General features: G+C 43.9%; 2 protein-coding genes across 12 annotated transcripts; both read right to left on the bottom strand.

The window, feature by feature from the left end:
• Positions 1-37,670: 37,670 nt before the first annotated feature.
• Positions 37,671-53,169, bottom strand: IL1R2 (interleukin 1 receptor type 2). Of its 2 annotated transcripts, none has more exons than XM_013304553.3 (9): positions 52,994-53,169; positions 51,233-51,327; positions 50,878-51,136; positions 48,401-48,575; positions 46,782-46,956; positions 45,567-45,632; positions 44,162-44,297; positions 41,632-41,777; positions 37,671-40,342 (listed from the first exon to the last, which is right to left on the bottom strand). In XM_013304553.3, the coding sequence occupies exons 1-9, from the start codon at positions 53,017-53,019 to the stop codon at positions 40,101-40,103; spliced, it is 1,320 nt and encodes a 439-aa protein (XP_013160007.2). In that variant the 5' UTR covers positions 53,020-53,169; the 3' UTR covers positions 37,671-40,100. The 2 variants fall into 2 exon arrangements, with proteins under 2 accessions (XP_013160007.2, XP_055658714.1); XM_055802739.1 differs by having other exon boundaries at positions 51,052-51,136.
• A 24,449-nt stretch (positions 53,170-77,618) lies between these two features.
• Positions 77,619-248,345, bottom strand: MAP4K4 (mitogen-activated protein kinase kinase kinase kinase 4). 10 transcript variants are annotated; one of them, XM_055801333.1, is made up of 32 exons: positions 247,567-248,345; positions 247,088-247,153; positions 167,062-167,118; positions 139,586-139,711; positions 138,675-138,785; positions 135,739-135,829; positions 134,092-134,222; positions 129,905-129,959; positions 127,508-127,586; positions 125,337-125,512; positions 124,593-124,665; positions 123,913-124,123; positions 116,558-116,719; positions 114,375-114,461; positions 113,480-113,710; positions 109,955-110,116; positions 107,705-107,935; positions 106,675-106,781; positions 105,595-105,746; positions 104,786-104,883; positions 103,313-103,488; positions 102,766-102,886; positions 101,405-101,596; positions 98,874-98,991; positions 98,435-98,605; positions 94,294-94,437; positions 88,891-89,025; positions 85,871-85,971; positions 84,969-85,118; positions 83,998-84,157; positions 81,623-81,762; positions 77,619-80,868 (listed from the first exon to the last, which is right to left on the bottom strand). In XM_055801333.1, exons 1-32 carry the CDS (start codon positions 247,621-247,623, stop codon positions 80,785-80,787), a joined length of 4,155 nt encoding a protein of 1,384 aa, XP_055657308.1. In that variant the 5' UTR covers positions 247,624-248,345; the 3' UTR covers positions 77,619-80,784. The 10 variants fall into 10 exon arrangements, with proteins under 10 accessions (XP_055657308.1, XP_055657309.1, XP_055657311.1 ...); XM_055801334.1 differs by having other exon boundaries at positions 98,435-98,602; XM_055801336.1 differs by having other exon boundaries at positions 107,705-107,929.
• Between the last annotated feature and the right edge of the window lie 40,013 nt (positions 248,346-288,358).

Below are 288,358 nucleotides of genomic sequence, written 5' to 3'. Positions count from 1 at the left end.
GGGGTATCTGTGCTACCTTACCCCCAAAACCTGTCCCAGACTAGCATGGTCCACACACATGAAGAGCAGTTCTACAATTTTCAACAGCTCATGTGCGCAGTTTAAACACATTGCCTGATGGCAGTAAATTATGTGTAATGGATGTCTTCCAATAATGCTTTTAGGAGGAAAATTAATGAGATAAATCATTTTTGGCTAAGAAAGCAAATGCTGAAGATTATTTAGTTGAGCAAAGTAGTAAGGAAAGCAGGAACCATTTGGGGCTTTCTTAGGCTGTGGTTTCCTAAGAAACTCTTGCTTTGATTTTGCTGTTTTCTATTTTAAAAAAGCACAGCCCCTCAAAACATCTTGAGTCTGAAGGACTCTGTTGTTAACACCAGGCCTTTTTTTTTTTTTTTTTTTTTTTTTCAATGAGCTAGACAGAGGCTTCTTATCTCTTTACGGTAAATCAGACTGAATACAAAATCTGTTGGTTTATTCCTATGCCCTGGCATTCAAGGTAGTAAAACAATTAACCAGCTTAATATTTAATGTTGGTGAATTTAGAGGGTTAAGGTTAAACTTAAGAACCTATCTTATAAAAAACTATTTTCTTCTTCTCTTCATGGCATAGCAAATCAGTTCATGCCCCAAGTAAACTACCAGGTTCCTATATTGTACAAGTTTTAGAAACAAAAGAGAACATACATCCATATGCATCTTGAGTTCAAATAATTCATAGTGGTAACAGGTGAAAATCCTTCAAATAATTTGGTTTGTCTCCACTGCATCTGAAGCTTTTTTTTCCATAAGTTGTCAGGCTCAACAGAGGGTGACGGTGTAAGAAGGCTGTTGCCAGCCTTCCTGCCTCCCAGCATCTTAGGAGGAAACAGCTTCCTCTGAAACACCCAGACTTTTCTGCTGGAAATTGTAGAGCTTAAGTCAACACTGTAGTAAGTAACAGAGATTGAAGTGCTGGAGTGTCCTTAGTTATGCAGCACTCAGATTCCAGCGCCCCTTGCCTTATTAACAGAGCTTTACCATTACATGTATTATTTATGATCATCATTTGTATAATATTGCATCCCAGTCATGCCTTGTCCCATTACGCAAAGCAAAGGGCAAACAGCTGTGATGTACACCTTTGCCCAATAGAGCATGGAGTACATGTAAAACCATTTTTTATATGGGAGGACAAAGATGGCAATAACAATAAATGAGGACTCTCTCCATGGTCTTCTACAAGGGAGACAACGTGCTTGGTTCAGAGCTCCTGTTCTGAGATAAATCTGTTTATGTTTTGATAGTTGTATTTCTCTAGAAAGTATTACATCTCAACCTTTGTTTTAGATCCTCAAAGCTCATCAGATTAGCCAGATTTGTATAAAAGAGAAAATTTCAGCAGGACCTGCATGGACAGTCAGAGACAGCCTTTTGAAAAAGATGGTATGATGGTGCTGAGTGAATGCTGAGAGGAAAGTTTGGCTCAGCAGGGAGACAGGAGTGGAAGAAAGGAGGATGGGACAAGTTTCTGTAGAGAAAAGCTTCCTCATGTTCCCCTCCAAAGGAGTAGCCAAGAATTTTAAGAAGTTTGCTATGAATGTTTGAATTAGAATCCTAATTCAAATCCTGTCGCAGCACTATCCAAACTAGCCAGCTGCAACAAAGCTTTTACCATCCCATACCAGGTTAACTTCAATAAGCAGTTCTCACACCTTGCCCCAAGCACAGCCACCGATCCTCCACAAGGAAAAGTTCATCTACTGTCCGTGCTGTTTCTCCATCTTCTTCAGGTCAATCCACCTGCTTCTTGCCTCTACTGCAGGTCTTTCTTCATCCAGAGCTCCTCTTCATACAGTCCTTCTCCTCCATACCCCTTAGAGGTATTTAACTACTTAACAGAACCAGCCACAGCTGCACCTTATCCACATCAGCCAACCCACCGCCCCTGAAGCCAGCCCACAGCTGTATGTTATCAATGTTAATTAACCTGCCTTCATTTCTCTACAATTCCTCTACAAAAATCCATCATTCAAATGTTGTAGGGGTGCTGTAACAGCAGGGTGGAACAGTACGAACAGCAGCCGCAGCTTTGACTCAGGTTAACCACTGTATTTCCAGCAACTGTAGCTGAGAAGTGAGAAATGTGTCACTGAGCTTTGTTACCCTTTCCATCTCTTGTTCACTTTGACTGAGCTGTCTGGATTTGGGGGTCAGCAAGTTATTATTTGCCTATGTGAAGTATCAAAAAGCTATTAAATAATCAGGAGGACCAAGTGGGAGCAAATATTGTTTGAGGAGACCTGACCTTATTTATAGGATCCAAAGTAACCTAAAGGAGATTGTCGCTGATGTGGATTTGTTTGGAGGTTTTTTGTCATTCCTTTCACAAAGAAAACTTGTGACAGGATGTAACCTCATAATCTCCAGTCATCTAGCTGCTTTCTTTCATTCAACAATAATTACTACCTTTTACTGCTATTATGAAAGCAACTTCTGCTGATTTAAGTTTTTTTGAAAGATTCAGGAATGAATTCAGAGCCACCTTGGTGTTTCTCCAGCTCAAAGCACCCACACTGAGATGAGATGAGCAAGGTCCAGGCCTGTAAGACTGAGCAATATAACCAGTTTAAGAAAAAAGAAGAGAATGCACAAGCCACTTCAAGGCTTTTTGCTTTGTGGCATCCCCCAAAACAGGTGCTAAATCAGTCTGAGAGCGTGTTAGCTTAAAGAAAGGCAATGACCTGAATGTCCTGATACAAGAGGAAGGAAAAGATCTGGATTAAGGACTACCATTTAACTGGTATCACACTATTAAAGCTATTAAACTGGTAATACCAACCTCTTATGAGTGCTAAGCATGGAGTTTCAAAGTGAATTTAAAAGGATAAAGCAGCTGTGCTTTTTCTAGTGCTTTTTTGGGGTGCATGAAAAAGGTCAATTCACTGTAATGACTGATTCCCCCACACATTCCATCTGGCCCCTCTGGGTCTCTGGCCACTGTTTGGAGAGCTGGCAAGGTGAAACCATGGGAGGCAGCATCTCTTCCGTCCCCGGAGCAAATGGGAGAAGCAGTTCTGAGCTCTGAAAACTACCAGCCTCCCTTATGCTGCCAGGTGATGAGCGAGCTTCAAGTCCTCCTGATTTCAGTTTCTTGCTTTTCAACAGAAGCTTGAAAGAGGGAAGAGGAGTCAGACCACAGCACTATGGTTGGTTTGTTTGGTTTTCTTAAATAGGATATGCTGATGGTGGAAATCCACATTACATGCAGGAAAACTGGAAACAATTTTTGTTCATGTGATTCAACAGTAAGCACTCTATATCCCTGCCCTTTGTGCAGTGTTTGTGCTGTGTTGCTCAGCAGTGTTGCAAGGAACAGTTTGAGAATGACAGCATACTTAGGAGAAGAACAAATAATGCAAAGGATATAAAAGACTGCAATGGAAAGGACAGAGCTAAAGGAAAGAAGCCAAATCTCTACTTAAAAGTAAGCTGTCTCCAACATAGATCTCATTGTAGAACAGACCCTGCCTCCATTTTTAGAAAGTTAAGTGCACAGGTCCAACAAGTTACAAAACTGTGATTTTCCCTTACCTGAAGCTTCTCAATACTTGTTTGGCTTTCTTTGAGAGCAGCTTTTCAAGGATGTTTCAATTTACTGAAGACATTTCAAATCCGACCCGTGCTTTTATGCCAACTGAGTGAGGTTACCTATTGATGCTCAAATGCAGCTGGTGGGGTTGGGGGAGGAGCATGGTTAGCAGGCTGCACCCCACTGAGAGGAAGTCTCCTGCCCCTCCAAGGGATTCTATGTCCACTCCTCTGGACCACTCCATGACCTTTGCTGTGCATCCCAGCTGTTAACCTCAGAGATCCACTCATTAGGGAAGCCACAGTAGAGAAGGGGAGAGAAAAAGCATAAGTGGAGTCGAGCTGTCTAGTGGCATTGATAGACTGCTCTGAAGGAGCTACAGTTTAGGGCAGCTTTCAGAGGCACCCTAATGTGTGGGAGAAACTAGCCTGTGGCCCCAGGTGGCCTTGGACAGTGCAGTCGCAGGCTGCCTCCTCACCTCCCTTGCACTGCTATCTACAGCAGTTAGGACCCAGATTTTTCTAGTTTTTCTGGAAAGGAATGGCATCAATGACTTATGAAGAGGATATTGCAATAATATAACACTCCCTCTCCCCTGGTACCAAAACCAAGCTCCTGGAGCATAGACAGAAATCAGATAAAACATCCTAAAACAAAAGTACTCAAAGGCCCTGACTGGTAACTTTTAGCAAATATGAGCATGTGTGAGGTGAAATACACAATGATTTTTACATTTGCCAAATCCACGTAGCACTTCACAGAAACACAAGATACACATCCCTGACTGTGTTCCTGTTCCTGGCTTTAAAGCACGTAGACACAGTGTTTTTCTTCTTTAACCTCATTTTAGACATTTCTGAATGGATTTGGGTCACTTTCCTTTTTTAAAAACAAACTTATATGACCATGAAGCATAGAAAAATCTCTGTCCAAAGGGATAAATTTAATAATATTTAAAAGTGGTGACTCAGAAACTTATGAAGTTTCTATCAACCCCATCTATGAAACTACCTATCAATTATTGTTGCTGTTGTAACTCTCCTTCTGAAGTCTAATGCTAGTCAGTTATAACACATTAAAATAAAACTGGCCAAAACACACACTGTTTACCAATCAGTTGCATATGAGAGTGTGATGGGGTTTTCTGTATGTTTTCATTGCAATGGCTACTTGAAAAACTGTCTTTGAGAAACATTCTTGGGGAAAGCCTGTGCTGAAGTAGGCTAGACAGCAATTCTGTTGCTTAAAAAACAGTTGTTTCATCCTGATAAGGCAAGTAGTTGAAGGAACCTCCTGCAGTGCTTTTGGGAACCTATACTTATTGCAATGTTGAAGTGGTCACTAGTTTTGTTCAGTAATAATGATTTTCAGAGGAGATTGATTAGACTAAACCCATGGTTTTATTGGTTACAAATATTTTTTGAAAACCTAGAAAAAAGTAGACTACGGGGAAAACAGCTCCTCACTGTAAGAGTAATTATGCATGGAGGTCACTAGAACATTTTGAATTTCTTGTTCAAGAGGTTTTCAGCCACAAGTGGAGTTACACAAAGACCATAATGTCTACTACATCAAATACAGGGCATAGTAGCAACCAGGGTAGCACTACAGCAGCTTAGACTGCAAGTGAAACATTACTCAAAAGGTAGCAGCACACTGTGCTTATACTTCTGTGGTTTGCCAGGCTTCCTGCCTCTCCCTGTAACACTCAGTAAAGGAAGAACTGTAATAGTCACAAAGAGTAAAAGTAGCATCAGCACTTGCAGATTTTGCAAGTTTGTTTTCTATTGAAGAATTGATTTGATTTTGTTTAAATTTTTTTCCACATTTTCAGATGTTTGACAGTATTTGGCAGGCTGGGTCAAAAAGGATGCTAATTACCTGGGTGTCTACAACAGGTGCATGTTAGGTCACATCTATGCTCAATTCTGGGTGCACATATGCAATATGAATGTGACCCATGTGAGGACTAGCAGCTGGGACCCATGGACAGATGCTCCGTTTCATTCCTAAAGTCGTATTTCTCAAGCATCCGCCGTTCTGAAGAGATGGAAACCGCTTGTAGTCCCTGAGTTTCATGCTTGTCACTTTGACTTGGCCTATCCTAGTTCTTATTATTTAGTTGATAATAAGTATCTTGATGCCAAGATACCTGATATATGGTACGTTTTACTGACAGATTTATGGTGTGCTCTTCTTTTCTTTGTTAATGTTGTCAGCAGCTATAAAGAGCAAAAATTGCATTCAGTACAAGGTCTTGTCCTGACTGAATTTATAGCATGAATTTGCTATGTTAAAAGAACTTGACTGCAAAGTCAGTGCTGAAAAAAACCCAAAACAAACAAACAAAAAAAAGAGGTGAGCACCAAAAAGAAATCCATAGAAACTAATATTTTCTGTACTGGGCTTGAATAGAAGACAAGAAATAAGGCATGGGGATGCTCACTGAATTACCAGGGAGAAAAAAATGTCCTGACTACATGACCATTAAAAGAGAGCACCTCCTTTCTTGCCAATAGAGCCAAAGACTTCCTAGAGGTACAACAGTATGTGACTGATAAATTGTAACGCAAGGATAAGGAAAAAAATCTTAGGACTTCACAAGCAAATTTAAGCAAGAAATAATTTTGAATCATTAATTTTACAATTTTGATAATAAACTAAGAATGAAAACAATGCTCAACTGGACCATACTAAAATGTCCCATCTGGTCCAGCACTCTGTCTCCAGCAGTGGTCATTGGAGATGCAATTAAGGGACATCATGCAAATCTGACCACTAGTTACAATCCGTTCCTGTCATATAACCTTGCACCCAGGTGATATATGAGTTCCTCTCATATAACATTCTGTCTCTGGTAGGAGAGGCCTCGTCAACACATTTGAGGGGATCCTGACCATGACCCGCAAGAGAGTCCAATAGGCAGAACCAGCCATGGGGGTAACAGGCAGGCAAGGGGGCAATGTCACAGTGGAGTTAGAGGACATGTCGAGGTGTTTCCCCAAACGGTATCTAGACCATTAGCCTAATCCCTTTTTGAAGCTGCTGGTACCGTCTACCTCCACAATCACCTGTAATAACCATTTCCAGAAGTTCGGTAATGCCTGTGCAAAGTACTGTTGTTGTTTTTTAAGCCAAGTGCCAGTTACATGACAATCCTCTAATCCTAGTACCGTAAGATTTGGTGAATAAAAATTCCACATTCATTTTACTCATTGCCTTCAAAATTTTGTAAGCCAACAGTATCTTTCTTCTCTCTGTAAACCAGAAAGTTTCATCCTTTTGTTTCCCTTCATGGGACAGCTGCATCATCCCCTTAATCATAATTTTGTGTAGTGCACCTGTATCTTGAAGTAAGGGTACCAGATGATAACCGTTCAAACAATACTCTGCACAGTGGCCCCAAGATTTTATGTATTGGCAAAATTATGATTTTTGGTTTATTCTCAATCCACTTAGCTAGTCTTTTCATTTCTACTGCACATTCAAAGAACTGTCAATGATTAGTCCATAATTCTCAAGCTGTAAGGGCCAGTTCTGTGTTCAGAATCGTGTAGGCATGGGCTTCATTATTTTTAACTATATGCATTGCCATACATCTAGCTACATTAAGATTTATCTGCCACCTTTCTGCCTTCTTTCTCAGTCTTGTCAGTTGCACCTGGAGTTTCTTGTCACAGTCTCTGTTTTCTTTGACCTCTAACCCCTGTTGTAGTCTCATTCCCTCCTCATCCTCCAAAACAGACACTTCCAGTCTCCCTGTCATTTCCCTGTTTCTGGAGGCTCCCACGGTACAGCTGTCCATGAGCTCCTCCCCAGTGGCTGTCATTCCCAGCCTCTCCACTGACAACCTCCTTCAATCAATATCTTCACCACACCCTCCCTGTATTCTCACCAGTTCCCAGTTTCCTCTTTTCTAGTTCTTACATCCATTTATTTGTCTCCTACTCCCTGTTTACCCATCTCCTGCCAAACTCTCCCCATACTGTTTCTTTCTTCCTACAAAAGTAACTAACACCAGTCTCCCTGTCCAGACAATCTTCACCTCTTTCAAAGACAACTTCTGTTGATCAGGTTCTCTTTCCTACCCCCTTTACCTATTTTCTGTTATTCCTTCAAACTACTCATCAGAGTATGAATCATTTGCTCCCAATCTAACTTTAACAGGGGTTAGTCCACTTCTCAGTCTGATGCTGCATGTCCAACCTGTCCCAGTTCTCTCGCTTCCCAGGCACATCCCTTAATCTCTGCTCTGAGATGCATCTCGTACTTCTTTTCTCCACTCCCTTCCCTGTAGCGCATGTGTAGCCTCCTGTGCACTTCTGCAGATTGATTCCTGCTGCCCACTTACCAGCTGCAGGATGGGCACAGACAGCCAAGGAGAGACGGGTTTCCCTCTAGTGTCTAGTTTCATTGTAGGATAGTAGAGTAAATACAAGGAACATCCAATTTTCTTCCTAGACTGGAGGGTCCCGTTAGACTGCAGACTTGTTTTCTGCTCAGCACTAACAGCCACAAGGCAATGGAGCATATCCAGTAAGGCTGAAATCTTCAGAGCTGTAGGCTGCTAAACCTCAGAAGACTCTCCTGAACACTGTATTGTGGAATTTTCCATTTTCTATAAAAGCAGGAATTTGGCATTTAACATCTGAAATCATCTCACCCTATTTCTTAAATACATTTCACAAATGAGCTATCAGCACTATTTTATGATATTATAGTTTCAAAATTCCTGATTTCTCATAATGAAAACAAGTAGGACTGCATTAAACAAATTAGAGGAGAATGGGAAGCCAAACCTGATGTAAAAAAGAAGGGAAAAGGAGTATTTGTACTAGTAAAGAATCAGATACAAGGATACAAGTGGAGAAATGCAGTGTGTTCACAGCTTTATCAGAGAAGCAAAATGAAACAGAAGAGAAATAAGAATAGACAGAAACAAAAAATTGTCTAAGGAAGATAAAGGAAAAGATATCATTGCAAAAAAACCTTCCAAACCCAAACATTTGAAATTTCCTATAAAGTAGCAGCTGAACATATAAAACATGAAAAAAGGTAATTTTACTTTTAGATAATAAAAAGAAAAGGCGAATTAATGAGGTAAAGAGGAGAAAAACAGAACAGAAGGAAGGTGGTAGCTACAAAAGGAGCAGTAAGGATTCTTACTATTCTTAGTTTCAAACTATTGGTGTAAAGTATATAAGCTGTAACTTCCTGAGAGGCTGACAAAGGACATGCTTGAAGAGGAAGTGAAGCATGTGCCTTTGTGGTTAGCTGACCCAATTAGTGATGGAAATTGACCTGATTTAGTAAGCAAGAGGTATGCTTTTATAAATCACTTTCTTAAATACAACTGGAATTTTACTCATTTTAATGACATAGCTGTGACTTTTTGATGCTTGATTGTGCTTTCCATTGAAGATGGTTTGTTGGGCCATTTTTTCTATACATAGTGCTAAGCAAGCCAGTATTTTTGCAAAAGTGCTAACTTCACAAAATGTTTACTAAAAATAATAGACTGTTTTCATTAAGTGAAATCTTTTACAGATGAGATTCATTGTTCATTTTGAGTAGGTCAATCTTGAATAAACAGCTGACTCAGCTTCAAATACAAATGGCTTCTTCCCTTAATTTTACAAGAAATAGCTGTGAAGGATGGCATCATTTAGTCTGAACCCAGGAGGAGCGAAAAGGTCTACTCAAAAAGATTCAAAAGCTCTTCGTTTGTCTACCAGTGAGTATAAGATCAGAGTTCCATAATTAATATATAAACTATGACTGTTGATTTTAATCTAGAATTTTCTTCCAGAATTGCAGCAAACCACATTAGACAATACTTCTAGGTAATTAAATGAGATCATTTTTGTACAATATAAAATCCAGCTGTTCAGCAGGGAGGGATTTTGTCCAGGCTATAATAGGCACTACTTAAATCATGCAGTGACATTGCCAGTACTCAAGTAGCTTTGGATAAACCTTGAAATGTGTGCCTGAAGTGTCTGTCAACATCCCATCCCTTTCCTTTTCCTTCCCCACCTTATCCTTTTCCTCTCTCATTCCTGCTTTAGAGTTTATTAAACCATGCATAACTTAAAAATACTTTTAAGTCCTTAGGAATTGGAAACTGTAATTTTCACTGTATGGGTGTATCAAATTATGAGTAACTAAGATTGTTTTGAAGTTTCTTGAAGTGGTGTTGGCTCTAGCTCTTTGTGCTTATTTCCCTCATTTCCAGGCAACTGGAAAAATATATAATAACAAAGGATTGTGCTGGAGATTCCCGTTTTATATCCTCTCTTGTGTGGCAGGGGAAAAAAAGAAGATGCTGCCAAACCATCTTCCTCTGTTTTCAAGTTCTGCATATTTTTAGGTTTGAACAATAGCATTCAACTTGACAGGAATTCCCTAGCTGCCTAAAACATTACCAGTGTGCCTAACTGTTTCCCAAATTCTCACATTTACATTCATTACAGGTATTTCTTTAGTCCTCTTACAACTACAGAATTGTGAAAGTGGCTCATGTTCTGCATCTCCACCTCGACGAGGGGGCCTGGAGGTGTCCCTGAGTTGCCAGCTGAGTGGCACTCCCAGGCACATCTTCACTCCTTAGTGCAGCTGCCTCCATCAGGGCATGCATCACCTCACACTTCCCATAACCTGCTTCAGCCTTGTGATAGAAACAGAAGCCACCTATGAAATATTGCATCTAATTGGTAGAGAATATCTGCACCTCCTAGCAGGTATGTGTATACACACCCTAAGAAGCTGAGCAAAAATCTCTGCTGTGCCTTGATAGCCCAATACTGGCAAAGGTGACCACATCTAGACTGGCTAATAAGGTCGTCATATCCTTTAGGGAGGCTGCAAAGAATGAACTTACTGTACATGAGAGAGATGCAGGTTGCACATTATGTTGCTCCAGGTGGATGCTGGTGTAATTAATGGTGTAGAGTTTGAGGGTGGGTCTATGTTAACAGTGTAGCACACAGCACAAGCACTTTTTAGATGGAAAGACCTTTCTGCATCTCTGCTTGGGAGTTAGAGCTTTTTCCAGCTGAAGGAAGCCTGTGTTACAGGCTTCAAAGCTGCATTTCTTATCTTTTGCCATGCTCTTGCCCTGTCCCTTTATCTTTTCTGCCCTAAGAAAATACAGCTTTCACAACATTGTAAACTACTCCATAGACGTGCATCCCTGTGACTGTGCACTCAACTCCTGGTCAGATTTTGGCTAACACATATCTCAGGCTAAGGCCTGATGTACACTGGGAACAGTACCACTAGGTTGAAGTGAGGGTGACACGTAGACAGGACACAATGTAATGACTAAAGGCTATTGTGCAGCCACTGCCAGCTACATCTCAGTCTCCTGCAGTCATCATCCTTGCATATCAATTGTCTCACAGTTTCTTCATAATCCAACAACTCATGCAAATTGTGTAAACCAGACTTCCAGGCTGGAAGGTATAAATATGTCAGTGTACCCCCAAAAAGCTTTTGAAGCAGATCCAACAGCAGCTGGACTGCTGAGGTTTCTGGGCTTCCCGGTGTGATACAGGGGTTTTCCACCCCATCATGGAGGAGGAAGGATGAGCTTTCTCACCATCAACTAGGTGACTGTTTTGCTCATAGGTGCATGAGTTACAAGTTTTAAGTTATGAATTAGAGAACTTGTGAGTTAGAAACCTCATGAATTAAGTGACGAATTAGTGAATTCACATGGTAGACTAGTCTGCACAAAGGGGAATGAGGCTTTTTTGTTGTGTTTATTTGTTTTTTCTTCCCTAATGCTCCCAAAAGAAAGTTTAATTTACAGACTGTGTTGTCTTGTAAATTTGAGAGATCCAGATGGACCATGACAATCCCCAGTTATCTTAGCACAAATAAATTAATGGGCCAGACAACAGGCTGTCTGAGGTCTCTCTCCATGTGGCTGGACTAAACTCCAAAGGGTGTCCTCAAAAGGGTGTTCTTAGCCTGAGCTAGTCCCTGTACCACAGCAGGTGTGTCCTAGCGGAGTGCTAGCTGGCACAAGCCTGAGGTGTGCCAGGGAGCATGCACATAGAAGAGACAATCGTGGGACAGCGCTTGTACCTCTGCTGTGAACCACTTCAATCATGAGCACATATGTAGGCTCCCTATATCAAAAGGGGTTTCTGAACACCATCAGATGACCTTTCAGACAAAGGCTTTTACCTGAAATTCCTCTATACACAACAGAATGAGAAATAAAGAGCAATAAACACTTACTGAATTTTTAAGGTAATTCTATTTTTCTTTTTGAAGTTTCTTGATGTATGTCAAAAGGATTTTTAGAGGCTCGTAAGCCGTAGCAGCTGAAGTTGCAGCCATGCTCTTATTCCTGCGAGCAGCAATTACACTCCATGTTGTGCCAGCAGAGAAAGTAACAAACAGAAAAGTACAGTAAGAAACACAGATCAAAACAATAACCTCCATGTGTTTCTTGCAGACTGGTAATGAACCAAGAGTCAGGTTGTGTTTAAAAATGGAGCAGGAAGGGAGTAATTTAGTTTAATATGAAAAATGTCAGGAAGTGATAAAACTCCTCATGTCCTGCTCATCCCCTGCCAAGAGCTTTCTGCATCTTAAACAAGCACACACAGAGCGTGAAAAAGACTTGCTTGTTTGTACTCCTTCAACAGGAGGAATTTAAAAAAAAATAATTATCAATTAAATTCCAAGCAATGCACTAGAACTTTTGCCCTGCATGTGACATAATGTAATTCCCAAGTAAGCTGAATTCTTCCTCATTAAAAAAACACCAACAAAAACCAAAAAAGCCCACCCAAATAAAACAGACAAAGCAAAACCAATGAATCATTTTCCCAAAGAGTTGGAAGAAATCTCATCATCCCTGATCTGCTTCCACAGCCAGAGAGTACACTAGTCTGATATTTTAATAGATTTAAATGTGATGCCTGCATAAAGTTGTTTTAATTTGACATGCACATACAGCAGAAATAAGTCCAAATCTGTAACAGAGACACCCAAGATACTAGATCTTGACTGACCTTGATTTCCCAGGTTAGATGCTGAAACAGCTATTTGAAATGAGTCACTGGGCAGACTTGAGTTACTGCTTGAGATCAGCAAGATAAATGAAAGTTGGAGAACTTTGAATCATCTTAACGGAGGAGGAAAAGAAAGTCAGAAATTATAAATACATTATAGTCATCTTTTTTTACTTTACTGTTTAAGACACAGAGGTAATCATGAAATCCCATACATTAACCAATGAGCCATGGGGCTATATTGTATAAATGATAGCATCATCTCATCTGAAATAACATCTGCTTCTAGTTGAAACCCTGTGCATAGCTATGAATTTTAAGTTTTCTTCTTTTTAAATTTATTTCTACATTTTGCAAATAATCTTCTATAAACACAGAGCTAATAAAAATCACAATATAAATTAATGAATTACAAGTTATGATATGATTTTTTGCATTTACAGGACAAGTTCAAGAAGCTTTTTTTTTCTTGTTGACTTAAAATTTGAAGACATTTAGTACAATAAGGTTTTTTTAAAGAAATCTTTGAATTATCAGTATCTTGCTGGTCAGAATTGGACCCTAATCCTGGTAAAATGGCTTATTCACTAACCTCATAGTTTTTTTCTACATTTTTACATTGTTTTCACTTCTCATCTTTTAATTGGCATTTATGTGATACACGATACTACAAATTTTACTTCATTTCCAGTTCATTGCCTGCAGTGCACCACTGTGAAGGTTTGTTGAGTATTCATCTAAAATTTCTTTATCTTAATTTTAGAAAGGAAGATAATATGAGTGTCATGAAAAAAAGTTTAAAGTTAAATTGTTGGTATTCCCAAGAGGAAGTATCAGGTGTGACCAGTGGTCAAGCCTCCCAGAATGCAGAATGTACAGTTTCTATCTGCTTTTGTTTTAAAATCAGACAAAAAGGATGGCTTGGGACCTTCATTGGCTAGACAAGTCCTTTTGGAAAGGGTTCAGTCATCTCCAGGTACCGTCCACAAAAACGTGCAGTGTTTCTACACAGCCTGAGCTCAGGCTGAGTTCAAAATGCCTATAAGATGCAAGAATGAAGTTGGCATCTCCTGAGCCTGGTGCATTCCCAAAAGCCCCCAGCCAGGCACAGAGCAAACTCAGTTACCTACTGCCACAGCCAAACTCCCCTGCATTAAGCACAGTAGTTCTGTGTAAGCTTTTACAGGCTGAGACAGAAATGTCATTTTCCCCAAGTACAAAAGTACAGCAGCTCTTTCAAAGACTCTGAGTTCCAGTCCATCAGTTGATTTGAACATTGCAAAATAAACTGTCTCTGTCTACTTAGATGTGTTTTAAACAATAGCTTATAAAGTTTATAATATCTAAACAGAAACTATAGCAACAATACAAGTTTTAATACATAGTTTATGTATGGAACTGTACATTTAAATACAACCTAAGGAACATTTACAGGGGGAAAACAGCAGATCATTTTGAGTACTTTTTTTAAAAAAATCTGCCCAATTTATTCCATTTCCTGTGACACTATGTTTCAAACTTATTTAGCAGTTTCCTTGCTAAAGGTTAAAAATAACTCAAGCTGATGACTAGACTCCCTTTAATTGCACAAGGGAGAGACAGGCCCTGAAAGAGCACAGGCAGACAGGCAGCCTTCTGGCGTTCAGAAGAAAACAGTAATCTCAAGAAGTGGAAGTACAGACTGTACAGTCACTTGAGGAATTGCAGGGCTTGCCTCTCCCCACCCACACCAGTCAATCCAGGTGAGATGAAGAACTCACAAAACTCCAGATCAAAGCCCCATTGAAAATTAGCAGAGAATTCCATGGGGTGCTTCACTTTCTGTTTTGCAACTCTCCATCTCATTTCTTTCATATGTTAAGTACATTTAGTACTTCATCTGATCTCTTTTGACTTTACCCAAAGATTCTGGGCTTTCCTTCTGAAAACACTGAGGCATCATTCAGCAAAAAGAAGCCCTTGCTGCTCTGCCATACCCACGGATTCCCTAGAGCCTGCATGTGTGGGTTTTGCTCACAGAAGCCCCCACTGAAGAATAGGGTGAAGGAGAACTGGGTTTATGTTCAACTTCTTTCCCTTTTCAAGTTGACCTTTGAACACATTTTTCTATCCTCCTAACTAAAACCTCATGGTTTTAGTCTCTTTCCCCAAGACTTTGTTGAGGATGCAGATTTGAAGTTTTCTGCTGGACAGCATGTGCTTGAAGTTCTCTGATTATTCATCCTTGGAGCTCTTCCATCCTCTTTCACAATCCTGGTTCTGCAGTGTATGAACAGGAAAATGCATTCACAACCACATGGTGGGAGTCCTCGGTGCTTAGGAGTCCATAAGAGCTCTCTTTTGTTCTGCCTTCAGTTCCATGTTCTGTTATCACCTCATGTTCTGTTAACACCTCATGCCCTCACATCCTGTCTGCTGAATGTTCCTGAGAGGACAACATCTCTGACCCCTGCCACTGTCCACCCCAGGCCTGGAATCCCTACTGAATGGTGGAGTCTGGGACTCAACCTTGTCCCTTTTTGTAGCTCTTGCATTTTACCTATTTTTGGCAGAGCCTGAGCACAGGAAGACTGCTTTCTGCTGTCCCACAGTTCTGTGTCCTACATTATGTCTCTTCTTCAGAAGAAAGAACTGGGACAGAGATCTGGGACTCTTAGAAGAGATCTGCAGGACAATGTGGCAAACACTATAATCATGCCTTCAACTGTATGGTCATATGCCACACAGCATGAAGAAACTGTTGCACAAGCATCAGGGCAAGACATATGTGGGAATAGCTCACAGAGCTCAGATTGCTGAGAAGCAATCACAAAAGCTACGCAGGTAACAAGTGGAGACAATGTCTGTCTGGGAAGGTCAGCCTTAGGAATGTTTGATGTCTACAGGCCACTGTACAGATTTTCTCAGACAAACAGTCAATGTCCCTTCTCCAACACATCTCCCTGCCAGGTGTCAGCTCTACAAAAACAGAAGACAGCAAGTCAGGTCAACACTGCTCTCTGGAGCCATCAGTTCCTGCAATAGATACCCTCTCCACCACTTGCAGGAAATGCCTATAGCTCTCTTAGGATGCCAAATCCTGCTGGTTTAAGCAGACTTTGTTCTGCCTTTAATTCATTCCATAGACACTTCCTGGTGACTCTGGCAACAGTTTCGGTGCTGGAGGAATTCTAGTCATTCTAGTTTTCTACTTTTGTTCAACAAAACCTTGTTAGATGACCACCTGTGCTTTTGTTCCCACTGTTCCACAACCCAGAATTGTATGGCTGTCTCATTTCACAGATTTGCAAAAGATGCTTTCCTGTTTTGATACAATTTTCTGTGAGCCTGCTGGGTCAAAACAGTGATCAGTAGTAGTGACCAGTCTAAAGCTCTGCTTTTCTGCAAACTGTTCAAAAACAACCATGAAACTTCAGCTAATTGTTAAGAAGCTATGTAGCAGATGTGGGGCACATAATTTAGTCTGAAATGCACAACCACAATTAATCTATAGTTCAAGAATAAATCTAATAAACTATCTAATAAACTCACCGAAGAAGGAAAAAACAGTTTCCTACGCAAAGCACTCTGCGGTCAGGAAATAACAAATGGGACTGCATCAAAGATATCTGAGTCCATCTCAGATACCTCTCCTCCAGATAGAGACAACCCACAGGATGCTGAATTTTGGTAACCAAGTAGGTCAAAAAGCAACGCAAGTGAGAGATTGTACAGGATATTTTTGGAGTTTCAAGAGATAAAGTGGTCTTAAAAGTGGACTTTTATTCAAAAGATAAAGCGGACTCCCCCAAACTGGAGCAGTACTGGAAACATCATGAGGCAGCTCAGACATTACCATTATTCTGGGCTGTGTATTCCTGTGGGGATGGCAACATTTCTTTCTTCACATAGCTTTTGTAACATATAATTTTATAAAGAAAAGGTATTATAGTAATGGGAGCACATATGCCACAGGAAAAAAAAAAAAGTTTGTAGAAACAGAAGCTCTGCGCAATGTGGCAACTGAGGGCACGTTATAGCCCTAAGCATTTAAAGTTTCCTGAGCAATGTGGGCTGCTTCTTGTGGCAAAGACCACAATTTATGAAAATTATTTTAAACCTAGCTTCCAACCACATTTGTCTCCGCCCAGCCTCCCATTATCATTTTCACTGGTTTTGTGAAGACGCCTTTAGCTTAACTTGGCTCTAGTCCTGAGATCTCGGTACCCGAGAGCTGTGGGCCCCCCTGGCCCAGTTACAGGCCTCAGCCGTGCCTTGAACCCATGTCAGGGAGACACCTCAGTATATGGTAGGGACCCCCCACCCCTTGTTTCTATGGAAAATAAATGTCACCTTCAGGTCTAACATGGTACTCTTCCCTTATTCAGTTTCACAAAATGAATGCCTACAAATCCAGAACTAAAGGGACTGACAAAGCATGTGCCTACTTTGAGTCTAGAGAGAGGCTGAAAAGGTTAGTTAGTTGAGTTCAGGTAGTTGCCCAAATTGTGGTTATTATACTGCGTGACATAGTTCACACTTTCACCCTTACAGTGAATAACTTGATGGAGACTGAGAACCAGAATAATAGTTTTAATTGCTTGCGAGGTTAAACTGATATCAGCAGTATCATGGGATGTTCTGTGCATTTTAGTAACACAGCTGCAAGGCTATGCTGTAATGGCAGTTTATACATAGCAATGTGTTTATAGTTGAAAACAGAGAGTAAATCTGAGCTGACAGAGGATGAGGTATGTAAACTCGTGCAGACCTGCAGCTCTGGGCTATCTGGTGCATGACCTGGGGTTTAAAATGGTGCAGTTAACATTAAATCTTTCCCATAACATAGTTTCTGTAACACTCGTGGGTCAGCCTGTCCAACATCTATGAAAGACCTTGGGTGTCTTGCATCTTTTGCTCACTATGGTGGTGCTTCTGATTTTAGACAGAAGAGTTGACTCAGGTTGTTTGGTTTTTACTGAGAACATGTACAAAACCCCATTAACAGCTTCCATGTGTTTGCTCAGAGTGATGATCTTAGGAAAGGACCTGGTCAGTAGCTGTCATTACTCAGAGGTGACAGTTTTACCCCAGCAGATATCAGGGGTATATCTAGCGTCACTCTTGCTGTTCACGTATTTATCAGGCATTCATACCTCAGTATGGCAGACTATCTTTAGTCTGCCTTTCCCCATTCACAAGTCACACAAGTCATTTAAGCCAATTAGCTGTATATTCCTTTTATATTGCCTTCAGTGATGAGAAATCGGTGGAGAATATAAATTCAATTGTATATCCATATTTATGGCTCACAGATCTCATCCCAGTTTATGATGCAGAGAACTCTACTGTCTTCCACCAGCTCTGGTTTAGCTCCTAATCAGGAGTCAGAGGACATCATAAAAGCTTGTCAGCTGAGAAACACTCACCAAAATATCAAATGTTTGGCTAACATGACCTAACGCAAAGGTCATTTTACCACAAGCAGAACAGGATCTATATCTTCATTGTCTTTCTTGTATGACAGGTCTAACTTCTAGCAAGGAATGCAGATCTGCGGCTGGTCCTTTAAAATAAGTTAATGACTGAATTAATGACAAAAGCCTTTCCTGTGGTAAAGATTAAAACGCTGCTTGCACAAACTTGTGCAGTCCAGGTACTGAAGCACACAGGCAACGTGCTGTCTCATTTTTGTGACTCCTAAGAATTACTGCACTGTTTGGGGGAGAGCCAAAGCAGAAGAGAAAGCACTGCTTGGATGATAATTCCTTCATTATGCTGCATCATTTACTGCTTTGTATCCTTTAGGAAGTCCAAACAGGAAACTAAGCCAGCCATGTCTCTAGCGAGTCCCAGGAGACAGCAGAACATAAGACTTTGTTATGTTATGATAACCAGGAAGCAGGACATTACATTGTTTTAACCTCATTCTCTTACTTGCCCACTGAGTAACTGAGCAAGAGTCTGGTTTAGGCACAGACTTGTGGCATTAATGTTTAATGTAGACTTGAAACCTTTTCGTATCTTCTCTTCACTGCACTGCCTTCCCACTTTCTTTTACATCAATATGCACAGATAGGGAGTTACCTGATTCTCATGCTGATTCTGTATCTGTTTCTAGTGAAGCTAATTCTTATTTTTTATAGCAGTCACTGATTAAAGTGAAATCATTGACTTGCATCATTTGTTCTGCATAGTAGCTTAAGCTAGAAGCACTTAAAAATTGATACTTGCTAGAGCCAATGTGGCAGAAGAGCAGACATGCAAGACCAAATCTGAGGGCCATACAGCCCCTGATTCAATCTCTTGTCTCTGAATATGGTCAGCTTCAGGCATATTAGCTGAACAAAGCTAATAAGAGTTTGTCTGTATTTGTTTTACTCTCCTGTTTTCCAGTAATAACATTTCAGGCATCCCATCAGCAAAAGGTCATGCCCATATTCAGTAGTCAGTAATTAACTTTCCTTCCATAGCTCTGTTGAGTCCCTTTTTAAACTTATTATCTTTCTTGCCTCCATGACATCCCATGGAAATGACTTGCACATTAATCATTAAACACTACCCACACACTGATTAAAAAGGAACACACTGCTGCTTTTTCCTTAATCTGCCACTAGGCAATTTAGCTAGGCACCCTTCGCTCTGATTATGTGAGAAAGAATCAACACATCTTTTCCTGCTCACTTTCTCCATTACTGTTCATGAATCAGAGGATCCTCTCAGAGCTTCCAAGCTGAAAAGCCTTCTAGCAAAGCCACCACACACGATCTGTGACATCCTGCTCTGTGCTGTATTTCATTGGTGATGGGATGACGGGAACTATATGCTCTTTCCAAGGCACTGCTGTGCTTGCTTTGATGCAACCACCTAACATTATTCAATATACCTAAATCCTACCTTGAAGCTGTACCTGTTTAGTGCCGTTCTCCATTCCTTTCCTAACAATACCAGATACCCGTTTGACAGACTGCTGCTTGTCACTGAGCTGATGCTTTCAGAGAACTAGTCACAGTAATATCAATATGCCTTTCCTGAGCACAGCTAATGAAGAGCCAGCTGTCGGTACAGCTAATACATTTTTTCCACAGGCACAAAAAGGCTTTGTATTTTTCTACACTGTTTAAATCTCTCATTTTATCATTTAAATATCTCGTTTTATCTTCTGTGAGAACATTTAGTAGGACTCTTCCATAGCTCTTACAGCATGTTTTAATGTGTTTGGCTAGGCTAAATGGTTCTGTAGCACACACAAAGCCTGTCACCTTGCCTTTTTGAGAGCAGCAAGTGAAAAGTCACAGATCCCAGCACAGATGCTGGTAGGATCCCCCTGAGAGCTCTCCTGGAAGGTTAGCAGCACCAGTGACCTGAACCAGCATAAATCAGACTGTGATATGCCATCACTTCTTACTTAACAGCGCTCAAACAAAATTGCAGACTACAGCAGTCCTATCAAGAGTGGGAGGAAAAGAGGATGCCGGTCTCTTCTCTGACTTGTAGGAGCCTGGTTCTATTTATTCAAGAAGAAAAGTAGTTCCAGCCTAGAAATGAGAGGACTTTGCAGCTTGTCTCAGATTCAGACAGAGATCAACTCCCTGTTACTTTACAAATGATGGAGAAAATTTTGCTAGATAGAAGAAAGGAAGGGGCTATATGCCATGTTGGAAGCATCATGGAAATCACATTCCCATGTGGCATTTCTGGATCTCAGTGACCAACATGATAATTAAGCCATGCTGGTGTGAATTGCATTCATCCTGCGGCTGACTCATATAGAAGTGCCAGGTTTGATGTTGCAAGAAGCACCAGTGTTTCACGCTGACATGCTGAAGCTGTTCCTGGTCCATGCCAGCGATGTTCCAGATATTACAGTCTATGAATAAATTCACAGACTGAAGAGGCCAAGTTAGTTGTGAAAACGTTGCTCTTATTGCCTTATAAGTACAGACTGAGAGGAAATCCAAAAAGATACGTGGCAAGCCACGTGTCCTGATAATTCCTTGAACTTGGAAATGAACTGGAAAAGCAGCTATCAAAGAACTATCTGAATTAGTTCAAAAAGCCTGGGGACTCTCACTTCAAAATCTCAAGCATTTATGAGGAAACAAACCCCGTCCTTTCAGTGAATGTACCAAGAGCTGGATATTTCTTTTCTTAGCACAGTGGGTTGAAGATTAAATCTTTCCGAGTTTCTCATCAGAAAGCCTGAAGAACATCCTAGCTCCTGAAGAAAAGCCAGAATTGCAGGAGTGAAAGAGATTCAATCTTGTGCCTCACTTGCTTTGGAACAAGGAAGTCAGCCCAGTTCTCCCACATCCCAGGCAAAGGTTCTTCCTGGAAATTTATTTGGCTAAAACCAATTCACTTTTTAAAGAAGTTTAGGTTTTAATAAATTGGATTTCCCAGTGACTTAAGTTTTAATCAAGAAAGCTCTGTTCTTCTCCAGTGACACTGGCCTCTCCCATAGTGAAAGAAATCTTCCCATCTTATTTTATGAAGTTGCCTAATCAAGTAATTTCCTGTCTCTTTTTTTATTATTAAAACGCTCAGTCAGACCAGCTTTAATTTGAGCCCAACTGTACCAATATTTACTCATTGCACTACAGATGTGGCCAAAATTGATCCTAACTGCTGAAGCACTGATGCCAGCTTCTTCTGTCTTTGTGGAGCCTGCTAAAACCAAAAAGTCTTCTCTGTGTTTTTACCATCTCATTTGACAGTGACATAGAAAAGAGAAAAAAAACATCCGCTCCTTCCAATATGAATTATCAGGACCTTAAAGGAGCCACAACAAAACTAAAGCTGTGGTTTGCAGTACACAAGCCAATGTTATGGCAGGTAAAGCATACCTGGAGCAGCAATCACCTGTCCTCAAGGAAGAAAGCTTTCATTCTTTTGCTTAGCTACAGTCTTCATGCAGTAGGAACTTAACAGTTAAGTATTTCAAGGGCTGGTAAGGAAAAGCGAGAAGCTGCCAAACCCACACATATGGGAGGATAAGTCATGCAAAGGCTTGCTTTTATGCAATTCCATTCATACTCATAATCTGCCAACAGGGCAATTCTCACTGTGCGTATGCATGCAGGATCAGAGCCCGAAGTTAGTGTGTGCTTTGTCCTTATTTTGAGTGGGAATAGGATTGTACCCCATTGTATGCCTCGTATCATTCATCCCTAAACACTGTATGCTCCATTCAGGTTCAACGTGGCATCTGCTCACATGTCATACCAGTGGCTGAGAGCACTGTGCATGATCGAGACAAACCTTTAGACCCCTCCTACACAAGAACTGCTTCAGCAAGCTCTGTTCTCCACCGTGAGTGCTATTTGTTCTGAGCCTTTTGTGCAAGAGTTTTGGGCAAATGGTTTTACCGGAAAAGGCATTTGCAAGGCTTCCTTATAATTCCCAGAAGCAATCATTTAAAGCAACAGCTGTCACAACCAAATGCTCTTTAGGAAAATTTCCCAAAAACAACGTTATTTGCTTTTTTCTTCACTTTTGAAAGCCAGGCTCATTGCACAGCTCCTCTTGACACACAAAAGTGCTATGTATCGCAATGAAGTGTGCATGTCCTTCACCTGACTTCTTTCACTTACAGACCTGATTTGCTTCTGACTGAAGTTATTGGAAAAGCCTTTATCACTTGCAGGGCGATGTTGTTGGAAAACTGGAGGAGAATGACTGAAGCTTTAAGTAGGTTTGAAGAGATCCAGAAATACGCATGTCTGTATAAAGACAGAGCAGTTTCTCTTTTCCTTCATATTCTGTGCAGTGCAGAAGGCAGCCCTGTTCCTGCCTGGGATACTAACGCAGTAGAAATAATGAGTAACTGTGGACTGCTCAAGTGCTAATATTAGTGTGGACAGATTTTGTGCAAACTGCAGCCCACAATAACAATCCACAATTCCTCTTGGGAATCTCAGGCTCAGCTGGAAACACGCACAATGTCTGCTGAAGATGTTTCCACTGGTTTTCAGGAAACCATAATTCTCCGCCTTTATTCACTGCATGTCTTTCCTGACCTGACTCTTATAAACCTCTTTCACTTCTAGGTTCAAGTTATCTGCTGAGCTCATACACCCACCAAGTCCTTAATCTGACGTGGAGGGGCATTGAAGCTAGGACAGTACTAAGGAAAAAAAAAACCTAGGGGGTTAACTGAACGTCTACAGTTATCCATACTCTGATCATGCTGCTGCCAACCTGTCTTCCTTTCCTCTAGGCATTGCCTCCATCAGAATCACAGCTTTAGGCATAAGTTTCAGATTTCTAGAATCATAGAATATTTCAAGTTGGAAGGAACCCATAGGATCATTGAGTCCAACTCCCTGCTCCTCACAGGACTACTCAAAACTAAATCATATGACTAAAAGCATATGACACTAAAACATTTTGCTTTTGGACAGGGCTGGTTTTGTTCTGCCTGGCCACATCTAGCACAGTTTGAACAGTACCATCTCACAAGTATTTAATCAGGTACTACTGCCAAAGCTGTCAGAGTGGCATGCCCCTGTCTCAGCACCTTCAGAAGTAATGCAGCTTCTTAAAAGAAACAGCCCAAGAGGCTTCTGAGCTGTGCCAGGACAGGGTAGAGCAGTGCTTAAATGGCAGGTACATTTTGGTCAACAGCAACCAGCAGACTCGGGGTGACCTGAAAGGGCAGCCATGCACACAGAGGAATACAGGCAAGCTGTTAGAAAGGAAGAGAGAGCTTCTCAGCTCAATGTGTTTCAGATTTGGGCCAATTAGTCTTAGGCCAAATTCTCACTGAAGAGTTAGTCTTCAGCCAAATTGCTACTGAGCAATCTCTCTGTATGATACCTTATGATTATCTTTTAAGAGAAAACTTGATGAAACCTCTGGGATCTTCTACAGCACACCCCACTGCCATCTGTACTGTTGAATCAAAAGCTGCTCTGTGCTCTCACACTTTGTTCCTTCCGCTGCTGGTGGTGGGGGACAGCATCACACCACACTCGGGTGCTAATTACTGCAAATTTCACCCAGCCTTTGACTAACCCTTAGAGGCACTTCAGCTCTGTGTAACCCAACCTGGCTGGATGCCAAGCCATGTAGCTGGTGCATTTATGGTACATTCAGCAAGGATGTGCTGGGAAAGTGTACATGGATGGGAGGGGGTTTTACTCTCCCTGGAGGCTCCATCTCCTGTTTTCCCATGATAGGGCTTTCCCAAAACACCTTTTTTCAGCCCCTCAGTTCAGTGTGCCGGTTGTGGACACAGCATTTCTCTCCACCTGGAGACGGGAGCTCATGGTTTGTACCATCTGCAACTTTATAACCACAGGCCAACCTCTACCACTTGACCTCTGTGGAAGCATGGGGACAAGGGGAGAAAAAGATCATCTTTATCACATTGTAATTCTGTTTGTCCCTAGAATATAACTTCCACAACATCCTTGTCTCCTCGAGAGATATGGATTTGTAGACATGGCACTTAAGAACACAGTTTAGAGGTGGACTTGGCAAGTCCTCTGTTAACAGCTGGACTTGATGATCTTGAAGGTCTTTTCCAGCCTAAATGACTATGATTCTATAATTACATTTTTTCCAGCTGATTTTCATCTTTGGCATCTAAAAGCCCTATAAATCAACTAAATATGATAAATAAAAAAGAGAGGAAATTAATTTTATTAAAGGAAAAGTTCCTGCAATGATCTGATTAGCAAAGATATTCCTTATGGCAATACAACAATTAGAAAGCTGTACACTGGCTGTGACCTTGTAGTCCTGAACTACGATCAGATCCTGAACTATTCAGATCTATTTTTTTAACCATTTTTAATTGTTTTTTCTTTTTAATTTCTTAATTAAAAATCAGGGGATTTACAGTACCTGTAACTGAAAATGCAGATGTGCTTATTTGAGACTGATTAAAAAGTTACCAGAGGACAATCAGAACTCAAATTAAATAGAAAAAGCCTTGAGCAACTTTTATAGGCTGTATGATCGATGCAAGCGTCAATGTCAATAGTTTAACCTGTTTGTTAGCTAGCTGCTGACGTCCAAATTCCTGCAGCCATTGTGTAAATCACCCAAAAAATAAACAATGAAGGAAAGATACTACAGTGTTTCCCTGGTTAAAACAAATAACATACAGTGGAAACTTATACAGAAAGGAAAGAGGGGGAAAAAAAAAGCAAAAGGGAACGATAAAGGTTCTTACGTTCGTTCAGAAATGCAAAATCATAAAGTTAATTATATAGATACATTGTTAATGACCTGTGAACCTGAACTAAACACCAATTTGTATGTTTACGTAACAAGTATTCATGTCCACAGATTTAGAAAGGTAGCATGCGGAAGAAGTGCTGAGATGAATTTTCATACTTGGTAAACATTGCTGAAGGCTTCCAAAGGAAAGCTCTCAGATTTCAGGCCATACAGAGTTCCTACACACAACAATGAAACACAACCTCAGAGTACCAAAAGTACACCTGGTATTTCTGTAAAGAAATTAAACTACACACCTGTCCCTAGCCAGAAGTAAACTGAAAAACTGAGCTGCTGGAAAGGACTCTGCACACCTGTCCCTAGCCAGAAGTAAACTGAAAAACTGAGCTGCTGGAAAGGACTCTGCCCTCCTTTGGTTTTTTGCTCTCTTAAGTTTTCTTCCTAAGGAATGTTTTCCAGCACACTCCAGGACAAGCTCCCATGGATTAATATGGTAACAAAGAATCAACATTTTCTCTTCTTCACTGCACGCACACACACAAAAAAAGGTTAATTCTGAAGTAGTCCACAAAAACTCCAATAAAGCTCTTGGAACTACAGGCAGAAGCTTGTTAAAGGACCTGACATGTTAGACTGATGTTAGACCATGTTAAACACAGGTACATTGCTGCCTGTGGGGAGAGGGAATGACTCCACAAATCCTTGTGCAGGACCTTGGAGGAAAAATATAGGATACAGTTTGAAAGGAATTATCAAAGTCATCTAATCTGTGCCTTTGTCCTGAAGTATGGCTGGATAATCTGCAACACCCTGATGGATATTTAACATAATCAAAGATTTCATAGCTCCCCCAATTATAGTCTATTTCTGTACTTAAACTAGAAAAACTTGCTTCACCTGTAGTTTTCCTGATGTAGAACTAGGTTTCCCTAACACAGTACATAAATATCTATTTTTCCATGCAAAACTGAGGAGGTTACTGCTTGTCCTAATCCAGTGAACATGGAAAACAGCTGTTTGCTATCTTCTTGCTATTTTTGAAGTCTGCTATGACATTATCAAAATTCCCTGAGTCTTCTTTTGTGTAACCAAACTCAGTTTAAATTTGTTCCCAATAAATCATATTTTCCAAAACTCTTATTCCTGGATCTCTGTTCTGGATTCTCTCCAATTTATGTGCATCTTTCTCAAAATGTGATTCCAAAACTCAATAATCAAGTTTGAATGCCGGATAAGGTCTTTCCAATAAGGCAGACCTACTCTTATGTTATATGAAAAAGAACACTGTTAGTATACATCAATACAAATTGTCTTTGTTGCAACTGCTTTGCATTATTGACTAGCTCAATTTCTGGTTGACTTTGTTTTCCATATGACTTGCAAGCTGCTGTTGCTTAATCACCTCCCCACATACCACAAAACGTTTTTCCTAGTATTTTCTTTCTTGGATTTATCCTCATGTACCATCACCCCAACATACCAGACTCACTTTGACCTTCGCTGTTTGTCTTTAAAGTGTTTCCTCTCTTTCTTACTGTAATTTGAAGTATAAAGTCATGAAAGTCTGCCCTAGTCCATCCAGACTAAGTAGAGTCAAACCACTTCCAGGAATTAAACTTGCAACATTGCCTTGAAATATCCCACGTCTCACAGAAATCCACTTTTTCCAACTAGCTGAACATCAACCTTACATTCCCATCACTCCACCACATTTCCTAGCTTACTTATGGCCCTCTCAAAACCATTACTAATACTGAGATATACCATAACTACTGCTCCTCCTTTAATGCTAAGCCAGTTATCCTGGAAAAGAGGAAACAGAACTGTTAAGGCATGTTTTGTTGTTGGCAAACCCATCCTGTTTTTAATCAGCTTTTTGTCTCTTACATGAGTTCTTGTTCCTTAGATACTCCTTGGAATTTCTTCCAAATAAATCCACCTAGCTGCCTGCCTTAACATTGATTCGGGGCTTCCTTCCTTTATTTGGAACACTATTGTTTTATAGTCTTCTATAATTCACTTTACCATCTGACCCCTAGCTGAATTGAATTTTAAACAGATTTAATTACTGTCCTTTATCTATTGGCTTCCTCTGCCACCACATTAAAAAGTTGCCACTAACACGTTTCCAGAACTTGCTAGATCATCTGTGTCCTGCTCTGCTTCTTTTCCAACAGGTATTTAAATAGTTCAGATCTTCACTCCTGGCAAAAGTCTTGAGTGCGAGACTGATCTCTTAATTTCTTTTTTTTTTATTTTTACCTAAAAACATTGAACATCTGCCTTCCATCTCTTTCTTCAGAAGAATCTGGAGGACTTTAGAAGAATCGTATGCAATCTGATTGTGCAGCCAAAAACCTCTCATGTGCCTTTTTTATGTTCTCTCATACCTTTATAAGCCAGCATCCTAGTGTAATCTAGCTGTGATATTAACTGGCCAGACTGCAATAAAATATCTCACAGTATGTTGTGAAAAAGAAGAGTAATTACATGAAACTGCAGAATAAAGTGAAAAAGAATATGGGATCAATCATATCTTGTATAATTATATGTATCTGTAGTGTTCCTATAGCATATATATTTACATAAAATAGAATAAATTCAGACAGAAACTTTTATTTGAAGTAATAGAACATGAAACCTTTGTTTAAAATCAGATACTAATTACAAAACATTTTTAATGTTTATTTTTAAAGACTTTTCTCATGTGGGACATATTTATCTCTCTGACACAATCTGTGAGCAGGAAATTGACTGACACAACATATATTTCCTGCATTTCTTCCATTTTCCCTAATTGTGTCATTATGTATCAGGAATGACATAAGTAAATCAGTACCCACAAGTTGCAAGAGACTTGGAAAATCTTTGATCAAAAAAAATGCAATCAGTCTAGTACCTGTTTAGAAGGAAAACAGAGGGTTTCCTATGGAATAAAAAGGAGTATGGAAGAGCTGCCAGAACTGACAAAAATATCAGACAATCTCAGTGCAAGGGAAGGTTTTAAGGTAAGCAAGGACCAATAAGGTTGCATAAGGTGCTCTCTAATGAGTTTCAAATGCAAAAGGGATTGTACAAGAAGTGACAACTAGCGTCAACAGCCACAGCTATAAAGAAATAGTCTGAATTCATAAAACACAAAAAGCTAACAGACAGAAGTAGGCACAAGTAGTTTATTCCTTCACGTGAAAGACAGGGAAAGGAGACCTAAGAGCTGCCCCTTCTCTATCCTTCCCAAATCCTGCACCTTCCAAGGAGGCAGAGCCATGCTGCACTCCAGGGAAGGGGTAAAAGCAAGCCAGGAACAACCTCCCTAGGAAGCTGCAGGGCTGGGGAGCTCCACTGCCCACTCCCTGAGATAAGCATGCCTCTTACACAAGCCACTTGTCAGAAGAAAACCGTGACAGTCACTGGACCAGACACTCATCCCCCTGCCCTTTCCTGGGACTGTGTCAGGCACTTGAAGCCTGGCACACTGTGGCACCCTTCTGGGGTGGAGGTTCGGTTTCCTCACTAAAAAAAGAACTTAGGTCTGGTCTTCTCCCTTCCCAGGGGAAGTCATCCACCCTAAGTACTATGCAAAGGCAGCAGCCACCAACATCTAGGGCTGTGTCAAAGTCCAACTTTTCAGGCTGCCCCTTGGTGCAAATGTCTCTCTGCAGAAGTCTGAATATCGGCACAGCTCTAACAACGTATCACTCTACAACATGCACTTCTATGAACCTGTCAGCACTCAGCTGTAGGCCCTTAGGAAATTTTCAGGCCTCATAGAATTAGACCTGGAGGGTTAGAAAATGCTAGAAATTGGGAGAGAGGATATACAGACCAAGGTGCAGGATGTACAGAACTTAGATGCGCTGCAAGTTCAGGGAGTCAAAGTTCACACGTAAAGAAAAAGATGGCGTTTCAGTCTATAGGTCTGGTTGGCCTAGTGCAAGTCTGAATGAAGAATGACAAATGACCTGTCTTGAGATGTGGATGAGAGAGTGCATTTCAAAGCCAAACAAAATCTCTCCACTTTGTGTGTGCAGAGACACATTGTATATGCCGCATGGAAGGCTGCAAGATGCAAAGTGCTTAGTAGTTTCTGAAAAAAGCGGCTCAAGAACCCAATGGACTTCAGCATTAGCTTACGCCTTTCCTAGAAGAGTAGGTTTTTTCCCCAGATAAGGAAGGAGAAGTACCTCTTTATGGGAAGCAAGGAGCTGTTTTCCAGTTTAGGCAGTCATCAGCTGGCAGATGTTCATGGAAAAGCTTTCTTCTCAACTGAAGCCAGGAAAGCAGTACAGAGATACTGAGTGAGAACATATGGCATGATTTCATATTTTATCTCCTCGTAGCCAAATTGCAAGAGACAGTTAGCCCAAAAACAGGAAGGAGAGATGTGAAAAATGTCAGGGTGGAGACTGAGACTGGATGCAGTCACAAGTGGACCGAGGCAGGGAGTCATAAACAGTAGCAGAGGGGTCAGGATCAGTGGAAGAAGTGGTCACGCAAGAGGCAGACAGAAATAACCCTATAATCCCTGATTTTGAATGACAGTGTTTTTCTGTGTCCACCCACAATAAATGTGTTATACGCTGCATTCCTATTTCTCTAATTGACATCCTGCATCACTTTGACTCCAACCGGGCCTGGCTTGACCAACATTCAACTTACCACTGTGATTTTTAATAAAAAGCTATTTAGGAAAACATGCACACACAAAAAAAGTGTTTGAAGAACATAAATAAGACTGCAAAATCAAGTCTCCTGAAATTAGGCAACATAAGAATTGTGATTCAGTTACATTAAGATACAGTCTTTAAAAAGGTGATGCTTTATTTTTTTTCCCACCTTGCAGAGCCCAGGATGGACCAAGCCATGGAACTGAATCAGGCCTGCACTGTGCAGGAGGTTGTTCAAGGTAGGATTCCTTTCTTACTCACTGCAAAAGCTGGAAGATAGTAAGGAATGAAGCAAGTGTTGGAGAAAAAGAAAGAGAAGACTGGTTTATATTTTTTAAAAATATGAATGTTGCCTTTGAGAGTTAGATTTTATCCCTAGCTCTGCCACAGAGCTCCTGTGGAATGGCAAACAAGTCATTTAAACCAAATACACATGGGTGATTACTAATGCTGCGTCCATCCTTTGACAACCAGTTGAACCATTAAATTATTATATCATTAAATGATGCAGCAAAGAAACTTTGAATTTACTGACCAAAAGTTAGCTGTGTGTATTACTGAATGGACATCTGGTTGTTAATGCCCCGATAAACACAAGGACATTGCAGATAAGCAATAGTTTTGAGTACTTTAAGAAAGCTTTCCTGAGGTTTTTTTCCTTATTATTCTGTGGCAGTATATAATCAGAGATACTCCGTTGTTAAAAAAAAAAAAAACACCACAAAAACAAACACAAACAACACCCAAACCACACAGAAAAGCTTTCATCGATCCCGTCTAGGTGAAAATTAAGAGAAGCATTGGACACCTCCTTTCTTCCCTTGCATCCTGCACTTGTGTGTATTTTTTATGAGGTATAGGAAGTGGTTTCCCAAGCCCATAGAACAAACATTGCTTTGAAAAACAGCATTTGAGACCCTGCCTCTAAACTCTGGAGAGCCACAAGGTCCAAGCAGTGGGTTCAGCAGACTCAAGCATTTGCGATGTTCTGAAATGTTCTTTGGGGCCTCTGAGAGCACATCAAATAAGTTCATTAGGTTTTGGGTTGGGTTTTTTTTTGGGGGGGAGGGGTTTGGGTTTTTTTGAAAGAATGTATTAACCTATTGAATTAGTAAGTTGAAAAAGTCTAAAATACTTCAGAAGAAAGCATATGTCCCTCCAGCTAATAGCATGCCAAACTAAAATATCCAAGCTCTAGTGCTGGTTTTAGACTAATTCTGCTGTCTGAATACAAATGTAAACAAAGTCAATGACTTTTGAATATAAGGAAGTCAAAAGGTGAGCAAACAAAGATGTGGCCAAAAATAATTACACTAACTTTAAAATTGCCCCTTTCTTTAACTAAAATATGCACACATCAACTAGTTGTCCTAAAAGGACAAGTTCAGACAAGTCAAAAAGGCTGCAACTGTGTTAGTCACTTCTTAACAATCTACTGTGTTTCATTAGGAGTCTGGCATTTACCTCACGACCTAAACTTAACTCACTTAAATGAACGTGGGGTCATCACTCTTACAGCATTTAAATGACATGAGAAATGCAGAAGTTTGGAAATACAACACTATCAACATCTGCAATAAAAAAAAATCCATTAAAAATGCCTCAACTCACATTATTTCAACGCACAAATACTTTGTGGTATCTGATCCCATGCATTAAAACTTGGTCAGCTCATTTGGAAAGGCTGAATGACAGCATATGACCACAAGCATCCATGAGTTAGTGACATACTTTGGTTGGTGTCAAGAAAATTGATTACATGCCCAATTTCATGTTAAATATATAGCAAGGAGTCAAAGGTTCCCATCTCATGAGCCAATCTGCACTGCCTCAGCCCCTGAGGAAAACATCTTTATATTATGAACAAAACTGTTCAAAAACGGTCAAAAGAAACTGTATCCAAACACCCACAGAGGGAGAGGAACAGCCAGGCCTGGGACACTCTGTGGGCTTGACATCACCTGAGACGTTGGCTGAGTAGAGAAAATAGCCTGAAACGAGGAGTGGGCCGTGCCCCTGGTGTAACAAGGCTTTCCCCTTTCTCACAGGGGGTAGCACAAGAGATGGAGTCTGGAGGGCAGGCAGGGTGCCCTGGCCACCCTGAGGAGTGTAAGAGAATGGGAGGTGCAGGAGTTATACTTCTTCCAAAATAAAAGCCTATTTATTTCAAGCTACAGTGATAGAGTCCAATATGTCTATCTCAGCAGGCTACTTGTTTTAAAATCCTTTTTATCCCTCTCTGATGTTTCTTTCCATGAATGAGCAAAATTCTTCAGCTTTTTGGAGCCCCTGGGCTTGTGGGCACTCAATTTTCCCCTTCAAAGTGAAGTGAGGGCCTGCAAGGCTGCCCGGTCTTGGGCTAGGAGGTTCTGTCTGTACCACACCAAAACACCAAGACCCAACATCTCCGGTCAGGTTTCCATCTGTTCACCATGCAGGTTGCTTTGTTCCCCCCCCATGCAGGAGGTTGGGTCCCACCACGTGCCCCCTCCCATTCTCCTCTGCCCTGACAGAGCAGAGGAAAGGAAGAGGTGTGAGAAGATGTGGTGGAGTTTTCTTTCTCCCCTTCCTGAGCAAGGTGTCTTGGGAGAAGAGTAAGCAGAAGGACTGCTGCTTGCAGGTGACCTGTGCTGGAACTGGTCTCTTTGCTCTCCCTCCCCATCTCCATACTGAAACGGTCCCCAAGCAGGAGGGGAGGGAATAGTCATGTCTGCTTCTGCTGGGTTTCTGAATGGGTGCTCTTCAGTGGAAGCTGGGTAAATGGGGATACCATCGATTCGGAGAGTGAGGCTTCATGACTCCATGGATTTGCAACACTGAGAAAGGCACACAGTTGAAGAAAATGAACCTGCCCCACCACCCTGAGAAAGCTCATTGTAAAATTGGTTCCCTTGCATCCACTTTGCTGAAATACATGCTACAAGCACAGTAAGTGAAAGGAAGATGGAAAAAAAAACAAGAGCTGAAACTAGACCAGCTACCTGGAGAGACCTAGGACCAAGGATAACCTCTGTAAATTGTTTTGCCTGTGCAAACAGACTGTGGCATGCTCAGACCTCCTCAAAGCACTGCATCACAACTATTTGTTTTTAAGAATAACAAGACTGAAGTCCCATGATCCACTTCTAAAAATTATTGTAAAAATAGGTTTAAATTGGTTTTCATTAAAAGTAGAATGAATGCAAATGCTAAATATTACAAGCACTAAATCTAAACTACAAAGCTGATGACTGACACATATGCAGTCTTAGGCTGCCTCTGTATAACAGTGCATCCATACCGAGTAGGCAATGGATGAAAAACTTGAGTTATTGGTTTAAACGGGTGTGAGGGCATTGCATTTGGGCAATTTTATAATTAAAGTTAAAAATTCAACATCCAGGCACAGACAATAATCCTGAAATGTGATCCCATAAACTATAAAATAATTCTGTCAAGCCTCTAGCATTCGTGTTTCAGCAGCTGGTTTCTATGTCCTAAAGCACTCTTCCAGGGCTGAGAGTTAAATGCCACTGCTAAGAATGATTACTGTGCTCTTTGCTCCTTGTCTCCAGTGACCTGATACTCCCAACAGAGACCTCGGTACCGTCAGTTGCCTGTGGTCTGAGCGATCCTGCTGGCCTGAGCTGTGAAGCTCCTGGGACCCTTGCTGGAGTGATGTTGCTCCATCATGGTTCCCAGTGTACAGCCAAGAGTGAATGCCACAGAAGCAGCCAGTAAACAGTAAAATAAACAGAAAGCAACATTCATGAGACTGAGTGAAAACAAACAGAGTGGTGTTTAAGTGGCTCCTTCTTCTCCTCTTCTTCCCATAACACAGGCACTTGGGTCACATGAGTAGCTAACTCATCTCTTACAACACAGTTTTGTTTAAAGACTGGGTCACTTCCTCTGCTAGGAAAGCCAAGCCTCATTAAGGGCTATTTTCCGGGGGTAACTGGCATCTCCTGGCACCGTTTAAAGCAGATTAGGACTTTGGACATGTCTACAAAGACATATCGAGCAATTGTGTTCAGTGTTTAATTCTTTTAATCTTCCAGCCCTTATAAGCGTGAAAGGGCTGTAAATATGGGTACTGGAGATTAACAGAAGAAATAATGATAACACTATAATTAAACTCTTAGATGGCATTTTTTATTTTCAGCTGCCCAGTTCTTTTTCAACGGAAATAAAGAGTACAAAGCCAGAAGACATGATGCAGCTTTGCATCAAGGGAAGACCCCCTGCTGTCACCCACTGTGTGTACCCACGCAGTGTGTGTGCCCACCTCCAAGTTAAAAGTAATTTCTTTTCCTACCCATTACTCCTGCTGAGAAGCTCTTTCAGGACCTCACTGCTGCAGTGATTAGTGGCCAACTTAACTTTGGTTATGCATTTTTCATCCCAGTCTGTTTCATTAGAGGAAATAATTACATGCCCTTGCATTTTTTTTTTTCTCCCCCAATGGATTTGCTTACAGCTAGTTACCACAGCCCACCTTTGCCTTCCCAAGCAGAAGATAAGCTCATACTGCCTATTCTCACAAGCTCTCCATTAAGTGACCTTGCAGCACTTCACAGCTTCCCCCCATGGGAAGCCACTCTCTTCCATTCATCCTTACCTTCTCCCAGGCAATCCACGCTTCCTAAATAGCGCCACATCAGCATGACAATTAAAAAGAGAGTTTGTACATTCTTTCCTAGCAAGGAGCAATCAGTCATATAGCTTAGCCACTCTTTGGTGGAGACGCAGATTTCTGATATTCTTCTGCTGTGCTTCCTCCTTCATTTTATGGGCTTAGATTGAGCAGGTAAACTACCACCAGCTGTGATCAAATGAGGGCATCTGTTTCTCCCCTGAGCTGATAGGTCTCCTCTGCCCAAAAGAAGGAGGCCCTAATGTCCAGCATCTAAAAGCTAGTTGGGTTATAATGATGAGAACTGAGAAACCACTGCAGCTTGCCAACTGTCTCCTGCGGAAAATTTTCAAATCGGCTGAAGACCATCCATGGTAAGCCCTTGTCAAAGGGAAAAGAACAGCAGCAACATATTGATGGTATATGTAATGATGGTTTTTAATTATTTAGTTCAGCTGTGTCCCCAGCTTGAAAGCCACAAGTTACTTGACAGTCCTTCTTTTTGCAAGTAAACAAACATAGTATCAACTATTTCCAGTCACAGCCTGGCCTCCCTAGCGCTTATGACGAAGCACATTTGGGAGCCAAAGTAAACAAACAGGGTGATTCATTTATCCCACAGCTTAGCAGATGGATGAATCCGCTATAACCAAGGCAAAACAGGACCTCTAAGGCTTTAAATTAATAGTACCATGCAAGTGTTGCAAGACAGAAACACTGGTAATGCCTCATTGTTTGCAAAGAAATCGAGACCTGCATTTCTATGACATTTAAGTACATGTAAGTGAAGTTCCTATGGCACTACTCAACAAATGACAAACCACTAAAAACAGTGAGAAAGAGAGGACCTTCACTTCTTGTCAGGACTGAGAGATTTACTTCTTCAACATGTTACAAAGGAGTTTGCTGTTTACATCTGAAGCTGTCATCACATTCTGAGACAATTTAGACTGGTGCAAAACACTAACATCAGTAGGAGGGACACACAACTGTAAGAGCCAAACTACACTTTGCCATTAAATATTCAGTAATGGATGAATTTCTCAAGTTCTAACAAGCGAGCATGGATCATTGTGAGTTTTTAAAAGTTTCCCCATTATTAGTAGGTACCTGGCTCTCCCTTGAGGAGCTCCAGGAAGATAATGATACATCCTTCTTGAAAACTGATTGATGCTATATTTCATCTGCTTCATTAAGCTCTTTATATCATGTCTACTAGCTAATGTATAGACTGATGTAGACTATAACTTCCAGTGCAATGAACACACTAAAGCAGATGAATGAGCTAAATATATTTTTAGTGATTTTCTTATTGACAGCCTGTGTTTGTCCATTGGCAGCAGGCTAGTTTTATGAGATTTCATTTGTACATAACAGTATTTTTTTCCAGCCTGCTGCTGTTGCCCAGTAGTGCCTGCGGGGAGCCGGCGGGCACTGGCTGCAGTGGGAGCTACGCTGGCTGAGCACTGTGGAAGGGCTGGCAGCCCCCACTGCCCCATGCATGCCTCAGAGCCCCCAGCCCACCTGCAGTGGCACAGCAGGCTTCCTCCTGGCCCAGTGAGGCTCGGTGTACTTCAGCCGCATGCACACAGCACCTCTTTCTCTTCTTCCTGCCATAGCTGTGGCACTTCATGACCATGTATGAGCCACAAACGTTTTTCCAACGCATCGACAGATGTTTGCAGCTTGCCTGTTGTGTTGAGTTCCACAATACATACCTTTGTGCCTGCATCCCAGCCTCTCACAGCATTTTCATTTAGCACGAGCCTGTGTCCTTGCTCTGCACCGGTAGCTACTAGAACTGAAGTCATTTCCCAAGAAAGCCCAGCAGCCTTGACTGCATGAGAGGGTGTCTCTGGGCTGAAGTCCATTTCTTTTTATAACCTATCTGATAACCTGAATTCCAGTGGGCCACAACCAATCCACACCCATGACCCAGGGTGGATTCATCTCACTTTGTCTTAAACTGGTAGAAAAAGACAGACATCTTTAGAGGGCAATTCATCCCATTTATTTTAGGCACCAGAGGTAACTCTTTCTCCACTGAGCAGAGAAGAAATTTCAATGGCTAGCTTGGACCATCTGTATTCCTTTTGGCTACATGAAGGCTGGATCAGAGGTACCCCACTCCAGGCTATCTTTAACAGCTCCAAGGTTATGAGTGGACAGAGAGTTTGCAGCTCCAAAATGTCAGACCTATTCCATACTTTGTTTTGCTCTCCTGGGTCTCTTTCTTTGCAGACTTGAGTCAGAATATCAGTCTTTCATAGTACGTTTCATATAGACTTTCAGTATCAAAGACTTTCATAGGCTATTCTTATACTTAAGGCATTATTGCTGGTAATGGTATTCACATGTTTCTTGTCTTCCTGTATGCACACCTTCCCTCCCCAGCTACTAGAATAAAAAAAAAAAAAGTAACCTTATCTTGATCTGCCAAGATCCGCTCTGTGCCCAGATCCAATTCTTATTTCCATTTGCTCCCATATTTATGTAAAGGTTTTGTTTGGGAACCAGCAGATCTAATTATTTGATGCTCTCTGAATTACATGTTTACTTTTTTTAGGTGCTACTCTGATCAAATATTAGTTATACTGCCTGTTTAGGTGGACAGCTGACATCAAGATCACGTATGCCGAGTAAAACAAGAAAATAATTGTTAACTGAACTCATGTTTCCTGAAAAGAACTACATCTGCAGGAGCAGCCTTTATCCCAGATGATAACTCATGGCAGACCATGGGACACCAGACTCTCCCCCTCTGTAAGTGTGCCTCTGAAGTTGTTGCAGATAGGTGAGCTCTCTGGCAAATGTCATAAACCCACACAGTCCCAGGAACGATGTGGCCTTGTCCTCACATCACTAATTTTTTGATAAGTAATATTGTGGTGCAGAGCCCTGAGTCATTGATATGAAGTAGTTTTCCCTGATACTGTGTTTCTTTTCAGGTCCAATTATAAGCCAGTACAAGCAAGTTCTCAGTCTCAATTGGCCTTGAGATTCAGGACATTTTATCCTCAAAGTACATTGAGGCTAGTAACTCTGAACTTCCCGGGATGGACCTATCTAAAGTACGGTGACAAGTTCTCTAATTTTGACTGAAAAAATGGAGGAGACAAAAATGTTGCCTTTGGGAAGCTGAATAAGACAGCTGTCCCTGCGTGGGGAGCACATGATAAATTCACATCTCCACAGTGGCAATCCCTGTTAACCTACAGTTCCAAAAGTCTCCCCACAGAAGTCAGTGGGGGAACACAATACTTCAACAGCTGGTAGGCAGAGAAAGGTAACCCCATACCACCTGCCCAGCGCGAGTCCAAACCCTCAGGGGACTGCAAGAGCAAGGACAGCCATGAATGTGGTGGCAGTCGGGAAGGGAGCCTGACCCATCAAGATTTGGTTCCCCTTCAGTGTGATAAGGCAGAGACACGGTCTGAGTGCAGAAGCAGTTGAAGGATGGAGCTCATCCCACAGCCCCTCAGAGCAGGGGTCACTGTGCCCCCAGGGGACGAGCCCCTCTGCAGCAGAGCACTGGAAAAAAAACACCCCTCCTGGAAAGAGCTGGCACCCCCAAAGAGCCATCTCACATCCTCCTTCCCACCCAAATCACACACCAGCACTTTGTTTTGGTTTGGGTTTTGGTTTTTTTTTCATTTTTTGCATAACATTTTCAAAAACAATATAAACTGCCTTACCCTTGTTTATAACCATACAAATCATTTACATTCAACAGACACATGTTCAAATCTACCTGTAAAACATTTACACTATGTAGTTCACTTGAACAAGTCTATCTATGATGAAGCCTTCAGAATATTACTTTATCAGTAGTCAGAGAAGCAAATGTCACTTCATAAAAGATAAAAGATATTTCTTTACCTTTCCCTCATATTCAAGATGCCACTGAGTTTGTAGCATCAGTTCTCTGTATACCTGATTTTTATCGCACATTCGCATCTTTTTCTCCTTCTCTGGTTTGGAGGAGGAGCTGAGGTATTTAACTTTCTTATGGCACAGATACTGCATATATGAAAAGTTCTACTTATTTTTCACTGCTTAGTGAAATCCAACCCTATGCCTACAGCCAGATTTGTTATCACACTACTTTTGGAGGATACAGATGGGTAGGAAGAACAAATCACGTTTTGAAAGGTTACACTTACTGGCAAACCTCATTTGTTCTCTAGCAACAGACTAGCAACTCCTTCATAAAAATAAGCATTCCTGATGTACCTTAAACATTTTTCATGTTCCTTCTAGCAATGGTCAGTTCATCTATACTTTTCTTCCTTCAAAAGACAAATATCCAAGTGGATTGACTGTTTTTGACACTGGCAGCCACCTTTTTCCCATCTGCCCATAATATATATGTATTGTTTATCATGATCTTTAACATCCTGCTCTTGGAAACAGTAAGTGTTCTTCTTTGTGGTCGTCTTTGGTTGCCATTGACTCAGACTGTCTCAGAAATCTAATCTCTGTGCCTGTATCTTCACAGCAAAGATTTAGAATATTTAAAGGGAGACTTTGGCTTAAATCTCATAAAATGTGAAGATTCTTGCTGACAGATTGAAAGGTTTCTTAATTCAAGCCACATTCTAGTCTTTTAAAATCCTTCCAGATATCTATTGGGCCAAACTCTGGACCAGCTGTAAGTGGTGGTGGAAAGGAATTAGATTACGGCCTCTTCCAGATGGATGCGAGTTGTTCATTTCCCTAGCTTGTGGGACTGCCTGCAGTTCTACTGTTCTTACATTAGCATCTATCTCTTTGAAGCCAGCTTTTTTCCTGATTGTTTTTTTTCCCTACAGTTCAAAAAAACCTCTGGGCTGATTCACCTGAACAAAAAACTTTATCTTTGGTGTATGTGAGAGGTGTCAGTTAAGGGTCTGTAGTAATCTAGACCTTAAGGCTGGATCCCTTCCTGCCCCATATGGATGAAGATAATACACATTTTATAGGATGGAAATATTTCTCCGCTATCGTAAGTGTTATTTCTTGGAAGAGGAAGTAACTAAGTCATTCTGCTTATTCTGGTCCTCAAAGTAAAACAGTCACTGGTTAATTATTACTCCCTTCTGATTTATTTCAAGACTGGAATCCAGTTAGATTAACCTAATGGGCCGCATTTTGCATCATGAGTAATTGATTTGCATACTTCAACTTAAAGGACCCAAGGTTCCTGAAGCTGCACCAGCTTTAGACCAGTGCAGACTCATGGTTCATGGTAATCTATTGCAAACTTTTATACTCACATCGGAGAGGAGAACCAGGCCAGTCGTGAAAGAGGCACAGAAGGGGAAGACTGTATATTATTACCAGCAATCTATCCAATCACTTCCAGGAATAACTTTCTGTTAGTCAAATGACTCTTGAAACACTAAAACATCCCTCCCAATTATTTTCTTGGCAAAGATAACAACATGTTACAGATGCCTATAAACCTCTGCTATGGGATATCGGTAGCTAAAACAGAACCGAATTCTCCAGTGTACAATTATCTGTTATGCTGATGTATTCCCCCTCTACTGGGGAGGGATATTCTGAGGCAGTTCATTTAAGCAAAGAGACATCCAAGTGGTGAAAAAAATTAGATTTTTTCTGTGGAAAAGTTCATAGGTATACAGTTGCTATGACAATTGTATTTGGTTCTGGAAAAGGGTAAAAACTAGCGCTTTTTAGACTGAAGTAAAATAAAATTAGTGTGGATGCATAAGGAAACTGCATTTTTGCACTGTTGTGGAATAGTCCTTCTGCAGCAAGCTTTCTTAGCTTCTGTTTTTAGATTTTAAGGTTTTCCTTTTTTTTTTTTTTTTTAATCTGCAGCACTATTGGAATTACAAAGGGTGAGAGCACCTCCCTTTCCCTACCTTTCCCTTATTTAGGACACATGCCTAGTATTCTGTGTTCCAAAATTCTATGGATTGCACCCTAGCTGCAAAATACTAGAAGCAGGTTTCCTGCATCTAGGCAGCATCAAAATGCAAACTTGTATTTGTAACCTCATTAGATCATAAAAGACTTGGGGAAGAGGAAAAAATAGCTGACATCTATCCATCTGCTGGGAAAGCAGCATATCTGGTCTGCAATGTCTCTCTGTGTCTCGCATGAAAGATAGCCAGGATGGTTTTTTGTTCCGTTGGTGGCTGGAGAATAAGGCAGGTCTTAAACTTTGCTATTGTGTATCCTTTATCGGCTTTCCACTTCCAGCACTTGTGTATGCATATCCCTGCCGCAATCACGCAGGCCAATGCAACGGGGATCACCGTGATGTACCAGGACAAGCCAGCAGCTGGAAAAGTAAAGAAATGAAATATTTTTCAGGAAAAATTCTCAGGAACATAGTTGTCTAAGTTTGAGGAGGAAGAGGAGAAATCATAATAAAAAGGGTGTCTGCAAATTAACCTTCCAGCAGGGCTGATCCCCTGTGAAAGGAAGAGGCCTATTGATTGAGTGCTCTGGGAAACAGGTTTGTGAAGATGGGAGGAAGAACTGGAAAACAATAGAGGGTGAGAATTTAAAGTTTAATCTGCGTACACATGACTCTTCCCAACCCCTACTCAGAGTGGCTATGGGCTTTCTATCTTAATGTGGTGAATACAGAAACACTCCAAGCAGGAAATAAAAGCACCACATGGAGAGGGAATACATAACAGCTAGTCCACCCTTCAGCTGTGTGAATAATTTCCTCATACAGCGCAGCTTATAAATTACTAATGATCAAGCCAAGACTCTGAGTTTTTTTCCAAAATGCAGCCAATTTCCAAGACCAGCGTCTGTCCAGACCACTTTGGATTATTCTAGCCTATATACTACTAGCCTCTGTATAATTCCTGTGTAGCTCATGGAAGACAAGGGCAGCACATCATCTAACAAAGTGAGTACAAATCCTTCATCATAGGATGCTGTAGTGAGTCATGAGTTACAACTCACAATGAAGACTGTAAATGTCTGCGTGCCTTTCTAAGACAGTGTGAGCAAGCTTTGGTGATTCATCGTCATGCAAAGAAACAATTAGCATTGCTCCAAATTGTTTTCACAGCTGGTTCTTGGCCAGCAGTCTATCACACTGCAACCTTAATTGCACTGAGCTTAGGGCTTCTTTTCCCAACACTAGGAGCCAAAATAACAAGACCCATCACAATTTACACTTACTGTTATTTTGGTGGCAGTCTGTGCATGAGGCAAAGGAACACTCTGGTCTTTATTCTACTATTGCCTTTTTTTTTCCCCATACTTGGAGGAACTGGAGGAGATCTGGCCCTGCTGCACCCAATGGGAGTTTGCCAGTAGTCTCACTGGAGCCATCATTTTGCAAAGTGTATCTAAACTGGAGCCCTATCCAGCAAACAAGTATACCAGCACAGATCCTTATCCCTGCAGAAAATGACAGTGAATGGCCCACAGAAAGTATATTTTATGAACAGGCTATTTCAAATTCTACAGTGAAAGAGGCAACCAGGTTTTCCCCAGGCAATAATTCATCCTGATACTAGCTCTGACAGTATAAAAGGCTTGAATGACAATTTAGCATTAGGATGATGATAAGAACTACCCCAAATAAACAGTCACACTAGTTACCTTCCTGCTTGACCCTTGTTGGTAGTACTTGGTACCCGTATGTGTTCTGGGCCAGACATGTAAAGTCTGTGTAAAAATCCTCTTCTTTGACAGGATCAAAAATCAGTGGCACTTCAATGAAATTTTCACCATTTTCTACAATTTCTCTGGAAGAAAAAGAACACTTTAATGTTAAATCCTTTTATAAGCTGGCTTTTCTCTACTTGATGTGTTTGTTCCAACAGCACATTGCAAGAAAATGCCTTGGATATTTGCTCATTTCTGAACCAGCCCCTGAGCATTAGGGGACGCCTGTGTCTTCCAGCCCAGCTATTTGAGTCTCAGCAGTCAGTACCCATCCTGCATGTCTTGAATCTTCCAGGAAAGAGAGATCTGGATTTGTCTTGCAAAAATAAGGAAGAGGGAGGGGAGAAGGGCGAGCAGCATTCTATCTATCTTTCAGCTCTCTATACAGCATTGTGGAAGCACCTAAGTCCTTCTCTCTGATCACCTGTTCATTTCTGACATTAATTCTTACTGTCATCTAGAAAAGGACATATGAAGAACATAACCCTGCGAACGCTCACTCAGCAAACCAAACCACCCTCCCTGTCTATCATGCACCCACAGCCACGAGCTCAGTACAACAAACGGTCTAGGCAGTTTCCAGCTTATTTCAACCTGATTGTTTCATCAGTCCAACTGCTTGAAAGTGGTTGTCTAGCTGCAGTCAGACATCCTCTTGATACCTTTCAGGCATTTGCTGGAGCCATTGTCGAGCTGCTCTTTCATGATGTGATCATGAGCCTGCTCTGTGCTGCGGCAGTGGAGCTCCCTGTGCACTTCTCCCAGGACTGTACCACATGAAGGCAGTAAGACGGCAGTGGCTGCTTTGCCAGAGACTACTGTGGAGAATTTGTTTACCCAGTGGCATTTGACCTGTTTTGCCTTGCTGCCATTCTGAGAGCTGCTGGCAGAACTGGGGTGTCTCACACACCATGGGCTTTACCTGAGCTCTAGCTGGCACAGTTGCTGTCCTTGTGCAATTATATAAAAATATATAACAGTAAAAATTATAATGATAGTAATAATAAAAATAATTTTTAAAGTCCAAGTAAGAAAGTACATGCGCTGCTCTATTCTAAAGCCTGCAGAGACTATAGCCACAGTACGTTTTAAGGCTCCTGAGCACAGGTTTAACACACTGTCACTCATCCATGTAAACAACATTATAAATTAATAGTCTCAGTCGTTGTGTGGGTAATGCAAAAACAGATAAGGGCTTGGGCATACAGCTGAGTTACCTGGTTACCTCTGGCTGCAGCTGTGCAATAAACTAAACACGACCAGCTTGTTATCTGGCACTGATGGCCACAAATGGTCAAAAACTAGCTCACATCCGTAACTGGTAAACACTCTCTTCCCTCAAAATAGGGATACTATATCCCCAAACTCTGTTGGAATGGTCCCTGACCCATGCTAAATCCTAATTGATTGCCAGGAGCTCTTTGGGAAGGTGCTAGCTGGTGAGTGACCCATTTAACCAGTAATAGCAGAGGCAACGGCATCCCAGAGCCCAGGAATCTTCCTCTGTCCACCAGTACAGGCAGAGCCACCGTGATCCAGGTGACGGCGATGATCTTTGTGGACACACTCAGCTTCATCGAATGAGAGATAAAACATGCCAACTTGGACCTCAATGAAGAGCTTTCAGTTGGTAGGTCTATCTCACATTTGCAAAGCACAAAATGAAAGCATGCCTGAACTTAGCGAGTTAGTGCTGCTCATGTGACACGTCACAGGTACAGAAGCAGATCTTTTCCCTCCTTTCCTAGCTGGAAAAGCCTTGAGGCAAATATCTATGAGGCAGCTGGACAAATTTTGACACATGCAACTATGAGGCAGCTGAGTGAATGCTCCTCAAGATTGGAGAGACAATGGATCAGGGCAAGAGGATGTGGGACATTCTGCTTCTCCCTCCCACCAGCATCCCCCCAGTGCTTCCCTGGCACCAGCTCTAGTACTCACTGGGCATTTCTGCGAGTCAGTTTAACTCGCTAATGTGGAAAAGAACAAGCCTAAGGGGAAAAGCAATGATATTGGGGAGGGAAGCAAACCAAACCCTGGCTATTTTCCATTGTCTTAGTGTGTTCAGAGAACGTCGTAAATGTCAGGGAGAGGATGTTGCAGTTTTGCTGGCACAAGGCAAGAAAAAAGAGAAGCACTGGGAAGGATCAAGTCCCATTGCTTTGCACTGCAGTCAGCCCTTACATCATCTCAGCTGCCCATGAAAATTTGCTTCAAGTTTAAGCCTCGAAGTTGGCCCATTTGCAGTATACCATGAATAAAACCCAGAGATAAAGAATTGATTTCACCCTGTCTGGGTTGGATTTGGGTTTTTTTGCTTGCCTGCCTGTTTTTTTCTCAGCTTTCACCTTCGCTTCAGATCTGTCCATATCCCATTTCACTATGTGGCATTCAGCTGCACTGAGAGCCCCTGTAACACTGCAGGTTAAAACAAGCACAAGCAAATACGTTCAGCCAGACTTACTGTCGTTCTCCCTCTGTAACTCTGCTTCGCTTGTAAACCACATCAACAGTGGTGTCATTTGCTAGCCATTCCACATCGGTATTGACGTGGCTGCTCAGCCCAACAAACACTTTGCATGGAAGAGTCATCTTGGAGCCTGTTTGTAAAAGAATAATTAAAAACCCTTTTGGATACATCTGAAGAACTACTCTTTCTCTGGTGAAAACCCACATCTCCAGTGGGAGATCAAGTTCACACACACGTCAAGCACCACTACATTCAAAACTTAATTAAATTAAATTAAACCCCAAATTGCTTTTTGTCCCCTACTTCTTGGCAGCAAGACCCTTCAGTCTGGCAGTCCTTCCCCTGCCGCTAACTAAATTATTGTCCCATTGCAACAGTTAGCAACTCTGGCACTAGACACATTCCTCAGGAGGTGAAGATGTGCTCCTGTGGCCTTGCTCCTCCTGACGTACTGCAGCCTAAAGATTGCAAAGCCTAAAAACTGCATTAACCAGCAGTGTAGCTTCACTCAGAGATGCTGTGGGCAGGGGCATTCAGCTCAAGGTGGGACCTCCAGAGATAAAGTGATAACGTAAAAATTCAGAAATTTTGTTGTAATTATTGTGACTCAGAGCTAAGGATGAAGAGCCTTCAGACAGGTGTGTATTTATATCATATGGAAAACATAGGGCTCAATAACGCACACAATTTTATTACTATTCTATCTCTGCAGATGGTGAATAAAAGCAATATAAAACACTCCATGGAGCTAGAGAGGCAAAAAAAAAACCAACTGAAAAACTTACTTGGTAGTCCTGTGCTGTTGTAAAGAAAAGTGGCAGGGAAAACTAAGACAACATAGGACACAGCTGTGTGTATCGTACCCAAGTTAAAAAAGCTTAGTGTAAAATATACCTGGTGTTTTCCAGGAAAAGGAAATGGAACAGAAATTTGTTGTCATAAAATAATCTTCGAAGAAAAATTGAGATCCTATCAAGGCACTTGCTAACTAACAACTGTCTAGTTCAAACAGTTTAAAAACAATGAAAAAATGCCTCCTCCCATAAGAGCTAGATGGCTCCTTCAAAGGCACCAGATAACCTAGACCAGTCTGAGGAAATACTGAAAAAGGAAAGTTCTTGGTGAAGGGGGAAGCCTGGACAGCTGATCTAACGTTGCAAACATGCTTTTATTGCTTTCTCAGTAGCTAAAACCTACAGCAGTTTTGCAGCTTCTCCTACATGGAAGATAGCATCTATTTGCAGACAATAAGAGGCAAAACCTACTCCGGTATCGACCCTCAGGATCGGTATCAACATCAAAAGAGCTACTACAATTTATGATGACAAAACGCACCTTAAGAGGACCTGCTCTACTTTTTCTCTGCTTAGATGTTTCCAAAAATAATGTTGGGCCTTACCGAGAGCAGCTGATGTTGTCTTTTGTGTTGGATACACAATTATTGGGGTAATTATTTTTTCTTGTTCTAGAGAGAGAAAGACAACATAGAGTCAGGGCTAGCACAAGAGAAAATGTGGGTATTGCCCCAGAACTATAGAAACGTGCTGCTTTGCTCAACATCTTTCACCTCCCAGGAAAGCATTTATAATTAAGCCCGCTGGCAAAAAGAGACATTCCAATTTCAAGCCCAGAGAGCTGTGTTTGGGGGGGTATAGACAGGCTCGAGCTCACATCTTGGTCCTGAAAGCTGCACCGTGAGGCATTTGCGGCAGGTGACTGACTGTCTTTCGGAAGCAGCAGTTAATGTCAGGCACTCAGCAGGGTCCTATTCACCAGCAGCGAGCGCCGAGACCCTCGCACGCCCACCGCGTACTGGCAAACCGAGGAGCGGCGGGGGCTGCGCGGGGCGCGGTGTGTGCGGCCGGGAACGGCGCGCTCGGCGCTCCGGCACCGCCAGGCGCTTCCACCGGCGGGCACCGGGACCGGGCGCCTCAGCCCTGCCGCCTCCGAGGGCCGGCCCGCCGAACCCGCCGTGCGGTGCGGTGCGGAGCAGGGCGGTGCGGAGCGGGATGGTGCGGAGCTGAGCGGGGCCGGGCGGGGCGGAGAGGGATGGTGCGGAGCGGGATGGTGCGGAGCTGAGCGGGGCCGGGCGGGGCGGAGAGGGATGGTGCGGAGCGGGATGGTGCGGAGCGGTGCGGAGCGGGATGGTGCGGAGCGGCGCGGCGGGTGAGCCCGCGGGCGGGGCGGGGCCAGGAGCGGGGCGGCGGAGGCGGCCGGTCACGGCCGCCCCCTGCTGGCGGCTCGGCGTCACCCGTTTGCAACCCAGCCGCTTTCCCCTCCGGGGCGGGCCTGCAGGGGGCCGTTTCCTAAGCCCTCTGAGGGCATTCGCGGCGACACCCCCCACCGCCACCCGAGACCTAAATTACGGGGTTTAGCCACCGCAGGCCCCTGCAGCACCGAGCCGTGCTCCCGCAAACCTGCCGCCGGCCGGCCGAGGGGGGCTCCCCCCAGCCCTGCCAGGGAGCTCTGGGCAGCCCACCAGTGCCAAAGCCAGCACCCGGGGCGTCCCCCTCCCCCTGGCAGCGCCGAGAGGCCGAGCGTGAGCTCCTCTCCCGAGTTTCACTGACAAGAGATTTTCTGAAGTGCTGCGATGTTTTAAGGGGCCGGTATTTACCAACAGTCTCCAGGTGAATCGTTCTGGTGACTTCATACGTTGCACCTTCAAACGGGAACGACATCTTGCAGGTGTAATACCCAGAGTCCGCTGGCAGCACAGAAGTCATGATCAGAGAACTCGAACCTTTCAGAATTACGTACTTGTCATCACTGCCCTCCAAAGGCAGTGCGTCCTGGGGAAAGGACAGCAGCTGGGGTTATGGCTCGGACAGATGCGGTTACAGCCTGTGCAGCTTCCAGACAAAATCACTTATCCTTGTCTCTCCTTTATTAAAAGTTCACTTATGGCTGGAAAATCTGAGCAGTTCTGCTTCCCCACCAAAAAGCAAGAAGTTCTCCAAATGTGTGTCCATCTCTAAAATGCTCTGCGGCACTATGTAAAGTGTGGAAAATAGGTATTTTAATCTTTCTACAACATCTGTGTATAGCTTTTCAATGAAGTGCGCATTTCAAGATGGAAAAGATACAATAGGCTTTCCAGAGTCCTCCTAAGACTAATTATCTAAGACATTCTTCTATGACAAAACTATTTTAGTAACCATGAAGTTTTCCACAATGCTATTACTTTCCATACGTGACTCTATAACACTACTATTCTAAGGCATTCGTCAAAGACAAATACTAGTAATCATGCAGGTTTTCACAAAACTCTTACTTACCCTACATGATCTCATAAACTGTGATAAATTCCTGCTCTGTATCCCTCAGGCTCTGTTCCCACACAGGCTGGAGCCTTGCTAGGCACAATGATGTTCCTCCCCCGTGAAGGCAGGCTAGCTCTCTCTTACAGTTGTAACAAGAACCATATTAAGGAGGATGGCCTTAGATAAGGGGGTTATATCCTGCTTCCAAAGGGAATCCTGAGCAGAGACACTTCACTGGTACGGTACCAACCACAACACAGGCACTGCTGTATGAAGCCAACCTAAGTATTGCATCCTGTGGTCAGAACGATAGCTGCACATGGCAGAGCATGTGATCGTAGCAGGAGTGTAAATAAAAGCTAAGCCGAGGTATTATGAGAATGTTTTAGTAGAACACCCTGCTGTCCAGTGTGAGATTGTACAGCTGAGGATGACCGAGTGAAGGGCGTTTGACCTTACAGGCAAAGCCAGGCTTGCCTGCTTGAAATGCCATGGACTGGCAAGTTAGGCGAGAGAACACCATAAGCATTGTGTGATGAACCCAGGGTTGCAAAATGATGTAATCCAGTTAATTAATGAAAGCTACCCCACCTGAACAGCTCACATGGGGGGAGCATCACTGGGAAATCCTACTTTATGGGGGTCACTAGAGGGGCAATAGAAAGAAGCACAGCACCAAAGACAAGGGCCTAATCTGAAGTGGCAGTCCCTGGAGCCAAGGTAGGTAACCTAGCCTTAAATATAGTTACGCTGCCTGTGAGAGCATAGAACATGTGGAGCACCTCACCCTGTGCTGAGTCCACCCCAGAGAACCTTTCTTAAAAGATATACATGTCCCAAAATTCCCAGTACATTATGCTGTGCTCGTGTCTTTAACAACGTGATGTTCAGGAGAGACAGAAAGTGGAGATGTATGTGCCTTTACAAACAGATTGGGATTAGGTTTTGCACAAAGTGGAGATGAAAGTTCTACCTTGTACCACTTGAGCTCCAGGCTTGTCCTATTTGGTGTAAAATCCCACAGGTCTGGGCAAACGATCTTTCCAGAGGTGAAAGTGAAGAGGACCTGGAGATAGGCAATCTCCCGAGCAGCTGTTTTCTCCAAGACCGTGAGGTGGATGGAGACCTCGGTGCAGTAGGAGGAGTTCCTGCAGACAGAGTGGGGAGAGGTGAGCACCCACCAGCAACGAGGGGAACTCCAGTGATACCTTCGGTTTCCTCTTGGCTCCTTTTCCCTCCTTAGCAGTTTCTAAGAGGCCAAGACTGAGATCATACCAGGAGGGATACTGGAAAATCACTGGTACTGAGGTTTTGGCACAATCTAAACACGTTGCTGACATGTCTGCCTTGGATCTTCGGCCTTGTCTTTTTTGTACACCAAGTTTGTCATGCACCCTTGGGCTACAGCATGATTTTTGTTTTGCAGGGAGAGGGAACATGTTCACCTGAACAGGTGTGTCATGAACTCTCCTCCATTTCCTTGAAAGAGGTCTTGACTCGGAAAACCCTAATGATTGGGACCTAAGGACGAAATAAAAAGCTTAAAGCATGTATTGCAATACATCTACAGTTACTATTGCACAACCGGTAGGCATTTCTGCAAGTGCATATAATTTTGCACAGAAAAGAAGGCATTCCTGCTTGGAAAGTTTTGCAATATTTAACTTTTTCTAACCCCAGGTGACAATCTCTTCCAGTCCCAAGGATGACTGGAGTGGGGGAGACAGGTTCTTAAACTATGCCCTTCACAACCTCCAAAAGCCTGCCTCAGCGGTGCCTCCACCCAGGGCAGTGCCTGACCCCTGGGGAGGCCAGGGAAGCCAGGGGGTCTGGGCTGCCACCTCCTGAAGCAGAGTCCTGCTGCTGCCAAGGTCACCTGCAGGTCAGATGCCTAAATCCAAAATATTTGCTCAGCAGAAATGGCGATCTGTGATAATTTGCTTCCACCCTCGTTTTACAGAGTGTTGAAAAAAATCTGGTGGCTTCTCTGTGAGATGATTTGCAAAGCAAATACAATTTTTTTCTACTTTATTAATCCTGCGATAATATTTATTAGCGATGAAACTATGTACTTGGCTTTTGCATATCTTTTTCAAACAGATTTCACAGCATTTTGCTATAGCTGTCAGTAGCTTTGCTATTGTTATAGGCTGATTAATCGAGGCAGAACAGTCCAAACATCCCTGGAATTGTTTAAGAAAATGCAGAGATGCGGTGCTTAGGGACATGGTTTAGCGGTGGGCTTGGCAGTCCTGGGTTAACGTTTTGACTTGATGATATTAAAGGACTTTTCCAACCTCAATGGTTCTATGATTCTATAAAAAGGGGATTAAAAAACACCCTTGAAGGTCTCAGACAACTACTGGGTGATCTAGGACAATATTTGCAACCTTTTGTTATTCTGGCCTCACTATCAAAGTCTTCTCTTCTGCTTCACTACTGCAATCACTGCTGAGACACGAAGAAAGGCCAACCCAAGATGCCGAACATGATTTATTAACCTGAGTCCTGCCTGTCCATTCCACTGCTGACACATGTCACTCATGAGGTGTGCCTTGCCAGCAAGGAAGCTGCACACTACACAGGCAGCTCCAGGGATGTAGAGATATGTTTTCCACTTGCCAGGAGTGTGTGAGGAGGATGACTGGATGAAGGAGCTGGCAGGGGACAAGGACCTGGGAGACCCTCTGGAGTTCTGGCTCTAATGGTGACAGGGGGTTTTGTCTTCATCTGTCCCCCACCAATCCAGGCCCTGGTACCTCTTTTGAAAGTATACAAGCGGCTGTCAGATTGTAAATCCTCAGGAAAAAAAAAGACCAGTAGGGCTGAAAAAAGCCATGGCTCAAGCCTCAGCCCACTGCAGTATCACAAGCCTGGTACCAGTCCAGTAAAGACACTTTGGGTCTCATGAAAGATCTTCCAGCAATAACAAGGCAATCAAATTCTGGTTTAAAATGTGAAACAGAAGAGGAGTGAAGACCAGGAAGAAGGAAGAGGGAAGAAGGAATCCACTGCAGAGACATGGTGCCTTGGTACATGCTTTGTAAGGCAAGCTGAAGTGCAAACAAGGCTCTTTGCTTCTCTGGAGCTGTAGCACAAGGGTTGTGTTCTGCAGAATTCCCTGCCTGCCACTTGTCCCCACTTGCCATAGCCCTGACTGGCTCAAAAATAAGCCAGAACAAATGCTCTGTACAATATGTCCTTGTGAGATCGTAGCCAGAGCGGCAACACTGTGTCACGATTTATCCAGATTTCAGCATATATATCTCCACAGGAGACACACAATGCGCTTAAGAGTTCTGACTTTCCACATTTTTTTCTATAATAAAGTCAACAAGGAAATGATTTATCCAGACATGCTCTGAACATAACTGCAGTTTAGAATTAAGCTAATGTGTTTTAGGCGTAGCCACCTTGTTAGTGCACTGGGTTTTCTTTTTAAATACCCACCTTCTGGTGCAGATATATACTCCTGAGTCTTCTAGCATTGCTGGTAAAAACCAAAGTGTATCTCCTTCTGCCCAGATTCTTGGATCTTCATCTCTTCCTGATATCATGGTTTTTGAAACATTTTTATACCATGTGATATTAGGGGTCAAGGCAGAAAAATCCGAATGTTTGTACCTGGGGGAAGGGCATTTCAGAACCACAGGTTCTCCATGCAGTTCATAGTAGTGTTTGAAAAACACGGTGTGATCTGGGCAGTTTTCTATATAAATCAGAGATATTTTTACATTACTGTCAGCCAGGCACATTAAAAAGAAGGGAGAGGGAGACAGAAAGGATTAAAAAAGCATGCCCTTACCTGTGCTTTTGACTTGCTGGAGTCTGAAAGCAGAGGCACCCACTGTGCACGTCACCAGGACAAAGAAGAGCCCACACATTTTTTCCCAGAGGAAACTGGAAGGAGAAGATCAAGGGAAAGCATTTTGAAATCTGCAGGGAAGTTTATTATAAGGCAGAAGATACAATGAAAATACTCAACGTTAATAGTTAACTGCTCTTTTCCTCACTTGGGACCTAGTGAGCTTTGGTTCACCCTTAGTGATGAGAAAGGCTTATTCATCCCGAGTTTATGGGGGCTGACTTGTGAAACAAGAGCATCTGGCTTGGCACAAACACATCACTTCTGTCTTTCACTGCAGGAGATGCAAACAACATACCACAAGATGCTGCTGTCCCCACAGCTATGGGTGGAAAAATCTAGCTCTGCTTATTTTGCACTAAGATGTGAATGAGGGTCAGCTGCTTGGGGTTATTGCAGTGTAGTAGCTCGGGTGAACACAGGAGCAAAGATGCAGCAGAACAGATTTCAGCTCTCCTAAGCAGTCACTTCAGGTTATAGGGCACTCATTAAATCCTATGTCACTTTATCTTCCCCACTGTGGCTACCAAAGCAGGCCAGATAGTGTAGGCTGCAGGCAAAATTCCTGCTATAACCAGAGCCAAGGTTTCAAAGTCTCCAACAAACGTTCCTCTTGGGGGAAAAAAAGCTTTGACTCCCATGGCATGCGCACCCATCTTGCTGTTGGTGTGCAAGTGAGTTTTCAGTGTGGACACTATTACCATTACTATTACTGCGCTAAAAAAAGATGAGGAAAACCTTGAACAACTGGTCCTAAAAACCAGATACCATGACACTAAGGGAAACCAAAACTATCCGTTGCCAGTCACTCGTTAATTGACACCTGTACTGGCCTGGCACGGGCAAGGCAGCTTCTGTGTACATCACTGAACGCTTCCTGGTCTGCCATGAGGTTTCAGCTGCTGCTACTCAGTTGACTGATTATGTGTTATCTCAGTGTACCACAGGCAAAAATATATAAAATGTGCTATATATAGGCACGGGTTTATGCTCTGTGTAAGGTATTTATGTGCAATACAGTACACATACACACATGATACAAGCCATTTCCATTTTATATGCAGAAACGTAAACTGCATGCATTTAACGTTAGCCTAACATTCTGATTGTCCCATAGGATGAATATTAAATGACCAAACAACTACTTCAAATTGTATCCAAAAGCAAAAACATATGCCTACCAATATAACATTCATATTCACGGGCACTCACCTTCAGGCATCTTTGTATCCTGTCATGCTCATATTTATAATATGGTTTTAATCCCAATTTCCCCCTGTTCTAGTAGCTATGTTTATCTGACATCTGATAGTTTGACTATAATAAACTATTACTGTCATCTCTACACCACCACAAAGCCAGCCTCTTGTCCAATAATACTGCTTCGCAACCACAGGTCGTCTCCCCTACCACTAGATCTGCAAGGGTTCTCAGGGCATTGGCATGGAGCTGCAGCCCCTCTGGGCTGCACCTGGACTAAATGCTAGTGGCTTCGTCTGTGGCATTTATGAGCCCCACAGTTCACTTGTAATACCCTGTAACAGGGGAGTTTCTCTCTCTTTGGATCCTTTCCCTGATGAAAATACTTGCTCAGAGCTTTCCAGTCCTTTTGGTTTAGTATCTAGCAATCTCCACAAGCCCTACACAATCTGAGGGTTTAAGGGAGGTTTTCATTCCCAGATTTCCATCAGCTTTGCTTACCTGTGCTTCTGTGGTCTTTCAGCCATTAGCTTCTCATGGAAAGATACAAGACTGAAAATTGCTCGTGATGACCTTATATAGGGTTTGGCTCAACACAAAGCGGAAATTTGTCTCTCATTGCCCAATAAGATTTGTGTCAGAACCAAATGACATTTTAGAGCCACCTTTCTTTCCTTCCGTAGAGTGAGGATGAGAGAAACAGACACAGAAAGAGAGAGAATATGTATTTGGATTTCCCAAAAAAGGGGAAATGACTGCTAAAATTTCCCTTTTTCTGACGAATGGTAGTTTGCTTACACTCATGTCTTCACATGACTATTTCATGCTCTACCTCAAATAAAAAGTTCTCATGAGTAACAAAAGGTATTCTGCAGCATAGTCAGCAGCTAAAAAATTGCAATCTTCACATAATGTGGTTTAGCAAGTTCTTCATGGACAACATAAATCTTTCGTGATTTCCCAGACAGCTTGTGAATCACAAATGGGTTGATTCCCCTTCCCTTCCATAACATTCATCTTAGCATCACCTTACATTAAGGTTCTTTTTGCAATTGAATACAAAGAATTAACAGATATAAGCAGATTAGGGCACCCAGGCTCATGAGCAGAAGGGGTAAGAAATGGGTTATGAATTGTGGCAATGTGGGTATCCACCTGGTTAGAAAAGTGCAGTCTGGTGGGGGACTTCAGTCTAGCACTGGACCACAAGCCAGTTTTTCCTGTGCCTTGTCCTGACATGTGATGCCTCCTGCAGGCAACCCTGCATTTCTCACAGCCTCTTGACCCCTCAGGGAGCAGCTGTCATGCACTGCCTCATCGCCAGCCCGCGAAGGCGAAGTGTGGTGGTGTCGGGCTGAGCGGCTGGCCCTGGGGTCCACACACAGGGCGCTGCTGGCGGATCCCAGGAAGATGCTTTCCCCTCCCTGGGGGTCGTAAACCTCAGATGAGCAGCCCTGGTCTGGAGCACTGGGGTCGTAGCCTCAGTTTTGTGGTGCTTTCACTAACCAAATAGTGACTGGGTAGTAAAATCAGCATAGTTAATTATCACAGTAAGCGTGTAAGAACCGTTTTTTATTTAACCCAAACATAATTTGTTAACTCTCTCTTTAACTAACATCAGCCTCAGTTATACTGGAGACCTCAGAATACTGTTTAAGAGATGAAAAATTATCAGGTTTCAAAACCATGCTGCCATCTACTATGGAGAGAAGAAACATATAGATGATGACATATATTAATATACTGCAACCCTGGGGGAAGTGTCATATGCTTGGGTTCCACATATTCTTTTTGCAGGCACTATCCACCATATTACAGCAACTTCAGTAAATAACAACAACAAAAAAAGTCACAAAGGCCCAAATTTCAATCTGTAATGGTCCTTACAGTTTCTATACCCTGATCAATGCAGTCATTGCAAGGATCTCTACAGCTGCCAGCCCTATGCATAGCTGCCCAGTTTTCCTTAAGCAGTCCTGTTAGCCATAAAACTTAAAGGCTGATAATGCAACTAACATTAGTTACCGCCCTGTAGTGCTCCATCAACTCAGTGAAAAGAAAGAATTAATTTCCATTGATGATAAACCCCCGCATTTGGACTATGAAACCACTGGTCTTCCTTTCTGGAATCCCTGCACTTCATTTTGGGAATCTGACTTTATGAATTATAAATTTATTTCAGCTTTTCCTTTTCCCCTTCACTGTATGGCAACCAGACAGAAAGGCTTTTGGATTGGGTGACCTATGTTATATTAAGTCTAAGTTCAGGCTATTACTATATGAGTAACTACAAAATAGAGGTGGGTAACTCTGGTCACAAGAGCCAGGCAGGTTCCCAGCAAATAACCCAGACATTTATCAGACTCAAAAAGAGCAAAACTGCAGGAAATGAAGTTTGATGTCTTTGGAAAGATTGTATCTTCCAACTGCTGCAAACACATTCATTGCATCCACTGAGTAAAGCCATCTAACAGCAAGCTGTTCAACAAACAGCAGAACTAGCATCACTTGCTTTTTTGGAGATTTGTGCCCCATGCCCTGACACATACACACATGCACACACACTCCCCCCTCCACTGCAGCCACTTCAGCTCTCCCCTTGTGACCTATTCCCACCACGCTCCAGCCCTTTCCTTCCCCTCACTTCACGTCTCCTGCTCCCACCTCAGCCATGACTAGCTTGTCTGGGCCAGGTGCAGCACGTCTTTGGGCTCACTCACAACTGCATCGATGCTAACGGGTCAGCTTGTCATTGCCCATCACTACGTGTAAGCACTGGGCTCGGCCTGACCTCCCCTCTGTGAGGCAATGCCATCTGTACACACCAGCAGTGACCAATTTTCCTCACGCTACCACATCTCCAGACTCTTCTTTGAAAACACAACCACTTGGAAAATACAGCTGAAGCCAGCTGAAGGGTTCCAAATGAGTTTATAGTACAATAGCATATGCTGACCTGTCTCAGAAAAGTAAACCCAAATATCTACAGAGTAACAGTGCATTTTCCAGATAGCTTAATGTCCTCAGGATTAACAATTCTAACCAACTTCCTTCAAAAGAGCTCTGTCCTGCCTGTCTTTTTACCCAGAAAATGTCCAGATCACAGGACTTTAAGTTAAAACAGTATATCTGGAGCTGCAGAAGTCTGGTTTAAAATGACTTGGGGATAAAAATGCAATTGAACAAGTATTCTTTTAGGAGCTGTCTGCTGAGGAGGCCATGTCACTTTGTGGTCAGTTATTACTGAGTATTTATAAACAGAAATATGCAAGTCTAGCAGCTATATATATAGAAAGACTCTTTTAGGGAAGCTGGTGTCATTCTGTGGTTTCACTGTGCTGATGATTCATTTATACAGCTCAAGATGCTGGAGCATAGCTGTGAAATTCCTAACCTGAAGACCAGGCTATTCCCCATATGTCTCACTCGTTGCTCATCTCACTAGATGGCTATTTCCCACACCAGGGCTACATGCAGCTGCCTTGCCACATTTGGGTGGATTTTGCTGTCCTAGGACATCCAATAAAATAAACAAAATCTCAAGTAATATTTAAAATTCTGGCAGTTCCTTGCAACAGAGGCTTTCAAAAGGTCTCCACAAGCAAGGTGTGTCTGTTCATTATCCCTGTTCCAAGGGGAAATGGAAATTCAGGCATCATAGAGCAAGGATAAAACCATTTCTGTAAGGGACAGTTAAGATGTCAGATTTTTCTAGCAACTACCCGGTTCTACTGTCAGTTCTAGAGAAACTCATCCAAGTGCCTCTGTGATGTTTGGCATCCAGGAGCTGCACTCACATGGACTTTGCTGTTTATTCTGTAATTCAGTTTAGCTGAGCCAGCTTCACGCTATTGAAAATATTGAAATATTGAAAATATTGAAAATTTCTCTGGTTCACATAAGAGTGAAGTGGCGAGGCATTAAGAAATATTGAATGTTGAAAGCTGACTGGCAAGCGGATGCAGAGTAAACCACAACTATTGCACCAACGCATGTTTTCGGGCTTATTGATATAGGCAAACCTGGTTTTAGTAATTTATAATGTCCTTGTACACAATTCCCAGGTGGGCTCTTAGGGAGCACAGAAATGGAGAGGGAAGAAAAGAACTATCCAGCTCTGATAATCACCAAACAGATGGGACAGAAAGAGAACACTAAAGAAAGGAACTAGCTCAGTGTACAACAGATGCCAAGAATACAGGGATTTACATGTGTATCCAGAGAAATAAGCGCTGTCATACACCAGCTGTATACAACTGACGGGAGAAACAGGAGAAGGAGGTGGGCCAAGAGACATACACGTTGTCATGAGGGAGTGCTTGTTTGGCCAGATCAGCAGCAGCTTGGCTACAGACTGCCTCCTCGCTCTGGGCTCCTGGGACTTTCACAGACCCTTTCACTGCAAAAGAAACCAGGCAGGCTGCGAAGAATAATTGCCCTGCCAGGAGCTGGAAGGGGCAGGGAGGAGGAGACTTTCATTGTGTAAATCAACAGGCTGCAAGGGACAAAGTAATGGCTAGAAAGGCCCAGAGACAGCAGTAATGAGGCCAGAAGTGACTTCAAGCAACAAACCCTCACTACAAATGGAGCTTGGGGTGATCAAGGAGGACTCTCCCTGCGTCAGTCACCCGTGATGTAAACATCACACCCACATTTGCAATACGTGTCTGGGACCCTGGAAGGTGTTTGCCGTGCCCGCTAGCGCTGCGTGCAGACTGCCAGCAGCAGGCTAGATTGTCTGTGCACAGACACACAGCCATAGACCCATGAAATAAAGAAACAATTTCTAAAAAAGTGGGATTTTCTGGCTTTTTAAGGTAGAAAACCATCCCTGGGCACAGTCTACATGACATATGATGCAATGTGGACAAGCAGTGAAAGAGGATTGCTGCAAAGCTGAGTTTGTTGGAAGTTGTAAAGTGCTGACTCTGTCCCTATACACTGAACTGGAGAGGGTAACCCGAATGCTAGTGACAGTCTCACCATCACCACATCCCAATGCCTCTAAAATTACGATAAAAGTGAAAAAATTTTCTCTTACTGCCCTTCCCTCTACCATGGATAAAATTATGTACAAATGTGCTGAATTTTGTTCATGGCATGTCAAACAGCGGCATCACCAGTGCAAAGCCTCAGAAGCTGATAACTACACGCTGCAAGTGCAAGCAGTAGGACCACTGCTGAAGTGCAAGCCCAGGGGTGTACGTACTTCTTTGCGAATCTGCAGACGATGACTGACAGGGCAGGTGGATCACAACTTGCAGCTCAGCCTGAGCATTTCCCCAAGCTACCAGCCACCCCCACTGCTCAGATGGAGTAAGCCTACAGCAGACCTCATCTCCCACGCCTCAGTGTAGGGCTTTAGGTAAAGCTGCGGCACTGATGGTCACTCACGGTGTCAGGGCTGACACATGGGGCTGGCTGAGGACTAACAATGCCAAGGGAAATAGCCAGCAGACGTTCCCCACAGCTATGCCGTCTTCTCAGACTGCAGGCAGTGAGTCCATAGGGGCACTAGGGTTAGAGAAAAAAGCAAATCTGAGACTGCAGAGTAGCTTTTTTTTCCCCCTCCGCTTCCAAAATCACAGTGTTCGTTTACAATCATGATCAGTCTTTTTATATATGAAGCAACATAAAGTGCTCTGTATTCTTGCACGTGAAAAGCGTAGAGTGAATTAAAAACAGCAGTGGTTAGAAAAAGCCCACGGTAACAGGAGACAGGGGAGGAACTGTGTCCAGTTGCGGAGCCTGAAGTCATATGGAGTTACCTGAGCCACAACAGTGACAACGTGAGATTTCTGAATCAGTTACGGTGCTTGGTTTAAGCAGCCAACCCAGCAAACAGGGAGTTCCAGAAGCAAAGAGAAAAACAGATGACAAGATTTTTGTTCATAGTTACCTTCTTGTTAGCTGAACTTAAATTTAATTGATAAAAAGTAAATTCATAACTATGAAAAAGAGCGAAAAATATGTGTCCTATGACTAGGGAAAAATTTGAGCTGGTATGGATCATACATTACTGCAGGTGTACTGGGAGGTAATATTAACCATTCATCTTTTATTACATGTTCCTGACTGAAATCTTTGTCTCACCCGGGAGATTAAGTCATTTGTTTAATGCAGGCAGTAAATCTTCTAATTTATCTGAGTTTTAATATTCTTCTGACACATTTCACACACTTGTTTTAAGAAGCAGGAGTTTGAGATACGCTTAGTGGATATAGTTACCCAAGGCATTTCTTTCCTACTCCACTACCTCAATATGTAATTCATTATCACCACAGGGTTTGTGGGGGGCTGGTGTGGAGGGCACTGTGCAAAACATACGGAAGGGCATATGGTATAGAAATAAAGACACCAACGTTTCATTTGTACTTGGCATCCTTCCCTGGTACTTGCCCTGTGTTTAATGTCACGATGGTCAGCAATTCTGACTGGTATTAAGAGTTACTTGAGAAAAAATAAAATAGCCTTGTTCTGGATCAGTGATATAATGGAAGAGGGGATTACAAATAAACAAATAACAAATAAATAGATGCAACAGATACTGCTTCTCAGTGGTGTGTAGGTGTGTGTGTAAATCTGAAAACAGGAATTAGGAGAAATCAATTCAGTTTAGAAGCAAAATAGTCCCAACATCACCATTGTCTTCCTAAAGAAGAAATGCAAGAGCAACCTAAGTGCTGCTGCAAGACCACATTTGCTTGCAGTAAAGATGAGATAGGCTTAGTCTTTCTTTTCATCTTCTATTTATCTGTCCAGTTCGTGCACATAGACTGTGAAGCACTGAAGAAAATAAGATTTTACACCATTTATTCAGGTTAATGAACACATTTGTTTTCATAAAAACAGCTACCATCGGCTGAGCTTGGAGGGTTCTGTTATATTCATAATGGCTGACGATGTGAAACAGGAGTACAAATACACATGGGGCAGCAAACTAATCTTAGGAGGATTTCAGCCTTCAAATGCATTGAGCTAAGCCCTTCTCCAGCACATGATGTTCTGTGCCAGCTGAAAAGGGAACTCATCATTTCAGCAACTGGTTTTCAAAGACTTTACAAGAATTTTACACAGGATGAGAAGTCAAGACAATATTTATTTTTTAAAAAGAAAAGGCAGTGAGTTTAACAATAATATTGCTTTACTATGCAAATTGTCCTTAATCACAAGCTGGAAGGGCACTCATTCAGACTTAGTTAATTGGAAGTAAGCAGGACCCAGCGTAGGGGTTTACCATTTACAGGAAAATGTGGGTAATTTTAATGAAAAATTGCAAGAAAGTGGTGGAGTTTTCCTTCAGAACATCCCTGGATTGAGGGCTTCCTTGCCAACAAAACAACAAAACAAGATCCTTTTTGGGCTTTTTGGTTGTAGCTTCCAGACCTGTTATCTCAGGGGCATTTGTTTCACCGGGGACTCAGCAAAGCCCTGCATTTAGTTTAAGGAAAGTTCGTCAGACCTGATCTTCTCACAAGTGCTGAGCCATTCCCCTTGTCTTTACAAAAGCTGAAAGATCTCAGGACATTTACAAGTTACTATTTTGATTAATGTACAAATTTTTGTGAATAGGCTTCCCAGGGACTGTGGTTTTGGCAGGATGTATGAATAATTGATACAGCTCTTGCCTTGATACCATAGTTACGGGAACGAAAGAAAAAATGGGGAACTGAATTTAACCATTTAATACCATAATGATATGGCAGCGTTGTTTGGAACCTTTAAACATTGTTGGCCCCCTTGAAGTTGCAGCTGGTCAGCTCTGCACAGCAAGGACATGGCACTCAGCAATAGGATGTCCTGCCACTGCTTAGTGGTTCAGAGCCACTGCCTGTTTCACAACATGTTTATAAAACTGGCCTGAGATGGGAGGGTTGCAATTACATGTCTCATAGAAGAGTCATTTTAAAGTTTAGAAGGATTTTAAAATATCCAAAACAAATGCTGGAGACACGAGATAATTAAGAAGGTGCATACTCCTTGGCACTCCAGTCGTAATTTTTAGACTTACTAGAAACTCTCTTGTGATATGTAGACTGAGACAAAAAGAAAGAAAAAAAGAGACATATATGTATCCATACAAGGAGAAATGTAGAGGCTGCCACCTGCTGAGAGGAAAGGGTCGTATCCCAATTGCAGAAGTCCCCAGATGAAGGGTGGAAGTGGAAGCCCTGCAGTTTCTGTTCCTGCTCTGCTCCCTTTTCTTCACTGCCCTGTGCAGAGCGGAGCAGCACAGCTGGCTGCATGCGCCAGGGGACTCCGCAGTAATCCGGCCAAAACTGCTCCATCTAAACTGGCAAATGTTTGTGGAAATTCAAAATTATTTTACAGCAAAATACCAGCCAGAAATAACCATTAACAACACCCCTAACAGCATTTTAGTGAAGTGTATATGTATAGTGAGAACCCGAGGACTACGTTAAAAAGTGTCTACTCTACTCTATGGCACTAAAAAATCTAGTGGCAGCAGTGCTGTGTCATTTTAGCCCAAAATCCATTAATCAGTTTGCTGATGATCCCATAAGCATCAGAGGCTGACAGCCTCCCGCAGGGCCCCTGCAGCCAGGCGCTCACAGGGCCATCAGTACTAGGATGCCACCCTCCCGAGTTTGCTCAGACGACTTGTCTTCTTTGTCTTGGGGTGAATTTACTTCTTCACTTCCCAGAATCAGTGCTATGAGAGAAGAGAATTATTTTTCTAGTATATCCTCAAATCATCAAATTACTCTTATTTCTGAAGGCTTGGTGGGACAGAGGAAAAGCCTGAAATGTTCTGGCACTGCAGTTTGCCAAAGGGAGATGATATACAGTGTTTTCTTAACAATGTAAGCAGCCACAGGTTTTAACACCCTACTTAAATGAGCGTTTCAAAACCTTGTAATGTTGTAATGAAGAAAAGTGCCTGGCAGAGCTGTTCCTTGAAGCTGCACTTTCTGAGAAGATGAAGAAACAGCACCTTGAGGAAAGGTTTCTGTCAATGTGCCAACTTTAATGTTTTTGTAAGAGGGGTTTTCATCAGAAGTTGATGCACAGGAAGAATAATGGACTAGAGAGGCTGTGCTTTCAACGGGACTTATGCCTGACTCAGGATCAGTCACAGATACATTCAGGTTGCTTTGGGTTCAGCTGTTTAGTATTCAATAAACAAAATGCTGGGTTTGTGAACCCTGCAGTATTTTATGCACATTATCGAGCCCCTTTCAGAAATGGATCCTTCTAAACAGGGGACAAGTCTACTTGCAGCAAAGTAGATGAAAATTCATCTGCACCCTGAGCCAAGTTCTGCTGTGCCTCTAAAGTGTTCTTGTCCACTCTCCTCCATACTCTTCACCTCTTTGCAGATCTCTGTCCTCCCAGCACCTGTATCAGTCATGCCCAGGGTGCAATAACCAGATCACATATTTAGATGGGGGACTTTATTATCTTTTGCTACTAAAAGAAGCTCTATTTTGTACAGAGACAAGTTACCTACTGATACAGCCATGGGAAAATGTAGGTCACAAGCAGAAGCAGGACCAGGATACAGATGGACAGTGCACAGAGTGGTACAAACGCAGGAGAGGCTCTTGCTACCTGTAAGGAATTCAGCTGTGTAATTCTCCACCTTTGCACCACTGCAGAGAGGCCTCTCAGTCACGTACCTGGTTTGTTCATGAAGGCTGCCCACAGCACAACCAGTAGCTCTCATGAGATTAAGATGTTTCCCAGGAATGTTTGGCCTTGGTCACAAGAGCCTCTCTTTACTTCTCTGCCCTGCAAATGCATGCTTCATTGTGTGCATATATACATCTATGTATATATGCACACTGCAGCCTACTCAGGAAACAGTTAACTCTTTCGCTAGTAAGAGGCTTTGTAAGCCAACAACAAAAAGTGTTCTGGACCTCTGGGACATCAGGACAAAAAGTGACACATATATGTATGGGAAAAAGCTTCTCTAAGAAACAAAGTAGTAGAAAACACCTCTGGATCTTCTAAAGACCCTATGACCCTTCATAGGTCATCGAGGCATGCAGCATTATGGAGGAATATCCATGACAGCTGGGGAAACCCTAAGAATGTCAGCAGTCACAGCAGGTCAGACTGAAAGCTCATGTATCTGGTCTTGACAGTAACCTGCAGTCGATGTTTGAGGAGACATAAGAACATAGCACATGCAGTGTGAATTTTCCCCCCTCTGTTTTCTGGCCATCAGCAATTAAGGTCTTTCAGAGCCTCCAGAAAGGCTAACAGCTCTAGATCCTAACAGCACCCGGCTTCCAGGAACCAGGAATACCCCCAGCCTTTAGCCCTGATCATATTGTCCAACTGCCAATTCTTCTTGTGCTATCAAGTACCTAACCATGCTGTGGGGGCTGCAGCTCCAGGTCCTCTGCCATTCTTGCTGCCCATGTGCATACATTTTGTAATCTTACACCCTGATCGAGGTAGGACAGCCAAAACCACACGTATGAGTAATAGGAACTCTAAAAGTTCTGTAACAATATTTTCTATTGTGCCCTTTATTCTCATCCTACAGTTGAATCCAGCACCGTGCAGCCCCAGAAGTCCAGCTGTGTCTAGTCACCAACAACTTCCCGTTTGCTACTTAGTGCTGGGCAAAGGCGCTTTATGGTGGCATTGCACATTCTCCTGTCATGCATCATCATCATCTACCAAGTGGGTTAGCAAACAACAGACAGCAAATTGGCAAAGAGCAAAGTCTACATGCAGGAGTTCTCACATTGGCAGACCATTGCAGCAAGCTTTTTCCACAGCCCAGGGCAAGTGGCTTTTGATGTAATGGAGGTCCTTCCCTGCCATGCCATCCCTCTGACCCTCATCATTGAGCCCCTGTGCCTGCTTTTGATTGACCTATCTCCAGAGGTAGGACTAGCTGATTGCTCGCATCTTTCTCATTACCTTCAGATTCAGCTGTTGTTTATATGCCCAACTGCAAAAACTGCATAGTATAACAAGTTTTTCCCCATGCAAGGAGTCAGAATTTGGCACCCATCTGCAGGAGCAGTGGAGTTTCAGGAATGGCACCAGAGGGCCCAAGATGTCCTGAGCTTTCTAGAGCACCATGCAGAACACGCACAGATTTCCTGAAAACATCCAGGATGGTGCTGGAGCAACACTTGATGGGACAGCTGACCAGAACACTCAGCACTTATCGGCAATCTGTCTTCATACGGGGCATAGTGAAATGAAACCTGTGGACACTGATTGCAGAACAAAATGTACTGTACGTGCACTACTCACGCAACCATATGGAGCTCCAACACAAATGTGGAGCTGAAAATGTAGATATGCCCCCGATGGCAACTTCATGTTAGAAACCAGTTCAGCCCTTACATCCATTTCATGCCAAACCTCATGCTTTGTGCTCTGGCTCATGACGTTGTAGATCTCATTTTTTCTAGGTGAGCAAGGTAGCCATAAGATACTGAGAGTTCGCTGTACGAAAAGCATCCTATTACTACTCAAGCAATAGGAAGACATGCTTGTGAAATAAGACCCTGTGACTGTGTTTACTTAGGCAACATCTCTGTGCAAGTATCCATTGATCTCCTGTCCCCGGGGGCCATCCCAGATTGCGTGTTGCCTGCCCTGTTCCGGAAGAATTGCCACACATCGAAAGGCTTCAGTTTGCTTCCTCTTTACAAATTTGATTTTGCTAAGTTTGCTGCTCACTTGGGAACAAAAAAACTCACCCTGGTTGAACTGGTCCAGTTCTCGACTGGAGAAGTCAGCAATGCTGGGAATGAGATGAGAGGAAAGCACCTGAGAACAATTAGAATTTGTTTCTTGAAATACAGCCTGGAAGATACCAGGCCAAATGACCATTAGAATCACTCATGTCTTAAAGTTTAATGTGGCCTGCTGATGTATATTTTCAAATTTTTTTCTGCAGTCCCTAGGAGTTCCCTGACACAGGGAATCCTGGCTCAGATTACTAAATACGACGTTCTGCACGACTAACATGACCTGCATGGTTTTTCTCCTAACTAATGACAAGGAATTTGTTCCACAGTGTGGAATGCTTCCAAGTTACATTTCTCCAATTTTGTTGGATGTGGTAAGTGTTTCCTTTTGATGGCCTCAGTCATCGCTGCCCCCCAAAAAAGTACTGAGAGCCATGACATGGGGGTCAATGTGAACGGCAGGCATGTCAACATTGCCCTAAATATGATCCAGAGCTCTTGTTAGCTAGGTTGGGTGGCAGCATGATGTGCTCAGCATAACAAGGTATCAAGGCAGAATGTTCGGGGGGTTTTACAAAAATTATACATCAAATTTCCTACACAATATTTCCTTCCAGCAGCTGGAGTCAAAGGAATATACTGTTCTATAATGATTCCTGCTGGTAGGGTTATGAATTTTGCATCAGTGGTTGTGCATCCATCCAAATCTAACTGTGTTAGGAACGCCAGTACAGCAGGGACAGCAGCTGCAGAAGTGGACACACAGTGCAATTTGTCACATCAGTATTTCACTTACCTCTCCTTCCAGCCCTGGCTCTTGACTTTTCTTCAGTTTCTTGGTTGGTTTTTTTTGTTTGTTTGTTTGGTTTTGGTTTTTTGTTTTTTTAATGTATGCTCCACTTTGTCAAGTTTGAGTATGTGGTATAAAATTAATGTTTTCTAACTTGTCTTGTACTGTTTTGGTCTGCTGACAGTTTTCTTTTCGTGAAAGATTTAATCAACATTTAAACAAAAAGAAGCCGTGCATCATTTTTGCCTGGCTCCAAAAATAACAGTTCCCTTCCCCATCTGTGATACATAATAAATATTCATTTTATCATGTATCCAGAGGTTTCTCAGGAGAACTAGAGACAAAAAACTTGAAATATTTCCCTGTTTGAATATTAAAGAATAACATACACTTTACATAAAATACAACCCTACTTATTTCAGAAAAAAAATAATCTAGGATTCATAAATGTTTTTACGCATCTTTTTTCTTCTACAAGGTTAGCAGTGTTCAGTTAAAAGTGCATTCTTCTTTCTCAGTTCATACAGTACAACTCAGTATCTACCAGAAGGACAGCTGGTCCCCATCTGTCTGTGCACGACACTTACTCTGCTAACTTAACTAGCTCTGTTTTTAGCTGCTTGTTCCCTCCTCTCCTTTCAGATATCACACACTGTTCATTTCAAGGATGCCACATTTTCTTTAAATATGCCTCAAATACATCACTTCTTAAAAATAATTCCCAACAGTGATGGCATACACAAATTTCAACCCATCCATTTCATGAAGTCCCAACGCACCAGCATGGACTTGAGAGGGAAAATAAGTCCATTTGTGTATCTACATACACAACCTTATACATAAAGGTTAAGTAGAGATGACTCAATCAGAGACATTTGGCCTAAACAACCTCAAACCTGGGGAATGATGAAATCTGAATCTAATGCTGCCTCAGGGCTACCTGCCTCAGCAGTGCACCAGCCAAAGGGTGAAACCTCAGCCAACCACGGACAAATGGGTTTGCTCAAGTCCAGCTCTGGCTGTGCAGCCTAAAAAATTCAGATGTATTCTCTCAATGAGCAACAGTCTACGTCTCTAGACAGGGTTTATTTATGCAGCATTTTCATTTCCCTGCAATATCTTTTAAATATCATAAGTAAACTTAATATAAAGTTTCTTGCAATAAAAAAAAGCAATACAGAACTATAAAAAGTAAAGCAATATAAAAGGTGCAATGCAACTATGTGAAAAGCTACTGACATTTACACTTGTGCTATTTTAAGGTTAACTTGTGAAATTATACACTTGCATTTTCGGTACTTGAGAAATAACAGGCATGCTAGTTACTACACCTGGCGATCAGAGACTTAGGAGAGAACAAAATACGAGATCATTGTAGCTCAAGGGGACCCCTCTGGTAAATGACAGCTAAATGGACTACAAACTGTTTCAAATCGTGAAGAAATCCAACTGACCAATGCATTCTGCTGAAAGCAGAGAGGGTTAGCCAGTGTTTGGGTGCCATAGTACGCTACAAACAGCACATTGACTCAATATGTCAAGAGCTTACAGGCTCCCATCAGGAAAATTAGGCACCGTGCCCTTCCAAACTGGACGGATTTAACACTCTGATCATATTCAGCTGAAGCAGACTGAAGCTTTTAATGTAGTGAAGTGAGAATTTTAATCTCTTAACAGATGAAGACAATGAAATGGGCTCCTAATACATTTAAATGATAGCATTTAGACAAAACCTTTGGGGTTTTGAAGTTTTTGGGGATTTTTTAAGGGACAGAAAGAAGAATCTAAAGGAGAAATTAAGAGGATGTCTCCAGTCTTACCCAATGTCTCTTTTAGAGGCTGCTCCCCACCAGATTCTGCAGGTGCTGCCCCACCAGTCTCAGACAGCTATGAAGGGGAAAATAACGAGAAGCCACAAGGCAGTCTGCATGGCTAACCGCTCACCCTCTTGAAATTTTCTTCCACAATAAAACTTATAAACATACAATAAGGAGATGGCTACATTCCACCCAAGGGAATAAGACTGTATGTTTTTAATGGACTGTATTTCTACTGGAAAGGGATTGTTCTGTTCTGTCCACTAGGAGTTTAACTGAAATAATCATCGAGCAGCAGTATAGCAGGGACCTCAAAAGTCCTTCCAGGAAAAGCCTCCTTACTTTAGGAAAACCACAACAGAAATCCCGAGTGCTAGAATTAACTGAATTTCTTTTTAACTGTGGGTAAATGAATTGTTTTTTCTTGGAGGCCTTTTTAGAATAGGCCTAAATCTTATGAATCTGAGAATAAATACAGTCATCATTAAAACTTTCCAAGATGCGATTCACAGCTTTTTCATACCTGCATGTTACAAACACTGCACACATTGATAACAAAATCACCAGCCCCAAGCAACTCTCAAGTCTCCATGGCCTGTGTGAAAACTCTTACTGTGAAATAGCAATTAAACTTTACCTGACATGTGAATGTCTCTAGACTGTGGGTTAAAGTTGGCTAGCTTAATGTGCTTATCGAAAAAAAGCAAAAAGAAAGGAGTGTGAAATATTTTTAACATGCAGAGTTGTCAAGATACTGCAAGAAGCAAAATTTGTGCATCGTGATTACAAGTACTTACATGCACAGCATCAATGTTATCCACCTGACAAAGACACACTTCAGTTTTTTATCTCTGACGCACTACAACCTCCAAAAAATATTTACTGACACTGCCTCTGCAAACTTGAGCTTTTTGAGCACCTCTGAGCACCTCCCAACCTGTTCTCATTGCACAGAACTCCCACAGGAACCTGTCCTGTGTACCAGTAAGCACCCAGCATCCATGCTGAGAGGTACAAGTTCAGCCCAGATCTTACTGGAAGGAAACTGGATGCACTTTTCTAATGGTCACCTCTTCACATGAATGGTGTTTCTTGGAGTGAGATTAGAACTTGCAAAATGGACTTGCTTAATAGTACTGTATTTCAAATCCAAAAGGAACTTCTAGACTTTTGCATTTGGTGTTTGAGAAATGTCAGCACAGACAACACTTTCCAGAGTCAGTAGTGAAGATGGCTATTACAAAACTTCATTAGTCAAGCCTCAGAGTTACCACAGTCAGCTTGAAACCTAGTCACGTACGTGAAATTATAGCATTTGCTGATACACATTTTGCGAACAGATGGCCAATTTAGACGCAAGATTTGGATTTGGCCTGTTCAAAACCTATTAGAATCACAGAAATATAGAATCATTTAGGTTGGAAAAGATCCTTAAGATCATTGAGTCCAACTTTAAATCTAACACTGCCAATTCTACCACTAAACCATGTCCCTAAGCACCATGTCTGCATGTCTGATGCTGAGCAAATGCCCCAGCTGCAGTTCACTCAGAAGGGTCCTCCCGGTTCTGCAGCGCTTATGTCTGCTGGCATTTGCAAGGTGCCTGCCAAGACAATGCTGCATGTAAACATTCAGTCTCCAGCTGGTATGTCTTTGACCTGGATTTGGAAGAGTGACCACAATGTGAAATTCATCAATAAAATCAAAGACATCAATATTTACATTATCTGGTCCCTCTAGTCTCTGTTTCTTGGGGGGAAAAAAATGCTCCCGTGAGGAAGGGTTTGAACACAGGCTGGTATTTCACCTATAGAGTAGCAAAACTCCCACAGACAAGAGGGAAATGTATTCTGCAGCTTCATCCCTTCATGCAAATACTCTATTATTTGCACAAATTTCCACAGAAGTATGATCCAAAGCTAGAGTGTCTGCCCATCTTGGGACAGTTTGCACTGAGATACATGCACAGTTACACACTGCAGTGCAGAAATGCAATCCCAGTACCACACAGTTGCATCTTTGCTAGAAGTAGCAATAGATGAATCCACTGAAAAAATCTCCGGTCTTGCTTCAACTCAGTACATTGCAAGACAAACATTGCTTTGGGCAGAAACAGGAGTACGATAGCTACTTCAGAAAGGAAGGCCAGACAGCAGAAAAAATGGAGCAGAGAAAAAGAAGGAGGGGATGGGACCAATAATGCCTCCAGGTAAGACTGAAATCACAGCTGCTGCAAGAATACAAGCCTCTCAAACTCCTGAGAAGTTAACAAGTCCTGCAGGCCATAAAGGCATGGTTGCCAGAGGGAAGAAAGCTGCTTCTCCTGCATCAGATGCAGCCAAGTGTAGGATGATCCTAAACGACAGGTCTCATTGAGCAGTGGGATCTGCTGCAGGGAGCTTCCCCAGCTGGTGGCACCCAGCTTGGCAAGCCCCAAGGTGCAGCACCACGTGTAAAGCCTCCCCAGCCTCCCCAGCCTCGGTGTTCTCCAGCTTAGGGGGCACAGCTGTGGGCAGCATCCAACCCCAGTTCTGCAGGCATGCGGTCCCTGGGGTCTCTGCTTCCTCTCCTAGAGGTGTCGAGATTGGAACCTGAGCTCCTGTATATTTGGTCTTACCATGCAAACATCTCCTAGACACCGGGAAATCACATCTTCCTCCGCTCAGTGCTGTTATCACAAAGGAATGGCAAGAAGATCTAGGAACCATTTTGGCCATTTCAGCAATAGGAAGGAGAACATGATGCTCTCCGTGACTAGAAATAAAACTGAAAACGTAAGGGTTGGTTCTGTTTATAGAAGTGAGGCAAAAAGAGACCGACAGATTCACTTTGTTTATTTTCATGACCTCTTGCTCTTCTTCCTACTCTCTGTGGTGGAGCTGGCAGGGGGAAGAGGCACAGCATGGCTCACTACAGCCAGCCCTCGAGGTCCCTGGGGCAATGAGTGGCAGAAGCAGATCCCGCACCCCAGCCTGGGTCACCCACTGTGGCGGTCCCATGTAAGGAGACCACTGAAACACACAGGTTTAAGAGCACTTGACCACCTTTCCTGAAGAGGGCCAGCAAAGGTCCAGGTGTCACTCTGTGGCCAAGGGCTGGCCAGCCCCCCCCTCAGCAGTGGCTCCAAAGGGGCTGGTGAAGGAGGTTTGTCTGTTCTTCAGGAGCAGAAACCAGCAGATCCTGGGCACAGGGGTGTTTGTGGAGGCAGTCTGCTTCTTGCCCTGGTGCCTCCAGGAACTCACAGCTGGGTTTGGCAGCAGCTGTGTGATCTCTGACTGTACTGTGATGCACAAAAATCAGAGAGTAGAAGATGGAGCTCACCACCTTCTACCAGCAGAAGGCAGCTCTCCTTTGCCCATCTCCTCACCACCTGAATTAACTTTCACTGTCCTAATGTACCTGGAGTGCAGTTGACTTCAGAGGAGCGCAGATTTCCAGATTTCTTTGGGTTTACGCTCCATCCTAGTTCCTGCAGAAGCCAGATTCATAGATTTCACTGCCAGACAATATTTTTGACTGGAAAAATGCATAAAGGAACATTTTAACTGTTAGTCACTCTCCAGACCCTCCATTCTGACTGGTCTTTTAGGAACAAATATTCTGCTCCAATGAATCTCAGCTGCAAACTGATCCCAGGGGATCAACATATTGGATTAATCTCAGTCGAGAACCACGATTGTGAGACATTCCCTGTGACAGCATGAACAGCTGTGCTGAATAACACCGATTTGTTGACACACACACACGTGCAATGAGGAGCACAAGGGGATCTACTCCTTCTGCCCGTATGCTGCAGCATGAGGGGCTGTGCCCACCCCCCATGTCATCAGTGACGCAAAAAATGGCTCTTTAAAAGCCCCTCAGCAGAATTTGTGGAAAAATCTGTTTTGCAGTGTCTTCACGAAAGACAGATCAAGGTATGCACCTCGCACATAGGCAGAAGACTCATGCTTAAAGGCAGCGAATAAATCATCTTCCCAGGGAAACAGGCACCAGAAGTCAGGGGCCCGTTACACACATTGGTTTTATAGCATGGCGCAATCACCCTTTTTCCTCCTTTTCAGCCTAAACCTCCCTTTGTTCCTGGGCACATATTTTCCCTCAGGAAACAAGCGGCTTATCTCCTCTCTGATCTTTTCCCTCCGTGATCTGGAGACAGGGCTGGCTGAGCTCAAAGGGCTTGTTCCCCACTTGTGCCAACTGCACCCAAGGGGGGAGAGCTTGCACGCTTGGCAGAGTCTCTGAGTTGCTGTTGTTTCCCCCACCCCGGACCGTTGTTCTAACAAAAACCATCACCCTGAGGCAGCTACCTAAAATATGGGTGACTGGCACTTGTTTCTTCATGAGTCCGCAGCTGAGACCCGTGGGTGTCGTGGTCTGAAGGCCACGAGGGGCTTCTCACCTGGGGCAGGTAGTGAGGCGTGGGGCAGCTCACAACTGAAAACTTTGACAAAATACCACCTCAGTGCTTCCTATATAAAAGCCACAGGGAGCTATGCATTTTCCACCTCAATCTTTTCCTTTTTAATCAGAAAATTAATTTGCCATTCACCTGATACTTCCCATAGGAAAAAATGCTAGTTTTGTGAAATGCATGTACTCTGATCAAGGAAAGTGAGAGGTAAGGTTTGTCTCACGTCAGTTTGACCGAGACAGAATATTTTTTTTAATCAATACACTCTGAAATACTTAACTGATGCCATAAAATTTATAAAGCATTTACCTATGAGCACCTTCTCTCACCCAGTGCACAAGTTTTATAGGTATACCCAACAACTCAAAAATGTAAATGTAACCTGATGTAACACATTTCCTCTGGAGACAAACTTTGTGTGAGGTGGACCATGAGAGAAGTCGTCCATTCAAAAAGCACCACATACAAGGATTATGGGTGTAGGAAACAAACAGGAAAGTATCTTGAAAATTCAAATTGCAGTTAACATGATGACATCCTGGTGGTTATTACAGCAATCAAAATATTACAGTTATTGAAAGTTAAGAAATCAGTTTTGACCAAATACTGCAATGTTTCACTTTTACTTTTCTGAAATAAAATGCTTTTTACATTCTCTTCCATAAAAAAAATTCCAACCTTTTGTTCGTTATTTCAAGTTAGGATAACAGAAAAAAAATATTTAAAAATGCTTCTAATGATAACCCTCCCTCACTTTACAGGAATGTAGAGAAGTTCATTAGTATTTGTGAACCACACTAAGCTGATAAAATTTATGAGAAAACGAGCACTTTGGATGACACCAAGTAAGATATACATAAGGCTTCAAACTAATTAATGAGGATGAAAAGAGTTTTTGAACACTTATCCCTCCCATGAGGACCATCTGTTGTAGAGTGAGTATGGCACTTCAAGAAAAATCTATAAATGTAATTAAATGCTGAGCAGTAATAAGAGGTATCTGGGTTAAGTTTAAGCTAGGAACATTAAACCCCGGCATTTTCCAGTTTTCCAGCATTTTTTTTAAAATCCTTTTTCTAAAGGTTTGTGTTACAGCATCAGTTGGTTGAGTTACACGAAGCAATACACAAACACATGCAATGGATGACAAGCCCTGCACTGAGTTCAGCATCATGACGAACATGTTAAAATCTCTGATGGGATTTAGGCACCTAAACCCAAGCATGCAGTTCCTATCCAGAAGTCCAAGGTATCTGAGACACCCCCCATCGCCTTGGGAACCCCAACATTTTTGCAGCAGCAGCTGTAAGATATCCAGGATACCAAAGGGCATCCAGGTTTTATGGACTCGGAGCAATCCTTCTGCAAACACCCCTAACCCCCTTGGGTCATCTGTACACAGACAATGCTAGGAGCAAACCTAGAACTCATCTCCTTGCTCCGTTGTGCAGGTTACCATGAATACAGGCAAAGTTGACCCCCCTCTGGATTTTGTGTTGTCACTTGTAATGTCTGAATTTGTACATTGGTACCAGTAAGCAGCTATTCTCCAGCTGCTAAGACTTCAGTGCCTTAAGATGGGGAGAAAGTGGCCTTTCTGGCTCATCGTTTGTGATGCTACTGCTACCTCAGGTCTTGAATTTCGTAAGAACTACTGATCCTTCACACACCACACCTGCTCATGGATCAGCTGCTCACCTGATGTATTTTACAAGGCCCCTTTCAAGGCAAGGCGACATCAATCATCATTTGTCCGAACATTGCGAACCCAAACTTTTCAACAGCTCATTTCCCATTTCAGCCACCTCAGCACCGTGGACTGAAACAAGATCACTGCTGGCTGCCGTAAGCTGTGCCACCCTTGCTTTGAATTACAGCCCTGGCTTACCAATTTACCAAATCACTTCCTTTTAAGCATTTTAAGTGAAGAACTGTTGAACCCGATTGCTGGCTTACATGATTGGCAGCAGGCATGGGTCTATGCACTTCACTGAGCACGAGTTTAAGTGATGACACTGAACAGCTGTGTGAGGTGAAAGAAATCCCTTCATAAAAATCCCTGGTGTTTTCACTAGTGTAAAACTGAGATCTGTCCCCCTGGCACATTTTGAAAAGCACTAGAAAAATGTTTTTATCCGAATGGCAGATAATAAATGAATTCATGCTTAACTTGCATTATTCCATTTTAGAAAAATTAGCTTAAAAAACCTCTATCATAGCAGCACAGTAATGATAATTGCAGCTTAATTACCCATAACTGATTCCTTATGCCCTGAAATAATTTATTCTCCTTTTATACTTGTCTCTGATATCCATTAGAGTCATTACAACTGTGAGTCTATAATTACATACTTTGCATTTTAACATCCTATGCCAGTTTGTGCTCTCTTCTTATCTTTCAGTTAATTTCATTACCGAAACATCGAGAAAATTTCCATATGTATTTTCCAGAAGTTTTTGTGATGTGACTAGGGTAAATTTAGGACTCAATGAAGGCCAGTGAGCCAGTTCTCAGGACAGAGCTTCTGTACATGCACACCAGCCTGGCTCTGCCAGCTGCTCTGTGTGGTCTGCACCATGGCAGGATCCACTGCTAGGAAGCCTGCCTTCAGGCCTGGGACTACATTTAAGCATTAGGCGGAGGTTAGGACACAAGTAAGTGCTTGGGAGAACACAGGTTGGATTATGCTTGTGTTGTGTTAAACAAAGTTTAACATATGTTAAACAAATGCTTAAGCCTGCAGCAGGGCTGACAAGGCTTTTGACAAGGTTCTTCTAGGAGGACCCAGGTCCACTTTCTGCCTCACGGCACCACCAGTAGGAGATGCAAGGTTGCCAAAAGCCAGGGCCCATCCTTGTTGCAGGTAAGCGTGCTCTACGCCATCTACATGCATGGGTATGCTTAGCACTGGTGGAAAATTTGCTAAAAGCACTGCAACAAAACACGAGAGGAAAATGTGAATTCTCTCTATGCTTTGCTTTCCCACAGGTCTAGCCTTACTAACGGCCTTCTGTTAGAATTGCCAAGGTTAGTGAGCATCGATACCTGGCCCAGGAAAGCAGCTGTGTGAGTTACACTCTGCTGCCTTCCTCAAACACCAAGGGAGACACTGTTACCCCAAGGGGCTACGATGGTCGAACACGTGGGGTGAAAGATGTTAATCTAAAACCTCTGTTTTCTTAGTCTCTCTGACTCACTAAAAGCTCCTAAACACATCATTTACTCTTTTCTTTCAGCTTTGTCTGTTAGACTAGTCCTGGCAACTATACAGACAGGACTCGACCAAAATTAGTCTGCAATCTCCCCATGACAATAGCAAAGGCAAACAGTATTTTACAATCCCTTTACTCCAACAATTGCTTCACAGCCAGAAAAGCATTTTTTTCATGGCTAACATGGCGTGAGCAAAATTGCTTAGGAGATGCAAATATTAAAATAAAATGGAAGTGTGGTAATGCCTTCTAATGGATAAATTATGCTGAATGACAAATAACGAGGTTGTGCAATAAAAATTTCACACAGAGGCCAAGTAAAATTTGAGCTGTGTACAGCAGTTGGAACAAATTAATCTGACTTTCCCAGGCAACATGTTTACCACATAGAACCTCACAAGCCTGAGTACAAAACATTGAAGTGAATTTCCCGTTATAATTTAATGAAGGAAAAAAAACCCCTCATTTCCTCAGCTGGAATGGGTATACTTTTATTGAGTCAGGGCTTTATTTCCTTAAACAACAAAACACCTTCCTCCCTCCCCTCCTTCTCTCCCTAGTTAATTATTGTTCAGAACAAGAGTAGGATAAACCAGAGAGATAAGGAGGGATAAGACAGTCGGTATTTCTAGAGCAGAGTTTTTACTCTTTATCAGACCATACAGTGTGTGGAGCCACACGACGACAGAGTGAAAATTAAGTGACTGTAATTACCTGATGTTCTTTAATTCCCTCAACCAGTAACCTCCACAGCAGTCCACATGGCAATACTGGCACCTGACCCTGCATTTGCACACCTCCCTGAGCACCACCAACACTACAGTGTGTTAAAAAAACCTCTTAAAAAAGGAAGTTAAATTGAAAGAAGATAGTTGTTACCAGCCTCCCTGTCTTTAATGTGCCGGAAACAGGCCAACAGCTGGGTGCTGGAGCTCAGCAGTGGATTTGCACATACTGGAAGAGAGCTGCAGCCAACGTTTTTACAGCTGCTGGGTGCACACGGCTCTTTGAATTTGCATCCCTTACATGCACCAAAATAGACCAGTAAGCAAGGGACACCCCTCGGGTACAGCTGAACTCCTGTCCATAAAGCACATCCCTCATATAGCAAAAGAAGTTTTCTCACAGTGAAGTTCCCAAGATTGCTTCCCTGCCGAACCACTTGGGATTTAAGGGCAAAGTAAGAGCCACCAGCACATAAACCAGGCCAGCCAAGACAAGTGCTCACAGAACACTGCGCAAACAACATGGCACAGCTCAGTGCTGACGTTTTCTTCAGTGATGTTGGAAGAAGAAACAGTTTTGGGCCAAGATGCTGGTGGGTAACAGGGCACTGGACACTGAGGTGGAAATGCATTGCTATAGCTATTAGCATAAATAATAGTATTTGCATTACTATTAGCAAATTTGTTGCCTTGGACCATTTTGGTACAGCAGTCCCGTGTTGAATGCACAGTGCCGAGTCCTCTCTCCACCACAGGCTCTCTTCCTGCATTTGAAGTTGTTTCTCCAACAGCCTCGGTATCTTTTTAGCAATATTAAAGCTCTCATCCCAGCCCATGATACAGGTACAAGCAGAAGAATTACAAGCTCTCTGCACAAAAGGTGGCAGCTCACAGAACTAGACTTTACCCCTTTCATATGTAGTCCTATACAATCCTAATGCTCTAGCATGTGTCTTTCAGCAAAGCAATCCCCGAAAAGGGCTGGCTCTTGTCTCTTTTCTAATATGCAGGTTTTTAATTTTAATCTCATGGATAAGTGTCCTGCACTTGTCATTATATTAAGCTTTCGTATTTAAAAGCTTTGTAAAAAAAAATTGTTTCAAATGCTCATTTTGATGTTGGATCATTTCTTTCTCTGGTTTGACTACTGCAGTTGTTAATTTTGAAGACGTGTATGTTCTTCTGCTGCACTCTTTGTTCTCTTCTGTCCCATGTACATCCCTCCTCCCCTGACAAGGTAAAAACGTGGGACTCTCTCACCACTGCTGCCTACACAAGTCCCATAGAGGAATGAGATCTGCTGCTCAGTTTCCAATGCTCTCATTTTTTGGATTTCCTTCTTCCTGTGCATCACTGCAATTGTGTCTTTCTTCACAGGAGCGTGAAGGTTTTGCATGTTCTCTGTTGCCTCTGCCAAGTGCCCACTGTGACGCTCACGCCTGGGGGTGCTGCTCTCAGTTACTTACTGCATACTGTAACGAGCAACAGCTCGTATCTGTCTTCACCGCTAGCTAAGGTGCTTGACTATGTTTGGTATGTTTAACTGAAGGAAGTCTTCAACAGGTCAGGAATGACTGAAGAAAACCAGCAGCTCTGGAGCAGCAACTGGAGTGGAGCTGATGGGAGCCTGCCCAGCAGCTGGCCGGTCCTGCTGGTTTTTTAAACTCGGTCAGTATCCACACTTACAGAAACAGAAAAGCTATGGCGCTCGCAGCTTTCGGATACTTTTGTCCGTATGAAGCAAGCGAAACCCTGAAACGTTTTTCAGCTTACACCACATCACATGCCTCCTGCAGATGAAAATGTGAGGAAAGGCAGGAGCCCAGGAACACAGACTTCCTCCTCCTCTCACAGAGACCAGCCTAGTCGGAAGGAAACGTCTACTGCTTATCTCCACTTCAGAAAACAGAAAACATAGCTCATGGTGGAAAAACACAGGCAAAGGCCAACAAGAACCCCGGGGGCACAAACAGTGGCTTTGCACCAAACCTGCTCAGTACTCACAGTTTATGACACAGAAAGCTCGAGGTTTTTGGAGCCGTGCTTTTACACCGTGTGAAAATCTGTCTCAGGACTCTCATTCATTGCACTCTCTCAGCAATAAGTATCACCAGCTCGGAAAAATCACGTGCCTTGAAAGCGGTGTGGTGGGAGGGCACGTTCACAGCACACACAGGCTCTCCTTTGTGCGACTTCTTCTTTCTGAACTACTGGATGCTTGCTAATTTTTCTAAGCTTTTAGCTTTTTTTCTTTAAAAGGAAAATGGTAATTCTCAAGAGCAACTGCACCAGGAGGTAGGGCTTTAGAAAAAGAAAAAAAACAACAACAAAAAAGCCCTCAAAAGCCCACATTTATTGTCAAAGTCTCTAAAATTATGAGATTTGACAATAAGGCTTTTGTTCTTCTGATACATGCAACTAGGCAACATGCAGCTTGATTTCTGCAGCCAGCAGATACTGAAAATACTTTCCACATACAATAGGTGTCAATTTGACTTTATTTAAGGAAAAACGGGGAAAAAACAGTAATTTCCATAATACACAGAAGACAAGTTAGATAGCACTGCAAAAAAAAGGCTGAGTGTTTTACTTGTCACCAGTCTGCTTTGCAGCTCTACGATTAGTAATTTTAATGCAGTTTGTCATTTTGTATTATTGTTTAGCATCTTTATAATCAGCAGAGTTTGGGGTTATAAATCACAAAAAGTGTACTACTACTACTACTATGAAAAACTAAAAAACCCACAAAAATCACTTTCAAATAAACCATAAATATGTGATGCACATTAGTGTAACAAAACCATTTTTGTAAACATTTTCTCCAACATAACATGTGCATAAGATAAAAAATAAAAACACTGCAGTCATACAAGTTAGGGTTACTTTGACTTAAAGATACAGAAAATTATTACTTATTAAAGCTTAAAACTAAACCTAGGAGCTTTTCTTTTCTTCTTTGCTTACAAAAGCACTGTTTGAAGAGTTTTATGTTGGTATACGTAGTGGTTTCGTAATACTGTTTTTACCTTGCCATGTTGGCACTTCTGTGGAGGCAGCAGCTGCCAGGCGGGCAGCCCCACCGAAGGAAGGAGATTCCCCTCCCCCGGAGCCTCAAAACTTCAACAGCACGTATCCATGACCTGGGCATCCCTACAGTACTGGAGCATCTTCCTCTAGGTGAATAGCATCAGCTTTCAAGGACTAGATTAATTTTTGACCACATAGCGTTGGAAGATTCAAATCACGCAGACTGACATTCGATCGAATCGGCTTCAGCAAACTACACTACAGGGCAGCTGTGTGATTACACCCACATCTACCAGCACATCGCATTTCCGAGTCCTCTTTAGTTCAATATAGTACAAAAGGTTGATCGTTCTTCTGGCTGACCACACTGGGCCTGAAAAGAACACATCCTTCACCTTCAACGCTATCCAAAAGTCATACAAATAATTAAAAAAAAAAAAATAGTTTTAAGTATTCCTCCGCCAGCAAATGTAAGGCTTTCTTGAGTTTTGACTCTTTTGGGGGGCGGGGGGTGTGGGGTGTTGTGTGCACACGCATGCGCTGGCGGTACGCATTTACCGCTCGCTTTTCAACTGTCTACGATGTTTGAAGGAGAGTCTTCAGCAGCAACGCTGATTGGGATTGAAGGATTTACAGCAGTCAGATTTGACACCAAAAGAAGGGTCTGTCGAGTCTGAGCTTTGCACGCCTGGCGCTCTTGGCTCTTAATTGATTGTGTGAGCAGTCGCTTGAGCCATCGGTTTGACTGAGTTGAAGACTACGTGTTTAAAAAGCCCTACCTGTCATGCCATGAAGGAAAGTTAACCGCAGCAGAAGACAAAGCCCATGAAACACTGAGAGCCTGTTCACTGAATGAACAGCTTAAGGCAGCTGTCAACAAAGTACCCCACTGAAGGAATTAAAAAAAAAATAAAAAGTAGTGAAAACAAAAAGGAAAATGGCTGAATTGTGACACTGTGCATTATTACAACACCAACAGATTATTATACACTCAAGGTTTCTCAAGTAATGAACATGTAGCCATTTAACAAATTATTACTCTTAAGACATTTATTACAAATGTCAGAACTTATTCATAAAATAAAACTGACTTTTAAAAAAAAAGAAAGAAAAAAAGCCAGAGCTGGGATCTTACATCTAAACACAGGTATACGCTGTTTTTATGAATAAGCAGTATTAACTACATTCTTAAAAGAGTTTTTAGTGCATTGCATTCTTAAAAAAGAAAAACATCACCGCCCCAAAATGTTTCCTACATCATTTAACAGTTTATAGAACTAGCCTAGTTATTTTTACCTGCCTGTTACTAAGCCCACGTGTTAAAAGAGTGAAACCTCTGGTTTTAGGCTAAATTCAGACTTCTATTAAGGATGAAACTGGTTTAAAAAAATGCTTGCTTCACCAAATTTTGTAAGCAAATTACATTAATCAGTGTCTCACTGCCATACCGCTACCACTATTGCCCCAACGGACCACTCTCTCCTCCTGCTGAAACATGCTATGCAATAACAGTCAGAAACCTTTCAATCTGGTAGTTTTGGTATTAAGATTAAATTAGACATTAATGGTTTTCATCTAAAAATGTATAAACTAAACCACCTCTTTTATTTTATGCATTAAAAACAATGAGGTAGGCACAAAAAATAAACATATGTAGTTTGGATTTTATTTCTCTCTTTTTTTTTCTTTTTTTTTTTTTTTTCTTTTTTTTTTTTAGTTCTGCGAGTGCAGACTGTGGTAAAACTGTTGTTGCACTTCTAGGTTTAAACAAAAATTAAACCTTTAACTGAGGCAGTGCTAATACTGTGACATAACCAAGTTCTGGCCTAACACAGAATCATTATAGAAAATGAAAATTTTTTCCTTTTTTCTTTTTTTTTTTTTTTTTCTTTTTTTTATCTGCACATGTTTCAGGCAATACCTGGTACACAGAAAATGACTAAAGTTATTGGCCAGGCCAAAATAAAACGGCAGAAACAAAAAAAACCCAAGAATTCCACCCCCAGCCCCTTCCCACCCTCCCTGTCCCCAAGAAGAAGTTATCCTAGTCACTGTGTCTTTCACATTTTATAAATATTAACTTCTTAAAACCTGCACCTTCCTCTTTGTCCACATATTCTCACATTACAAAAAAGAAATGTCAATTAAATACATCGTTAACATTACTAGACTAGATCTGCCCTCTGTTTCAGCCAGTCTAACTCTCTACACCACTTCTCACCTTCTCTTGCCTGCCTCCTGTCCACTCAACAGCATGTTCATGGTAAGTCTGTCCTTTTTTCTTCCTTTTTCCCCACCCCCCTCTGTTTTAACACTAACACACAGAGTCCTTCAAAGCCTAGGAATCCTGGAGCTGAAGGGAAAAGACGACCTGTAGCTTTCTAGCATGATCCCAAATCTCAAAGACATTGTAGCACCTGATGGCAATATCTTTACAGCACCAGCTGCATCGCAGCCTCGGTTGAAAAACAAAAAGAAACCTAACACCAGTGATGCCTGCACACACATTTACACAGAGTGCTGCATTAGTGCAGGTCTGTACTCCAGTTGAAAATAATTCCAAGTTATGAAGATCTCAGACTCTGGATGTCAGCAATTCCTCGCCAAAGCCCACCACTTCTACCAGCTCAGAAGAGAAGTCCTGCCAAGGGTCATGAAATAGACTTGACTGCTTCCACCTGACCGTACGGAGGCAAAGAAAACCTGCAAAGAAAAGAGACTGGTAAATTCAACAGGTAGGACAGCAGCGGCTCTAAGTTGCCTTCACTGTCCCTGATTTTACAGTGCAATTGCAGTGCTGTGCTGGGTCTGGCGGGGGTGGAGTTGATGTTCTTCACAGTAGCCCATATGGTGTTGGGCTTTGCATTTGTGGCTGAACAGCGTTGTTAACACACCAGTGTTTTGGCTACTGCTAAACCACGCTTGCCCAGCACCAAGGCTTTCTCTCCAGCCCCCTCACCCCTCAAAGGCCAGTGGCCTGGGGATGTGCAAAAGGCCGTGAGGAGACAATGCTGGGACAGCTGACCCAAACTGACCAAAGGGATGTCCCACAACATATACAATCATGCTCAGCAATAAAAGCTTAGGGGAAGGGAGAGGACAGGGGGGACACTGGGGCGATGACATTTGTCTTCCCAAGCAAGCATTACATGTGCTGAAGCACTGCTTCCTGGGAAGCGGCTGGACATCTGCCTGCCAATGGGAGGTTGTGAATTAACTCCTTATTTTGCCTGGCTTGCATATGCAGCTTTTGCTGTGCTTACTAAACTGTATTTATCCTGATCTATGAGTCTTTTCACCTTCCTTCTGTTTTCTCCCCACCCCATGGGAAAGAGGAGTGAGCGAGAGGCTGGGTGGGTGTTTGGCTGCTGGTCAGGGTCAACCCAACCCGAGCGCCCAGTTAAAGTACATGTTTATCACCTTAGCAACAAACTGGGGGTGGGGGATAGAATTATACCTTGTCATTGCGTTCACATAAGAACTTAAGTCTTTGTGCCCTTTTGTGCATGAACACACCGTCCAAGTGTCCAGTTTCCACCGATCGTATTTCAATAGCTTTTTCTCCCCAGCCCATAATCTGGTTGGATCGGATGTACGCTTTGGAAAGAAAACACAGCAAACAGCCCATTAGGACAGGTAGAGGGCAACATGGAGGAACTGAAGAAGCAGAGGAATATACTCACACACCCTAGTTAAAAATTACCTGCATGTGCGTATGCTAACTTACACGTTCAGAGTGCTATTTCTGTCTTCAGCACCTTCATGATGCCTAAAAATTTTTTTTTTTTTTTTTTTTTTTTTTACATTTCCCCATGGGTCTTTGATGTTATATACTACTTCCCTGAGCATTCAGGACACAAAGGGAAATTTACAACCTTCAATTAAAGGGAAGGAACATTGAGTTTTTAGAGACTTTTTCTCCCAAGTTTGGCAGACAGGCTAGTTAGGTGTTGACAAGGAGAAAGCAGAATCCAAGGTTTAAACAGACTAAACCCATCCGCTCTAGTATGTCCCCAGCACCAGCTCTGTGTCTATGGCATTATTTCTCCCCCTTGAAGGAGTTTGTCAGCAAAAACAGAGAAAGAGGAGACGGAAAGGGGAAACTAGGAAAAAAATGAGCTAGCCTGCTTTAATAGGAGTGATACTTCAAAAAACTGATCTCCTTGAGAAAGCCAATTGATCTGAAAAGCATTCTGTATATCTCAGAAGAGGTTCATATTAAGCTCTCCGAGCGGAAATACTGTTATTTATTATACTGCTTTCCTTTGTGCACAAATAAAGGAAAAATCAAGCATTTTTCCCTAGAGTGTCACTGGGGGAAAACAGATTAGTAGTAGCATGAGGAAAACAATCTGTTCTTGAGAGCAGTACAAAATTCAAATAAAGGGGAAGTCATCAGCATTATGAAAAGGTATATTCAAAAAGCAATTTGATGGATAGTCTTAGGAATGCTGCCAAAAATAACATATGGGAGCTTAATGAAGAATAAGCTGTTGCCTCTGATTTTCATACATACTTAAAAGAAAAAATAGAAGAACAATAGCTCTTAGCAAGCAAAAATAAAAAATATTTAATTTTGCAGTACTTCCTTTTTATATAATTTTTTCATATTAATTTTCAGTGATATCAAATCAAATAATCTACTACAGTATATTGTACACCCGTAACATTGTATATATAACATTATACTGGAAATTATTTTATTTTTAAATATGTCACTAGTGGTAACTGGGACAAATAGCTTCTAAAAATTGTGAGATGAGGTATTCAGGTGGTGTCAGCTGCCTCAGTGCCATTTACTTCACAGGCATTCCAGTCCCCAAAGGCTCTGCAATTTGCTAGCTGATAAATTCTGCTTGCTTTTAGATCTGGTTGAGAGTTAATCACCACAGGAGTGAAAATGTTTTGCATAAAGCCTCTTTAAATTTCCTCTTCCATTACTGTTCGTGTTCCTTGAAGAGCTACCAGCGGTCATCTCTCAATATGTGCATCCATTCCAAAGCATGTAAAATGCAATGTGCTTGCCCAACAAAAGGCAGGTGTGACCACAGCCCATGCTACACTCAGCACTGAAATACAGCAGCACAGGCAGTAAGAGGGATCCTGATGCGTACTTGTGTCCGTAACAAATCTGTGCCCATTTTACCACACCCATTGCTCCCACTCTCGAAACTACCTTATTTTGAGCTGGAGAGATGTGGGAGCATTATGACGCTAGGATAGATGAGCAATCTGCAGGGGAATTAAAGTACACACATCAGATCAGATATACAGACTGTTATCTGTATAGAATTACCCACGATGATATCTTACCCATCTGCCACCTTACATGGCTTTATACTGAACAGTTCCCACAACTCTTCCCAAACAATTCTTTGTTTCTTTTATATGCCATTTGGATTTGAACCATCACGGTGGACTTCACTCATGTTTTTAGACTTTTTACCATGTATAAAGACTGCAATTTTTTTTAGTAAGGCTTAGGCAAGGAGCAGGGGGTTGGACTTGATCCTTATGGGTCCCTTCCAATTTAAGATACTCTATGATTCTAACTTTGTGGCTCTCTAGCAAAAATTCTGCAGTAGTTTACAGAAGCCCCAGTGAGTTTTTCATTCCTGAACTCCACAACCTGCTTGTTGGCACACTGTTCTTAAAAACTCAGCACAAAACAGATCCATATGATTACTCCCCAGTTTGCACTGTTTTCCAGGAATACTACAGCATCACTGCTTCTGAATCTGAAGTCAAACCCGATGCACCTTCCTTCTGCTCATGTGCACACACTCACGCTCCCTAACAGCACATCATACATGATTTGCCAGGGGCACTTACCAACTGAAGTTGGCATTTCTCCCCACTGCAGAACCACATCCTTGGTTATCCTTCCATAAGTGTTGACATAAACTCCTTCATCCTCGTAGCAGACCAGCAGCTCCATCCCATCAGTGTTTGGGAGAATGATGATTGCATGAGGTTGGATACTGCTCTGGATCTATGGGGACAGAACAGAAGAGGAAGCCTTTTGTTTTAATGCCAAAGAGCCTGTGATGGGAGAAAGGGCTGGGTGATTTTTGATTTTGGCTGACAGCAGATAGGGGATTCACTCATTTCAGAAGCGTTAGCTCTGCTCCCCCTGAGCTAGACACCTTACACAGTGACAACAAAGACCTGTAAACCCTTGGGGCAAAAATCCTCTCATCTTAAGGCAGACATCTAAAAATGGGAAAGATTAACTTCTCTGTAGAAGTGCCCATTTCTTTCCATGGGCAGAAAGGGCATCCTGAGGCAAGCAGCCCAGATGCAAACCTCAGACCTCTGCACTGTAGTGAATAGTGCTTGGGGAGGGGTATCACACACTGCAGCCCCATCTGACACCTCTGCGTACAACGAACAACAGGAAACCTTGGTAGCTAAGGCCATCTGGCTTTTGCCAACCCTCTCATCAGTGGGCTATTGTGTTATTTGTACCACCACCTTACAGCCTCTGCCCGGCATTGTAATGCACTCAGCCACTTAGCTGCTACCCCTGAAACAGTTAAGTTGGCCCACATCAGATCTAAGTGGGCAGCTCCCAACTGTGTAGACATACTGACCACAAGGAGAGGACTGACAGGGAGGCACAAGCCCCTACACGCAGGTGGTAGCATCTGCTCAGATCCCCCCACCCAGTTTACTGCTGCCAGCATCTGGCAGTGACCCACAGGGACAGTGTGACATGATGGTCACCTGAGGAAGAAAAGGGGCAGGGGAATGGGGGTGGACCAGAAAGAAAGAAAAAAACGGACCCCAGCAGTAGCTCTTACATGTGTTGGTAGATAAATATCATAGACCGATCCTGAATCCACATCAACAGCATGGAAGCCAGCGCAGGAGCCATAGATCACTTTTAGTCTCTGACCCTCTTCTACGGTTAGATCCACCAGCAATGGCTTATGTACCAATTCTCCAAACGACTGTGAGACAACCATCAGTGAGATTTACTTTACTGCTTAGAACCACAGTGGGTTTTCTAGAAACAAGCTTTAATGCACATATTATTGGTTTATTCCTCCCACATCCCTCTGGCCCCCATCCACCAGACCAGTTAGGCTAACACATGTCTCATGGAAAAGGACAGATTACTCTGCAACCTGTTGCATTTCAATCATATAATATTGTAAGCTATTTTCTGTGGGGTTTACTTCAGTTGGTCTGAAGTTGGTTTGAAGTAAACACTAGTGTCAAATTGCCCTGAACTTTGGGGAAGAGAGTTCTTAATAAAAAACAATCTGCACAACCAACAGTAACTGATTGCCTGTAAATCAGTCTGGTAATTATACCAAGCCAACTAACTTCATTCTTGCCATGTTCAAAAAAAACCCCAACCAATGCTGAGTATCACTTAAGGACTTACTCTGCTCAGATGAAGATGTTTAGACTCAGTTCATGTCTCTCTGTCTCATGTTTTATTTATAGAGATGAAACAGACAGTTGTGATATTGTGCAATTCTGATTATTAGTTTATGCTCAGTTACAATTTAGAACTTTAAGTGTATTGCCTTTTAGAGCTACAAACATTCCTAAATTAAAATACAATACGAAGTTAATGGAGATTTACCAAAGAACTTGTAATATGGCCATGAAAGAATGTCAGTACATTTTTGTAAAAGGGGTAACTGCAACTGGCTGTGAGAAAATCCTATGTATAGTTGAAATATACTGTTACCTTAAAGGCCATAAATTTATGGTATGGCTTTGGTGCCCATGCATAGACTTCCACAGAACTCTTCAATGCAATTACCAAGAACTTGATTCTCTCGTATTTTACTGAAATCAAACAAAACAAAAAAGAATTCAGCAGTCATTCCAAAGTCATTCCAATTACTTCAGGAAAGCAGATGATGACAATATCTCTCCATATTTACATACATTGGGAGGTTTTTAGTAACACTGCATTTTAGGATTGTTAATTCTATGTAGTTAAGTATTTTGACACATTTAAGCCAAAAAAATCATTACTTTTATCAGTAACTGAACCTGTCACCATGTTTCAAATTACCTAGTCGGTACACATATATTTACACTTATTTTTTTCCACATTAGACAGTGCTTACTCATCAAGAAAAGAAAATCAGTTTTCAGACAGGGACATTTCCAATAAAAGAAGGCTATGACTGTGGGCAGAGTGTGTTGGCAGTTCCAGTCACAGCACTGGCAGTGTATTTTGAGCTATTGGCAAAATTCCCCAGAGGAAAGGAAAAGAAAAGAAGGAACTGATAAAAACTTAAGAAAGAAGTGCATTTCAAAAGAAAACAGGCAAGTTTGAAAGCTGAGCACTTGCCTTTGTCCCTAAAGTCTGAGATAACTCATTTGAAAAAAACCAAGTCCACAGAATTTATAAGAAATAAGGTGTCATAACATAATCTGATCCACAAATGCTCGAATATATCTCTGCTGCCACATTCAAACAGCTAGCTCAATTAACCATGAGAAAGCCCTGTTCACTACTACTGTTCTCAACTGGGGACTGATAAAATCTAGAAATGGCCATTCCAGAAGTGTTGCAGGATCTGCATTACCAGCTGCCATCCGGATTAGGGAAGGAACAGATCATGGGGACTTCCAAATACTGAGGTTTGTTAACATGTTTCCAGCACTCTTTTTAGTGAGAGAAAAAAATATTAGCATTATTTAGATGACACTGACACTGAGAAACCTCTGGAGGTTTCTGCAATCTCTTTACTCCACGTTTTAGGGGAATATGACACTTTTCCAAAAAAATGAGTAATTCTATGCACCTTCGTCCCAACCATAACTGACTTTGAAACAAAGCAGAAGTGAAAATCTCTGGCTTCTGAGATGAACGCTTCCTTTAATAAATACTATTCTAATGTCTTTTAGATGCCTTACTACTGTACAAGCCTGCAGTTGCTGTCTCTTGGTAGGCAGCAGGGAGACAAAGCTACTACTTGCTCTCTTTTTACTCTGCAGGAAAGCAAGACTACTGAATTCTAAGTGTTAAAGGACTTTACACTTTTTCAACAGACGAAAAAAAGTCTCAACCTCCACAGCTGTACTGACTAAAAAACAGAGCTTTTGTTCAGTCTTGTCTAGCTTACAAGACTTCTTGGAATTTTTTCTCAGGGAAGAGGAGGGTGTTGAACAAAACCACCTTATCTGTGAAAAAGAATCTCTGACAAACCTCATTCTTTGCTCTGGATGCTATCTGGGAATTCACCCAAATCTTAAGTTTCAAAAGAGCAATTTATTCTTCAGAGGAGCCAAAAGTTGCCTGAAGCAACCAAGATCCATAAATACCACTTCACCCTGACATCTGAGACCCCTGTTGCATCAGAGACAAGGAAGTGATCGGTGCCAGCTGCCTCGGTGGCAGCCTCCAGACTGCAAGCCCAGCTATTGGCAGAGTTCATCCTTCTTGGGAACTGAAGCGCAGCTGTCAAAGAGGCCTCTCACTACCTGAAGAAGTCTACTGTACATCTATGGCTCAGAGGGAAGTTCAGTGCCAGGCTGCAGCCCAGGATAACAAACCCCTCTTCATCTGGAATAGAATGCTCTTTGTTTCAGATGCTTCCCTGCTGGAAATCCTCCTTTGAATAGCTGTTAATGTATTGTTACCAGGCCACTTCATTATGCTGCTGACACCCTGGGGTATGATACCAGAGGAGTACATTATTAATTGTTTTCAGGGTCAAGCTTCTGGTTCAGCAGTCACTTAATGCCATCATTATTGATTACGCCCCACTAGCAGGTTTTTCTGAGAGCACAGGCATGACAGGAGGAGACTGAGCTCAGCCCAATTGCTGCTGCTCCACACTGACTGACACAGCTGGAAAGGAACTGAACTGGCTCTTAGGAGAAAACCAAATCAAAGGCAACATCCAGTGCCCATTAAGATGCCTCATGAAACCGAAGCAGGAGACAGAGCTCTCGGTTCACATCCCCACCTGCAGGGCAGCAGGCTCACTGCATACCCTGCTGACTGCAAATGCTACATGCTTCCTTCCACTAGTTCTGGTGGAAGTTCCTACAGCAAATCCATTTAAATCACTTAAAACCACTCAGAAGGCACCTGCCTAATGAAAACACACTTCATCCCATAACTGTACTGCAGTGCGTCTGAGACGGCATTAGGAAATTTTGTAAGCTAAGGGGAATCAATGAATCATCTTGAAGTTAAACATATGCTTCTGTTCCCAGACGCCTCCCCAAAGCTCGTGCACTAGCTGGCCTTGCTTTTTCCTCCCACTCTCTTTCTTTTTTTCCTTTCCCCCGCCCTGCGCCAGTCTTTAAAATTTACATTAAAGACATGTGACTTCATCATAGTAAAAGATCAGGGAAACCTGTTGGTGAAGAGAACAGCTGCTGGTTGACAACAGTCCCTCTGTTACCCAAAGGGTCTAACAGAGGTGGCGAAACTTTACCAGCCCTCACTGTCCATATTAGCACTCTCCTGGAAGCTGCATCCACTACAGGAAGAAGACAGACGGGGATCTGCACCTGCTTCAGTTCACAGCCCAGCATTCCACTGCAAAACCTCTCCCATCTTCAGCTTAATCCAGTAACTTGCCATCTATTCTGATGCTTTGCTGGAAAAGTTCTCCCCGAGGGATAGGGAAGACAGCTAGAAATAAAACCGGACCTTAAACCTAGCAGCTACAAGCACTGCAGTTCCCTTTCTCAGCCAGCTTTTATCCCGACGATTTTATTACTGTACTCACTACTCACCAACTTTGTAGTGCACACAGCCTTCCAAGTCACCCACTGTCGTCCAGCCCTGTTTCTTTTCTACTTCAGGGTCGTTGTGAAGGATTTTATTCCTTAACCAGGACAAATAGTAAACTCGCAACTTGTTCTTCTTACCTGGCCACAAAATGAAAAATAATGGTTTATCTCCATAGGAAGGTTAAGTGCAAAAAACCCTGCCCAAGCAAACAGAAAGCCCTGCAGAGCAAACCTATGTAACAATGAAAGGGAAACTGCTGCTACAACCATAGAGATCTCATCTCCCCCCAGTTTTTACATCCACAATAGCTTTACTCCAGACTCCACCCAACCACACACTTTCCTGATAATCAATGACAGAGACACACGGTAATACCACATGAACATAAAATGATGAACCCAAGGGAACAGCTCTTTGATTGTCTGGTTCTTAGGATGCAAACAACCTTTATTAGAAAAGGGTTATACTCCCACAACAAAAGCACCAGACAGTCATGCACTGAGATTAAATATATATACATATATAGCTGAGTCAGAACAGGTCTTTTCACACAAAACTGTAGGAGAGCAGCAGGATGGAATTTGAGGCCTGAAATTATCTATACAGCTATCAGAAGACAGTAAAACTAGTTTGAATGGAGGAAGCTAAAGTGAGGAAGAATATGGTGATGAAATGTATTTTACAAATCCTTCCCAGGTAGTGACCAGGATGTTTCCACCTCTTATATCATCCACAGAGACACAAACTGGTCAAGTTTTATTAAGATTGTTCATTATTCCCCTGGTGGAAAACCACACCAAACAATAGCACTAAACAATTTCACTACTGAAACTCTTTACACCAGTTCTGTTGTAAGGAAAAACGTTCAATAACTCTAATTGCAGTGAGAGAATTTCACATGGTCCATGCAAACTTCATCTGCTTGCCAAAAGCTGACAACTGCTTTGTCAGCAGCCCTTCCCTTGTGCTGCAAGGGGTGCAATGCTTAAGAAGCTGCACACAGAAGCTGCAAGAGGTGTTTCTTCTCCACAGGTGAGAGAATCTACTTGCTCAGACTGCCCTATCTTCAACTGACAATGCATCTGCCATGGTCATCAAAATACAGCTCAAGCTCTTCACTCTCAATGAGAAGGCCTCTTCGAATGCAGAGCCAGGTTCAAGATAAAATTTATCAGCGATTCCTTAAAACTAACGGCCTATGAAGCATTTGCTGAACTAGCCAAAAAGTGGCCCTAAACACACATAGTCAAAGCTTGCATCCTCCCTCCCCAGCTGCTTTGCTGCCTTAAGCCATTACAGTCCCACAGATACAGCTGGAGGCAAGGAAGAGAGATCACCCCTGCTTTCACTAGGAGCCATTAATAAGGCCCAACTAAGTCTCTGTGCAAGGAAAGGAAACAGGAGATGTTCTCAGGGACTCATCGTGTCAGTGGAACAGCTCCATGCTGGTGCTTCACCAGCCGCAATGAGGCAGCCATGTGACTATGGACAATGTTTTGTGGCCCCTGGAGCTCAGAGGAAGATAGCTGACCTGTACTGCGGTCAGTGCTGGGCTGGCCAAGTGATACAGCGCAGGTCTACACAGCAGAAAGCCACGACCTGTCAGGATGACCCAGCTGGCAGCCTGCCAGCCAGATCCAGCTATAGAGTTTAGCTGATGTCTTCAATTTGTATTTAAAGTTTTCACACGATGCCTACTGATGGATCAATTCGCAGCCGGTTGCTCATTTCAGGGACAGGGATGGGTGTACAGTATCGGGGTACTCGCTGCAGCAGGACATGAAGCCCAAGCATCGAGACCATCCTGCTGTGTGGAGCCAGCTCCACACTGGGGTCCTGGAGCCAGCACAGAGCCTTTACCCTGATGGCAGGGGATCCCTGCACAGAAAAGATCCTCGGGAAAAACAGCTGCAGCGATTGGGGCAGCACACGGGGAACCACAGCTTGCAAATAGACTGCTCCATGGAATCCAGAGCCACAGACTGTTCTATTACAAAGATGCATGGTCCAAAAGAACTTTTTATGATTACTTGGATGGAGAAGGGCAGGAGGAAAAGAGGCAGTTTCAAAGTCAAAAATTTGTTAACTGGGCTTAGGTTTGAAGTGGAATTGGAGACCCATTTTCAAACACTGGACCTGCTGTTTGATTTTAAAAGCCCCTCTGCTCTGATGGCACGAAATGAAATGTGAAGTAACACTGCACCACCCTTTCTTTATCCACATCACAAATGTGACAGCAGATTTGGCAGTAAATGAGCACTCTGATTTATTGCCTGACTTCATATTTATGAAGCCATGTTTCATAAAAGGATAAAACCCCACCACTCCCGTAGCTTTCTAAAAATTTGGAAAACGAACTAGAGCAAGAAACAATATTTTCAGAAGTCCCACATCTGACAAAGGAAAGGTCCTCCCATGAAATTACTGAAAACAATAACCACAAGGCATGTTTTCGAAACACTGAAGAACAGGGAATATAGTCCAAACCAGAAGGCACTGCAGTTCTGGACAAGGAAGAGCTCAGAGGGCTCAAGGTCAGTACAAGCACTGAATGTTTTAAAAACCATCACAAGACCCTGCCCACTGGGAGACAACTTCTGTCTCAGCTGTTTTCATGGCTTTAGCTTCCCTGGTTGCTTAGTCAAACTTGAAGACTCAGGATGAGCAGTACACATGGGAATTTCCCAGCACGTGGCTTTTTTTTTTTTTTTTTTTCACATGATGTATACCAGGGTATTTCTCTCCAGCCAGAAACATTTTTCAAAACAACAACAGAGAGATATCTCAAGTGTGTTTCCATTGTGTTTTAGTGTCTAGACCACAAGGAAAGTCACAAGACAGGAAATTCCTCTGCTTTTCAGCAGCCTGACATGAAAAGAGCAGGGCTGGTTAGTTATATAAACGGCTACGCGTGTATTTCAACAAGTCATGCTGCTCTTAATGTTCATATTGGGAGTGGGGGGATGAGATCTTTCTGCTTCTAAATCTTTACCAGTCAATTTAAACAGGTCTCAAAAATCTGGGTGGGGTGTTGGTTGGGGTTTTTTCGGTCTAATTGTTATGGTCTTGAAATAAGAAAGAAAACCCTGCTCCAGTCATCAAAGGAACTGATCAGTCAGTGACTTGGATAACTCCTGGCTCTGATTCTCCCACACGCATAGTTTCAAATGTAAAGTCCCTCTTCCTGTATTGAGTTTTTGGTTTTACTGTTGCTGTGGGTTTTAATTATTAAGCAGGCAGATTCCAACCAGTTCTTCTACTCTGTCACCCCTTCTTACCTTCTCAAGTGCCACCATCAGCCAGTTGGGCTGGCAAAACCCTCAGGGAGCCACAAGTGGAGCATGTTCTGTATGCACGTTGCTGCTCTCTCCTCCAGCATTTTAACAACTCTCAGCACTCAATTACGTGAGCAGCCAAAACTGGTTTTGCCTCCCAACAGTATGAACCGAAGAACCAACGTGCTATTCTGTTTTGACCTGCAAAGCTTTCTTGTACCAGCAGCTCAGTATCTCAGTATCAAAAGCTTTGTTGTCAAAAAGGTTTGTATTTTAGATATAAATTGGGGAAAGAACTGATTTCAGGTTTTGAGACTCAAGAGTGCGTACCAAAAGCAATTCTAAGTGTCAATCCCCTCGAAATCCTAATGCACTGCAATTTCTTGGCACAACGTGGTGACACCTTTCAATCCTCACTACTGTCAGCACATCACTTCCTGAAAAAGTCAAGGGAGCATACAGCCAAGTGCACTGTAGGGAGTCAACCCAGCAAAGTGGCAGCAGTCCTGGGATGAAGCTCAGAGGCAACTCCATAACCAATATGCCAAAACAGACCATTTGTAGAAAGACTACCTTATTTCAGCATTCCTTGTTTGCCTGGAGAGGTAGAGCAACTCACTGCAAATAAAAAGACACTAAAGAAAGTCCATCACGAGTGTAGCTTAAATTGAGAACTGCAGTGCAGAAGCCAAGAGGAATATAAGGAGGAGCCCCGGCATAACGACATCATGGTTTCGCTGAGTATGCTCCCCCAGCCCTGCCTCTCAGTGGGCAGGGATGCCTCTTTCCTGCCTTGTACTCCATAAAATGGAGGAGATGAGACAGAGATGAAGGTATAAACTAGACAAAAATCAGCTGATCTAAGGGTTAATGTAGTGTGTCTCCACGGAGGAAGCAATAGTTTTGAAGGAAACAAAGAAAACGGATGTGTCAGGGTACTCAGATCTTGACTGACGCAAACGTAAATAAACCTAAAACAATTACACACAAGATTGAATCACAGATGCCTGTTGTCTGTGTAGAGATGCTTCAAAACAACAGATTTTATGCAAGTCGGATTATACAATATTTTTGTTTACAAGGTCTACTACAGAATAAATTCTACCAAAAGGTGCTTTTCAAACAGCTTACATGAAATTGCATTCAATTGTCTAAGCGTGTGTCCTTTTGCACAAGTTTTGGGAGAGCCAGTGGAGTCAGAGCAGTTCTGGAGCCTCAAGAAAATTCTGGGTGGCTCTGAACAACATCACAGGGGCCACTGTGAGAAACCTCATTTAACATCCTCTCTCTGTCACACATGAGCAGTATAGCAAAGGCTGATTTCACAAACAAACCAAAAGGAAGGTGAATGGATGAACGATAACTTGTGAAGAAAGATCAACAGTGCACCACGTCAAGTTGCTTAACAGCAGGATGCCCTTATACAGTAACTCTCTGGAGCCACAGAGTCTGGAACCTCAAGCTTCATAAAACACCTTTTTCATCAGTGCACACAAAATAAACAACAATCACCACCACCCTTCATCTCCCATTGCTCTGCCATCTGCAGTTGCACCCAGTGAGAGACAAGGCCAAAACCGGCACCTATCTGCCTTCTCACACTGGTAATGTCCACAATATGTACACATTGCAGTCCCCTCTCATACACACACACTCAGTGCACATCACTCTTATTTTCCTACTTGCAAGAGTGTTTCCCGTTCTACAGATTTTAACACAAAAGATGTCTTTAAACCTAAAAAGCAAATCATGTTTTGGTTAGAAAGAGGCCAGGCTGAAAGTAATCACGACAGAGGGAAAGAATGCCATTTTTACAAACTTCACAAAGCATTAATTTACAGCTCCCAAACACTGACCCAACAAACAAAGCCAGACATTTCCCTTAAACCGGTAACCGGTGCAGCATTCCCACACAAGGAAGGACAGGGGGCAAGCAGGCACAAAGTATTGTGTGGAAAATGATTCACTTAAATTAACAAACTGTAGACTCAGATGAAATGATGGAAAACCCACTGACTTCAGTGAAGTCAAGACTTCCCCCCCCCCCCCCAACACACAGGCTGCCAAGAAAACCTTTCTGCCATGCCATGCCAGATGGCAGAAAAAATCATGATGAACAGTTAACTTTACCAGAAATTGTCACCAAGACATTCAGCCCTTCAAGTACATCCATCTGCTGGAATCTTCTTCGATTGATGAGTGGATAAACCTTCCCCTGACCACTTCTGTCTAGCAGCATCAGACCACTTTCTGTTCCCACTAACAAGTTCACTCCTACAAAAAACAAAACCAAAGATCAAGTTAGCAAGCAGATTTTCCACACATTCTGATAAACTGATGCTTGATATAGCAACTGTCTTGTTTCAAGCAGGTCTAAACACTGCTGGTTGGGTCTCAGCTGCCCGCAGCCTAAAAGATCTCATGATGTAGAGGCTTCCTAAATTACCTGCCCACCGTGACTACTGACAACCAGTTGCAGTGCTCAGGGGAGTGACAGACTGGTAGACCATGGAGAGTTTTCTAGAGCACCAATTCCTAAACAGAAAGGCATGCTAATGTTGGAGGAGAGGTGAGGCACAAAGTGGTACCCACTTATATATTCGGAAGATTATTAGCTGTTGGTAAGAGGGTTCTTATAAGGATGCTCTTGACAAGAACATTGCAAAAAAACCAGTGGTAGGGGCTTGGTCTCCACTGGGAGAAACAGATTGTGGTACAGCCCTCCTGTAAAAGGATCGGCACAGGGTTGGTCCTCAGCTTCCCCTACTATCTTTTCCATCTGAATGGTAAAACCAGAGGAATTACAGTAATCTTGTGTATCCACAGATTTCTCCTAAAGACGAAGCAAATACAGACAAGAAAAGTCAGTAGGCCAGTTTCTTTACACAAAGGTCCAAACATCCACTGGAACACTTTCCAAGAGCCCACAAACCTCAGTATTTAAAATCAAATACTTTTTTACTTTTTAAAATATATTAGACTAGGTTTTAAAAATCTATTAATGTATTATCACTAATAGTTATTTTGTAACTATTTATTTGCAACAGTGTTTCACTCCAGGAAACACAAACTGTGCAGAGACAGGTCAGATACAGTGCAGGGAATGGAAATCAAACCAAATGCATGACTCCCTTTATTAGACTTCTAGGTTGCGATCCCAACATAAAACTTGTCATTCTTAAGCATAATAAAACAATGAAGTAAGAAAAGCAAAATGCACACAAGATGATCACAATGATACTGCTTAATGGCCTTAATCCCTAGTCAGACAATTAACGCCCAGATATAACTTTACTGGTGCCAATGGATGAACCTTCTCTAGCGCAGCACGTGGGCTCAGAGCACAGGAGTCTAACTCGGTGCAGTCTGCATCTCTAGCAGCGGCATCCCTTCTCACAGTATCAAAAAAGGGCATTGCTCACAAGGATGAGGAACGCTACCTAAACACCGTCCTGGCTACCAGGCATGGGAGTGGTTTCCAAAAGGGAGGGCACAGTCACCCGGACCCACGGGGCACAAGGTGTCTCCCAAAGGGGCAGAATGTTAGAGGGGAGCAGAGCGACAGCCAGGAGGAGGTAATGATGGGGAAGGGGCCTGAGCTGCTGGTGCTGCAGCAGTCTGAAAAACTTCTGGCTGGGTGAGAAAAACAGACGTAGCACATGGAAAGGTCAGACACCACACTGCGTATCTCCAATTTTCCTCTCTCGTCTTTTCAGTAAGGAAACTTCAGAGGTCACAGCACTCCCCAGAAACCATCACGTCTCTTTGCTCAGACTTGCTGCTCCAATACTCCTCTGCCTCCTCCAGGCAGGAAAGACCACAGATGCCACCAGGCACACAGCATGTCTTGGAAGAGGGCCTGCCACCTTCCCATGCTCTCCTTCAGCTGATGATACCTCCCTCCGTCCCCTTTCTGCCCTCCTCCTGCTTCTGCATCCCCCACACTGGTCTGCACCCGCTGGATCCCATCCCACAACCTCCAGGCGCATTACACATTAGACACTGACCCATCTCCCATACTGGGAGATACCCTCAAAGTGGGAAGTGGCAGAAGAAGGCAGGGAGAACAAGGCACGGCGGACTGAGTCAGGGCTCGGCACAGGCTGCAGCAGCACCTAACCAGCCAACAAAGCACGCAGTACTGAGTCAGTCTCCCTACTGCAGCTCCAGGATCCATTGACTAAAGCCGTAAGTGATTCAGCTTTGGCACGTATTTTTGTATTTTTTTTCCAGAGTGGATTACAATTCAAAGCAAGCCACATGCACACTGCTCCCCCAGGGTCCCTTTCCCTCTTTGTGCATCAGGGCTCAACTGCTCCCACCTCCACCCCCATCTCTTCCTCTGCTGCCTTTGTGGTGCAGGTGTTTCTGCTTCGAGTTTACATGTGTGCCCATCCCCAACCCCTTCCCTTAGCTATATGCATTTTGAGATGAAACTAATGAGGTACTACACACTGGTGGCAAGAAGTGCCTGTACTTTAAAATGCAGGCACTGTTGTTGTGTACCACCACCCTACAATTAAGCAGTTCTGTTTTTTCAAACAAATGGAAATGCTTCCTGAAAAAGTACAGGCTCTCTGTGGAGGCTGGGTGTAAAAATCTATGCTACTGCATCCATGTCGTTACCATTGACTATCACCACTTAGAACTAGAAGAAACAGCATCACAGACCTAATGCAGTCAGAAACCTGCCAGATAACTGGTAAAGGCAAAGCAAAACAAAGCAAGCCCCCTTCTTTTTGATTAAGAAACATCACCATGAAATGGCTTAATTTGCTTAAGGGTAAAGGAAGCTAAACCTTATCAAGAAATAAGCATGTGTACCAGCTTGCATCACCATCAGTTTGGCCCTAATTGTTGAACAAGGAAGTGCTTTGTTACAGCTGTAAAACACCTCTAGGATTTAACACCTATACTTCAAATCACCGTAACAGTCTGATACATAGATCAAAGAAACATAAAACCATTAACACAAATTGCTACTGGCAAAACAAAGCAGATCAGAGAAATTATGAGTCATCTTTACTGATCCTGTATGATTTCTCTCTGCCTTCGCCCTCTCATAGCCTGGAAGTTTACATTTGCACAACTCTTACTCACATGAATACATGCAGAAACAGCATTGGGGTAAAAATTCTTACCAGTAAATTCTGGAAGCAAAGAAAACAGCAGACAGGAAGATAACATGTCGGGAGGGCTATTTAATTGGCATGGCTTTGCAGGCAAGAGGGACAGGACAACAGTGCTGTTCTGAGAAACAAGAAATGCTGGAAATAACCTCAAAAGAGAACTAAGGCCTTGTAAAGAGCTGTGAAGATGTAAACAAGAGAAGTGCACTGTGTTACCCATACAATCATCCTGTGACTCAGGGGAATGGCCAACTCTCTTCACAGTTTTTAAAATGATATTCATGCATGTTTAATGTCTGTCAAGTTTAGGGATACTAGATAAATATGTACAAAACATACATAAGCATCATCTGTTAACATCTAGATAATGAAAAAATTCAGATGGCCCCATAGATTCTGGCCTAGAAAGAAATGACACAGCAGAGAAAAGCTTTTGCTGGGTGTTGCAGCAGTGATTCCATATCACAGGCACTGCTCCAAGCCTTTCACCAGCACAGATTCCTGACTAACTGACACTGACATAAATTATCCCTTATGACAAGAAGGCCAGACACACTTGGTCAAGTGACATCCCATACCCAGCTTCTCTCTGCACTAACTACTCTTAACAAGACCAAGTCATAGACTCACAGTGGAAGATGTCCTTCCTACCCTTCTCTTTCCTCTTCCTTCCTACATAAACTGATGACTGAGGTGGAAAGTCAACTTACGAAACACATCTTAATCAAGCTCCACAACAATACATTAGCAAAAGGCTCAAAAAAATCATTATTTTTCAAAAGAAATACCCTGTGTGCACCAGATATACAATGTAAAGATGACTACAAGCTCCCAAAAGCTGCAAGACATGTACTAGCAGGAGTTAATAGAGCTGAAAAAGACATCCTGATCAGCTGAATAAAATCTTAACTGTGCCATCAGAAGCATGTATACAGCAGTGGGAAATTATATCAAAGCAGAAGCAACATACTATAAAAACCAATAACGATCAACTCTTGCAACAGAAAGATTTAAACGAGCATTGAATAAATGCAGAGAAAGAGCTAAGGTTTCACAGATACATTCTCAAAGACTGTATGGTCACACTGGCACACGTGCACTTCAAAAGTGCAGGACGCAAGGGAGAAACAGGCTTGCATTACCCCATAAGGCAGCACACAGTATCTCAGAATTGAATCTCTTCTTGTATTTGCGAATCTCTGGGGTATCACTCTGTGGCCGTGTATTTGTGGGATTCACATTGACAACTGATCCTTTCCGCGTAGGGTCTTGCCTTATTGCCTCTGATCTCATTGCTTCACTAGAAAATCCTACTGAAAAGAAGAAAAGTAAAGCGCATGTAATATCCCTCAAGTGCTAAATTCTGGCCATAAATTCTTTACACCATACAACCCATATCAGTAATTGAGAATACTGAGCAAGTCTTTCTTTTTGTAAGAAATGTAAATGGAAAAAGAAATAAACTATGCAATCCATTGCAAATCAAATAAAAAGCATGATGGTAACATTTGTAAGTACTTTAAAGAGCCACTGAAGTCACTGAACCCTTTTTCAATTGTCGTCTTCGGCTACTTTACTTACCCACAGAAGTCACAGTTGTCCCACTAGATGGAGAAATCTGTAGTAATCTGGGGTCTATAAAAGGTGTAAAGGAGGAGGAAGATTTGTGTTTCTGGAGTGTGTTACTAGCGGACTGAGTCTGCAACGTAAATTTCAACTTTATTAATATTAATGACAATAAAAAGCATGGATAACAACAACCAACATTTTTAAGTCACTACAGAATTATGCTACAGAGCTTCCCCAAGCTTTTATACCTCCTTTAAAGATACACAACGCACTGCAGGCACCACACCTGAACTAGACCATATGCACACTGCACACGTTACAGCGAAATGTAATTAGCTAAATTGTCATCCCTGTCATCTCAGCTGCTAGCAAAGATTTTTAAGGACTGGCCACTACAATCAGGCACAAAGCGAGGGAATATCTCTTTTTTTAAAAATCTGCTTGAATGTACATATGCTATCTTATCTGCAAGCTGTCCACTATCTACAATTTTTGAATTTATGAAGTATCTCCTAATGTGAGCTAGTTTAATAAACTATGAAGTTTGATGTCTTGGCTTGTACAACAAAATCAGAACCATCTGGGATCAAGCATTCACTTCTACGATGGATTATGTTTCAATGTCCACTACTGTTCGTTCTCCCTATTTTGTTTAAACTGAGCCTCTTGCCAGAAAGCTGCAGCAGGTTCTTCCACCTTTATTTGACAAAGCAACATATTAAACCTGTATCGAACAAAGGGGCTCATTAGTGTGGAAGGTGTAGCAAACGGTGATATGAAGCTATGAATATGTAGTGGATAAAATCACTGATGCTTGCCAAGTTATGTGGTCTAAACATGAAAAAACATAAAGAAAAGAAGACAAGTGAAACAATGAACTGTTAAAAGTGGAAATGGAATGACTTAAAAACCCTTGCCAGTTTAGTATTACAGTGACAAGATTGCATACTGAAGCAGAACGGGACAAGTGGGGAAAAAAAGTATATATATGAAGGGCGTGCATGTAGGTAAGTTATATCAAGTAGTACTGGGGTTTTGCTCAGCTTTACACAAACGTAGTTAGAGACCCTTCTTTATCATCAACTTATCTTCAGCCTCTGATCTTTCTAAGCCTCTGCTCTCTACAGAAAAACCAGCAAGGAATCTTAGGAGTGTATCATTCCTCTGCACAGCTCAATACTGAAAGGCTCCTTCGCCACCAGCCACTGCCACAGCCTCCACTTCCCAAGCTGAGTTAACTGAACCCTGCTTATTTATTGCTTAGATCAAAGTAATGAGCAAGCATATCACTGGATCAATCGACTGATCTCTGTAACCTATAAGAGTGTGCTTTTAGAAAGATCAAAGACCAATGAAGCATAGCTGAAAATTGTATTATGCTAACTGAATTTCCAGGAGGAAACCCTCCCACGCACCCTCCTGCTACGTGGTTCAGAGCATTCTTGATCCTGCGGTAAACACAAGCGCTGCCATCAGCCTACCCAGCTCACTGCAGCTTCTCCTCATCACAGCACTTGCATGCCTACATGGCAACATGGCACTCCTGAGAAGCATCAGTTTCTTTGCACCGAGTTTTACTCCCCCTGTACCACTCCTGCTTGCATACTGAAAGAGGCTCTCCCAAAAGCCAGGCTGTCCACTCAGCTAGGACTGGAGCCACTACACTGGGCTCCTTCCTTGCTTACAGCTAGGGCGTAATGGATGTATGTAAGGGGTGAATGACACCCTTCATTCACACGTGTGCATCTCCTCTGCTGCAAGCAGTTGCATACACATGAAGGACCAGGTTTGCCCACCAGCACTTGGTAAGGGAAGGCACCATCCCCGGATCAGCCCATGACAGTGACAGCAAGAGGGAGCTTCTCCCATGGCGAAGCCTTGCTCCTCCACCTGGACACAACCAGCGCTGGTGGAGAACAGTCATCTTTACACAGCTGCTTTTCAGAGTACCCACATACTTGGAAAAAACCCAAAGATTTTCCTCCAGTCATTATTCCAAAGCAACAATACCCCAGGCTTTTACAACCCTCCCGGGCAACACCTGGTTTGTTCACCCAGCCCATATGGCAAGCTTTAAAGAGCAAAACCCCTCCACAGCCGCCTCCTCTCCCGAAGGGTGAGTTTCCACAAGCAGCTCCTCATAGGTGCGGAGTTACCAGCCCAGCCTTTACTAACAAAGACAAACTTAACGGCTAATTTTTAAGAGGCACACTGCTTGCAATTAGCCTACTCCCAGAATAAAACAGAATTTACAAAAAGAGTATTGGCTTGAAAACGCGGTAGTCAAGTTTAGTTTAAAACAAATGCCATGCAATTAATGACTCACTATGAGGAAGCAAAAATAGTAAACTGGCAAGTTTGGCATGGGACTGCTCTAGAGTTAAGGGCTTCTTACACAGAACTGAAATGTGTTATTTGAGGGGTGGGAAAAAGGTGACAGAAAAAAAAAGCAGGGGAGATTGGCTGGAGTTCCTTTGCAAACTAGCTACTAGGCAATGCTGCTATAACCCTACGAAAGCAGCCAGCTGTGGTGTAAGACATACCTCATTAGTAGTTAGCTTGTCCTGGGGTGTCTGTGGGGACATGGTGGGTGTCGGCTGGCTGGAGGATGGGGAGGAGGAGGTGGAGGAAGTGGAGGAGGAATGGCTTTGCTGTAAGAGATCTGGCAAGAGGTGAATGCGACCGGCAAAGCCATTGCTCTCATGATGGCTGGCACGCTTTTTGTCAACTGTACTCTGTAGAAAAAACAGGCACACTTGTCTTGCTCAAGTGCTGCTTAAAGGTCTATATCCCTAACAACCTCTCTCCTTCTCTCCCTCGCTTCCTACCTTTTTTACATTTTTTGTTTAATTTATTTTTTAAAGTAAGCTGATAATCCATGCCTTGATGCCTGGATGGAAAGGGAAAGTGGGCAGAGCTACGAAAATTCAGCAAATTCCCACCTCTTCTGGTAGGCAAAAGCTTAGTTCATGTGGTTAACTCGCACAGCCAGTTAATTAACAGAAGAGTAACTGTGCTGGCAAGTCTTCCACCACAATGTGGACAAGTACATTTTTGGGGGCGGGGAGAGGACTTCTTCCTCTATTGTTTTGTTTGAAACTAACTTAAATCCTATACAGATAGGAGCTTGGACTGTCTGGTGAATGCCTTCAGCTAACTATTTAAAACAATAAGCATGACATCTTGATTTTCAAACCAGAGGGCTCAATTAAGAAACTGACATTCAGTTATGAAATTCAGAAATGCGATTACCAAGGAAACTCCTATAAGCTAGCACACTCATTAACATACGAGCTCATTTAAAAGCAGGGAATCATCTTTCAGAGGCACAAGAATGCGATATTTTCACAGTCAACACAGTGCTCTAGCTCTGTCTGCATTTTCTGCCTCACCATCTATTTTGCTTCTCCGTTCCCCCACACTAACCATTGCATGAACTTTGTATGTACGAGTGTGTGTGTATGTTATCTGGGTGGTCTGTATGCCCTCAACTACAGGTTCAAAACAATTTAGAAAAACCTTGAATGCCTCCTCCCCAGCCTCCCTCCCAGCCCTACTCCTGAGAGCCACATTTGGGTCTATGGTAAAAGTAAACTAAGTTCTTGCTCCAGACACTTGCTCCACACACCTGCAGCTTTTCTACCCTTCTCTCCCACAGACTTTGAGGTACTCTGCATGGTGCTGCCATGGGTGTCACTGGAAAGCATGCAAAACAGAAGCAAGGGGTGAAAGGCTACTCTCCTCTTTGCATGCATCAAACATCTTGCTCTTCTGAAAAATCACTACAGCTGTGTCTTGATAATACAAACAACAAATATAATGTAGAAACAGCATGGGTGAATGAGCGAGTGGGTTAATGAGCACAGAAAAGGTGCAGCACTGCACAGGGAAGGAAAAGCAATACCTGTCGGACAATTAAGGTGCCCTCCTTTGAAGGAGTCAAGGCAGGTTCACTCTCCACATCATCATGGACAATCATGGTTTTCACTGACTCTGTTTCACCATTGCTCAAGTTCAACGTTGACCTAGTTACCAGAGAAGAAATAACTGGAATGAGGCAACAGCACTTGTGCCCTAACTTTCACTACCCCGCACTGAGCCACACTCAAAATTAATCTCTGTTGTTACCAGTGTGCAATATTTACATAACCTGTCTAGAAAACCTTCTCTATAAAAAAACAGAAGTCAGGAGTTTAACACCACTTCTTGTTTTATAATGGATCAAGGGAGAAGAGGGAAAGGACATAATTTATAGAAGCCTACTTTTTGAAAAGATTACTCTCAGTGTTTGAAAATGTGAATGTACAAGGCTGTTATGTCTTGCTCATAGATTGTTGTAAGCTGAAAGAACTAACACACAAGCCAAAATACCAACGTCTCCTTTTCATTCAACCCCCTAAAAGGGAGAAAAAAAAAAAAAAAAAAGGCAAAACACCATTAAAAGAACTAACACTGCTCGGACATCATCTGGTCCAGAAGTAGATTCATCTGCTCCTTCTTGCTCCATGTCATCATCTTCCTCATCTGTTGTCCCTGACTCCTCACTTGAAGATGAGTAATCTGTTACTTTATGTGGAGGTCGCACATCCTCTACCGCTCGCAGTTCCTTTGCCAATGCAGTTAAATCCTGATGGGAGAGGGAGGAACAAAATGATGTTGCAAGGAAGAGATGATAAGAATTTGCAAGACAAACTTGTCCACTGTTGTGTTTCCATAGACCCAGCAGTATTCTTTCCTCTGATTTATTCATTCCTGATAGTTACCAAAACTCACTTTCTGATAAATAAAAGCATCAAGAAAGTCAACCTAAGGATGCCTTGCATATATACAGAAAAATGTGCACACTCTGAATCCAGACTATCCTGATATGACTTCAGTTTATCCCATTATACCATCTGAAGGACATGAACAAGCACCTGGTCCCACTCTCACACAGTGGCTGAATGTCACGGTTCGTTTTCCTAAACTTCACAGGTCGATAGCATCCACCACAAGAAATCTAGGCAGCAAGGTAGCAGGAAAGATCCTGAGACTTAGTGAGCCACCCAAGGCACAGTTCACAGAGAGCGGATCTCCTGGGAACCTTCTGATGCATTTCCAGTTGCATGGATCCGCACTAAGGAGTTCACCTGAGAAGTCAGATTCACTAGCACCAGCTCAGTCACACACAACTGTCAAACAGTATGGGACATAAGATGCTTTTCTGTCTGCAGCTTGGAGTTTGGGCAAACCAGGTTTGCAGTCAGTGCAATCTGCTCACAATTGTGTAGCTATGCTTTATTTAACTGAACACAGTTTATGGCAAATACTTCACACATTATGCTACCAGAAGTGAAGAACCAACCTCTATGTTTCTTTAAGAAAGCAGCTTTAACTGACAGATTTGGGTGCTAGTGCAGTGTCGTAACGACAGGAGAAAAAAGTTTTAAGGCAAGTTGGAAATAAAGTGAAAACCCACTGTGACTCCCCAGATACAACCTGACATAGAGCTGTAATCAATGGTAACAGCAGTCAGATTTTCTTCAAAATGTCAGAAATCTTTCACAGAAAATAGCAACAATTTAAGGTCTTACCACTTCTCCCTGCACCATTCAGCCCAGCATTGGCACATTCAGGTCAAATGTACAATCATTGGTCCAGCCCCAGGAAGGAAGCACAGGATTGAAAGAGAAAGGCAAAGGTTAGAAGAAAGAAGACCAGAGAGCAGAAATCAATTCCAGAAGCAGAGCAAATTCTAATGCTCAAAGTACTGTGATATGTGCAGGAAACTGCAGAGCCCAGGACATGCTGCTAGGCCCACACATACAAACACCAACCCAAGCTGAAGTTCACCCCCAATGGCACCGTAAATGGAAGCCCACACTGTACTTTTTGTGGGCCTACCTGAAAGTGAGAGAGGACAGGGGAAAGTGGATGCAACTTACAGCAGGCTTGATAGGTCTGAAAACTTCTTTTTTCTCTTCAGGCTTTTTAGGTGCACTTTCATGACGCTGCGATGGTGAACCCTCTGATTTGGATGATGCTGCATGTGTCAAGACCCCGAAGGGAACACAGAACAAAACAGATTAAGCAGGGAACTAAAGTATGTTTTCTTACCTCACTAAGAATTAAGTCTTCCACCCTCTAAGTGGGGAAGAGAGGTGAGAAGGCTATCAGGCAGTGCCTGACAACAAGACCTAGGTTTCACTGATTCACTACTACATTGTCCCTGAAGGACTATACAAAAAAAAACCATTGTAAGCTCTGATCTGTATAGGTGCAGCTGACCTATGACTGAAGCCAAACTGTCACACAGCTGTAAATCAAAGAGGGTAACTCAATTGTGGCCACAATCTGGAAAACCTGAATCAGTATCCAATGTCCTCCAGATGAGATCTAACCATAGCAGTCTGTACCCTGTGTCAACAACTACCAAGGAGATAGGCAACAAGCATCAAAATGTGCTCTTGCACACATGAGGAAGGGAGCCCATGACAGCATGGAGACTGGGCTGTTTGCACATAGGAAAATGCAGCATTACTGAATTTGAATCAAAAATCAAAGAAACACTTCCTCAACAACTTCTGCACTTACTCTTTCCCAAGCCAAAGTGAGCAATGGAAGCTAACCCACCTTTGGACACTGCATGCTCAAAGGTCTTTCCCAGTGAGGGTTATCATCCCTCATTACTGAGTGTTTCACAACTTAATAAATCTAGAAACACGATGTTATGAAGGGTGGGGGAAGGACTTACATCTCATCCGGAACCGCTCTCCAGACCCACTCTGAGAGCCGGGGTGGGAGCCAGGCTGTGAGCCAGAGTTGCTGGAACCTGAAGAACTGCCACTGCCTGGCCTTGGTACGAGCTTCTCCACCCTTTCCCACAGCAGACGAGGCTCTATATTGCTGTATCGGGGGGGGGCAGAAAGTCTTTGTCACACATTTCAGTTTCAGATTCTTGTTTCTAAACTCAAACATTACTCTTTCTCAGTGTTTTGCTAGTAACTCATCTGAAACAGCTCTTAACACTGAGCTGAGGGCATTAGTGATGCTTCACAATCCAAGCGGTGGCTCCCTCTGAAATACCTATTACCTTCCTTTGGATGGTAAAAGAAAAGTTTAGGTGGGTGTAAGCTATTCTTTCTATCTGGAACTGCCAACTATCTAACCTAAAGTTAAAGGGAGAGCAGCCTGGACGCAGCAGGTTTAAAATCAGCTCAGAAGTGCCCTGACTACCCACACATAAGCCAGAAAGACATCACTGACTGTCACTCCCAGAATATCCTCACCCCTTTCCAGTGAGCCAGTTCCAGAGTGGCCCGTCTGTGTTGCTCTGCTGAGCTCTGGAGGCAGCCTCCTCCTCCCCCTTTCTGACTTCAGATGCTCTGTGTCACAGCTCACGGACACTCCTCCCCCCTCTTAAAGTCTGGTTCTGGCTGAGAGGCCAGAAAGTTTCTGAGATGTCTTCATTTTAGATATTACAAACACTTCTGCTGCCAGTAATCCTCACAGTATGCCCAAGATGGCCTGTTGCTCCAAAAGGGAAGATATTAATGAATGTCCACGTTTTTTCAGAAATCTTAAGGGTATTTTGAAATTATCTCTACAGTTACAGGGCAGGCAACTCCAAGGAGGAGAGGGAAGAAGAAATTTTGCCAGTTGATACATGTGCTACAATAAGGAAAATTAATATTAATCATTACTGAAAAGGGATCCAAATTCATCTTCCTTTCATGTCCAACAGACAATGCCAAAAGCTCTCTGGAAATGCCTAGCTTCCCATAGGCCTTTTCCTTTCAGTTCAAGAAAGGCAAGGACATGTAAGCTTACAAACCTTGTGGAGTTCCTTTGACCTGCTTGGTTATTTTGCTGCCCACTGCCCTGCAGTGGAGAATCACGGCGGGACAGGACTGGTGATCGGGACGTTGTTCTCACAGGTACCTTTGGAGAAAAAAGGTTGTGTCAAACCCATGAAGAGGAGAGAGAGAAGAGGAAGGTTAAACCTCTCCTGCTACAGAATATATTCTTAAAATTTTAACAACACTTAATTCTAAGTCCAAGCTAGTATCAACGACCATAAGCAACAAACACACACCCACAAAACCAAAAGCCTTAGCTGAGATGCTGTTCAGATTTTGAAGAGAACTCAAAGTTTAGTCTTAACATTAAGTAGTGTTTAATAGTTACCACACGAACACATACACGCCCCGCTACTCTCCAACTACTGAGACATTTATAAAGAATATCGCATTTTGACTGAAGCAGGGGAGGCACAAAGCAATTTGCTGAAACAGCATGAGAATTAGGAGAATAAGCTCAGGGGAACCAAACAAATGCCTGGGAATGGATCAGCAGAAGGCAAAGACTGGTGGGGGAGAAAGAATATACTTAGAAGAAGCAAATCCCAGTGGATGGGAGGGGGGGTGGGAAGGGGAGAAGAAGAGGAAATATATTGAATGTTTCCTTTTTGTTCAGATCCATCTCAATTTTAAATATGTGTATGATTCATAGTTTGGGTTGCTAACAGATGAAGAGGAAAATTAAGTCTGAGCAATAACCTCAGGGATATTTTAAACTCTTTCCTGAATATGGTAATGATGTTAACTTTGCATAATAAATTGTCTCTCTGAAATAGCTGCATTCTATAAATAATTTCCAATTTTATATGAAGCTTCAATATTGTACTTAAGGTTTACCATCATTAACCCATTGACTGAACACCTACATTATGATCTGCCTTCCAAAATACTGTTACCAATGCTGGCACAAGGGCATGGTCTTCCCAGTGCCCAGGGTATCACATCCTTAAAAAAATAAGAATTAATAATAAAAAAATAGCACACATCTGTCTTTCTACTCCTTACCCTTGGAGGCACCTCGTCACTGTCTGATCTAGCCCAAGCCTTTTGGGTGGGGTCGGGTACCTCCGACTTAGAGTCAGAACTCTGATTTAGCACTTCACTGCGTGAAGGTGGATATGGGTCCTGGGAACGAAGATGGTGATGAGCAAATTTGGGAGAAGGGTCACTGAAGGAATGGGATCGCGAGACAGGGGAAACATTGTTCTTGAGAGATGCCAGATGGGACCACTGTACCTTACAAGAAAACAAAACATAAAACATTCAATGCGCTCAGTATAACTGGCTTTCCAATTAACACAGAATAAAGGCAGGTGGGGCGGGCAGAGACAAATTGGTTATGGCATTAGGTAAGCGTGGGGTGGAATCAATGCACTTAAAAGCAAGGCAAGCGCCCAAAGAATGTAACAGACTGAAAATACAGCACATATGCATTTTTTGTGAGATATGCTCGCCACATACACATACACTGGTGCCCAGAAGAAAAGGGGACCTAGTATCTGCACCATGAGCCTGAGTCCAAGGGCCACTCAAGACCGAAGTCACCTTACATTCCCTGGTCTTCAGTGGGCTTTGGTCAGGTCTCATGGCAGCACTGGTAGACTGGGAAATTTGAAGCAGATATCCAATTGAAGAAATGTACAGAATGCTGTAAAATGTGCAAACCGACAGACATCTACATTACCTAATAAATTTAGGAACTAGATACAGTTCCAAACTTTTGGCGAAAGACCATAACGTAAAAGCCTTTATTCCTTTACAGTCATTGCAATATATATAAAAAAACTCATAATATATATTGTATATAGTATACATATGTACAATGCATATTATATTTACACCATATATGTACCATATACTGTACATATATACATATTTGTACACAAACTAAGCACACACGTACACACACACATATTCAATTACACAAACTAAGAAGGAACAACAGTGATTCCAGAGTTAAAACTTCTTTGGGATTTCCACTGAAATCCATATTGACTCTTCAGCCTACTCCCTCCTTGTGCACAAACCTGTGTCTCAGAGTTAATTTCTGAATACTAAGGAGAAGGAAAGGTTGTAACTGAGGAACACTCTGTTTTCACACCTAATAATTAAGCAAAACTTTGCTTTCAATCCCAGTTTCAGTAGGCTGGTTGTATTTGGTTTTATATGATTATTACTTCCTCAATTTTAATACACACAGCTGTTGAAGAGCTAATATGAGTGGAAACCCAGAATTTAAAAGTAACTGGCACAGAGAGCATGAAGATACAAGTCCAATATTTTGAAATAGTCATAGAGGTTTGAATAAAAGCCAGGAATTAATGAATAAGAGACGAAGTTCTGTCCTGATTTTCTCCCACTCTCCCATCTGTTCAAATTCTCCTGTTGCCCAAAAGAGTTGCAATACCTAGTCACAATGAGGGACAGCTTTAGCTTGCACTGTCATCAACAGACTTAATTTGGGAGAAGAAAATTCTGCATGGAAACAGAGGAACCAAATGCAGAACTATACTCTTTAATTTAGCATATCAAAATTGCTCAGAATTTATGGGCTATGTCTAAGTTTTAGACAAAGGTTACTTTTTAAATTCATGCTGTAATTCCTATGATGAGATACAGATACTAAGATCTGGAGGCTCCTTCTTAGAAAAGAACAGAACAATGGCAGCCACACAGCTCAGCATTTTCAATCTCTTTTTGATTTTCCAGGGGCGGTACAGAGCTCTATTTAGCAACTGTAGGCCTACTGACAACAAACTTGCTTTTCTTAGTCATGTTTTGTAAATCTCTTTGAAGCAGCGCTCATACTATTAAAAAGCCACCTGTTTAGTTAGCTTTTTCTGAAAGAATTTAAAAACCCAAGCAAGCTCACTTCTTTCCTGAGCATCCTTTTTGGTAGTAAATATCTTGCACAGATCACATTCTGAATTGTAAAAGTGCACTGCAAATGTCACCAGTGTTTAGCCCACCATTCCACTGTTGCACAGACAGATAATAATGGAATGCAACAGTTCTAATACAGCTCTAACATTAAAAGAAGAAAAAAAAAACCAAACCAACAACAAACCCACTATCAGTTTATCAATAAAATAAGAAAAACAGACAAAGAGAATATTTACTGAATGAGCTGCTTTGTGTTAACAGTGCTACCCTTTCTGTAAGACTTTCTAAGAGCCAAGATCTTCAAATTTGAAGGAAACATGCTGGGACTTCCACATTTTCTCCAGGCTCACCAAGATTTTCCTGGGCACTTACCTGGGGCTCCATTGGCCTCTGCAGGGCAGGCTGAGCAGGTTCTGAGTTTCCATTGGAAAAGGACTCTGATCTTGAAGGCACTGGTGGCTCCAACACTTTGCCCATCTGTTTAGACTGTGCTTCAGGGGAGCCCTGATTAGTTTTTCTAAATCTGTCCTCCACCTAGGTCAAAATAAATGGAGGTTAAATGTGCAGTCAATAAAACCAGTTACAGTAGAAATACGAAGTTGAGTACCACCTTTACTTTACCATAAAGAAACCAAATACATTTGGGACTTGGCAGGATTTTTTTCCCTACTGCTGCTTTCACCAACACTGTAAAACACAGAGAGAACTACACCAGTATGGAAAATCCATTCTAGAAAGAGAGGATACAGCAGGCAGATGTGAAGTGATACACTGACAGACCATTATGGGGCTTCTTTCTGCCTAGACTAATTATCATCCATCCGTATTTTCCTCACGGACAATAAAAAGGATATATGAAAACAGAAACAACTTTACAGTACAAAAGTCCATTTCCCATTGCTATCCCTTACTGTAGTTACCCACCTTACTCAACTAACAGTATTCAATTACCTGCTTTCCTGTGCTTGTCTCTTTGGCAGTGCAAGAAGAGATAGGGTATGCTTCTCTACCTGGTAATGCTGGAGGCTGTTTGGCTTTAGGTATGAAATTGTAGGACTGGTCGTCCTCTCTCTTATCAGATAGTCCCAACATGATCTCACAGGCTGCAAAGAACAGCCCCAGCAGCTTGTTTCTCATTCTCAGGGAGGTGCAGAAGTAATGTACACTAACCTCAAAGGCTTGTCAAGGGGAAAACTAAGTCAGAAAGTGCTCAGTCCTCAAACAAACATCAAGCGAGGTCCCCATCCAGAAATGTCGCCTCTTCCAAGGCCACAGCATTGCGACCAAAGTGAGAGGTACGAAGGGCAAGAGACGGAAGGAAGCTCCGGCCAGAAAGAAAGTATCCTCGCATTTCCCAAGATGGTCTGTTGCTGGAACAAGGGCACCATGTGAGTTTCTGGCAGGTGAGTTGCCTCTGAGGAATGCTAAACTCCTAGCGCTTTATCAAAGCGTCAAAGAAAGATCAAACTGGCAGCTTTGTTGTGATTCCGTTCACAAGATTTGCTTTAACGTTTGTGCCTGGAGCACAAAACCAGAACTGGTGTGGTTTCCTAATTGTTCCCTAGCAGTGGTGGTCTGGAGAGACTGGCTATTCATATACCCGTCAGAAGACAGACGCAAGTTTCCAGGACTCCTCAAGCTGGGCTGCTTTACAAACTCAACCTGCCTCTGCGTTCAAAATTTGAGGACAGTAACAATTTGCCTGTGGGAACAAGCAGAGAAGCTTCTGCCAGGTCTACACAAAATACACCATGTCTTGAGAAGTACAATAATGGAGGCAAGCATCTTCACCATACAATCATTTTCACTACTGTGTTCAACTTCACAGAGCCATCCTTTAAAGTTTAAAACCCAGACTCCTTGTTATGAATAGAACAAGGAAAAGCCTCAAGTCCTTCTGTCTGAAGGAACAGGCTTTCATGTCTCTAGCTGTAGATGACAGGAGGTTTCTTCCACAAAGCACATAAACTGAATGAGCCACATGTACTTAAACTAGGCAAGAAGTAGGAAGGAGATAGCAAGTGCATCCCTGGATAGAAACAGGCCCTGTTCCGGTCATCTGACTGTGCCAGAAAACAGTATTAAGCCTCATTTGTTGCTCTAAGCTCCTTGCTGTTTCCCAGAGCCAATCTTAGAAGACCTTTTCCTTATATCCTCATTGCTACTGCAACGGGAAAAAAAAACCCTAATGACCATTAGACTTTGCCAGAACAGCGAAGTTATTCCACTTTGGTTTACTATTCCGATGGCCAGGACCTCCGTGGATGGAGACTTTCTCTGGAGAGCAGTATGTCTGAAAGTATGAGGCACAGAACACTTACTCCAGTCCATTATTTTATGTCAAGAATGACATCAGAGTTAACACCTGCTGTTAAGATTAACTCGTGTCAGTCCCACTGCCAGGCACTAAGATATTATGGCTATACTTCTACTACACTTTTTAGAAAGAATATTACACAGCGATCTCTGGAAAAATCTGACTAACACAATTTTCTGTGCCTTCACTTTACTCCTCCTAGCTAGAGTAATCACAAAAAAAAAAAGACTACGACAGAAAAACAGTGAGTCAGCGATTCTGCTAAAGGATGTAACACCTTAAATCTTCAGGAGTTTCTCTCCTTTTCAATTCTGAAAGAATAATGGGAGACGAGGAGCAAATACTGTTCTGCATCACTCCAAAGCCCACCTTTAAGGTGGACAGGAGTGCTAGACTGGCACTGTGCTTTCACCAAGGTGGGTCAGGAACATGCAATGAAGACAGGGGGGCTAGTTCCATGGCTGCACCTCCACATACCGGGCAAGTCTGAACTTCTTCCAAGAGAGAGAGATACTTCCAGATACATATCAGATACTTCAACCACCAAGTGGAATGGATGAGATAGCATAAACATGGTTTATGAAGAACTTGGGTAACAGCATCTACAAGAAAACGAGTTTGTGTTCGCCAAGCCCAAACAGCAATACTTCAAAGGCAATGAAGTGCTACTGGACGAAGGTGGACTGAGAGATATTTTACCATGTTCAACATCCCCAAGGATTTTTTTGTTCTTGTTCCAAAACATATTAACCTAGTTCTCACACGCTGGTGATGAATGCCATTAAGAGCTTTGACCAGTATTACCCAGTCTGTTGGTTTGTGGGCAGTATGGTACTCAAGGGAAACGTAAGAATAAGGGTGCTGAAAAAGAGCCAAGTATGTATCAGAGGCAATTACTCACTTAGCAATGTTACACGTAGAGCAGTGAAGACAGGGGACCACTCACTGAAACAAACAGCACTCTCATGATTTCAGATCGACTTGCGAGTGTGAGTCCAAGAAAGCAGCACCACAGAGTTTTGTAAGAGGAGGACGTGAACTCAGAAGAGAATACTTAACACCTCAAAAATGGAACTAATGAAATTCAAGTTTGTGTTCATGAGAAGGAAATTTCCAAGCGCATGAGCTAAAGCACCAAATGTGTAAACAGGCACTGTGCAGAAGCATCCCTCATAGGTTCGTGCTTTCCAGTTGCCTCCCAATTTCCCATCCCAGTACCTGCCAGAGACACAGATCACCAACTGCACCAATGCTTCCTATGAAAACATGTCTGATGAAGTGCAGATGAGATTAACTTCCTGACATGATGCTTCCAAAACCAGCTCCCCTCAGTCTGTAGCCTTCCAGAATTTCTTTCCACCCCTTGTACCTCAAAACTCTGAACTCCAATGATTGCAGCAGAAGTACTGAGAAGTAGCCCTCGGGTTTGGAAACCAGCAGCCAACACTTTAAAATACCCTGCCCCTTATGAGTTACGCTTTGGCCTCTCACTGTACTATAGCAGAACTGCAGTCATGAGGATGCCAACAGGCAGGGGCAGAAAGGCAAGCAGCAGATTCCTGCCCCCAAGCAGGACTTACCTCACGTGCTCTTTCAGCAGGCTCATAGTGGGATTTTGGCTCAGGGGTATGATAGCTTTGTTTATTTCTTTCTTGCTGCTGCTGCTGCTGCTGCTGTTGCTGCTGCTGCTGCTGCTGCTGCTGCCGCCTGTGATCATGCTGCAGTGACAGGAGGTAGGCTTGCTCCTGCTGCAACTGGCGCTGGAGTCTCTCTGCCTGTCGGTGTTCCTCCATTTCTCGCCATCTGTATTCCTTTGAGAGAACGTGTGCATAATTCAAGACATGACATTGACTGTACGGTGGATGTGCCCCTATCCATCCCGTTAAAAATGCACCTTTCTGGTTGTTGTTGACTTTTTTTTTCCTGGTTTATTTCATTGTTAAAGTGTAACCAAGAGCTAAGTTAGACCACTATGGCATGTGCCTCATGTTGGGAAAGTTGAAAGTGTACTGCTAACCTTGATATGATCGGAAAGTTACGTCAAAACTGACTTTTATTAAAGGAAAAAAAGAGAGTTATTTACACTAAATCCAGTGTAAAGTTCATAAAACAATGATTAAGACCAACACTAGGCCATTGTATCCTGGGGTGGATTTACATATCATGTGTGCTTTTGATCTGCAACATAAGCACTCTAGCTCTTCACTGAATGCCAAGGTCTGTTCAGAAACTCGACCACCACACCAGAACTGTTCCACTTTAACATAAAGCCTCCTCTACTGCCCAGAAAGCAGTGTGACCATACAGCACTTCTCATATGTGCCTGTCAGCCCACGACGCTAGCTTAAATGGCCTTTTAATCAAGCTCCTTTGTTGTCATACTGTCAGTGCAGCTGTGGCCGACTGAGGGAAGCCTAGGACTGGCCAGATAAATGGATCCTATAGCTACTGAACAAAACAGATACAGTGCTTTACCAGTAACATGGCCTGCTCCTGGAGCAGCTGCTGCTGTAGAATTTCCAAGTGCCGCTGCTCCTCTTCTAGCTGTCGCCTGATATACTCCTGTCACATAGAAATTACCCAGCAATAAATTTATTCAAAAGGAATGCATCAGAACCCCCTGGGTGGAACACCACACACTACTTCCCCAGTTCAGCTTTAATGAGAAACGCACTTCAGGATGGATTAGTGCCTGCAGAACAATTTAGGAAGCCCTGCCTCCTGAGCATGGGATTTTGGCCCCTTCTGTTCTGAAATTTGCACTCCTGCAAATGTTGCCGACATGGGCCAGAGCTCATTTACGTATTTTGGAAGTGGTTTCAAGAAGCAGCAAAATGCACTTGAAGGTTTTGGAAAGTTAAAACACAGCAAGTCTGACTTAACACAGCCAATACAAAGTCACATGCAAGTTGTATTAAACATTAGTTTGTTGCACTGGTGCGATGAACTGTTAGCAACAGCTAGAGCCAGGCGTAGTGTAGGCAGACCTGGAGCAAGCTCCCCCAGAGGGACTCTGCCAAGTGCAGCTGGGACCTGCCCTGCCATCTCCCCTGCTGCCCTCACCAGAAGCTTCTCCTGAGCAGACACTGCCAGCCTTGCTGAATTATGCGATGGTTATGACACAAACAAACATCCACCAGGAAACAGATATTAGACCAAACTCGCTTGCTCTTGTGATCTAGCCATCTCTTCACCCGCAGCCTCAACAGGTCGACAGGTTTACCCGCTGCTTCGCCTGATCCCTTGGAAGAACTCAAACTCTGAAGCACCAAACCCAAGCTGGTAACATCCTATCATGCAATTAATGGAACTATGTGCATGCGCACACACACAAGCACACACACACACGCACATATTTACAGTGTATGCATAAAGAATTTAATGGATCAGTGATGCAGTGATGGGAGCTACAGAAAGTCTTATGACAGACTGATGAGATACACTATACTGTTGTTACGCACATTGGCTGAGCCATAGTTTGGGTTAACAAAAATTCGAAGAGGGGGCATGTCCTTTCTTCCAGAACAAAAAATTTAGAGTGGTTCAACTTGCCCAATCAATTAGCCATAAGTCATTATTGGCACAGTGCGTAATTAGCATTTCAACAGTTTAAAAAGCAGCTGGGGGAATACCCGGTGTCTGCCCAAAAGCAAATTGCTGTGCTGTCATTAGAGATATTTATTCCCATTGGTTAGTCTTCTCTCCTTTTGACTCAAAATTTTTTGAAATATAACAAACACAAATTCCCCAATAACATGATCATCAATGGTCATCAATGATACAGTGACTTTACATAAGAAAAAATTAAGGTACATCAGGCCAAAACCAGCATTCCTGAAGTTAATGGGAAATTTCCAGTCAGTCTCTAGGACAGTAGTTTTGGCCCTTGATTTAGGATCAATATTTTGCAGTACATGCACAATCATTATTACCCTGATTATCACCCTGATTAAAGCTTTTAAAGGATTTTAAAACATGCAGATGTCATGCATAAATATAGCAGCTTAATTTCAATTTAAAAGGTTTCTCACCTGTACTTTCAATGTATTAAGGGCACACTGACACGATCTAAGATATACTTGCTGCCTGAATTGGCATACATTAATAGAGCTGATTTTAAATAGACAGAGGAAGAGACTGAGATTGCATATTTACATTTTAGGAAGGAAAGGAAAACCCTGTGCAGCCCAAACGTTCCATCTCACATTCAGAATATTCAAAGTTGATGATGAGCCTCTGACCAAATCTGAGTGCCAGAAGCTGACATGCAACAGAGCTGCCCTTCTCTGGGAGGCCTTCTGAACATGGGCATGTCCTGCAAGAACCACTGATCCAGCAAGACAAGCCTAGAAATTATTTTCAGCCCCAGTGATGATTTCGCCAATTCTGATGGTTTTAAGTCAAGCCCAGGGGCATGAGCTGAATTTAGAATGAGTACCACAACAAGACTTCTTTTTTCGAGAGAATATTGAGGCTGCCAGGATTCTCCATAAAGCCCTACGATCTGTTAGTGTGTTTGCTGTCAGAGACAACAAAGATGAAAGGGTCAGTGTTAGGTTGCCTCTAAGCTGCTTTAAGCCTACTAATTTTTTTTTAAAAATAGATTGTAATTTAGAAGAAACAAACCTATTCCACATATATCTGTATCATGGACTCACCTGCTCCCTTTCTACCCTCCTCTTTTCCTCCTCTGCTCTTCTTCTCTCTTCCTCTTCCTTACGCCTCCTCTCCATTTCTTCCAGACGTCTTTTTTCTTCCTGTTCTCTCCTCCTTTGCTCACGCTCTTGTTGCCTTCGAGCTTCCCGTTCTCTTCTTTGTTGCTACAAAAAGGAAAGGAAACCACAAAGTTTTACTTTTGTTGTTATCAAAGAAAGAGGTGGGGTTGTTTTCTACTGTGAAGAGAGAGATTTACCAGGACTGGCAAGCTCTGCAACTGAGTGACAAAACATTTTATGCAAGTGTTCCACCAGGAAACTAGCTCATACCCAGCACACAACTATCCCTAAAAGCAGCCTTGCTTACTGTCTCTGGTTTCTTCATGTACACACACAAAGTCACGTACCATGTTCCTGACAACCATGGTGTGGAAGCTCCATGCTGCTCTTCAGGCTTACACCGAAATCTTGATCTTTGAACAACTGTTAAATTCAAATCTTAATCAGAGTGACAATTTCCTTGACTTCAACACATTACCTAAACGCTGCCAAAAGGGAATTATTAGTCCTGCTGAATAAGCTAAAACTCAAATGACAACTCTGAGCTTTCAGTAAGCAGCCTCTCTCCTAATACAATTCATGGTCTGCTAAGAATTAGGTGATGTTGGCCCAACAACCAAGTTTGATTTAATGCACTGCCCAAAACCTTGCCTAAGAGAGAAGGAAGGCTGAGCAAAAGCACTTCAGCCCCTCCCAGAACATCAAAAACACCTATATGTAAAAGAGGAAAAACGGCTGAGCTAAGCTTTTACACTTACACAGATAAGCTTCCATGCATGACCCAAATACAAACTGGTGCTGATAAATCTGCTCAAATCTGAAAAGAACCCGGGAAACAGCTCTAGAAAGCATGAACTGACTCATTTATGTCTATAGAGCCTCACGTATGACTTCAGAGGAGACATTTTAAATGCCCATACAGTCGTGACCAACTCTTCCTGCACTTCTGCAGTAGCATCCAGTTACTCCACCTACCTCAAAATCCCAGGCAGCCTCCCACAACTGCCTAAGTGTCAAAAGACCCAGCTGTCTCCTGTTCAACTGGGAATATCTCTACAACATTTACTTCCATCACAAGAGTTCTATAATATGCTATAAAATTATAGAAGAAATTTAAACCAAAAAAGCACACTCAAATTTAATCCCAAGAACAAAATGAAAATCTACATTGGTTGTTCTTTTCACATTTAGGCTAAGGTTAATACTATCACAAATTTCTATTGAAGCAAAACCGCCACAGATTCGCCAGTCTTAAGGCACTCCAGGTAGTCTTGAAAGAGCACTCAAACTAAGTTATTATTTGGGTTCACAAATCCAGTTACTGGTGTGTGTTTCAGTTGTGCTCAACTGAACAAGCAAAGGCCAATCTACATTCCCTGTGTTACTTCACAGGATGAGCTTTTTCTGCTCGGTGTGTTACCCTGCATGACTATGAAGTAATCAAAGGCTCAACAGCCTTTTCTATCTTCTGGAAAGGATACTGACATGACAGCAGAGAAGAAACACTGGGGAAAAACAGAATGATTAGGAATTAGTAATACTTAAATAAACCAGGCTGCTTTCCAATTCTCTTTAACTAGCTGCAGTTTTGGGAAAGATGCAACTTTCTTGAAGACCACTGTTCAAATAAACCCACTCAGTAACTATGACACCCTCCTTCCTGGCCCATAGCATCATCCTGGGTTCACTACCACCTTCCTGTGCCACAAGACATAAGTTCTTTTCTCCCCCACATTTTCTGTATCTTCTCAGAAACACATCTTCCTTGCTCTTCCATCTCCTAAATCCATCTACTAGACTTTTCACCCTTGCCTAAGCAAGCTCTCTTCAATGAATGTAGACACAAAAATAGCAAAAGTGCTGCAAGGCAGCTACAGTACGTGGTAGGTTTCATAGGTTTCACTGCTTCCCCTGCTTCATTTTTTAAGCACTGCAAAAGGATTAAGTAGGCACTTTTATTTCTGAATATACGCATCTTGTGTCAAACAGTTTCTATATTTAAGTCAATATATTCAGGTGCTTCTTGGCTAATCAAGTCTGACAGGCTCTTTGTTTAAGAAAACTAAGATGTGAAGTACAGTAATTCTGTTGCCTTGAGCATGCAAGAGACAGCACACTGCTGACTGGTTAATATGCACATTTATCAACTCAAACACTTCTTAAACATATGAAGCCTGTCTGTCTAACAATACTGTGTTGACATTGTTAAGTGGATATATTGCAGATCTTGGGATGGCATCATTCTCACTACAAGAAAAATGGGTAGCGCTTAGGTCTTTTGGATGAAACAAATCCATTGTTTCTTGAATCAACGCAGAAGTATTCAGCAATAATTATAAATAACTGAACTTCATAAGAGAAAAGTAAGATACAAATTGACTAAAAGAGCTGATTTCCCACAGCATGATAAAATAAACAAAATCAATTGTTAAAAGATGAGATTTTTAAGCAAACCTTGAGCCAGATTGCTAGCTCAGCACTGGTAGTAGACATTTACCACCCAGCAAAAGATGAAATTTAAATAAAATATAAAAAAACCCCTCTGCGTTTAAGTCAAATCTCCAAAGCACAAATATGCTATTGTCTATGCACCAAAGTACACAGAGAGATGGGGTTTCCCAGCATTGCTCCCGCTTTCCCATCAGGCACTGTCTCAGCCCGTCGCCAGGTGGGTGGGAAGGGAGGCAGCTGGCACTGCAGGAGCTTGCACACACACCCTCCACACGATCTGCTTATTCCCAGCCCTAGCTGTGACAAAAAGGTTTCACTTCCTTTGCATGTGGCCTTTGAAACCTGAGCATCAAATTACTAGCCGCTAACAAAGCAGAATTTACTTTTAGCAAGTCCAGGGAAAGGAAATCTACAGTGACAAGCATCTCTTGGGACCTAGTCTACATCTTGTCAAAGCGATGGCAAAGCTGGTTGGTGGCAACCCACTGTTGATGCAAGCGGGATTCAGAAGTAGCCCTTTAGCTGATTTCCTACCATCCTTCTGTTGGCACAAGGTTGCCTTCCTCACTGCCTCTAGTAACTCTTCCACAAGCACACACCAAAGCCATTGTCACCCTGTTCCTTAGGCTTGCCCAAAGGAAGGGAGAGGAACAGTGACAACCATTAGTTAAAACCAACGTCAGTTCCATTTATAAAACTTAGGTTTCTGAATTTAGTAAGTGTGACTGTTAGATTTTATAATTTTTATCATGCACTACAAAAAAAGGTCTGAAGTAAAACACTGTTGCCCAACAGATAGCAGTTATACAACTGGATTCACTGAAATTATGGATGCATATCCAGATCTTCTTTAGTTGGATATGGTATTACCAACTTTCCTGTACATGTCCAATGAAAAGCTTATTATCAAGGAGCTAACTGTTTACCAGAAGGCAAGGGCTGGAATTCTTCAAAGACATTTCAGAGATGCCAGAACAGAATTTTGACAAAGCCCATACTGCCTCAAAACTGGCATTTCACAAAATTGGCATTTACTAGGCCAACAACAAAAAAATCCAAACTGAAAATACAGTGTCAATACTCTGTCTCCTTGTTCAGTTTTAGGGTGCATTAATGATGATCTCATAATGGAACCCGACACCTCCAAACTGGAAAACCATGCAGTAGAACGTGATTTACCAGGAGGGGGCAATGCAACTACACATGCACCTGGTGTATACAACGAGTTCAGGACCTCATTCACACAGCGAAACGCTGAAGACAAATATAGGTACTCTAAATTTATATTCCTAAAATACTATTACTCTGTCTTATATCCAGATGAAGGTTGATAAATACATATATTAATTATTTCTTTCCCAAAGAATTAGGTAACAGTTTAGGAAGAAGATTGGAAAGACTAATAAAGAGACTTTTGCTTTGCCTACACTAGAGATACACCAGAAGCAGAACTTCTTAGTATCAATCCAAACTGCAAGCAATTCAAATTAAGTAGATACGAATACTCTCCCCTTCTGTAAAAGAAATAAAGCCCCAGCAAAAATCACCTACGGGTACACCTACATTAGCATCTTGGTTTAGATCAGGAGTGCTCTTTTGAAGTGAATCATCCAATCATCTTCACTTACCCAGTTTTGTTTCATATTTTGAACATGTCTTGGAGCACCAACCACTCCTTTTGGATGAAATTAAAAAGGCAGATGCACTCCAACCACAAGCAGGCATGCAGTCTAGACCTCAGCTAGTCCAAAGGAACTCCTCCTGTCTTTAAACATGTGGACTGAAGTCTTTGGGTCCTCAGCGGTTTAATTATTGTGCTCCACAAATCTGCTTCTACAGGACTGTACTACTTGCCAATGGAGTTATAACCTACCACTTCAAAAACACCCTTCTTAGGTTCTCATAACTAGGCACAGAGACACCATTTAATGAAGTTACCCTGGACTGTGGAGGTCCACACAGAACGGGATTCCACCACAGCCAGTTCTGAATTTCTCAAACCTGACTCAGTTTTGCAAAGTACAAATTCAAGTGCCTTTTGGTACCTGTCACACTGAGCACTGGTGTCTTCACGTTGCTGAACAGAAACATAGACACCTTAGAACAGCCAGGAACAGCTCAGATTTCTTCTTTTAACTATCTAAACACATATATGCATATTTAGGTAACTAGTCTTTGTATGAGTTTTAAAGGGGAGCAGGGGGGAGAAGGACAAATAACCCCCTTCCCAAAATGTTGCAGGTAATTTTCTGTACTTTGACCACATACCAATTCCACTGTCAGTAATACATAAATTAAAAGGTTCCTGTAACAATGAGTTTTAGAAGTCACCTATATGCCTTTTAAAAAGTAATCTTTTCCCTAATACTGCTGAGAATTACAGTTTTTGGCAGATGTCCTAAACACCGTTCCTGTTGCAGTCTCGGTCAAAACTGTCTAGGCTCTGTGCCAGCATTGTAAGAAAGCCTTCAATTTTACTTTAGGAAGCGGCAGGAGGGGAGAGAAGAGAAGGGGGGTGGCAGAGGGGGCAAGCATAAGAAACTTGTCCACGGAGATTATCTAATGCACAAAATTTTTCCTAAAGAATGTTAAACAGGTATACCCAAGCATACACTTACTCCATACGAGCAAAAATTACAAGAAAGCAAGGCTTGGTAAAAATCTCCACAAAGTGATGGAAGCCCAGAGATTCAATGCCTGACATTAATCTTAACTCATATTACCAAGCTCTTCATTGTTTACTGACTTCATCAAAACAGGGGGGGTGAGTTAAGGACAAAGTGACAACATTTCAATATTTTGGCCTTCAATTGTGCCACAACAGTGATGTTTATCTAAATATGTGTCTACCACCCTTCCCCCATCTTAAAGAGCTTGTTTTGGCTGTTGTTTTCTTAAAAATCACTTGAGAACATACGTTTTTCCAACACAAGATCCAACAAACTAAGTGGGGTTTTTTGAAAGCTAAACGTGAGCCTCTTTTTTTAATTCACTTTAAGAACAATACCCCCACCCCATCACCTGCAAAAGGAAACCTTTATAGCTCATAATTCATATTTATGTCTCCAAGGGAACCAGGCAGAGATTACAGACTCAATAAAAGGTAAATTTTTTTCTCTTACAAACTTCACATGGTTTACTGCATAACCTTATTCAATAATACATCAACCTACATCACATGCCATCTTGCGGCTGCAGAAGTTGTTAGTTCTGTTTTGTATTTTAAAAAGCAGGACTGATTAAACAAAACTTTCAGGTAACTGCCTTTTCTTTTTAATTGCTCATTAAATTATGATTTCCACAACATCTCCAGAAAGTTCAACCCTGTCCAGCAAAAAGGTGCATTGCTTTGTTTCCACTACTGCAGCAGCATTTCCTTTATTTTAAAAAGACATTCCAGATTTTAAGAGGCACTGATTACTAAAGTTAAATGACCTAGTTAAATGACCCTTCCCTTGCCAAAAAAGTACCACCTGCAGAACCTTAGACATTAAATGTAACTTTTGCCCCCCTTTGCCAATATCAATAAAATATTTTCATATTTTCCTAACATCTTCTTATTATTTGCCCCCACCCCCATCCCTGCACAAAACTGCTACAGAGCCACAGCTGGAAGCACTACAATGTTCATCTTGGCAATCTTAGAAGGGTGGGGAAGAAACAGAAGAGAAACGGAGTTTATAGGCCTCCCCCTTGTCCCTCCTTCTGGCTTCATGTGTGGCTGAGACTTTGCTACCAATCCCTCCTTATAGCAGCACTAAACTCACTTGTACATTGAAAAAGAGGGATAAAGAGAATTATGTGGCCTGGAAATCTATTTGGAACTTTGTATTATTTGTTATGTAAACACGTCACGGGATGCAAATCAACATTTGGTCCTGGCTGCATCCTCGTTAAACATTACCAGGATTTGGAAAACCAGACTGGGTGTAGTTTTTCCATCATTGGTAAGTGAACAGTTGAAACAGTCCAAAGCAAGAGGTCATTTAAGGACAACTGGAATTTGACCCTGCACTTCCTGAAGAGCCAGGGGATCGATTTCACTTCAGCTCTGTGTCATACCCAGCTCTGGCCTGAAGAACTGTTCTGAAAAGTACCTCTAAAGCTCACACTGCATATTCCATCTACACATATCTATAAATGCACATGAGATCTTAGGAGTTGAAAAGTATGACAGAACAACATTGTACATGTACAGTAATTTTCTTTCATCTTCTACTAGTGTATGGAAATTGCATACCTACCATACCAAAAAAGTATGATTTATGTATTTGTACTTTTTGCAGAATTGTAATTTTAACACTGATTTATAAATATAGGTGGCTTTTAGTCATCATGCTACTATGTATGATGAGAATAACACATAAAAAAAATGGGCTCCTACCTACCATGAATGAGTGCCAAACAGAGATGTTTGAGAAAGATTTAAAAGGAAATTTGAAGCATGTCATGGCCCCCAAAAAAGTAACCTTGAGAAAAAAATCCACCTGGGAATAATTAATGTCTCCCCTTCTCTACAGCCACCTGAAGTCTCAGCTTGCTTCCCCTTCTTTGGAGCAGACACCACGACACAGCCTCCCCCCAAATACCCTCAATAAGCCAGCTTTGGCGCCTTTTCCCTCCATAGGAGCTGCTGGATATTCAAATGCTTTGGAAGATGCTTACATTAAAGTAGCCAGACATGGATTTAAGTGCTTTGCTCTACATTTGCCAGTGGATTTGCACATGTTGTTTTCTTTCCTAAGATGTGCTGGGGCTACAGGGAACTCTTTTTAAAAGGGCGGGGGAAAGGGAAACACAAGCTGAAGAGGGGCGTCTGCCCCCAAGCTCCAGCCTCCTGTCTCTACCTCTTCCAGCCGCCTCCTCTGCTCCTTCTGCTGCTCAATGCGCTTCTGCCTCTCTGCCAGCAGCTGCCTCTTGTACTCCTCCTGCTCGCGGAGCTGCTGCTCCTGCAGCAGCTGCTGTCTCCGAAGGGCCTCGGACCGTTCCTTGTTTTCCTGCTGTAGTCTCAGGAAATCACGTCGGAGGGTTGATTCTCCAGGCACATTCACAATGGAACTGCAAAAAAAGAAAGTTAAAGCCTCCTGTATAATAAAGCCTGATGGACCATTAAATACCTTTTCCAAAGCAAGGGAACATTAATAAAATATAGCATGATGTTAAATTTTAATCTCATTTCTTTCGGAGCGAAGACACTGGATGCATGTCAAATACATGCTCTCAGCGGAAGGAGTGAAATGAGGCCAGGCAAAGTAAGGACCAACTCTGACATTGTCAAACCCCTGACCAATTATATTTGCCATAAATCTCCCTCCATCCAGAGCTTGCTGGCTCTAAGCCATATGAAGGGGAACTTAAAAACCTTTAGCAGTCACGGAACAGGCATTCAGACCCTTTGGGTGGTTTGTGTGGCTTGTGCGTGCGCTTAATAAGAGGCAGAAGTTTAGCATGCTCCTGATTTATAGTCACAGACCTCTGGAGTTACTTGTAATGGACTGCCCAGAGCCCTCCCAAAAGCAGTTATTACCTTGGCTCTCCTTCTTGTTCAGGCACTTCCTCTTCTTCTTCCTCACTTCCACTATATTCATACTCTGTCTCATCTAATGGGAAAGAAACAAAGGCCTAGATAGTGCTTATCTTTAATTTTAGGACTGTGGGGAGCTGCAGTAGTGCCTTAGTGAACTGGTTCCTATCCCCTTCAGTGAGAAGATCTGTCACAGACCCTAGAACTCATTCTACATATACAAGCCCATCTTCCCACACTTGTAAAGCAGCACAGTTCTTTGCATCAGACTTAAAGGAAATTCCCTGAATGATACCAGGTTTTATATGTAAGACCTGGAGAACCTCGGTACCACCTGAATAAAGAGCACAGGCTGCCCGAGACATTTGCTTCATAGCTCTTGTGATGGGTTATTTCCTGTGTGTCTGATTTATGGCATCATTCCAGGAATGAACCTACCACAGACTAAAAAAGGGAAAGGCATATATGCCAACATCCTCCTAAATACTGTTTAATGCTTGTATGGAAGAGGCAGTGGCCCAGAAGCGGGTAAATTTAACTTATCTGAAAATAAAACATTTGAATTTGATACTTTCTCTGTAGAGGACAGAACAAAACCTAAAAGCCTGCTGATAGTCAAAACATGAATTTCAAAAGAACCTTTGAAGGATTTGGAGCTTTTCTAGGGGTGAGGATTTAGAACGCAAAGCAGGACAAAAATATATATTTTTAACAAGCTGCAATACTTGATTTTCAGAAGCTGCATACCTTTCTCTCCTCTCTTCTTCCTGGTCCTGTCTATATGGTCCTTAAGCTGAATTCGGACTTGCCTTTCATTTGGTTGGTCACGTATAAAGGGATGTTTCAAGAGTTGTTCTGTAGAAGGTCGCTGCATGTAATTCTTCACTAGACAACCTTCTATAAAGCTGAAAAACTTTTTTGACCTGAGAAAGCAGGGAGGGAAAAAACCAAACCAAAACACAATCACAGGTAAAACTCAGTTCATTTTTTCTGTTGCTCCTCAAGGTCTAATTCCTTTCCTCAGAAAGCATCACATCCCAAAGAATGGTACCAGTGCTGTCTGCAAGTATGCCTCCTAAACAGAGCTGAGCGTGCTCCAGCTTAACACTAGGCTGGATGGACAAAGGGCTGGATGGGCACAGGGCAATGCCAACATACCTGCAGTGATTAGACACAGCCTCACAGTAATGTGCTGTCCTTCGCAGGCATAATTGCCCTGAAAGGCAGGATCTATTAGTGAAGGCAAATCATGCAAACCCAGCTCTGCTACTTCTGGACCGCAGCTGGGTAGCATCCAGCTTGCTCGGAGCACGGGCAGGGCAGCTCCGGTGTGTCTCCACCTGCCCATGCTATCTAAGGGCAAGTCTGCTTCAGAACAGCTGTGCTGAAAGCCACAAAAACTTCAGCCAACATTCCCCTGACACAAGCAGCACCACGCTGCTTTTGTATGCACCTGGGCTCACCGAGATAGATCTGTGAGAATTTAACATTATTTTATTTTTTACCTGAAGAGCCACACACAAAAAAATCCATGCAGAACAACAGGTGGGTATTGAACAGTGTTGTCTGTTCAACACAGGCACTTGGGGTCAGATTCTCACCGACACAATTTAAGGGCATGAACTAAACTGAGCCTCCTGCACATCGCATAAAGTGACAGTGTATGACAGTTAGCTAAGCTGGAGCACCACCCTCCTAAATTTGCACTTTATTTGAACCCTGGAAAAAAGACCTCTGCAAACAGAAATCACCAAACAAGCTGCCTTGCAAAACACCAATACTGGAAACATTCATAACTGCATTTTTCATCATTTGGCCTATTTTCTCATAACCTGGCACCAGTCACACTAGCAAAACAGTGGAGTCACAGCAGCCCTGGCTTTGGGCAGAGTCACTTTTTGACTGCTAGGGGCTCTCAACCTGCTCCTGTGTTTGGGTGGCAAACCCCTCCACTACACGGTTATGGGTAAAACCAACAGTTTCCATCCACTGCTTCACTTTCCTAATGTAATTTAGGAGGCTGAATTCAAGGTAACTTTGTTGTTTTGGGGGGGTTTTATTCCTCACGCCTTAAGTGTTGTTACTATTATTCTAAATAAAAAGGTTAATGAAAGGCTTATGCAAATACTGTATATGCATCTTTATTCCTTTAACATATACAGAAAGCAAGTATGAGAGACAGACAGGGATGCCTTGACAGTACAAGTGCATAAATAAGTCAACCCAGGCAAACCCCAAGCCCAGCAAGCCAGACAAGTTTATGTTATGTTGACATTGAATAGGCAATCAAATCACTTCATTATTTTGACAGGATCACAGCATCCTGCGATCACATTCAATCTATATGAAACCTCTTTCTAGGGAGTATTTTTGTTTCATATGTGCCAGTTGTAACCACTAACTGGGAGGAAACCCTCCGATACTAATGGATTCTTCTCAGCTGGCAAGAAGCGCACACTCAATTCCAATCGTTTACAATAATTATAGTAAAAGCCTTCATTAGTTTTAATAGCTCCTTTCAACTTAGGAACTAGAACACCATAGTACTGTTCTGTTTCTGTGTTATGACACATCTGAGAAAACATACTGTATATAAAGAGTGCTGCGGGAGTTTATTTTTTAAAATATGGATTCATTTGTCACCTTAATACAGATGCTGCTCTGTCAAGAAAAAAAGCTTTGTTTTTGTTTTCACACAATTTGAGATAAAGTTTCTCTGGGACAAACAGAACTAAGTAAATAACACATGCTTTTTATTTCATGCTTTGATTCGGTGGCACAGAAGATAACAGGGTGATTTTTGCTAACTTAAATTGCTTTACAGTTCTGTGGAAGCAGTAATAAAACAGCATGCAATGAGACACAAGAAAACATCACACTACAAAAAGGGCTACAAACAAGATATAACTAATACATACCATTTCTTGGATTTTAACCGTGGGGGAGGGTTCCTGGGTATCAGAAAGAGTGCCCTCATGGGATGCATGTCACAAAGCGCTGAAGGAAAGAAAACAGAACCAAACAGAAACACAGACATTTCCTTAGTTGCTGTCTGTCAGTAGCATGGCTTCAGCTTCCACAACCATTCCCACCATGCTGACTGCACACACTCCAGATGCAGACAGCAACACAGCTAAATGGCATTAGCCCAAAATGACAACAATTCCACAGCTCAAATGCACCAAGGGAGGCCCCCAAAAGACAAAGAGATCGAGGCACGGATTAACCTTCAGGTGTGCATCTGTGCATGGTCCTCCTCCAGTCTCAAATCATCTAACTTACGTTCTGGTCAATAAAATATTGGGTGATGATGGTGACAGAAGGGAAGAATGACACAGTTACTGTTTCATACAAACTTCCCTCCACCTGCCCTTCTCTCCCATTATGGAGGATGCCTCATTTTTACTCTGAAGACTTGGAGGCTTTCTTAACTCCAAGGCCTGACAGTTTTGAAGCATGGGAGGATCTCTATCAAAAAAAAAAAAAAATTATTCCGTGCAGAACTGAAACGTGAACCTGTGACTTTTGTCAAAAAAAGTCCCCTTGGTTTCAGCTGACACTTAGGGGGAGTCTGGGATGTCTCCTGGACAGCCTTTCCTCCTGTTCCATAGCAAAGCACCAACACAAGCAAACACGGGAGCAGGGGGAGAGGCTGCCCAAGAAAGGTCACTAGAAGCAAATCCTCTGTTTTTACTGTCTCCCTATGTTTGACCTCTTGCACCACCAGTCTTAGCTTGAATGATCACTGTAGGAAGAGGTAATGTTTTCCACACAATAGAAATTCAGAAAAAACAGACTGATGTGAAGAGGATTCTGGATTCAAAAATAATGGGCCACAGCCTTGGCAGAGAAACCCCTCAGATGCCTGTGGATTCCATTCGGCCACCAAGCTTAGAGATGGACTCCAGCCACCGCAGAGGACAGACCAAGGCAAGAGCTGCTCAGCATTTATGTTGGATCTTTGATTATTTCTTAAATGCCCCCGCTTGCGCTTTTTACATGAAGAGCGGCCAAGCTCTGCTTCAGTTTAGAAATAAAATATTATTGTCCAATTCTGGGCTTACAAAACCCACAGACAGAGCTTTTAATTGAAAGCCATCTAGGCAACCCAATGCACTGAACAAAAAGGTATGACAAAAAGGAGGTCAAGTGGTAGCTCAAATGCTGTTAATACAGCGCTGGCTGAGGTGTCCTGGGAGCAGCTCTCACATGGGCATTCATGTAAACGTGCAATTAGGAAGAAAAAAAAACAACAAACCATCAGACTTCCTAAAACATGAATCAAAACAAGAGTGTTGTGATTCAATTTATAAATATTACATTAACAACAACAACAAAAATCAGGCAGCAGCTATAATGAAATGACCATTTTTAGCTAGGAAAACATCAATACTTCAACATGATCATTTCAAAGACATGTTTCAAGCTGGGCAGTGGTGTGGTGGTGGTAGTTGTTTCTAGGTATCTTAGGCTGTTATTTTTAAAATACAGACCTCCAGTTGGGGGTGAGGGTAAGCATATTTGCTAGTTCAATAAAGACTTTTGTTAAAATTACCATTAAAAGCCAAAACGTCATGCCCAATTTCTTTTTAAATCTTTTTGTCCTCCTTGTACCTATCTGCTGTCTGCCTCAATATACAGAAAGAATAACTATGTCAGAGGAAAGTAAGCTATAAAAAGTTGTGCATTTTTGGTTTCCAGGTTTTTCCCCCCAAAATACCGGTATCAGCGGGTAAGTGCTCTCAGGCAGGGAGCATTAAGTTCAATACTTTGTACTGCAGATGGATTTACAGTTTAAGTCATGTCACTGCTAAGGAAGATCAACACCACCCACCAAATAGTGGAAACAAAAAGCGAAGCAATGTTAGCGTTACCCAGACTGACAGAAAGCCAACACAGAAACAATTGCTACAGATGCTTTTTTCATTAAGGTCGGTTTTCTCGAGGCCCCACTGCCCCTCTCTCTGGCTGAGGTTTCAGCATCCCACGCCAGGCCATACACGAATTGGAACACAACTCCAAAACACAATATACTACCCATAGGAAGGAAGTCTGACACTCGATTAGCTTCCAAATATTCCTGCTATAGAAATTAAATTACTGCAGTCTGCACTGTAGTGCACAGTCCTATCTTTATCAAAAGCATTGCTATTTATGGGAGTTTATATTTATAGGGCAGGCAAAACCAAAGAGAACAGAAATAACATGAGGATACTTTCAGAAACCTCAATACCAGGCTTAGATTACAACCAGCATCTCCCAAGTATATGTTTCAGTCTTAATCAGCCCACTGGAGAAGCAGACGCATCACTTACGGGGAGCTCCTTCTGCCATCTCTATGGCTGTAATGCCACATGACCAAAGGTCACTCTGCATAAAAAGAGAGACACCATATGTTAGTAGGTGGATTTACCCATTCAGACAGTAAGAGAGTACTATTTACAGAGGCCCTGTAGGTGAGACTGAAACCAAATACCATGGCTATTTAAATAATATACGTTACTTTTTTCTTGTAACAGTGTCATAAAATCCTACTTTTCATATCATATATATATGCAGAAATGCACACACGTATTCATATGGAGTATGCAAAAAAACCTTTCCAATAACACATAAAAAGATATTCACATTATGACAATGAAAAATACATTTGCCTGAAATCTGCATCTATGAAACAACAGAATTTTCAATATTCCCTTGTTTACAAAGGATTGAACAAGGGCATTGCCAGGGCACGCAGAGATGCAGTTAGAAAAGCAAAAGCTCAGCTCGAAATTGGCTGGAGATGTCAAAAACTACAAGAAACAGCTCTTCAGGTACATAAACAACAAGCAGAAACAGAAGGAAAATATTGGCCCACTGCTAAACAGGGGAAGTGAATCAGTCACCAACAATGCTGAAAAGGCAGAGGTTTTCAACATTTTCTTCACTGCTGCCTTTACCAGCACTGCTGGGCCTCAGGCCTTGGGGACAAAAATCCAGGCTGATGCAAACACAGACCCACTGCCAGTGAAGGAAGAGTTGGTAGGTGAGCTTGACCCCATGTATCGGTGGGCCCTGACAACATCCAACCAAGAGCACTAAGAGAGCTGGCTGACATCGTGGCAAGGCCGCTCTCCATAATCTTTAAGAAGTTCTGGAGATTGGGAGACATCCCGGAAGACTGGAAGAATGCTGAAGTCACCCCCATCTACAAGATGGGCTTAAAGGAGGATCCAGGAAATTATAGGCCCATCATTCTTACTTCAGTCCCTGGGAAAGTTATGGAACAAATCCTCCTGGGGGGCTACCACAAGTCCAATGAAGCACATGATTGGAAAAAGCCAGCATGGATTTACCAAGGGGAAATCACACTTGACAAACCTGATCACCTTCTACGACAAAGTAACCTGCTCAGTTGATGTGGGGTGAACGGTGGACATTGTCCACCAGGATTTTCTCCAAGGCTTTCAATAGTTTCCCACAGCCTCCTCCAAGAGAAGCTAATGTGATGGTCTAGGCAAGCGGTCTGTGGGGTGGGTGGGGAGCTGGCTGAGAGGCCGCACCCCGAAGCTGGCAGTAAAGAGCTCCCTTTCAAACTGGCAACCTGTCACAAGTGAGTCCCCAGAGATCAATACTGGGCCCAGCGCTGGTTTATAACTTCATAAATGATCCAGATGATGGGATCAAGTGTACCCTGATGAAGTGTGCCGATGATACTAAACTGAGTGGCAAAGCTAACACTTCGGAAGGGAGAGCCACTCTGCAGGAAGACCTGGATAGACTGGAAAAGAGGGCTAACATGAACTTTATGCAGCTCAACAAAGACCGGTTTAACATCTTGCACCTGGGAAAATACAATTCAGGAGCGCAGCACAGGCTGGGATCTACCCGGCTGAGGACTGGTTCTATGGAAAGGGACCTGGTGATCCTGGTGGACAACAAGCTCAGTATGAGTGAGCAGTGTGCTGCTGCCGCAAAGCAAGCCAACAGGATGCCGCGCTGCATCAACAAGGGCTTCACCAGCACAGACGAAGTCATTATCCCACTCTACTCAGTGCTTGTCAGGCCACACCTGGAATACTGTGTTCAGTTTCGGTCCCCGCTATGCAAAAAAGATGTGGACAGGCTGGAGAGGGTCTGGAGAACGCCGGCCGTGAAGATGACCAAAGGACTGGGAAAGAGGAAAGGCTGAATGAACTGGGTTTGTTCAGCCTTGAGAAAACAAGGCTTAGGTTCCAGTATTTGAAGGGTGGCTATAGAGAAGATGAAGACCCCCTTTTTACAAGGAGTTACCTGGAAAAGATGATGGGTAATGGGTACAAGTTACTCCTGGCCAGATTCCAATTGAACACAAGAGGAAATTTTTTCACAATGAGAACCATCAGCCATTGGAATAATCTCCCCAAGGAAGTCATGGATTCCCCAACACTGAACACTTTTAAGATTCAGCTGGACAGGGTACTAGGCCATCTTGTCTAGACCATGCTTTTGCCAAAAAAGGTTGGACCAGATGATCCTTGAGGTCCCTTCCAACACAGTATTCTATGAATCTATGATTTCCCTATAATAAATTCACATAAAACACTGTACCTGTTCTCCCAAACAAAAGACAAGAGAAAACAAAAGACTACAAATACTACGGGGCAAATACCCCAAAACCTGGCAGGTCTTTTTCAGTGTATAAACCAGCAAATAAATAAACAAATACAGATTAAGGGAATATACCTAGTCCTGAATTTTTTCTGCTCTCAATAAACAGCTTTACCTAGGAGAATAGCCATCATTGCTAAAACTGCAAGAAGTCTCTGTTGGACACATTCTTTGAAGCCAAAGCGAATGCTCCTTCCCTACCATCTCAGCTTTGCTTGAAACATTATGAAACAAGAGTCCTTCAGTGGGAGCCCTTCAAGATACCACCTCTGGCCAGCACCCTTGATTTGGGAGAGCCTGGGCGAGAGCCAGGAGGGTCAGACACAGGCAAGAGCTGGAAGAGTTCTGGTGAGGAACCAGCTCCAGAAACTCCATAGCTTAAGGGGCAAAACACTAGAGGAGGCTGCTGAAAGACAGCTGTTTTTGAGAAAAGCAGTCTTACTTTCTGGTCATAACAGTGAATTTAAAAAAAAAAATAGTTAAAACTAATGAGCAAACAAGGTCTTCTTGTACTACAAGCAGAGAAGCATTTCTAATGATCACATTTTCAGACCCATCAAGGTACTCTTTTCTCTTGGTCCAATCCAGCCACTTAAGCTAAACTACACAGCTTCGTGATCTTACAAAATCTTCCCACCATGAATTTTTTGGGGGACAGAATCCTACAGGCTCCGTGAAGAACAATAAACAGGTGTTTTTCAGAAGCAGAAGGAGTTATTTTTCACAGCACTACTGCGTTAGCAAATACTGCAGAGAGTTCTTCTCCTTTATTAGATCATTTAATAGCCACCCTTCCTTCCTAATAACTCCATCTGCAAAGATACAAAGCATTACCTTTAGTACAAAGAGTTGATGGATGTAAAAAGTGATTAAATGAAAAGAAATAGGATCAACCTCATCAATCTTAGTCAAAAGGTACAAAAACACCAATTCAAATAATATGTTTTTTAAAAATACATTTAGACACACATAAACATACTGATAGCTCACACCACTATCAATCTCAGCAAATTGATGTAATTGATCTTTAGCTCTAAAATTCATTGTAAGACCTTAATCACAGGCTTTCTGATACCTTTGCTCTCCTTGGTTAAAAGCTGGAACAACTGCATTAGTCTAAGAGAAGATTTTTTAAAAAGCGTATTTTCACATTTCTTTTTTCCTTGTGCATTCATTAAAGCAAGCTGAGAAGAACTTTTAAGATTACAATTTGCCTTCAATAGAGAAATTTAACTTTAAATACACATACATAATACTCTTATGGGTAGTGCAAATATCATCAAGTCAATTATGGTTTTGCAGTAATTAAATCTTTGGTCTGCAGCAAACACGTAAAAAATTATCTTTGTTGAGAAACGCTGTGATGGATAAATTTTTAACAACATGTACATGTATCCTGAAATCAGGAACAGGTACAGTTTAAAGAGCTCATTCTGTACTTCACTGGCTCTCCAGACAGTGGTTCTATTTAAGGCAACACCTAAAATGTACTGTTCTGGGTTACTACAATAACTGGGACATAGTCTAACACAATTTAAAGTACAATCATTACACAAATTAAGAACATGAGCTTTTCCAGCTAAACTCTTTTTTTGCCATCTCAGAGCACCTACAGCATACCAAAATCCTATACTACTTATGTCTCAAAGCTATGATAATACAAGTAATAGCAACTGTTAAAGGTCACAATTTGACCCCTACCTTGTACTCCTGTAATAAGAATGTACCTACACAAAATAGTATTACTCCTACAAAGCACAAGAAGTCTCAAAAACTGCCATTGTTCATGTACATTCATATGTTCATGCAAGTGTATAGGTTTTGTATGTTGGCTCTTTTTTTTTTTTTCCTCTAAACAGGACTCTCTTACTCTGTAATCATACGTAGCATCTGGATTTTCATCACAGGCAATAACTTCTGGAGCCATCCAGTACGGAGTTCCAATAAAAGTGTTTCTCCTGCCAACTGTCCTGTCCAGCTGAGCGCTCACACCAAAATCCACTGTGGGCGGGAAAAGAGTAAAATAAAAAAAGAGGGGAAAAATAATGCAGTGACTACTTCTGTAAGGTGATTTGGAAATAAAACCCTATGGATGTTCCACATGGGAGAACCGTGCCGAAGAGAAATATGATGAGCCCTTATGGTTCACATGCAAGGTACTTGGGCCATAAGCATCAAGGGACATTGGCAGTGTATGACCACCTCCCCTGCACGTCTCACCATCCTGCCTGTACAGGAGGGAGCATACAGCTGCAAAAATACTGCCTGGGAGGGTGCAAAAGGGCTACTCCCTTCCCAAATGGTGAAAGCAAGCACCTTTGCCTATACAGAAGGAGCTGCTTCCCAAAGGTCTCTCTCATGCTATGGAAATACCACACGCATGAACATCTTTCTCTTTCGGCTGTCCACTTTTTCCGCTCTAAAATTGGAGAGCAAAAATCATCTGTTGCTCAGGGAATTGCTCTCTGCTCTAATGCACAGAGAAGATGCATTGATAGGAGCAAAAGATGAAGATTACTGAAGAGGTGCTAACTTGGAGCACACACAGATTTCAAAAGAGATGCCCATTTCATTACAAGGCAGTTACATTACAAGGTGGTTTCCTCCCTTCGGTTCTTCCTGCTCATGACCACAGTGATGTATGTCTTTCGATAGCAGTAACTGCATCTGCTCTAGGAGGGCTGTGTCAGCTTCACTGTATCCGTCATCTGAGTGACACTGACCAAATGGTGGAGACAAGTTTGGTGGGAGCAACAGTTTGGGAGCTACTGTGCTCCACTTTGGACCAAAAGGAGGAGAGCTCTCACGAGAGCTTCCTCCTCCAGCAGCTAGTATGTCTTCCCATGACTTGTGCTGCAGGAAGGTGTAATGCAAAACAGAAGGGATGTGGGCTGGGTGGGAGGGCTTCAGCATGGCTCTATATTTAACTGAAAAAAAGGTGGCAAGTGCAGCATGATACAAACACAGAAGGTTAAAGTGTGCAGTAACTGGCAGAGACAAATTAGAGAGGAAGAAAAAAAGAGTATGTCCACTCGGAAGGGAGAGAAGAGGCCAGGGATGAGCACAGTTTTCGGCAGGCATGCCAGAGCTGGAACTGCGTTTTGAACTTGATGCCACAGCTCACTTGAGAGTGCCATCCAGATCCTATTTTTGTGTCCAGAACCTGAACAGCAGGTGCTATTTTAATTAAAGAGAGACTCCCATCACTTTCTGAGTCCAGAATAAGGGGAATCGGAACAAATCCAGTCACGCACAGCTCGAGGGGGGAAGCAAAACAATCCCCTCACTGATTCTGGCATGAAAGCCAACATCTTATAATGAAATGCAACAATAACCTGCACTCCATCTTCCTGAAGCAGGAGGAAATACGTGCAGGGCCTTGATCCATGTGGGAGCAGTAACAGAGTGCTCATGCTACAGAGCATGTTGCAGGGCTCTTAAAGGATAAAATTGATTTGGGAACATCATAAAACCAAAGGCTGAATGAATGAGGAAGTGGACGTGTGCGCCTACTTACCAAGTTTCACTTCTGCATTCTCTGTTAACAACACGTTTTGCCCTTTGATATCCCTGTGAATCACATGATGGGCATGAAGATGTGCCAGCCCCTGCATTAAGAAGAAAGAGAGGAAGGAGAAGACGTTCAAAGTTAGGCTCTTGCCTTAGCAACAGACTACCGATACCCAGCACCCCCAAAGCCCATAGCACTGGGTCTCTTGCACAGTGGCTGGGTGCAATGGGACCCTTGGGAGCCTTCTAGCAGCATACTGCCCACACAGCTTTTGGTGCACAGACACAGGCCCCAGGTCATGAACATGCTGTCCTAAATACAGCCCAATATCTGCACTGTGCAAACACCTCTCAGCTGTCACGTGAAGGAAGTTCAGCTCCCAGAAACTGTCCATACAATGACACTGTAAATAACATCAGCGTCAGCGTATGCCACTGACATTTGACACACACAGGGTCACCCAGAATTTAGTCTGGGGAAGGGGGGAAGAGAGCTGGAGGGAGAAAGGAGGCAGCATCAACATGCATACATGCACCCCCGAGAAGGGGGTGGGAGGGTGATGGACAGGCAGTTATGTTTGAGGGCAAGGGACGGCTGATGACAAACAAAAGCTCTGCTGCAAAGCTGCAGTTCTCTTCTCTAGCCTCCATAAATACGAAGCCAGATTAATTGTTCCTCAGGCAAAAAAAACATGAAAAAAAAAAAAAGTATGAGCATTACACTTTCCAAAGGAAACAAAACCTCCTGGCATACGGTACTTTTTGTTGAGACAGCACCTGGATGCATGCCCCAAAGCATTAGCCATGTGGAGGGAGCGCTGAGGAAGACATATGTTGCATTTTACTCTCTAATGTAATTGGGAGAACAACAGGCAACCCTCTTAGCAACTGCCTGTATTTTGGTTTCTCCTCAGCTCTCTGCTTGGAAAATTGTAGTCTCCGGTGGGATTGTCTTGCCTGTTCAAGTTGCCCTCGTAGGCTTTTAATGTTTTATGAAAAATAAAGAAATAGAACCTTTACAGCTGCAAGAGGTTAAGAGAGTAGTGGTTGCTGTAGAGAAATATTTCCTAACACATGTTCTTCATTAAATGATCATTTACCAGTTTGCCTACATAACCATTGGGCTATTTTCTTTTTTTAAAACAGTTAACGAGTGTGACAGAAAAACCACCCTCCACAGCTCCTCCCCACACGTCACAAGTGAATCAAGTGAACGGCTGATGTCCCCGAGACCTTTTGCTGGCTGCTATGCTAAGTGTGGTCTTATTTTTCACAGGAATGAAGGCTTTTCCACAGCTTCACACAGGATACTTTTTAAAGCCTTCCACTACCTCGACCCAGCCAGGGAAATAATTGTCTGTTCTCTCCAGAGTACCATTTAACCTTACTGAAAAAGCACATTTGGATTTGTGAAGGGCTGGGAGGAGACAAAGGGGCACATCTCCATTCTTCTGTAGCCCCCAGGCCACTCCAACCACACAGGGATCCACTGGGTCGACCCTCACCTGTGTCTCCACCTGCACCAATCTTTGGCACTTTAGCTCATTTTGACTTTCTGTTACACAACCCCTCTCCTGTCTCTGACAAACTCAGTGTCAAATCAGGTTTTGCAACGTCTCATAGCAATGTGAGTTTAGCATTCCTTTTTTCCAGATATTCCAGTTCTTGCTGGCAAGCAATTAAGGCTCCTTCTGCAAATCTCTCACAGGAATGAGAAAATAGCTTTCACCCAGCTCTTTTCTGAGGTAAGTAATTTTTTCCTCTTCTCACCAAGCATGACTACTTTATCTAAGGAGAACCTAGCATGAATGCAACATAGCATGCAATACCTCCAAGGTCACACAGTTCTCAAATCAAGCATAAGATCAGTCCTGCAGAAGTTAGCTTTCCTCATATTAAAGCACACTATCCATTTGATTTGAAATACAACTGTCAGTAGGTATTCAACCTTTCTTCTCCCTCATAAACAATTCAAAATGTGTCAGCAGTGGGACTCCCTCCTAGCATCTGGAATTAAGAGCAAGAGACCAGAATAGTACTTCTCCTTCCCTCACCATCTTAAAAATCGCCAAGGCAGAGCAAACGTGTAACACAGACAACAGCAGCATTGATTTATGCGAGAGCCAGTGGTGGTTTTCTTTAACATAAAGCCCTTCAGAACTTCCTTTATGATGAGACAATTGAACAAACATACTGCGTATGGTATGGGTAGGAGGCAATTTGTTTTACAAAGAAGCACGAGGAAAATCATACCAGATTTACTTAGCCCAGCAAACAAATGCCAATTCAAAAAGCACTTAAACTGTACCAACTGGAAATTAAATACGAAGAGTAATTAGTTAAAGCTTCAGTTTTAAGAAAAACTGGAAAGTGGCATCCCTCTTCCTGAGAAACTTTTGCAGCGCCATCTGCTAGCACTCCACAGTGCACAGCCACATACGACGTAGCTGCTTGCTCCAGACAGACTGCAGGAACACTCAATATGCGAGTACATTGCAGCACAGAAGTCCTGACTGCTGGCCTGAGCCAACAACTCCCTCTCTCCACAGACTTCATTAGGAGTAGAGAAAGACGGCTGCAAACACATTTGGAAAAGCCCGTTCTGCACCCTGTTGTGTTACGGCACTGTTACAACCTCGGGCTTCTCAAAAACAGTGTCCATACTGTTTCACAGCTTCTACAATAGGTAAGGTCACTGGTTCTTCCGCTGGCTTCTCGGCTATAACAACTGCTATTTTCTTCAAGACTGCTGTTACAATACAGTACAACTCACACCAATTTAAATGACGTAGAGCAGACATCTATCTGCTCCTACACACTCTCCAAGAGATGACATGGCTAACTGGGACTGATCAGAAACAGCTTCTTGCAGAACCTCAAGCTAGGCTACATCCCTGTAAGACTGTTTCTATGTTTTTAAGTGGAGCGGGGTATTTTCCTTACCCGGAGAATCTCTCTGGAGATATACGCTATCCAGTCTTCTTTCAGAGTATTCCCTTTCGTGTTCTTCACAAGGTCTGTGATAGAGCCTGCTCCACAAAACTCCATAACAAGCTGCAAAACAGGTAAGAGCATGCTAACATTAAACACAGTTCCAGCTGTCCAGCAAAGCAAAATAATCAGGTTGCAGCACTGATTTGGGAAACCCTCGAAAAGAAGAGAATATCATTTATTTTACATCTCTGCCTGGAAAATGGATTCAAACCAAATGTCTACAATCTGTGTCAGACATATATGGAATATGTCTCACATTAGCTACCACATCTTCAAGGACTGATTTAATCACTGTAATTTAATGCTGGGAATCTGGATTTGCTCAGCTATGCAAAATGCATTAGCAGCAACAGCAGTAAGAGCACATCCAATGCTGAAGGAATCAAACTGATCACACCATTGCAACACATCTTACCCTTTAACTCCCATTTATTTGTGGAAGAACATGCACTGATGTCTGTACCCTGCCATTTCAAACCCAAACTTCAACCCTCTAGAGGGTGTAGATGAGGTGGGATGAGAAATGTAATGGGTACAATTCTCAAGTGCAGCTTTCTTTTTACAGTCGTACATTCTCACTGCTCAGATTGCCTGCCTCGTTCCCATGAAACATGTTACTATCTAGCTGGGAAATAGGGAAAAAAAAGTTACTTAAAGAGCAAATCCATTGCTAATAGCAAATCTTAGTTCAGCCATCTTCTTAAGGATGCATGATTAGCCTATGTGATTCACTTATCTATCTGTTCAGGCAAGCACCAAATTCTATTAGCTTGTCTTTCCATAATGTGATATTTCTATCATACTCAAACTGTATCCAAAAGGGAAAGACTTATGAACATGCTTGAGAAACATTTGCTTACCCATAGTTGGTCGTCATGTCCTGGAGGACTTTTCTTAATGAAAGCACCATAATAAGTTGCAATATTTCTATGATGAGAATATTTCTTTAGCATATTAATCTCCAGTTTGATTTCTTCTTCTTCGTCCTTTGGAAAAAAAAAACACCAAAAATACACCATATGCATGATGAATTTCCTCTTTCATGCAAGTACATTATTTAAAAGTTCAATTTATATCAGCATCATGCTCAGTAAACACATCCTATGTTCATGCCATCAAAATGTTGTTTATTGAGATGGTCTAAAACAGAACTTACTTTCACAAGTTTTCAAGTAGTGTAAAAAAGCAAATGAAGGATGCACTGGACTTCATCCATGATGGAGCAGGACAGGGTCTGTTTAAAAACCCTATGCTTGTAATACCTTAAGCAAATAAAGAGCTAGCAGGCTTTCATTCTACACAATCCAGAGAACCAGAAAACCGGAAAAATCTGTGAATTTATGAGAGAGGGGTATTACTTCCATCTTCCTCATTTTTTCTAAAGGAGAATTTTGAAAACTGCAATCAGTTCTATTTAAATGCCAGACAGCAGCTCAGACCAGGCAGCTGCTGAAGCAGGCCCTCTGAGGTGGGTCCCACCTTGGTGCCAGCATGGGGCTTGCACAGGAAAGCAGAGGTGGAGTTCAGGAATTCCCCTCACTGCACAGACAAGGCGTTTGCCTCGTGCACCAGTTTCCTCCTCCTCCATCTGCCTCCACGGAGGAAGAGCAAGTGCATTAGGAAGAGAGGGCCAGGGGCTGGGGCGGTAAACAGGATGCTGGGACACAAAGACAGAGGAAGGATTTCCCCCAGCTCCCCCGGCCTCAGTGAGGTGCCAAGCAGAGAGCAGCTCGGGTGAAGGCAGGTCATCTCTTCAGAGAGCTAAAGTGGATAACACTATGCAACCGCTCCTTTAAAACACCCACAATCCATTTCTGAAGTGACAGTAGGATGTGTTGCATGGAAGGGTCCACACACATTTTGAGGTGACGTCTGAGCAGGCAGCAGATACAGAAGTAGGAGCAGACACCATCCCACCCCCAGCTCTCTTACCACACCTAGAAACTGAGAGCCTTCAGCCAGCACCTCTCAAGGCAACAAATGAAAAGGCAGCTGGTTTACCCCTTTAGGCACGACCTTTATTTGCTCCACAATTTTCTAGCCTTAGGTATCCAGGGGGTAAACGTCTACCTTAAATTGATTCCAGGAAAAAAACGAAACCTCTGTTCCCTAGGGTGGCTGGCTGATGGAAACGGTAGCACGTATTTTGATTATCCTGTAATGTCAAAGCTGATTACATGAGAAAATGTTAAGCCTTAAACTTCCTTGCAATTTGTACCATGCTAGCAATCAAATATCCTATTCACCACATACGCAGATGTTAATACTAAGTACATGTTAACTATTTACACACATTGGTATGCATGGCTTTAGCAAAAAGAAACCACCCTATGCTACAACACAAACATTTATTTCAAATACACTATACAGGGGGATGCAGCGCTTATTCATAATTATGAGAAAACTCCCAAAATGCACCAAGCTATTCTTAAATCTTCTCATGATGCATCTTTGAAGTAAAACACTGCATATTTCTGGAACACTGAACAAAACAGTAAAACAATCTTGTAAATCAAAGTTCCCAGTGAACAGCAGCCCTGAAAGTGTTATCAGAACAGGTCTTTGAGCCAAAAGCTAACTCAGTGCTTCCTCAGCTGCTTCTGTTGCCCTTGCCGTTTTGTGATTTTTTTATTTGGACCGTATGCAAAAAAACAAAAACCAAAAAAAAAAACCACCAAAACCCCCATGCTTATACTAGAAACTACCACTATCACACTGAATTTAAGCAAAAAAACTCTAACAGGGGGTTTCTTAAACTTAATGGTTTGGGACTTAATCACTGATAGGTTAACATGTATAATTGAATTAATCTGCTATTTTGTAGACTTCTTATATAAAAATTATTTCCGATCCTCAGCACATGGAACACAATAGCTTTTACAATACAATGGGCAGGATGTCCTAAAGGTTGTTCATGTTTATCTATTGCAATAACAGCCCAAATGACAATGCTTAGACAGGACCTCTTCCTGAAAAATAAAATAATTAAAAAAAAAAAACCCCGAAGAACAAACAACAACAACAAAAAAAGGTGCATAAAGACCCAGTAGACCGCCACTAGTTACTGCCCTTTCAGTTTTTCCTTGTGGCTATGTCAAAGCACCTGCTCAACAGCCTGCAGCAACCCCAAACATCTCCTGTAACTAAGACTAATAATGGTCCTAAACTCTTATTTCAGCTGTCATTGAGCATTTGTCCACAACACAAATAGTGCCTCACCTACAGTTCAATCCAGTCCAAATTCCAGTCTACAAAAATAAATGGATCCAATAATTCTTGCCAGGCTTTGGAAAACTCCACTTACTTAGTGTGGATCGATAACTACCTGGCACTGAGTCCTGAAGACTTTGTGGCGACAGGAACTATCATGAGGATTGATCAGCACAGAGAAGGCTGCAGTACTACTGTGGTACAGCAATTGGTGTAAGATTAAATAAGGTGGCCAGACCAAAATTGTTCTGTTCCAGTTTCAGGAACATTTTTTTCCAGGGTACAACTCATTTCATTCCAATGTGGATATCTGAACGAGGCCAAACAATGTGCACCTTACCAGTGTTTACTTTTCCCCAGTAACCACACAAGGAGGATGAGGTCATTAGCCAAGATCCAGACACCAGTATTGCAGATGTGTTACATCAGGGTGAGATGAATCCCACCCAAAAATCTCACCGGATAAGACCATTTCAACACAGGTCTCCTTATGGACACATGTGCCGCAGGGAGGGCAGCCTGCAGAAGGGGTCCTCCTGCACAGAAGGAGGTGTTTCGGCAGCCATCCTGGGATTTGGACATGTGAGCCAGCCTCAAAGACAGAAGTCCCTTCACCTCCTCCTGACAATACACACGCTGCACCACCACCACTAACAGTCCCTCTGTTTGCAGAGGCGCCAGGATCACAAAAGGAGAAAATTAAAACCAACTGAGGCGAGAGACTGTCATTCTCATGAAGTAATACAAAAGTACATCCTTTTTTCTTGGAGGACAGAGGCAGCTGGTGAGCCTTTCCTAGTGATTTTATGCAGCTGGCATCAATTACCACTTTGAGCCATTATCTTTGGATACAAACTCCCATTGAAATCTTCTTTGTCTGGCCTGTGATGGGGCTGGTGTTTTATACTTACACATTCACTGTCAGTTTGTGACAGCACGTCTGATTACCAGTAATTTTTGCAGTAAGCTATACTTTTGCAAGACTCACGTGGTTAAATCAAGCTTGGAGCACTTTCCATGTGTTTCCCTTCAGAAATTAAATGGACATGTCAGCATCTCTAGGGATTTCTAACTGCAATGCTGATTTATCAGAATGACTTTGCCTGTAAGATTAAAAATCACATACGCCCACACAGAAATCCACCAATGTGCATTAAGATCATTTCTAACCATTTGAATTAGCACACTAAAAACAGAACCAGGCATGCTACCTCCCAGGGTGCCAGCTAGCGGCGCCCGATCAGCTCCCTTGTGGCTGTAGCACAAAATCTCAACACTGTTTGCTCTTCCATTCATCTTTGCATGCTAAATATCAGGTGGGGTTTTTTTTGCACGCATCAATGCAACTGCATCAGTTGCATCAATGGCTTGTCATTTTCATTACATCACCATTTACAAAACTGTGATTATTTAAGTATCTCAATGATTTAAGTATCTGACCATAGTTGCCACTGGAGTAATTCCTAGACAAACAAAAGCTGCTACAGCAGATCCATGTAAGGAATATTAATCTAGACAGCTTGATTATGCCATTTCAGCATGTTTTCCAAAGGTAACCCCCTCTGCACCATTATTGCAAGAAAATCCTGCTTATTTATACAAATTCTTAGAAGATGATAAATTCAGAAGCACTTTGCTGGACATCATGGTAGGGAGGGAGAAGAAGGGAACTACAGCTTTAGAAGTGCCAGAAGCAGGGAGGACATAACCAAAGGAAAAGAAAAATTACTTCATGCCTGCCCTGTTTTTATATACTTCCCTAAACATCTTTCTCTAGGTGCCTCAGAAGACAAAGCAAAACAATCCCAACCTGGCCCAGCACTGCAACTGGTAATTGGTACAAGACCCCTATGAGAATCTGTCACTAAGAAACACAGCCAGGGGAGTAAGGGGGGAAATAACATGGTTTCCCAAGGTCTATAGCACTAGGAAATTATGTCAGGAGCTGAATTAAAACAAACAAACAAATAAACAAAAAACAGCCCCCCTCCCCCCCCCCAAAAAAACACGCCCAAAGGTACAGAAAGGAACTATCCCAGGGCATGTACGTGGTGACCTTCCATCCATACTCCCCAGAGTGGAAGGGCTGCCTGACCACTGCTCTTTGCTAGCTGTTGATTCTGCCCTCTCAAGGGATGGCACAGCTCAGGGAACAGAAACCCAGGGCAGTTTCAGAAGATTTTGTTTACCTGAGCCATATGATGAGGGGAAGCATAAATGAGAAAACACAGTCAAGCAATGATAAAGCAAGACAGCGTTCTGTGATGAAGGTAAGAGCAAGTTTACCTGTCGCACCACATGATTTATATGCTATCCTAAACCAGTTTGCAGGGGAATACAAATTAGTCCCTCCAGTAACTTTCCTTTTTGATTTAAGAAATGAGACAGTGACAAATCTCAGCTTTCCCCGCACAAATGGCATCCAGTCATTTTAAGCTACAACCAAGTGTTTGAAGAATTAACATCACTCCCCAACAGTGGAAAGCCGACATGCAGGTTGAAGAAAAACAGGAGAAAGTCCACAAGAAACCCAGTTTATTTTCCTTTCCGCTCCCTCTCACTCTTCATTTCTGCTCTCCACCCACATAAATAAAAAAATAAAAAAGTCTTAAAAGCCAACAAATGCAAACAAAAATCCTTCTGGATAAATCATGACACCAACTTTTACAAACAACTATTCTGCTTGTATGTCACATCCTCCCTCCTCCCCACATGCCAGACCCTGGCCAGCATCCATTCAGAGCAGAATCTGTCTAGGACAGGGAAAGTCTGAATAGTGCCTAGCACAAAAGGTGACCTTTTCTGGTGCTGGAATCCATAATACATACACTCGTTAATAAAGTTCTCACACACAAGGGAGATGCTTTGGTAAGAAGAGTTGGGGCAGTATTGCACACAGCACAGTATTTGAACTGGGAGCTGTAGCACTGCCTCCAAGCTAAGAAGGACATTGTAATTTTGGGAGGAACCTAACCACAAGAGCAATGAGACTCTGAGTGCCGGGCAAGTCCCTGCCAGTGCCTGCCAAGGTAGAAAGTTTGAGTAAAGCACAGCAGCTTGCACTGCAGAGAGTGCAATGTGGAAAAATGCAATCCCCTCCGATGCCACAACAGTGTTAGAACTGGAAATATGACATGAAGTAGTTCTGAAAAGAAAATACCAAACACAGGCTTCTTGAGAGGGAAAGCCTAAACCGCTTAGAAGAAAAGACTTTAATCAAGACGTGCAGTAAACATTTAACAAGTCCCTCCTAAATCTTAACATACAGAAGTTTCCAACTTTCTTATTACATCCCGTCTTTCTTGAGTCTTTTACAGAGCCTTTGAGCTTTGTTACCCTCAAGCTAAAGACCTCATGGAAGTTTATTTCCCTTCTCTCTCCTCTGCTACCTTCTCATGCCCAGCATTCACCATGCCTGTCCCAATTCATGTGCAAGTTCTCTCTTTCACAGACCCCTTACCCACAGACTCTTCCCATCTTGGCATCAACATGTTCATTTCTCTGCATCATTCTTCAAGTCCTTCCCAAACATGTGCTTGTTCAAAGGCCTCCAGACTGTTCGCCCTTAAGAAAATGCAGCAGTCATGCCACGCACTCAGTGATGCTGAAGGAGCACCAGATACCCAGCAAGCAGTGGCATGGGTGGTGAGCATTGCCCCATCATCACTGTGAGGGCACCTCTCAGAATTTTCCCCTTGTACACATATGCAGCCCATGCAGAGAAAGCCCTTCATGGGCTTTACCATTTGCAAGCTTTCTGGAGCCTATCTGATCACTGTGAGCTCCCATCAGCCTCTGGGCTTGCTTCTGCTGTCAGCACAGAGCCACACTGCCGCGAGTAGCAAACTAGCAACACTGCTCAGGCAGAGCGATTGCAGGAGACGGCTGTGATGCTTTTCCAAGGGTCAAAAAAAAAATCATAGTTTTGTGAGAACTGGCTGGCAGAACAGTGCTGTCCTTATGACCACATTTGGTTACCTTCAGTAGCAAGATTTCATCAAGCAGGTTAGAAACACACTTCCCAACACATGCAAAACAGAGGCTGCTTTGTCTCCCCTTGGCACAGCACCCTCTCTACTGCATGCTAAAGGCACCATCTGAAACAAGAGAGAAAATGAGCCAAATTGTTCACAGCAGTGCCATCGCTGAGGCTGCAGCCATAAAGCAACAATTAAATTAAGTGGACAAAAAAGCATGAGGGAGGGCTAGCTCTTAAGCAGGATCCCAGCACTGCCTGAGGAAGCCTGTGTAACAGCATTGTGCAGGCACAGGAGATGGAATCACGTGCAGGCAGGAAGGAGCCAAAAACCATGTGAAGACAATACTTGTCTGTTGTCTCCCCCCAAACCACCTCCTCTGCCAATCACGCCAACAACAGTATTTTCTTTCTTGCCTGATGTGTCCCCGATGCCTTCGCTGGTCACTGAATGAGCTGCACTGAAGGCACTGAAGGCACAAAGACTGCACCACTTCTAACATCCCCCAGTGAAACCCCAGGGTGCCATGGGCTTTTCTGAAGACAACCAAGACAGAAACCTAAGGGCAAATCCCTCCAACCATTTCCAAGGCTACTCCCTCAATCCTGGTCATGATTACTTAAGAGTTTCCTGCTCAGACTGCATGTTTATCCCAGCTGTACAATTCAACTGTCCATCCTCATCAAGCCTAAATTATTTACAAACTATGCAACAAACTCGTCTTGTACTGACATCTTCAGAGTGCTCATAAAAGTGGGAAGGTTCGGTACCCTACTTCCATTACTATTATTCACAGTAAAACCAGCTGTTGCTATACAATTCTACATCCAGTCTCAGGGTTTTTTTGTGATTAGAAAAAGCCATCGCTGCAGATATGAAGAATAAGTCTGTGTGTGAAGCAAAGAAATTAAAACAATCTCCTATATGCAAAGCTCCAAGCTCCGACAATAACAGGAGACATAGATGCTGAAGAGAAATCAGGCTTATGCACAAAGCCAAAAAGTTGCATACATTTTTTACTTCAAATCTCAGTGTGCATTTGATGCCAAGGAAAGCAGCATCTCTTGGGAGGAGAGAGCCAGGGGAGGCATTTGCCCACTGCTTGGCCCCTGCTCTCCCCAGGCAGTGTGAAGCTCTGCCACTCCCGCCCTTCCCAAACGGGATTGACACATGGGTCCCTCCCTGCATGTGCAGTGCAGACACTGCTGGGACACAGCGTGGACTTTGGAGATGGAGAAGGCTCCCGAGTCCTGCAGGTTTGATGCAGCTGGAGAGATTCAACAAGAAACTAAAGTTCTAGTTTGAAACTAAGCTTTAACTTTGACGGTAGTGGGGCAGAAGGCAAACATCTGAGAGAGAAAAGAAATCAAAAGGCTGAAATGACTGAAAGTGGATTTCCTATGTACCAAACACCACACAGAAGCTATATTAGCAGAAATTTAAGCTGGGAAGATAAAATACATTAAAAATGGCAGCTCTTGCATAACATGAATGTTCTTCTAGTACATACGTCACATCATGAAAACCTATAATTACATGAAGACACTGATCCCCTTAAAAGACAGATTTGTTCATTATACAGCCTCGCACTCAAACTGATCAACAAGTCCTGTAGATGAATAAGGAAGAGGGTTTTATTTACAGCCCCTCTTTCATTTTGTACATTGAATAAAACATATATGATAAAAACCAAATAAAATATCCCAACAGTTTGCGATCATAAATCCAAAAGCTGTAATCACACATAGCCAAACAGGAACAGAACAAAAGAGAGGAAGGAAAAGTAATCCCACTTCGGCATTTCCTCAGGGCTGTTTCATATAGGATCCTTTTTTAACGAGACATGGGGCTGGAGAGGTACCTGACAAGAGAAATTCAGAAGCTCCATCACATGCCACCATTTCTTTGCCCAACAGTGATGGAGGGTTTGGCACTGCTCAATACGTAATATTATTTAGACCAAAAGCAAACACACAGATTTGCGAAGCGGTGGGAACTGACTGGCAATGATACTCCAAAACTAATCATATATTTAAAAATTAAATAACAAAAAATATATAGGGGGGTGCATGAACAAGCACCACCACAATTGCCAGAAGTGAGCAGCGCCAGCCACAAAGCAAGCACCTTGCACTTCCAGGAGACACAGTCCCACCAGTGACCTTCACCCCTCTACAGGACAAGTCCCACCTGAGGTGGAACTGACCTGTCCCCTTACGGGCACCTTTTCCCCCACACTAAATCGCAGGCACCCAGAGCAGCTATGCTCCAACCTTCAGCACAACCGCTACATGCCTAAAATTAGAAAGAATGAATCCAGGTTTTGGTTATTGGTAGCAGCAACAGTTAAGGCCAGCAAACCGCGGTTGGACGACTGCAGTTTTATTACCAGCCGAGGCTTCTGAACCCACATCAACTGGTATATGGAAGAAGAACTTTGTAACACATTGCTAATCCCTCAGCTGTCCGCAGTCCCTGAGTCTTCTAGGCTTTAATTAAGCAAATCCTGCTCATTAAAATGTTGCCAGTGCTGCAACTTTTCCTTCCAAATATTTAAAACTCCTCCTGCAATACTAACAAAGTCCTGCATTTTGTCAGAAAATGAGTACTAAGAAAAACTCTGAAAACAAAATTACTGCATCTTCCTTTGCAGTGCACCAATCCACTGCTGTGAAGTGACATGTCACTTAGGCCATCATTATGAAGAAATAGACTTAATGTTTCTTTTCTACAGTGGGGTACCTCTGACAGAGGTCTAACAGCGATTGTACTTGCCGCTTGTAATCTACACTCTGTTTTACACCCACAAAAGGAAAACTTCAAATTTTGGGTACGCTACAGCCTCCAAGAAACACCTTGTAAGCAAGGACTAGTGTGAGATCATGATCTGACTTATTCAACACAAGGTTTCTTTTGTGAAGCAGCCAAAATATGTAAATTACCCAGGAATAAAAGGAATCGTCTGATCTGTACGTGTGTCTTACAAACATGATTGAATGACAGTGTGAGTGCACAAGTCCTTACAAGTTTTAATTGCAGGTAATCTTTGCCTAAAGGTTCAACACTTCAGCACCTCCTGTCCAATATTAGTCACTGCTCAGCCTCTGTCGGTAATCCGCAACCTTCTCCTCTGTCATACACAGAGGAAATACTGCAGATGCAAAATGCCAGGCACAAACATGGAGAACCCAAGAAGTTCAAAGGCCCATTCCTCTCACCAGACAAGGGGTGGAAGGGACTGCAAAGAAAGCTGAGACACCACCTCACTGTCGTGTGTTTGAGAAACAGGCTGAATATATACTGTCTGTGCAGACCATGAGTGGCTAGGGTGAGAAGGGAGGAGACCTGACCAAGCCCTACAGGCTTGTCAAATTCCATTTTCAATTTTAAAAATACCCCAGAAAATACCTTCAGTATTTTTCACTGGCATTGCAAGCAACGACTGCTTCAAAAGCTGGCAGGAGGAGGCTTGCTCCTCCTCCCTTTGCCACCATCTCCATCTTTTCCTCCTCTCTCTGTTTTTGGTGAGAACTGCTCCTTCCAGCAGCAACAGAGCAGAGGATTAACATCAGGTAGCTGTAAGGCAGTTTACACACACTCACTGAAATACCCTGTCCAAGCCCTCAAACCAACTGCTTCTTGCTGGGGAGGAATGGTTTCCTTCTGCAGTGTGCAAACCCCAGCCATGACTGATGCCAGGCCAGACCAGGGGTTTCTGCTTCTCCATGCTCTTCTGCAGCATTCCTGAAACCTACAACCCAACAGCAGATTTGAGGGTGAAAAAGCACCACCAAGCTCAGCTACTCTGTGCGAATAAACACAAAAGACGTAACTAGAAATACCTGCGTTGAGAGCAGCTTTCCCAGAGCAAAGACCTCTCTTCAATTGGCTTGTTCACGTAAAAATGAGATCCACACTTACAACCCTAAGGGTTTTCCAAGCAGGAAGGAATATGAATATTATATTTTACCTCTAAAATACACTTGCACTCAGAAATACAGCTCTTTTTTAAAAAGGAAATCCATTACAGAATGATTTACAACTGACTGACAAGATGATGATGATGATGACTCTGTAATTATCAGGTCTGATCACTCAAATTACAATTTACCAGCAGACACACAAACTACTTGATTCACAGCTAACATTTTCTTTAGCACAGAATAGGTCCTTCCCACAACAAGAGGGGAGACAGTCAACCTCTATCAGCAACAGCCAAACGTCTGGGAAGAATTCAGAGAAGTCTGCAAGGGGCAAATTTCCCTTCATGTTTGTGTCAAACTCTTCCAGAGGACAGATGACAACCAGGGCTGTGACCAAAAGGCTTTTTCTTTGTGTTCAGAAAGGAACAGCTATTAGACAGGTATAAAGGTATGGCCACGTCTGGGCATGCGTGATAAGTGAGCTCTTTATAAAATCAGTTGCTGAGGTTTTGAATTTCTTTGGTAGATTAATGCTGACTTATGCACAGCATTTAAAATTGCCCTGCACTGCCAAAGCTCTATAAAGGCTGTGCACTTTAGTGTACAAGTAAGTGCATTTGGCGTTACGCCACTATGTACAAAATCATTTTCATGCAGCTGCCAGCAGAAGGGAACTATATTCTTGGACCAGATGTTTTTGTTGTCGGTGCTGCCAAGCACGCCTGGAAACCTCACAGCTGAGAGGTGCTGTAGGAGTGAATTAACAATGAACAGAGCCACAAGATGCTCATGCCCATCTATCAGACGGGGTGTCACAGTCCCCTCTCTCCCTTCCTCCCCCTCTCCAAGCAAGGAAGCTGCCTACAGCCAGCTAATTATTTACCTGCCTCAGAAGAAAAGCTCTTATGCCTCCATCAGGATAAATAAAAGCAACAAGTATTAACAGAAAATATTACACCCCAGCTGCATTTACCCTTAGCTGGGCGGGTGACAAAGAGACCAAGATTAACAGCCAAGAAAATAGGACTGGAGAAAATATAAATGGTCTTGATACTACAGTATGTGTTTGTTTTTGCTGCTGGACTATGAACAGGCTTGCATTTATTAAACGGTATTTCACCTCAAAAATCAGAGCCACTACAGCATCTCACTCTCCAGTTTAAAAACAAACAGCTCAGATCCCAGCCCAAGTCTCTCACTCCTAGGCTGAAACCCTGAGAGCGCTGGCAGGAGCCTGGGGACAGGAGTCCACTTCCCAACCCCAACACTGGCTCCTGGTGAGGCTCGGCTGCTCTTTGTCCTGCTGCCCCTGTAGCTGCAAAGCAGGGGCTCCCACCAGCCCCCGACCTGCCAGCCTTGCCTTGCCTTTTGCAACTGCACCACAACTAGCAAAAGGGACCCTTAGGGCTACAGGGACAAACATAATAAATTGTCGGAGAACTGCTTAAAACTGTGGATGTGTATGCCAGTCTGAATATGAACAAGGGAGCCAGGCACCAATACCCAGGTGCTGATAAGAAGAAAATGAGGTTTATTCAGTCCAAAACTCTCCCTTGACAGGTCAACCCTAAATCAATCACAAAGCTGTCAAGAGAAACCTGAGAGACCACGCCACTTCACCCAGAAAGCAAAAACCCTGCACCAGGCAGGGAAGAGGTGACAGCACAACCTCCTCCCCATCCAGGCTGCAGCCTTCCCCGGGGAGGAGAAAGGCAATGCTGCTCCTTTGGGTTTCTGGTGACAGGGTCACTTCTTTGTTCATTCCACTTGCTGGCCATCACACATGTTCAAAGCGAAAGGCAGCAGAAAAAGGATGTGTGTGTGTGTGTGTTGTGAGCTAGCTGGGATCTGCTTTGGGGTCTCTTTTCTCAGACAGGCAGTTCAGACAGGCACAGCCCACTCCTGTACCACAAGCCACTGCTAAGAAGTGACGCTCGGCAACTTGACTATAATTCAAATGCAGGTGTAGCATGTTTTACTAAAATCCTCCTATACAGGAATAATTTGATCTCCCTCAGAAAGCATACTGTTTTGGTTTCCCCAGCCTCCAGCAGCCACCACAACTCCTGCACCAAATGTGGCCCCAGCCTGCCCAGCTGTGCCCACCCACCACTGTCTGCACGGGAGCTGCGTGCAGCTCGAACACCCTGGAGCAGCACTTTCATTAAGGATAAAATCAAAAGTTGCATGTTTAAAAAAAAGACCAAACAGATGGCCTCTCTTGTCCAGATAAATGGTCTTCTCAGGGACTTTTCCCTTGAAACAAAAGTAATGCTATCACTACTCAGGGTGTCAGGGGAAGATGATTCATGAGCTGAACGAGGCCTGTCATTCTGTGCTCAGGGTATTCACCCTAACACATACAACCATTTTGCACTACGCTAGGACCATAACATGACAAAGTGATGGACTCAAAAAACCTTCCCTTAATCACACCGATCGAAACTGAACAAAGAGCAACCAGCCTAGCCAAAGCATTGTGGAGGTAGGGGGAAGCACTTACATCCAAAGGAGGAAACCTGGATTGTTTGGAGAGCTTCAAAATTGAGGAGGAAATGCTTTAAGGCACCGGATTTGCTCAGAGCAGAGCTCTGTGACAGTGTGTGACAATGAAGCCATACACAAAGGGACAGGCTGCAGCACCCCTGCCAGCTCCAGCTCCACCACCAAGGCAAGAATCCACTGGTTGGTTTGGAAACATTACCAAGCAGCATGGAAGCAGCAGAAATCCCACACACAGCAAATCAGACCTCTCCAACAGCTGGAGAGAGGCAACTAAGTGAAAGACCATGTGTTGTGGAGGTCAGCTTCTGCCAGACTACAGGCATCTGAACAAAGCCCGTCATGGCTGGAGGCTCCTCTCCTGTGGTTTCCTGCAGCCTCATCCCTCCAATGGGCACATGAAGAAATCCCAAAGCCCAGTCAAAAAGGAAAGCCTCACAGAAATTGCTGGTTAAATTGGTTAAGCTTGTCTTTGCCGGTTTACTAACAAATGATGCTCCTCTAGGAAAAAGCCTTTAGCTGCGCTCTGGCTGGCATGAATTAAAAAAGAGAGGGGTGGGGGGTACAGATGAGGAAGAACAAGAAGGCTATTACAAAGATAGCAAAACATAATAATAAAAGAAAAAAGGAAGTTCTAAGGTTGTGGGTGCTTTTTTAAAGAAAAAAAAGAAGAAAAAAAAAAACCAAAACAAAAAACAACTCTCCCCAAATCAGCTCCATCTGTAGTCTCTGAGCATCTGGAGGTTTCTGCCAAAGTGATCAGTAGCAAAGAGCTAGCATTTGTCTTTGAATCACAGCCATTATGTGCTCCAGCGTTCCCACACCACCAAGAGAAACCAGAGGCGCTCACAATTCTCCCTGGGCTAACGCCGAGCCGCTGATCCAAAACACAAGGGATGACAGCAGTGCATGTGCGCTGCTGCATATAAAGGCAAGGCATGGTGGAAAAAAAGGACATTACTGCTTTTCATGTCCTATAAAACTTCCTCACTGAAAGCAGGCTTGGCTGAGGGCAGCTCTCCAACTCATTGGCAAACCTCTTCAAAGCAAGACATCCAGCTAAGGTCGTCTTTCATACAATACAGCCCTTATTCCCTTATGCCTTTGGTTTGTGAGTAGACACTTTACCCCAAGAGCCATAGTGTGTACAGTCATGCAACAGTCGCAAGCCAGTTCTGGCCACCTGTCCCCAACACCGACACTGTGGCACTGGTCTGGAGAGCAGGCACATGCTTGTGCACACCTGCATCCCCTGGTCTCTTCCCTTCAGGGAAGTGCAGGATGCCACAAAACCCTTCATCTGCTATTAGCTGCCCACCAGCCCTACTTGCCTCACACCTGGAGGGCCAGGTAAGGCCCTGTTTTACCATTCATCTTGTAAAGTTAATAAAAAGAGGTAAAAAAAAAAAACCAAACCCCTCAGATGAAATGAGTTCTCTGAATGGAAGATACAAAAAACTGCTGAACACCAGTAAGCTTCTATGGTCTCATAACTCAATGGTCCCTGTTACGTTGCTGTGTTATCAGGTTTCAGAAGAAACTTCTGGCTCTTCACATCATGTGGAAGGCAAGAAGGTTTCTCACTCTGAAGCCCTCTGGTGATGGCCAAAAGCACAGCAGTCACACAAGTACTTGCTTTGAGTGCAGTCAAGAGGATATATGTATACAAACACTTGCACAAGAGATGACAGCTCATCAGCCATGCCAGGTCAAGATGGCCATGTCTCCAGAAGCATGTAACAGCTTGTGGAACCATGCTAAGCAGAGTGTTTGTGGATGTTTATCCACACTCTTAGGTAGCTATTTGTCTTCCAAAGGCTGATGAATACCAGTACTTTTTGAACAATCATGGATTAGACCCCTAATCCAAACCAGGCATCCATCCATCATGAGTGGTTCTTAATTAAGACTCAGGGAAAAAAATGTAGAAAATTCACAAGAATGTAGGCTTGATACTAGATGTCATCTTTTTTTTTTTTTAATCTCAAACACTGAAATACAACTTTTTGGTGTATATTGTACCTTAGCAATAGGCACGATCTCTGTTGTCCACCAAACACACAATTCCTGAATACCTGAGTTTCCACAATTGTATTCATCCCATGCATCACCACGCTGCAGAGAAGACCAGTGAAGAAACATCTTCATTTTTCTCTAAGAAAAATTCCTATTAACTGCCCATCAGTCTTCACCCCCTCTGGATCCAGCATTGCCTCAGGGATGCTACTGTGTCAGCAGGTCTTTCCTATGAAACTACAACAATCTGCCCAAACCCACTGATTTGCATTCTTCTGCTTTATCAACCATCGATATGAAATTCACCTGTTAGGAAACTAACTATATTTTTTTTATACCTCAATGTGGCAAATTATTATATCATATGCAACAATGGTAAAATGAGCAGTCTCCCACAGTGAAGTCTGCTCTAACACCTTATATACCTTAAGACCGCATTATTGCCAAAGAAACTGCTGATTTAAATCATACCTAACTAATATCTGGAGGAATAAAAAGTGATATCCAGTGAATAAGCAATTCACACAAGCATGTACAGCAAGGGCAGGCTGGGCTTTTGATTCCGGACTTCACTTAAAGCAAACAGATGTCTTTCAGAGGTAGATCTACTTTGCCTACCTGGATTAGCCCACTAAAGGGTTGTTTTCTTTTGCCATTCACTAACCAAAGCACCATTAAACTCAGGATTAACAAGGTTCTTTGCCTGCAAATACGGGGCATGGTCCAAAATGTGGTTCACCTAAGCCAATCTCCCACGGGTCACTACATGAGAGGCAGCTGGCATCACATCCTCAGCACGTGTTTTTTGGCTCTGCCATTGGAACCGAGCTTGCCACCCAGCAATTCTTTGCTCTGACATTATTCTGAACATTGGAATTAAGAATCAAAATAAATGTTATGGAAATGGTCCAAAGCAGAAAGTGAAGTAATTTCTGAGGCAAGCAAACAAGACTAAAAATAGCCTGTTGCACAGTGGAAAGAATCAGAGGGTGAGGGAATACCTGCAGAAGACTTTTACACTCCATTCTTTTATTCCTGTATCTGCAGGTGTGGAGCACCACAAACAGTCCCTCAGCGGCCATCGCAGGTGGCCTAGGAAGATGCATCCAGGCTGTCGGAAAGGCGTCGCAGCCAGCTTTCCTGATGGGTTCACACTGCAAAGGGATGGCTGCTGGGATACATGCCCCAGGTGGCCTCACAGCTGTAACGCTGCAGAGATGCTGCTGCTGCAGACCTGCTCCTGGCTGCTGGCTGCCTCTCCCACTCCCTGCCCTGCCTGGCCCCTCTCACCCACCCCCAGCAGCCAGCTTTTGCTGGGGCAAAAACAGTAGAAAGCTAATCTGTGTTCAAAACAAAAAAGAAAATACTTCTTTGCCAATGGAGCCCTCTAAATGGTACATGGGGAGCTGGGAAAGGGGGGGAGGGGGAGAGAGCCAGGGATGCCCCTACAGTAGCAGCCAGACATCAGATTGGCTTTGCTGTATTGTGAAATCACGTCTTGAGGGAGAAGTAAATAGAAAACAGTGAAAACCCATAGACACCTATGTCAGTAGGAAGCACTGCTATCTCAACAGGATGCCATCTGAATATTTACAAATAGAAAATGCAAATGTTCCTCCTTTCTTTCCTGCCAGTGGGAGAAATCTTTTCCTGAATTTACATGCATGTTTGTTTGTTTACTTTTGTAGCCATGGGAAAGAGAATGTGTTTGCATTTGCACGCTGATCCGTCCATTTTTACAAGAACAGTGCAAACTAACAATTTGTGTTCCAAATCAAGACTGGGCTAGGTACATTTCCCAAACTCTTCCCAAACCAGAATTGAGGAGCAGCAGCAATTCTGAAATAGGAACTGACATCACCCTCAGGGTCTCAAATTTGAGTGGCGACTTGTTTGCTCTGATCTATAAATCACTGCAACTCTCATTTTATAATTGACTCAAGGCCTCCCATTTGAACAAATTGTTGCAAATGGGCACAGCAAGAGAAGCAAAGAGAAAAATTCAGAGTGAAAAACAACTAACTCATTTATAAATAATGGCGTTTTCTCACAGGCTCAAAGAGAGGAAACACCAATAAATGCTAGAGAAAAGGCCGCTGAGGTAAAATACGCAAGAAACAAATAAAACCCTCCTTAATGGTGCTGCCTTTGCATCACTGTTTCCACAGCAGTGACTCACAGCTGCCTGGCTGGGAGGACAGGTTAGCGCAGGGGAAGCCAAGCAGCCAGCAGCCAGCCATGGGGATGCTCGCCCTCCCTGCTGCCTGTGGTCTCTTGGCCCAATTCCATTCAGTAAAATACACCACATAAGAAAATTATTTTCAGGAATCATGGACACTCTCCTGTCTTGCTCTTGCACACAGAGCCAAGGTGCTTTGCCAGACTGGTAACTGTTATCTGAAGGTCCGTGGGCTGCTGCATTTACACTAGGATTTCCACTTAATTCTTACCAGCTCTAGAATCAGACACTAAAATTTAGTTTGGGAAGAAGGAGCTACAACGGAAAATATCCCTGCTCTAGTGAAGCACTGCAGAAACAACTCATACACCAACCAACATGCAAAATATCGAAAGTTTATTTTTGGAACTGACCCCTCCACAAGGCAGAGAGAGAGATGCCTGTGAAGGCCCCCATCATCCTGCAGAATTAGGTGCAAAAGAGAGCAGGCTGATGAACTCTCACCACGTCTTTTGCACCAGTGTCGTGCTGGGTAAAGAACCTACTATTTTACCCGGTGGATGTGAGGCAAAACACAACACCAATGTTGCTTGCTCTCCACGCAGGAACAGTAGCTTCTGCTGCTGCTAACTCCCTCACTTCTTACAGACACACCGTTCAGATCAAAACATTTGAGAAATAAAATCTGACATGAAAAAAATCAACAGGGAATCATCAGAACAAAAAGATGCCTCTTTGGCCAGACTCCCATTGGCCTAATCATGCTTGAAGCAGGGTCCTACTAAGAGAGATGGCACAGAAAGAAGAGCAAAACTAAACCACGTGCTTATTATGAAGCACCACTCTTTACAATTTAATGACAACACCTTTGCACTTTTATTTAACAGTAGAAAAATGTTCTCTGCCAGAGAGGCTACACAAAGCACACTCAGTGGGCTTTAATCCCTTTTGGATTAAACCTATCTAGAGGAATGTGCACAGGACCCTTGTTGGAAAGAACTTGAGACACTTCTAGGCTCAAGAGACAAACAGCATCTTCTCCTACACTGATCAGCCAAACTAGTTTACACAGCATCTTCAAGGCTCTTTTAATGCTTAGCTCAGCCGTGTGCCTCCAATTGCATATTTAAGAGACTAGGCACAGGGGCAGAAGAACACTTTCCTGTTAAGCACAAGGGGAGCATTTACCGTGGTTACAAGCCAGCTTAGAGTACAATGAATTCCCAGTTCCTTGAGCATTAGCACTTGCTGCCATAATCTCTAGATTTAGGAGCTGGGCTTTAAGACTGTATTTTAGCCAACAAGTCCCTACACAATTACTCAAACTGCATCTTGCAAAAGGACGCTGTCAAGGGACTCAGAGCAAACCATTTTGTCTCATTAAATGCTAGAGAATAACATTGCTATTTTAGATTTATATATACGTATGCACATGTTAAGAATGAAAAAGAGGAGAGAGATCATGCAGGATAATCCCAAATGTACAAGACTATTTGTGAAACCATAAACTAAAGCAAGAACCAAAGGGAGATTCTAAAATGCTTAAAAGTAGATTGCATGTGCTACCCTGCACACACTCCTATAGTTGCAGCACTCACTGGAAAGTCAAGCATTATAACTTTTTCTTTAAAAACAAACAAAACAAAACAAACAAACAAAACAAAAACCACAAACAAAAAAAGCCCTCCTGATTTACTGCAAAACAGCGGCCAGCTGACTGATAACGGACAGTGGCTAAGGTCTGCCTACCATTCCCAAAGCAGAGGCTATAAATTTCAGCCTCTCCCTCCTCCACACAGCTTGCCAGTATTCACATAACTTGTCAGGACTTTGTATCTTTGGAATTTTTCCTCATCATCAAATTTGGCCAAAGTTGGCCAGCAGATCCAAAAGGTAATTGGTGGAAAAGCAGACAGGACACAGGCAATATTGCCAAGAAGCCTCATTTCCTTAGGAAGTCAAGATAAAAATATGGAATGTCGCAGCAAAAACAGGAGGAGCCCACGGGCAGGTGTGGTTTATGAAATCACAATTAAAAACAGTCAAGGAAGATTACATTTCAAGCACATATAGCCCCTTTAACAAAAACAGAAAATTAATTCCCCTGCCTTTGATCCTAATGCCCAAACCAAATTTTCAAGTGCACCTCTGAAAGACAACAACTTATACTTGACCTGGGATCTCTTGCTTGACTATTCAAGTAGGAGGAATATGCCACAGACGCAAGTTCAGCCTAGATACTTGCTAAAATGAAAGCACAATGCTCCGTCACAATCCCTGTTCGTTTTGCTCTGCCCAAACTGGCAAGAGCACACATGCTTTAACACTATAGTGACAGGGTTGCCTTGTTTCCCTTGAGTAGACAATGTGTCTGATTCACCAGGGGTTAATTGAGCTGTGCTGCATGTCTGACAGAAATGATACAAAATGCAGCCCTGTACTTTTTGCTGTTATCTGCACACAAAACATTTGTTTCCCATCAGAACTCAAATCTCCTCAGACACCTCAAACAAACAGACCTCAGTGCTTGGGAAGGCAGCAACAAATCGCCCGCATCAAGGCCACCTGCACAAATGCTCCCCTTGGCTCAGAAGAAATGCTCCATCTCTAGAACTTGTGCACACTATTACTGCTCAAATTCACGTCGGTGCAGGTATGGCCAGTAGGTTAAATATCACAACTGTGAAAGTATCTGCATACTACCCACACTAAGCCATCATCACTGTTAGCATTAGGGTCTAGATTTCCCTAACATAGATACATGCTACCAGTCATTCACATACATATGAAATCACACTGTCATTAGCGACTGCCTTGTCACTGTTAGCAGGTTTCCAGATTACTGCAGGTACCAAGCCTAAGGACTGAAGAAAACCAGGCACAGGATTACTTTTAAATGCATGAGTATTGCCCACTTGGACTGGTAAACAGTGCCCAAAAGCTAGAATTCAAGCACCTGTCCTGCTCATTACAGTGATGGTAACAGACGTCAATAGCTCACCTAGATGACTTATCCTTTCCTTCTGAGTGTGTCAATGCAGTTGCACCATCAGACCAAAGGGAAGACATTTTTGAAGAAACAGTCCAGACTTGTACAAAGAGCTCAAGACATGCAGAGAAATCTTCTTAATACGCAATCCTGCCCTTCTGCCAATGGAAGTCAGCTGTAGCCTACACAGCCTTCTAGTTTCCATTATGTTCCAGTACTAAGCATGTGTTCTCACATACTGATGAGCAGTAACAGATCTCAGTGCCACAGATGAGGAGTATATCCTGAGCATCATCTGTTGTGCTACAGCAGAGTGTTATCTGGTTCTCTTACAGCCAGGTAGGCAAAATTTTAAAGCTGTCTCACTAAAACAAGGAGATTCTTCTGTGCTCCAAACTACCGCAAAGTTCCTTTTATGTGGCCACAAATTTAGTCTGTGTAATCTAAACCACATTACGATTTACAGAGCACCAGCAAAACATTTTCTGCTAGACAAGACAAAAACCTTGCACATCAGACCTGGCATAAGCATACAGATGAGGAGAAGGCAGAGGCAACACCATTTTCTTTGCACTTTCTTAACACGGTGATCCATAATCAACCTTGAGTATGAAGCCATCTCTTGGCCTCAGTTGAAAAGCCATGCAACAGGAATACTACTAAATGAGCATCATGAAGCCTTCACAGTCAAAGCACTTTTGCTGTTGAAAGATAATAGATGCCAGTGGGGCAGCAATGGTGCCCTCAAGGACCTTCTTGGCAAAAGGAAAGCATTTGTTTCTTCCAGCCTTGAAACAGTCAGGTTCCAAAACAAGCATGTTAAAAATATATAGAGCAGTATGCCCACAAGGACAACCAACGAATAGGCTGTGCATGCAAACAGTCTTCCACTCAAGTGGAAATCCTGCACTAAGAAGAAACCGTATGCTGAAAAAAGTAGATAGAGAACCAAGCATGTATAAATGTTTTAAATCTCTTTTTCTCTCCTTGTTGCCCATTTTTCCCCCAATCACACATTATCAGTGTAAAGTTGCTCTTTGCTGGGACACAGCAGCGCAGAGCCTTGGTGCTCAACACCAGTTCTCTCCAGTTAATCCATGTTGTGTATCATCTCCCAAGCTGCTTGGAAACAGCCATGGCTTTCTGCTCCGACCTCAAACCACATATGGTGCACCCTATTCAACCTCCCTCTTGCAGTTGCATCAAATCTGACATCCTCCCCTTCCCAGATGAGCTTCTCCAGTGCAACAGTCTTACTAACTACCCCAGGACTCAGATGAAGAGAGTGAAAGTCTGTCCTTTATCCAAACTGGTGCCAGCACTGCTCCAGGAAAGTTTCTTGGATCACGTCCAAAAATTGCAGAACTGACTCAAGCCAGGTGCTAGATGTATTTGCCTTGCTGGGAGATAAAAGTCTCTGCTCCTTGAATGAATGTGAGGACAAAAGGCTCTCCAGAGTTACATGTCGCTCTACTCTGAGTATGAGCTGGCAGGCTAAGCACTGCTCTGCCACCCAAGGACAAGGGCGCTGTGACCTGCTGGACACCATGAGCCCCCATGTGAGGTCCTACACACAGTTGTCATGCTGAAGACAGACAAGATGACTTCTGCATGACCCAAACAGGGATCTCGCAGAAAAGCAAGCAGCATGGAGCTGACAGGAGCGGCTGCAGAGCCTGGTCCCACAGAGATGTCAGCCAGCATCACAATCCTGCCAGCACTGCAGGGCTGAGCCTCCGGGCATCAGGGCCATGGTGGTAAAGCAGGGAGAACTGTGCCAAGCTGCTGAGCAAGGACATGCAGCAGAGGTAGGTGCAGGTTCTCAAATTAAGGAAGAGAACAGTAAGTTACACAAATGCCCTGCAGCTCAAAAAAGGCTGCCCCGCTGGCTGCAAGACTATTGTAGCTCTTTCTGACCTCCTACCATAGCAGACGTTACAGCTCAAGGGACCACTCTGTCTGGCTCTGTTCTCCTCTGAACTGTAATAGAAAGTTCCAAGCAACCTTTTTTTTCCCCCTTCTCCTCCCCACCCCCCCCACCCCTTTTTCTTTTGTTTTGACCTAAACCCTCAAAGAGATCAGAGGTTAATCAGCTTCAGAACAGACTAAGCAGAAGGGCTGTCCACATTGTAAATATCTTTCCTATTTATTCCTTTTCCACAGAATTTCTGTGTTTCACCAGGTAACTGTTTAACCAAAGACTACAACATTTTGTACAGACTAGTAGTAAGCAACCTCACATTTGAGGGACAAGCAAGCAGGGTGCCAATACTGCCCATGGGAACAATCTGGATTTTTCAGTCCCTGATCCATTTTCCCCAATTCACAAAAAAAGGAAGGGACATGATAAAGGCTTTTGGTAGCTCTACTGGCTTCAGGTTTGCTTGCTTTGGCTAACTTCACAGTAAGTACAGCCATGGACTGGTATGTAAGTACTTCTATCAGGCAGCTGCACTAAGCCAGGTAAAGCAGTGCATTCATGTCTCCACACTAAAAGGCCAGCCCATATTCAGCTTCTTCAGACTGGCTTAATTCAGTTCTGTTGCACAGTGCTGAGAGGATCATGATCTGCATTTCCCAGCCTTCTAGAGTGAGGCATCAACTTTGTAATTTTCTTCCCTTCAAACAAATCAAAATCCACAGACTGTCTATGGGTTTCCATGAAAAAAAATAATAAAAAAAAAAGACACACCCCCCACATAAAAGCGCAAACTTTTGGTGTTTATTATTTTTGTTTTCCCTTCCTTTTGTTTGCTTGCATGTGTGGGAAAACACACACATTTTTATTTATCTGCAGTGTTTCTGCAGACCACTTTTAGGATGCCTTATGGATGATGGATAGATCATCCATATGATCGCAGTTTATAACACCACGTAGGCTGTAAGACAAGAGACTCACAAGAATCTAAGTGACTTGCCTACTGCAACAGAAAAAAGCAGTCAGTAGAGTTAGGAAGATGGTAATTAATAATTCGGGTAACCTTTCCTGTCTAGGTACAGGAGATGTGCCATGTTTCTCTACAGGCCTGGAGATTTTGGTTTGGGGTTGTTAATTTTTCTGCAGAGCATGTACAGAAAGGGCAAGACAGGCAAGCACTGAAAGCAATCCAGCTTCTTTCATACATCAGCAGGATACAGTATCCAGTTGTTTACTTAGCATAATTTTACACAGACTAGACTGGACAAGTCATGAAACACTGGGCACAAGAGCTGAGAAATGCTGCTATTAAAAAAGGCATGCGGAAAACTTTCCTAAGGGATGCCAAGAGTGTGTGTGGGAAGAGGTAGGAGGAAGCAGCAGCAGCATCAGGGGTTATAACAAACAGAAATGAAGCGATTGTGTTTTTCGCTCAAAATCAGCTACTAAACCTTTCAAAGAGAAAAGCATCGCTGGAAGGGGAACACAGGAGTAACACTGGAAACAACCATGCAGCTGCAAAGAAAGCCTCCAAACAGTTAAGCAGAATCAAGCCATCTGTTTAAGGTCTAATGCAAGTTAACAGCTTAGATGCAGGCAGATTTGCCAAGTAAGCTTTGCTAAGGTTTTAAATGTTACTTGCTTCACAGGAAAATGGATTCTTCTAACTAAAACGGTGACTGCCAAATCTTACAGCATACTTGTGTTGTTGCATCTGATAACATCAGTCACAGCTCACTTGGTATGCTACAGTGCCGCACACCAGCGCACAGCAAGGAGCTTAAGGCAACCTAACAGCAGGGTCAGCGAGTGGAAGGGGTCAGCATGGACTGAACACAGCCTTCTCCAAAACAATGCCCCAAAAGGAACAGAGATCCTACAATAAAAAGATTAAAGACAGACTACAGGAATCTCTCCAATCGTGCCTCTCCCCACAACACACAGGCAGCCTGAGAGTCATCCTACATATGTACATTTTGGAAAATAATTTTTAAAGCATGTACATGCTGATTGCTCGTACTGTTCCCCTTTTACGGTCATTGGGCTCATTCCAACAACAGAATAGCTGTCAATTGATGTCAACTGGTGGTTTTTTGGTTTTATTCATTCTATGCTCCAGTGAAATTTTTTCACCCTACACGTGCTCTAGCTTCGCCTTCAGAAAGCGAAAATAGGGCCTACATATGCACCATTATGTAGGAAGACTTAGAGATCCTGCAGATCTTACAGTTCCTTTAGTGCTTGCTTTAGTGCTGTAAATCTAAAGATCTATAAAGATCCACTCAATCTTCTGAGTCTTTTCTTAATTTGTTTAGAGAGGAGGAAAGTGGAAGAGACAGGAAAGTTTTATGCACATCAACACCCCCCTGTTTCAGGCAGCAGTACTAACTAGTCATAATATATTCAAAGATCAAGCTGATATCTTCAGCCCACCTCCTCTTTTCTCATCCTTACCACCATTCTTTTCAAAATTAAAATCTGAAGAGAAAACCACAAGAAAAGCTGAGAAGGATGAAGAGCATTTCCACAGTGCCATGTACATTACAGAGCTGTAAAGTTTCTTTTGGTGTCTCTAGTTGGAGGTTATACTGCCTTGTTTTCTTCACGCCAACCAAAACTTCTAAGGTAAGCCACCACTCCGACTTTGACAGCCCTCCCATTTGGGTGATCAAAGCTTTACAGCCCAGAACTGACGTAACCTTGCTGATCCTGAGCAATGTGTGAATTGCAGAACTGAGGGCTTGAAAACTGAAAATTTGGGGTGTGCCCACAGAGCATGCCGACCCATTAGGCTTTCTACCTTGTTAAGCGTCTGGCAAGGCAAGCACTGGATCAGAGGTATCCCAGAAGAAAGTCTTGTCTGTTCTCAAGGCAGGTTAGACAACACAGATATCCTCTACGGCACTACTTGTATTTAAGCAGAAAGGCATATCGCTGCCAGTAAAGCATGCACAGAGGCACAAAGCACCTAGAGCTTCAGTAGCCGCTCATCAAAAAAACCCACAATTTCAGTTTTGTGGAATTTCCCACTCAAGCCTCTTTCCCCAAGGGCATGAACACAGTGTTACCATTAGCTTACCAGAGCAGTTCATCTAACTGTAGCTTGTGAAGCAGGCAGAGATGGTAAATTTGAGGTTGTGGTTCCTTCAGCACTTCTTTCAGGACAGTGCTGAGGGTGGCAGTCACTGCCCCCTCTGTCCCCACATTCTCTCCTCCCACCGTCCCCATAAGCTGTGGTGAGCTAGAACGAGGATGCAGCTGCACAGTCCACCAGCAGAAGGAGGCGTTCATGAAACCATCCCTTGAGGAACCAAAGCCATGGCTTGATGATACGGACATCTCTACCAGCAAAGTCAATTTGAGCTACTGCCCTTTCTCCCCCATGGCTGGCAGCAGCTCTTTTCCAGTCTCACGCCACCTTCTTCACAGCGACGGCACAACTGTTTGTAATGTCATGCGCTAAACTAGATCAATGAACCGATCCAGGTTATAAATAACCAGGGGAAAGAGAGAAGTGAGAGTATTTTTAGCTTAGAACTGGGGCCTGTTCACTGATCCAGGTCACCATCTGGCCCTGGGGCAGTTGTGCCGGCACAAGTGTTGAGAAACAGGCAAGGAACCAGTGAGCAAGAGTGGATGGGAATATCCTGTGCCCACATGTGCCACTGAGAAAATGGTACATGTAACAGTATCACCCATGCTTGGTCTTAGCAATAATATCATCCATGCTTGGTGTTAAAAAGTTGAGCTGACTTAGCAGGACTTTGAAGAATTTACATCACATTTTCAGCCTCTGCAGACTCATTACTTTGAAGCAAAAACACATGAGCTTCACTGGTAGGAACCACAACACTTCTAAGCTGCATGGGGCTAACATCTCCAAGCTCCTCCCTCTGACTGCCCTTCATCCCCTAAAAAACCATGAGTTTGTGAGATAAGATAGACCGCGCCAATATACCACTAGTTTTTCAAAACCAGCCAAAAATTACAGAAACTTTCAAAACACAATCCATCTCCTGCAACATGAGCTCAGCCATACTATACAGCATTTTCCAATTGTTTTCTTTTTGCTGTGCAACCTCTCCATTACAACTGTTTGTGATTAATATACGCTATTAAAAACAGAGGGAGTGTGCAATACAGCCAGTCTTAATGTTATGGAAGAAGCCTTTGCTGTGCACAGTCCAGCAAGCTGCCCTGCATAAAACTGCTGCACAAATGGAAACATTTGCTGTGCAAAGAACATTCACTGTGTGTCAACTCACCTTCATTCTTCTCTGGTTTGTCTGCTTGTTAACTGCAGCGAGAGCACTGCCTCCTCATGAAGGCAGCCTTTGAAAATCTCCAGCTGAAAATTGCTTTTTATCAGGTCATCTTACAAAGCAAGAATGTCTAGCTCTTGGCAGACACAACAGCTTAAGTTAGAGAGGGGCAGTCACAGTGCCCATCGATCAGAAAGAGATTCAGAGATATGACTGAAGTCCTATCAGTTGACCTAGCCCTGCCTTCTTGTTTTCCTCCCTCTCCTCTCTGCTTACCCATTACAGCCCAGCCACTCGCCTAGGAGCTTGTCTCCAAGGCCATTTTTACTTGTTGGCGCCTATATACACACACTAAAATATAAAACATTTTGCAGCACACCCTTGTAGGAGTTTTGCTTAATATAACCAGCTTGCCAAAGACCCCTACTATGTGCAACACACATGCATCAACGTATTTTTCCTCCTAATACCTATATGAGATTGAGGAGTTCAGCAAATAAGATGCTTGGTTTGAAGAGGTGCAATTCCTCAGAACCGTGATATCAGTCAAGCATTGCAGATATCACAGAGGAGGATCTCAATGGATTTTAAATATGAAGCTGTTGTTGTTCATTTGCGGATATAACTCTATAAAACACAAATGGAATCAACAGGGAAAACCCCATGCTTTTCCTGATCTGTTTTGAAGACATAATTTAAACTGTTTTTTGAACAGCATAAACTGCAAGACATCTAAGGATTCAAATATAGTCATATATTTTTTATTTCTTTGGCTGGATTAATTCCTCATCTTTCCCATCTAAAGCTCCACAGTAAATCCCCCTGGGTCAGTTACAACTACTACTTTACACTGCTGAATTCTGCCAGCAGTCTGCTCATCATTCCTGCAGATGTTTCTGCTTTTAGGCTTCCTGGAATTTTATTGGACCCATTCCTTTGAATAAACGTATACCCTTTGTAGGTTGAAAATGCACCAGGGAAACCACTGTCCTCTATGGCAAGGAGCCTCCTCACCTTCTTTTTCGGTAAAAGCAAGATGGTACACTTAAGAGAAAAACTGTGGGAAGCGAGGAATCTGACTTTTTTCCCACTTCTGAGAAATTTCTGAAAGGGGGCTATGTGTGCTTATGCACCTGGGACCAGCTAAGCAATTTGTGAAGGCCAGAGGCCCCTGCACACAAGCACACAGAAAATTCGTAAAGGGCAGACGGGCTCGAGAGGTCAGGTCCTGCAAACAGAAAGCAAACGTTCACATGGCAGGACTATGCCCTTCAACATAAATACAAGGTAAGTCATATGCCACCTCTCATTATTAGATTTTACCTGTATTACTAATAAAGCAGAATGTTCCTCTACTCACCTCAGTAACATCCATGACTTTGATGGCTGCCAGCTGACCCGTTTTGACATGCCGACCCTGCATAAGAGAGAGAATCATCAGCGCCAGCATCTCACCAATCCCTTCAATATAAACAGAACAAAACATTCAGACAAGAGCTCCAGCGACTGGGTTTTCCCAAACCATGCTGGACCCTTCTGATACTTCATATGAAAAAACAACAAATACTCTAAATGGCTAAAAAAAAAAGGTTATTTCTAAATTTTTCTTATACAAATCTTAGAATCCATTTCTTTTTCTCCACATTAAAAGGATGATTATCAAGATTAAGCAAAGATTACATTCACACCTTCCCTTCTATTTACTTTAGCAAAGCTCATTGTCAGTAACAATAGTTTATTTAAGATGCCAGAATAGTTAAACTCCATGTATTGCATGTTTTATTTCTATGCATCAGTGCCTAGCACCAGGGTGACATATTACTAGGTAAACACAAGCATACTTAGGGCATTGCAAAAGGACATTTCTCTTTGTTTTGGTCTTCACTAGTAAAACAAAGCAAGGTATCTTCAAGAGATGCATCAGACCTGCAATAGCTCTCTTCGCCTGTCTCACAATAGCTAGACAAGAACAAGACATTGTCTCCTTTAGCTACACCACCATAAGGGTATGGTTTCTCAGTACAGCTGGAGCTGAATTAATACATCCCAGCTCCTGCCGTGGAGAGATCCTACCCTTCCTTCCCCTGCCTCCCTCCAGCCTCCTGTCACAAATTTCTCTGGGGAGCACTGAGCTCCTTCTGGCACTCATTGGATCATATGATAAGCTGATTGAGATCACTAAAATGGCAGAAAGTTAGCACAGAAAAAGCAAACTGCAGGGTGGGGCGAAGGATTGCAGATCAGGAAATCAAACTGGTTTGCTCTGCAGTCAGCGCAGAGCCAGAGCTGGCAGGAGGCAGACCGCACGGCTGGGAGGGGAGGCAGGCAGCACCACGGGCCCCTCCAGCAGTGGTGAGCTGTAACACGCCTCAGCTGACTTCTGACAAAAAACCTGTTTTTCTCCAGTATGTTTTTACACAAGGTGGGGCCGGATCAATTAGCTGTTCTGTATTTTTTTTTCTTAACAGGCACTTAGAAATGGCCCTAGTATTGGTACTTTTCAGCTCTCCACTTAACACCCAGCAGTCTGCCCTGAGACTTCCAGTTAAACAGCCTGGTCTCCCAACACCTTTCACAAGCATCATTCCCAAAGGCTCTTCTCTGAACCAGTCAAGCTCTGCAGCAAGAGGTATGCCCACTACATTTCCTCACTTTCATCACAAATAATGATAAAACACACAACAAAACATTTCACTAATGTCGCAGTTCCTCTACCTTTCTCCTTACCAATTTCTAAGTTTCCTAGGCAGAAACCTTTATGCAGCATCCACTATAGCTGATGGACATCAGTAGTGGGTTTTTCCCCTGGGCTAACTTCTTAACCTCTTCACAGACTCTTTGAGACTGGCACCCCAGAACTGAAGCACCCCAAACCACTAGTCTCTTTGGAGAAATTCTGACCCCACACCTTATGATGCCCTCCATGGAAGTAATGGCCAGGCAACGCTGGTGCATTAGAAAGGATGAAATACTGCAGAACTCACAGCCTCAGCTTTCTTTCACAACTCTCGTTGTGCTGCGCTCTCCCCTTATTAACCAATCCACATGCTTTCTATAAATAAATTACTGTACCCGGGCTTCTGCCGGCTCTGTAAATTCTCTTTATTGCATGCATTTCTTTTTACAACCTGGTCTCAAGCTGGTTTCAATTTTGAAACAAAGTTAGGGTCATAACATGTGTGCAGCGGCCAAGCCTGACCTCACCTTGACCTTACTACTTCTTGAACCAAAGCCTTTCAGCAAGCCCAGGAGAGATGCAACTCCAATTTCCCACCCTGGACCTCTGCCTAATGACAAAAGCCTGTGGTCTTCTCTTCAAGATTTACTATCCCACCAAGGGAGGAGGGGAAAATGTTTTACATCGAGGTGGAAAAATGCCTCCTCTAAGCTCCGTCCCTCTTTTCCACAGCTCTGTGGAAGGAACTAAAAGGCCCAAGGGCATGGGGAAGCACAGTTTGAGGTATAAAAGGAATATGCTAAATGTAAGAGAGGAAAAAGGACATCTCAGAGGACAAAAGCTCACAATACTAAGGAGGGCTGAGGAAGAAGACACTTTTCAAAAAACCAGTGAAATACCGTTCCACTGTTCATTCTGCAGCAAAGCGGGGACACTAAAATGGTGGCAGAACATACTCTAACCAGAAAAAGTGGTACACAGAAAGGTAGCAAGACATCCACAAGATGCCACATATTTTATGGAAATTTTGTTCCATTTGTCTTTCTAGATCTACAAACTACTGGTGGGCTTGCTATTTCCAGAGAGAAGCCTGAAATTTCCCAGGGCTCAGCTTCACAGCTTTTCTCAAGATGACGTTCCTCCTTGTGAGACTGGCCCACTCGGGATGACTAATGCGCGCCAGCCCAACCGCCCTTCCCCGGCAGCTTTACGGGATCCTGCTGGTGCCTCCACTAGTCCCTGTGAAAACCTGGGCCACGACAGCTACTGCAAAGCGCCGCGATTGCTCGTGTTTCACTTTGCTGTCTCTGCAGCAGAGATGGGAAAAGCTTTTCCATAACCCTCCTAAGGGACTGGAAAGCAAGGGAACTGCAGACTGTGGGAAGTGTGGGCTGCTCAGTATCCCAGGCCAAATTTAAACCCTGGTCATTTCAGAATATTGTTTAAAATTACTCCAAATTCCTTTTTCATAATGCATGCAGCATTCACATTCTAAGCATCTACATATATGGGGGGGGCTGCATGACTTTAATTTATATGAGAGAAGTAAAAGGACATTTTGAAGCCACATTCTTTTCATTAAAATCATTTTTAGAGAGAGGGGGAAAAGCAAACATCACAAGCACAACACATAAGCATGAGCAGAGTTTTTGTTTGTTTATCTGCTTAACAGCTCTGCTCAAGAACAGACTTGTCAAACTATTAGCATGCTGGTATAATTTTGCTTGCAACATGAAATGGCTAAGCATTCTCATTTCGGAAACCCATCTTCAGATTTTCATAGCCAGCTTCTGCTTCAGAAAAATTTGTCTGCATTAAAAATAATTATAATAAAAATGCAAAGTGGTTGAATGTGACGAAAGAACTGCAGAAGTCGTAGATGGCAAAACCCCTCTAAACTCAATCTCCTGGGATTAAAATTTATTAAAATCCAACTCCCAGGGCACTTTGTAAATGTGGTAACCATTAAGGCCCCCATCCAGACACCATCTCAGCAACACCACCAGCTAACACTCCGGTGGGACAGCATTTTCCTTGCAGAATAAGGCCCCTGCCTCTGTGTTGTGTGGAGTCAAAGCCCCTTGGAGTGTCCCAGGTTCCCCCCTCCCCAGGGCACCATAGAGGTTCTTGCAGCTTTGTTTCAGCAAATTGTCAGTAATTACCATCCATGTATCTGAAAAACATCACGAGATTGCACAATGTGCATGATGACTGAAAACAGAAGTTTCTTAAAATATTGCTAGATACCAAATAGCAGAGGCTGGGGATCACAGCATAACTGTCCCTTGTCCAGAAAGTTAAATATGCAATGAAGATGACAGCAACTCAGATACACCTTGTTAAGCATGATGACTGTCTCCAGAGCCAACAGACTGAGGAGGCTGCAGAAGTTGCACTGTGTAGTAGCCTCAACAGGTAGTAAAGGCTCTGTCATCCCAGGAGTGGAGTTTGCCAGGTCTCGGGGTGGGGGCCACAACAAAACATCAACATTGTCAGCTGAGCCTGGCTCCCACCCCCATGGAAAAGAGCCCAACAACACATTCCCTTCATTAGACCATTGGTGGGCTTGGCAGTGTTAGCTTTATGGTTGGACTCAATGATCTTGAAGGTCTTTTCCATCCTAAATGATTCCATGATTCTATGTTAAGATCTTATCAACCAAGATTTTCAAACTACTTGTTGTTTCTTATGCATCCTCCCCGCCTTTCTTTTCATGCATTTACTCATATTAAAGCACTTGTTTATCCTCCCAAGGAAGCAACATAACAATATTTTTGAGACTGCTACTGCACCATTCTATTTTTAAATGGCCTGTTGGAATGAGCAAGTCAATGGAGCTGCGCCTTCTGACCCTAAATCTTGTCCCATTTCTTCCCATGCGGATGAGAAAAAGTTCATCATATATGGAGGATTTTAAAATACAGCTCTTAGCAACACAGCAACACTGCAGCATCTAACTGGATCTTAAACTGAATCCACTACTTAAGCATATTTCCAGTCATGTCTGATAGCAATATGCTGTTTATTTCTCATCTCAGTGGGCTTTATGCATATTGAAAAGCAGAGGGGACAAGGGGAATCCTTAGTAGACTGCTAAGATCTGCAAAACATTATAAATTTCAAGCTTACCCACACTCTTCAACTCAGTTAATACACCTACTTCTTGCCTCTTTCTTCTTCTGCACACATTATTACTGCAAAACTTTTGTTTTGGAAAGGTTCAAAGGCAAACGGTGTTATGTGCTGGTTTTCATGGTGCTTTTTTTTTCCCTAAGATGTCTTAATGTTATCAAAGAACTATGCAAATTAAATGCAAAAGAAACCCTATCAGCTCATTTACCTCCCACCCCCTCCAAAATTATCCAAGATACATAATGCACAGAAATGTTATTCTCCTACTAACACAGTTTCTGACCTGTGTATTAATGTGCCTTTTGGGGGACTGTTCCCAGAAGCTTGCCTCCCAGCTAAATGGCACAGAAGTAGAATATGGAGCATCACACACTAAGGAAGGAAGGCAGCATGCGTGACTCAAGACTTGCAAGCTTGGATTATCTTGTGCACTGTACTATACACAATTAACCAACCTCTGAGCAACCTACACTGACAGTTGTAGAAAGAAAAGCAACTAAATTGAGAAAAAAATCTAATTCACGTTTCAGTTGCTACAATGTACATAGAGGCAGCAGGATAGATTTAAACACGCTATAAAATGAAAACTCACTGTAGTACCACCTCTAAGCAGTGCTGTACAATTCCCCCATGACAAAATCAACTTTTCAATTTGCTTCTCATTTAGTTGGCTCTAAACTCCTACCAGCCTGAGGCAACAGGCCATGGTGCAATACTCCACTATTAGGTTGCACACACCAGTGCAATAAATGATACCTTATTATTCCAATGCATGTTTACCATCAGTTCTTTTTGTCATTTGCCAGCATAAAGAGTTGCAGATCAACCAGCTTTGGATTGCGAATACTTGGACTCTACATTTCTTCCTACTCCCTGGAAAGACTAGATCAAACGAATAATAAAATCTAACATGTTCTTAAGTAGAAGGTCTACCTAGTTGCATTTGTAGCCAAAATAATGTTGCTCCTACTGATACATCATTCTGTAAGCTAAATAATCATAACCTCCAGTGATGGAGATAAATTTGTAAAAAGGGGGTAATGTTTGTCTGCCATGGAAGCTCCTTCTAGAATAAATATCAACAAACAACCTCAGTACAAAAGCCTGGCAAATCACTGCAGAAACACACAAGAACCAAAAAAGGCCAACATCAATGTTCTTTCTTCCTGTTAGATGACTTCTAAACCCAAACCAAGCAGAAGCTATTAAAGACTCCCACTGTTTAAGTCAAAGGCAGGACAGGGTTCTGTGTTTTCCCTCTGTCTAACTCTTGACATCAGATGCCTGGAAAGCAAAACAGAAAACAATATACTTTCTACCCTACTTTAGATATCCACAGGCTCACTAGCTGTCTATCGAAGAAATAATAATGACAATTTACTCATGCATAGTACTGCATTCTGTGAAGTGTGAAAGACACACAGTTATTATCAGTCCTGTACTTCCAGGGTCAGAGTGAAAACATATTACCTGCTAAAAAAAAAAAATGATTTTTTACTTCGATTGCTACTTTCGTGGTAGCTTTCCCACTCTGAAAGACGCTGAACATACATTACCAAGGCATTTCTTTCTACCAAACAGCTCATTGCCTAAACAGGAAAAATAAAAAGAAAGGGGAGGGGGGAAAAAAAAAAAAAAAGGATAGTGGGAAAACCATGGCAGAAAAACCACATTCTGACTTTCCCAGGATTGCAACAGGTCAATGGCAGAGCTCAGTTAGGAGACATCTCTGCTGACTCCCAGCACCCTGCCCAGCGGTCAGCTAGCCTCACTGATCAGCAGGAGATGTTTTTATCTGATGGGAGAGGTCAGGAAAAGAACTGCAATGGCAGACAACTCTCTTGCCACTCTACCTGGGAAACAATGCCAACCTCCCATAGGACCTTTGACAGATTTGCCTAAATGAGGCCTGATGATTACGCCCATTTCAGTTCACAGCCATTGAGACACATGATTGAGCAACAGATGAAAAAAAGCTGCCAAAATAAGGGGGTGTTGCAGGGGAAGGGGAAGGCAAGAGATCTAGCAGTGGTGCAGTTTAAGAATGGCTGGCCCTTCGTTACCCAGTCACGCCAATCCCAGTCCAATTGGGATCCCCCAGGGCAACATATTTCCTGGCTCAAATGACACAAAACATTCATTCCCTTATCAAGCAGAGCTTACAGATTCCCCTCTTCCTTCTCCCTCCCAAGCACCAAGCAGGAAAGATCGATGAATTAGCGTCCACTGGCAACACCGACAGCAAGGCTGTGATGCGTTTTTCCACAAGGCCTCAACTTCAGGACATCAAGAAGTTTTTTAAAAGATATGCCTTGCTGAGTGCTGCCCCTCCACCAGACACCCCAGCCATCGGCTAGCTAGCTGCTGGATCAAGCTTTGCTGCTCTTCAAGGTGGTTACCCAGAGCTCCCTGCTCCAGATTCGATGCTTCTTTTACAAGGACACATGAGCTAAGCAGCTTGAGTCCCCAGCCTGGAAAACACCTTCTTCAAGAGCCATCCTCAAAGTCATCAACCCATGCTATCACCACCAGGCTGTGCCCAGATTTAGTGACCTTCACTAAATACACCATCACTCACTTTCTCTTTATAATAGAGTCCTCATCCTCAGCCCTCTTCAAAATGAGCCTCTAACCTCATTATTGCCTGTACTTTTTTCTGGTTTTAAACATACCTAGGTAATTTAGTTGGGACACTACTGAAAGGCACCAACAAAACCTCAAACTAAACAGAAGAATGAAACCAGAGTAGAGGCATACCTCCCACATGGACACCGTTGGCTCAGAGTGTATTGGCTTCCTCTGGAAACATCAGTTAACATCTGCTGTGTCCAGGTCTCATTCAAAGCAGTTCTTCACCCTACCTTAACAACTTTACCAGTCACTAAATCCAAACCCTCCTAACACTAGCTTGTCTCTTTTGACGACCTGCTGCAATGGCCCCTTTCACCCAGAACAATTTCTTTCTGGCAAATATAATTAAAAACAGGTCAGGTAAAGAGAACATCAAGATCAGAATTAAGAGCAAAATAATAAAGCATGTACTTCTAGATACAAACTGACATGGGCTACAGATACAGATGACTTCTCATTTTACATCTCCAAACACCCTCCATCGGATCTTGGCCACTGGAAGGAGAGGCAGGCCTGATCTGGTGGTGTGGCCATAGCAAGCCCTTGCAGCAGGGCCGGCATTAATCAGGTTGAAGGGGACCACCACAGGTCACCAGAGCAAGCCTTGTGCTCACCAGATGCCACCCCACTGTCACAACCACCCAGTGCTACTTCAGAGGGACATCACACACCACACACTGCTTCCACCTCAGACTAAGCGTGGCTCAAAATGACCTGCCAGGGTCCCCACATGGGTGGAGGGAGGCTTTGAAACAACACCGGCACCTCCTCAGCTGAGAGAGACAGCAAATGAAGGGCAGAGTCTCCGGAGTGACATTGAAATAAGCCTGGATGAAGAGCCTGGGGCGGCTTCTCTTTGTTTGCTCTTCAAATGAATTGATATTGACATTTAACCCATCACCCCAGACATGCAAATCTGAGCTTTCTGACCGAAAGGAGCAATTTACACCTTGTGACCAAGGCCTCCTGCAAACCCAGGCAAGCCTGGGCCCATTTCACTCCACTTACCGCCAAGAAGCTACTGAGAAACCACCTCAGTGTTGGGCACGGACCTTCTGAAAGAAGAGGAGAGATGCTCCTGACAAATTTAAGTATTTAACCATCGGGTACACAGAAGTGCCACAACACATACTTTTCTTTGGGGGACTAACCATAGTTAGCCCCTGCCCCTTCGTGCACCAACACTGTTCTAAGCAGCTTTCACTCTCTTGGGGGACACTGTCAGAGGTCATATGCCACAAAAGAAGGAAAACCAAGCTCACAACACACCCTACCAGCCTTGTTGCATTCAGTCTACTGCCAAAAACAGCAGCTCTGAGAAATGAGTGACGGCCAACCCCAGGCAGCAAAAGGGTGGTGTCCCTCACCGGGTGGCATCCAGCAGGCACAGAGTATGCATCCGGCTACGCTGCTTTGGGTGCCTGGCTGCTTGAGAATCCATCCCAAAATTTCCACCGGCCTCCCAGAGAGCACCGGGAGGGGTACGAAATAGAAACCAACCTTTTCTTCAAGTATGCTAAGCAGATGGGGGAATTATTTTGGAAGGTACAAAACCTCAATGTAAATTCAAAAGACATAGTGGGAAGGGAAGCAAAAGGGGAGAACGATTGGCTCCACTGCTTTTATTTCTTTCTTTAACACAGTTTTGGGCTCGCTGTTGTGGGTTCAGCCCACTGGACAAGGAGGAGCCCAACTCACACACTGCTACGTTCAGCTGTTCGCATTGAGAGAGTCCTGCCTTTCGTCCAGCTGCACCACAAGACGCTAACAAGCCCACTGTGTGGCGAGGCTCTGAAGCCATCATTGGACAGCTTAACATTAATGAGGGGCAAGGGAACGGAGAACTATTTTAATCTATACCATCCCAGTGGAACAATATAGCCAAGCAGAGCAGGGAAGTCAGGCTGCATAATGAGTTTTATTTCAACGTGGTTAAAATGAAAGATTTCACATCCACCTTTAAAAAATTCCAGAACATGAGCAGTAAAGAAGGGAAGTTAATGAACTCTTAAATACACATTTATATATATAAATAGAATTAAATTCCAGTCCAGTAGTCAATACTGCTCCAGAGCTACAACACACAATGAAGGAGGAGCGGAACTTGTGTGGTTTAGGGCTTTTTGCTTTTCCTACTGAGGGCAGACACTGGTTGGCACCTCTTCCTTCAGCCATTACAAACGTCATCAGTGCCACTTCCAGTTAGTCACATCTCCTCACCATGATGGACTGGGGAGCCACAATTTACTGCTGAAACTAAAATCTACCTTCTGGGGCATCAGATATGCTGAGGAAGTATTACAAGAGGAGGCGTTCCTAAAAAGAACGGGGACCGTGTTTTATACTGTGACCCCCATATGTAAAAGCAAATTAAGAAATATTTTAACAACTTATTTGAAAGATGAAAACATACATTTAGCCTAAAGTTATATGTATTTTAATTAACTGAGAACTTGTACCAGAAGACTCCAGCATTTTTATCTTCTGATACCCTGCCAAGTACAGCTGTGATTCTAAAGCAAAAAAAAACCAAAACACCTTGTCCTTGAGAAACTGGCATGTGGCCAGTGAGCGATCTGTAAACAGCTTTGTGTCCACATGAACTATTTTCAAAAAACTCAGGCAGTATTTTCAGACCTCGAACTATTTCTGCTTCGTCAGCACGGGAGCCTGACTCAGAAACACAAGCCTATACTAACAACCCTTTCTGCACCAGACTTGCCAACAACAAAACACCAACCTCAGAGGTTGCTGGGCCCTTTATTTATTTATTTAGCAAAAGAAGGACCAAATTGAACACAATTTCCTTTCGGTTGCTAGCCGGGTAGTATTTAAGTTGCATTCCCAAAGCCTGTGGCCAACGTGTTTATTGTGTGAAAGGGCCACACAACAGAATAGCCGTTATGCAACATTGTCGGCTCGCAGGTTAATCCACAGAAAGGAACGGCATTCATTAAGGAAACGGAGCCTGCGCATTCTTCAATTATTACTTTTTACCGAGTACTCAAGAACACATCAAGTGCCTCACAGAAACTAGTCAAAACATGTTCACCGCTCTTAAATAACACACTACTGGCCTTCACAGACCAAGCTGCGGTGAACAAAAAAGGAAAGAAAGTCCTCAGGAGGACTTGTAAAGCCAGGCCACAGTGCAGCTGCCACCGCAGCCAGCCCCACCTGCCCTGCTGTGCACTCAGGGTACAAAATATAACGCAGATTAAGCAGAAGTTATTTTGGTGCAAAAGGATTTGTGCAATTGCATTCTACAGGAAGAGCCAGCAGATCAATACTTTGGGAGTTTTTGATCATGGGTTGTTCTACACAACACCAGGCCTGCTGGCGACAGATGGAGTACACTCGTCTCAAAGGGGGAAAAGAATCTTTGCACAGGACTTAGCAGGGCTCATTGAAAGAGCTTTAAACTAGATTTGAGGGTGGAAAGGGATAAAACCAGGCTTGCTAGAGATAAGCCCGGGTGCAGCACACCAATGCTTGAGGTGCTAGTGAGGTCAGACGTTTCAGTGGAGGTAGGGGATGGAGATCCATGCAGCAGCAAAGACAGAAGGGTTATTGATGTGTTAGAAACCACAGAAGCACCCGAGAATGGTCATGTAAGAATTAGGCCTTCTCCCTCCAAACAGGTGGTGGGACCAATAGCCCAACTGAAGTGTATCTACACCAATGCACGCAGCACAGTCAGCAAACAGGAGGAGCTGGAAGCCACTGTGCAGCAGGAAAACTATGACACAGTTGCCATCACAGGAACACGGTGGGATGACTCGCACAACTAGATGTGTTGCAATGGATGGATATAAATTCTTCAGAAAGAATAGACAAGGAAGGAGAGGTGATGGGGTAGCCCTGTGTGTTAGGGAATGTTTTGATTGTCTAGAGCTTAATGATGGCAACAACAGGGTTAAGTGTTTATCAGTAAGAATCACAGGCAAGGCCAACAGGGCAGATATAATGGTGGGAGTCTTTTACAGACAACCCAATCAGGATGAACAGGCAGATGAAATATTCTATAAGCAGCCAGGAGAAGCCTCACAATTGCTAACCCTTGTTCTTGTGAGGAAATTGAACCTAGCAGATGTCTGCTGGAAATACAATACAGCAAAGAGGAAACAGTCCAGGAGGTTCCTGGAGTGTGTGGAAGATAACTTCCTGACTCAGCTGGTGAGGGAGCCAGCTAGGGAAGGCGCCCCACTGGACCTGCTGTTTGTCAATATCCTCATTTTGGCTAAGATAGAGTTAATTTTCTTCCCGGTAGCTGGTATAGTGCTGTGTTTTGGATTTAGGAAGAGAATATTGTTGATAAGACACTGATATTTTAGCTGTTGCTAAGCAGTAGTCAAGGGCTCTTAGCTTCTCATACTGCCCTGCAAGCAAGCAGGCTGGGGGACACAAGAAGCTGGGAGAAGACACCACCAGGACAGCTGATCCAAACTGGCCAAAGGGATATTCCATACCATATGACAACATGCTCATTATATAAACTAGGAGGAAAGCTGGCCAGGGGAGCTGCTCAGGATGAGACTTTCCCTTTGTTTTCTGTCCTATTAAACCACCTTTATCTCAACCCATGAATTTTACTTTTTTTTCCATTTCTCTCCCCCGTCCCACTGTGGGGGGTAGGGAGTGAGCAAACGGCTGTGCAGTGTTTAGCTGCCTGCCAGGTTAAACCACAACAGTAAACAGAGAACTTGTGGGTGATGTGATGGTTGGAGGGTGTCTTGTGCATAGCAATCACAAAACGATAAGAGCTTTCGATTCTTGGATAAATAAGGAGGGGGTTCAGCAGAAATGCTACCTTGGACTTCCAGAGGGCTGACTTCAGCCTGTTTAGGAGACTGGTAGACAGAGTCCCTTGGGAGGCAGTGCTGAAGGGCCAAGGGGTCCAGGAAAGCTGGACATTTTTCAAGAATGAAATCTTAATGTCGCAGGAGCAGGCCATCCCCATGTGCCAAAATAAAGCAAGCAGGGAAGGAGACCAGCCTGGCTGAACAGAGAGCTCAGGAAAAAAAGGACAGTTTACGACCTTTGGAAGAAGGGGACAGAACTCAGGAGGACTACAAGGATGTCATGAGGTTATACAGGGAGAAAATTAGAAGGGCCAAAGCCCACCTAGAAATTAATCTGGCTACTGCTACAAAAGACGATAAAAATGTTTCTATAAATACATTGGCAACAAAAGGAGGGCTAAGGAGAATCTCCATCCTTTATTTGATGGGGCTGGGGGGGAACATGGCCACAAAAGATGAGGAAAAGCCTGAGATATGTAATGCCATCTTTGCCTCAGCCTTTAGTAAGACCAGTTGTTCTCTAGGCACCCAGCACCCTGTGCTAGAAGACGGGGAGCAGAATGAAGCCATCATCATCCAAGGGGAAATAGTCAGTGACCTGCTGCACCACTCAGACACACACAAGTTTACGGGGCTGGATGGGATCCACCCAAGGGTACTGAGGGAGCTGGCAGGACTGCTCACCAAGTCACTTTCAATCATTTACCAGCAGTCCTGGCTAACCGGGGAGGTCCCAGTTGACTGGAAGTTAGCCAATGTGACGCCCATCCACAGGCCAGAAGGACGATCCAGGGAACTACAGACCCGTCAGCCTGACCTCAGTGCCGGGGAAGGTTATGGAGCAGATCATCCTGAGTGCCATCACATGGCATGTACAGGAGAACCAGGTGATCTGGCCCAGCCAGCCTGGGTTTATGAAACACAGGTCCTGCTTGACTAACCTGATCTCCTACTATGACAAGGTGACCCCCTTAGTGGATGAGGGAAAGGCTGTGGATGTTTTTTCCTGGACTTTAGTCAAGCCTTTGACACCATCTCCCCCAACATTCTCCTGGAGAAACTGGCTGCTCACGGCTCGGACAGGTGCACTCTGCACTGGGTAACAAGCCGGCTGGGTGGCCCGGCCCAAAGAGTGGTGGTGAATGGAGTGACATCCAGCTGGCGACTGGTCACCAGTGGTGTTCCCCAGGCAGTTTAATCCTGTTTAATACCTTTATCAATGATCTGGACGAGGGGATCAAGGGCACCCTCAGTAAGCTGGCAGGTGACACCAAGCTGGGTGGGAGTGTTGATCTGCTGGAGGGCAGGCAGGGATCTGGACAGGCTGGATCGATGGGTCGAGGCCAACTGTGTGAGGTTCAACATGGCCAAGTGCCGGGTCCTGCCCTTGGGTCACAGCAGCCCCACACAGCGCTACAGGCTTGGGGAAGGGGGGCTGGGAAGTGCCTGGTGGGAAAGGGCCTGGGGGTGCTGGTCAGCAGCCGGCTGGACATGAGCCAGCAGTGTGCCCAGGTGGCCAACAAGGCCAACAGCGTCCTGGCTTGTATCTGAAACGGTGTGGCCAGCAGGGCTAGGGCAGTGATCGTCCCCCTGTACTCAGCACTGCTGAGGCCACGTCTCGAATCTTGGGTTCAGGTTTGGGCCCCTCACTGCAAGGGGGACGTGGAGGTGCTGGAGCGTGTCCAGAGAAGGGCAACGGAGCTGGTGAAGGGTCTGGAGCACATGTCCTGCAAGGAGCAGCTGAGGGAACTGGGGGTGTTTAGCCTGGAGCAAAGGAGGCTCAGGGGGACCTTATCGCTCCCTACAGCTGCCTGAGAGGAGGCTGTGGGCAGGTGGGGGTCGGTCTCTTCTCCCAGGTAACAAGTGACAGGACAAGAGGAAACAGCCTCAGGTTGCTCCAGGGCAGGTTTAGATCGGATATTAGGAAAAATTTCTTCACTGAGAGGGTGGTCAAGCATTGGAACAAGCTGTCCAGGGAGATACTGGAATCACCATCCCTGGAGGTATTTGAAAGACGTGTAGATGTGGTGCTTAGGGACATGGTTTAGTGACGGACTTGGCAGTGCTGGGTTAATAGTTGGACTCCATGATATTAAAGGTCTTTTCCAACCTAAACAATTCTATGATTCTATGATTTCAGTCCCACACACACATGCCTTCTGTAGCTGTAGGTAGGATATACACTGCAAACTTTTTTACTTGAGTATTTCAACAAAAATTGCACTTGGGAGTAAAAAAGACCCTCCTTTCTCATGACACTACAAAAAAAGTATTATTCAGCTCACGATACAATGCCAGCTATTCCTGCAGACCACAAGTCACTACTCTGGAGCAGAGCTGTCATTAGATGTAATATAAAAATTGTTAGTTGGAAAGGCCAAGCTTTTGGTTGTAAATCACTCAGCAAACTGGAACAAATAGGACAACTTAGTATTACCCTGGACTACAAAAGATGAGTGAGAACCAGAATTCAGCTGCGGAAGACAACTAAAACATTTTGTAACTGCTTATAGCCAGGCAGCTTATCCCAGTATCACCATCCATAAACCTCTCTTAACGCTGCACCACTTCTCAGGTGGCAAAGGGGAAGGGAGAAGAGGATGGCAGGTGCCTCAACCCCGAACAGTCCCCTAGCATGGGCAGCAAGGCCATCCCTCTGGCCCTGCAAGTGTCCTGGCAGCCACGCTTACATGGAGAGGAGAGGGAGCAGGGACACAGCGTGAGCCTGGACAGGGTCCCATCTTGCTGAGGGCAGATGCACAGCATAAAGGATGCAAGGCAACAGGCCAGCCCTCCCAATGACTACAGCAGGCTGACCATCATCTCCTGGCCCATCAGCTCATCGCCCTTAAATACAGATATGGAAATGGGAGCCTGTAAACAGTTCGGATTGAAGTCCCAGCTCCTGGCAAACCAAAAAGAACTGCTCCAGCAATCATTTAGTCCCGACTCAGAAGCACCCTACACCCCCAAGGTTTCCATCCTCAGCTGGGTGTTTTCCAAAGAGGCAGTCATGAAAGATCCCACGTATCTGCCCATACTCTGGTGTCTCCAAGAGCAGGTGCAGTTGACTGTGAGGGATGCACCTCTGGATTGCAGCACAGCTGGAGCCAGCATACATCCTGCCACATGGGTCTTTGCAAAATAACCGGTCACCTCAGCCACTGTGGCTCAGAGACAGACCCAGGTGGGGAACAACCCAGAAACCTCTGGTTAGAGGGAGCAGTTCATGTTTAGGGATTCACAAGAGAAAACACTGCTTAACCTCACTGAGAATTTAAACTTAAAAATTTGTAATCCTACAAACACAGACACACATAATGTTAAAGCTGTAGCCAAATTTAATCTCTTACCATTCCTTTCCACCACTTCCAACCTTACTGAAAGGAGTGGAGAGGGGGACTGGAAATAAATAAATTTTAAAAGAAGTAGAAGCCTTCCACTTGTTTTAAGGTATTTTCTCAGTCACATTTCCTAGGCTGTATGTGAAACCTTACAGAGGAAAGTTTGAGCAACACTGCCTCAAAAGCTACCTATCACTTACACAAATCACCACTTGAATCTGGAAAACAGTGATGTTAAGCACAATCAGGTACTCTGACCAAACGCTACAGCCATGACCTAAATACATTATGTGGTATGGCGGTGCAGAACAGTAGTTCCTAGAATTAAGCAATCTTCCAATTAAGTGTCATGCACTGAAAACAAAATTAAATCAGCTGTCATGCTGCCCGACTACTTCTACTCCCTTCTCCCCACATCAGGGAAAGAAAACAAAAATCCTTTCCACCAGTCTGAATGCTGTATCACCAGCAGGACTGGATTTCCAAGATGCTGGGGAGAGGTCTACGTATGCCAGCTGTGCCTGTCCCAAATTACAGCACTCTGAGGAGAGCTAAAACAAAGTAATTATTTTTTAAATTGTAATAAAACTGGATTTCTGAAAGTTCCAGTGCTTTTAAAGTTTGCCTTTTAAATTTACAGCCACTTGTCTAATTACTGAAAGAGCATTACAGTTTATTATAATCATGTGTCTGCACTGAAAACATCAATATAGCATGCTGGAATTGATTGCTCAATTATACAATGCACAGCTATTGCAACTGCTGTCAAAGTAGAATTCATAACAAGTCCCAGGGCTTGTCTTTCAAAACACAAGCGAGAGTAATGCTTAACACTTAAACAATTTCACCGAACCAATGGATCATCAGGAAAAGCACATACAAGACAAGATTTAGTGCAACACGCTGTCAATTATGGGCTGTGTTTGAAGACATGCACAGATGCGCCTTAATGCCAAGCGTGGGGCAGCCCCATCAAACACAGAGCTAATTAAACTCACTACGGCACGATGCTCCAGATCTGAGCACCAAACACCACTTCGCCACGCTGATCACCTACCCTGGGTGAAAAGACCCTGACAGAAGTCAGAATCCCACCCACCAGCCCAGTAGGTGAGAAGGTGCTTCACCACCCAAGGGAACTACCCACATTCAGAAACTACACGGCATCAAGGGAAGGAGGGTCGGGGGCAGCCCTGGGTGACCCCACACCAAGGCGCAGCCCTGGGTGACCCCTGACAGCCCCACCTCTGGCAAAGTTGTGCTGAAATGCTGCTCCACTGTCACTGAAGGTGAAAAACACACAGACACACACACGTACACCCCAAAACACGTTTTCCATCAGCACTCACCTCTGCCTGACTCTGTCTATGGCAGGGAGGCAGGCTCCTACAACCAGCTCTTTCCAAGGCAAAGCTGGTGGCTCTCTGATCCTGCCAAGAGCACCACGAGTGCACCCACTGCAGCTGCACACTGCCTGATGGAGGGCAATCGGGTCCCCATAGACACACATGTCTGTCCAAAAGGTCTTTGTCTACCTAGATCATGGCTTTGGAAGATATTTTAGGCAAAAACGAGCAAAAAGAACAGGGTTCTTGTGCTACTCTTAGTCCTTGTCTAGCTACAGCACATTTCAAACAGAGATGCCTGGAAAGAAAATAAACAAAACCAAGCTCAAAGCCCCCAGTGAATTTCCATCTGAAACATCAAGAAAACCCCAAGAGCTTAATTTGATATTACGCTAGGCTTGAGTTCAAATAAACACAAGAATTCAAAGCTGGAAGCATTAAAGATGCCCAGTGCTAGAGAAAGTAGGGAAGGAGCTTGTACTTTCCACTGGTGTAAAGCTACAGGGGCTTCCTTTTCTGATTTTCGCCATAAACCCAAAGTGCAACCAAAAAAAAAGCAAAGCTAAGAGGATCAGAGATAAAATCATCCAAGATCCAAAAAATTAAAACTGAAGGGCTGTAACATCCAAGTTTCTGCAGAGAGCACAGAGAAAGGTTCCTCAATATGCAATTGAACGGTTGGGGCAGAGAAAACACGCAAATGCAAGTTACTGGCAAATGCCATTTCAGAAAAATTAGCAGGTGCTTGATTTTATTGTAATTGATTTTGATGACTCTGCTTTTTATTTCCATTTTTTACTAATGTTTCACTACCTTAGAAGTCATCTTCTGTAGACATTTAAAAACAGATAATGCACAATTTCCATTTAGCCTGCTCATTAGTTTAAGAATTTCAGGAGACACTATTCCAAAGCAAAAGGGGGAGCGGGGGGGGAGGGGGAGGAGAAGAAAACCAACATTTCTCCATTATGTGAATAAGCCTGTAGCTAAGATAGATTTTATCTACCTAATTATACTGTTTGCCACTTGCATTTATATTTAGTACTGAAATCAGTGAGTGAAATTCATCAAGAAACTGCAAGCGAGATAAAACAAACAGTCCAGTTGACCGCTATGTGAAAATCTTCAAGAACCATCTCTAGCTTCAGTAAAAGCAATTGAAAATGATCAGGAAAACCTACTAGTGTGAATCCAAAGTAGACCACTCCAGCTTTCCAGTCTCCATTTTCATGTTCATTGCAGGCAGAAGTTCATTTGTTCTACTTTTATGACTCCCATGAATGTGTCACACACTCAACACGTAAGTACACACTTAGTAATGACAAGTTTTAGCTCTGCCTCGAGATAGATACCATTCAAAGCAGAGGCAAGTCTGTGCCAATATCTTCCAAGCAAACAAACTAGAAGACACATAACATGCTTAAGTCTGATTTCTTGAAGGAAAATAACTTAAAAAGAAGGCCTTCAGGCTACGTTTCTCCAGGCTGCCCTGGAAGAGACCCAAGAAAAAGTGGGTCAGAAACACAGCAGAGAGGACAGACCAGCCCTGGGAGGAACCAGGATGGAGGTCTGCATGTCCAGCTTGGCATGGCCACCCTGGGGAACCATGCCATGCTATGGCTTTGGCAGAGCCCTGGGAGACAGGAGGTAATTGCAAACAAACAACAGAGTATTTTTACTGGTGGATAGGTCAGCGGTAAGGGAGCTGAAGATATGGCATGTAGGTGCAAGTACAGCCTTATCTTTCATCTCTGCCTCCACCATCAGATCATCAACACTCCCAGCGATGACGATTCTATTCATCTCAGAAAACAGGATCTTAAGAGAGAATACCTAATAAACTCAAGTATTGTTAGGATTTCATTTCCCCCAGCTAGAATCACCTTGTGAATGATGAGCAAAGCCTTTCTTTCTTCAATCAAGATTACCTGATACAGGATTGCATGTGATGCTAACACAGCCCTGGCCTAGGCAAGAGTGACAAGCAATCACAAATAACTGGGGAATGGGGGGAAACCAACAGGGCTTCTTTCCTAACATCTCTGCTCACTTTACACATCCTAACTCATACAATATACATGGATATACCATGACATAAAGACGTGGCAGCCACTCCAGAAAGCTGGAAGGAGCAGCCAAAGAAAAAGCAAGGGGGAGGAAGAAAACGAGACTGCCTCCAGCACCATCACCTCTCACAAAAGATCCCTGCCTAGCCACTACTTGGAAGCCAACACGTGATGGCAGGTCATTATTACAGCAAACAAGCCCAGGAAACAAGTGTGCACACAATGAGGGAATTCCAGCATTTAGCAATCCCAGCTACCACCACAACCTGCCTATGTGCTCTTTACAGAGGACAGTCTCCCTTCAGAGCACCAAATTTCATTCCTAATGAAAAAAAAAAGTTGCTTCAACAGTGTCTGTGACTTATCACCAACAAAAGATTAAGAGAAGTTGGTCCCTCAAAGCCAGACTTAAAGAAGGCTTATCCATTTTAGTGATGCTGTTAATGAGAGTTAACGATGCTTCTTTCCATCACAGCTAGACACAGGCACTTTCAGGACTGGACTCTACTTGTCCTTCCCACCACTTCAGCCATGACTAAAAGGTCAACATTCAAATACAGGTACCTCAAATGAACATTCAAATACAGGTACCTCAAATGTGGCATGGCAAAAAAAATGACCTGGTGTTCAAACACAGGGGAAAAAAAATTCTGTATTGTTTCCTTGCTATAATATGAGAAACATGTAAGCTGCTTCCCAAATCTACAAAACCAAGACAGTTAGGGCCCCTGAAATTAAAAGACAGAATAACAAAAATTTTAAAAGTTAAGAAATAAGTATCTATTAAATGTTTTTGCAAAACTATTTAACAGACCATAAGCTCTCAGCCAAACTACTTCTGAAACTAGCAGCTGTGCCAGAGAACCTCTGCACATATTATTTGTTGATAAACTTCTGCATGCATTTAGATGTTAGCATTGCTACCATTTTTCCTTCAGTTCATGCATGCAGTGACAGCTTGACCAAAACAGCACCTGTATTTCTACCCTTATGACCACCTCCCTAAATCTTGTCAGTCTGCAAATTTCTTTCTAGTCTTTTCAAGCCACATCCTGCAAAGTCCACTACTACAGAAATTATGCGATGGTTTTCTTGTACCACCTTCCTCCTCCTCAGACGAAACAGCCTTAGCATCCAGTAAAGGGCATGCGTTTGCATCTTGCCTTTGCTCTGAAAGATAAAAACACGTCAACCATCTTCCCCCTGTTAAACCCAGTAAGTAGCTCTAACCCGCTGCTTACAAAAGAACACAGAAGCACTAGAAAGACCCTCCCATGGACTATGGGTTTGGGGTTGGAAAACAATGCAGAGACAGGAACATTGCCAGGATCCAAGAGAAAGCTGATTCCCAGGATAAACTCCAGGCGCTGATCACACACACACACACATGCACAGAGCTCCAGTTCTCCAACTTTGCCATGAGAACTACCAGAAGCTTCAAAACCAAGTTCACAAGGTGATTACTATCCTGAGCAACTTGAGGCACATTGAAGGATATGCATGAACACACACAAATCTAGGGCATTTGTCACCACAAGATAGGGTGAAATGGGAGAAGGCATGTCAAGAAGAAAGGTCTGGAAGGAGATGACACATTTCCACTCCAGCCATAGACTTCCTGTGCAATTTTGAACATGTTTCCTCTGTTTTTCTTTAATCCATAAAAATACCAACTTTATAGTGTGTTGTCAGGCATAACTCCTTACTGTTTATTTTGAAAAGTGTTTTGATGTTCCAGGGCAAAAGCTGCTGCAGATAGATCACACATTAAAAAACAGCTAAGTATTACCAGGGCTGATGCCTTACATGGGTATTTGCAGTTCCTCTGTACCGAGCAGCTATTTGAGACCAGGAAACAGCAGCCAGCACTTCCAGAAGCACCAAGCACATTTGGTACCTCGCCAGATCCGGAGGAGAGCAGCCGACACCGCAAAAGCAACGCAACAAGTTCATGGGTGCTGAGGGAAAACCAAGGAAGCGGAGTCAGACTTCCTCTTCCTCCAGCAAGCGACTGAGCCCGGACTGCCGGCATCCTGCAGTTCAGTTTGTGAGGCCTAAATATGGGTAACTAATGCTTTGTGGGACATCCCAGGGCAAGCAGAAAACAGCATGAGACCTATTGGAGATCTACGTCCTTTTGGACCAGATGCTAGGGGTAGGCAGGATGCTCCAGTGTACATCTCCTTGGCAGAGAGGAGCAGAAGGGATTAGGGTGGAGGGAACAGAGGGACACAGGTCCCATCCCACTGCCCATGAGGTGCAATGCCACCATCAGCTGTCCCCTGGTCCAGCAGCTCGAAGGCAGCATCCCAGCTGGGCTCACCCAAGTTCTGATGGCAGCTGGGCTGCAGCGGCCCCTGGAAGTCGGAGGAATCCCTTTGGCTTTGAGGAAGTGCCTGGACACGGCAAGGCACGCACAAGCAGCTTAACGACAGGCATTGCATTCCCAGCATACATAAAAAGGCATGCTGCAAACAACGCTGCAATTTGGCAGGCAGGTTGAAAAAAAAAGGAGTGCCTATTCAAAAAGGCTACTGTTTACTGTTGCTTCACATGAAATGAGATCCCTCCATGTTTTTTAATTTTTCATTCTTAATCCCATACATTAAAAAAAATAATCTCCTATTCCTAAAAAGGTGGTGTGATTTTTTCAAGTACATGCCTTATAACTTTCAGCTTCTGAGTATTAAATGCTTTCTGTGTTAAATTTGGAAAGGCAGAGAGGGGTTACGAGAAGGATTATTCTAATTCTTTCACTGCTCTTCAGTACAGCAAAAGGGAATGAGCAGGTTAAGACAGTCTCTAGAAGACGCAGCTATTTTATTAAAGAAAGATCTCTTGAACAAACATTAACAGGATCATTTGGATGTCTTCAAGAAGATTGTAAATCTGAGATCTGCTGATGTAGAGGAAATGCAGATCTTTATCTGTAGGCCTGAAAGCAAAGCAAAATAAAATAAATTTCTGAATTCCCTCTCTATAGAGACAGTTTGTCCTTCAGGACAAAGCTCCACTGCTTCAGTGCTGTCACTTCCACACCTTGCCCAGCCTGAAGCTGGAGCTGCTGGTGTACTTTCAGATCTAAGGTGTTCTTGTTTCCAAAATTAAAAGTCACTAGATCCTCTGAAGGCTCTGAGTTTCAGGGGTGGTGAGAAAATACTGCCTTTAACGCAGGCCAGCTCCTCCCACACTTCTCAACTGATGGCTCACTCTAAGCCAAATTATTTTAAAATTCTGCAAATCCAAGGAAGAAGGTTCCAGAAACAAGGAGCAGCCCAGTGCCACATAGCAACCTACACCTGCAGGGACCCTCTCCTGCACCCTGCAACCTGCCTGGCGTTTGCTGCAGGTTTAAACCCTCCTCTTCAAAGACAATTTTTGCAGGGCCAGGTGGGACCCTCCAAGGAACTCCTCCGAAGTAAAAGATCCTCAAATCCCTGAGTCATGATTCATTTGATGTTGTGATGGAAGACTACCAAGCACCTTGGTGTAGCAGACCACTCCTGTGACCCTTCATTAGGCAAATATCCACATCCTCCTTCCTTGCTCAGCTGCAAGAGTTACAGCTATTTAAAGAAGCCACACCACACATCCAACACCGAGGACTTGACACCCTCCTCCCCACCTCCTCTAGGAGCGGCAGACATTCAGTACATCATTAATTAGGTCCAAAATTCACCCTCTCCCTGATGCTTTTGTGCACCTCTGACTCACTAGAATATTACTAAGGTACAATTGGAGATAATCATGCTGTTAACAACGTTAGCAGGGCAGTTTACAAGATTACATATAATAAGCATGGGTTAGAGGGAAGTGCATCATGAATTTAACAGAACAGTAAAAAAAAAAAAAAAGAAGAGCAACAGTCCAATTATCTTCTCCTTACGCCAAGTTTCAAATAAAGACCTCTGTGAGGCCAACACTATAGCACAGTAGGGAGCAGCACAGTGGGCTAAAATTGTGTTATTCTTCTCTTTGTTGGGAAAGGAGGACTAACAACTTGGACTGGAAGGCATTTAACTATCTATTTGATTAGTCATTCAACAGAATGACGAAGGTCACCAAAGCACCATCCAGCACAAATGCATACCTGACCTCGTATCACACACAGATGTTGAGGTCCAAGTGCAATTCCTCCCCGTGCTCCTCTTCCTGTCTCCTTCTGAAGCTGGGTTTGAAACCAACAACCTGCTTTATCCCACTTCTCTTAAACTATTAGGTTTCCTGCATTTTAAAAGAAGACCAAGCTTACAGCAAGACACTGGGGAGAATGCAGAAGTTACACGTGCAGTACTTACAAATTACTCCTTTATATCCCCCAGGTTATGTGTTTGATATTAATAGGTCCAAACACCAACAGTTAAAGCAAAGCAAGGGAGAAATCCATGGCAAAAAGCTACTTAAAAAAAAAAAAGCAGAGACTTTTTTTAGACTTTTTTTTTGTTGAGTAGAACAACCAACTACCTTCAGGTTACACAGTTCACTTTTTCCTAAGCAAGCTGAGGATCAAAGAGGATCTAAACCTCAAAAAAATGCTAGGAAAGGGAGCAGAGGTTGAGCGAAAGCCTGCCCTGGATCTATGGGTAGAACTGACAGACTCCCACATCCACAGGTACCGCTGCAGTAAGCTAGAAATTAAATTAAGCTGTCTAGGCAGAGACACAGATGGGACAAACTTCATAGCTGGTGTCTCTAGCATGAGTAAATACACCCCTTCACACAGATGTTCTGCAGGTTATTTTCAAGGTACAAGCCATCCATAGGAATAAATGAACAAGGCTGGGTTTGCCAGGCAGTTTTTCTGCATCACCAAAAATACACATGGCGTCAACCAGCTCCCAAAGGGAAACAGCCAAAACCAGACAGGGACAGTGTTATCCAGGCAGCAGGGAAGAAGGAAGCCTGCAGCCCACACAACTTCCCCACCAGCCACGTCCTGAGGACCTGACCCAGCATAAAGGACAGGAAGCTGAAGCCTTTCCCTAAGGAGCCTCGCTCCAGGCAGATGCGCGGAACTCACGGCATCCCCAGAGCTCAGGCACACATACATTGATACATGGGGGGGAGCACACAGGGACCAAATGCAACAGCAACTCAACAGGAACTCTTCAATTAGGAGCACAAGGGAACCAGAGAGCTAATTCTGCAAAAAAAGTGGGAAGAGCTACCGACGTGGTCCTGGTACTGGGGAAAGCTCACACCGAACACTAATTACAGTTGGAACAACAGTTGGGACTGAATGGATTTACACAGGCTCAGCATGGGAGTGCAGCTCAGTGACAATTTATTTCCTATTTATACTGCAGTACCACTCAGTGGCCTCAAATCATGACCAAGGCTGCATTGTGTTAGATACCATTCAACCACCCACATAGGCAAACCGCTTAGCCCAGCTTAGAAGCCGATGTCCTCATTCAGGAAAGCATGTGCACCCGAGCTATCCCAGACAGCAAATACTCCAAGAGTTTAATCCTGCCCCAATTAGGGCAGAAATGCCAGTCTGGAAAAGGCCTGGCCTGAACAACTGTTGCAACAAATTCAGCAATTTCACCTGACTTGTGTCGTGTCCAACGCTCAGGCCCTGCAAGTTCCGAGCCACTTGGTAAACTGGAAAGGAAAACCCTAGGGTGCTGCTCAGATTTAGTAAAAAGCTTTCTGAAGTGATCAAAATGTAGCTGTGGTATTCAAAAAGAGGTCATGTAATTAAAAAAAAAAAAAAAGAGTGTTAAAAAACACAAAACCAAAACACTCCCCACAAAAAAACAAATCAAAACAAACAAACAAACAAAAAATCACTTCTTAGACATAAATTTATATTGAAACAACCCAACCTAAATTTAGCTTGAAGTTTGCTCTCCTGTTTCAGGGCTCAAGGGTGGTTTTCCATGCCCAAATTTTGACCGTATTTATCAACCATGCTGTATCTCTCTATAAATGTAATTTTGTTAGAATTGACGCAGTTCTAACCTATAGGGGTCTGTGATACTATCTACACTCTTGGTTTTAAGAAAATATTGTGAGGTTCTGTTGGAGGCATTTTCTCAAGGCACTTCCACGGAAGGACTGCTCTATGAATAGAGAAATATTTCCACGTCTCAAGAGCCGTCAAAACCTCCCTAATGCCCATTTCTCCTCTAGCTTAAAACATTTGCTATAGTCCACTATAAAAGAAAGGATAGAATTTCATCAGATGAGGGGAACTAATTCCTCCCATCACCCTCCTGATTTCCAAGGCCTAAACAAAACCACACAGCACAAACATTCAAAGCAACCTCTAAAGAGAACAAGCCAGATGCAAACCTTCAGCCAAAACAGGGAAGGAAAAAAAGAAAATCATTGAGTTTGAGGGTCTCCAATCTCAGGCTCCTAATGGAAATTGTTTTACAACCTGAATTACAACTTATGCTAGAACCCAAATTTACAGTATTTTCTTAGCATTTGTATGTATGCCTAAATCAAATCAATAATTAAGCTTTGGGCTTATAGGATTTACTTTGTTACAATATTCTACTTGGCAGAGTATTTTACAGCAGCAAGTTTACATAGCAGTTCATCCATAACCATGATTTACTTCACTTTCATTAGCTTAAAGACTAAAATCAGAAGACATTTAATTCTTCTAATTTAATATTTATAAATTAAGGAAGCAGGATCATGAGTATGGGGTTGCTAAAAGGCACTTCCATGCCAAGGAGTTCAACAAGAACAACTTACTGCTGCCAAGGACATCACTTTCAGCACAGCATGGCTTCACAATTAACTACCACTGTGTTGTGTGACTGGAGCTGTGATGAACCTTGTCAGGAGGAGAAAAATATCTACCTTTCCCCAGGCATGTCTTGGGGTATTCAGTTAGATGCCAAGAACCAAGAAGTAATTTGGAAAGGCTGGGGCAGGCTCCTGGTCCCACGATTTTTGCTGCTGTTAACACATCTGTGGACTTCAAAGACAGACCAACAAGTGATCTTGTAACATCGTAGGGAGGAAGAAAACCATGTCACTAAGTACAGCCAGCCGATTAGATCACAGGCCGCTAATAAAGACCAGGAGCTCACCAGCAAAGTGGAGTTTTTCCAGCTTTTGTCCCTTTCTTGGAGAATGGCAATTAGCACCTCACCTCTTTGTTGTGCTCATGCAATGACAATGCCTTGTGCTAGCTCCCCACCAGTAAAAAAAAAAAAAAAAAAAAAAAAAAAACCCAAAACAGATCAGTAAATAAAATAAAATGTTATCTCAGCTGCAGACAATTTTATTACTACTCCACTCCCCACGTTTTTACTAAAAATACTGTCATTTAAAGAAATCCATTTATTCTGTCCTCAGCTATGAAAACAAATTCTGGTTTTTTGAGGACAACATAAGAGTAACTTAAGCCTTTTCAAAACATGCCTCTATGAAAGCAGGCTCTCTCACATTAGCCACATGAACGCAGGACTATTTTTCCTAGCTTGACTTCATCCTTTCAGCTAGAGCTGGGGAAATAGAAAGGTTGGTGCTGTTTATGGGAAAAGCGAGTCACCCTTTTTTAACGCATAAGGAAACCAAAAGGTCTAGTTTGCCAGGAGCTACTTCTCTAAACGTACAGGATCACTTGCAAAAAGTCATGGGTGATTTGATCACTTTCAGTAATTATCAAACACGGATTTGGAAGAAAAAAAAAAAAGTACTGATCCCCAGAGAGAAAAGCAAGAACAGTGAAAATGCTCCTTTTCAGAGAGGTTTACTGCCTCACCCATGAAAAAAAAAAAAAAAAAAAAAAAGTGGGTGTTTAGGAGAAGATTATTTTGTTTGCAGCTTTAGCCAAGCTGCATGAAGTTAGTTCCTGTCCTTGTTTGGAGGTAAAGGAGGCAAAGCAGGGAAGCCGCTACGTGAGCAAGAGAGAACAGGCAAAAAATGGGCAACAGCCAAGGGTAAGAAAGCATCTGAGAATGTAAGTAGACAGCAGGGTGTGGAAGCAGTGGGGACGGGAAGCCCACGTATGTGCACCAACACCTCGTGAGTCCCTTGCTGTCAAAATTAGCCCATCTACCTTGGGCAGGCTGTAGTGCTGCAAGTCATGGCTTATACCTGTATTTTACCCCACCGCCAGTGTGCCAGCGGTTAACACCTCACTCAGACGAGACCTGAGCAGTCTGCGGGTGTGACTCCGGAATATGGCCAAAAACCAACCTAAGGGTGAGCTGCTGCTGCAGCCAGGAGCGGGCGCCTGACGGGTGTCCTCCCCACACCTCCAGCCCCCAGGCTCAGGTACAGAAGCAGCGGCAGCAGCTGTTTCAAAGAGTAAATCAGCAGAAAACACTGGTCACTTCTTTGTAGCATCAAGGAGAGTGAAGAAAAAGAAAATGAACATCCATTGCCCAGAGGTAAAACCGGTGCTGCTGCTGTGCTGGGAGGCTGAGCGGCTGTGGTCAGCAAGCAAGCAGGCAGGGTCTGGGCTTTCTGAAAAGAGGGGCTGAATGAAGGCAGCGTTCCTACCAAAACCAGTATCTCTTCTCAGGGTAAGACACAAACTCCTGCTGGTTTTCACTGATCAGCTGGAAATCAGGGGGCCTGCTGCTACAGACTACAGGGTCTTCCTTATTGCCGACAGGTAACTCCAGGAAAGCTCTCAACAGTGACAGCTAGTGGGACATGGGAACAGGTTGCCTGAGGTGCAGCATCATGAGACCACAAGCTACACAAAATGCCCATCAGAAACAGCCTGACAGAACAAAGCGATCCAGTCTTGGGGTAGAGGACTGGAAGATCTCCTGAGACTCTTTTACATGAATGAATTGATCTGTATGAATGGACTGTGTATCTGTAGATGAATATATGTGTACACATATATACACACAAATTATTGATTTGGGTGCAAAGGAAAACGTCATGCTTAATTTCCTTAATATAGTTTACAGCTGACCTATCTTGCCTGGGAGGAAAAGAAAACAAAACTCCAAAACCCCTTCAAATTACTTACACTTAAAAAAAACCCACCACCACAAGACAGCAACATGCATCCCCTACCTAAGGACTGTGGTCAATAGCTTCGGTCTCTTACATAAAGCTTGGGTCCCCGTGCAGGAAGAAAAGAACAGGCTTCCCCCTCAAGCCAAGGGAAATCTTCCTAAGGTTAATCTGCTGGTTGTTAAGTAATTTAGGCCAGACACCAAAAGGAGACGCAATCACATGCATTAGATTAGCAGGCTGCATACGCATGCCGGCGAGGGCTCGTGCTGCCCCCGGCAAAGGCGCCGAGGGGGACACATGCACAAACCTCCCTTACACCCTGTTACGCCTTGGGAGTGAGATGGAGGCCAAGGGGGCAATGCATCCTGTTTTGTCTCCTCTCTCCCTCGGAAAATGTGCCCGTTCCCTTCTCCCCATCCCCTCCCTTTCTCTGCCCAGATGCCTGGGGCTTGTGTTAGGGCAGGGTCAGGGTGTTAGAGCAGGGCCAGGGTGGCGTCGGGGATCTGAGTTACCAACTTTCCTGAGGAAATGCCACTGAGATGGTATCATCAGATCCTTTAAGAATAGAGAATAGATAAGACCACACTCTGGGAGATAATCATACATTTGTGCTACAAACATATTTTCTTTTACAATAGCCAGACTTTTACTCTTAAGCCGCTATGCAATTTTTTTTTACCTCAGGAAGGTTAACCTGCTATTATAAAAAACACTTAGAGAAAGTGCCTACTGAAAGCGCAGGATGACACAGATGTATACAGATTATTCCTGCCCCAGCTTGCAGCCAGCGCTGTGAATCATGCACCACTCTGCAATGCCGAAGCCCCTCTGCTCCTTCCTCCTGCCTCTCTTCCATGAGCCATCAGCCTCCATCAACTCACATCTCATCTCCAAAGCCTCCTTCTCCCTGAGGGAGCCAGGGCAGCTCTGCGCAGCTATTGATGGTGCAGACGGCTGGCAGGCTGGAGCAGGGCTCAGATGTGGCTGTGGTCAGCCCAGGTTGTAACACAGGTCAGCCTGACTGAGCATCCCTGTCTCTGCCATAGGTCTCCCTCATCTCGAAGCATGTTTTTTCAGACGGTCCCGACACCAGTTGGCTCCCACCACAATGCTGGCAGAAACACACTGTAATCTTGCTCAGCCGTAAGAATTTTAAACCGTGCTTAAGCATGCTTGCTAACCACACTTAAAAGACCTACCAAAGCACAGCCAAAAATGACTGAAGCCCTTCAGCTGGCCGAAGGGCACCCAGAATAACTAGGTAAATAAATACGCATGCTGCCACAGACAATGAGAGCCTATCTGAAATATTTCAAAACCAAGTAACAGCACAAGGAGCTTCACTGGGATTTGTAAGTCAGTGCACAGGAGTACCATGCTTACAGGAATGAAAATTCAAGCACTGATCTACTTTTTAAGGCTAGCACAGGGACTTCTCACAGGAAGACTGGGGGACGGTGGGGGGGATGGGGGAGAGGGGACGGTGGGGGGGGGAGAAAAAACTGATTAGTAACAAGGCCCGACATTTGCTCAAGTCAGGAAAGGCAGTCTGGTATTTTCAAGACGGAGCAGTGACTGTCACAGTGCAATGCGAGATGTATTGATACCACAGCACCATCAGCAACCTTGCAGGTGGAGATGCCAGAGCATCACAGGACACTAGGCCTCGGGACTACCAGGTGGGCACCCCATGGGCAAACTATGTGTGTCTGCTTTGAGCTACCCACCCCTCTGGGCTTCTGTTGCCCTTCAGAGCATCCCAAAACCTCCACCAGCTTCATCCTTCTAAGGGCCCAGACCGAAGGGACCTCTCCATTGCAGGAAGGATAAAGCCCAGAAGGAAAAGCCATGCACCCCAGCAAGGGCACAGCGGGAAGGGTGGGAAACCAAGAAACCTGCTGCCCCCACCTTGAGCACCCCCCAAAACCTCACTGCCTCTGCATGCAGCAGTGGAAATGGTATCACACTAGCAATGGCATTTTGTCAGCATCAGCACTGCAGAAGATTAAATGGTAACGCTCAACATTACTTCAAAGGTAAAAAAAAAAAAAAAAATAAAAAAAGAAAGGAAAAAGAAGCCATCAGTGATTTTCAGAAGATGGATACTGTGCACATTCCAAAAAGACAGGTTTCTTTAAGCCCTCATAAACAATGAGAACAATGAGGACATGTGAATACTCACACTTCTCACCTCTGAAAGTTTGAGCTGCACGCCCCACACCCCTTGGGAATTAGTTTAGAAACCTACATGAGAAACCCCTTCCTTCAGTCTGCCTCCTCCACAGCCCTCCAAAACCAGGTATTTTATCTGACACGAATGTGCTCCTCTAACAACATAAGGGCAGCAATGAAAAGTGCACGTGTAATGCAATTTACCCCTAATGGAAGCCCAGGTCTCCCTAATGCCAGCTTGAGGCAGCCAGGGCAGGAGAGAACACAGCTTGCTCCTACCCTCAGGGTTCAGCCCTGAACACAGCCACCTCTCCAGGGCTCCTCCAGACACAGGGGTCCGCACATGCCGACAGCTGCCAAAATCACCAGTGCTGCATGATGGGGGAAACATATGGGAGGCAGGGGGGGAGGAACCACCGGGACCTACTTCAAGCCCCCTGTCACTATCAGGAGCTGAACAGTGGCACTTCCAGTAACAGCCACAGGGCACCAAGGGATAACAACTTGTAACACTGCATTTGTAACAACTGGCAATATCAGACGCTAATGATTACACACAATATTTCCTCTCCTGATGGCACTCTTGTAACACCCAAGGTCAGTAGCCTGCTTTCCTCCCTAAAACATAAACCTTCCCAAAAGAACTGAAAAGCTTTGAAAGTGTAATTTGCAAGAAGTTCTGACTAAATTTTAGTATAAAAAGCTGTGTAAGAGGCCTATTTTCCTCAAAATCTGTGGCAAAACTAACCCACTGAGGACCCACAGAGCTGTGCAAGCTCAGGACCTCCCTGAAGCTCACCAGCCACCCAGAGAAGAAGCATGTGCTAAACAAAATAACCACGATACCCTACAAGGGAGCAGGGCCGTAAGTCCAACTTGTGCCTGAAATAGTGGTACCTTTCAAATGCCTGGAAAACTTGTAGGCCAGGGATAGGAGGAGAGGTTGGACTTCACATCTGAATAAAAAGACAGTAACTAGGAGCTTGACATAATACTTGGTTAAGTATGCAACAAGGGGAAGGCTAATCACTGATGCCTACTCATTTTTTTCCTTAACCCAAAGCAAAGACATATCCTAAACTCCTAGAAAAGGGATTTTAAAAAAAATGCATAACCTAAAGCATGCATTTTTGCAGCTTTTTGAAGCTGCTGTAAGCTCTGCTGACTGCCAGCCTGAAACCAGCAATGCCAAGAATTTGCAACCCCTTCACATACAAATTGTTCCCAGACCCCAAATGATGTCAAAAGCTTCAGGTAACTCTGTGCCACCCCTCACGTCTTTCCTGACACTCCCACAAAACAAAGCAAAAAAACGCCTGCACTAAACAAGTGTTAAGTTCTATTTTACCTCCTCTTTCTTTCACCATATATAGGGAACGTAGGTCAAAAATGTGCAGCGGTCCAGCTCCCTCCGTAAAGATTAATGATGGAGCTCTGGGAATTAATACCTGCCGCACTTCTGAAATGTCCTGGGGCTTTAACTCCCTTAACAGAGTTCTGCTAAGTTTAAAATGTTACACTAAGTTCAGGTTCAAATAGGTCTAGCCATCTCGTTTCATACATTTCACAACTGAGACTTAACACTGAGGTTGAAAAACAGAAGTACGAAATGCTAAAACCACAGGGGCAGCAGTCAAGCCTCAGCCCCCCAGAACAGCTTTCCCCCTTCCCTACAGCAGGTACAAGGCTGGTCAGAAAAATGGCCAATAAAATGAGAAACCAGCTGAGAAGATTTGTAATGTGAAACTGCCAGGCACAACACCGAGAATTTTCCTGTCTGCTGAGAGGCAGAGGGGGGAACCCAGCCCCACTGGAGAGGTCACTAGAGACAGGCAGCTCATGCGGAGGGTGGGTAGGAGCACACTCCTCTGAAACGCAGGCACCAGCATCCATCACCCAGGTACCTGCTGGCAGAGGTAGGTCTCCCTTAGCAGCAAGTAGGGCTGCCACCAGGACTGGTGTGCAGCACCTCGTCGGGACAGAAAACCCAGCTCCCACCAACCTCTGCCGACAGTGAACCCATGGCTGCTGCCACAGCGAGCACACCTGGACACGGGGAGGCAGAGGAGGAGGACAACGGTGCGGCCACGAACGACTTATGCATTTAGGTTTCCTGGATGGGTATCAGCCATCTGTCAAAAAAGGAAAGAAAAGCCCTAGCCAAACTACCAGCTACACTCATTAAAATCCTAAAGACATCTGGAGAACTGCCCTTTCTGCAACATTAAGTCATTGGCAACTTCATCTTAGCTCGGATGGAGATTGTCCCCTCCTTCCCCCCTGCCCTGTGCCGAATTTAACCGCAGAAGAGAGAACTGGATTGTGCCCAACAAAAAATTAGCCAAGGGCCCACAGCGGAGGGGTGGGGGGAGATAGCGGGGCGGGGGAGGGGAGAGGGGGCTGTAATGATAAGTAAATCCTTTGCTTTGCACATGTCATTATTTATCCCCCTCAGTGCCGTCACGTGAGCCAAGCTGGAGCCTGCACACCGAACAAAGGGCCTTTGCTGAGCCATCCACAAGCAACCCTTTAAGCATTTTTGCACAGCCTACAAGTATCCTTCCAATTAGTCTTTAAACTGTGACACTCAAATAAATAAAAACCCTTTTATGCAACAATGTTACCCCTTCACCATGCCTCAGAAAGTGACATGGATGGGGCACATGCACTCCCACCCGCTGGGAGAGGAAATTCCTAAATTTAGGCATGCTGTCTGCCCCGCTGTATCAATCAACAGATCAAGCTCTTCATTAATGGTGTTCAGCTAAATTGCTAATTGAAGGGATAAAATCCCTCCTGTACGGTACCTTGAGGAGGACAGTCAGTTATTTTAGGTCCTCATTTCAGAGAAAGCAGTAAAAAACAACTTCTCCTCCTTAGCCCAATGCTAACCAGAAGCAATGCTCTAAAAAGCAAATACAACTTCAGCCCAGAGTTCAGAGCTGAAAGGTGCACAGAGGATTTTTGCACAAGGATCAATACAAGGCCCAAACCCCTCTGGCACAAAATGCAACAACCTGACAGCCAGCGGGCAGCTGTCTGTCCCTGCGGCCATGCATCTGTGCATGCCTGTGTGCTAACAAGCCCTGCAGCACAACAACAGGGTCTGCAGAGGAGCGGACCTGGTCCTGAGGAGCTCAATCGCACAAGATGCTCAAGCAATCCCTGCCTCACTTGAGCCAAGTCACCTGATTTCAGAACTACAAAATGAGTCAAAATGTGCAGAATCAGGCTCTAAAGCAGAAAATCAGCCCCTCTGCTTAAACCACAGCAATCCTCGCCTGCCAGTTCTTTTTAATCGCTAGACTGACATCCATGTGGTAAAGTCGACATCGCCAAGTACTTGTCATTTCATCAGTGCTGCCAATTCCCATCTTGCTGAGACAATGACACATCAAAAATAGCTTTCATCTGTTTATATACTGCATGCTCGGCAAACTATGTCACCAACTGCTGGTGTGGAAAAAAAAACCCTTTTTTAATAATCTCCATCCTGGGAAAAAAAAAAAATAAGATTACGTACTCCCTGAAAAATACAAAAAATGTGTTCCATATTTTGGGAAGCCTTCAATGCATCCCATATTTCATTTCAGATTATTATATTCTGAAAATATTTATCACAGTAAATCATAGTAATTCTGACTCTTTACTAACAAAGAGCAAGGAAGTCATAATCTAAACTTTTTTTTCAGCAAAATGCTGTTTTCTGAAGCTGCCGAAAATATTTGTAAGACAGAAGCAGGTAACCAAAAGCATTTTCCTTTATAAAAGCGTGAGATTTTTGCAGGTCCAAACAGATGCCAAAAACAACATACACAAAATTTCAGTCTTTCTTAACATTTTCACTGGTGTCCCTGGAAGACACACACTGCTTGAGTGACATCCTTCTGTTTCTGTCTTCCTGGGCTATTCAAATTTGCTGAGCTGTTTCTTGGTGGACACCATAATTAGAAAAAGTCCTGCTCCCTACTGATCTGATGAACATCTGAGTTTGCATACATAAGAATATACCATGAAATGTTTATTTGTGCAATTTTTGCTTTGTTCTTCCTGTCTTCTATATATAACACAAAGGGCAAGAACAGCTTAAAGCACCAGACTTCTCCATACATGCAAATTTGAAAGTAGACCTACAAGCAAGTCCATAAACTCAGAATGCAGGCTGGAGAGCCAAATTAGAAAATTACAACAGAAACACTACAGCTGAGAAACTATACCTAACACAAACACTACGTGGCAAGCAATGCCTAAAACTTGCTTTGATTCTTCATAAAACTCATCGTATACTTTGTTGAGAAGTGTGAAAGGAACTGCAGAAATTCAGGAACAAGATCTCTTTCATAGCTAAAAAGAATATTTTAAAAACTGAAATAACTTATTTACTTAAGCCCCGGACCCACTATTAACAGAAAATTTTCATCTGAAGTACTCTTCTTCTAACCAGCAGAACACGTATAAGTGTTTCAGCAAAATCGGGATTCGTAGCAGTTCTGGAAAGAAGTCCCAGCTGAGATTGCAGGAGACATCAAGCCTCAGGCTTGACTTACGGAGCTCTCATGACAGCCTAATAAATCAGAAAAACATATTTTTCCAACTTGTAGATTAAAACAAATACCAATTTGGTGATAGCACGCTTTTGAGCAGCCGTGTTTCCAAAAGAAAAAGGACTGTTTACACTAGCCTGATACTTTAATAAACGGACACACACGTACCATTAATTACGCCTGGCAGATGGAAGCGGGCTGCAAGTGCCTGCAACGCAACCCACAGGTCATCAAGCTGCCGAGGTATAGGTGTTATTTTGCTATCTTGAAACGAGGGGAGATGAACAGCAGGAGAGATGAGGCCGTGCCAGCTGCAGACGGCTCTTGGGTGCTCCTCCCCCCAGGTGGAGAAATCCACCCAAAGAGCCACACCACTGTGCTTCTACCACTGTTTATCAAGCAGCAAGTTCAACCAGTACTTTTCCACCCAGCCAGACTCCTTCCCACAGGATGTCACTGAAGCCAAAGGTGGAAACAAAGTTTATACCATAAGGGGTATTAAGTATGGATGAACTGGGTGCAAATTTGGGGGGGGGGGGGAGGGGAAGGCACCCACCCCACACCCCTCAAAGGTTGGTATATCCTATAGGTGGTCTCTGTCTTTCTCTGCATACATATTTTTAATCCTTTTCTCCATCACTACCAGGTATTACAGACAGCAGCCTAGGCATTACAGACCTGTAGTTTGATGCCACATGGAAGCTCTTAGGCTAGTCCACATATACTTAGATTTTTGTGTAGAAAAAGCTTCAGTTCTTGATGTCAAAAGTCTGTTTCCAAGAGTGGCAGCTCACTGGCATCTTAAAATGTAGGACCCAGCACTACGTGCAGCTGAGATGATATAATGCTGACACAAAGCAACCAAGTGAAGGAGAAAGATCTTGTTTTCTCTTTATTGCTATTTAATATCAAGTTGGCTAAGTGGAGTTGTACAGCTCAAAGGAAAAAGCAGATTCTTTTTTTCCCTGCTCCCCTCCCCTTTTCAGATGTCTTCTTCCTTATGGAAGCAGCAGCAGGTAAATTAAAACAGTCCTCCATCCCGCTCAAAAGCAGCCAGTCTGCCAGTTTCTGGGAGCAGAGCTTGCTCAGAGCTTGGAAAATTTCTTTTGAAACATTGCTCTGAAAGCAAAAGCTCTCCCCCAAGCAGGTGGCAACATGGAAGCAGGTATTGATGAACACAGATATTAACTGCTGGTCTGTTCTCCCAGTCCAAATCAAACAAGTGGAAATCAGAGAGAATTATATATGCACTAAGATTAAATTCATATTTTAAAATACTATTACTGCAAGTTTGGTAAGAGAACAAATGCAATGCACTCCATATAACTGCTGGATTCTTTGGGTTTTCTTTTCTTTTCTTTTTTTTTTTTAAGTAAACGTATTCTGTAAGAGGAAAGATATTCACATATGGTTAAATTTTAATTTTGGTTAGTTACATAAACTACATGCCACTATAAAAATTCTCACCGGTAGTTTCGATTCCATAATCACAAGCTGTTATTCACTTCCCATGATTACATGTTCTGCCCTGCTCAAAAGTTTCTCCTTCCACTTCAAACATGGGTTAAGAAACTAACGGACACATTTAAATTAGAATGTAAAAGAACTTAGTGAACTTTCCGAGTATAAAATATGCTAAAATTAATCCTGACTTTGTTGTCATACTTCATCGACCTGTCATCAACTTCATCGTGTGCCCAAAGGTAGCATTGTTCAAAATGATAGGGGATAAGAAGACTGCATAAAAGAGTCAAGGCAAATTATCTCTCAGTTTAATATTTCTTAGGTTAGTCTACAACTAAAAGACATTACATTCTTTTTAATAAAAATACCAAGCAAAGCTTCTCTAGAAAAAAAATCTCATTAAAAACTATCTTAAAATGCCATGCGGCAATCTCTCAAAATGCAGTCCTACTATAAAAACACAAAACACACTCTTAGCATAAAAATAAAGATCTCCAGGAGATGGGCCTTTATAAGTAATTAAAATGTATTATATGCAAGTGTTGGATAGGGCTGAATGTATGACTCAGTTCTCATGTCACCTTCAATCACGGTGATGAATCCGTTCTTCAAGACAAAGTCTGAGAGCTATGGGTAAAACAGTTTATTACTGCTAGCTCTAATTAATCCAGACCCAACTGTTTCTAGTTCTTCAGTACATAAAATAAACTAGACGCAGGTTTCTCCCATTTGTGATGCATCTAATTGAAACAGGAAACTCTTCAAATCTAGGATCACAGAAGTGCAATGAATAAATTGGAATAGTTTGTCCCTTTAGGCCCCTAGTCAATGAAATCATTTGTGAACATAAACCTGAGAGCACGCCTTCATGTTCCTCAGTATCCATGCCCTAGCACATCCATCCAAAACTGAAGGTAACTCTTCATACAGCAGCCTTCTACATACACCAGCCTAAGGGCATGCTCCCACGCAATCAAGCTGAACAAACATCAGGAAGAGAAGTATAAGGCATAGGGGACTAAAATTGCCACTTTTTAACAGAGATTATAGTATTTACTTGGCAGTGCTTGCCACAAGAAGGTGTTTCCAAGGACTGGTTAATGGGTGCATGCAGTTCCCAAGAATACAGGCTAGGATAAAAATATTATTTTTATTTATTTTTAAACTACAAAGGCACCCCAAATAATACACTTTACTGACAGCCTCAACTTGTGGCAATCAGCGTAGCTTAAAGCACTGTAAACAATCTCCAAGGAAAGCAACATGTACAGTCATCACCGAAACAGCAAACTGGGGTCGGGGGGTAAAGAGCTTACCAATGTTAAGCACGAGCATCTCAAAAAGAGCAGCTTCCAGCTCCATCCAATATATGGCACGTTCACACATGACCTGTAACCCGCTGCCGAATCCCAGGGCCAGGATTCTTATCTCACTAAATCTGGGAATTATTTGAGATTTGGCTAGCACAGTCCAGAGCAGTTGGATAGTAAATGCATACCTACCCTTCAGAGCAAGATTAGCTTGAAGAATTATTATTTCTAAAAAAAACCAGAAGAAAACAGAAGTGTATGACAGCAATGCTGTGAAAAAAATAGTACTTTCCAAGGAATGCCAAAGCCAGACATTTACAATCGCTGAAAAAAGAAAACCCCTCACCATCTCCTACCCTAAACCTCTGACAGAAACCTTTTTCTTTGTCCTGGAGCTATCCAATACTTGGATCCAAATTTTGGTGCTGCTGAGACTTCTTTTATCCATGCAAGCTTTCATTCAGTCTCCCTACAAACTGGCATTATGATAAAGTACCGTCACACTCCACTTGCTCATGTTTTAGGCTACACAAAGGGAGGACGCAAAAAAAGGAGCTGTTATAACTGTACATATACCAATTCACAACTTCTAAGCAAAGAAACAGAACGTATAACTTGGGTTTTCTGTATTTTTGTGGGGTGGAGGATAATTTCTCATTTCCATCAACGTCACCCAACCACACTTATTAACAGAGCCAAGACAGATGAGCTCTGGCTGGTCGTACTGTGGTAGCTGAAGGTCTCCCTCATCCCAAGTGTCTGCCATCCATCCCTGCCTCTTCACCCACTGAAACGCACCTACATGCATGCTTTGCCTGCTCTGCACAGGAGTGACATCTGAGCTCCAGCTGCCTCTGACCACAGCTGTGTGATAATAGAACTGCAGCACTGCAGGGCCGGCACTCCTTCTCCTCTTCTGAGCTGCCACCAAGAAAGCGCTTCCAGCAGCACACCACCATCCCTTACAGCCCACCTGCAAGCACTCACGGAGATGCCTGGCTGTCCCCTCATCATTTCAGTTTGTCTGGGCATCCTAAGTGAATTAAAAAGGCAATCACAAGTGCTAGTTCAGTTAGTCGCTTTGCCAATGACCTGAGCGCAAGAATTTAGTCAGGAGTCCAAAGGTCTTTATCCTGCAACTCTGAACCTTCCATCGCAGCTGAGTATCAGCAGCTCAGCACACCAGCAATAGCTCCTTGCCAGTTGAAAATGGGGACACATTAATTTTCCTACCAAAACAGAGAATACTGGCCACATGATCCCACTTCACACAATTAATCAGAAGGTGGTTTGCATTTAAATAAAACTACGGCAGAAATTCCCTTGTGTCATTCAAATCTCACCAGAAAAGCAAATTCTGGTTTGCTGCAGGCAAAGGATGCAAATACCCTTGAAGAACCATAACAAGCAAGCAGAGAAAAGGTTGGTCAAAAAGGCCAATGCCACCTGCACTCCTTTGCACACTTGGACAAGACTAAAAGAATCGGAGGGTCGCAGTTACACCAGACTTCCAGACTTGCTTTTCTACAGTCTTTTCAATCACCTTTCCTCATAGGAAAAGAACCTCATGCTAGCAGGTTTGGGGTTTTTCTTGTTTTTCAAACTGTAATACAGCTACGGCAGTTCTTCATCTACGAGACATCTAATCATTTGTTCCCCTTCTGAATTCTGTGAGCAAGCAGACCTTGACAGAGATCTATTAACACCCACATGATTCATGGCACTAGTCAGAAAGCAGAGCAGAACCATCATTAAAAAGATAAAGGAGAGAAGCCAAGGGGACAGTTCCCCTAAATAAAGGGATTTATCTATCTAGGAGGTGTTTTATTAATACAATATATAATGCAGTACACCATACTGGAAAACCACATGTATGGTGGACAGTCCCACAGCAGTGAACAAAAAAGGCAAAAAAGAAAAGCAAATTCCGTAACTTGAGGGGGAAATAAATTTTTTAAGTCTTACTGCGCTCGGTATAAATGATGCTGCTCCATGGCCGTTGTTTTACTGTTGTTTTTAGTTTGTAACTAAAGACTTGTGTTAGCACTTTTTTTTTCCAGAGAAACCCAGGAAGGATCCAGCCAAATACGGAGAGAGCAGTTTTTCCTATGTGCAGGGACACCTGGTGCTCTGAAGCAGGCTGCACAAGTATCCCAGCGCATGCACGGCAATCAGCTCCAGCCTTCACTCCCTAGACTGGGGAGGGGGGGCTTCCCTGTGGATGTGCTTGGAAAGGGGGGGGAAAGAGGGTGCCAGAGGGAAGAACGACTGAGCAGCCAAGCTCTTCAAATGGCAGAAGACTGCTGCCTTCCTCAGCTCTGCTCCTAACTGCAAACTCAAACAGCACTGACAGCAGCAGGCCACTATTTTTAATTACACAGCTGGGATCATCTGTTCCCTGAAGAACTCGTTTAATTGCTCTTCGCCTGACAACCCCATCCCCCTTTCACAGCAACCAGGTCTTGAGCATCTCGCCACAACAGCCCTGAGGTCCCTGAAACTCAAGTACATAATTTCTGGAGTCTTTTTATATTTTTTTTTTCCAAGCATCGAGAAAGTCTACACATAAAAGTACTGAACAGGTCATCAGAGACGCCCATAAAAAAACAGAATATCAAATATGCGCACCTTCCACCAAAAAGTCTGTATTATTTTAATACTAATCCACATTAGTACGGCAAGGAGGGGCAGGGAGGCCACGCGAGCATCAGCACAACCTGCGCCCTGTGCTTCAGCCGCAGAGCGCCCGGTGCTGCCGCAGCCCCATCTGTGCTCACCACGTCACACCAGGCAGCTCGCAGGGAGCACGAGGGAAGGGCTGAACGAGGGGCCGGGACACCCTTACCTGGGCTTTCCAGGTGCCAGCAGAAACAGAAGCCCGCTCACCTGCTACTTTCTGCTCACAGGAAAAGATAAGGGACGCGCTACATCAGAGAGAGCACGGAAACGCTTTAAATACTAATGCTTTAGCCTCAGCATACTCCATCTGAAAACCAAAAGTGCAGACGTCTCCACAGGGAAAGGTATTTCAAAGGGGATCCCTCCCAGGCAGTCCCAGAAGCTGGAGGCTGCCCATGCCACAGGGTAACCCTACAGCAGGGAGGTGACAGGGTGGGCATCTCCCAAATCCACACCCGCACGCCGCCAGTGACTCAGCCCAGACTTCCATGGCAGGTCACAAAACCCACTGCCTCCCGCCACCAACGGCCAGTCCTCCAAAGCCTGCGAGACTGGGGTCACAACCACTGAGCTAATCCTCCCTGAGAGGCAGCGTCCATAAAGCACTTAAAGGAAAATGAAATCCTGAGGAGGAAGAAAATAAATATTTGGCAAACACCACTTCAGTTTATAGCACAGTAGGTTTATAAACCTTGTGAAATTAACTTATTTTTGTTTATTTTCCTTTAAATCACCTACTCACACACTTGTGGAGCAATTCATGAATACTATTCTTCCCTTTCCCTCTGCCTCCTTTTCCACTAGCTCTGTAGGTAGTAAATTAAATGTACGAAGAAAGTTTCCACTATAAGTTTCAGTTTCTGACTTCATGTAGTATTTCATCATGCTCCAACTATTTCAAACATCCCAGCCAGTCCAGAGCTGCAAATAACACCCGTCCATAACGGGAAAATTAAGTGCTTAAAATTAAGTACCTCTCTCTTACGGCAATGAAAATAAGAAATCCAAACTTAAAATGTTTGGTGGGTTCCTTCTCACTCTGTGGTTCTTCTTGCTTTCAACAGACCGTAGGGAGAGATGATGCTTATTAGTGTCCTTGGTCCTAACGTTAATTATTGTCAAACCATCCACTGTCACGCACCTGCTCTGGTGCAAGTGCCTTCCTCTGTTATATGAGGACTGTAAGGCTATTTAGGTACCTTCTGGTCCACTCTGCTGTCTATTGTATTATTTGGGACATGAGGACAACCTGACAGTCCCAGGCTCGATCTCCTTTACTACCTTGAAGAGCCGCCAAGTCTTCTTCAAAAAGGTGGCTGCACACGAGCCGCGGGCAGAATATTCCTGCTTGGAAAATCACTCACAGCTGCACTTTCAGTGGACACAGGGTTTCACAGCCATATCAAAATACAAGTTTGCACCTCAGTCATGCAGGCATCCTGGGAATATATAGCGTCTATACAGACAAGCACACATGTTTCACCACATACTGGGTGGGCAGGCAAGCAAAAAGGCATCTTGCTCCACTGCTGCAAGCAGAAAGCCATGCAGGTTTACACAACCCTATTTTCACCAACCTACCACAAGAACATTAATGCAAAAATACCAAGACCAAAAATACTAATGAGTACAAAAGCCATGTAATCATTTTCCCAGATTAAATCCATCTGTCCAACAGAATCCATCTGTCCAAGGAGCTTATTAAGGCTGGAATAAGTCTTTTATTAGTCGGGTTACTAGGATCCAAGCCTTATCTCTGTCACCTTCAAGTCCTCCCAGGCACGCCAGCCAGCCAGCGAGCAGAGCTGGCCTCCCCCCGCGCAGAGGGGCTTTGCCACGGCTCCTGCTGCACCACGTCCCCTGCACCTCCCAGCTCCAGGCAGGAAAACCATGGAAGTGGAGGGTCCCTTTTTCCTTCTCCTGCCCTGCTTAATTGTGTTCAGGCATTTGATGTTGCTCAAAGGGAAAAAGCGATGCTCTGAATGACTCTTCTCACCCATAAAGAACAGGAAGGACCCCGGTGCGAACGCCCCAGCCTCAGTAGAGCCCAAGCTTTCAGCCACGGCACAATCCCACCTCTGTGCCCCGCTAGCTATGAAGGGAGTCACTCAAACCCAAACCCGGGCTAAAAGAAGGCTAGTAATGTCTTCATAAGCCCATGAGGGCACAGTCCCAGTGGCCAGCCTTGCCTTGCCAAAGAGCAGCAAAGCAGGAGGCAAACAGTGCCTCGTCAGTCTCCCCGGCTGCTATTCAGGAGCTGGCAGGTGACTGGAAAGCCAAGAGACTGCTAAAGTTCAGCTTTGTTCGCTGCTTGGCACGGCTGGGACCAGCGGCTCGGGGAACATTTATAGAAGGGTCTCCCGAAAATGGAAAGGAGGGGAGGAGTGGCTAAACAGAGGCATATTCCCACCATGGATGCCAGAAAAGAAAGGAAATGACCAGACAGATTTTAAAAAAAAAAAAAAAAAAAAAAAAATTGCTCAAAGCAATTTAAGCGAGGTTACACCAGGCAAGAAAAAAGGGGCATAGATCAGTTTAATTTGGCAAGGAAACTGCAGCAAGAGCAACTACCAGGTTGCAATTACTTTTTTTTTTTTTTTTTTTAGTTTGTTTAAATAGAAGACATCCATCAACAATATGTTACAATAATAATATAAGGCACAACTCCTGCTCCTTTGCACAGATACATTAGGGGTTTATTTATTCTTCCCAAACCCTACAGGAACTTTTTCCTGTGTTTTATAAACTCTCTATAAAATAAAGGAATATATGTTTACAGGCTAACAAACTATCGGCTGGTATACTGCAGCAGACAAGAAACCACAATAGGAACAATCAAGTCAAAACACCCTAAAGCAGTAGTGTATCCACATTTACTGATCACGATCTCTGCTACAGGAGGCCAAAGCACACTTCAGAAACTCACTGCCACAAGAGCCAGGACACCAGGCAGAAGCTGCCACTATAATCTCTGGGCTTTAAAGACAAACTACATCAACAACACATGCCCTGCCGAAAAGAGGAGGCTGACATAATTGCTTTGATTTAAAGCACTGCACAAACAAGGATGGGGAAGGCAAGCAATTCAAATCCCCCATCCCCTGTGGCAGTGCCTCTAAGCCATTACTACGGTGGACCATTAAGATGGTGGACCATTAAGACAGTGGTGGACCATTAAGACAGCATAGATGGGGCCTAAAGGGATGATCTGTAACATACAACCAAGCCCTGAACCCAGCCTATGCTTTCTATAGTTCAGTGAGTGTTTGTGTGCATTCTTAAAACAAGATCTCTACATCCAGACTGCACTGGAGTTACTCTTCCAAGCCCAAACTGCTCATCCTCCTTCACATTTGGAAACACTGGATGAAATGGACTGCATCCGACATAACCACACACACATGAATGGTATGCGAGCACACGCGTACTGGAGAGAGAAAAGAGGGAAGAGCCTGTACCTGCCTCCTCATCAAGGCTGAGGCAGGCCAGTTGAAAACTGGTGAAACTCCACCATGAAGCAGGATACATGTCCGAAGAGCCAGTATGACATAACGCTGTACCTGACCCATTTCACCCATTTGACTGGGCTTATTTTAGCACAGTGAGATGAGCTGAAAAAGAGTTGTTCTCACACATGTATGTAACCTTGCCTTTTTACTCTCCCCATTAAAAGAAACACAAATTTTTGTTCCATCACTTAAGTCACCGGAACCACCTATTCTTCCAAAGCCTAGATTGAAAAAATCAGTACGACAGAGCCAAAATGTCATATGCTAGACCACATCTAAAACCAAAACGACTGAAGGCTCTACATTTTGTACCAGATCATACCATTTTCTTTCTCACATTTACTGCCTCCCAAGAGGAAATAAACAGAGATAATAGGCAGTGAGACATGAAGAGGAAAATAACCATCAGTGAGTACAACCTATACAAAAATTAATTTGTTTCCATAATTTCCACAATACTAATCTACCCTGATATCTCTGGAAGTAGTAAGGGAATTACTGCCTCTTCTTGCTCAAGAATATTTTTATGGGGTCCCTAAATGTTGAAGATTAAACATACTTAGTAATACATCTAAAAAACTACAGTTCCATGTAAAAATAGCTCCTCATCTTCTAAGTAAAGGGAACTACCTTTCTTCAAATCATGATGCTCTTCTAGCTTCTGGTTAGGCTGTTCAGGCTGAGTCAAACCCAGGTTATGCTTTGGAGCGCATGCCCCTTTCTGCATCTGGTCCAGAAGCACTTTACATTTGCACCGGTACACCTTCAGGCCTCCCTCTGAAGTCATTCCTTTCTTGCCCCAAAATTTACACATACAAAGAGTCTTCACCAGGATGACAAAGCCCCAACAACATTTAATCTGCACTGAAGAAAGAAAAGGGAGAAAAAAGAGGGAGAAAAGAATAAGGATGAAATAAAAAGAATTTAAGCCAGACCTGTGATCAAGGACTTTTTATCCTAGACTCACTAAGGGCTTGTCTACATGGGAAAGTCAGGGTGAAGGAAGCAACAGTGTGAATTTTCAGCACACTTTCTTTCAGTGGACTAAATTAAACTGCACAACAGGCGCTCTTAGTGCACACTCAGCATCCACAGGGGGAGTTAGTGCAGAGCAGCTAGCGTGCTGTAAATTCACACCCTAGCTTACTGCGCACTAACTTCCCCATGTAGACAAGCACTAAGCTGCTGAAGCCTTCATTTGCCTAAACGCATCCTTCGGGTTTTTTTCCTCTCAGTGGACTAGTTCTGGGAAAACTCGGGCTGTCACTATACAAAAGGAAAAAAATTAGCAGGCTAAAAAGGACAAACACTTATTCTTCTGGTAAAGCAAATTACAACCACACACAGAAGCGCTTTAAGCGGCACACAGGTAGACTAGTCTTCCCCGGCTTTAATCAGAGCCCCAAAACCCATGCAAATAAAAGCCACTAGCACAAACAGCACCGGTAAGATTTCACAGGCCGACAAACGGTTTTCAACTTCTCCCCAGTTCTGCCTGTCACACCAATACAGAAAAGCCCTGAGACCAGTAGGAAAGTGGACGGCACCCCATCAGTGCTGAAGTGAGACACAATCTCCCAGGACCAGCAGGCTCAGCTGCCGGCGCAGCACCTGAATAAAGGTCAATGCCACGGACACAGTTCAGAACCAGTCGCTTCTCTCTCTGTTAATTAATGAGGGCTTTTCCCCCACTGGCTGACTAAAGGCAAATTTGTCAGTCTTTCCTTCTTAACAGCTGCCTCTAGCACTCTGTCAAGTAAGCGTCCCCTTGCCCCTTCTCAAAGGGAGTATGTTCTACATCAGTAAGGTACCGACATGCCTCTGACCAGGTGCCGACACCCTGATGTCACTGACACCCTGACATCACTGTTTCAGAAGCCATCCACACTGAGTGGGGACCCATCCTGCTTTGGCCCTGCTGCCTGGTGACCCACGCAAACCCTCTGCACCTCGCCCACGGTCCCACTGAGGGACACCCAGGCACCCCACAGCAGTGACAGATTAGCCAGGTGTCGTCCTCTGGGAAAGCAAAGCTTCTTAGCAAGCCCCAGCTCTGTCCTCTTGGCTGTCATTGTTTCCAACCACAAACTCGTCTAAAGCGATCAGACTTCAGGTGCCTGAACCATTCCCAGCACTTATTTACCGAAAAGACCATTACAAGGTTAATATTGCACTGGAAGGAAGAGAGGACCTCACCTGAATCACAACTCTAACCTGACTCCACACTTACTTCTACCTTGTTAGTGAGGCATGAAAAGTAAGAAAAGTAAGCAAAAAGGAGAAGGTGTGAGTTTAAGGAGCTACCGTTTGAAGGTATATATGTCTCAGGAACTAGGTGATCTGTACTCTGAACAGAAAGTAGCTGGTGCCATCTTTGGCCTCCCACATACACCATCAAGAACCACATCTGTCATTTACCATTGCCAGAACAGAGCTACAGCAGAGACCATAAAAGCTGTAGGACAGTTGTAACCCTACACAGTTTTCTTCATCTTAAGGACCATGGCCAAGCTGTCAGTCCCATCAGGGCACCACCTCCAGGCAGGACACCACTAGGCGAAGGTCACCAGTGAGGAGCTAGAAGTACCACTGGTGAGGGTTAGACACATTTCCACCTCTTAACCTTAAAAAATTAAAAATTTCTTTCAAACACACACACACAAACAAGGAAGCCGATCTGCTAACTTCAAGTTTACCTCTTCATTGAAAGTTCAGTGATTTTTAGGGCATGAACTGGAAAGGCAGGAAAACTAATTTATCTGGATAAGCTAAAAAAAAAAAAAAAAAGGCATAAGATAAGCCCTGTGTTTTCCATACAGCTCTGCTGTCTTCTCCCAGCAATACCCTTAGCTCTAAATGACCTGCAAATTAACCAAAACATGAAATCTGACTCCATGCCTCTGTTCTGCAGAATACACTCAGCCTGCCAGAAAGTCCAGCCATGACAAAGAGGTTTCAAGGAAAGTTGTTTAAATACATTACTGCTTATCAAAATTAGATTTCCTATGAATACTGCACCAAACACGGCAGCCACTTTTAAATGGGGCAGGAAAAGGTGCCCAATAAGGATAAAAACTCCAAGAAAAAGCAACAGTGTTTTGAAGCAGTCAGGGAAAACAAAGGATTGCAAAGTGGCATCCAGACAGTTTTCAGCTCTTCTACCTCAAGCTACCATCAAGCTAATCGGATCAAAACCAGATCTGGTCCTTGCATGGATCACAGACTGTCAAGAGAACTCACAATGCAGAAACTGATACCAACAACTGGTCTTCTACGGTCTCCTCTGGCGCTAAAAAAATCCTGATGGTCTGCAAAGGTGCTAGTAGGCACAGTACTATTGAAGTACCTCAAAAACAAGGGAAAACACACTACACATCACTCCCAATCTCACCTTGGCTTTAGAAATATAAAAGCACAGCAAGTCGGAGAACAATAATCTCAGCATTTTGCCTCAATGCCAAGTATTTCTGGTCCCCTTTAGTCTTTAAAGCAAAACTCCAGAAGAAATTTTGCAGTATTAGCTGGAGAGGCTTTTGGCAGGTACTGTCACATCTCTTTTAGCAGGATGCCTGGGAGACACTGCACCTCAGTCTCCACAGACACCCTCGTCTCATGCAAGCTGTACTCCGGAAAATCAGCACCCTTTGAGGAACTATTTTTTCGCAAGAGGTTACTCCTCTAGAGCCCACTATATGACTCCCTGTTTGGCCTCAGGCAAACAAACCAATCCAAATTCAACATGTCACTCCTTACCTTCTTAGCTGGTCCTAACAGATGGGGAATGGTCTAAGACATGGGCTGACACTTTTCCAACAGTGCAGAGAAGGAAAGTAGAGGAAGGCTGAACTACACCTAGGATCACCCAAGAACAAAGCTACCAACCAGGTATCCTTGAATCTTGAATTTTTCCCAACTTGAAGTTTCCTGGAGCAGATGCACATACATGAAATTAAAAGTAGATGTTTGAGCTTTCATTCCTTTCCTGCCTTTACAAGTCCTGCTCTGGGAAGCAGCATTCCCACAGCCCACCATTACACAGAACTACAAGCCCATCCTTCCATCCATCAGTGAAAAGGAAGGCATTCAGGCAAATATGCCAGGTCACCAAAACAAGTGTTCCATTTACTTCCACAGCTAAGATGTGGGCGCTTTAACACGAAACAAGCCTTCCAACTTTTCTTTAGCAGCCTATAGAAATTCTCAAATTTTAATTCAAATTATGGCCTCCCAAGAAAGCAAGGGCTGGGTCATGGGTTTGAGCTACTGACTGGAGTAGCAAACATCCCATTTTTTGTGGGGCTATGCAAAACATAAAAGCAAAAAAATATATACGGAATTTAGGAGGAAGAAAGGACTGTAAGCAACAATAGGGGTGCAGGAGTTTCACTTCTGGTCTGTTTTCTGGTTTTAACTTTCAATTGAAAATGCCTCCTATGAAAGGCTTTCGGATTATACAGGCTAGTATTGTGAAGGCTACAATATGGACCCTTAAAACACAAACAAGAGAAGGATTTTGTTTATGCTGATAGAGCAAATTGAGCAGACCAAAACCTATCTTCAAATATTTATTTTCACATTGTGAATGTCAACATTCTTCTCTGTCTTCAGGACAAGGGGGTATGGTAGAGTCACTGCACAAACCAAGGCCAAACACATCCCTCCAAGGTTTCATTTGGCTAGGTACCACTGGAGGACTTACTTGTGCAAACTTGTAGATATGTAATCAAGCAGGGGACTGCAGAGATTCCTGAGGATTTGAGGGGAGACAAGGGTATATTTATTAGTGTTTTAAGTTGTAAACAGGTGAAAGATTAATTGTTAAAACAATAAGGGGGCCAGAGCCCAGAGGAGGCCCACAAGTGCCTGTGCAGCTGGGTTCCCCCCTAAAGCACAGTCCACACACACACACGCCCTGACCTCCCAGCCTAAGGAAGGAGGGAAGGCTTGTATAATGAAAGAGTAAACCAAATATCTAGGGCATTTAAGCTGTATTTTTTCTACACTTAGATTTCTTTCATGGCAGCAGCGTTGTAAAACAAGATCTTTCTGGCTTGCACCCACCATTCTTCAGAAGACTTTCAAGGAGCATAATTTCAGAAAGGGTTTTGCAGTCAACCCTCTGCAAGGCAAATAAATAGCCATCAAAAGTACATGCACATGCTTGTACTTTTCCATGGGCGGTGTCAATCGAATGATTTTCCAGCAGAGAGCCCATGTGCAAGCCTTCCCACCATGGGCATTTCTGCACACTGAAGGATCCCAACAGCCAAACTGCAAGTGCTACCAGAATGCACAGTCAAGTGCAGCTGCTGGACCATGACTACACTGTCTGGAAGCACGGCAGCAACCTCCCGGCATCCTATTGCTTGCAATAAACTTATGTTTTTTTCAAATGCTCCCCAAAAGAGAAAGACACGGAGATACCTAGCAGTCGCCCTTGTTTAAAAACTTTCCAACTTAAAATGAAAGAATTTTGTTCCTGGAGGAGTTCAACATCAAAAGCTACGTTCAATATCAGAGTCTTTTAGCAATGCTTGCAATTAGATACTTTCATTGATAACTCGAGCTTAAGCTAAAGTATAAACAGGCAGAGGTGTGAAACACAAAGACATAAAACTGCACACTGCGGATATTTTTTTGTAGTTCTGTTTTATGTGGGTCAATCCACAGAGCACACAGGTCCCATTATGTCCCAACTGCCCACACACACACACACACACACACTGGTTACACTATGAGGTGTACCCTTCTGAGATACCTCTACAGATTTAGCTGAGGGTTCAGCAACTTAAAAACTTTTTTTAAAAAAAAATGTTCTCTCTCCCAATGCTGCACCAAGGATAGTTATTAACAAACACAGCAAAGCAAACCTCCAGCCATTAATTTTAGCCAACGCTTATTTCAACCAGCTATGGGTCACATGTGTTCCCCTTTAGCTGATCTTACAGTGAAACCTTCCCTCTGCTACCTCTGTGAGAGCCTCCAGTCCCTTTTCCACTACTCTTTCTTCTGCACCAAAGTTCACAGAGGGCTACTCCAGGAAACAAAACCATGTTTACATTTCCACTGCTTTTCCAGCATAAAATTCATTTTTGGGGTAACTTCAGAGCATTGATTAGCACAGTACAGGCAATGCCTCCAGCTGCCATATGGCTAAGCAGGCTAGGCAGAGGGGAGAAGCAGCTGGGATGCTCCTCTGGTAACCAGAAACATCTAGCAGGTGCTCTATCTTCAGCTTCTCCTTCTGTCTGAAACAGGTCAAGAGAGATGACTAAAGGAAAAAGAGAACATTTCAAGACCTTTTTTTTTGGTTGGGGTTTTTTCTGGTGTATGGCTGTATGTTAATCATCTTCTTTACGAGGGGTAGTCACTCCATCTACAGAGAAGAATGGCACTGGCTTTTCTCCTAGCATTGCTGTTATGCACATCTTTCAACAGTATTTGCTGATCCACCATATGATACAGCAATTAATAAGTCAGAGTGCAGCACTAACCAAATCCAGACCTGCGCAACCAGGAGCTGAAACCACACAACAACCTGCACAAAAGGTTGGCTGTATGAGAGGCACAGTACAACATGTGGGTGCAAATCAAGACACGCTGTGACAGAAACCCAACATACAAGAAAACACATTCACGGATGACACAGCACAGGGGAAACCCAACTCACATGGTGACACTTCTGATCGTTTTTCTTTCGCTCGTATTGCCATGACATCACTGCCCGCAGTTACTGCGTTGTGAAACAACCCCCTCTCGAAGGTGTTTCTGAGTGATGCCAAGGATGCCTAAAGCTAAGTGCAACAGATCAGAAACTTTGACTTTAAAGGAAACACAAAGGCTGTGTTTCTAGGAATGTAAATGAGACACCTGCGCACCCAGAAAAATGGGAACATTACAAAAATATGGAGAAAGTATGAAGCTCCCTCACTGGACTTTTTTATGTTTTTTTAATGAATATGCAATGCAATATTCAGTGAAACAGTAACCATTTGGTGAAACACAAGTCTTGGTTAGCTATAAGATTTCTGTTCAGAGCACTCTATGACAGCTTTTAAAGGCAGGCACTGAGTACCACATGCCGTCTAGAACTCAGCAAGCAGAGTCAGGCTATACTACAAAGCCCAGTTAGATCCAAACAGATGCTGTACTGATCCAGGTGAGAAATGAAGGCATTTAACATTGCAGCCTGAGGCTCCAGGCAGTGCCGAGCTCCTCTCAGCAAGCTGTGCAAGACTTCCCAGGGACCACCCTGGAGGGCTGCCCCCGCTCAGGTGCTTTTGCTGGGAATCGGACCACAGAATGGGCATATTTCCATGTACCAACGGGATGTAGGCTGCAGGGCTGGGTTTGTTTTTTTTTTTCCACTGAGTGAGCCATCTGATGCTGGGTGAGAAGCCTCACGCTTCAACCTGCATGTAAGGTTAAAAGCTAAGTTAAACTGCACAGTATTTATGAAACGCTGCAGGGAAGAAAGTCCGGAAAAAAAAAAAGAAAGCATCGCATTTAGAACCATTGCTCGTGGACTCATACACAAAACACAAAACCTTTAACACTGCCAAGCTGGGCAACTGTGCTGGTAGGCTCCCACTCTGCCTGGCATTCCCCAAAGCACTACATAGTCCAACTTAGTCCCACAAAAACAAATTATGATTTTCCTCATACCCAGACAGTACACAAGTACCCTCACCTCCCGTGTAATGATTATACAATCCTTTTCACAAATAATTCAGTAGCTGGCTATACATGATCTTTTTGAAGTCCACAGTAAAAAGAGAAAAGTAGTAAGATAATTTGCAAAGTTTTCCCAATACCATCTAAAAACACAGCCCATATCTTTTTTGGCAACCCTGGGGCTCAGCTGTTTAGACCTTAATCCTGAAAAGGTACATAGCTCTCCAGTGGGGAAAAGGGTTGTAAAGAAAAGACAAAACTGTATCTGTAGCTCTCCTGTTTTGCTTTAACCTCTAGCGATTACTCATCTCCACAGCAGGAATCCAGAATATGTCTTTTCCTGCATACGCTTGTCCTCCTCTTGCCTTCAGCCCCACCCACCTGAGGGATGTCAGGCTTACAAAGGGAAAAAACAGTAAACACAGAGAAGGAGCATCCCTGGTTCAAACAAATAAAAGGGTGGCACAGCCAAAGTACAATCTCAGGGAAAAACCTGTCAAGAAAGTTGCATGCCCCTAACTCCAGCCTCTGGGTAAAATTACATGATATATCAGTTCTCTGATGCAGGGTCTGCATCTTGATTTAATCTTCCATCAAGAAACAACACCAATAACGAAGAAAAAAAAAAAACATATTTCAGTACTGTACCAGACAGTACATCCACCATCCCGCAGACAAGGACTGGGAGGAGGCAGGGGGAGAAGGGTACAGGTTTTCCTACCGCTCTTTTTGGGGCAGGGGGTAGATAAGCTATGAGCTAAATAGGATTTTGGTTTTGCCTCTCTCTGACAGGGCCCATGCGATGTTTCTTCAGGAGCAGAAGCACACAGCTGAAGCTTTTCAAGACAAAGCTGAAAGTGTCTGTGAGCGCAGCCCCTTGAGCCCATTTGTGGGAGACAAGATGGCTGTGGGGTGTTCCTGACCAGCAATATAAAGAACCATTTATTCAGGCTGACCCTTATGCCAGGGAAACAGGCCTAGATGTTTATCTTCACAGTGCCGGTGAGACCTGAGGGACCTCCCTTCAATGCTCCACCCTGACATTTTTAACTCGGGTTTTGCTATTTGCAAGCACTCTGACTCCAAAGCCAACAGCCTCCAGCTTACCCAGAGCCCTGGTGAGGTCGATGCGGGGCCTCATCCTGCCAGGGCAGCCAGCCCCACACACCGCACCCCCACGTGCTCACAGAGGTGGCTAAAACCCTCTTTTGGCTGGGTATGTGCCACCGCAACCATCCCTGGGCAAGTGGCAAGGCGAGCCGTGCCAGAGGCATCGTGTTGCAGGGGCTTTGCCAGCGTGCCCGTGCCGGCTGCAGACTGCGCCTTTCCCCATGCACCTGCCCGTGCAAACCAGCCAGCCAGCACCCGTGGGGCGCCCAAAGCCCCCCACCACCACCCAAAACACCGGGGAGAAGCCAGTGGCTGGCCAGCCATGTTTGTCTTGCATTAGCCAGAGCTCGGACTCCTTGCCAACTTTCTCCTGGCTGCAGGAGGAGAGGGATACCCAAAGCAGCACAAAGCCCCGTCAGCGGCAAGATAACCTGTTTACAAAAAATAAACGCAAACAGATTTGAAGCAGCAGAGTTTGTATTGCGAGGATTCAGCACTTCTGATCCGGTATTAAAAAGCCCTAAAACCAGCTTTCGCAAACTGTCAGGCTCCAGCCACGGTTTCCCAAGAGCTCGTTTCGACAGCAGGACCGAGCCCAGCATCCCTCCTCCCCCCTCCGCGCCCAGCATCCCTCCCCCCTCCGCCTCCTCCCTCCGCGATCAGCATCCCGCCTCCCTCCCCGCACCCAGCATCCCTCCCCCCTCCTCGCCCAGCATCCCGCCTCCCTCCGCCTCCTCCCTCCGCGATCAGCATCCCGCCTCCCTCCCCGCGCCCCGGCCGGTGCCGCGTTGCGCAGCTGCGCGGGGACCGCAATTCAGTTTGCTGCCAGGGCTGCACCAGCCCGGCTGCGGGGATGGGCGAGTTCTGCCAGCCGATGCCTCTGCTGAAAGAAATGCCTGCGAAGTAGCTGTATTTGAGTTCTGGAGTTTAAGTTTTGAGGCTCCCCCTCCAAAGAAGTGTCCCCTTACCCTGCGACTTCAACCCTGCAAGGGTAAAACCCTAGAAGCAAATCTAGATGTGAAGCCGGCCTCGTACAATAAATCCTTCCGAAACTGAATTATTCCCTGCACTCTGCCCCTTTTCTAAGCTTGCTTAGACTGTAATTATTTGCAAGGTAAGTGCCAGCTTCCCTGCCCCGACACACCTAGCACGTCACCGGGGCTGTGTCACTCGCCACTCGCAGCCTGCGCAAAAATAGGCAACACAGTGCTGCTTCTTACAAATGCACAAATTATTTCCTCCTTAGTAGATCATGTTCTCAGCATTCTTTTATTATTTTGTATTAAATGTTTGAAAACTTCCGCTCTTTTTAAGGAGGGGAAACCTGGAACAACTGGACTACGAAGATGGCATGAGGGCAGGAAGCTGTGGACAGGCACGTAGGCTCCTGAATGCAGTAGCTGATCACAGCAGAGGGCACACTGTATGTGAAATAACCATGCCACCTATTATCATAATTAGAATTTATAATGTTGAAAACCTCATATAGATAAACAAACAAACAAACAACCTCATCATGAGGAGACACAGACACCCAGCTCTCCCAGCCAAATCAGAGGCAGTGGATTTGCATATCTAAGAAACAGCTGAGTACTCCAACTCCAGTGTTGTACCATATTCCCAAAAGCCACTGGGTCTGAACCACCACCTCCCAAGCACAGTTTCCCTCCAAACTCACCTAACATCTGTGGACTTGGTTCGGGAATTACCAGGAGCAGACCAAAGTCACCCTCCTCATCCTCATCACAAAGTGATCTGAGCTTGGGAAATTATGGGGATGGAGGGAGGGAACACATCTTCCCTAATTCAGGGCATCTAACTGCTCGTTTCAGCTAGTCGCCTTTTGATCAGGGTCTAAGACAGGTCAGATGAATCACCTGGAAGCACCTATTCCTCTCTCAACCATAGATGCAACCAAGTCTAAATAAAAAGGTAAGCCTTAGACATTAATTGTAGGTGTCCAAAATCCAAAAGTGAGGAGGCTTTGTGCATAAAATGCCAAGATTATACCACCGTATTTAGCAAAATAAAAATGGGAAGCAGGCAAAGAAAGAAAGGGCGGTGGAAGTAACTCATTGGCTTTTCATAGGATGAAAAGGCCTACAAATACACTAGGCAGATACGAATTTTTTTTTCTAACATTCACTATTTTTCCACCTTTCTTTCTGCCCTAAGTGCAAACACATTGGAAAATTGCCAAATTACACTGTAACTTCCATAAACGTTGTACTTCTATATTCAGCTATGTTTCAGTGGGTCAAAAGTCTTTATCTACGACTCAAGGCACAGTGCCTACTACAAAAATAGCCACATTTAAATAAGCACAGTTGTGTAACATTATGCAGTGAAGTTCCAATATAACCTGGTTTATTCTTGCTAGCCTGGATAGAAGAGACAGGTTATACTTACATTAAAAAACATCTTCTTTAACCCTGACAGAGACCTAAAGAAGATAAGCATTGTTGACATTTGAGCTTTCCGTTCTGGTTTTCTGTTTTGCTTCTACCATCAATTTAAGGCAGAAATGTGTATAGCAGCACTTAAGCCAACCCATAATTCATGGCAACATCCAGATCTGATTAGTCCTGTTATATAATCAGGTCTCCTTGATACATCAGGGGACTGCTGTTCATGCAGGAGGCACTTACTGTGCCACTTTCACCATAAGCTGTATTAGACAGGATCCTTTTTTGCCTTTTATCGCCCTGATCAGGCCTTGCATAAAGCTACTGATTGATAAAGGAACTAAAAATGAATACACACACATACGTATGTCCAAGGGACAGCTGTCACAGCTCCATACATTGAAGGCAGACCATTGGTTTAGAAGTCCAGATTTTAAAGACATAAACAGTGTACCAGAGCAGTTAGCGTTATCCCTTTAGTATGTTAACATGCATGATTTATGTTATTCTGATGTGCAGTACACACACAGCTCTCTCATGCACTGAAAAATTCATGGTAAGGACACAGAGGAGACCTAGCAACAACACGGCGGTGGCAGCTCTTAGTCAGAAGTTGCACGAAATGCTTGAATAGGAGTAATCCACACATAGCTTCGACTCAACATACAAATTCAACCTCTCTGCATTACATCCACCCTTCTATTCATCACCCTTCTGTTGTCTTACCTTTCGAGTCAAAATTAGCACTTCATGTGATTTCACTGTCGATACTCTGGTTAAGATTTAGATCAATGTTTCCAGCAAAGAAAATAATAGCTAAAAGCACAGCATAAGCAACAAGAAAATCCGCACTTCATGTGATTTCACCGTTGATACTCTGCTTAAGATTTAGTTCAACCTTTCCAGCAAAGAGAATAATAGCTAAAGGCACAGCACAAGCAACAACACCATTCCAGCCAATGCCTATTTGCTTTTTTGCTATTGTCTAGCACACATGATTATTTCACCCCCACATTTAGAAAGGAACAGTACTGGGCCAAATTTACTGTAATTTTGTTGAAGGAATGCTGAACAGAGAGAGAAAGATAACTATTTCCTAAAGATAGAGCAAGCAACAGAAGCATACAGCAACTCAGCATCATGCTGCTGAAAAATCCTACTCCATGCACTATAAGTACTTCAATACTGTCATGTGAATGACTTTGGGCCTGGTCTCCTAAGTTCACCCACATGACAGCAAACCATCCCTTGCCCCAACCCTTGACCTTTCTGAATGAAACATTCATGCATAAAATCAAGCCCAGAGCTCAGCTCCCAAATGAAGGTTCAGCAGGAGCTGAAGGTCACTGGTTTAGTGCTGGGTTCAGTACAGCAAAACTTGAGAACAGCTGAAACAGAATGACAAATCACCTGTAACCACTTCTGATCCTCATTCAGACTACCTTCCTGATTTAATGATTTGGGGCAAAGAACAGCTAACAGGGTTTTCTGCTCCCAACGCATCGCTGACAAAGGCTACGCCAGGGTGAGCACCAGCCTCCTTAGGATAACAGCTCTCCCAGTTCACATCTTTCATTTTTGTTTAAGTTGATTAGGTTTGTGATTTGGGAATGGAAAGAACCCAAAATGAAAGGGCAGTTGCTAGGCTCCAGGTCAGGATTAACGCCAGCAGCAGCATGGCAAGGTAAAGGAGTTGATTTCCAAAGCAGCGACGTCCCTTGGAGCAGGCAGTTTAAAACCACTGCCTGGCTCTTCTGCTTTCTCATCATCAAGGAAAAAAGAAACAAAGCAACACTTTGCCACAGGAAAGTAGAGAAAGATCATTAATAGTTACCACAGTGTTTCTTGATTTTTCCTCTAGTCTATGAAAGGAAATGTTTTTTTCTTAGCTGATAAGCCCAAACCATCTCTTGCCTACAAACCATGAGGGACGTACAAGTCCTGATAAAGGAGGGAGCTCTCTGTTCCCATTGAGCACAGTATCCACAAAAGTATTCAACTGCCTGTGTGCCTCAGCTCCTCACTGTGGGTAAAACTGGTACCTATAAACAGCAACCCCCCCGTTCACCCTGCCCTCCCCTTGCACCCCTCGGCAGTGCTGAGGCACCCTTCTTTCCTGAAAGTGCACCGTCGGGAGGGGGCTAAAGTAGGTGTGCTAGCATCCTCGTCTCCCAGGTGGAGGAACTGCCATTAACAACCAACCCTTCAATCTCTCTTTCCAACAGTATTCCAATATTCTTAGACGTGCAGATTTGGGACTTCTTAGAAAACACTGTCTGTGATGACATACCACACAAAGCCGCACGCATCCTATCATCTCCTTCCCCAACCAATCAAGCATTCATCCATGCAAAGTACTAAAATATCAATGAGAGTGTAGTATTAATTCTACCAAGATTCTACAGCACAGTGGCTGGAATAGCTTTCGGGGGATGGGAGTTAAGGGATCACATCCCAAAGGAAGAGCTTGAATCCCAATTCCCAGCTAGCCAAGTGCTCTTGTTAACATGCTACAGAAGCACCACCAGCATTCCCTGCATTCTGTAAGTGCTCACATCGCTGCTTTCAGGGCTGCAGAGTCCTCACACAGAGACTGACCTTCTGTTGCCCAAATGCAAGTCTTAAACTCCAGTTACAACCCTGTTGCACACAACTCTCACGGCTCTCTGGTCAGCAGGCTGGTTTTGTTAGATGCACCTTTCAGGCACCTACTCCCCCAGAACCCTGCAGGGGTGCACAGTTTGCGCTGATGGTCTCACACGATAGCAAAGCATTGCCCACAACCTCGTCTAGAGCCTACTTGGGGTATAATCCAAAACCAAAGCAGATATTATGAATATATCATTAGGAAAAAGGTGGGGAAAGAATCATGAGGGCTTATGCTGCCCAACCACACACCTCCCTCAAAACAGATAAGCATAATTAGTAGAAAACTGCCACTTCCCTTATCATTAGAGGGACTTTTCTGCTGGGGTCAAGTGGGGAACCCATTCATGGGACAACAAACCGTATTTTGCTCCATTTGCCTCATAACTGGAAATTCCACCCAGACTTCCCAATTTATCAAATCACTGGCTACCGTGCTTCCCATGCCCACAGTAGAGTCAATACGCACACGGAGGGAGACTATGATGAGCAAGAAGAACCAACATCCTATTTTCCAGTTCCCTTTTTTCAATCAGTGTGTTTTCCAGCCCCGCTCCAAGCGATGGTAGCCTTCTTCAGAGCAGAATAAATCCCCTGGACACACAGAAGAAACCGCCAGGCAACCCCATTTTTAGCCCAGGCCCAGGAAGTCTGCGGGGCTTCGGCAGAAGGGCACGTGGTGCAGCAAGTCCTATAAACCTGGGCTTAGAGTCAGCAGAGGCCCAGCTGTGACCTTAAAAATGGATTTCATGAGTAATTCAACCTTGACCAGTTGCACAGCCATACGTGGGCTAGGCACAGCGTGTTCAAAGCAGTTACTGGATGACTATTATCAAAATGAAATTGGCACCACTAAACTGCCTATAAGCAAGGGCAACAATCAGTTTGTACCGATACCATTTGTCATGGCTTTTACAGATGAAAGTTAAAACAGGCCAACTGCACTTCCAGGTGCCACAGCACAAAGAAAGAGAAGACTTGCAAAGACCACCTCAAAAAAAAACGAGTTCGTATTGATGCACATACCTACATTAATATAAAGGAGAAAAAAAAACCTTACTCCGTCACGCACAAGTCAAACATTGTGTAAACAGCTGGACACTGCATTTTAAAAGTGCATTAGGCAAGTGTCACTAAATGGCCAGGGTCTTTGCAGAAGGATGCTGTGCTTGTCAGGGGTATCCCTATGAGGTTGGCTTGACATTGCCTTCTCAGAGGAAAGGAGAGCTTGCTTGAGCAATTTGCCTAATGCTGAATCTATTTTAAGAGCAGTGACCCAGATCTTTGTTTTGTCAGCAGATGACTTGTGTAACAGAGATGAACTGACAAGGAGTTAAACCAGCACTGGGCAACACCAAGGTGCTGATGAGCATCGGCAGAGGCAGGTGATGGAGGAAGACAGCACCGCCAGGCTCTTCCACCTGAGCTTAAGCTTCCAAACCTGCAGTCAGTCAGAGGATCATCATCCATAGCTAACATAAGCCCAGACACAGATCAACCCTAACCAGCTACGTGACCATGCCCCTATAACCCATACCCATGCTGGGAGCATCTTTACCATGGCTGTCCACAGCAGCAGAGTCCTCTTAAAACACTGCTGGCCTCACAGCAAGGAGCAGAGTGAGCCAGAGCCCTTCAGCAGGGTGTTTGCACAAAGCAAACGCATCCTCTACCCAAGCATATGTAACCTCCCTGATGTTTCCTGAGAAATCGGGATTTGCCTGTCTCTGCCCGAGGCAGGAGGTAAGAGGGAGATGGCCGAGCCAGTGCCCGCAGGGGAGCCACAGGGGTATGAATCACTCCATCCAAACTCACCATCGGAAAGAGCTGTGGAGCTGAGGAGACACATAGCCTTGACAAGTATCGCTAGACACGCGTCTGATCTTAAGCATGCTTTTTATTACTGGTGATTAACACACAACTGAGCACTTGGCAAATCTGGAGGGGAGAGACATCATGGAAGCCCTGAGGCTGAGGGAAAAGGAGGGTTGCTAGCAGGTGGCTGGAGAAGACCAAGCTACTTAGGTGGCTTGTAGCCTATTTTTTGTCTGGGAAGGTCTTTTGTTTTAGCTGTCTCCAGTAATTCTTAAATACCTACAACTACACGGAAAACAGACTGAAGAAAGATTAAATTCCAAAGTACTGAATATTCCAAAGGATGGAGAATGCAAAACTCAGAGACCAAGAAGATACCATTAAGAAAAAAAAAAATAAATCACAGATAACATCTCCAGAAAGGGTCTCTCAAGACTCAAGCAGCAACAGACCTGGTCAAAACAAGCAGAAATGGGGAAAGACTGTCAACTTAGCCACTAGCCTGCACCCCTAGCCAGGTGAAAGTATTTTCAACAGCCTTGCTTTATACAGGAACGTGTTGATTCCTCACAACAAAATATCACAATTGTTCACATGGGATCAGTGCTTTCCCTTAAAAATTTGTGCTCTTGCTAGGAAAGATAATCGCACTGTGAATAAGCAAACTAAGTTCTCTCTGTGGTGGATTTATTTTTTTTCCTTACTCTCCGCAGTACAGAGTCTGCCAGCCCAAAGCACGTGAGTGATAAAGCAGCAGCAAGAATAGACTGTCTGAAACGACTACAAGCAACTGCTTATGGCTGGGCTTTTTTTTTCCCCTTGACCTCCCTCCTCCATTCAGTGTTTTGGGAACACCGCCGCACTGCCCGACATAAATCACATGGGGAGCTAATGCGGGTGCATCTGCTCAGCAGAAATTGCCTGTGCCCGTGGCTCCCCAGCAAGACAAGTTTATCCAAACGCTGGAAATGCAAAACTGGGAGCAGGTGAAAGGTCCTCCTTAGCTGGGAGTGGGGGGAAGGAAGCAAACAGGCACAGCAGCTTGTGGCACCTACATGTTTACAGCTCTCAGACAGGCAAATATCCTCCTAACATAACTCAACAGGAGAGGAAGATCCAGAACCCTGCTTTAAAATACAGTGAGACGATCAACCTCTCTCCAGTCCGGAAAAAAAAAAAAAAAAAAAAACTAATATTTTCTGACCAACAATAAAATAAAAATATCCCAAAGAAAATAGGAGAAGCAAATGCTTCCCTACCACTCTTCCCACCATCTCTGGAAGCACTGGCTGGTAACAACACTATAGCAAATTGCTGCCAACATCAGAGAAAGAAAGGGTTCATTAGAAGCAAATACGCATGCTTGCACTTTCATTAATAGATTTTTAATAAATATAGGCAACAGCAATAAAACCAACCTCACGCTAATACAAGGAAGTTAATTGAACAGTTCTGAGGCAACAAATTTCAGGACCAGAGCTTTCTGGACCTTCCACAGTTGGAAACGCAGCCTTACGGCTAGCTCCGCAGGGATTGCTCTGCCCATCACCAGGACGTGGCTATGGCCAATTATACCCAAGTGCTCATTGCACAATGAAAAAGGGTCACGACGAAGAAAAATGTCAGAATCCTGCAGGCTTAAAAAAATCAAAAGTCATTAAAACCATGCAGAATTCAAGTCTACTACAGTTTTATCAAATATTTAAAACAGAAAACCCTTAAGCATGCCGCTGTCAACTGAGCTTGAGAGAAATGTGCCTCTCTCCTAGCGTATGGCTTAATCTGTTCCCAGGATGCATTTCTTTACTCAGTAATTTCAGTTTAAACAGAAATGAACTGTGGATGTGTATTTTAGCTAAATGACTGCCTTTCTTTAAACAGACCCTGGTTAAAGGGGGCATTAACCTCCTCTCCCTCCGCCTGTGCAGTGCCACTTATCAGTGAGATGAAGGACTGTCTTTTCAAAGCACACCCTTTAATCCTTCTGGTGCCTAAATGTGAAGCTCCGCCAGTGCAATGCCCCCGGAACGGGACGTGTGTGTCATGTGTCGTCGTTGTCGTCCCCCCCCCCCCCCCCTCCCGCCCCACTCTAATCTTCAATCAATTCCAGCATGGAGAGCATGAAACACAGCAGGTCAAATTCAGCAGAGCAGGACAAACTGGATCTGTGTCCAAGGGCAGGAGTGTCTCTCTCCCGAGTTTGTTCTAGCAATCCAAACACTTCAAGGGGTCAAGTTGGAAATCTGCTGCAATTTAAACTCTTCCCAAGAACATAACCCGCTTTTCAGCAATTCCTGCATGGGATGGGTCCAGATCAAGACAGGGAAGTAAGCAATTCCCAAGTAGTCAGGTGCCTATATTATTATTGAATTTGCCATATAGGAGCAATTAACAATGATCACAGCCTTTTGCCTGCCCAGTGCTCAGCACAAATCCCTCTAAGAAACACATCTACCCGGACTACCTGCTATTTTTCATCCAGTCAAACCTTCAAGAAACACACTGTCCTAAAGTAACCATATAGCAACCTATACCTTCCCTTATGGCCTTTTCAGCCTGCTAGTACCGTACACACCACATCTGAACAGTTTTCCCCTGGAACCGGCACAGCTCCTCGGCAAATGAATCTCTGTCCAGATGGTGGTCTCAACAGAAACTCCTCTAAGTACCTCCTAATACCTAAAAAAATCAGACTTGGCTCAAGCCTCCCACAACTGTCACCTCCTTGGAGATCCAGGGGGGAGGGGGCGAGCGGGCGGGGAAATCTTAAAAAACAGCTTGAGTGACAGATGTGATCGTGGTTTTCCTGGGGAAAAAAGGTTATGTGAACACATTCAGAATTGCAGATATCTGAGTAGTAGAGTTTCAATCTGTATAATTTGTTGCCTGCCACTCCAGAGGGACCACTGCATTATTATCCATCACTTGAAAGACTAAATTAGGATACAGCAGTTATCAGCACATGTTAACGCTGGAGAGGAGATGTACATCACCTACTTCTTCATCTCCCACTGCCCACAACATGGCACAAGGCCACAGACACCCACCCTTACGCACGCCTCAATTCATCCACAATGTGAGAAAAATCTGAATAGATTTTACTTCACCCGGTAAACCTGGCAGGCTGGGAAACTGTGAGTATAATAAGCCTGGCATGTCCCCCAGCTCTCCCACCCACTCCACTCCTGGGGAGGGCAGGAAAAGCAGCTCCTGGGCAGTACAGTCGGAATCTGAGCAGAAGGGCATGCAGCTCCCAAGGGAAGAGCATCACTCCTGTGCAGGGAGTGGATGGCCCTGGCCGCATTTGGGGAGAAGCGCAACCAGCAAGAAAAACAGTGACTAAGCTCCAGGCTCCACGGGCAGTCTCTCGACATCTAAATCTTCTCCCACCAAACGTTATTATCATCCCGATGAATTAAATGAACCATTTCTTAAGGCCGCGATGCCCACACAGTCTCAGGGGGACAATCACACAGGCTAACCCACAGAACCAGAGACGGGATGCGGTGGCAGTCCACGTGAAAGCTGCAAGCCAACAAGCTGAAGTCAGACCAACGGGGATGACCTGCTCCCCTCCCTCAATTCCCCCGCTCCCTTTTCTACCAGCTGCCTAACACTTACAGTCTTACATACTGCCATTCAGCATTTACAGAGCCACCAGACACCTCCTTACACCTCAAGGACTGGGAAACATAATTCATGTACACTAAATGTCCTACAGTGAATTGCACTGAGCATCTAAAAGTGACATAAAATTTTGAAAAGCCAGAAGCACTGCAACGAAGCAGTTGCAGCTGGGTGGCAAGGAGCAATGGTACTTTCCCAGATGACAGGGCTGGTAAAATATGTTGCAGAAGGAGAAAATTTTAGAAAAGGTTGTTAAAAAGTAGTTGCACTAAAATTTAAACCAGTCCTCCTCCTTTCATCGAACTGACAGAATGTCTTTTTTACCTGCCACACCCAACTTCAAAATAAGCATCAGCTAAACTATGGTTTGCAGCTCAATGCTGCATTTTCCCCCCTCTGAATATAATTAACAGCCACCTCCAGTTTAAAAAGAGATTCCTTAAACCAACAGCTGCATCAGAATCAGCACTGAAATGCCTTGAGAGCTTTTGCTTAAACCCACACTTCGAAAAGTCATGACGGAGTTCATTTTCGTAAGTCTGAAGACAGAAGAAAGTGAAGTGTTTTGCTAAAATTTGTTCTGTGTATGTGTAAGAAAACTTCCCCCTGGAAATGTGTTTTGCAAAATCATGCAGAGAAATAGCATGAAGCCATTCTCTTTGTAAAAGAGCAAACCGATTTGCAGAGGGTGGGTTTGAGGCTTAAAAGGGCAATTCAGAGATAAGGAGGCACTTTCTGTGTTTACATGAAGAGTTTCCCAGACCTCTGTAAGACACCTGTCCTGACCATGTTTCCACACCTTGGTCAAAACCTTTGCTTTGTTTCCACTGTGCAGCAACACATGCATCAAGTAGCTTTGTAAAAAAAAGAAAAAAAACCAAGAACCCCAAACAAAACAAAAAAATTGCAACATAGTCCACTTGGTAACTCAGTAGACAGGAGGCTGTACTGCTGCAATGGATGCAAACAGTGCTGAACTGAATGCGCTACTGCCTATCCCACAGCTGGGCTGCACCTGGATTAAACAAAAGTCAGAAAACCACAGCAAGCCTTGTAGTCAATGAAAGGCGCCTGCTTCACTCACGAGGATGAGCTGAGACCCAGTGCTTTTGTCCAGCACCAACCACGAGGAGCTGCAAGCCCTTTTTTAAAGAAATTTACAGCAAACTCCACGATGGTTTGCCATCACAGGCACAGAGCAAACGCTGAGTTTTGTTCCTGCACTTTTTGGGAAAGATGCAGACGCCTGTCCTGGGAGCACAGCACCACTGCACCACTCCCCTGTCCCGCAACCCTCTTGCCCTTCCCACACCGAACAAGTCCGTTGTGCCCCATTCCTTCCCTCCTCCCCCCAAAGGGAGAAACAAAGGGCAGCAGCCTCCAACAGCTCGAGACCAAGGGATCTGGGGCTTGGTTTATTACATGCTTAACGGAGCGCTGAATTACTGGTGGTTATTGCCCGGTTTAACTGCTTTCCTTAAAAGAGAAACATGAGCAAACAAGCATGTGTCATGAAAAAGCCCCTATTCAGACAGGAGCTGACAAGAGAAAGAGTATTCAGGGTTTATGACGGCTTATTAGCAGTTTTGCATTCAGGCACCAGCTGAGCTTCCAGCAAAGACTAATGCAAAGAAATCCCCACCTTGTCCACCACCTCCTCAGGAGGCTTGTCTAGCCCTGGATTTACTGCCCAAGGTTAGCAGACACTAAGTAACCGAGGCTTTAACTATACGGACCAGGCATGTGTCCAGGGCAGCTTGCCTTGTCTAGACAAAGGCTTTCAATGCACTTCAGCTAGCATGTACAAACCCCCCACCTTCAACCCCAGCACAGAGAGCAGCCCTGGAAGAGAGCATCCCCACAGAGCTCCTCTAACCACCGCCTCTGCCACGGGGGAACCTCCGACCTTTAGGTGATGGCACCAGAGTTTTGTCCAAAAGATGGGGAGGGGAGGATAATACATCACCCCAGTGGAGCAAAAAACAGACCTGAGACTATTTTCCTTCTCTTTTTATCTCAGCTGACAGGTAACAACTGTGATCCCTTCTGCCTCCACCTTGCAAATAGACAGCACTGCAAGCAGAGGTAACTGCAGCCTTGGGCACACATCTTCCCCGATAACCGACAAAGAAGGGGTTTAATAGGCTTTCTCCACATGGAAGCAGGGGATAGGAGAGGAGCAAACAGACTCTGGCACTCCCATCTAGCTAGTCATCTATTTTTCATGAATCTTGTAAGGATTTTTGACCCGTACCCCAAACCAAAGTGCAGCTGAAGTCAACCCTGAGGTTGAAAAAGTGTTGAGGAGAGGGTAAAACGGATGGAGCCTCATTTCTTCAGAAAGCCAGAGTAAAAAGAGACCACAAAAAAAGATCTAAAGAAGGTACAGAACGTGTGTGGAGAAACACATTGATGAAAAAACAAACAAACCTCACTCATCTTGGCAGAACTACAGCCAATACCAGAGGTCATGCGGATTTAACCATATCCTTTCTATTTGTTAGTTGCTTTCACACCAAAAAAAGAAAAAAAGCCACAGACATGCCTAGAGGAAGAAATGCAAAGGGTGATGAGTGTAGAGTTTAGAGGAAGGGAGAGCATCAGGAAAAATTCACCCACATCAGATGAGTATCAGGGGAAGAGAGCAAGGACAAAACAAACTGCAGAAAGGGAAGTAAACCTGCCACCGCTAAAAAAAGGACAAAACCAGAAAATTCATTCTATGAGAAAAGATTAAAGAATAAGTTTAAGACATGAGGCAGTTCCAAAAAGCGGTACTTCTAGAAAGAATTTTTCTCCTAAGCCTGATGAGGGAACATTGTCTCAAACCAAAAACGTGCAAGCCTTTGCCCACACAGCTCTAACCGTGAGCTGCAGAGCCAGGCTGATACTTAGTCTAGTTCCACTGACTTGAGCAGATTGGGCCTGATCCTGGACAACCAAAGCCCTTCTAGCTTTAGAAAAATAACCTAAACTAAACCAAAATACACCTAAACACGGCAGAAGAAGGATTATCTCTACCATACGCTTATTCCACCGCACTTCTTTTTGTCTCAAATGACATTTACGCATTTTAAATCATAAATATACATGCGGTTTGCATAATCTGTTAAGGGTATTACTCCTGCTGGCCTAAAACAGCAAAGACATTCAAAACATTTCCCTCGAAACATTCAAATCATGAAATCATGTACTTGTTGAAGAGAAGTTTGGCTCAGGCACTCACAAGACATTTTCTGCTGTCACGCAGAATGGTTCCTGATACTAGGTGGTTTTGCTGACGGCTGTGATTCAGACGCAAGTCCCTAGTCATTTCAGCGTGTTGTTTTTATCATCTTTCAAAGCTGTCCATAGTCACTATTGAAAGAAACCCACAGAATTCAGTGCAGCAGAAGCAAACCAAATCTGCACCTTGCAAAGAAACTCTGGACTGGGCATCCTTGGAGCAGCCCTGTCCCTCTCTCGGGAAGAACAATATCTCAAGGTCAGTTTATGAACACGGCTCTCTGGGAAACACTCTGTACTGCTGCTGGGTGCACAATCTACACAGAAAAAAAAAAAAAAAAAGGAATGGCCTTTGAAGGCGGACAAGCTATTAAATTTTTACTAGGTGAAATGTTTACTGAAATAAATCTAGTCCTTTCCACTGTTGGTTATTATCATAACACATACAGTAACTGACATACAATTAATGGAGCTTTAAACCAAGAGTTCTTGGAAGGAAAACACACCCCACTTTTCAGCTAACCTTGACAAAAAGCCAGGTTTTGGTAAAGTTCAGCAACACACGTGGCTTTATGAGATTCCCCATTTATTGGGCACCTCTCACTCTCACAACAAGCACCAGCTCCAAGCAGAGGTGAGAAGAGGCTCTGCCAAGTCACCACCATCCACCACCACCGACACAGACTCAGGAGCAGTCAAAGTTCACAGCCCAAACTGCCACCCCAGAGGTACCATTCCACCCACACCCTCTCCAGTGGGTTTTCATGTACATGTGCCGTTTCGCATCAGTCAACAGTTCAGACAATGGCACCCACAAAAGAATTCCATCTCCTCTTCTCCTAAGCGTACTGATCCTGCAGGATGAACAGATACTAACAGCAACACGATGCTTTTAATAACCAAGGCTACTGGCTTTGTTTCCAGACTCCCAAGGACTCACAAACTAAACTGATGCCATCTTTACGTATTTGAAATGTTGTTCACATTCCCTTTTCCCATCTTCTCCTACCCGAGTTACAGAGAAAGATTAAAACCCATATTATTGTGCTACTGGGTCAGCAGATTCTCCAGCAAGTCAAGGTACCTCCAAGACCTAGTGCTTTCAGCACAGCTTTGTACTGTGTAAGCAAGCAGGATCCCTCTCCCTGCTGGAATAAAATAACTAGATAGCACCCAAGGCGTTTCAGCTGTCTGCTTCACCTTCCCTTCTCCTTTCCACAACAGGAAATCCCACTGGTGGGGTGCACAAAATAAAGTCTTCCCCTTTCCCGTACAGCCCTGTGCAACCACACTGCATGTATACAAAACAGATTTCCTCACAACTGCAGCACGCACTGACTACACTCTTTGTTATAAAAAAAAGCTAAGAGGAGCAGAGCGGCAGCAGCAGAGGATGCTCCAAAGTCAAACCCTGACCACAGCAAGGACCTGATCTGCAACCTAAAGTGGCAGTGCCAATGACAGCCGTTTCACTGCCACTTTCTGTCTTCCTTTCCCAAAACCCCATGCAAGTGCTGCCATGACGTTCAGTCCATGAGGAGGCACCTCCACACTCAGCAACTAAGCTGGAAAAAAGTCTGCTCAATAACTAACACATTTTTATTCCTGAAGAGGAAACCAGAGCACTCTTCCATTACCTCAGAAGAAACCTAAGGAAAGGTAGCATTACTCAGGACTGATTTACTGCCTCAAGCCATTCAGAAAATCATAAAGCCAGTGACATATAAGACAAGCAACTCATTCACAAGAGCTCTTTGATCTTAAATACAAATAAAATCAGGTCAATATTAAAGATTTTCATTCCTCGCCATATAAGACTTCCACAAAGGCTAAGAAAAGCTCTTCCCATCTCTTCTTTTAACACTCAAGTTATTTAGCAAGTAACATTTCTTTCACATGACTTGAATCATTTTCCCCATATTCACTTGTCATCGCTCCAGAATCTAACTCTTGGTGAGAAGCTAAAATGCACAGGGAGAACTGCACAAAGCTTTTTCCACAGCCCCCAAGGACAAGTCAGATCAGAGAATTTCAATGTATTTCATGTGGGGGAAAGGAAGGAGTAAAGCGCACCTTTCCCAACACCCAGATTAAATAAAAGATTTTTCAGTAATTTGTTATTCAAAGCATTCCAGCGATTTTTAACAGATGAAGAGGAGAGAGCCTATGCTGTCACTATTAATAGGCTGACACTCTTTCTTCCCCCACAAGACCACATCAGAAACACAGGCAAAGGCGATAATTTAAGGGAGACTGGAGGCTCATCAGCTCCACCAGAGCCCCAACCCCTGCAACACAGGGACCCCTCCGAACGCACCCCAGGACGAGCACACCGGGCACGAGGCGCAGCGCTTGCGTACACGAAATCAGGGAGGTCCTTTACATCCGAGGCTTCCCTGCAGCTCTCCACGCTGCACCTTTTGTTCCTCCTCCTACAACAGTACATTGTTAACTTAATCTGCTGAAACAACAGCTGACTGCAGGATAGGCTAAGGATATAGCATCACCTTACATTTTTGGTTTAACGTGCCTGATTGTGTTCGAGCAGCATTAAAATTTTATTTATTTGCTTTCTAAATCAACCAAGAGCTCTCACAGGCAGCAGAAGGCCCCTGAAGCTATCACTGTAATGTGATATCTGCTCATAAACGTCAATATACCAATTTTAAAGGTATTAACACTGCTGTTTAGTCATGGTAAAATATCCTAATACCTGCCTCACCTCTGTTACAGACAGCAATACAGTTAAGTGTGAGCAATTCCATTCAGGCCTTTCTGCCAAACTCATTCAAACACAAACCTCACCAACTGCAAAACAGCACATAACTATTCCACCACAAACACAAGGAAAACAAGTAGGGGTACCACCACGACGCTCACTCTACGAGATGCACCTGCCCAGTCGCCCGGGAACACTTAGCCCCTTCCTCTGGGAGGCTCTTAAAAGACATGGGGGTCAACCTGCAAAGTCTTCCTCCTCTTCAGCTTGGGCAAGCATGAAAGCTGATCCTAACTATCACTAAGGCAAAGAAGGGATCTCTCTTGATTAAAGCACAGCTCCATCACATCCAGAGATCTGGACTGTACCCGTCTCACATTTCCTGGTGGGAACAGCAGTTCCTTGCTGTATTTCCCTCCCACATCCTCACACTGAAGTAAAGCACGGTGGGTAACTTCAGTATCAGAGAAGCACACGAGCTCCACTTCCTTCTGTGTTTATACAGGAGATTACCATGCAATCGATAGTTCAGTTTAACAAATGGTGCGCAATACGAAACTTCGAGTACTTCAGGAATATCTGCTGTAGCTGCTGAAGGAACATGCAGTATATTGCCTCAAAAAAACCCAAGTGTTAATTAGAGAAAAGATACTCAGATTTACAACAGATTGAGATTTAAAAATAAGATTCACAACCAGATTGGATTCTACTAGCTGAGCGTACAGCTTTGGAGAAGCAATACAACGACACGGCTGGGGAAAAAAAATAACAAAAATTCAAACAGGTTTGATGGAAAAGGGTATCTTGCAGAGAAGCACCTTTGAAAAAACACCTTGAATATCAGGCACTTAATTACAAACTCTTTTGATGATGGCGATAAATTTAAAGTATTTTTCTGTAAGTCTCTCCTGAAAAGCAGTAACCTAGAATAAATGCATTCTCTGTAGAAGTATAATTTACCTGAACAGGAGAGACCCCGGCACTTATTGCTGAGGGCACAGAGAGGAGACACGAGGCATTCACTGCTTTTCACACTGATAGTTCTTCTCAACCAGATCCCTCAGAAGTTCTGCAGAAATAAACCTGTCTATATTTAAGTTCCCAGCCTTCATGTAAGAGTGTGGAGACACTAACTGAGGGCAAGCACATTCACCTCTTGATAAATGCATGCAAAACCAGGTCACTTACTCACGAGTCTTTTGGGAAACAGGATGCTTCCCTTCCAGTGATGGGCAAGACTGGTTTTACATGTCATTCACTTTCACACATCCACTTACAAAGGCATCTTCAGTCCTACTATATATCCCACAAAGACAACTGACTGTAGCAGCTACTACACGCATGATACAGAGTAGGGTCAACCTGTCTGACCTTAGACATCTAGAAGACATACAACTGAGACATTCATCCTAAATTCCCATTATAATTAACAGACAAAGACTCAGGTAAAGAGCAACTTATCTCATCCTAGGGTAGTTATATCCAGAGGCCATTCCCCCGTCCTATTTCTCTCCACTGTGAGTCCTACAGCACACAGCTCAGATTTAGACAGCAAAAGGACAGTAGGCAGCCCACCTACTGAAGCACCTTTCCAAAGTACATCCAAGCCACTGCACAGGAACAAGCTATAAATTACTGACCAGAAATACGTATCTGCAGCTCTTACTACAAAATGTATTTTTCACCTATCAGGCCACCATAAAATAACTGCAGATACACAGCTATCAGGTTTTTTGGAGAAGTACAAAAGATGCTCAGTTAGGGCTTTCAGTCAGCAAACACTGCTGCACCAGTTCCCCCAAGAATTATTTTGATTACTGCAGCGGCACATGCTAGTGGGCTACAACTTAGGGTCCATCAGCATTTCGATTTTCTTTACATACCCCTGCCTGCAAGGGTTTATAACTCAGATACAAACATTCCCTCTCGAAGACAGCCTTGCCAGATGGGTACAGCTGTGCTTCCTTTTAGGTATTCTATTGAATTTTCCTTGTGAAGCACAAAAACTAAGAAAAATAATTAATTGCAATAATGTTGGAGGGTCCCAGACTTTAAGATACATAAACCCAAGTGCAGCATGCTATACTTCACCATAACACATTAAGGCCCGTGGACCTTAAGCTTTCCTTTCCTGGGTTTGAAACAAAACAACCCAGTATCATTTGATAGCTCAAAGTGTAGAGGGCAGGTTTGGAGACAAGTTTATTTTGTTTTGAGCTTATGGTTTAAATTAGAATCATAAACTCTTGCCCACTGTCATCCCCTACGGCTACTCTCACAAAATCCTAGGAAGAAGCAATTGAAACTCCAGGGCTTAACTGAAATAAGACTGTTGTATTTTTAAGACTTTAAGTAATTTTTAACAGTTCCAAATGCAAAAACCCCAAATAAAGTGCGTCATCTTTGAGGCAAACCAGCAGGAGAAAACTATTGCCTTGGTAGTCCTCGGGAAGTTAATAAAACTCAGATTCGGTGCAACCGAGCGTTCCAAGCTGCTGCTCTTCTTTTACCTATGTAAGTAACATACCCTCATTTCACCTCTGTCCTCTGGTGACGCTGCCAGGTGCAAGAACCAGAGCCAACGAGGCCACACCATGGACTGGTACAAGATAAAAACATGGTAACCCAAACATTCAAACCTAAAACCAGCCCGATGTTCAGAGCCCTGTAATGTCCAGTGAAGCTATGAGGAGCTCCATAGGCATACTGGAAAAGAAAACCCACTTTCGGGGATAATACAACACAAGAGTAAGGAGCCAAAGACCAGGCAGATGGGTGTTACGGATGGAAGCGGGGACCATCATTTCCATGCAGAGAGCAGTGCTGGAAGAAGGAAAGCCTTCGGGCAGGTAAGGAGCGGGACAGCACCCACGCCTCCAAAGCTGCAAATGCAAGGTGCCCAGAGGGATCTTTTAGGACTTCCCCAGCCAGCGTGGTCCAGTGGGAAGAGCATTAAGCGAGGGGACCTTGCCAGCAGCCCCAGAGCCAGGGAGTTACTGGGGCGCTCAAAGCACACAGGGACAGAGGAGGAAGCAGGCAAGCGGCCATGATGCACCACCAACAGCCCCAGCAGCCACGTTGCTGATCCCACCCCACAGCAGACCTTCTCCAGGGGCAGTGCTACCTGGCTCCAAGAAGTGCGTGCCTACAGCCCGTGCATCTCCTTCAGCCGCAGGTACAAACCCATGAGTCACTGCGATCCCTGCACGGAGAGCAGCTCTCCTCAACGTGCCATGGGACAGCTCCAAAGGGAGGTGACGAAGACATACCAGATAAGCACTACAATACCAGTATAACTGCATCCACGTTAGCAGTTTTACCACACTAGCTGTTTTATTACTAGACAGGCTGATCAGGACCTGTCAGCGCTTGCAGTGTCCTGTTTGTATAGCAATAATGACAGCTACTGTGGCAGAGCAACCCAGGGAGGCACAGCTTTGGTGGGAAAGAGGCTTTTTTGCCAGGAGTGTTAAACAATCTCCCCCAGAAGACATCACTTATTCTGGCTCATGGTCACAACACAGCTAGGTGGGCTGAGGGAGGTCTCCTCAGCTGGGACCATGCTGAAAACAGCAAAAAACCTGTGCCAGTAAACATTCCCCTGGTGTGCATAAGCCCAAAGACTAGTGAACTGCCATGGGTAAAAGCTAATCTCTTTCAAATACATAATATTTTTTAATATAAATTATATATGCTCATGCATTTCTGCTGACAATTAGGCTGTCCCTTCCTTTTTCTTATATTAAGCACTTCCACTACTTTTTGTTTCCCACAGCTATGAACAGCCCACTAATTCATTCTCAGCATTTAAGCCAGCTTCTCCATCTTCACCCTCTCATTTCCTCTGCAAATTCACCTTCAGTAGATGCTTCTCTCCAAGCTGTCCCACTATCTCTTCCTAACTCCACATCTTCCCATAGATTTGGTCTTTCACTCGTCAGTATGATGCAAGATCAAGCAGGAGGATGGCAAGGGAGAACCCCAGGGAGATGTCAACGCCCTTCACGCCTGCTACAGTTGAGTTGCACAGGGCACTAGACATAGGAATTAGCTGCACCAATTTCTAAATAAAGTGGAGAAGCTTACTCCATCCATATGTCTCTCTGGTCCCTATGTGCCTCAGAAGCGCAAGTCCTCTGCAAGGGTAAACATCTCCATTCCCCAGTCTCTGTGATTTCATCCTTCTTCAGTGATGCTTTTCACAGGCTTCCCAATCAGCAGCAAATTAAAACCAACACCACTGAGGTCAAAAGGTAGTTAGTCAATACATTCAGAACAGCAGATTTCACTCTGCTGCAGGACGGCCAAGCCCGGGACAGCAAAGGACTGCTGCCTGCAGGACTGTCTTGGCTCCCGTCTGTACTCGTTTCTCCTTCAGAAGGCTGCTCTGTCCTTTTTCTAACACTGAAATAGGTACCACAGAAGTAAGGACTGCTGATCTCCAAGGCCACCCCGGAGGAGATACATCAAGCCTTCTCAGGACAGGCTGGGGACCAGGGACAAGGGTTAGGTGGAGGCATTAAGAACTTCACAACAGCATATTGACCATTTGGCAGCACCCCAGAGTTTCTAATCAGTGTCATGTTTTGTGCCTCTGTACAAGTGTTTCACACCACATCCAAGGCAGAAAATAGACTTCTGAAGTAATACTGAGATGCAGTGTCAAAATCTCCAAGTCTTGTACATTCAAAGCTACCTCAAGGTTCCCAGGAAGTATGCACAGTGGTGGGTTTTTTCCTCCCCCTTCCCATAGTTGCCTAATTTTAGAGCCAACTATCTTTTCTTGAGCCTGTGCCGACCTGAGAAACAATTAGGGACCCACAATGCTACATACGTAAGGTATTTGATAAGAAAACTTGTGCGAAGCTATGAGATCCCCTCCCAAATCTACCTCTCATTCAAGCAAGTTGAATTCTTTCCACCACTTTCTTTGGACTGGGACCTAAAACAACGCCGCAGATAAGGATCTTACTGTAACTTTTAACTACAGTCAAGCTCTCATTGTGTAAGTCAATACTACTGAGCTTAAATATCAGCGTCATCCAAAGGCAGGGAGAAATACTTCTGGCAGAGCCAGAGTACACAGTCAGAAATGTAAAATGGGAAAAACAAAAATACCACTTTCCTCCAAGGAAAACAGGTCTCGAGAACGTAGCTACCTGGCTGAAATCACTCTTGCAACAGAAAGTACCACTTGAAAAGAAGATGACTAGAATATAATATGTATACAGAAACACACACTCGACCACATGAGAAAAGTCAGCTAGCATTCTAGTCCAAAAATTTATACTAAAAAATGTATATGCTGAAGGCAGGGAAATGCTAAGGGTGAACACCTCTTGTAATGCTGGATTCCCTTTGGGGACATTCCTCGACATCATCCCCCAGGGTGGGCAGCGCAGATATGCCATCATCACAGAGGCCAAAAAAAAGCATTTGTGCACACTACTGCCAAGGCTCTGGTGCCTGGAAGTTGGTAACATGTCACCAAGTTTTCCATTACCAGGAGAAAGCAAAATAAAAGCAAGGAATGGAAGATGTATGTTCCTGGTTTTCTCCCCTCCTTTCTTTAATATCCCTAAATTAGTAAAAATCCCTACCCCACGCTTTATGAATAAAGCTCACCGTCCCCATGCCTGAAGCGAGATGCAGAAACCTTTAAGAGGAAAATAATCCGCCTCTGCAAGCCCAGGGAAGTGACCCCTTCCATTGCCAACGGGAAGAGAGCACACACAACAAAAAAGCAAGAAGAGAGTACGAGACTATTTCAACTGAAATTTTATATTTTATATTTTTCAACTTCAGTTGAAAAATCTTCCTACAGAAAGCTGAAAAAATTTCCTAGGAAGACTCTGGGCTGTATTTTGTTACATCCATCACCTCGAAGCCCTGCGCACACACCCAGAAGGTCCCAGAGTGCCAGATCCTCTTCTAATTACTCCAGGAATAAGGAGTCCCTGCCCCAAGGGCCTGCATTTGATTTAAGACAAGATACAGAAAAAAAGAAGTTTTGACAAACAGACAGATGGACTGGGGGAGGAAGAACAAGAGGGACATGTGGTTACCCACAATTGGCAGGTTTTCTTTTCTTTTCTTTTTTTGTTAATGAAAATAAATATCAGTAATCCCCACTGGCCACCTGCCTAGCTTTTGTATATTTACTTAAGAAGGATTTGGGTGATGGAGAACTGGTCAAAAGTTCAACCAATTTTGAGGAGAACAGGGGGGAAACCATCTAGCCGCAGGACCCAGAGAAATGCCAGTATCTCAGCCACCACCTGGTCCTTCCCGATCTCCCCAACAGCAAACTGTCCCTTTGCAACACAATACATGAAAAATCAGAGGAGGAAGGGAAGAAGGCCAGTTCATACTTAAGAGAGCTGGTCTGGACCAGTTTCTGAAAGCCAGTGACCTCACTGATCCTCAGTACAGTTTGCCTTTATAGCGATAAGACTGGAATTGTATTCATGTTTAACAAAATCATTTGAATCCACAATGATGTCCCTTTAGCAGTGAGAGAAAGAAAGGGGAGGGGGGGGGCAAAAAAAATTCAAATGCATTAGTACAGAATACCAAGCACTGTCCTCTCTTCCTACCCCCAACACAGTCACCTTGTAAGACAAAAAGTCCATTAAGACAAAAATAGAGTGTCCTCAGCGTGGGAAAACATTTATCCAAGTTTTAATTTATTTTCAAATCAGCATTTAAACGATCACATCTTACATCATTTCCTTTTACGAGCCAGCAGTTAGACAATACACATCATTTACATGCAGTTTTGGAAGGCTGCAACATAAATCAACAAAAGCAGCCTTCACTATGAATTAACTATTACAAGGCTCTTAGAAAGCCACACCATCCTGTGCTGAGGGCAATTAGGAGTATCATCCCCAATTCCCATCCTTCTGGTGCACTCCTGCTATGCCTCAGAACTCGCACAAAAACATCCTTCCCCCCAGTCACTGCTGCTACAAGTGAATTACGATGTCTATCTGTGAGATGTAACAGCACATTCACAACAGCTATTTTAAAGTGTTAGCTGTCTTTAAAAACACATATACACGCACACCCAGAAAAACCCACAGAGAAAGTGACTGAGCGACTTAACACCATTCAGTCTCAATAGCAAATGTGTCTTATGCCTCTATGGACGATCAGCTGGTAGAGATCTGAAAATTTGCAAAGTATTAACCAATGCCTTTAGTTCACGGGTCATTTTTGCATTAAAGAAAGAAGGAAAGCAAACACCCAATTCGAATCTTATCTCGAGGCAAATTAAGGGAGTGTTTTCATTTTGTGTGAGCCAAACTTCAAATTAAGCTTACTACTGGATGTGAAAAACTAAAAACTAACCACAGCAATGCTAAAAATGCTTCTCCACTATTTGCAAAATTTAAAAAAAAAAAGCAGTCCTTAAGGCAGCTAATAATTTGGTAAGCTGGCTACAAGTTCTAGTTACACCACAACACTATGATAAAGTGGGACTGAGTTCAGAAGGAAAGGAGACTGGAGGCACAGCCATCGCACAAGACAGCGGCATGCACAAGAAGCACAATTACAGGCTAACACCTTCTTCTGGCTGAATTCTGTGCTGTTCACATCATCCCCTGCATGCACCTCACTAGTTCAAGGTGGTACTCCAGGGCTTAGAAGAGGGCTTAGGGGCCTTGAGCCCCAGGTGGGTGCACTGCTCTGCCAGTCCTGCCTACTGCAGGCAGCAGGGAGGCCAGGGGGCTGCTGCAGGCAGCAGGGCAGGTGGGGTGGGCAGGGGGCTGCTGCGGGCAGGGGCTGCAGCGGGCAGCAGAGTGGGCAGGGCTGGCAGGGCGCTGCTGTGGGCAGGGTGGGCAGAGCGGGCAAGGGGCTGCAGCGGGCAGCAAGGGGGGGCAGGGCAGGCAGGGCTTTGCTGTGGGCAGGGTGGGCAGGGGGCTGCTGCAGGCAGGGTGGGCAAGGTGGGCAGGGCACTGCTGTGGGCAGGGCACTGCCGCGGGCAGGGCGGGCAGGGGGCTGCTGCAGGCAGCAGGGCGGGCAGGGCAGGCAGGGCGCTGCCGCGGGCAAGCCCGCACATGCCTCTCGGCTCCCATCAGCTGACACCAACCTGTGGAAGGGAAATTTCTCTCTCCAAACTCCCGCAGAGGCGTGGGGCTCCTTAAAAGCGCTCAGCTACAGGCTCGGGGGTTCCGCAGCCAGTCACTTCTTCATCAGCTCCAAGGGAAATCTGCTCGCTGCACTTCGCAAAATTTAACCCTTTGCTTTCTAACTTACAAGCGAAGCAACTTGCAGAAGCTTCTTTCTTCCTTCCTTCTGTGCCATCACTCTCAGATTCTGAACCAACAACAAAAAGGCAAGCAGCTCCCCTGGCCAGCCTTTCACTCCCAGGATGGCAGGTGAGCAGCAGAGGAGCTCTGCTCTGCCCCAGGACCGATGAGCCCCATGGGCAAAGGCTTCCCCAAAACACCCAGTTTCTTTCAGGCACCCAGGGCTGGGAAACCTGGGGCTCATTCCCCACCCCCCTATTCGCTGCCCTGTAACAAGCTCCTCTTGAAACGCAAGGCTCCTTCACACAGCAGAGGGGTAAGCAAGGCTGTGAAGATGAAAATAATGTAAACTCTACAGACTTTAAGGAAAGCAGTGGAAAACTTACTATTTTGGATACCTCACCGCCGAGGTCCCGGGCCCCACAGCACACTCTACAGAAGCCACCCCATTCTGTGCCACAAAACCCCAGGAAGATCCACACTGCTGTGACAGGGAGTAACTCCACTTGCACTCAGGTGCCAAACAAAGGGCTGCCCTCGTATTTCATGCGCATATACACATCTATGCACCTATACAGAGCTAAATAAACAGCTACAGTAGAATTATCTACAAAAATACCATTAGCTGGCTAGATCTGAGCTCTTTCCAGCAAGCTCAGCAAAGGCAAAGAGGAGAAAAACAGGACTTATTTTCTGCTTTTCAACAGGTCGGCGCCGTCTCCTTCCCACCACCACCGCTGGAAAGCAGACTCCCCAGCAAGGCAAAGGACCCATCAGCATCATCGCCGGGGTGTATGAGCTAGACAAAGAGATAACGTCATGCCCTCTCCCGCTCCCTCCGTCCTCCCGCAGTGGCAGGTAGCCAGCCAATCCCGCTCCCGGGTGACATCATCGCCGATGCCATACACGAACGTGGAAGTACATCAAACCGGGGCTGCCCCAGAGATATCGGGGTACAGCTCCTCAAAGACAGCCTACCCCCCGCCAGTCCCTGGGGATGGCGAGCCGGTTAAAAGGGAAATAAAACCGTCTGGGAAGAGGTAGTGCAAGGAGAGGTTGCTGGGTAAGGGGAAAGCGGAAGGCAACAAGCAAACACAGCGTAACCACGTTTTTCCCTCGGTTATGCAGTTCCTCCGAAAGCCCTCAAAACATACACAGTTTCATCCTGGGGCATCCCTGGAGCATTTTTCCTAACAAAGAAGCAGCTGAGAAAAGTTAAATACTATTGCACTGCTATCGCACTGATACTTTTTTTTTACGTAACTGCATTATTTTAAGAAAGAGAAGGTTTAATCACAGCAAGGATGTTTGTTTGTTTATGTACAACCCTGTTAGGCACCCACATTTTAAGACTGTACACAAATGTGGACAAACGCCTAGGAAGCAGCAGTGCCAACGCAGCCTTACACACCTGTCAATCCACCACTGTCTGACAGGCTCTACAGCAGCGTTTACCTATTTCGTTTATTCCTGGCACCCAAACTACCACGCCGGCAGTTACCAGGCAAGAGCAAACATTGCCCTGTCGTCTCACCAGTGAGGAAGTGCAGGGGAAATGTCATTAGACAGGCAGCAAGACTAGTGCCCTGACAGAAACCTCCTGCTGCTCCCCCTGTTATCTGAATGACACCAATGCCCTTAGACCTCAGGTGTTCATTCACTCTTCCAAGTCAATACACGCATGTGCCGAGTTTCACTTCTAATGCTAACTATTCCAGGAGAGTTCGAGGATACTTAAGGAAAATAAAATTTTAAATTTCTATTGTTAAACCACCGAGGACTTTGCTCATCAAGTCAAAGCATTAACAAGTAAGCCAAGAAACAAAGCACTAAAGTGCAATAATTAACAGGAGAGTTTCAAGTCACACATTCGTGCCCTACTTTTTTTTTTTTTTTTTTAAGAAGGACTCAGGTGATGCAAGCTCTGGAAGCAGGATTACAGAAAAAAATTAAATGGTGTCATTTACTGTCAGAAAAAGAGCCAGAAAAAAATTAAATGGTCAAGGTGGTGTCAAAGTACAACTTCTCATTCATCTGCCCCCTTTCCTCTAACCTTTTGAGCTACCTTTTTTTTATTCCCCAGCTTTCTGCCACCAGCAGCACCCTCGTTATTCCACTTCTAGTCTTAAAATGCAACTCGCACACTGCACAGACACTACTTCTCCATCACCAAGGCTGAGGTTCACACCCTCAAAACAAACTGACATGTATTTCATCTGCAGAAGAGACACCAAAGTGCTTTATTTAGTTACTGGAGCTGCAAGCAGCAGTTATCTTGCCATCAAGGAAACTCACCAATTATATTGCCTTGTTTATAAGAAAAAAGAGAAAAGAAACAAAAACAAACAAAAAAACAAGCAACCACACACACTTTGTTACTTTCAGTTACCTCTCCTTCCCTCTGCAAATGTGCCTTCCATTTCTACAAAGTTTAGGGCTACAGCCTTCAGTCTTTAGCCAAGTATTAACTGTGTGAATAATTAGTCATCCTGGTAGCTAGCACTCACTGCAAAGTCATGCAATCTCAAGATTTGTTTGTTCCACTGGGGGGGGGGGGGGGGGGGGGGAGAAGTAAGCTAGTTTCACACCCACATGGGCACTCTCCGCTTTCTGTTTTTCAAAGTCATATACTTGTCAAACAGGTTATTGTGGGAATTCTGATTTTCACAAAATCAGTTTCCCCACTTCGATAGCTTATTGTTGTCTCCCTGCCCCCGCCCCCCGCCCCTGCCACTGCACAGCACAGCACGGCGCAGCGGGAGCAGATGCAGCACCACTCACCCCCTTACTCGACAGCTTCAGCACTTTGAAGGTTTTCCAACAAGGAAACCGGGTGTCAATTTTAATGAAGGCCAATGCCTTTGTCTAAAGTCACCGCAGCAGCAGCAACTTCCATGAGGACTTCCAGCAGCAATTCTGAATAAGCCCATGGAGCTATTTGTATAGTCCGAGCACAACCTGACAGCGCCCACTCGGTTTGGTCATTTCGAGGAGGGGGGCAGGGGGGCGAGTTGGGGGGAATAAGGACAATAAAGGACTATTTCATCATTCCAGGATGGGTACTTGGCAGAGCCATCTATGCCCCCCTGGAAAAGCAGAGGCCAGGAGGCTGACAAACTTGTCACGGGCAGCAACAATGACAAGGACAACATTTTTATCACCCCTAACCGTTCCGCTGGCCACCGCGGGCGGCTCGCCTTCAGCCGTGTGCTCAGCCCGGCAGAGGCACCGGCTACACTCCAGGAAAATGGCAATAACAAAAGGATAAGAAATTCTGCCACAAACCTTGTAGACTTGCCCGTACGTGCCATTGCCAACCACTTCCACCAGCTCAAAAATCCCAGCGGGGTCCTAGGTGGGGGGGTGAGGGGGGAAGGGGCGGTGGGGGGTGAGGGGGGGAAGGGGCAGAGGGGGCGGGGGGGGGGTGGGGAAGGAGAAGAGAAGCGGGGTTACGTTTTTGTCAGGCGATGGCTGCTGGCAGAGCCCAGCAAGCGAGCCGGGCTGCTGGCGGCGTGCAGCTGTTGCGCCCTGGTTTTCCACGCACATGCCAATACATGCAAACAAAGGAAAAGCAGCCCAGGGCCGCGCTCCCCCCCGCCCGCCCCCGCGGGGCTCCCCCCACGCGGCCGCCGGCCCCCCCACGCCCCGGCCCCGGCCGCGGCCCCGGCCCCGGCCCGGCCGCTCCCACCCCCGCCGGCCCGGCAGCCCCGGCAAGGGGCGCGCCGGCCCCGGGGGGGCCCCCGCCCCGCCGCCCCGGCACTCACCCGCAGGGAGGAAAGGTCGATATCCACCAGACTTTTTGCAGGAGAATCGTTCGCCATTTTCCCGTCTCCTCCTTTTTTTTCTTTATTCTTCTTTCCTTTTTATTTTTTCTTCTCTGTTAAATAACAGCGAGGCCGCCCCCCCTCCCCGGAGCAGCTGTGAATTGCGCGGAGCTCCTCTCCTCCCGTCAGCCCTTCCCTTCTTCACTCCAGCCCCGCCGGGTTGAAACTCTTCAGCATTGGGAGGGGTTGGCGGGGGGGATGATGGATAGATAGATGGATGGTGGGAGGAGGAGGGGGGAGAAGGAGGTGAAGGAAGGGAAGGAGGGGGGGAGGAGGGGGTGCTGCGGTCCGTATGTCTCCCCGCGGCGCGGTGCGGTGCGGGGCTGGGTCCCCCCGAGGCGGGCGGCTGTGCCCCGGCCGGCCGGTCGGTGGGTGGGTCGGTGGGTGCCCGCGCGTCCCCGGCGGCAGCGGGCTCACACCATGTCGCGGCGGCGGCGGCAGGAGCGGCGCCGGGGCCGGCAGCCTCTGGCAGCCTCACGGTGCGCCCCGCGCCCGGGCATGGCACGGCACGGCCCGGCCCGGCGGGGCGGCGCTCACGCCGGGAGCCGGCAGCGGCAGCCGCGGCCCCGCTCTCGCATGGAGGGGCTCACGCCCAGCGCCGCGGCGGAGCCCCCGCCGCCTCCAAGCCCTTCCCGCGGCGCTGCCCTCGCATGAAACGGCGCCGGGCACCGGCGGGCAGGGGCTGCGCGTCCCGGCGGCGGCGGGGCACGGGCGCGGGGCTGGAGCTGGGTGCTGCGAGCCAGACAAAGATAGCCGGGGAGGGGGAGGAGGAGGAGGAGGAGGAGGAGGAGAAAAGGGATACAAAATATACTGAGAGCGGGGAGGGAGAGAGAGAAAACAGCTCCCCCTTCCCTTCTCCAACAGGAAAAACCGGCGGAAACGCGCCCGCACCAAAGCACTGCTGGGTAAACTCGCGGGGAGAGAAAGGGAGAGGGAGGACGGGGAGGGGAGCGGCCCTGCCCGCCCCGCCGCCGCCCAACAATGGCCTCGACGGGGCGGCTGCGGCCCCGCCGTGCACAAGGCCCGGGCCCGGCCGGCGGGTAGGCCCACGCGTGTCCGCGGCGGGGCCGTGGGGCTGCGCCGCTGGACGGGGCGGGCTTTGCCGCGCCGCCCGGACGGGGCCGTGGGCAGCCCCTGCCTCAGCCCCGCGGCGGGGGCGGGGGGGGCCGTGCGCGGGGCGCTGCCAGGCTCCTTGCTGCCCCCACCGCGGCTTTGCGCGGAGAGCACGACTGTCGCGACCGGTATTGCTCGTGGGGTGGGTGGTGCTGCTAGTATTTTCGCTTCCTGTCCCCGGTGAGATGACCAGCAAAATCTCTCGTTCCCCCGCCCCCCACCAGAGACCCCAGGCCCACAGGAAAAACGTGCCTGCCCCATCAGAGACCTCTGCAGAAACGGAGGCAGATGCTGGCCTCCAGAACCAGACCCAACGCTCAGGACATGTTAATACGGCATCTACTAACAGCCAGAACTGTCTCAGGCTCGTTCCTGCTCCAAAGCATCCTTCAGCAGAACCTGAATCGTGGAAAACTCCCATTAACCCCTCCCGAGCTAGTCACATCAGGCAGTTGCACGCAGGTGTAAACCTTGGCAGGATTTGTCTCTCATTGAAGTTCTTTATCACACCGATACGGCAAAAATGTTACCTGCTTGCAAAAGGTCGAGTTACGTTTCCTGTGGGAACCAAGGTTTTCCTGTCTCTTCTACTTTAACCACAAAATTACATATACATAGCTATAAGTATCACAGAAACATACTTTTGAAACAAAGCAAACCTGTTGAGCGGAAAGAGTAAGAATAAATTACCGTAACAGTTTAATGGTGTACTTCATTTTTCACTTGTAGTTACAAAGAAAGGAAACTGGGGCCTGGGCCGGGCAACTGTTTTTCTCTGTTCAGGAGCCTACAGTCATGAGAAGGCAAATGATTTCAAATGGGCTCGATGCTGGGTCCGCCTGAGTGCCTGCACACAGTAGTAGCATCAAGTCTAGAGAGGCAGGAAGTTTGGAAAGCCAAATTTCCACAAAGATTTATTACCAACAGCCTGGTTTGCATTACATGTCCCATTTAACTCCACCTTTTTATGCATAAGAGCAGCCTTGGTAGGTCAGACCCATTGCTCGTCTAGCCCAGCGTCCTGTCTCCAGATGTAGCCGGTGGTGAATTCTGAGGGAAGAGCACAGGGATACCTTAACCACCCAGTGATACTTCCCTGGGGCATCTTCCCAGCTCTCTGCAGCTCAGGGAGCTCTTCAGCAGCGTTTGGTGTCACTGTATTTCACAGTCTCTGATGATTTGTTCCTTCCACTAGATTGCCTGTTGACTGTGTGGATTCCTACCTGCTTCTGGTTCTCACACTATCCTCTGGCAGGGAGTTCCAAAGATCAACTAGCTGCTTGTTATGTGCAAAGCACTTTTGTTCTTTGGCTTTGAACCAACATCTGCTAGATTGCAAGTACCCCCCCTGCTGGTTCTTGCGTTGGAATAGACGATGATAATTTCCTATTAATTTTCTCCATTGCATTCATTTTTTATAGATTTCCATTGTGTTCCCCCTCAGTTTTTGCAAGCTAGCAAGTTCTGGTCTTTTTAGTGATACCATGAATGGAAGCCATTCCATAATTCCCCTTCATTGAACCATTCTGCTTCTAATGCCTTCTTTTTTACGACAGGGGAATGGATTTCCTTATCATATTCACAATGGGTTCCCCATGCAGCGTCATGGCGATGTCCTGGTTTCCAGTCCTCTCCTGATACTCCCTTTTTTCACTCTTGTTGAGTATGAAAATGACATTTCTGTGAAACATGTCTATTGTAACTCCACAGTCCCTTTCCACAGTGATAATACTGCCTCAGAGACCATTGCTGTGTACTTTTGGATGCTGCAAAAAGTTTTCAAGCCCAAAATCTGAACTGCAAGTTTTCCAAACCCAGTATATAGCACCTTTCTTGTGCCCCTGAAATACAGTCTGAGTTTTTCAGAGCTGAGGCTCTGAGCCCAAATACACATTTTCACCATTATAGCTCTGATGTGGCTTCACCGTAGTGTCTCCTCTCTGCTTTGAGCTTATGTTTTATTATAGTGAGTTTTCTTCTTTGGTTTGTTTTAGTATTATATCAGAAGACCACTAAAGAAGCAAAAGTGCTAATGACAAGATCGTGAATCGTGAAAATTGGCACATCTCCTAACTTTAGGGGAAAAAATAGCTTTTGCAAAGCAGTAAATGCCACAGGAGAGCTTCCTGCTAGTTCCCAGGGTGAAGCACCACACACCTCACCTTCCTTTTCCTTCCTACACAAACGGAGGGATGAAAGGGTTGCTCTCTTGAGGAAGAAGTCTCTCTGGCTGTGGCCAAAACCACACTCTTCACATGTTCATCATGCTCTTCACTAGCACAGCGTACTTACCCAGTTTAGAAAGTCTAAAGGTTAAGAGACCAAACCTAAAACCACTGGAAAGATGGGCGGTCTGTTTTAACTCTTCCCCACAGAGTGAAACCAGCACCCCTGAAGGAGACAGAGTGAGACGGCCATCGAAAATCATAATGCAGATGAAATGCAAGGAAAGGTAATTTTAGCCCTGTGGATAGTCACCCCACACACAGAGCAGTAAATGACTCTGTCTTCTAATGACAAACTAAGCAGAAGCATCAAAAATTCTGAGTCAGCTCCATCTGTTTGGGAACAAAGCAGAAGAAAGCTACAGGGCCAGTGTGCTGCTTTCTGTTACCCTCAGACACAGTTGCACCCGTTCCTGTGCTTGCAGCGGCGGAGGGAACAGAGGAGCTGTAGTTTCCTGAGCAGTTTCAGCATCCTTGAAAGAGGGAGGCTGAGCCATTTGTTCCTGTCCTCTGGCATCTCATCCCTTGTGTCAGCATAAGCGTTCATACAGCTGTGCAGTGAGCCAGGACTCATAACAAAGCTAGCCCAGGAAAGGAAAAGAATTTTTATTTTTACTATTGATCAGTTCCCTGGGCTGGTTCATTGCGTGACTGCTTGAGCAGTTGTGTCGACAAGGGGGAGGGGGTACAGAAACTGCATGCAGGGCAGGAAGTGTAACCATAGCATTGCCTCTTGGTGGTAGCTGTGGCTTAAGCCAATTTCAACTCTCAGTGGACCTGTAGGGGTAGAACTAGAGAAACTTCCTTCCTTACTGGAAGAGGCACTGTGGGAGTAATGGGAACCCAACATTTATGTTCAAGCCACAAAAGAAATTCCTTGCCCTCAGTTCCCGCCCCCCCCCCCCCCCCCCCGAGTTCTTTGAAATTGCCTTTGTTTTATTCTTTTCTGCATTTAATACACTGGGGCCCTAATCACTGACCAGGGATGTAGAGGTCATCAACTGCACAGACTTTTTAAGAGCTTAATCATCAACAGTATTCAAGAGATGAGTAAAGAGACAGGAAGTTCTGAATTTTCATTTTGTTTCCGCTGCTGATTCATCCTGTAGCCTTGGGGCATCTTGTTTCCTGCCTTCGCTCCCATTCCCTATGTGGAACATGGGAGTGATTTTGACCTCCTTGACAGTGTAAAGTGTTAGATGTGCCCCGTTGTACTGTCTAGGGAAATGGTTCTAGCCTTGGCCAGGAAGGTCCATGAGGGAGGATCAGGCTAGGGTGAGGAATATTGTAGGACAGAGTCAGGAGCAAGGCCGACTGAGGCTTTGCACAGACCAGCTCTCCTGCTGCAGGCAGGCTCCCAAGGCCAGAGGGAGGTTGGGAGCCTTTAAAGGCTGCCCGTTCTCCTCATGATGGTAAGTTCTCCTTGTGCTGGTGATTACAACACATGCTGGTAGCAGATCGTATGCAGAAGGATGCCACACAATCAGCCTTCCTCCAGCTTACACTCCTCTCCTCCCCTGCTGCTTCCACCGCCGCTATCTCACAGCTCCATGTGAGGGCTGCTCTGCGTGAACACTGCCGGCACACCCAGGTTCTTATAGACTGCATTTGAATGTCATATAGGTGGTTGTGTTCCTGCAGCTCTGGTTGCCCAGTTGTGCACACACTGCTGCTGGTGACATCCTGCTGCTTCTCCCCTCCCCAGGATACTGCGCTGCCTCCTGGACCAATGAATTACCCTCATCCTGACATGCAGACGAGGCTCAGGTATGGAGCTGGACCTGAGCACAGGGAAGCATGCCTAGATGTCTCTGCGGGTGACACCGAGTTGCGCAGAGCCCAAAAGGAGCAGTTTTCTACCAGCCGTACACTTCTAGGCCATCACTGTCCACCCCCAGCCTTCCTCTGCTAGCATTTCAGGGACTGAATAGAAAGGACTCCTGAAACACAGGGGCTGCCTAAATATAGCAATCCCACTAGCGCAGGAAGCATGGCAAAGAAAGGCAGAGCACTTTCCGTGACTGGCTCTATACCAGGCAGGAAGGCACAGTGCTATCAGCACTGTCAGCACTTTAGAGGTGCCCATCTTTCCCCATCCCCTGCCAGGCTCCACATCTGTGCTGTTCTTTCAGATGTGCCTGTACAGGTCCCCTGTATTGTGATCCAGTAGCTGGGCTGATCTTAGCAAAAAAGAAAACACCTTTTATCTTTATTTTTCGCAGGTTTTGCTTTACCTCTTATTAACGCCCTGCTTTCAAGGAGTGGGGGGCAGTAATGTGAGAACAGGAATTCTTCAAGTTGTTATTGCACAGAGATCTAGGTACCACAAAACTGAAAGTCGTTTGGGGGTGAAGGAGTTACCTCAAATGGCATTGCAGTATAGGCTAGGGAGAGGTTAACCTTAGCCCTGTAATTATTAATATCATACCTGGCAATACTGGAGCACTCAGCAATTCTAACTTGATCCAGATCACAAATGAACATATGACAATGTTCTTATGAAAATAACATAATATAGTGTTTATATCATCTTCATGCTTTTATGCTGGATGTGATGAAGAAAGATGGTACCTGCTCCATCTAAGCCCGTAGGGCATGAGAAGCTGATTAGCTGAAATGGTATGAAGTTTTCCAGGACAATATGCTCCCAGAGAAACTTGTGAACAAATCCGAACCACTGAAGTTCAGCAATTTGCAGTACCTAGCTGGGGCATTTTGAATCTATTTCTGAACATGCCCACACAGGATTTATATCCATGTAGCCACAGCCTCTGCAAGGAGGCTGCTCCCACCCCTGGAACAGAATGGGACAAGGAGGGGTGACTTCATGCTGCCACAATCTTTCGCTGACTCCACATCCCTCAGTGATATACCCAGAATGAATTCGCAGTGCAGCACAGCCCAGGATCTCACACTTCGCATCAGACTGGGATTCGTCTGTCCTGCAGCCAGGCTTAAAGCTGGCAAAGATGCATAAGCCTGGCATAAAAATACTGTTGCATGCTTGGGCTAATTGAGAAGATCTCGGGTATATTTTTGGACACTGTCCATGCTCTAAGTTTTAACAAGCTAGCTGTTTCTGATCCTGCTATCTATCACACAAACCATGCAATTACCAAGTGTGGCTGGCTGTCACGGGCTATCTCTGCTTGTAGCTAAGCTGGCTTGTAGTTATCTTCCCATGACCCAACTGTGACACTTACTTCACCTCTTAGACAGGGCCCTGAGCCATATCTGTAGCGGCTCTGAGCAAACATTTTTCCTCCGCATCTGAGTCAGAACTCCTCAGGGAGTACTGGCCCTCCTCATGTTGGTCCTGATGTGCCTTATCTTATACAGGGGTACCTGGGGATGCTCACCCAGAGTTTCTGAGATCCATGCTTCGGGGTGATGAGCAAGGCAGAGAGGCAACCTGCTCAAACCACATTTGTGCCCTGGAATAAGAAAAGCTGCTCTACCAATGTGATGGTGGCTGTGGCTCTGCAGACATTTCTCTGTGGGCAGAAATTGTGTAAAGATCTCCCAAGCCTTCTCCACCAGGCGCATGGGCATGCAACCTACACTTACCTTCCTGATCTTTGGTTCCCATCACTGCACCATCCTTGTAGTTGTGCTGGTGCCTTTACTTGCAGAGCCATGTGATCAAACAGACAAGCATTGGAAATAACCCGTTTTGCCATTTTGTTTTGCTTCATCCAGCTCAGTTGTGTTCACAGTGTGGTGAAAGAGCAGAAACGAGCAAAGCAATGAGCATGGAGGTGGTTGGGTTGCTCTTTCATAGGCCTCCAGCCTGTATAAACACAGTTCAGGTTGAGTCTGCATGCCTACCGGGCTCTTGAGGAGACAGGTGTGGAATACTTCTCAAGAACTTAGGCCTTGTTTTGGCATAGCCCTGAACATAGTCTTGATGTGCTGTGTACCGAGTCAGAAATGCCACAATGACATGATGCAAAGCATTGAACCTGTATGAACTTACTCTGTCCGTTCAAATGTGTTCCAAAAATTCTGAAAGAGTCGTCTTGCCCCAGAACATCTTCTGATGGGAGCAGGTGCCATAGCCAGCTTAAACCTGGTAAAAAAGCGTAAAGCTAGCACAGAAACATGTCTGTATACTCGGGCTAACTAAACAGAAAGAAGATTGTTGTGTGCTTACATCTGATCCAGAGCAAGCTGATCCCAAAAAGCCCACAGATCTGGTAATAACCAGCCTGTAACCATGGCCGGAGTTGGTACACAAGTCATCATGTTACCAGAAAGAAGTCAATGCACTTCTACCAACAGTGGGCTTCTGCAAGAAGGCTGTGAGAGCATAAATTCCCACAGTGCCTCTGGTCTGAGTATGGCTGCCTTTAATCCTTAAAATCCTTAAAATTTATCCCCGTGTTGAACTTAATGCATTGTGCAAACTCCCTGTGAATTCATAAATCTTTGAGGACTGTGGCTTAAGTGAGGTAAATTATAGAAATCAAAATTAAAGTGTAAAGCATATACTTAAAACAAACATTAAGGCTACAGAAGTCTGCCCTTTGAAAGCTTTCTTCAGTTTCCAAGTGACTTTTATTTGAATGTTGAAGGGATTTTCATTTTGTGTTATATCTTAATGAGCAGGGATTTATGTTTTGAAAATAACTGCAAAAATGAAGAGTGAATTGTCACCAAAATTCGAAAGAAAGGGGGAAGAAAAGCATAGGTGAGAATTAATGTCCTTTCAAATGAAAAATTAAAAACCCAGTGCTGTTGAAGGAAATGTAGAACCACGTAAGGATTTCCACAATTAATACCCTGGCTTAATTGGTTTAAGTTTCCCTTTCATTTTATACAGCATGAGGTCCACAGAGGCCATCACTTCAGGAAACACTGGCTTTGTCAGTGAAGCTAACTTAACATGTACCCTCTCCTCCCTTCCCCGGCGCCTTGTACCTGGCTTCACACCGCAGAGCACTGCCCTCTCCGTGGGCAGCTCCTATTGCCAGAACATGCTTTGCAGGGCTGAGCCGTGCACTGGCTTAAAAATAACACTCCCCCAGAAGAAGTGAATCGGTTCTGATTTCTGGCAGTGGCATCATCGAGAAGGCTGACAGCAAAGAGGAACACATGAGAGACTGAAATGGTGAAATGACATTGGCAATTTCTTAAGTTAGCTCCGACAGCAAAGCAAATCTTATGGAGCTGCTGCTGACATGTCAACAGAGATTCCATGGAAAAGTCTGTGGGAAGAGACAAAGCCTTTAGGCATCACCATGCAGCATATAATTTAACAAAAGACACCCACTGGTCTTAATAGGATGGTTGAAATTAAAAGTATTAGTCACCCTTGGGCCAGTGATTGACACAATGTAATCCTCCAGGTATTGTGTTTTTTAAACAAAATGTCATCATCAACATATAGCAGAAGGCTGAATGTTATGAGGCATTGCTGGGTTTTGGTGCGAGGCAAAGTATTTTAGCTACAGTTTGGCTTGAAAGGGCATTTTCTGTGCTCTTCTTTTCTTCCAGATCTTGTTGATTTGCCAGGTGGCTCTTCTGTACCAACACATTTACCCTCTGTGGTCTGGTTTTAGGCCAGCCAAATATCAGGGCTGTGACACAGCAGTTTGGTAAAGCTCCTCCGTAATTGTTAGTGAAGAACTTCCCAATCAATACAATTACTTTATCTTCTGAAATGTGGAGGCTGCTAGGGGTCTTCTGGTCATAACAGAAATACTGAATAAAGAGCCATCTTTAAAATATGTAAAAATACAGTGAGCTATCATCTCCAGATAAAACATATGGGATTCATCTGTCCATTTTGCATGCCTGTATCTACGCTGATCACTAAGCTTCCTTTAACAGTCAACTGAAGGAAGTAAGCACCTCCAGGGTACAGTTCATCTCACCTTGAAACAGACAAAGTGGCTCAGAGGAACAGTATCTTAGCACTGACTATGGAGAAGCACGGTGAGTTTGGATGCTGAAGCCTGTGCTGAAACCATCTCAGGCTGGGGCGATGAATCCCATGCAGCAGGTCAATGCTTTTTCATGCAATGTCTGTTTCAGCGCTGTGCGGTCCTGCACACTTTGGAAGCTGTTTACCCATTTGACTAGCAAAGTGAAGTCAAGGGGATAGATGTTTAACTGCTGCGAATTGGTGTAGCTCTTCTTGTGAAACTGCACAGAAGCTCTGTTGACCAACTTCTCCCATTCTAAGACTGCTGTACTTTACTATAAGCCGTCATCATCAGAAACAAGTATGTTGTTAAGCAATGGTAAGAAGGCAATTTGCCCTTAGCTCAATTAGCTCTGAAATGGAAAAAGCAGGAAATTTCATACAAAGAATAGAAAAACAGCACATGATTTCCCAACAGCACTTGAAATTTTTTTTCTGCTGCTTTGATCATTGTTGTTCCCTCCTCTCACAAGCCCAGACTGGAGCCGTTATTTGAGCTTGGTGTAAATACACAGGGGCAAATGATGAGGTGAAGGTGTACACCATAGGAAGAAGTCCCAGTTCAGAAGTCAGCTTAAGCACTTAAAGGTTCTGGGATGTTAATGGCATGCAAATGTGCACTTCTGAATAAGGGCGTTCCCCCAGATCAGATCCTAAGTACTTGGCAAGAGCACTTTGCAGAGTTCCCCAGGAGCTGCCAGATGTACTCAAACCCTGCCTGCAGTTCCCTTGCTGATCAAGTCCTTGATTTACTCCAGGAGAGAAAGGCTATCTCTACACTAGTGTTGAGATCTGAAATTCTGCTCACTGAGGATGAATGTGAGCTCACCAAACTAGTTTTGCCTTGCCCTTGAATCTTGACAAGGCTGGGGGTAAAAACCTCTGCAGCTGGAGTGTTCATGACCTCCATGAAATTGCACCAGTGCAAGAAGTGGTGGAGATCATGCTCCTACACCAAGATGGACACCTATGCAGCAGAGAACAAAAGGCCCTGCCTTGCTGTTCACTCAGCTCTGCTGGGAAATAACATGTACATACATTTTCATACCAGTGAAAACGCAATACTAAGTGGGTGAAATCACTGGGTCTTAAGTAAGGGCCAATTACTTGAACATCAGTCATCCCAAGTGTTTTGTGAGTTAGGCACTTTCACCACCAGAATAACATAGGGCAGAAACACTTCACGACTTTTGAATAATGGGATTTTACACTGGCAAGGTATAAAATTCTATTTAAATATCAACCTTCTTGCGTCACACAGCAGTTTCCAACATGTTTGCATACTATGTTCTACAGACAACAGCTAATATCTACACTTAATATCACTTAAGTCTTATATAGTTATCTGACAACCCTGAGCACTTCGCAGAGAAAAATATTATTGTCTTTATCAAAATGCTGAGAAATTGGAGGTCACAAGTTCATTTATACCAGGAACTAATTTGGGATCTGGGGATACCTAACTTGAGGTAACTATTTGCAGTCACAATTTGCACATAATTTCTCTCGGCAGTTGACTTTACATACTCTTTCTCAATCCTCTCTTTTCCTAGAAACCTAACATCCCAAAATGCATGCAGCTCTCAAATTTGTGGCTTCCCTTTAAAAATCCTGGGGCTAAGCATCTTGCCCAAAGATGACTTGCTTGATGAAATCTGGAGCTATACCGCCTTTTCACAGAACTCTTGCAACAACATTAAGGTCAAGGTCCTAGACTGACTGTCCAAGGCACCCAGAACCACACTGCACCCCGGCACCCATACCACCATAGTGTGTTTATGCAATCCGGCTTCCTATAGCATGTGCAGGCATCACACTACATAGCCAAACCACCTCTGCCAAATTTGATCCGTCTTCTGTGCAGGTGCTGTCCAGATGCGTGCCAGCCAGTGCAAAAAGGGATAACAGTTTTACATTATGTTGCCTTATCACATTTCAAAAGACAAATCAAGACAGGTCATATCATCTTGCAGTGCCTTTCAAGCATGTGACGCTCCAGCATAGGGCCTATCACTGTCAAGGACGTACATTACCTCCTTGCTGCTTGTCATTGCAGGCCAAGGAGAGCTTATGAGGAAGAAAGTTCAATCAACAGCACGACGAGGTGAAGTTCTTCTGCCCTTGTTGATGGATGTATGTAAAGGAATCTGGACTAGCGATTGCAAAGGAGGATCTAAGATGCCTCCTTACCAGGCCGTCTTGTCCACAGCTCTTCTCTGTTCACCCCAGAGTTGGTAGCATGGATTGATCAAGAAACGAGTTCTCTAGACTCCCTGGACTCAGGGCTGAGGACCCCAGCCACACAATGAATCTGTAGGGTTGGGTTTGGGGTTCTTGACTTTGGCCCAGTATAGTAGATGAGGTCCCATTACTCAGTGTCCTTGAGTCGTACCCCTAAAATACTCACTCTTGGAATAATAAAAGCAGGGTTCCAACCTGCCCTAGACTACTTGCATGAAATTTTAATCTGCAGTGCTCTGGGGTTTGCCTGTCCTTTTCAGTTGTCTGTTTGTTTAGTCCTATTTGTAGCTGAAGAGATGTTCATCAAATTTGACACACATTTTATGGTGTGTAAAAAATTTACTTTAGGCAATAACAGATAGACTTCTCCACAAGTATCAGAGGTGGGAATCATCCTAAATGCCATAAGTTTTCTACAGTGTAGAAGTCCAAACCTGACCTCTTCACATCTCTCTCTTCATAATAGTCAGCAGAGAAAGAAAGGCACTTCTTGGGCATGATTCATCTCATGTAAAGTAGGTCACATGAATCACTTTCTAGAAATGCCTAATTCTCTGTATTGACTTGAAAGAGAGTCCAGATACATAACTCAGGCATAAACGGTTGCACTGCAAATGTCCAGAGTTGGATGGGAAGAACCCCACATTGTCTGGACTTAAGACCCTATGGAAACACTTTTTTCCTCATCTACTCCTATATCATGTGCACATTTGTCAGCTGCTCTGGTGCCTCTGAGTATCTGCTGCAGAAGAGCTAATTTGTCCTTTCACACAGGAGTGCCAAACACCACTTCATCAAGACAGCTGAGAAAAATACAAGTAAGGGTAGTGGGGCTTGACCGCAGGACATGAGGATCAGCAAGCAGGATCACAGAATGGTTAAGCCTGGGAATTGTCTAGTCTGACCTCTGCTTAGAGCAGGGTCAGCTAGTGCAGGCTGCTCCAGACTGCATGCAGTCAGGTTTTGAGTATCCCTAAGGACAGAGACTCCACAACCTGTCTGGGTGGTCACCCTTTTAGTAAAGAAGTGGGGGGGTATTTTATATTGAAATGGTATTTCTTGGTATTTCCATTTATGTCATTTGCTTCTTGTCCTTTTACTGGGCACAACTTAAGAATCTGACTTCATCTTCTTTAGTCGTCCCGTGGGTATTCATACACATGCATCAGATCCCCCTCAGGCCTGCTCTTCTCCAGGCTGAACAATCCCAGCTCTCTCGGTCTCTGCTCATATGCCAGACACTCCATTCCCTTTGTCATCTTCGTGGCCCTTTGCTGGCATACTGCAGTAAATTTCTGTCTGTGTTGTACTGGGGAGCCCAGAACTGGACCCAGCACTCCTGATGTGTCTACCAGTGCTGAACAGATGGGAATAATCACCTCATTCAACCTGCTGGCGACCCTCTTGCCTAATGCAGCCCAGGGGCTGCTGGCATCATCTTGAGCTATTGCAATAGACAGGGGCAGCGGGCAGCTGCCAGCATGACTGTAATTTGCTTCCCAAGAATGCCAGAAGCTGCAGCCTTTAGGCAAGCCAAGTACAGCATGCTAGGGAGGATGCTTCATGGGGAAACAGTGTGGGATGGCAGGTGGGGAGTTCATAAGGAGAACCACTATTCTGGTACTAGCCTTCAGTTGCTACTAAAAGAAGAGCTACATAGAATCATAGCCTCATCTTGGTTGGAAAAGATCCTGTGGTTGATGGGTGGGTGGTAAGGAAGGGGCAGCTACTTTCCATACAAAAGGAGGTTTGCCTTGTTCCTGACAGATGGGCTGAAAAAGAAAGGAGAGGTTAAGTATGAAGAGAGGAGAAAGTGGTGGCCAGGCACAAGCAGATGTGTCCACAGGTATAGGGTCTACGAGGGAATGAAGCCTCTGACATTTATGCAGAGAGCATTATGTGTGGTCCTTCCTGCCCCACAGCCACATTTCTCAAGGCCATTGCCATAGTGGTTTGCAGATGGATGATGTCCTTTTAAGCACAGGATACTGCTGGAGCCACTTGGATTGGAAGAGACCACCACCACCCTTGCCCAGATGATGAAGAAAACAGATTTACCATGCTGATCTGAAGGGAGTTCTCCATTCTGGCTTTGAAGTGATATTGTGCATGGTACTAGCCAAGCCTTCAGCCTCTCTTAAAGATCTTCAGGATAGATAAAGATGGAGCACTTATTCCTGCAGAGATCCTCAGGGAAAAACTGTGCGATACAAGGATCCAGTGGCCACAGCAGAAAATAATTTCTGCTCTCTAAAGCACACTCCTTTGCTCTATAAATGGATCACAGTGCATAGGGACCAAGCCGTCCATTATCTAAAGCATAGGATTATCTAAACAAATATAGCATACAAATAATTTTGTGGATGTTTTGGCACAACACTCTAGGAAAACTTGTGAGAGTAGCTACGTTTGTTGTATTATGACTTTCAGCAGGTGATTTCATCTTCCCTTGGGCCTTTATTTCTCATCTCTCTCAGAAAGGCGCTGTGAAAAAGAATGCACGGCCGGTGAGCGGCACTGGCAGAGGAACCGTGGCTGCTGCTCCACAGTGATCTAATGTCTTCCCAACCAGGCGGGCCCATCTCCTTCCTCACGGCCCGGCAGGTGTTGGGCCAAAGCACTAGCAGAAAACAGCTTTGTGTTTTCACCTGGTTAGGGTGATGAAATGGCTGCGGGGAGGGCCCAGGGAGTACCAGAACTGGTGCAGAGATGGAGCCGAGCACCTGGGTGGGGAAGGGCTGGGTGGTGGCAAGTCACAGGCAAAGTGGCCGAGGCTCCTGCAGGAGGGGAGCCAGCAAAATGCCATCCTAATTCTTCTGCACAGAAGCTATTTGCCAGTGTCCTGTTAGCTATGAGGGGATATTTGTGAAAGCTTTATCCACCTGAATGAGTCACTGAAGAACACTGCTGGCATTATTATTTTTTTTTTCTGGTTTGCCTAGTCCACTGAAATGAGTCAGTTACTGGTGGAGATAACAAAACATGTTCACTGAAACAAAAAATGCCAGCATTCAGCAGGGTGGCACCCCTGCTCAGTGCTTGCTGTAAAATTCCAGCAGGCAAGGAAGGCTGCTTGACTGTTGTTCAGGAACCAGCAGGAAACAACCCCCACTAAGCTGTGACTCAATACCAAAAGGAGGAAAAAAAAGAAAAAAAAGAAGTCCTTTTCTCTGTAACAGCGACTGTGGATGGACATGGCTGGGATAATAAAGCAATGCTGCCCTGTCACATCTGGAAATCCAGGTTGGGGGAAAAAAAATCCAATTAGCTCCAACTGTCCTTACTATAGTGGTCTTAAATCAGTCCCTAGAGAGCCGTTGCATCAGATAACTGCATCCTGCAGTGACTGACTACAAGCTCTACAACATTTGCCACAGATGGCAGCCACCAGCCAGGAGAGAGGGGTACCTATTAGCAAGAGAGGCAGAACTCATCTGAAAGTGCCTCCTCCAGCCTCAGAGAGGTAGTAATGGCATGAAACAGAGGTGCTTAGTAGTAGATGCCCCTCCCATGCAAAAGAGATTGCTGATCTAAATTATTAAAGAAAAAAAAAGAAAAAGAAAGAAAGAAAACAGACCCTGCAAAATATTCTTTCTTCCCTCCCACCCCCCCTTCATTGTAAAGCACCCAGGCAAAGCCAGAGCTTGTAACCTTCCCTTATTCCAGGTGCTAAAGCTTGCTGTGTGCAAAAAAAGCACCGTGAGAGACTGGCTGGATTCTCTGTTAGCAGGTGTTGGAAGCCTGCAGGGATCTGCGGGTTAATTAATCCTGATTTACCAGGGCTGGGGAGGCTTATTAGCCTCCACCCTAAAAATGAGGAAGACAGGAGGAGCCCTCTGGGGGGGAGGTAGGCAGGTAGTGTTTGTGGGGAGGGAAGCTGAGGCAGAGCCAACTCTGGGGAAGAGGCTTATGAATTCATTTTTCATCCCTTTTCTCTCAATAAAAGCAAAGTTCGGAAGAAGTATCTTTTTACACTTGAAAACAAGCATCTAATTTGTCGATGGTTAGCGGGAGCTCTGGGAGCTGCCATGCAGAAGCCAGATGAAATCTCCCCACTGCCTACTGCAAAGCTGGGCAAGAGCTTTGGTGTTACTCACCTTTGCTGTCTCAGGCCCTAAATGTGGAATTTTTAAGGCATGTAAGGGGTGGGGGGGATATTTGAATTACTGTCAGGGCTTGTGAGACCACACGCTTGACTTGATAGTGTTTCTGTGCTTGTCTGCCTGTGTGTCGTAGAATATATATTGCTTTCTAATGAAATCCAAAATGTCAGGGAAGGTATCGCTGGCCAAAACTCTCTTGACTGTGGGGGAGGGAAAGGGGAATGGAAACACCACGGGAGGGGGATGGGCTGACTGTTTAGCATAGCTACAGCTTCCAGCATCTCTGCAACAGTTTATAGTTCAAACAATTGGCTGATGGCACCCACTTGCACCTTCTTGCTCAACAATGCCTCTATCTCCTCTTTCCCCCTCCTCCTCTTTGCCTTTGAGGTGTTGACACCCTGACAAACTCAGCCCTGGCCTCCCCAGGGAGCAGGGCGAGGTTTTCCAGGGAGGGCTGAGCAGTGCATCCTGGCTTCCCTGCTCCCCCCAGCTCTTGCCTGAAGCATCTTCTCACATGTACCCCCTAGGCAGCTGGAGCAGCTCAGGGTGGCAGATAGAACAGAGCGGTGGGAGATGCTCAGGCTGCCACCACCATCAAAACACAAGTTTGATGCCCAGACAAATATCAATGAGGGAAAGGGGAGAGGGACGCAGCCCTCCTGGGATGTGGAATTGCCCTGTCTGGGACAGAAGGAAAAGAGGTGCCCGCAGAGTTCCTGCTGCAGGAAAACACATAAAACCCGGAGTGTGGAGGGAAGGTCAACCCAAGGAGCACCCTGGAAGAAGATTAAACAGGAACGGGCAGAAAACACAGATGTTTGGCATGAAGCGAATCGAGATACAGGGAGGAATCAATTCCTTCAGGGTACTCCTGGGAAAGAGGTCAGAAGGGTGGCAGTCATAAAAATGATCCTTGTGGGCATCACCCTTGTCATGTGCTGGGCCTGTGAAAGCCCCTTTGCCAGTACGTTGGCCTCAGACCTCTCATCCATGGTGCATTCTCAAGGCAACCTCAGGTCAAAATAAGCCCTTGATGATGGTAACAATTATCTTCGATAAAGCTTGAAAGAGAAGAATGATACACATATTTCTTTTAGCTAGGGGGTGGGGGAAAGTGTGACTAGTATTCCAGGGAGGACTACTAGGCTCCAGGCTATCACTCGTCCTGATTCTCAAGGAGTAAATCAAGAGAAAACTCCCGGTGTTCCATTTCACGTGAGAAATGAGAATGAGCTCGTTCCCATTTCAGAGGGTTTGCTGGGATGCCCCTTTCCCTCCTCCAGCAACAAAGATCTGAAAATTACAGAAACGATGAGGGTGGTGCTCACCGCCCCAGGAGAACTGCCAAATTCCACCCGCGCCCCTCAACACACACCCCCCGCCGCTGGAAGCTGCTGCCTCCAGCCGATTCAAGCCTGAGCCACCTAGTGGCATTGGCTAGAAATCGGTATTGCAGGCAACATCAGGCTACAAAGCCCCCTGAAACAGGCAAGAAGTTGAGAAACGGGTTTAGGGCAGCTTTGTGGTCCATCCACGCCTTGCCCGAACGGCCCTGAAAGCCCTTTGTGTTGCTGAGTGCGCCGCCCTGTTCTTAGAAGGTCCTTGGGTGCATGGACCATATCTCGATAGAAGGTAGCAGGGGGTGCAAAGCCATGCGGCTTCTGTTGGTTTCCTGACCTGGCTTCTGTTGGTTTCCTTTGCATTGGTTTGGTTTGCTTTGCTCCAAGCTGAAAGCACTCACGTGTGGCAAATGCCTCAGATGGAGAGGAATTCCTCTCTCCTGTGTAGAGGATGTATGGGGATTGAGTAGGGGCCTTCATGGGTCTCTGGGCAAAGGAATGGGGAAAACAAACAAAAAACCCAACAAAAGAACAAAAAAGGCTTACTGTCTAGAGGCAAGGGAAGGGAAGGTCTTGTCTGGTGCCACATCCCTCCAGGCACTGCTGCGGGGGAAGGGGAAGCCAGTGGACAAGAAGCCCAGGCAGCCTCAGGGTATTTCTTAGGGTGATAAACTGCTGTGGAATGGACATCCAGTCTGGAAGCAGTCAGACTGCATTACTAAGTTTTGAAGCATGTGAAGCAAAACTAAAATGGTCAATCTGACCGCTACTCACTGCGTCGTGTCAAAGAATAGCTTGAGTAATTATTTCTTTCTCCTGCTTTCTTGAGAGGGAAACCCAAATCTGCAAAACTCATAATTCATGCCCCGTAAAATCAGCACGCCCCAAAAAAGGCAGCTCTTTAAATTTCCTTTTGTGTTTTCAAGTTCCATAGCTAGGAAGCTTTAAACAATGCAAATACTTGTTCTGCATGAGAAGATGCTAAGATGCTCACAAAGTCATCATTTGCCAGACTTAGGGGTTAATAAAAGCACCAAATGTCACAAGGCTTACAGTAAAATCATGGAGATTCACAATACTAATATATGTAACTGTCTTTTGGATTAGTTTCAGCTTTCTGAAAGCCAAAGTTTCCTTTCTTTTCTTTTTTTTTTTTTCCCCCTCTGCAGAACATAACCCAAAATATCAAAAAGCCAAATGAAAGTCTGGTTTAAAGAGCAAGATACATAATATGTAGAGGCAAGGGTATGGCAAGAATGCTGTGATTAGACATATCAATCATTTCTATGGCAACAGAGGAGGATATAACAATACCGTAGAACGGAGCAGAGAAGACTGGGCAAAAAGAGACAATCATTATACACTACCAATATTTCCATTTACTCATTGCAGAGATAGAATCACAAAAAGCAGAAAACCATATGCAAAATATCCCAAATTATTATTTATAAATCCACATTTATAGTTTACAGAAGCAAAAAATACATTGTATACAGTTAGTGTATCCTTGTTCTTCCAGGGAGTGTTTGTAAATCCATATGACTATAAACAAAGGATATGTTTTGTGAGAGTGTGTATAACATAATGTACTGGGAGTGTGTGATTGCATGTACAGACACAGCGACTGAACCTTAAATATCTGCAAAGCTTTTGCCTTTCTGTACTTCTCAGATTAAAATAATAATGTTTAACACAAAAAGTGATCATTTTCATATTTTTCTTATATCGATTTATTCTCTTTTTAGCCACCATGGGTAAGATTTAGTTTGCCTAAATTATAGTGCCTGGATGTGAGATACAGCCTAAACTCCCATGGTAGCTAAGAAAGACTGAGCACATACAGTAAGTGGAGCCTAGCAAGCTACTCTCCTCCTCCTGAAGTAGACCCCAACAGCTGGTCAGCCAAATTGCTCTCCAGACTTCGCTAACTGTGTGGTCTAGATGCTTACAGACTGTGCTAAGAGCTTAGACACCTTGCTCCCATGCAGGCACTTATGCTTTAGACACCTGAGGCACAGTCCAGCTCCTGTCCGTCAGTGTCTGACACCATTTCAGACCCCTTTATGTGGCTGTGGCATCCCCACGGAACTGGTGGAGGACCTGTGGGAGACTACCGGAGCTCAAGACTAAGCAGGATATCCGACATAAAATGGCACCGGAGCTAAGGTGACTGAATCAAGCCCTTCAGAGGGGAGCAGCAGGCAAGGGGTCATGTGTGAAGTCAGTGGGGGGTGTCCAAGGAGCAAATCAGGACCAGCATGGAGTGGCAGAGAGGGCGCTGGTACATCTACAACATAGCTGCGGCAAGGGCTGGGCACCAGGGTCTGAGCTCACATGCAGCCCCTGCCACGAGGGGTACAGGGTGCACATCTAGAGCTCCCGTGGGAGGCTGCTCAGGGTGATTAAAACCTGCCGTAGTGAATGCAGGGCCTTAACACCCTAAAATCAAGCTGAAATTAATCCTCATCCTTGATGTTTACAGTGCAGATATCTGCATTTAAACCCATCGCCCACGCTTCCTCTCCAGTAGCTGGAAAGAAGCAGGTGCTGCCAGGAAGCTATATTATGTACTCTAAAGATATGCTATTGAAAGAGAGAAATTGCTCCCTGGAAATACTTATATCTCTCCTCTGACCACAAAGGGAATCTCAGTGTGCATGGGTTTGTTGTAAAATGAGTCAGAGGAGCCCTGCCTGATGTACCTTGAAGAGTATCCAGAATGAGCACAGATGGCATAAGTATGCATGGATGTAGCCCCATAATGCGGAGCCTTCCTATCTGTTCACAGGCGTTATCTCTGTCATGATATTGGAGGCAATATTAACATCAATTTCTTAGATTAAATACTGATGTTGTCATAAAAATGCTTACTGTTGGCTGAGCCCTTAAGGTTTGTTCTGTTTCCTATCTACCTGGAGGACAGAGAAGGTATGTACTGTCCCTCACTGCTGTTCCTTGTGGGTCTATCCTTGCTGTTATTTCTCTCTAGCTGCCTCTGCATGGCAAGACCATGTTAAAATATTGTTACAGTTTTCTAATATCTTGAATTTTAGAGCAGGTGGGAACAAATAACAAACTTGCACAAAAAGTGGAGATGTGTATTGGGAGTGATAAGCAGTAAGCTGACAGCTCTGTCCTGGAGCCCTTTCCTCATCAGATAGCGTAGGCCCCCTCCCGTTCTTGCCCAGACAGCTTCCACACCTGACCTTGTAAGAGGGCAATACAGTCCTTTATTACTTTTGTCAAATAGATGGTAATTAGTCCTGCACACAGAGGTAGCTTTGATGATACTGACACCTCCATAACAAAAGCTGAAATAAAACCATCAGCTCTCAGAAAGTTGCCTGTTCTCTCAGAGAAAACTAGACATGACTGTTTTGAATTAAGGTATAAAACAGCCTCCCACACAAGGCCAGAGATGGTGCTGAAAGTCTCCTGCACACCTACATATAAACACATACACTGCAGAATAGATCATAGAATAATTTAGTTTGGAAGGGACCTGTCTGGGTGTCTCTCATCCATCTGCTCCATCCCTTCACTAGAACAGGGTTGTCTCAGATCAAGTTGCTCAGAGCCTCGGGTAGCTGTGTTGTGAGCATCTCGAATGAAGGGGGTTCCAGAGTCTCATCAGGCAACCAACCCTCCTGTGAGGTTTGGTTTTCCTTTTATCTGATCAGGATTCCTTTTTTGCAACCTGTGCCAGTTGCCTCTTGACTTGTGCTTGGCCTTCACTGCAGCATCTCATAGCATCCTTAGAGCCAAACCGCTGACGTGGATGAGTGGACTGTATGGTGGGTGGAAAGCTGGCTGGATCGCTGGGATCAAAGGTTTGTGGCCAGGGGTACAAAGACCCACTGGCAGCTCATTGCTACTGACATCCCTCGTGGGTCAGTACTGGGGCTGGTGCCATTTAACAGCTTTATTTATGAGCATTGCTCTCCTCTTGTTCACAGAGCCAGTCAGCACAGAAGGCATGATTTGTCCTTGTTAAGACCATGCTGGCTGTTGCCAGTGACCTGCCTGTTCACGTGTCCAGTCACAGCTTCCAGAAGATATGCTCATAATCTTTCCAGGTTAGGCCAACTAGCTTGCAGTTCCTTGGATCCTTCCTCACCCTTGAGATGTAACATTTGCCTTTTTCTAGTCCTTGGAAACCTTTCACAATGACCACAGTCTTGCAAAGATGGCAGAAAGTCATAGCTGTCTCCCTCAGATGGACCCCAAGTCCCGTAGACCTGTGTCCTGCCTGTCTGCAGGCCACATACACTTTACCATATCAAAACACCACGTCCACCTACAATTTGATGTTACACAGCCAGTGCTGGGAAGTGCAATCTTCTAGCTGTGTTTTTCTAGAGAATTGTTCATATCTTTGTAGTTCTGGCTGGTTGATTAAACAGAGAACTTTTCTGATCTCCATACCACTGCTTTGAAACTAAGGGTGGCAATGTCTGCAGAGAGAAGTTGATCTTTTCTTTCCTAAAAAGGCTTGCAACCACCAGCCACCCCACTCTTAGAAACTTTGCAGTCCTTAAGGAAAAGTTAAATCCTCCTCCCTCATAAATGTATCCAAAACCAACACAACACTTCCTGGGGAATCAGGAACTGGAAAGCAGGTCTGGAAGGTCTGCTGGTTTTCCTTCCTTCATACATTCTACTACTGTAAATAAGCTGCTTCTTGTATCAAATCTTGCTTCTTGCTCAGCTGCAGAGGATGAGATGTCCCATGGCTAAACTGGCTGCAGACTTCCACATCTGAGTGCGTTGCATGGACCCCTTCACAGCTGGTGGAGGGAAGCAGGCCTTCCTACCTTCTTCGTAAGGTATATAACTAAAACAGATCAGATGTTTCTCACAGTTACTGGAATGGGACATAGAGGACCAGCTGAGATGCAAATGTCTACACTGAAGGTTCTCAGTGTTGGTTGAGATGGATGCTGCCCAAAATGCATATTAAAAAGTGGCACATATCTGCAAAAGAATGTTCCTGGTTCCTATACTGGCCCTCCAGCTAAACACTGAGTCACCAGAAGAGTCCTGGTAGAAGAGCTGTATAAGTGGCCAAATCAGAGCACATTTGGAAGGAAGCAAATTCTAATTCTTTCCTGAAAGTGTCCGACCATCAATAACAAAACAAAGATGTTAGTTTGACTACCTGAGGTGATTTTGAAAACAAAGATGATTTCTCAGAAACTGACAATTTGTAAAAAGGTTTTGAGCATCATAATACAATTCTTGTGCTAGCTATGTCCTTATGCCAACTGTCAGACATGTCCACTGTAGACTAGAAATTATCTCTTTCTCTGGCTTGTGCATGGTGATTTACAGTTAGAAAATAAGTGTCAAACTCTTTGTGTGTGGCTATAGCTCCATAGGCTTACAGACAGCACAGGACAGAAGACAGGAAGGAAACCAACCCCTTGCTCTCAACAAACATGTTCAGAAGTTGAATGTAGGGATTAGCTTAGATACTCCCTACAATATTGCATCAAGATCATGTTTGCATAGTTACTCCCAGCCCCAGAACAAACAGTAAGGAAATAGTGAATCAGACCACAGAGGTTTCCAGAAACCTGAGCAGACAGACTGACTGAGGTGCTTGTGCAATGAATAAAAGTACTGTCACTTCTCCCCAGCCAAAATCACTCCAGAGTAATTCACTCAAAGTTGCATGAAGCACCTGTAAAAGTTTCAGCATGAGGACTTTTATCACTCTGTTAGAGGCTTGAAGTTGAAAAAATATTCTGCCATCTGAACACACAGTACATTCAAGAAGGATTTTTGCTTCAGGACAGATTAACATGATTAACTGAAACCTGTGCTCTCTCAGCTGAGCCACGTCTGCATCGCTAATTCATTGTAGGTCAAATTCTGTTATCCTGATTTGGGTTGTCTGTTAGAAATAATGAGGTTTTCCCCAGAGAAGGTGTTGATGAAAGATGCAGATCTAGAACAAACTACGCTAGACAGTGAATTTTTTCCATTGCATTAACAAGTAATTTAGGCTGACTCAAAAATTCCTTCAAATAATAACAAGCAAGAAGATAAAAAGATATGTGAAAATATTAAAAACAAAAAATCTTTTTCATTCCATGAAATTACTTAAGATATCCCTGGTTTTACTTCATGGCTTTTAGTGAACTGTTGTCAGAGGGCTATAATCTGTACAGCCCAAACTTTTTATTCATGTATTTATTCTCCAGTGGATCAGTATTACAGATTCAGCAGCTGCCATCCCACCATCAGAGTTAAGCTTAGAAAAAGTAAAACCAATCGTAATCTGTACCTTTCAGGTATGAAACTCTTCCTCTAAAATCAGAAAGAAAACAGAATACAACAAAAAGAACCCCCTTTATCTCTATTCTGAGATAAATCTATCTGTGCAGGTAACACACGTAATGAGAGGAAAAGGTGCCAGTAGACAGGTGTGACCTGGCTTTCATTAGCTATACCTTTATCTAACTGGGTGGAGACACAAAAGAAATAAAGTCTTTCCATTTAGCTGTGTCATTATGGGGTGAGGCACCCTGCCTTTGGTGCACTGAAACTCTGACAGTGGGTGCAGTCATGTTCTCCCACTAGCTTCAGTTGCTACATCTCTTTCCCAGCTTCTCAAGCGTCCTCACTTTCCCCAGCTTTCCTCATCACTGGGAAGTGGTTATGTGTCCAGAAAGGCATGTACCTCTACATCCTTCCAGCATACTACTGCGTTAATGGTACCACAGTTCATCACTCACATCTTGCTCCTCATCCCCTTTGGTCATCTGACAGTCTGGGCAATTGGATTCAACAGATGAAATGCAGTTCTTGGATATGTGCTCCCTGCTCCCGCTGGTTCCAGAAGAACCTGCATGTGTGGTACTAAATGAAGATTTGCTCAAAGGAATTGAACAAGGCAGCTTGTCACATAATACATATGCAACTCCAGCTGTGACAGAAAATATGCTCATCAATAGTTCCAGAAAGAAGAACTTAGCTTATAGCTCTTCTCAAAGAGTAAATAAAACACTTTGGTGCACAGCAAATAAAATCACATAGTTTCATTTACTGCAGCTTCTGAGATAACATAATGGTTTATCTATTGGTGATTAGAAGTCATTCTGCAAATGCTTCATGAATTTAGCATGAATTACCTACAGAACAGTCAAAAAAGAAGCACAGTGCTGTGCAAGCCATCGGTTGTCAGGAGGGAAGCTTTAGTCCTGCAGTCACGAAGCATGTTGCTTAGCACTCAACATGAGCTGAGAGTCAAATCCAATAGCTTGCAGATATCAAATGTTTTGCAAACATAAAATAAAATATTTCACAAAAAACATAGCTTGAATATTGTTCCAAAGTATCTGGGCAATACTTTGAAATGTATCTATTCAAAGACAACTGGGAGTTTTCAACATTTCACTAACTCAAATGGGCCAGCTCCAGCATAAGTATTATTTTTATCTGTTTCTACCAAGAGAGTACAAAAATTCTAACACTTAATATGTTTAGCAAAGCAATGCTGTAGCTGGAAGCAGCACAAAGGACATAAGGCTTCACTGTGCTATCCTGGGATTAAAATTGGCAAATGTGTTTCACTAGCCTGGCTTTCCAACAGTCACACAGCAGAAACAAGAGAGGCACTTACTGCATCGAGGTATCTCCCCCTCTGAGTGAGGGCTTGCTCCTTGCAGAGTGCTTCATGGTGTGAGGGTGAGACCTCATGCAGAGGGACGTCCACCACCTCCCTGGGCAACTGCTGGAGTGCTGAGAAGGCCCTACAGTCTGATAGAGACCTACCTCCTAAAATAGAACTTGACTTGTGGGTTAGTACAAACAATTCAGGGCAGTTTTCTGCACTGCCTGTGGTACGTAGCTGGGCTTAGCCTGCACCTATGAAGATTTCTAGCCATCTCTTCCTGCAGCCCCATTAGTGCAGCTAATGTGTTGTAAATGCAGTTTTATGAATCACTCCCTGAAGCTTTTCAGATGTTACTGAAGGGTCACAGTAACAGAAAATAAGGACCATATGGCTTACTCACAGCAGCTCACCCTCCTCAGCCCCAAAGAGCAGAGCTGAGGCTCACCGCAAACCCTCCAGCATTTCACAGCCCTCACAGAGCCCCTGAGGAACGGGGGGGTGGGCGAATGCTCAGGACATGGCTTGTCCTTTGTGTCTAAGCTGCTTACTGCAGCAGAAGCTGCTGGACGGACTTTAATGGCACTTATAGATGGCTCTGTATGAGATGTGGGCTGAGTCCAAACCCCAGATCGAAGCTCTGCAGCACAGCCTCTCACCTGGCCCTCCTTGAAAATCTTCCCCCACAGCTGACGGGTAAGGATGTTACCTGTAATAGGATCTGGGCAGCTGCAGCCAAAAACTAACCCTCTGCTGGCATTCAGGAGGGATTTTCAGTAATCTGGAATACAGGCTGAATTTTCTATGTATAAATACTGGATGCAGCAGTGTGATTAATAACAAAGTCATCTGCTGTAAGGAAACAGGAAAGTTTGGTCCAGAGCCAGCACTAGGAGGTGAGAGGAGCTGAAGCCTGGGCAGGCAGAAGGATGATTACGACTCCTTTTCCCCTGAGTTTGCAGGTCTGACCAAGCACCGCTCAGGTCTCAGCTCTGTTTTTTTAGGTTTTGCCAGTCAGTTTTAAGTCAGATTTGTTAGTCCAGCCCAGCATTAGTGGTCAGAGGTGGTGGTACAAGAGATGCACTACAGAGAGCAACCCTCAGGAAAAACCCAGCCCCAAGAGAACTGTTTCAGAAACTCCTGATGATCTTTTTCCAGCTTAGGTCAGGCTCCTCACATCTGACACCATAGCAGAGAAAGAAGATGTTACAGCAATTCCTTGAGACGGAGAGACTGTCACACCAAAGATGGCCCTTCCCTGAACAGCAATACAACATGCCCTCTGGTGAGAAACTGGTGAAATAAAACAGAGAAGTCCCCAGATTCTGCAGCCCTCCCAGATTCATCAGCCCACTGTTAGCATCGGTGATCTTTTTCCCATTTGGTGGAAGACTTAAGGCCACCCTCTGTCTGGAGCGAGGCAAGTCCTTCAGCTGAGCTGGCACGGCATGGGGCTATTTCGTATGTCCACATTGCTCCCTCCCTGGGTCTGTGCATCCTCCCCTCTCACCAGTCTTTCCCATGGGATCTGCAGAGCCACCGGCTTCTCAAGTGCCTATGTACGAAAAGGTTTCTACCAACCAGGTTCTCTGCTTCCTACGTACAAAGAGTTTTCCACCAGTCCTCACACTTCCTGTGTGACAGTCGAGCCTCCCTCATCCTCCTCTGCTCCACACAACTCCTTTGTGGCTCTGCCACACCAAGGCGATAGCCCCCAGCCCCAAAAATGGCTCAGCACAGCCCAAAGCTTCTTCCTTGGCCATGCTGCTCACCTGGCAGCATGGGGGAAGCTGAAATACAACATGATAAAACTTGTTTGGCAGAGTTGCCAAAGGTACGGCTGTTTTGCTTCCTTGTTTGCGGCACCTTGACAAGGTCAGGTCGAAGGATCTGGCAATGAGTGACTAACTCAAGGCTGCTGCGTGAGTCAGCAGCGCAGCCTGGCAGGGCTCAGGAATGCTGATTGCTGGGTCTTGCAGTCACCACTGGATCATGCTTTCCCCATGGTTGCCCTAGCAAAGCTCTCACGGGTGAGTGCAGCACAGAAATCACTCACATAATGAGGATTTCCCACTGCAATTCTTGGCAAAGCTGAATTGCTGCAGATTTATGAGCCTCCGTTCAGATCTCCTCTAATTCATCTTTTGAAACCCTATTACCTCCATCTGTGTTGCCTTTTGCATCAATCAGCCATTTTTACTTGATGGGCTGTTTTTGTGTTTGTTTTGTTTCTTGCAAACTCCAATAGAATTTTGCCAACTGAATTTTGTAGACTCCTTCATTACTCACATCTTGTGTGCAAACAAATGCAGCCTGCATAAGGAAAAAATACAAATCAGCACAATTTTGGTTTTCTAAGAAAGCAGAGAAGTTCTACCCAAAGCAAAGCAGTTCCATTGCTAAAAGCAGTATTAACTAAGATGGCAGTACTACACAAAATGGTTCAGAAACATTGCCCAGAAATCTTTTTTCCAGCCCCAGAGCTAATTATTTTGCAGCTTCCATTTGAATTGTATTCAATGGCTGAGGGTCAAATTCAGCCTGATGCTGAAGAGTGACCAAATTTAAGCCTTAAATATTTTCCCCCTTAATTAAGGGGGAAGAGGATCTTCGCTCGTAAGCTAGCAGAGCTTGTTGACAGAGCTTTAAACTAGATTTGAAGGGGGAGGACAATAATATCAGACTTTCCCATGACAAGTTGTGGGGTGACGCACCAAGGGCTGCTAGCAGGGGTCCTCAGCCTGTTGCTCGGGGACGTGCTGGCTATACTGCAGCAACTTGAAGTCTTATGGACATGAGTCAGAGGCTTCAGAGGCGATAGAGACCAACTGGGAAACACCAGTGAAATACTGCAAAGGAATTAAGGAGTGTTCCTCTGAGAAGGTGTGATGGCCAACAGCCCAGCTGAAGTGCCTCTACACCAATGCACACAGGATGGGCAGCAAGCAGGAGGAGTTGGAAGCTGCTAGAAAGCTACGTTCTAGCTGCCATATCTGAAAGCTGGTAGGACGAATCCTATGACTGAAGTGCAGCTATTGATGGCTACAGGCTGTTCAGACAGGCACAGGAAAGGAAGGAAGGGTGGAGGCATTGCCCTCTACATCAAAAAATGAATAGAGTGTGTAGAGCTATCTCTGAAGAACAGCCATGACCAGATTGAAAGCTTATGGGTAGGAATCAGAGACCGAGGCAACAAACGGAACCTTGTGGTTGGTGTCTACAACAGGCCACTTGATCAAGGGGAGCCTATTACTCCAGCTGCAGGAGACATCGCACTCAGAGGCTCTCGTCCTGCTGTGGGACTTCAGCCACCCCAGCATCTGCTGGAAGAGTAGCATGGCAAGCTGTAGGCAATCCAGGAGACTCCTGGAATGCATTGAGGATAACTTATTAAGCCAGGTAATAGACAGCCTTACGAGAGGGAATGTGATACTGGTCACCAGGGCAAGTGAGCAGGCAGGCTGCAATGATCATGCACTGGTGGAGTTTGCAGTCCTGAGGGATATGGTTCAGATGAAGAGTGAATTCAGGACCCTGGGTCTTAGGAAAGCAAACTTCCAGCTTTTCAAGTAGTTAGTCAATAGGACACCCTGGGAAACCGCCCTCAGGGACAAGGGAGCAGAACACAGCTCCATGACATTTGAAAAGTCATGGCAGTCAGGTGAAGTCTGTGGTGACCGGAAAAAGGGAAAGACTGCATCCATTTTCAACAGGGGTAGAAACTACTGACCTGTCAGCCTCACCTCTGTGCCTGGGAATATCATGGATCAGATCCTCCTAGAAGCTATGCTAAGGCACACAGAGGACAAGGAGGTGATTTGAGACAACCAGAATGGCTTCAGCAAGGGCAAGTTCTGCCTGACCAACCTAGTGGCCTTCTGTGATGGAGTGACTACATCAGCGGACAGGGGAAGAGATATGGATGTTATCTATCTGAACTTCTGTAAGGCCTTTGATATGGTCCCCTACAACATCCTTCTCTCTAAATTGGAGAGACATGGATTTAATGGGTGGACTGTTCAGCGGATGAGGAATTGGTTGGATGGTTGCATCCAGAGCATAATGGTCAACAGCTCAATGTCCAGACAGAGATCAGTGACAAGTGGTGTCCTTCAGGGGTCCGTACTGGGACCAGTTCTGTTTAGTAACTTCATCAGTGACATAGTGTGATTGACTGCACCCTCAGCAAGCTTGCAGATGACACCAAGCTGAATGGTGCAGTTGACGTGCCTGAGGGACAGGATGCCATCCAGAGGGTCCTGGACAAGCTTGAGAAGTGGGCCCATGTGAACCTTATGAGGTTCAACAAGGCCAAGTGCAGGGTTCTGCACCTGGGTCAGAGCAACCCCTAGTATTGACACAGGCTGGGGAATGAAGGGATTGAGAGGATCACTGCAGAGAAGAACTTAGGGGTACTGGTGGGTGAAAGGCTGGACATGAGCTGACAATGTGCACTTGCAGCCCAGGCAGTCAACCATATACTGGGCTGCATCAAAAGCAGCGCGGCCAGCAGGTCGAGGGAGGTGATTCTGCCCCTCTGCTCTGCTCTGGTGAGACCCCACCTGCAGTGCTGCACCCAGCTCTGGGGCCCCCAGCACAGGAAAGTCACGGATGGACCTCTTGGAGCAGGTCCAGAGGAGGGCCACAAAGATGATCAGAGGGATGGAACACCTCTCCTGTGGAGAGAGCCTGAGAGAGCTGGGGTTGTTCAACCTGGGAAAGACAAGGCTCTGGGGAGACCTTATTGTAGCCTTTCAGTACTTAAAGGGGACTTATAAGAAAGATGGGGACAGACTTCTTAGCAGAGCCTGCTGCAATAGAACAAGGGGTAATGGTTTTAAACTAAAGGAGGGCAGATTTAGACTAGATATAAGAAAGGAATTTTTTACAATGAGTGTGGTGAAACTCTGGCACAGGTTGCCCAGAGAGGTGGTAGATGGCCCATCCCTGGAAACACTCAAGGTCAGACTGGACGGGGCTCTGAGCAGCCTGATCTAGCTGAAGATGTCACTGCTCATTGCAGGCAGTTGGATAAGATGACCTTTAAAAGTCCCTTCTAACCCAAACTATTCTGGGATTCTTTGATTCTACGATTCTGTGATTTTATTAGGACTTCTGAGGGCCTCCATGTCCCTGCCAGAGGTGATCACGCTGACAGTTTACAGAGGGACGGTGGATCATAATTTTGCCTTTATAAATCATGTGGTAATAGATGGATAAACAGGTATGTGGGGAGACATCCTCACAAATGAGCATCACCCAGGACCATTCTCTGTCAGCAAGGCCAGCTGGGATTGAGCAGCCCGTGCCCATTATATCCAGCCCTCTGAAATTCTAAAGCAGGATGTCTACTGGGAAGCAGACCTCAGCTGTGCTAGCTCCCAAATCCCTTGGAAGAGCATTAGTCACCCTGGGCCAGACACCATTTAACAAATGAGCAGTGTTGGTGACCAAGGGCCAGCAGCTGGGGGTGTCCTTGTCACCATCTAATTAATACAGAAGGAGGGGGGAATTCCACAAAACATCAACCTCAGCTGTGCACTGGGCTAGGATGTTATACAATGTTATATACGTGCACAGGGCTTATTCTCACCCCTTCCTTACAGGTTAGCTCCTTCTTCTCTGTGCCAGCTCAATTGCTTACACCATTTGGGGACTAAATTGGATCATTTCACTGGCTATCACTGATTACAATAAGCGTGTGTGATGGCACACCTGAGAGGGTGGTAAGCTGAAGTGTGGTGGTGCAGGTGAGGGCTGATGCAGAGGGACAAATTTCACAGTGTCAGCCAAATGCTGTATTTTATATATATATATATATATATATATATCTGTATTGAATTACTGCCTATTTTTAGAACTTGCAGGACTTGGTCTATTCATCCAGCAAGTTACATATTTGCTTATTTATGAGAGATGGTGATATCTAGAATAAAAGAAAAATTAAAAATTATGATGTGATCACTTTTGAATTAATTTTGTCTGGTGACATGACTTTTCTGAAGTGCTTTTGTCACCAGATATTACATTGTAAAAATATTCTTGGTCATTTCAGATTATGTGGAAATTTTGACTTTTGATTGTGGCAACTTTAAACCCTCTTGACAAAGAAGATACTTCTTTTTTTTCATCTTTTCCAATTTACAGCAAAATGGTCTAATCACAAAAGCTCCATTCCAGAATCTTTTAGCCAAATTCAATCATGAATTATAGAAATGCATTTCTTTCAAAATAGAACAAAATATGTAATAGAGTTTTTGTCATGTGTTTTAATAGTAAATGTTGTTTGTGATAATTACCAGAAAAAATAATGTCATCTAACAGTCACAGGAGATCACTCAGCATCCTGCAGTGCTGCTGCTAGTTGTCAGCCTTTTGGGGAAGAAATAACAAGCTGGGAATGAGGTTGAAATCCCAGATGACAAAGTTCTCTTTGAAGATGGCTGTGCAGCAATACCACCACTGCACCCCCTTGATTACGCCCTCGTGTTGTAACCACAAGATCATTTGATTCCTTCAGAAAGCACAGCTTAACTAAAGCATTTTTCTGTGTGCCACACGAGTTTCAATTGCTTCTTCATTATATTGCATACGTGTGGGGAAGGGAAGGGACACGTTCGACAAGTAGTGCCACTTTACTTCATGGGTGCAGTGACAAATCCTGCTTGAAAATGTCCAGTATGATGTGTGAGTGCAATTTTTTTTCCTCAAGGATGGCTCCCAGACACAAGCAGCCTGCTGAAGTTTGCTTTCACTCCATGGTAGCAGCCATTGTGTGTCTTCTACGGATTTGTTCTCTGTGTGACTGATTTTTAGGGCCAGCTTTTCTCTTCCCCTGCTCCTTAGGGTACTGGAGCTACGGGAATGAATTCTGGCCAGCTTTGCACACCACCAGCCCCACTGGAAGCAGAAGTGAAGCCTGGTAGTTTTGCAAAGCTTTGGTCCTACTCCCTGTCTCTTCTACCCATGAAGAGAAGGAGAACTGGGATTACTGACAACCAGGACTGGCAATGTGGTATTGGAGAAGAAACCTTGCCTTTGCCCTTCAAGCACATAGTAGCGTAGCCAGCTCTGGGTACATCTTTTCTATCCAGCTAATGCAGAGCATCAAGATTTTCACATCTCAGCAAATTAAAGAAGTTAGTCAAAAGACTTCTACAGGTTCATCTAATAGAAGTTGGATGCTAACTGTGTCCCAGTCTGGATTCAGGACAAGACATAGGATAGAAACAGTTTAGATAGTCAGCATAACCTAAGAAGCTCCAGCTATCAGCATTCCTCCTGCAGCTGAGTAGTCAGTTACTCAGCACAGTCTGCCGTATGATATAGCCCAGCATGGGAACGGCATCAGGCTCTTCGCAGGAGTCACAGGCTGGCCGCCCTGGCTTAGATAAATCGGTTTCCATCAGTGCCTTTTGAGCAGACATCCATCCCACTCCTCTGAGAGTCTGTGCTGGTACTGTCAGCAATGAGGTGCTGTTACTGTAACTTAGGGAGGTAGCAAGAGCCTTGGTTGCACCAAAATAGTGTGAACTGTTCCCTGCGAGATGCATCAACTGCTTGTTGGTGTGAAACCACGCTTCTGTCATTCAGCCCTCCACTTCCCTCAAAAGCCAGTGCACTTCACAGCTTTATCCAGATCCATATGTGGCTACTACCAAATTGGACTTCTATGTCAGCAGCACATTTACATAAAATAATTCTCTTTCCCACAGCATCATTGTCATCAGCTTATTCCCGAGCCTTGAGAAAAGCAGATGGAGATAGCTACAGGTGAATCCTACAAGAGAAAGACATTACGCTATTGTGTGAAGGACAGAACTCCAGGGACTTTCCCGTAGACTTTGGTGGAAGTTACCAAACCACAATGGGCACACTGTGTCAGCTTCTTGCGAGAGCTCCAGGGGCTCCTGACAGGTGCCAGACTCCCACTTCCTACCACACCCCACCACTTCCAGTTGCAGGGCACTTCCTCCCTGTTCTGACAGGTGATGAGCTGTTCCCCATTATACAAGCCTTTGTCAACTCTTGTCTAGACTAAAGCAATGCCATGTATATGAGCAAGTCATGAGCCCTTGGGAAACTCCAGTAAGTACAGAAGGCTGTGACACTCCTCACCAGCACTGACTAAGACAAGCACCCTCCTTTAGTGTTCTCATACAATACTGAGTCCAGCCCAAGTCTCTTGTCTCCAAAGCACTCAGTGGCCTCGGTCCCAAACTCACCTAAAGCTCCTGTGTGAGGTCTGTGATGATCAGCTTTGCTGCTCACTTGAAAGAGAACTTCCCATAATGACAAACCTCACCTTATGGGGAATGAACTCCCCCGGAAACGATGAACAGCACAAGGCTCCATCTTTTGTGCCAAGTACAAGACATCTGCTTTAAGTCTCACTTTTTCTACTGTGCACACATAGCAGCACGTGCATTTAAAACAAAACCTCTGCCAAAACAAAGCAGTGCACTGCAGGTGTAACTTTCACCTTGGGGAGGGGACAGGAGGGAAAGCACATCAATTTATGGTACAGTTGTCACAATGTTCAGCACGTGGCTGGAAACCCCATAACCACCAAACTGCTCTTCCAATAAAACACGCTACAGAGCACAGCAGGTGCCCATGCAGCCTATGTTTTGCTGTTTATAAGAACCTGGATTTTGTTGTTTATAAGCATTTGTGGTTATCACATTGTTTTTCATGAGCTTGATAGGAGAATCTTGAAGGTCAAGCAGTTATTTTGGTAAGCCAAGTAGGTTCTCTCATTCCTCATCTGCTGTAGATAAATGCACGGCAGCCCTATTCACGTGCAAAGCTAACCTCAGCAGCGGTCAGCATTGTTCCAAGCAGGGCTCAGGCATTCAGAAGTCAGCAGACTTCCAGTATCCAGCAGCCTCTCTGTGGATTAAAAGCAGGTAGGAACTTGGTGTTACCTCCTTTGTTCACAAGCGATAGCAACCTTTCTGATTTAGACCCTGGATATTCTGATCTATATTCAAATACTTGTAAAGTGTGTTGACAAACTTTTTTTCACATGTGCTCCTGTATACGTCAGTGCAGCTGTTACCAAAAGGCACAAGCAAAGGTAACCACTTACAACCTGAAAATTGTTTGCTGCAGGAAGGAGAAGCCATTCAGGGATATTAAAACAGTTTTAGATTGTTAACAAAAAGGGAAATGCTCTTTTCTTTTTCTAAACCACTGGATACCTGGCCCGGTCCTTTGGAGACTCCCAAAATACATCCTCATATTATCCTTGCTATTGAAGGGGAAAGGGAAGTTCTGAGAATTGATCATCAACTCATCAGGGCCTCATGTTTGCTGAATTAATTTCCCCTACACAAAGCTGTAGTTCTATGGGTGGATATGTTTTCAATATATAGCAAAGGTATAAAGCTCAGCATAATATTTAATCAAAGAAAAAATACTTCCTGCTCCTTGATTTTGTGTTTGTATTGTGTATTTTTCCTCCATGGTCTCAAAAGACAACGCTGACTGAAGCCAAAAGTGTAGCTGAAGATACTGTTCTTAGGATGGGGATTCCTCCGTCCTTGTTACTTTCATCCAATTTTATATAGGTATAAAAGAGGGACCAACACAGCCAAAAAAGCTAAGTATTTGCATTTCAAGAACTCCAGAGGCTTGAGCAAGCAAAATGGCCATCAAGTGTCATTCCCTTCAAACAATCTTGGAACTATGATCACCATCTGGAAAGTTATAGATAAACAGTGATATACAAGGCAGATAGGGACATGCAGAAGAGCAGTAGAACTGGCTTTCTCAGGGGTAGTTCTGTCCACAAGTTACTCTCAGCTGTACAACCTGTGCTTTACAACATAATATAATATTTCATGACCAAGAGGGTGTAGATTTTATTCAGATCTCTCTTGTACCTCCACTGAAAAAGAGGCCTTGACAGACAGAAGTAAACATTATCCCATCACTAAAGCTGTTTAGAAAGCTTGGATTCTGTTGACAAAGAAGGATTAGCAGGAAATGTCGTTTGGTGTCAGGCTCACGTTTGCCCATCTTACACCATTGTCACTGGACAGGGACAATCTCTGTCCGGCGCAGCAAGTGTTACCAGGCTTTTTCACTCCCTAGCACTGATCAGGAAAACAACCTAAGGCTAAAAAAGCCAGCTGATGAATAAATGCCCTGACAGTAAGATACTGAAGGTCAAATTCTGAGCCTAGTCTATAGCTCTATTGTATTTGGATATCAAAGCAGATAGCTGAAGTATGCATGAGTATGCATTCCTTCATTAATAAGGGGTTACAGCAGTACATTTTCTCCTGATCTTTTTTTTCCTCAGCTCAGTACTTTCACCCATGGTGAGGTTCCCAGAAAGGTTATGCTGATATAGAATGATAAAGTCATATGTAAATAATGATGATGAGGCTTTCCAAAGAGCTCAGTTTCCATATGGGCTCATACATGAAACAATCCAACTTTTGCAGAGACCTCACCCAGAAACGCTGGCTAAACCTAGTCTCTGAGAGTTGCTGAGTTCTGTGTACTAATAAAAGGACAACTATAAGGTCCCGATTAAAAAATCAAAGTCCCAGTTGTTTCAGACTATCAGAAGTTAGTGTGAGCGGCTGTGATTAAAAGCTACATTGGCTTTGCAGGATGACTAACAGCACCACTGATGAGGCGTTGAAAGCGGCCGCAGCACAGGCGTTTTACCCTCTCTGCTTCAGAGGCATATGAACCATTACCTTTGGGGAAATGCACAAATAGGTTGTTTTTCTCCAAGCTACAAAGCTTGTGGTTAAACCACACTGAGCTGAAAAGGTAAAAATCTCATAAGCCTGCAAAATGCTTTTCATTGTCACATGTAGAATTGGCAACAGTGTTTATGAGGGCTGAACAGACAAAATCTGATGTTGTGTGCGCTGATTATTTCTGCCCTTGAACAGATTCCCAGGTCCTTACGCTTCAGGCATCTCTGCTAGAGCTGAAAGCAAGTCTTTTACATCTGGGTTAAGCTGCAGAAAAGTCTTTCTACTTTAGGAGCTCAAGCAGACTTCCCTGGTTATAACCAAACCTGGATATTGCAGCTAATAGACAACACCATCTCTCTATTTGTCCAGATATTTTTAATTTATTAGGAACAGTCATCCACATTATTAGGTGTTTTACAATTAAAATACACAAAAGAACAGGATTAACTGGCAGAACATGAGCAGCTACCTACCCAACAAAAGCAGATGGGGCAAAATACCACATCTAATAATATTACTAATAATGAAAAATTACTTTAGATTTAACCATGCACATCTTATTTCCCAACCTTTTATCAAAGGGCTAAGGGTTTTTAGCATGCGCTAATAGTTAACAAATTTGGCTTCAGGAGACTGAAGCAGCTTTGTCGTACACTCACTCAAACGATCTTCCGTTCTTTCAAACTAGAAAAGGGAGAATACTAACCCCTCTGTCATTAATGTGTTCATCCATCCTTTATTTGAGGTTCTTCCTAATTCCTTTGATTTCTCCCTGAAGGTGATAATCCACTCTTTAATTTAAGAGTCATGTCTTACTGCATTCATTTCTGCATGACCAAGAAGAAAACTGAATCAATCAATCAAACCTGAGAAACACTAGCACAGTAACTCTTGACTAAATCTCATTTTCAAAGCAGAATTCCTCTCAAAGAAAGTTACAATTCAATAACAATTGATCACAGCATTAGAAAAAAAACCCTTGGTTTTTATGTAGTTCTAAGACTGTGCTAAATTGCTCACCTGAAATAAGAGTTGTAGGTGTGAGTTTGGTTTTTGCTTGTTAAAATACGACATTACTCTGGTCATTGCTTGTACACTTTTAACCCAGCTAAGGAGATGATGCACAGGGAATAACACCACAAAACTTTGCCAGTGGCTCCTAGTGTGTTGTAATGCAATGTTTCAGTGTCTTGCCCACCGTTTATAGGAGTCACTCTGGAGAGCCCTTACTGGAGGTTCAGCAACCTGCAGGAAAGGAGGCTTCATCTTGACGTGCTTTTGTTGTTATGATGCTGCTTGTGTGCTAGGAACGGGTAACGAAGGAGGGCAGCTGAAGGAAGCCCCAAGATGGAATTGGAAAGAGGGGAGAAGAAAGTAATTTGAATGGCAAGGGGTGGTGGAGGGTTTCAGAGATGGGAGATTCCTTCAGAAAAAGTGGGGTGGATATCCCCCTTCACAGTGGCCTCCAATCAAAATGAAAATTTAAGAAGCCATGAGAGCGAGCCAAAGATCAGAGAAGAAAAACGTGATTATTCACCCCTCTGGAGCAGCTAAGGCTCATCTTAAGGGACTTGGTGGTCTGTTAATCATTCAGCTACCAGAGCACACCACTCCTGGACAGCCTCTGCCTGCTCTTCCTCCCCATGGAGTGAGGAAGAAAACAAGGGGATGCTCATCCATCCCTCCAGGTCTTGTGCCAGTAGGGAGTCAGACTATAGCTGAAGGTCCTTCCCATGCGTTTCACATTAGCTGTGTGGAAAATAGTATCTGAGTTTTAGGTATGAAATGGATGTTGCCTAGGCAAGTAACACAGTTAGGTTGGCTCTACATATTATTTATGTATTTTTCACTTGGTCAAGCTACATCTCTACACAGACTGTGGCCATAACTGTGATGGTAACCTGCCATTAAGATGCAACCTCTAAAAAAAAGATGTTCTGTACCTTCTAGAATGTGTTAAGGAATGACTGTGCATAGATCAATACAATACTTACTGCAGCTTATGCAGAAGTCTTTTAACTACTTGAATCCTTAAACACACTAATGCATATAAATGGTGAGAGTGATAAAACAATTCCAGAGTAACTTCTACAAACAGTGCTTGAAATCTGTTTTGTAGCTAGAAATATGAAAATTAGAATAAGACAAGATGACAACTGCAGAAAAATAAAAAAGTATGCTATAAGATTATCTGAAGACATTCACATATATCACTTGACTGGGTTGGCAAATACACGTGCTGTTTTCCAAGAGTCACTTACTGTTAAAATTGTGTACCTTTCAAAGCAAAAGCTTTATACATTCCCAACAATATGTAAGCATCTCTTTAAATTAAGAAAACAATTAAAGATTTGACCTAAAAATATTTTTGTTGTAGCCTCTAAGGCTTCAAATGATAGAAAATATTTCTAAGTTATTGTCGCAGAGTTGAAAGGGGAATAACCCATTGTCTTCTTGACTATTTTCAAGAGAGCAGTGAAAACACTTTATAAATATTTGAAAATTAAAAGATATCCTGAAATTGAACATTTGAGTTTTAAAAATGTAGCATAGTTTATGTATCTTAATTTGGAGGCTATGCTATCCGATAATAGGAAGCTCTGATGGATGATTAATTACCCAATTTACTGCGTAACATAAAAAAGAATTTACAGATAAATTATCATTTCACCAGGAAAGTTTCATAGCTGAGCTGAGGTTTTCCATTGGATTTCCTCATCTGTCAAAAGCATTTCAGAATTATGAGAGAGTTTTTATTTTACCATATTTGAATGCACTGAGATTGTGAGGCATGTATCCACAAGATACTGGTCCTTGTACCTTAAAAGGGAAAAAATCTTTACGTTGACCAGGTTTTCTTTTTTTATACCGGCCATTTGGAAAAAGAAGTTTCTTTTGTACAGCAAGTCAGGACTCCCCATTTAAGCTTTTTAAAGCTGACAAATATGAGGATAACAAAGAGGCATGACTTCTCTTGCACTGTATCATAATTTGTTATAATCAGTTCTAAAAGTTTCAAAACAAAAAAAATTGAATTCAGAACCAAATTATTTTGTATGGATTGATGTTTACAACATTTCTATATTCATTAAAAGGTAACTTATGACAAGTAATGAGAGAAATTATTTGGTCATAAGTGTAGTTGTGTAAAAACTCATTTTGGCAAAAGAGAAAAAAATTAACCAGTGGTACGTGTTTGCTGTTAATTATTTATCTCCACAGCTTTATTTCAGCAAACGTGATTCCATTATTTTTTTAAAAGAAAAAGGCTGCCGTTTGAGGAGACAGTAAGCTTTACTGCAGGTTTGAAACATGCTGCAAGGCTGAACCTCTGTCACTTGCAAGAGGAATACTGTAGACTGAGAAATTCTGAAGGGCCAGCTCACATTCCCAGAAAGACTTTATTAAGATTCGTGGGACATTCCATCCTCACATCCTACCTTTTTCCCATTTTCACATTTTCTGGAAGTTACTAAGCCTGGTCTGAACTCAAAAAAATCAGTAGAAAGTATATTTTCTTTTATAAAAATATTTTGGCAAATTGCAGAAACTTGTTAAATACTGTTTCTGTCAAGACAGAACGTCAAAGGAAAATGGATTTCAGCTACTACAGCTTAACAATTTTATATATTTTTTTAATTTTAAAAAGTTATAAAATTATTTTTAAAAAAATAATCCAAGGATATATTGAAAATATTAGAACAGATAACAAAGCACTGTGAATTGTCTATCGGAGGGCAGCAGGAGTGCATTTGAGAGAAAAGTATGTAAGGTACATTCTCTAAATGCCTCTTAAAATGAAGTTTTGTCTCTTATTTTTCCTATGGTTCTATCCTCCATGATGGAAGGATGGTCACTTTACCAGTGGCTGCAGTTGCAATGAGGCTGCCAGAGCAGAGTGACCATTCGTTACAGTTGCCTGGTTCCATGTTTTAGATTTTAGCATTCAGCGGTGATGCCATTCAAAAGTAAAGGGCAAAACCCATCCCCATACTCCGAAGTGCAGAGGCACCCTGCTCTCCAGGTGGAAACTTGCTTAGTAACTAAGCAACCACATCCTGCATGTCTAACTCACCTGTGCTGATTTACCAGAGGATTTTCTTTTGCAAATTTTACCTCGAATCACTTGTAGATCTGCAGTTCATGTCTGAAATGTGCTCGTTATAAAGTTGTAAATTAATTCAGGGAATAATTGTAGGTCTGCAGATCCTCTTATGTATGAATATTTTTAATTCAGACTGAAATTTTCAACTGGCAATGTGTCTTCTGCAATAAATCAAGTAATGTTAATTTATGCCCCATAAAGCTTTTGATCTATATTGATAGTTTTTTAAATTAACAAGTAAAGTGTGAATGTTAATTGTTCCACTGACTGTAATATTGCTGAGTTTTGTTTTGCTTTATCCACAAGGATCATAACTTTTAATTTGAACAAGTAATCAAAACAAAGTCAACAGAAAATTCTGAACTGCCTTTTGGTGACCCAACATTTAAATTAAATGCTTGCTTCCCATGAGTAAGCCACATGGGAATTCTCACAGACAAGTATTATGCTAGTAAAGCTTGCATGTTCATATATTCATAGAAAATAAATATGAAAGGATTACAGCCACAGCTAAATAGAAGTTCCCTTTTGAATGCAAATGAATACTTAGGGTATGTATTCACTCAGCCCTAGTCCTTGCTCTTGCAAACAGTACCAACCAGAGGGCCAGTGCCATGTTGCAAATAGCACACAGTCAAAATAAGAAGTTTGCAGTAGTGGAAATGTTTTATATAAGTCATCTGAGGAATGCTTAACAGTAAGGAATGTATTTGTGTCAGGAATGATGGACTGTTGTTCCAGATCATGATCACAAATCAGGACCATAAATCAAGGATGATGACTGGCCCGGAGACCCACCACAGCTGCTCATACTCCAACCCCCTCCAAGCTCCTTCATGTTGATGCAAAGCTATGGGGTCAGAGTATAAGCACACGAGCCCCTCAAATGGGGATTTTGCATCAAATGTTTCACAAAGGTTGATTTTGTAATTTATTCCAGTGGAAACAGAGAGGAAAAAATAATATAAAAGACCTCTTTTCATCCTAAATCACATCAATCTAATTCAATTTGCTAATCTGGGAAAAAGAGACACACTCTCATTCTACCAGAGCAGTTGTTCCCGAACTCTCTTCAGCCTCATGTTCGCTGCTTGCTTCAGATCCAACACAACCTGTGTGGGCCCACAATATCTGTATCTATTCTAGCTGCCTAAGAAAAATATACTATTTCTCTTTACAAAGTTTGCCTTGGCTATATATTTACACTGCTGCAGCTACAGCGATGCTACTGCTAGCAATGTAAATGAATGTTCAACTTAGTTGAACAAAAGCCAAACACAGACAAGTCACAAATGCTTCAAATGCAATTAAGAATGAGACCGTGCAGCAATCATGGA

The sequence above is a fragment of the Falco peregrinus genome, chromosome 4 (genome assembly GCF_023634155.1).
Source record: "Falco peregrinus isolate bFalPer1 chromosome 4, bFalPer1.pri, whole genome shotgun sequence".
Lineage (NCBI taxonomy): Eukaryota > Metazoa > Chordata > Aves > Falconiformes > Falconidae > Falco > Falco peregrinus.
This window is presented reverse-complemented; position numbering and strand designations above follow the sequence as displayed.

What these genes read in the sequence shown, in the direction of transcription:
- IL1R2 (XM_013304553.3), bottom strand. Translation starts at nt 53,019, where the DNA reads ATGGCTGAAAGACCACAGAAGCACAG. An exon ending in CCAGCAAGTCAAAAGCACAG is followed by an intron (nt 51,137 to 51,232) that starts GTAAGGGCATGC and finishes TGATTTATATAG; the next exon opens with AAAACTGCCCAGATCACACC. An exon ending in GTATATATCTGCACCAGAAG is followed by an intron (nt 48,576 to 50,877) that starts GTGGGTATTTAA and finishes CTCTGTCTGCAG; the next exon opens with GAACTCCTCCTACTGCACCG.
- MAP4K4 (XM_055801333.1), bottom strand. Translation starts at nt 247,623, where the DNA reads ATGGCGAACGATTCTCCTGCAAAAAGTCTGGTGGATATCGACCTTTCC. An exon ending in GGAGGGTAGAAAGGGAGCAG is followed by an intron (nt 114,462 to 116,557) that starts GTGAGTCCATGA and finishes TCTATGTGACAG; the next exon opens with GAGTATATCAGGCGACAGCT. An exon ending in ATAAATTTATGGCCTTTAAG is followed by an intron (nt 85,119 to 85,870) that starts GTAACAGTATAT and finishes GTTGTCTCACAG; the next exon opens with TCGTTTGGAGAATTGGTACA.